General features: G+C 42.5%; 1 protein-coding gene, 1 non-coding gene and 1 pseudogene across 4 annotated transcripts; all 3 read left to right on the top strand.

Moving 5' to 3' along the window:
- The first annotated feature begins 59,980 nt into the window (after positions 1-59,980).
- On the top strand, positions 59,981-242,674 carry CHD6 (chromodomain helicase DNA binding protein 6). Of its 3 annotated transcripts, XM_074318117.2 has the most exons (38): positions 59,981-60,102; positions 109,461-109,516; positions 120,276-120,778; positions 134,106-134,253; positions 136,053-136,202; positions 148,916-148,978; positions 149,832-149,890; positions 150,557-150,674; positions 155,406-155,492; positions 155,691-155,825; positions 159,446-159,567; positions 160,777-161,020; positions 162,182-162,358; positions 162,953-163,096; positions 165,987-166,242; positions 167,044-167,254; positions 177,051-177,246; positions 185,640-185,804; positions 187,110-187,289; positions 188,288-188,398; positions 190,082-190,284; positions 190,945-191,144; positions 191,826-191,985; positions 197,207-197,296; positions 199,302-199,405; positions 204,440-204,569; positions 206,335-206,395; positions 218,906-218,966; positions 219,872-220,088; positions 221,547-221,755; positions 222,887-224,470; positions 228,091-228,242; positions 228,642-228,848; positions 229,863-230,315; positions 232,001-232,189; positions 233,157-233,276; positions 239,808-240,734; positions 241,378-241,517. In XM_074318117.2, exons 2-37 carry the CDS (start codon positions 109,484-109,486, stop codon positions 240,702-240,704), a joined length of 8,139 nt encoding a protein of 2,712 aa, XP_074174218.2. In that variant the 5' UTR covers positions 59,981-60,102; positions 109,461-109,483; the 3' UTR covers positions 240,705-240,734; positions 241,378-241,517. The 3 variants fall into 3 exon arrangements, with proteins under 3 accessions (XP_074174218.2, XP_019604502.3, XP_088645247.1); XM_019748943.3 differs by having other exon boundaries at positions 239,808-242,674; XM_088789121.1 differs by having other exon boundaries at positions 59,996-60,102; positions 120,365-120,778; positions 239,808-242,674.
- LOC109456211 (large ribosomal subunit protein eL21 pseudogene) lies at positions 201,694-202,519 on the top strand (annotated as a pseudogene).
- Positions 239,338-239,441, top strand: LOC141568340 (U6 spliceosomal RNA). Its single transcript, XR_012491489.2, has one exon. It is a non-coding gene; the product is annotated as a U6 spliceosomal RNA (small nuclear RNA).
- Positions 242,675-243,793: the final 1,119 nt, after the last annotated feature.

The following is a 243,793-nucleotide window of genomic DNA, read 5'->3' on the forward strand; positions in this document are numbered from 1 at the left end:
ATTGAACGGCTTTCTCGAGGTTGTAGTTCACCATTCATTCATTCATTCACGGAAGAAAGATTTACAGGAAGCCTACTATATGCCAAGCCTTGTGCTAGGGACTGAAGGTGCCACAGTGAATAAGACAGTTGAGGTCCTTGCCCTCACCACCCTTCTGCAGAGGGATCTCCTTTACAGACATTTTGTGTGGGCCCCGCTACCTCTGTTTTTCCACGGACCCAGCCTGAATTGGCTCCCTCATCTATCAGATTTCAAGTCCATACGTTGCTTCTGAAATACTTGCTTGGTCTCGAAAACCAAGTTGATTCACCCATGTAAATTTATCCCTGATGCAAGCTTGGATTTCCATTGGCCTCTGTATTAGTTATCTACTGCTGCATAACAAATTAGCCCCCAACACTTAGCAGCCTGAGGTAACAAACGTTTATTATCTCCCAGAGCTAAGGAGTGACTTGGCTGAATGGTCTAGCTCAGCGTCTCTCATGCGGTCTCAGCCAAGGTGTCAGCTGGGGCTACAGTCATCTGAAGGCTTGACTGGGGCTGGAGGATCTGCTTCTGAGGTGGCTCACACATGCCTAGCAAAGGTGATGCTGGCTGTTGCCAAGGAAGCCTCAGCTCTTTGCTACATGGGTCTCTCCCCAGGGCTCCTCATGACATGGCAGCTCGCTTTCCCCAGAGCAGATGATCTGACAGAAAGACAGAGACAGAGACCAAGACAGAAGCTGCAATGTCTTTTAATAGCTAACCTCAGAAGTGACATGCCATCACTTCTCCTGTATTCCACTGGTCACACAGACTACCTCTTGGTACAATATAGGAGGTAACTCCACAAGGGTGTGAAAACCAGGAGGTGGGGTTCATTGGGGCCATTTTGGAGACTGGTAACCATGGCCTCCAAGGAGAGCTTACTCTCCCCAAATTCCACCCAAACCCCAATGGGGGAGAGAGGGTGTGTGCAAATTTCTCTGTTTGAAAATACAGTAGTCCCCCTTTACCCGTGGTTTCACTTTCTACAGTTTCAGTTACCCATGGTCAACCGTGGTTCAACAATTTTAAGTGGCAAATTCCTGAAATAAACAATTCATACGTTTTAAATTGCAAACCATTCTGAGTAGCGCGATGGAATCTTACACCATCCCACCCGGGATGTGAATCATCCCTTTGCCCGGGGTATCTGTGCTGTACATACAGTACAACAAGGTATTTTAGGAAGAGAAAGACCACATTCCCGTAACTTTTACTACAGCATATTGTTATAAGCGGTCTATTCTATTATAGTTGTTGTTAATCTCTTGCTGTGCCTAATTTATAAATTGAACTTTATCATAGGTATGTATGCATGGGGAAAACATAGCACATACAGGGTTTGGTACCATCTGCAGTTTCAGGCATCCACTGGGGGTCCTGGAATGTATCCTCCACAGATAAGCGGGGACGCCTACCCCAAGAGGCACAGCAGTGAATCTACTCTCTCCTGGAAACCCAGTGTTGGAGCCACATGGAACTGCTTTTCCTCAATGGTACTTTAGCATCATGCCGCAGGCCTGCCTAGAAGGAGATCACAGAAATAGCTCCAATGAAGTCATCGGTGTTTGTTTCACTGTTCTGTCAGTGGGCCATCTATCTCTGAAGACCCACGAGAAAAATATCTCTCTGGTCTCAGGATCAGAAAAAGTTGTTTCTCCTGAATCGTTACTTTGTTTTTCTCATGTAAAATCTGGAATTTTGTGACCATTGTTTCCCTCTTTACTTTGGCTGTTTGGAAGCTCAGAGCCAGCCGTATGCAGGCACACGTGTCTTTGATCTAACGTCATCCTGGAGTTATTTCTTCCACTTTTCCTCTAATTTCTGCAATTCCCTCAACTTTTCATTTTACCCTTTTCTATATTTTCCTCTTTTATAATTCCTCTCAAAGCTTCTGTGGACTGGAGTATAAACACATAATAAAATTCAAGTTTTCAGCCGAAGACTGATGACTTGCACACATGTGCCATCTAGTGGTGAGAGTGAGAACTGCCAAAATAGACACCCCAGATTTTTCAAGGTTTGTTTTTGCAAGAAAGTGGAGTGGGAGGGATGGAAGAGGAGGGAGACCCCGACCTCTCTCTGTGCTTTGTCAGGGAATTGAGACTGTTAGGGATTAAGGACACTCCAAGCAGGGCAAAAGAGCAGGTGATTCAATGGCTGGAATCTAACATGACTTACAATCTGAAGCAGCAGCCAACAAATAGCAAAGACCTTGCATATAAGAAAGACACTGGCAGTGGAAGGGTTACGTGAGAGGTGTTAGGAAAAAAACTAAACAATGAAAATAGGCCAGATTCAAGCAAATGATCACTTGAAAGGTACTTAATGCGGGTTGATTGCAGATGTGACCAGCCATTTTTTTAAGCATTCACATTACCTTAGGAAGGAGCTAATGTTTTTGAGTCTAATGTCTTTGTTTTACTCATGAGAAAACTGGGGCCCAGAGGCACGGAGCACCTTGTCCAAGGTCATACAGCCTGTTAGTCACAGATCCATGGAGACTCTGAGACCAGTCCTGTTTCTCCAGAACCACACTGCCTCTAATCATATGTAGCAGATACTGATGTGGGTTTTCATTTTCCACACGGTTTCAAAATAAAAATCTGATTATCACATAAAAGTGCTGGATCCAGCATCGTTCCAAGGAATTAGTACTCACTGGTTTTGCCGCTGTCCCTTGGCACACCCTAAAGGGTCAGGATGGAGGAGGTGGTTATGAAGCACTGGTTTCATTAATCTTCACTAGATGGCAAAAGCCATTAGTCCACAACAAGGAGGGATCCTAGAAACCAGTCTCCAGTAGCTGAGGAAGCCCTAGCCTGGGAAAGAGAAAGTAGATTCATTCATTCAGCCACCGTGTTAGCCAGCACCTGCTCTGGGCCAGGGTCCAGGCAGAATGCTGGGGTAGCAACGCACTGGCCATCCTGGGAGCCATATACATTCTACCTGTCTGTGCCCTGATGTGTGCTTGGGCACAGCTTGAACTACGGCTAAGGTACAGTTTGGAGCTACAGGGCCCTTAAAGCCCTAGCCCAGGGGTCTGAGTCTCAGGGTGAGCTATCTTGGAAACAGCCTGGAATCAGGGACCACTGGTGGTGGTGGTGGTGGCAGGAGGGCTGCTGCTAGAGCTACTAAGTGAAACTTGTGACATCACCATATTGAACAGCACAGATATAGAACCAAACTGTTTAATCATCTCAGAGAGTTTCCTATTGGACAGCGCTAGCCAAGGGTGCCCTTTCTTGAATTTTCTGCCTCTCTCTTATTAATATTGACTGCCTTCAAATATTGACATAGAGAGTGATATAAGTCACTGGTTTCTGGAAGGGGCTGAGTCCCAGTACAATGGCTGTTCCAGATGTGATGTACAGAAGTACAAATGACCCACCTGAGATAGAGGACATCTAGAGTTCAGTTCCTTCAACTTTTCAGGATTCTGTGCTAGTAAAAGGTGCCATAATAGGGGCAAAGGGAGCAGGGAGAGTATTGGGGGCCTCAACTTTTGAGGTGGGAAAGACCTAGGTTCCTATCCCAGGTTCCTCATTACTAGGTGGGTGATCTTTGGGCAGCAGCTTTCTTGCCAGCAAAAAGAAGCTGAGACCCACAATTGTCAGCGGATTAGATGAGACCGTGGAGGAGACAGTATCTGGTTCATGATACGTGTAGACTTCTTATTCATCTCTTCTTGCCCTTTGGATGCTAATCTTTACTCCTCCACGGATGGAAGCTACAGGTCACCTTCTCATCAGGTACCAGGTGGAGGCCAGTGATGGCTAACTGTTCACTCATTCTCTCAGTGGATATTTGTTATAAAAATACCAACACCCGGGCCTCATGTTCTGCAGTGCTGCATCATATAGAGCTAAAAAACAAACCCCTGAGAGGAGGAACTCACTGTCTCATGGGAGGGATTAATAGGCAAACCAATAATTATATAGCCAGGGAACCAGAAGTTGAGAGCACACTGGGGAAAGAGCACAGAGGAGGTGACATTGAGGCTAAGGCAGGAAGGGTGAACAGAAATTTGCTTGCTCAGCAAGAACATGGGCGAGAGCATGCCAAGCAAGAGGTAACAGCACCACCAAAAAAAGGGAGACTGCAAAGCAAGGTTAGGCCATGTATGAAGGTCCTTGAGCACCGAGCCAAGGAGTTTGGTTTGTAGGGGACACAAAGCCTCTAAAAGGGAGTAAAGTCAACATATACTGTTTTAAAAAGACTTCTGTATTGCCAGTGTGGGACAGCTTAGATGAGGAGACAATGGAGAAAGGGAGGCCAGCCTCAATTTGCTCCACCCTCACCCGACTTCACTATGCTCCAGTCCCAAGGCACTTCTCAGTTCCTTGAATAACATACTCCTAACACTAAGTTCTTACCCATCTCAGGGCCTTCGCACTTGATGGTCCCTCTGCCTGGATCACTCCTCTATTGGCTGTTAACAAAGCTTCGTTTTTCTCAACGTTCAGGTCTCAAATCAAGCATTTCTTCTTTTCTTTAATTTCCCTAATTTATACTCTCTCCATTAGTCTGTCGTGTAGCGCCCTATTTTTTGCTATTAACCCTAGTTTGAGATTTTATTATTTGCGTTATTGTCAGGCGGGGGACCCCGCTCGCTGCGCTATTTGTCTGGCAGGGAGGCCTGCGGGGTCTTGGCTCCTGCTCCCCACATAAGAACGCAGGATATGGTGAGGCCAAAAAGGAACACCCACGGAGCCATAGGTAGGGGAGTCATACCACTATACTCTCACTGGAGGCTGGATCCACACTGTCCGCAAACCGCCATCCACGCTTGCCAGCCCAGCCGCCATCTTCTTGCTGGCCCCCATTCTTTCTCTCTTTTTCCTTTCCCTTCTCCTCTGCTAGCGTAGCCACAGCAGTTAAAGTTATATTAGTGGCCAATGGCTCACTGGTTACAGCTGACGGCCAACTAGCCACAGCTGATGGCCATCCAATCACAGTTGATGGCCGTTTACTACCTGAGCCAGGCACCTGTCTATGTGAGGCTGAGAGCCTGCAAACTACTTTCTGGGGCTCTGTCCCCACAGTTATGTAATCAACGCGTCTTCCCTATTAGATTATAAACTCCGTGAGGGTGGGGTTGTGTCTGCCCCATTCAATACCGTGTCTCCTGCACCCAGCACAGCGCCTGGACACTTCACACACTCGCAATAAATACTGGACGAGACTGTTAGACTAACCAGGATGACCATGGTTTAAACTAGGGCAGTAGCAGCAAAATTGAGAAAAGGAGACTAACACCGCACGAAGCGGACAGGACAGGTTTGAGTCAAGAATCATAATTAGTTCCGGTTGGACCGAGTTCTGACCACACACCTAGCTGTACAGCCTGGGCAGGTTGACAACCCTTTATCCACCACACCCTGTTTTCCCCTCCGTTTAATGAGCTCGAGACCACTGCAGCTGGGCAGAACGAACGTCCTCCAAAACAGAAATAAGGCCTGGGCTGGGCCCAGGGAGGAGGTAGCCCACTTCAGGCTGGCTATACGTGGAGAACATCCGCAAGGATTCCCGACGCTCCCTGCGGGCGGAAATAACTGCCCGATGAAGTCCTGACATAAAATGGTTCCCCCACGTGTGCAGCGCCACGGTTCTTTGCACCCTCGTAAAGCATCCGATGAGCAACAAAGGGGGGGGGGTAATTTAGGGCCGTAATTATGTTTCTTTTAAAATATTTTCCTCATTTTTCAGCAGGTGTCTCTAAAAATTGCTTAATTGAAATCTATGATCGAAGAATTCTCGGGACTATAGAGTAGAAGGGAGATTCCAGCACGGGATAAGCAGGAGGTAGATGGGTCGATGCCTGCGCAGTGCCACCTGGTGGGGGGGAGAAGCCAGTGTCCTCCTCTTCCCCACAGGTCCCACCCGACCCGCGACCCCGAGATCCCAGATGAGCGCCAGGAGACCCGGAGACCTCCACGTTACTAAGTTTCCCAGAGGTCTCTGCACAAAGGAAACGGCCGAGCCGCGGTTCGCTTCCCCCGCCTCCAGAGTGCGCATGTTTTAATTCTCACCAGCCAGTCAAGTTCCCCACCAACGTGAGGCAAACCCGGCACCGCCCCCCCCACTTAACCAGCCAGGAAGAAAAATAAGCGCCACAAGGCCCTCTGGGAAATGTAGTTTCCAAGAAGAATTCTGGAAAACAGAGGAAGGCGCTGAGCTTTTGCAGCCAATTAGAGCCGGGTTTGGTCACGTGATGCGCGCGGTGAGCTGTTCTGGGGTTTTGCCTTTGCCGGCGCTGCGGGGAGGAGGGTATCCGAGGTGTGGGCGGCAGCTCCTGCCACCGTCTGGGCTCGACTTGTGGACTGGCTTCCTCAGTACCTGAGCCGTCCCAGTGGGCGAGCGCTGACCGTATAGTTTCATGTACTTAAACTTGCCATGGCTTCTAGGACCTCGAGTTAACTTCCAGGCTCTTATAGGACCTCACCATCCTCTTCTCATATTTGGCCTGTGAAGCAACCAAACGACCACTCGAGTTGCTTCAGAGCTTTACTGAATAAGCCATTAATTAGTTATTGGGTCGCCTCGTCTTTGCGGATCTTTCCCGCCACTGTTCTTACTCTGCCACCTGTCCTCACTCATGACTCAGATTTAAGTCCCAGGACCCCTCTCCTTTCTCGCTATCAGCCCCCTCCTAGTTTCATTTCTTCCCCTACCCAGCCTAGTTCCTAAGAATCCTGTCCTGTGTCACGTCCTTCTGCAACAACCCCAAACATAAATACAGTAACCTGCTTTGGGTTGCTAGGTGCTGCTGGAGGGGAAAAAATACATCACCTAACCTTACAGGTTGGTGCCACTAGAATCAAGATCTCAGACGTCAGCTAACCCACAGCTCAGTGGATTGGGACAGTGTTGGGGAAAAGAAAGGTAGAAATTAGAGGCAGGAAGCCTGCCGCAGAGACCTCTGAAAGCAATGCAAGTCTTTGGAGGCTATCAATTGTTGCCCTATTCCTCGTTTGTCCTATAAGAGAGTGAAAATAAAATGTAGAGCAAATCAAAATATTAGTTACGATAATATTCTAGAATGGCACGTTGGTAAAAAAGTAAAGGATCCTGTAAAAACGCAAACAGAAATGTTAACATAAACAAATGAGAAACAGCAAGAAATCAGATCAAATCATTGTAAGACTTAAATGAGCCCAGAAAGCAAATGCCAAAGTCCTTTAAAATGCATTATGATGGAAAGAGATTGGGTGTTTCTGGTGGCAAGCCAGGCATGGACAATGTTTTGTTACCTTTCCAGAAAGATTAAAAGATTGTACAAAACAACAAAAACATCCTGGAGAAGTGGCAGGTGTAAGAGGACACTGGAAATCAGTAACTAATATGGCTTCAAAAAAGTAATTTTTAAAAACGATTCTTTCCTTGAGGGAAAAAGGAGATCTAAAACAGATATGTTTGGACATTTCAGAGGAGCCTACTGTGCTGCATCTCGGCGGCAGAATCTCACAGAGACTGGGCTCCTGCTGTCGCACAGGCCATTAAGCAAGCTTTGGAGTCCCCTGGTGGAGACCACACACAGCCTGCAACTTCTCAGGAAGAGTGCTGCCAAGCGCTGGAGAGGAGGTTTGGTTTTATTTTGTTCTCTTACAATGACAATGCTTTGTTGATTTATAGCTTTCATTCCTCTATAGCATGAGGTCCATTTGTCATGTGAGAAGTCCATGAAACACTTAAAACCCTATCTATAGTGTTTTCACACACCATATTTGGTATAATTAAGAAAAGCAGCAAACTGGTGAGTTAACGCTTAACTGGGAAAGGTATTGCTTTGAAAGCAATCCAATATATGACACTTCCACATATCAACCTTGCCACCTGATTCTAAAGACTACTGTCTGCCAACAGGACACACAGCTACTTTTATATGTGTCTCTGGGGGAAATGCATACAGAGAATAGCTACATCTTTATATGCAAGGCAAATTATTCGGAACCAAATAAAACAATTCTGGAATTCCATACTGGACATTAATATTTTAGGAGTAGAGCACAAGATCCCCAATGAACAAGAAAAAAAAATCACTAAGTTAACAATTTTCATTAAGATAGAGCAATTCACCTCAAACTATGTATGTAGGACCGGTTTGTGTATTTGTTTTCAATTCATTGCACACCAATACTTTTGTAAAATAAGAGTTTATTTCTAGAAAATGAAATTATAATGAATGATAAAATACAAGACCATATTTTTTGATTATTAGATTCAACATACATAAAATCACTCTAAAATTGCTGTACTGTAATAGTTCCCAAACCCTTAGGCTCAATTCTATATTTAGTTCATTGCAGACCAGATTACCAACCCACACTTGTCTAAGGATCATATTTTGAATGGCACTGAGATACAAAAATGGAGATCTTTCAGAAGCGCGTCCCATATTGTTCCCTGGCTCGAACTTTCATTATTTTTATATAATAATGACTTTTATTGAAGTTGTAATTACGTATAGTTTAAACGTCAGCCAGAAGAACAAGGTTTAAAAAAAACAAGTCTTCTGCACCTCCCTTCACCTTCCCCTACTCTTCTTTCCTTTTCCTCTTTCCTTCCGTGTTTCTGAATAAGCATATAATGCTATCTAAGTGACATATTTTATTCTAAGGTACAAATAAAAATGAATATCCGTCACCCAGCTTAAGAAATAAAGCATTACATTTATAGCTGGAGCTCTGCATTACCCTCCCTGATTTCATTCCCCTGCCAAAAGTAAACCACATTTGATTTTTATTGCTGTTTATTGTTCCCATACATGTGTTTTTATACTTTTACTAGATATATTCTTAAACCAAATATATATTGTTTGTTTGTGTTTTTAAGTTTTAGAAAAATAGTACAATACGTTCTGAAACCTTTTTTCCCCTTAACATGATGTTTCTGAGAGTTATCCACAATGATACATGTCACTGTGGTTCACTAATTTCCTCTGTTGTACGGTATCTCTTATATGAATATACCATGATTTATTTACCCCTTCTCTGAGGCTGGACATTGGATTGTTTCCCATTTTTTATTATTACAAACAATGTTGCAGTGAACATTCTTGTAAATGTCTCCTCATGCACAAGTGCCAGAACCTAGCATACATACCCATGTGATTCTGTGTGATTTGTACACTCATGAGTGAAATTGCGGCGTTGGAGGGCACGAGCATCTTCATGCATCTTCACCTTTAGATATTGCCCACTTGGTCTCCGAAATGCTTGTACCAATTTACACTTACTTCCGCAGTGTAGTGGAGTTCCCGTTTCTCCATGTGACCACAAACATTTGAAATTGTCAGACTTTTTAATTTTCCCAAGCTGATGAATGTGAAATGGTACTTCATTATGGTTTAGTTTGCATTTCTCTGATTATGAAGGAGGTTGAGCATCTCTTCATACATTTATTAGCCATTCTGGCTTCTTATGCTGTGATTTACCTCTTTATTGTTTACTCATTTTCTATTGGGTTTTTGTAAGTATCGATTTATGAGTTATTTATATATTATGGATTTGAATCCTTTGTCAGTTATGTATGTTGCAAATATTTTTCCCAGTCTGTAGTTTGTCTTTTCACCATTTTAATAATGTCTTTTGATATTCAGGCTTTTTATTAAATTTATTGAGGTGACATTGGTTAGTAAAATTATATAGGTTTCAAGTGTAGAGTTCTAAAATATATCATCTATCTATTGCATTGTGTATTCAACACCCAGAGTCAATTCTCCTTCCATCACCATATATTTGACCCCCTTTACTCTCTTCTACCACTCCCCTTTCCCCCTTGCCCTCTGGTAACCACTAAACTGTTGTCTGTCTATGATGTTTTGTTTGTTTGTCTAGTTCACTTGTTGCTTTCAGTTTTATATCCCACATATGAGTGAAGTCATATGGTTCTCTATTTTTCTGTACTCAAGCATTTTTAATTTTAATGATGTTGACTTTATCGGTTTTTCTGTTTATGGGTTGTGCTTTTTGTATTTTATTAAAACATTGCTGTAACCAAAGGTCATAGACATACTCTCAATTGTTCTTCTAAAAGTTGTCTTTTCTTACTAGGTTCTTGAATTCTACTTGGATTTTTGTATTTGGTCTGAGTAATAGTCTCAATTTTATTTTATTTTTTTCTATATGAATAACTGGTTACTCATCATCATTTTTTGAAAGATCTATCTTTTCTCCAGTGATCTGCAGTGCCACTGTCATATATATCACGTCCATCCATGAGTGTGTCTGAGCTTTATATTCTCGTCTGGTGATCTACTTATCTATCTGTGTTCCAGTGCCATACTATCTTAATTTCCATACTTTATAATAAATCCTGTAGTGTACTAGGGTGAGACCACTATCCTCTCTCTTCCCTGTTCTTGTACATTTCCATTTATGTTTTAGAATCAGCTTGTCAAGTTCCCAAAGTAACATGTCGGGATTTTTTATTAAAATCACAATCAAATATGTATATTCTGTATATTCCTATGAAGAATTGACATCTTTATCATATTAAGTTTTTCTGTCCTTGTTCATAATATGTTTTTCTATTTATTTAGGTCATTTTTAAGATTTTTCTATCATTTTTTTATAATTTTCTTCTTAAAGGTTTTAAATACCTCTAGGAAGAAAATTATAAAAAATGATAGAAAAATCTTAAAAATTAGATTTATTGTAGGGTACTTTATCACTTCTTTCTTCATGTTATAAATGACATTGTTTTAAAGTTTTTATTTTCCAACTCTTTGTGTCTGAACTATAGGAAAGCAATTGAATCACCTTGCTAAACTCTCCTATTAGTTCTAATAATCTGTTTGTAAATTATCTTGGCTTTTTCTATATAAACAATCATGTAACCTGTGAATGATGGCATGGAAGTGATACGTAGTAGACTGAATAATTCCTCCCCCTCCCCCCGTCCCAAAAGATGTCCACCGCCCAATCCCCAAAACCTGTGAATGTGTTACCTTACAGGATGTAATGGACTTTGTAGATGTGACTAAATTAAGGGTTTTGAGATGGGGAGATTTTCCTGGATTATCCAAATGGGCCCAATGCAATCATGAGGGTCCATAAGAGGGAGGCAGAAGGGTCAGAGACAGTGAAGGCTATATGATGACAGTAGCAAAGAGAGACAATGTGAGGATAGAAGCAAAGGAGGGGATGATGTGCTTTGACTGGGGAAGAAGGGGCCACAAGCCAAGGATTGGGGGTGGCCTCTAGAGCTAGAAGAGACAAGAAAACAGATTCTCCCCTAGATCCTTCAAAAGGAACACATCCCTGCCGACACCTTGATTTTAGAGCCATGGACTAGACTAATTTCAGATGTCCAGAGAACTGTAAGAGAATAAATCTGTGTTGTTTTAAGTCACTAAATTTGTGGTAATTTGTTATAGCAGCAATAAGAAGCTAATACAGGTTGTATGAAAGATAAACTTTTTGAGACCTACCTTGTCTGAACTTGTCTTACTTAATTCTGCTGTCTCATTTGCGAGTTTGGTGGCTCTAGAATTCTGGGCTCTGGAATTCAAGATGCTCTGGGAACAAGATAGGTATTTTTTTCTCCCTTTAGAATTTTTATCTCATTTATTTATTTTTCTTGTCTTACTGTGCTGGACAGACTCTCCAAGTACAATGTTGAGTAGAAAGATGTTAAAGGATACCCTTTTCATCTTCCTGATTTTAAAAGGAATGTTTCCAATACTTCACCATTTAAGTTTTATTGGTAGAGATTGTTCATCAAGTTATTGAAGAAATTCCCTTATTCTTCTAGTTAGCTAAGATTATTTTTAACATAAATGAGAGCTGATTTGTATCAAATGTTTTTTCTGTGCTTGTCAAGATAATCATGTTCTCTATTCATCATTATTGTGATGACTTAATAGTTTATTAAAGTTGGACCACTTTATTGCTGCAATAAAACCAGCTTGGCTCTGCCGCATTCAGCTTGCTAACATTTTAATTAAAACTTTCACATCTATGCTTCTAAGTGAAACTGGCTGTGAATTATTTTCTTCTGCTGTCCTCATCTACTTTTGGTTCAGGGTTATATTGCCTCCAAAATCGAACGGGGGAGTGTTCCCCGTCCTGCTATTTTGGTTAGTTCTTTTCATTTTAGAAATTAAGCATTTACTTATAACTTCAGAAGATACAGATTTCGTTTATTTTAAATTTCATACACTCTGACCACAAACACACTTCCAGTGCCTTCATTCTCCCTGTATAGTCATATCATAATTTTTGGTTTAGTCCGTATTCAGCATTATCATGATTAAGTATATCATGATATACTAATGACCCACATAGAATATTACGTTGACATATCCTTTCCTGTATAACTTCTGGTTTTCCCTGGAGTAAATTAATGGCTTCTTTTTGTTTGTTTGTTTTGGCTTAGTTTTCTAGGTACCAATCCATAATTGTTCCTGAAACTGTTACACATAACTATGATTCAATTTACTTAAATATTAGACAACTGATATTGTTGTTTTTCATGGAGAGATTTCTCCTAGATTTTTTTCTTGTTCTCTTGCTCCAAACTGGATGGTGCTGTGCCTGCTTCCTGCTGTTTGGGGGTTATTTCCCTCCACTAACAGCCTTTATATTTCTTTTGCCTCTTTTCTGTGTTGGAATCCCTGTGTCCTTGTTTCCAGGGTTTCCTCTTTTTTAATTTACTGGCTCATTTTGGTAGAGCACATTCTTTCATTTGGAGAAGGGGTGCGTGGAAGATAACGTTTTTGAGGACTAACTTCTCTGAGTTTACCTTATTTCTGCTCTCTCATGTGCTACTTGGATGGGTCTAGACAGGAATCTTTTTCCTTCAGAATCTAAAGGTGTGTTGTCTTCTACTTCCATTCTTGTGGGTGAGACACCAACACTGCTCTGATTCTCAGTTTTTTGTATGTGAGGTATTTTTCCTCTTTCATTGCTTCTGTGATATTCTTCTTATCTCTGATGTTCTGGAATTTCATAATGATATGTTTTGGTGTAGATTTTTTCCCCCTCATTGCATTGCGCTGTTAGGCCCTTTTAATCTGGAAACTCACATTCCCAATTCAGGGAAAACTTCTTATATGATTTCTGTGTGTGTGTGTGTGTGTGTGTGTGTGTGTTTGTGTGTGTGGAGAGAGAGAGAGAGAGAGAGAGAGAGAGAGAGAGAGAGAGAGAGAAGAAAAAAGAAAGAGAAGCATTTCACATGTATAAAAGAACATGAGTAATATCAGGTAGGAGACATAGTAATAAAACAAACACCTATGAGCCCACCACGCACTTAGGAAATAGGATAGTATCAATACCTTGATGTTCCCTATATGCTGTTTTCTGGCCCCATTCTCTGCCTTCCCCTGCTGCCCCCCATGCCCTCACCCTCCACCAGCCACATAACCACTCTCATGCCTTTTTTCTGATTCACTTGCTTTTCTTTATTGTTTTACTACACATGTATATGTTGCTAAACTCTACCTTGTTCACTGGTGCTTTGAACATCATAGAAATAGCATCACACACAGAAATGGCATTCTTCTGGGGCTTGCATTTCATTCAACATTGTTCCTAAGAGTCATCGATGCACATAGCTGTAGTTCATTAATTTTTCATCTGCAGTGTAGCATTCTGCTGTGTGAAGATACTACCATTTCCTGTCTATCGGCCCAATGTCGGGCATTAAGTTATTTCCTTTTTTCCTTCTATCATGTGTACTAGTGTGATCACGTCTTTACCCCATTGTCTCTCTTCTCTCTGAAACTTACAATTGTCAGTTTGTTGAGTCATCTGAGCTGAGTCTTGAATTTTCTTACCTCTTCTCTCCTGTTTTCTGTTTCTTTGTATTTTTCTTCTACTGTCTCAGAGAATTCCTCAAACTATACTCTAATTCATCTATTGAACTTTTTTATTGCTGCCATCATATTTTGAATTTTTAAAAGCTCTCAGTCTCTAGATGTACCTTTTTCTAACTTACTGTTCTGTTTTCATAGTTTTCATAGATGCAAACAAGGTTGAGGATTTTCTTGCAATTTTCCTTTGCTTTCTGCAGTCTCTGCTTCCCTCTAGGATGGGTGGGTGGGTGGGTGGTGGATTTATGTCTTTGGGTTTCGTGTTAGAAGCTCCCCTCTGATGTCAAGGGATGCTTAGCTAGCTGTCTGCTCAGGCTGATTTTCAGTCCTGGGTGTGTGGGAGGGGCTTGTCTGTCACTGGGCTTCCCAGTAGGGTGATCAGGTAGGGACCCAGCTGTTTCATTCAGAGAACACCAAACGCCAGTAAGTCTTTTCTTTTTTGACGTAGTCGGTCTCCCCAGAGAGGAATCTTTCATGCTTCCTCCCAGAGGATGTAAGCTGGTCTACCATCATTCTGGTTGCTGAGAAGGGGAATTGAATGGGGGTTGTCATCCACAGGTAGACTTTCACTTAACGCCCCTTTTTAATAGAGTTCTCTGTTCTCGTCCGACTGTGCAGGGTGGGAGTGGATATATGGGTGTCTCACTGCTTCTCACACAGACAGCCAAGATGTCGCTCCTATTTTCAGCCCCACCTCTCATTCCATCTCTAGTGGATATTTCAGTGAGAGTCCTACAGCAAGGAATCCACTTGCTGCTTCTTATTATACACCACCTCCCTTTTCAGGTTTAAATTTCAGCTTTCTTTGCTCTTCTAAATCAGTTACCCCTGACTTTCCAGCTTCCAAAATTTCCTGGACATCTGTCATCTGTCCCTGTCTCCTCTCCAGCTCACTTTGTCCTTGTGCATCTATGCTTTTTTTGTTGTCGTAATTCCTCTCCTCTCATTTCAAGGCTTTGGGGAGGAAGTGGAAATAAATGCACATGTTTTCAATGTCATTACCCCACAATGCAGAGATGTTATAATGCGGACAAGTACCTGAGGGGAGGAGCATTGGAAACTGCAGGAGGTCTGCAGGGCCAGGCTTGAATGTCTGGTTTTCAGAGGCCTCCCTGAGCTGGCCCACTGCCTGGCACAGTATTCATTTATGTGGCGTGTAGACAGGAATTGTGTGTGTGTGTGTGTGTGTGTGTGTGTGTGTGTGTTCAGACCAGTGAAGCTTTTGCAAAAGGCATCTGAGGAAAGAGCTGTTGAACGGAGGAAAGAGAATCGAGCTCAGTGGGAGCAAACAAAAGTCTACCAGAAAGGCACTGACGGCCAACATCCAGATGAACCTCAGCCCCCCGTTTCTTCCTGTTGGGAGACACAATTCATGGGGAGGCAATATTGGGTGTTCTTGAGAAGCAGCCCCGGCCGCAGAGTGCACTAGCAGCCCGTGCCCAGACTCCAGGAGTTGATGGAGCTATGACTCCAACACCTGAGGCTAAGTTCCTGAAAACAGGAGATTTCTCACCCCCGTCAGAGGGTCTAACCCCCAGACCAGGACTCATGTTTGCAGCGTGGGCTAGGTAGCCACACACCAGAGAGCTGCGTCTCAAACAGGAAGCTGTCTTGCCCCTCGCCATCTAGCAAACCAAAGTCAGATGGGGCAGCTTCTGAAAGAAGACAGTGCAGTCGCCACCTGTGCATCCAGGGCTCTGTGACCTGGGGTGAGGCGCTGTCTCAGAGATGTGTGCTTTCACTCCCTCTGGCAGGGGAGCTGCGTTGTTCCATGTGCAATTTCTGAGGGGCAGGTGTGAGTACTGAAAACGTTAGAAACGTGCAAACCTGTGGATAATTTTTATGAGTTTATTTGAGCCCAAACTGATGACAGTTGCTGGGAAGCAAGATCTAAAATGCTCCAGAGAATAACTGTTTTGCAGCTTCTTTGATGCATTCGAGATTAAGGAGGGAAAGTAAGGAAGATTACATGAGAGTGAAAGAAAACAAGGTGGGGATTGGATGGTGAGATTATGTGCTTTCCAAAGGGTGGTTACACCTTTGAGGGGTATTACTTCTGGCATTTCAAATGTGTGTTAACCTAGATGCACAAGAACAATGGACAGGGCTGGCTTAAAAACATTTCACTAAGGAAGTTATGGGCCTGGGGCGTGACTACCTACCAAGACCTGCCCAGTTAGGAACTTATGATTTATTACAGCACCCCCTCCTTCTATCCACAGTACTCACCCTTTTCTTCTGATTGTGAGTGCCCTGTAGGCACCCTAGGAAGCTAAGACAGGCCTGAGATGGGTGGGGAAATGGGAGAAGGACCTGGAAGAATAGCTCCTGCCCTGGTGTGAGTGAGGATGCGTTGGAGAGTTTTCAGCACTACCAAGCCATTCTCAGCAGCTACTGACTGGACTCCTATCTGCCGATCTGATACGATTGAACTCAGTTCTGACACTACCTAGAGACAGCGTGCGATCTCACAGCTTAGGGCTCCCACAACACTGCCCCACTTCACATGCCAATCCTCAATCCAGGTTGTCACCTGAGCTTCGGAATGATGGGCGATAAATCAGAGGTTCCCATGGACACGCCCTCAGGTTCGATCATTTGTCAGAACAGCTCACAAAGCCCAGGGAAACATTTACGTACATTTACAGGTTTATTGTAATAGACGTGATAAAGGATACAGATGGACAGCGTGAAGAGGTACCGTAGGGTGAGGCCAGGAACTGTCCTGACTGAGCTCAGCAGCTTCGGTTCCCGTGGATCTGGGCTGTGCCGCCCCTCCTGGCACGTGGGTGTGCTCATGAAACTCATCAAATCTCCTTGTTCAGAGTTTTTGTAGAACTTAATCTGCAGCACCCCTTGTTCCCCCCCTCCTTAGATCAGTGGGTGGAGCTGAAAATTCCAATCCTGTCATCATTTGGTCTTTCTGGGGTGACCAGTCTCATCGTGAGGCTATGTAAGGGCCCCATCCTGAGTCCCTTCATTAGTATAAACTCAGGTGTGATGGAAAGGGCTTGTTATGAATAACAAAAGATATTCCTATCATTTAGGAAATTCCTATCATTTAGGAAATGGGTTTTAGGAGCTCAGTGCCAGGAACCAAAGGTGGAAACCAAATATTCTTCTTATACCACACATGCCAATACCACATCCTCAGTGATAGCTGCTTCTGCTTTCTCCAGGGTGGCCTTACGCACTTCACTGAGGAAATTATTCTGCACACACAGTGGGAAAGGGAGGGGAGAAGGGGTGACTGCAGCAGATGCTGCTGGTGCTGTGCCCGTAGCCGCTAGGAAGCCTGGACTGGTTTGCGTGCATGCTCGCTCTCCGTGTGCTTTCGCTCCCAACAGGCTGCACCTGCAACTCTTGGTAGAGAGTCTGGGAATTTATGTCCCCCGAGGGCCAGCCCTTTAGCAAATGACTGACAAACATGGGGGTACCATCCTCCAGCTCTCTTGCTCCCAGTAAGAGCAATTGTAAGGTGTCTCCAGAGTTTCCATGTGGGATTGAGCCAGAGCTACCTTCTTCAGGACTCTGCTTGCTGTCCTATCTTTGCTTGTCCTCTTTTTATTCCGGGTTCCACTTCCCAACCCACCCCCCCCCCCAACCAGTTATTTTCTGGGAACACTTCTTAAATAATTTTTACATGAATCCTCTTCTCCAAGTCTGCTTCCGGAAACTCAATCTAAGGCAGCCTCGTGTTTCAGAGTCCTTGCTGGTTCTTTGCTACTAAAACCAGAAAAGACTAGATGGCCCTTTGTTTATAAAGCACAATAAGGCTGCTGCAGGTGGGAAAAGGGTCGACCCTGAGATGCGGAAAGAGTGGAGACTTAAATTGTTTCTTCAAATCAAAGGGAGAGAATTGGGCTTCTTAAGGGAACCTGGAGTGGTAAGAAGGGGAGGAAGTTGGGAGTTTGGGGTGGAGAAGGTGCCGGGCACCAAGGCAGGATAAAGCTGCTCTATGGTGCCAAGGCTTCTACTCACACAAACGCTGTGCGGGCGTGATGCGTGGGGCCAGGGGAATCCAGTGCAAAGGCGGCTTGGGATGCGATGCTGCAGTGCAGACCAGAAGAACAGGACAGGAAGGCAAGGCAATCCTGGAACGGAGCTCGTTCAGTGGAAGCCGGAACTCTGAGCCAGAGAAGAGGAAGGAAAACATAATCCAGCATTGATGCAACACGCACACACACACACACACACACACACACACACACGTGCATGCATGCGTGCACACACCAACCCACCACGAGGTGGAAAGGGATAAAAGACCTCCTCCTCTGAGATCTGAGTTACACATGAAATGATAAACTTGAAATAATTGAAGGATACATTCTAAAATCATGCCAAGAATATCCAAAGGCATCTACAACCTCAGAACAGCATTTCTCAGTTAAAATCTATCAACTGAGTCCCACAGCAAACAGGAGTTCATGGACAAGCTAAGATACTATCCCCCAAACACACAACAGGTGTCTCAGAACGTGGCGTCCCCCATGACCTCAGCCCTCCCTCCTCCTCCCAGCCCATGGCAGAGCCAGGACAGCCCTGGGACTTCCTCCCTCTGCCCTGTGCTCACAGCCCTGCCCCTTCCCTGCCGTTCCTCTCCTCGGTCCTGCTGCCAGCCTCCTGCCCGTGTACCAGGGTCCTCACAGTGGGTGCTCCAGGGTGAATGAGGTCTAATTCAGTCAGGGAGCTGGGCACCTACCTCCGAATCCACTCCTATCTCTAACTCTTCCTCCTTTCAAGTCTTTATTCCACGAACATTCGTTTCACCACATGCTGCTCACCAGGAGCTGGTATCTTTGTTCTGTCTCCATCCCTGTTTCTGTTTCTTTTTTTCTCTCACCCTGACTCCATTCCTGACTCTTTCCTCCTCCTTTCCCCTCTTTCTCTCTTGACCCTTAACCCTCTCCCTCTCTCTATCCCTTCTCCCAGTCCTGGTCTCTTTGAATTAAATTGGCCTATATCCCTGAAGATAGATCACACAGCACATTTGGCAGTGCCCATAGTAACACAGGTCACAAAGCAGTTTGTGCTAACAAGTCCATTTTTTTTTTTGCTGCTGTGAATAGCTGTGTAATGAACATGATTTTGGATCTTTTCCTACCTCTCTGATTAATTACTTCAGGAGAGCTCCCTAGGTATAGTATTTTCAGGCCAAAGGGTATAGACATTGTTAAGGCTTCTGATGTAGTTAGATAATTGCTTTTATAGCAATGTTGTATGTGTTACTAGACTTCTTTCAGTTCATACCAAGCTCAGATTTAAGATGGGATCACACAGAGGTGGCCAGTTAACTCAGTTGGTTAGAGCGTGGTGCTAGTAACACCAAGGTTGCCGGTTCGATCCCCGCATGGGCCCCTATGAGGTGCATCCTCCTTAAAAAACAATTTTTTTATTAAAAATAGATAAGTAAATGTGTTAATGCTAATAAAAGTGTCATTCAAAAATCAAAAGATGGTGAATGAACTAATCAGAAACAGTTTTGGAGACACAGAGGAAAAACTGAGGGTTGCTAGATGGGAGGGGGGCGGTGGAGATAAGGGGGAAGGTGAGGAGATTAGAATACAGTCAGTAACCACAAGATGGCCATGGGGTTTTGAAAATTAATTTGGGGAATGTAATTAATAATGTTGTAAAGACTTTGTAGGGTATTCGATGGACACTCGTCTCATTAGGGAGAGCACCTCAGGGATGATGTAGATGCCTGATCACTGCATTGTACACCAGAAGCTGACACTGAACAATAATAAATGTCAACTACATGTTTATATATGTTTGTGTGTGTGTGTGTGTGTGTGTGTGTGTGTGTGTGTGTGTATAGCTACAAGAAGCGGAGTACAGCATTAGGAATAGAGACAGTGGAAATGTAATGGCTCTGTGCGATGTCAGAGGGATAGTGGATGGGAGAGGGGGGTTCACACAGTGTGAGGGATATAAATGATAAACGTCTAAGTTTTACTTTGTCTTGTGCACCTGAAACTAATAAATAATAATAATAATAATAATAATAATAATAAATAAAAAGATGGGACCACACATGTTTTTCCAGGGTTCCTGAAGACACACGTTCTGGAATATCTCTGTGGATTGGTTGCTCAGGAGAGGACATGCCTAATCCCCTTTCTGCACACTTGTTCGTTGATTTGTTCCACACCTATGTCAAGCATGTGCCAAGTGCTAATAATGACCCTGGAGTAAAGACTGGTGAAGTAGACCTTTGCCAGAATCATGGCCTTTGCCAGAATCTTTCAGATTAGGTTAAATTTAGGCATTTGGTATTTTAAAAATCAACAATAGGATGGACGTTTTCTCAACGTGACACAGAATGCGACCAAAGATCCTTCTATCACCCATCTTTTCTCTACCCAGATAGTAGTAAATAACATTCAACTCTCAGCCATTCTGCCATCAAGGCCTCTGGGGATCAAGGCTTCTCCTTTTTTTCAAACATCCAAACAGCTTTGGAAGTCCTACAGTTTTTAATCACTGCTTTCTCTAGACTGAATGCTTGTGTTCCCCCCAGATTCATATGTTGAAACCCAACCCCCAATGTGATAGTGTTTGGAAGTAGGGCCTTTGGGAGGTGAAAAGGACATGAAGGTAGAATGTGATTAGTGCCCTCAAAAAAGACCCCAAAGAGTTCCCTCACCCCTCCCACCATGTAAAGACAGAGTAAAACGAAGGTTGTCTATGAACCAGGAAGCAGCCCCTGGCCAGACATCAAATTTGCCAGCATCTTGATCTTGGACTTCCCAGACTCTAGAACTGTGAGAAATACATTTATGATGTTTATACGCCACCTCCTAGTCTACGGTAATTTGTTACGACAGCCCAAACAGATTAAAACACTGCTTCAAAGGAGGGAAGTATTTTGACCCTTTTTATTTCCTCCCTACTGCAGAATTCCTGGGCCATTGTGCCCTCCTGTATTCTTTTCCCTCATCTGAGATAGATCCAATGGGCTATTCTCTCTCTGCTATCCAATGGGTACATGAAAACACCAAGCTTTATATTTTCCACTTGTTGCAACATGTGCTGACAGATACTGATGTAACTTGCTCACTAATCACAATTTTTAGCTATTAGGTGAGTGTCAAGGGGTGTTTTTAGGTCTCCAAAGAGGAATTTGACTAAGGGTCACACCCAGGACATTTAGGTGCACTTAGAAGCTCCCGGTGCGTGTTAATCAGATAATCACAATATAGTATGATAAAGGCTTCTCTGAAGTTGAACTATAGGGGAGGTAGGATTTTGAGGGGGAACCCAGAAGAGAAGTTCATAACACAACAAGCAGAGAAAGGGACCTTACTAACTTTGTATCAGTCAGCTATTACTGCATAACAAACACTGCAATAATCTGTCAAACAACAGTACGTAGTTGTAAATTTCTCACTCACGTGACTGGAAGTTTGTAGCTTGTTGGTCTTGATTTTATCTGGGTTTCAGGCCATGGATTTGATTCTATTCCATGCATTTTGGACTTCCTTGCACCAGTGCCTGGTTATCATGACGAAAGACATGCATGCAAGAGCCAAACCCAACAAGCAAGCACATTTTAAGCCTCTGCTCGCATCATGTATATTAATATCCCATTGGTCAAAGTAGGTCATATGGCAAACCCAAAGTCAAGGTGAAAGGAAGTACATTCCTCCCATGGAAGTATAGTGAGCAGCAGTGAATATTGTTGAGTAGTCATCTACCACAAGTTGGATCTTGATGAACCAACAAATGTTGTTCTAGGGAGAGAGGTGAGTGTTCCATAAGAAAGGAACCACATCAGGAAAGACTGGGAGACACAAGGATGTATGGCACATTTAGGGAATTGTGGGTGGTTTGAAGGACAGAAGCCCAGGGCACTTGTGAGAGGTGTTAAATGTATTTAGGAAGCTGAATCAGGAGAGGGAGACAGGAGCCAGTATCTCAGGGTTGAAGGAAACCCAAAAGATCTGGACAGATAGGGGCAAAGTAAGAGTCCTCTCCTCCCTGTTGGATTTTCTGGGGACTATTTCTTGAAGCCTCTACTTCCTGAGGGAGAAAAAAACCTATCAACTCTCTGTGCTCTCTAGGCAACCAATATTACCTTCTTTTCACTATCCAAGGGAAGAATTGCACTAATGTTCCTTTTCCTCAACACCTACCATGCCTGCAGAGCATCTAGTAAATGTTTATTGTGTATGTCTCAGAATGTATGAACAACTGTGAATTCTTTATTCAAAATTGTTTTTTCCTGATCAGGCATACTTATTGAAAGAATGGCACAAAGTGGTGAATATTCATGATGTACTGCCTGTTGGCAGAAATAACCACCCTTCACCCTTTTATCAATAGCCCTCCAGGTTACATGCAATGTAATTATATAACAGAATCATATATTCTGTTATAGTTAACCGGTTTTTGTATATCAACTCAAAGCATAAACCTATCACATCCTTTTGAATGGCTGCATTGTATTTTATTGTATGGCTGTGCCATCATTTAGTCACTCTCTTTAATTTTCACCACTAGAAATAATACTCTGAAGAATATCCTTTTGAATATATGTTTGCCTACTGGTCTAGTTACTTGTCTAAGAATAAATTGCTGGAAGTAGAATAGTTTTTTCAAATGCATACACACTTAAACTTTTCATACATGTTATCAAATTACCTACCAGAATGATTGTGTCCATATGTATTCCTACAAGCAGTGTCTGAAGGTGGCTTTTCCTCACACATTTTATATCGTTAGGTATTTTACCCATTGCTAATATGAACAAGTATACTCGTATCTCATTATCATAATGGAACAATGATATTTTTATTTCTTTGTGAAAAAGATATTTTTTGAACTAGAATCATCACACCAGAGCTATCAACCAATGTGAGGGGAGAACACAGATATTTTAGGAGAGATAAATTATTAAAGACAGAAGCAAAAATTAATAAATTAGAGAGCAAAAATACAAATAGACCTGATAAATAAAACTAAGAGCTGGTTCTTTTAACAAGAAGGGGGGGAAAGAAGAAAAGAAAAAAACTGTCAAGCACAAGCAAAAAAGTAAGAGAAAAAAACACAATGCCAGGTATAAGGAATAGGGTATTTACTCCTCAAATAAAGAACTAAAACTTATTAGAAAATTCTAATAAGTTAAAGTTTGTTAATATACCTGTAATTTTATTTGAAATGACTGGTTTTCTTTGAAAATATAAGTTCCTAAAATTGATTCTACAGAACCTCTATAGCAGAATATACCAAAATCCATTGATAAAATGGAAAAGGTTGTAAATAATTGATTCCCCCAGTCAACAGCACGCCAGAGGGTTTTATGAATGAGTTCTAGGAAAACTTATTTTAAAATACCATTTCTATGTTATTTAAACTAGGTATTTAAACTAGCATGGGAAAAGATGTAATTTATAATACTAAAATGCAATGCGTTTTATAATATGAAAGTCTAACTAGGCACTTACAGATATGAAAGTCTTAAATAAAATATTAGTGAGTTATACTCAGCAGTGTCTTAAAAGAATTATGCACCAGGATCAAGTAGTGTTTATTCTGGGAAGAATGATTGTCTCAACATTAAGAAATCTGTGTTGAACCAAGCATTCTGTAATACATCAGATGGTGAAAGAAACACGCATACGATCACCTCAATATACGGCAAAAATTCATTAATTAACTGTAACATTTATTCCAGAGAATGATGACAATGACGATAATGATAATGAGGATAAATACATTAGTAAGCAAATAACGGGGGCCAAAGATACTTTTTTTAAATTAGAAGCCACAAGCAGCGAACTTAATGGTAAAACATTAAACATTGGAAACATTTCCATTAAATGAGATGCTCACTATTATTGCTATTAATCAAAATGTTTCTGAAGTCTCAGAACAATGTCATTAGTTAAGAAAAAGAAATAAAATGGGATAGATATTAAAAGAAATGGTAAGTTATCTTTATTTCCAGACTATATTATTTTCTTCCTAGAAAATCCATGAAAACAAACTGCTGAAAATATTATTGAAACTAATAAGAGAGATCAATGAAGTGGTTCAATATAAGAAATACTTAAACATGACTTTAAGCAATAACTAGTTAGTAAATGTAATGAAAAAAAGGAGATTCCATGCATAATTGCAACAGTAACTATAGAATATCTGTATATGACTATGACAAAAGCTATATGACTTATATGAAGAAAACTATAAAATATTCCTAAAGGAAAAAAAAAACTTAAAATGTTGGAGAAAGATACCATATTTCATGGTATAAAGATATTTGTTTTCCCTGAATTATTTTATTAATTTAATACAGTTCTAAAAAAAAAATCCCTGTGGGATTATTTTTTGAACTTGAAAGATTGATTCTAAAGTTGTCTGGAAGAAGATATGCATGAAGCCAAAAAATTTTAGATGGGCCCATAGACACACAGAATAAAGACTACGTTTCCCATTCACCTTTGCAGCTAGATGTGTTCACGTGACTATGTTTTGACCAATAAAAGTGTTTTGTTTCTGCATCCAGAAACCTTTTTTAAGAAATGACTTACATACATCATTTCCCTTCTCTAACCTCTTTCTCGGTCCTGCTACTTGAGACATTAAGTCTGAGAATGAGGATGTATAGGCTGGACTCTAAGAAGGAAGGTCTCATTCTAATGGCAGAAAAGAAAACTGGAAGGAGCCTCGTTTCCAATCAATCAATCAATCAATGTTTTTTCATGAAAAAAACAACATCAACTCCAGATTACCTACCTCTGGACCTTCACATGAGGGAAAACAGAACAACCATATTTAAGCTACTGACATTTTAGGTGTTCTTCATTCACAGGTGAATCTAATCCTACCATAATAACCTTTCATAATTTCCCCATGCTTATATAATTATATTCATATCTATTTAACACACACAAGTTTTATACAGGTTTTTATCCTTGAGAGAGGAAAAAATAACTTTCTTCATCTTGATTTCCTCTGTCCATGCAACCTTGTGAAATGTTATCCATGTCAATTGGTATAGCTCTAACTCATGTTTTTTGGTGACTTTTAAATAGTACCAAAATTTACCCTCCCATCCTCCCTTTATTGGGCATTTACTTTGTTTACAATTTTTTTCTCAGCACTAACAATGAAGTAATAAACTTGTATATTCTTTTGTACTGGTGCTCTTGTTTCCAAGGGATAGATTCCTAGGAGTAAGCTAGCTGGGTGAAGGGTTTATGTATTTTAAATTGTAAGAGATGTTACTAGATTGTTTTCCAGAAAGCCTGCAACACTTACATTTCCATTAGCAATGTATGAGAGCACCGTTTCCCCACATCCCCACCAGCAATAGCTCCTTTTTATTTTTTAGCAGTCCATCGGACGTAAAATGTTACCTCAATTTGCTTTTCCCAGACTATTAATCAATATCTAGTAATGTAAGACTCCTGTTTCTTCTTTTCATAGTTTTCAGGCATTGTTCTTGCATACAACTAGATCACTTTATTCAATTCAAACAAAACCCTATGGGATTCTAAACGGACTTACAAGAAATTGACATATAAACTTTGAGAAAATTAAAATTTTTGTATTAAGCCTTCTCACCCAAGAACATAGTAAACTTTTTATTGGTTTAGTTCTTGTATGCCTTTCAATAAACTTTATTGGTTTTTGTGTAGCTTTTCCTGAGGCTATTATAAATAAAATACCTTCCCATTTCCATTTCTAGGTATTTATTGGTAAAAACAGAGAAATGTTATGGATTTTTTTGTATATTTATCTTATAACAAGACACATCGAATTATTTTATTCATATAATCTCTTTTTACTGGAACTTCTATGTTTTCGTTAAATCATAACATCAGGAAAAAAAGAGATAGTTGTAGCTGTTTATTTCCAATGCCTATGTTAGTTATTTCATTTTCTTTTTTGGCGTTTTCTAGAACCTCCAAGACTATGATAAATAATAACAAGCCCAGTTTTTTGGTTTTTAAATCCCTCCCCTTCAATTGCTAGTGTTTGTTTACTTCTAACCTTGGTTGGTCCCCTTCACATCTTACTTGAAGGCAAGAATAATGTCTGATTTCCCCAATACTCTATCCCTAGCAACCAGAATATATTTCAAGAAGGAGGAAGTGGCCAAATGTTGAGTTCACTAAGATCAATTAATAATTCGAAATGTACTTTAGATTTAACAACAGGGAGTTCGCTGATGGATTTAGTGGTGGGAGCAGAAGTCACAGGACAGAAATTTTGGAAATAAGGCACGCCAGGCATGAGGGAAATTTGTATAGACATTTGGGAGCCTGACCTCCCCTAGAGCTTAGGCGACCGTGAAAACATCCGTGAAAACATTTCAGGACAGCAGAGCCTGGGGTGTGTGTGGAGAGCTAAGAGATGATCCAGAACCATGCTAGGGACTTTGAAGGCCGTGCTTCAGCTTGGAGGCTGTGAGTAGCTATGGAATAACTTTAGCGTCATACCATTAGAGTTGTTTTCTAGAAGGTTCACTCTTTCTGAAGGAAATGCAGTACTGTTTTTCCAAATTCACCCATTTCTCTCCAGCTTTCTTTGTGTTGCCTTTCCTTGGATCACCCTCCCCACAGGTGGATTGCTGCAATCATTTCTGGGCCTCTTTCTATCCATTCTTGCCCCTCATTGATTCATTCTTCACACCAGTTTCCAAGGCAATCCCTTTGTTTTGTTTTTCAGAGAAACCTTTTCTAGACTACAAATCTAATAATGCCATTCTTCTGCTTAAAGTAAATTATTGGGAGGTGTGAAGCACCACCCTGGTTTCTATGGGATCCAGGCTTCCCCGGTGAGCTGCTGAGGGTATCAGCATCCATCCTTTGGTTGGTAGAATCTTTATCTGGGGAATGACTTATTCTTGGGGTTCCTATGGAGAAAATAAGTTTATGCTCTAGGGAAACAGAATTCAGTGAGGATCTGGTAACCATCTTTGGAGGTGTGGTGTGCAGATTTCCTCAAGACTGTCTATTCTCCCACCCTAGTCAGTTCAAATTGTGCTGAACTCTGGTTATGGTGCTTTTTCCATTTCTCTGCTGGCTGTCGCCTGCAGGAAGCCCTGATGCTCTTATGTCTGCTGGGATGGGAAGATGAGTTCTCTGGAACAATCTTGTCTGTAGATCTGTGTCTGAGGAGGGAACCAGGAAGATTTGGATGGGGTTTAGAGAAGAGTCCTTGGAAGACTTTGCATTCAAACCAGTTCAAGGCGAGGATTCAGTAATAGTAATGGTGACGATAATACGTCAGGATGGCTTAGCTGCCATATCTTCCCCTCCTTCTCCTCAAAACCTAGCACCTCCTGAGGCCAAGGTAGTAGAGGTGGTGAGACTTGGTCAGATCCTGAATATATTATGAAGATAGAGCAGATGGGACTTGCTGACAAATTAAGTGTAGGGTGAGAGGAAAAAGAAGAAATGGATCGAGGATGACGCCAAGGTTTTCAGCCTGAGCAGTTGGAAGTATGGCATTTCTTTTTACTGACATGGGGGAAGCAATAAGATGAGAACATTTTGAAGAGGGCTGGAATTTAATTTTGGACGTGTTATATTTGAGATGTTATTAGACACCTAGAGGAGAGTATCAAGCAGGTAGTTGAATATACAAGCCAAGCGTTTTGGAGAGAAGCCCAGGTCGGAGATACAAATGTGGGAGTGTTTAAAGCCATGAAACTGAATGAAGTCACCAGGAAGTAAGTGGAGATAAAGAAGGATCAAGGACTGAGCCTGGGGAAATCCAACATTTAGATGGGGTGATGAGGAAGAACCCACAGAGAAGACTAAGAAAGAGCAGTCCCTGCAATAGAAGGAAAAGCAGAAGAATGCAGTGTCAGGGAAGCTAAACACAGAAAGTGTTTCCGTGAGCAGAGATGTTTCCGTCATGAGCTGTGCCAAATGCTGCAGATAGGTTGTTATTAGTCCCAGGAGAACTACCTGCTGTAATACAGACATCCCCATATCTCAGTGGCATAGACAGTATAAGTGCATTTCTCACTCATGGGAAGTACATCAGCAGCAGAAAGGAGGGATAAAAAGGGGAGAAGTAGTATCTCCATAATGGAAATCAGGGCCCCATGTTGACAGAGGCTGAGTCATTTTCAACTTGTTGCTTAGGGTGTCACTGTCCCGCAAGTAAATGGTGGAAGGTGAGGATGGTGCATAGGAAATGCATTGGTAAGAGTCTGGCAAGAAATAGAGAACACACTCAAGTTGGGTAATTTGAGAAAAGTTCAGCAATGGGATTGTCTATAAAGGTGTGAGCGGGGGCAGGAAAACTATCAGAGGATTTCCATAACCTTGAGATGGTTGATAGCAGGAGCTGTTACCACCCCAGATCTGAAGAGACAAGCGAAAGTAATGGTTAGGTGAACTGGGAAAGAGAAACAACTGTGTGGGGAGGGATGCCTGACTGAGGCTTTGGTAGAAGCTAACAGCCAACTCAAAGCAACTGCACACGAGGGAGCCAACAAATACCCTGCCCTCACTTTCCTCCCTCCCACCAATCTCCTGCAGGTAATTCCCACTGACTTAACCCAACCAGAATCCAGAGTCTCATCAATAAAGCCCCTGGCAGTCAGACCCCTGAGGCACAGGGCAGGGTGAAGACAGGTGAAGACAGGTGAAGACTGGAGATGGAAGAGCAGATACCCAGCCCAGGGTGTTTCTGTGAGTCAGGCTTGGAAGTTGCAGACATCCCTTCCACTCACGTTCCCTTGGCTAGAGCCCAGTTATATGGCCACATTTAACTACAGATAAATTTGGGAAATATGGTCCAGCTGGTGCCCAGGAGGAAGAAGAGAGAGATTTGGTGAGCAGCTAACCCCTCTCTACCTCACGGCCAAGCAAGAGAACTGCAAATTGACCAGTGGGTTTAGCAACATGGAGGCAATTGATTGATGGTCATGAGAATCCAGTCTTGGGAGAGTGGTGGGGATTCAAGAGAGAACGGGAGGAGGATAATTGGAGACAGCAATTGTCAACAACAATTTCTTTCAATAAGTTTACTGTAAAGGGAAGCCAAGCAATAAGGCAGTAGCTGGAAGCGTTGTGAGATCAAGTGGGTTTTGCTTTGTTGTTTGCATTGAAGAAATAAAAGCATGTTTTTATGCTGATGGGAATGTTCCAGTAGAGAGAAAAAAAACTGATGATGCAGGAACGAGAGGGAAAATTGCTGGAGCGATGTCCTTGAGTCAGCAAGAAAGGATGGAATCTAGCAATAAACAAAGGTCAGCCTTGGAAACGAACACAGGCCGCTCATCCTTAGTAGCGGCGAGGAAAGCAGATGTGTGGACAGAGCCCGGGTAGGGAGTCCGTGCAGGAGGGGAGCCTCCGGGAGTTCTTTTCCGATCACTTGTATTTTCTCAGGGAAACGAAGCAAAATGATCATCTGTGAGTGAGACTGGAGGAAAAATTGGTGGAGGTTTCAGCAGAAAGGAGACAGTAGGACATAGCTACGGAAGAGAGTGTGAGAAAGCATACCCAGAAGTTAATGTTCCCAGTGGACACGGTCCAGTTGTCTCTGAGATATTCTCCTCTGAGTTCACATGCAGGTGCGAGCCCCTGGCCCTGCCTTCCCTGCCTTCCTCCACTCTATCTGTAGACCTCTCCTTGCCCTAATCCTGTATCGGAACTGGATAATAAGAATAGATAGCACTTTCTGAGCACTTACAAGAACGAAGCATTGGGACTACTAGTATCGACCCCATTTTATAAAGGGGAAACTGAGGCACAAGGTAAGTAAAAAATATCATAGGTGCTCAAGCTGAATCCAGACTCAGGCAGTCTGGCTCTAAGACCCTTGTTCTTGACTTCTATGTGTCTATGCGCACTCGAAGTGTCAGAGTGATAAACCCCAGAGGGGGCCAGGCTCGGGAGGAGTAAATGAAATTTTGAAAGGTCAAAGGGCTGCGTGCAGCTGGGTCGGTGGGTATGAGATGGCGGTGCTTAGGCGATGGTTGGTGGGGACTTGCTGCTGAGAGCGGGGCGGCCACATGGTGACCCAGAGAGTCTAGGACCAAAAGGCAGAGCCAATATCAGGGGCCCAGGGACAAGCTGAGACGACACCCTCGTGTCTTCCCCAATCGGCGTAGGCTCTGCATCAGTCACCATGTAATGCTGGATTTGATCCTGATTTAACACACCCCCGGCTTCCATGTGTGTTTCACTGGCTGGCAGAATCTGTTCCGTGATAGGGATACATGGTGCTGCGATGGTAGCAATGATGATGATGATGTGCACAAATGCAAACTTCACCTGTGAACAGTGAATTGATGAACTTTGTCTATGAAAAATGCATCAATAAGCGAAGAAGCAAGCCTTGTGTTTACATGATACCATTCAATGCTTATAATACTCCCTGGGATGTACACACCATTATTTCCGGTTTCAGATGAGGAAAGTGAGACTCAGGGAGGTTGTATCACATGTCCAAGGTCACTAGGTAAGAGGTGGTGCAGATAAAGCTTAAGCCCCAGCCTATGAGAGTCAGAGGCCTGTGCTGGTTACGCTGTACCAGCTGCCTCTCTATTTTGGGATGAAGCACCAAGAGCGCTTAGGAACCCTACTTGGCCCCGAGGGCCTCTGGGACAGGGCCCCTGGGTGAGAGGGACTCCCCTTAATGAAGGCAATTGAAAAACAATCCTCCTCTTTATTTGCTTATAACAGAGGCTCAGAAAAGCTAATTATCTTCCTGTGAACCAGTTAACTATTCAATTTTCTCCATTTGGGTTATTAATTATCAGAGTCAAATGCAGGATCCAGCTAATTTTAGAAAGATGCAGCTGTAGGGTCATCTGGGGAACAGGCTCAGCTGAGAAAGGAGGAAACTCAGGCACCAACCTCTGCAGTGGCTTGGAGGGAGACGCGAGAGCTGAGGGGCCTGGGGCTGGCTGGAGTGGAGGGCAGGGAGAAGCGTGCCTGACATAGGCTGGCTGGGGTTCCCTCAGCAGCAGAGCACAGCAGAGTTGGAGCCCCAGGAGGGCAAAGCTGCCATGGCAGCTGCCAGCACCACTTCAGGGTAGAGACGGAGACACTTCAACCACCAGCTGCTTTCACTGCCTCCTTTCTCCCTTTGAAGGATCAGTGGGAATCTGCCATCCCCTTGGTCCTCCCAGTCTCACTTGGAGCCAGCTCACAGAGAGAGAAATCTTAGATCCTGTCTGAGTATCAACACAGATTAACATTACTAATATTTATCAGGCATATCTCGTACTAAGGAGGTTAGGTAGGTACTGTTGCTTTCCTGTACTACAGATGAGAAAACCGAGGTTCTGGGAGGTGACGTAACTTACAAATGATTAGGGACGTGGCAGAAGCTGGGATTTGAATTCAACTCCCGAACCCATGCTCTAAGTGCCTCTTGAAAGTGACACGCTGCATGTGCAATTTTCTGAGCAGCACCAAGGTGAAGACTTGGGACGTTTGGGGCAGCAAGTGTTGGAGGAGAACTTGGTTCACTAAACAGAATCAACGGGTCAAGAATAGTCAAACCCTCAACAAGTTCCTCAGGGGCAGGGGGCATGCTCCTTCCACCTGAAAAAAGCAGAAGGTCTAGGATTCTTGCCACTATCTACTCTCATGTGCTGTGATGGCGTCCAGAGAGTTTGGAGAAGACCTGGCCATAAAGTCTATTCTGGGCCAGTTTCTGGGGGTAAGTGTTGGGTGGGGATAACAATGATGGTCGTTTTGCTGCTCACTTTACTATATGCCAAGAGGTATAGTAATCACACATGGACTAACTCATTTAATCCTTACAATGATCCATGAGGTGGTCATTCTTAATATTCCCATTGTACAGACAGAGAAACTGAAACACGAAGTTTGGTCCCTTGCCCTTGGATGAAGAAGCTGAATTCAAAACCGAGCAGTTTAAGTCCATAGCCTACCTCCCAATCAACCTGGGCCTGGCAGAGGGCCAGAGAGGGAGCTGGTGGGGAGGGCAGCCAAAACCATGGACAGCTCCCCATGGCCCGGTGGTTGACTAGCCAGGTTGCTGTGGCTGGGTTGTTGTACCTCCTTACCACCCCCAATGTCCACCCGTTGTGAAGAACTTTGCTTTCTTGAAGAGGGGAATTCTCCTTGTACTGACTCCCAGGGGTCAGATGCTCTGGCTTGATTCGAATCCCTGAGAGTCGGGTTCTGAACCAGGACCCTCCTCTGGAGACCCATCTCTCTGGACTCTGGACTCTGACATGTAAGATTTTCACCAGGGTGGGCCAGATTGAGAACTGCTACCCACATCAGCCCAACATCATTTCTCCTATCCAGACCTGCTCTTCCTACATCTGCTATTACTTCCCAAATCCCATCACTATGGGAAAGCCAGGCCCTCCTGCCTCAGCTTCCCCATCTGTACCTCTGCCATCCCTGCAAAAGCCCAGGGCCCAAACTGGACCTGACCAAATTAGGTCTTCCTCCTTTTGCCAGCCCTGATGGGAGTTTCCAAGTTCAAAGCCAGGCTCGCTGGCCCAAGCTGCTGGCCCAAAGCCCCAGCAGGTGCAGCATAGTTGCTAAGCAACATCTCAGAATCTCTGTGTGTTCCTGTCACATGATTATCGTTGCTAAGGAAACAAGTCCTCTGGCATCCCAGGACACAGCAAGGCCTAGGCAGTAGTGTGTTACCTGAGGCCTCACAGAAACCTTCCTGTCCCGTGTTCCTTACGAATTGTGAGCCCCTCACTGCTGTAAGGGATGCTCAGGTCGATGCTTGTCTTACGCAGGCACTGGCTCTTAGAAGGGCATGCCTACACTGAAGTGTCGGTTACTCACTGGGTGCTCATGGAGTGTAGTTCTTTGGGTACAGTCAGTAGTAAGAGCGGCTGTATTAATATGTCAGGGTTCAGAACATAATCTTCCATCCCCACTTCCTCCATTCTTTATCCATAGATTCAGCTGTAGAGATAGGATGGGAAAGATTTGGATTGGAGGATGGGAAAGCTGAGGAGGGCCTGTGCACGGGAGGGTTGAAGCAGGGTCCCACGTCTACAGCAGCAAGAGAGCCAATCGGATTTGCCCCCAGTACCGCCCCCCACACCCACAGCTCAAACACTACCAGGGGATGTCAGTTTCCTTGAAGGGCTGGCCTCACTGGATTTTCCAATCCAGACTTCCTGGGGTTCCCTACCCAAGACTGGCCCAGAAATTAGGTGGAAATGAGGAAATCTCTCTAAAGGACTTTTGGAGAGGAATTATGAGAGAATATCCTGGGAGGAGGTGCAACAATTAACTAATAGGAATTCCAGAAGTAAAGAATGGAGAGAACAGGAAATAAGTTATCAAAGAAGTAATAGAAATATATTGAAAATAACGGAAATATCCCAGAAAAGATGGGCGTGAATTTCCAGATTCAAAGATTCCAAGGAGTGGCCAAAACAAACACTGAAAATAGTTCTACCGGCGTCTCATCTTTGGGAAGCATCAGATCACTGGGACAAAGAGGAAATCCTAAGAGCTTCCAGAGAATAAAATCAATTTTCATGGAAAACATAAAAAGTCATAATGGCATCAGACTTCTCAAGTAGAAGATAGAAGACCAGGCAGCAGCGTCCTCCTAGTAATATCCAAGAAAAATGATTTCATCCTTTCTATGATGGCTGTTTTCATTTCCAAGACTTCCTTTTTGATCCGATTGATCCCCCTTTTATAGCACTGTTATTTTTTTTTATGTATGAGTGTTTAATCTTCTCTCTATATCATCTCAAATTCCTTCGAGTTTGTTTGGGTCTCTGTCTTTCACATTGAAAGCTTTCCCCCAAATGTTTGAGGATGTTTAGTGGTTGTTTGGATGACTAGCTTAGGTTTAGGTTTAGAAGTTTAGGTTTCCTGATCATACTGAAGAGTAAAGTACCAAAAACTGATCAGAAGCTCTTTGTACTTGGCAAGGGCATGTGGTCTATGAACTTCTCCGTAAGATGATTCCCACAGGATCCATTGGTTAGATCTTTTTCCTTAGGCTGCTTAGATTCCCCAGAGAGAAGGGTTGCCCACTCCTGCCTAGTGGGCATGACCCTGGCTATCAGCATCCGAACAGCAGTGAAATAAGAAATGGGTGGAAGTTTCAACATTCAATATGCAAACTTGTACTAATTCCTCTGTTTTTATTAGAAAATACCCCTGCCCTCAATTGTACCTGACATCCCCAAATCCAGAAGCCCTCTTTTACCTTCTCTGGAAAATAAACCTGCAATCACCAGCGGGGGTTGTGAAAGAGAACTGGGGGTCAGTATCTTAAACTTGAAAGCAGTCTGCCTGTTTTAGCCCCATCTGGGGGTGCTGCCAATCCCTGAGCTTTGACGATGTCTGCTGTGGAAACAGGTTGTTGTTTTTTGGCTTTTCCCACAGACAGTATAGGTCAGCTTTCTGGGTCTCCTAAGTCAGCCACCATATTCACTCATCTGCTTTCCAGCTTCTAACAATTTATCGCTCCTTAGGGATATTGTCTCCTCTCCTACCGTCTTTTTTTCTTTATAGATTAAAACTTAAAAAAAAAAAAAAAATTCCTGCAGTATTATTTTACTTAGATTTTGGGGAAGTTAGTAATCAATTGTACTTATTCAATCTTCCATCTTAAATTGTAAGTCTTCATGTTGAATAACAACCAAGATTGAAACATGTACATCCAGACGGCCTGGGTTCCAACACTGGCTTTAGCATCCTGGCTCTAGCACGTATTATCTGCGTAACCATGGGTGACAGAAACTCTGTCTGTCTCTGTTTCCTCATCTGTAAAAAAATGGGGATAATAATAGTATATACCTCACTTGACTGTTGTGAGCTCTTAGAATACTGCCTAGCACATAGTAAACCATTCTGTCAAAGTTTATTATTATTATTATTAATCATGATCATCATCATCATTGTGTTTACTCTGTCCCAGCACCTGTGGCAAGAACAGTGGGTCTGGGGAAACCAAGAGGAACATTCCACGTGAACTTGCACTCTTCCCAGCCCCAAACTGGTATGACCAGTTTTCCCACTCTGGTCTATACCATGTAAATACAATATGTGCACTAAGTAAATTACAAGCAGGTGGAAATTCTAGTTGTGCAAATATATCTGGTAACAATGTAAATAGAGTATTCAAATGATGAGGCCAGCGAAACAGAGCAGTTGTTTTCAAATATGGTTGAATTTCTTCTGTTTCAGTATAATGTCACAGATGTGATTTTCCAAACGACTGACACGCGTTTATTTCTGAGCATCCAAATCATGTTGTCTGTTACTTGTTTTGCGGGGCAAATGACACCATGTGGACAATGGAAACAGCACATGCTTAGGGCAGTGTCCCCCTCCCATCCCAAAGGCTTAAGCCAAGTCTCCTCCCCCTTTCAAAGAGCTTCCCTCGGGTTGGGTTTCCTTTCATCTGATCGGCTTGGCTTTTCATCTTCCTCCCTCTGCTCTCTGTCCCGCTGAGCAGGCAGCAAACCTGCAGGTTCTGTAATCCTGCTGCTCAGCTTTAAAACAAAAAACAAACAGAAAAAAATAAAAACGCTGTTGCAATTTGTGAACTTCCTCTCCTGGAAGGCATAAGCCATCAGTTTTTGAAAAGTAGGTGCTGCAAAGTCTTGAAATTGGAGAGGGAAAGACAGAAACAGAAGCAGAGGGAAGAAGAGAAGCATGGAGAGAGGGAGGAAAGAAGAAGGAGCGAAGGGCAGGGGGGAGGGAAAGCCAGCCAGAACCCAGGTGGAACCGTGTACTCAGCCATTAAGAAACAGGGCTTCTCTAACACGAATGCACATACCAGCCAAGGTATTGGCACAGCAGATTCAGTACCAAGCTGAAGATGACTAGACATTTTTAAAGTGGCAGCAACTGGGCCAGTTCTGGAAAATGCAGTGATTCAGGTTAGAATGGTCTCCGTGCCTCCCACTCCTTCTGCTTGGAATGGTCTTCATCCAGTAACCTGTAGTTTGATGCTTCTTGCCCCCAGTTTCACACACAAAACACCCCCTTCCAGCCAAGCGCCTCACAGCAGATCACTCAGGGGTCAGCGCGCTCTTACATGTATTTACAAGCCTGGGAGGTCATCCTGAGACATCTGCACGTATATTCTGCTTTGGCTCCTGCCACCCTCCCATGGGTACAGCTGTACCTCTGGGCAGTGCTTGCCTCCTCCAGACATTGCCTCTGATGCTGAGATGCACTTGGGGAGCAAGGTATCGTGCGTTGGGAACCGACAGGAGACCAGCACCTGTACTGTGCCTGAGCACAGGACTTTACAAAGTCAATAATGTAGCGACTCTTCCCGTTTGCCCATTGATAGTATGTTTTCACTTTGCAGTTTTCAGACTTCAGACTTCAGTGTCTCTCTCTCTCTCTCTCTCTCTCTCTCTCTCTCTCTCTCTCTCTCTCCCCCTCTCTCCTGCCCACCTTAAGATTCAGATATGTGCACATTGGACATAAATCTAAGTGGAAACCGCCTCTCTGAACTCAGAATTGCCCAGGATGAGGGCCTCACTCGCTAGGTCATCTTTTTCTCTGGTTCCTTCTTTGTTTAGGGCGAGTTTTCTCCCAGGAACCCCCTCGTATCCTCATGCCAAGAGATGTCTGGTTGGCAAGCTCAACAGTTTTTTTGGAGACATAATCGATGTGTCTATACCCCACGCATGGACACAGCTTAGACCAAGCCAGGCTGGCCAAGCTTCCTCCCTGTTAATCCCAGTAAATCTTCTTCAGTCCCTTTCGTGAGCCTCTGCCTTCGCTCACCGATAGCTCCTTAAAGAGGGAAGACATGATTCTTCTATTAAGGAGGGCCCTTAGGTGCTCCTTCAGGACTTGGCGTCCAGGGACAATGAGACCTCGTGCTAAACAACTCTGTTCTACAAACAACAAACAACAGCTGTTCTGACACAGCCTCGGAACAAAGTAAGTAGGCCTGATCTGTGCCCTAGGCTGTGGCCTCCTCTCTGGGAATCTGCCCCCACCACACCTCATCCATCCCCACAATTGATTGGTTTGAGAGTTACCCTGTCAGGTCCCCAGTTACATGGAAGCAGGCAGCTCTCTTTGGCTCAAAGGTGGAAGCAAGTCTGTATGGATCAGCTGGGCGCCCCCGTCAGTGTCTCAAGCTCCATCCACTTTGTTCTCAGACCGGCTTCCATTTTGGTTCTTGATCAGTTTTTTGGCTGGTGAAGGAGATTCTCCTACTTCCTTTTGGGGCCACTTCTTCATGATGCCTTACTTGTTCTTTTTTTTGTTCTTTTTTTCTTTTTTTTTTACTGTAGTCCCAGGATGCAAATAACACAGCTCTTCGTCTGTTGTCTCTCTCTGCCTGTACCACATCCGGCCTTGGGGTCCCATTCTCCCAGAGCAATGGCGAGTGCATAACTCATACTGGGCCAATTGGAGCTTTTCCTTTCCTCCCTAGGTTTTGAGTCTCAAGCAGAGTGATCCAAGGACAAAAGTGATTGCTATGTAGCCGAGCTACTCCAACCAAGCTTCCTAAAGAGATGGCTAATTCCTTTCTCCCTAGATCCCTAAGCTGCCCTTCTTTTTGATCTTTCCAAAAGCTGACTCTTCAGCTTTCTTTACAATTCTTTGACTTTTCCTATCGTCCTCCAATAAATCCCTTTTATCCTTAAGTTAGCCCAAATCTGTACCTGTTGCTTGATTCCGCAGGGATGGCCTCTCTCTCCGTCTCCCACTGTTGCCCGAGTTGTCCTTGCCCTGAACCCATTCATTTCAGGGCCCGGAAAGCTCAGGCTCGTCCTCCTGCCACATGCCCACAACTGCCAGGCAAACGTCAGCTTCTGGGTCTTTGTTATTTTCTTTCAGAATATGGCCATCCTCAGTTTAAAATACAAAAATGTTCCATCCATAATCCCTCTCCATTAATGTTAACATTTATCAGGCAGGGCTCAACCAGGAAAACAGAACCACAAAAGGATTTAAAGGAGAGGGAAGTCAACTCAAGAGAATTGGTTATGTAAATGATGGAAGAATTGATAAGCCCAACAGAGGCTAAAGCAGCCACGCAGAGCTTAGCACAGACAGACAGGAAGGCTCTACCACGCCACGGCTGGAGGGACAAAAGAAAGAGGCGGTGATACTGGAATGCGGGGTGTAGGGTCACTGAGGGAAGCTGGAACCAGATGACAGGCATGTCTGATAAAAGCTGGAGTCACACAGAAGACACAGCTACTGCTGAAGGTGCTGCTGATGGCAGACAGAGAAAGAAACACCCAGGGCTGTCCCATCGTCCTACTCTCCAGTCTCCTGCCAGTGCCTCCTGTGCTCAACCCAGCTGGAACCCAGCTGACAGAGGAGCTTGAGAAAGGCGCCTGTGGGGTCAGCCCCACTGTGACACAGAGCAAAGCAGAGGAAGGACCCAGAATGGATCTGAGAGCAAACAGACCTCGGACAGCACATGTTTCAATATTTAAATTACGTTTGTTAGAGTAGTATTTAATTTTTAGAAGTAAAAGAAATTAGCATTTAAGTAGCACCTAATAAGTATATATCAATGCTCAAAATGTATACCCTATTTTAATTCCTTATTAAGTGCAGATATTATCACATAAAACAAAATAGGAAAGTCTCTACTACTAGAAAAAGCTCTGTACCGTGTCCATGTTCTTGACATCATGAACGAGCCTGTTTCTTTCTTTACTGTTCATACTGACACTTTCTTTGACTCCTAAGTTTGTAGGGTGAGGGGATGCAGTAACCTCCCAACGTCAGTTTCACTGACAGAAGCAGTGTCTCAGGGTCCCCACACTTCCAGGCCCTGGAGAAGCCAGAGAACAGGGTGGTTACCATTTGGCGATTTAGTAACACAAATTACTCAATTCCTCCCCACCTCCCTGCCTTCTCTACACTTATTTCAGGCGGCAGATGACTGCAAAACAGGCTGGCCTCGCATCAGAGCCTGGAGAAATGGGAGTGGCACAATGACGGGGCAACATCACAATAACAAAGCAGCATTCTTTGTCTTATATACATAATGAGGTGTAAGAATTTGTATAAACATTTGGTTAGGCGATTTGTTTTAAGTTCATTTTACAATTTTATTAACTATAAAAGCAGTACAAGTCCTATGTGATTTGAGAACTCAGTTTTCTGTCTGCGCTGTATGAAAACAAGGCTCCAGCATTCTGTAGGAGCTTACATAATTCTGAGACAGAGTCTCTGGTGCAGTGTTTAGGCTCAGTCTCCCGAAGAGCAGTTCTGGCTGTCTTTCCTGCAGTGGAACAAAGCTGTGAACCTGGGAATGGGAGAGGGAAGGGACGACCTCGGGACAGGGAACAGAGTAGACCCTCGATGTTATTACATAAATGTTTAATGGCACAGACAGAGCCAAAGTCTGGGCTGTGGGATTCCCCAGGGTCCCAGTATCCTTGGCTCGAGGGTCCCAGCTGGCACAAACCCTGCTCTCCAAAGGGACTGCTAAATCTCTACCTATAATCCATCTGGTTGTAGGTGTGTTTCCCCAGAGACCTTCCCAACGGAAGTCTCCACCTGAATGTTCCATAGATCCTAAAACAACGTGTTGACAAATGAATTTGTTCATCTCTACCCCAGACCTATTCCTCCAGTGTTTTCTTTCACAGGTGATGGTACCCCCAGCCTTTTATCTGTCTATGTAAGGAACCACAATATTATTCTTGAGACCTTGCACCCCCTACCGGCATCACTACACCCCCAAGTATCATCTAATTTATTTTATCTCCCAGACATCCCATGAATCTGGTCACATCTCTGCATCCCCACAGCGATCACTACAGGTCAGGCCACCTGTTATTTGATATTCAAACTACATAGTTACCTCTTAACTGATGATTTTCCAAAGAGTGGCCATTGATTCATTTCACAGTTGTTTAACGAGAGCACCTACTATGGGTTAGGTGCTGGTGATACAATGGTAAGCAAAACAAAAGCCTTGTCCTCGTGGAACTGACATTCTTACAGAAGCCAGTTGTCCTTCCTAAAGCACAAATACCGTCATGTCTGCCCTCACCTTAAAACATATCAATGGCATCCCATTGCCCTCAGCATAAAATCCAGACCCACTAATGTTCTTTCCTCTCTAGCTCATCTCACCCCACTATCCCCTCTGCTTATCTCCCCCGCCATGTGGAATCTATTGCAGTTCTTTAAATGCACCAAGCCTTTGCATCTCCTTCCCCCATTTTCTACTCACCCTTCAGGTCTCGGCTCAGCACGCTATTGGCCAGGATTGCCAACTGTGATGCATTAAATCATGTTGGGCATAGTAACAGCATTTGGAAGACGCTCAGGATTTCCTGAGACCCATCCTGCCACCACCACTTCTGCCCATTCTTTCTCCCCAAGTCTGTGAAAGAAACATGTGCCCAGCGAACATGACCAGAAGTTCATTTTCTGACGTAGCCTCTCGTCGTGCCGGATTGAACAATGTGAGGCGTTTTATGACCTGGGCTGGAGGGAGACCGAACTGATCTCAGAAGAGAACATTTACCATTTTGGCTGCTCAGCATCTGAGTGCTTGTTCTATTTGGAGGAAACCAGAGCCCAGCACAGTAGAGGTGTTTTTCCAGTAGCAGCAGAACCGGCAGAAATGACCTAACTGGACTGTTCCTATAGATAGTAGGCTCTTAGCTGGCTTTTCTGAGGCCAGTTTTCCAGCCTTCCAGTCAGTTCTATGAGCTACCTAAGATTCTTCCAATAAATCTCTCTCTGATCCAATAGGATCACTGGATATGGTCTCAATTGATGGAAACCAGAAACCCTGCATGGTTCAATATCTTTTTTATCCTGTCCCCGCCGTGGGGCCCATCCTTACTCCCCAGTCCACTAGTGCAAATGACAAGCCCAAGGATAGATATATGGGGCAGGATATCGATTCTAAGCTCCACAGTAGATTTTGACTTATCCACTCACCCCAGGCTTTCTTTGAATGGCTGGAAACACAGATCCCATGTGTAAACAGACCTAGGCCATTTCCCTTCTCAGCCACATGAGGAGAAGAAAGAAAAAGAAAACAAAAGTTCATCATGAAAGAGGGAGATACCCCCTTAGCCATGTGGCCCCTGTCAGTACCCTGACCCCTGGCCTGTCCCTGTTGGCATGCGTCCTGCGCAGAGACAGAGCCCAGAGACAGGAGTGGCACTTCTCCCTGGAGTCCAGCAGCTGTGGATGAACAGAAAATGTATGTTGTCTTTCTGGGCATCCCGTGGTTCCCTGAGCCACAGACACTATTGCTCCCCACCTTTGTCACTTCACCACGCTCATGATTTAATGCCCTTCTACCTTCACTTCTGTCTCGTGGCTTCTCCCTCAGGTGGGTGTATGGATTCCTTACATTTCCCAACCAGTTACGCTCACAGGTCATCACTGCTTGCCAGGCTCCTCCTCCCTGCCCTGTCGTCTCTTCCGCCTGGTGACTTTGCTGCCTCACTGCTTCTGCTCGCTCCCTTATCTCTGTTTCTCAAAGCTTGCCAGCCACTCTGCTGAGTATGTTTATCTCTCAGATCCAAACCTCCCAAAAGATGATGTGATTAGATCTGTTGAGGCCCAGGGTCTATGGCCACTTTGCTCACAAAGGCTAAGGATGGGGCAAGCACGCAGAGCTGATGGATTCCACTCTACTCCAGCATTTCAGACTCAGCTCATGCAAACCTAGCCTGTCATCGTCACTCCCAGCTCTGTTCCTTCTTCTCTGTTCCTAAATTTAGTGACGGTGCTGCCATTCTGTAGAGATCCGGTCTTCAAAATGAAGTCCTCCCCTGCAGCCTACCTCTCCAGCTTCATGTCCCTTCGCTCCCTCTTGTACCACAGTCTTTTGAACTTCTCAATAGGTTAATTCTTAAAATGAAATCAGCTCTCCCCACCCTCTGGCCAATGCTCTCTCCTTTCGACACAAGGGAGACACACGCTCCACACAAGGGAGCTTTGTTTGAACTTCTTTGTCTCCACTTGTATTTTCTTTTCTCTACAAGAGCCCGGTCTGGAATGCATTAACAGCTTCATCTGCTGGACCATGGACCCTCCGGGGCACGAAGGATGATTTACTCATCTTTGGGGCTGGCCCAGAGTGGGTGTCACTGAATATTTAAAGACCAATTCAGACACCCTTCCGCTAGAGCCCAAAACACACATCTCCCTTCCTCTGGTCCAGCAGCTCATCTTGAGGACGTGTGCAAAAATGAGGGTCCTGAATGGACACAGTATGGTGGGGTCTGTCGGTCATTCCCCTGTGCCAGAGATTGCTTGTGTGTGAATGGGTCTGCAGGCTCAACCCTGAGAGCACTTCTCTCCAAAGAGTAGCAGTACCATGTTTCCCCGAAAATCAGACCTAGCCAGACAATCAGCTCTAATGCGTCTTTTGGAGCAAAAATTAATATAAGACCCAGTCTTATATTATAGTAAATTAAGACCGGGTATCATATCATATATCATATCATATCATATCATATCATATCATATCATATCATATCATATCATATCATATATCATATCATAGACCTGGTCTTATAGTAAAATAAGACCGGGTCTTATATGAATTTTTTCCCCAAAACACGCATTAGAGCTGATTGTCCGGCTAGGTCTTATTTTCAGGGAAACACGGCAGCTGAGAGGACACAGTTGTGATCTAGGTGGTCCTTTGCCAGGCCTGCCTGGAGCTTCCGGCTCCCTGGCTGCTCTAAGTGCCTCTCTGTGGAATGAGCTAATTTTCTCTTGCTCTGTTGATTTCTCTCGTGATGGTGATGCCGCAGGACTCTGGCCCAGGAGTGACTCAGCTGATTTGCTTTCTAACATGCTGGGAAAGGTGTAGGAGGCAGGCAGAATGGTAGGGGGTGAAGCTGGAACCCAAGTTTGAGTCTTATGTCCATAAGACGATGGAGAGGGCCAGAAGGGTTAGGACCCGGTCCTGAACTTATCCCAGGGGTATGGCTGGGGCTGGGGAAACTCTGCCAGCTCCAGTAGGATGTAAGAGATTGCAGGGTTCTCAGTGAAGCCCAGGCCTGGAGACTTTCCCACCAAGCAGCCAGAATTACTGGTGGGAATCCAGCCGGTGGCAGATGATACAAAGCAAGAGGTATATACCAGGTCCTCATAGCAAGATTGAGATGGGAACCAATTCTCACAGAAAGTGGGGGAAGGGAGCAAAGTATTCAAATAAACAAATCACAATGAGATCTCAAACAGGAACCAGCCCTGTGAGTCTGGGCACAGGCTGGGTGGGGAGGAGAGACCTCAGGTTTGGAAGCACCTTCATCATTCATTCATTCTGTGTTGGGCTCTGGAGATGCAGAGATGACTGAGCCTGATTTGTACCCTGGAGGAAGCCCTTGTTTGAGTTTGGTGGGGAACCCAGACACGCAATTTAAATGGTCAAAATCATCAAGGAACGTTTTCCTTCTGGCTTGGCAAAAGGGATCAAGTTTCACAACATACAGCATGGGAAGGGCTTCCCCTAATATGAGATTGCTGGCGTGGGGTAGCGTGGACCGAAAGCACTTTACATTTGACCTTCTAAGTCTCACTGCTCTGACTCTGAGTTTCATATTATGTATCTTCCTATGAAGACTTGGCTTCCCACGTGGGTGTGAGCCCTGGGGAGAAAATGCACTGATGACACAGACTTGAGTATTCTAATCCTTTCAAAAACTGTATTTCTCATTGAAAGTTAATTGACTGTAATCTGGTTTATACATTGGCCTAATAAGTTTGGTTAGTGTGAGTCTGCCCTAAAGCTGAATCTATTCTCAGTGCTGACAAAGGTTTCTGAGCTCTCAGCTCGAGAGTCGGAGTCTAGGTTGTGTTAATTCATACAGACCTTTTTGAGAAAGGTCAGTCTTAACTGACATAATCCCCAACATTTCCATGGCTATGCAAGTATCTTTCTCAATAATGAGTGGTGAGGGCCGGCCCAGTGGCTCAGGTGGTTAGAGCTCCATGCTCCTAACTCAGAGGCTGCCGGTTCGATTCCCACATGGGCCAGTGGGCTCTTAACCACAAGGTTGCCGGTTGGATTCCTCGAGTCCCACAAGGGATGGGGGGCTCCGCCCCCTGCAACTAAAATTGAACATGGCACCTTGAGCTGAGCTGCCGCTGAGCTCCCAGATGGCTCAGTTGGTTGGAATGTGTCCTTTCAACCACAACTTGCAGGTTCGACTCCCACAAGGGATGGTGGGCTGCGCCCTCCTGCAACTAGCAACGGGCAACTGGACCTGGAGCTGAGCTGCGCCCTCCACAACTAAGACTGAAAGGACAACTTGAAACTGAATGGCACCCTCCACAACTAAGATTGAAAGTCAGCAACTTGACTTGGAAAAAAAGTCCTGGAAGTACACACTGTTCCCCAATAAAGTCCTGTTAAGAAAATAATAACAATGAGTGGTGAAGGTGAATGTGCTAGAAACCCCATAACTAATAATAATTAATAAGCACCTACCCCCCTAATTAAGCACTGTCCTTGGCACATTTAATGGACTATTTAATAGCCAGAACATTTCTGTGATGTAAACAATATTAGTTTCTAATTTGCAGCTGGAGAAAAAGGTGCCCAGAAAGAAGTAACTTGACCAAAGTTAGGAAGTCAGAAAATGGTGCTGCCAGTTTTTGAACCCTGGACCATCGTTTTCCTCGAGGCTTTGTTTGTAATAGTTGATTATGACCCCCGTCTTGAAATCTTCCTGTAGCTTAGAGAGCCTCACTGTGATCTAATTATTCCACTAACTAGTCCCAAAATAAGTTGATAACTCCTTTCCCACTAATTTCTTTATTTCTTCCTGAAAGTTCAGACCTTCAGCATTAAATCATATATGTGAGCACCCTGTAGGGACCTCACAGGGACCTCCTGCCAAATCTCTCTTCCCAGAAAATGTAAGCCTCTCTTCTTCCACGAGCTTCCACTGCTGTGTCGAGTTTAAAATATAAAGGGTTTCTTGTGCATTGTCTTCTAGCCAGAAGCAGCAGCAAAAGGCTGACACATTCCATATGAGGTCTTAGGCCTCAAGGAAAATGTCTGTCCTTTATCATTTTCCAAAGTATTGATTTAGATCTTTATTTTCTGAATGTGAATACAGAACTTTATTTACCAGTTTCAGATGGTTTAGTAATGCTCAAATAACTAAAACTGGCCAGTCTATAATTGAATTGCGTTATTTGGCAGATATAAAAATACTGTGCAATTTTGTTTTATGTAGTGCTATTTTTGTGAGGTTTACAAAGTGTTCTATAGACAGAAAAGTGGAAAATAGAACGGGAGACTGCATTGTACTGCTGGAAGAAATAAGAGAGAGAAACCTGGGAAGAAAGGAGGAAATTATCACTTGCTGTTGCCAGTCATCATGCTAGATGCTTCATTTATATCGTCATGCTTAACGGCCACAACCTGGGACCTATATGTGTTGCATCCATTTCATGGATTAGGAAATAGGCTCAGAAAGGTTAAGTAACTTGCTCAAGGGCACACAGCTCTTCATGCAGAGCTGGGATTTGAGTGCAGTCCTCTCGGGTACAGAAAAGAAGGCTAGATGACAAAACGTAAACTGAAGCCTGGCAGATAACTGAAAGGTCAAAGGGAAGCTAACTGGGGATGAGAGAAAAGAAGCATGATGGGAGTGACAGAAGAGGTTGGGCTAGCTGTTCGTCAGAGGTGTGGTCTCTGAATCTGTCAGCCTGGAGCAAGGCACGGCAGGTGGCTGCAGCTAGCACTGATGGAGGTCTGGAGGTCGAGATGGGAGATGGCTAGAGGGCCTTATCAAGTCAGCTGCTGGTTTCAGAACTGCTGAGTGAGAAGGATCTCAGTTAAGACAAAGAGATGGTTGACCTGGCCCAGAGATGGGGTCTCTGATCCTTTCTGGGGCAGAGGGGACTCTGGGCAGAGGGAGACTTAAACTCAGTGGATGGCTCTTCCCTTTTGGCAGAACACTGTCCTTATCAAAGTCTGCCATCAGTAAAGCCAGACTTAGTCTCCAGGGTATCAAAATGCCCCAGCAACCCATCAAGGTCTTTCCTGATGATTTGCGTGGGAATGCCACAGGAAGGTTTCAATCCATTCAAAAAAGTACTGCCCAAAAAAACCCCCAATAAATTTAATAAAATAAAAAAATAAAAAGTACTTCCCAAAAAACCACACTGCATGTGCCAGGCATGACTTGAGGGAGGGGGATAAAATGGTATGCAAAAATACTTGGATCCCTGCGCTTATGGCGCTACAGTCCAGTGGAAGAGACAAATACCAATCACAGGAGCATACAAATAAATGTAAAATTGAAATTTTAACAAATGCTCCAAAGGAAAGGTACCCAATACTGTGAGCACATATTAAGTAAGACGTCCCTAAGAAAGCAGTGCTGTGATGCAGGGAATGAGTGGAAGTTAATTACTACATTCCAGATAGAGAAACGATCAAGTACAAAGGTCCCTTCTTTTAAATGGCTCATCCTGGAGGATGGAGGCTTAGTACAGGATCAGGGCCTTGTACTCATTTTACAGTCAATCTGGATGTCTCCTTTCCTCACTGGAAACTTCAGGTCTAAGGTAGTGCCTCTGTCATTAAGCATAAGATACTTTTCATTTATTTATGCATACATACATGCAAGTACCCATCTATCCAATCAGATCTCCAACCAAGTATCTATTCATCTGCCTAGTCATTCATTACCCATTAATATATCCGTTTAATCATCCATCATACTATCATCCATCCATGTGTCATCTACCCATTCACCAACCATTCATCTATCCATGTATCTATACATCTACCTACATCCTCTCTCTCCATGTGTATATAATATCTCTTTATCTGTCCATCCACCCATCTATATATCCATTCATGTACCCATGTGTCCATCTATTCCAGTATCCATTTCTTCATTTATCTCTCTGTGACATAATAAGAAATACATGATTGGTCTCTACCCTCAGTTCCTGAAACAGAGCTCTGAAAACCCTTGTAATTTCCTGAGTGGTGGGGTGATAAGAGCGTCTTACACAGATTTCCTAAATCCCTTGGAATTTCCTGGGTGGTAGGAACATCTTTTGTTCTAATGAGGCGACTCTTGGTGGGCTCCTGAATAGCTTCCGGATGGAGGCTGGTCGCCAGAAAAATCGAGCTTAGACGCTTGGAAATTTCAACCCTACCCAGCCCCATCCTCTGGGGAAGAGAGGGGCTAGAGACTGAGTTAATAATCAATCATACCTATGTGATGAAACTGCCATAAAAATCCCTAAACTGTGGGGTTCAGAGAGGTTCTGGGTTGGTGAATGTATCCACGTATTGGGAGGTGGTGCATCCTAAGCTCCACCAGGACAGACGCTCCTGTGTGTAAGACCCTTCCACTACGTACCTCTTCATCTGGCTGTTCATTTGTATCCTTTATAATATCCTTTATAATAAACTGGTAAACGTAAGTAAAGCATTTCCCTGCGTCTTGTGAGCCATTATAGCAAATTACTGAACCTAATGAAGAGGGTTGTGGGAAGCCCCAATTTGTAGCCAAATTGGACCAGGTGTGGGTAACCTGGGAACTCACTACATATGATTGGCATTTAAAGTGGGGGGCAGTCTTGTGGGGATGAGCCCTTAATCTGTGCGGTGTATGCTAACTCCAGGTAGTTAATGTCAAAATTGTTTAACACGAGGAAGAAACCCACACATTTGGTGTCAGAACTATTATGAGGGGAGAAGCGAGTTTTCTTTTATCCCCCCTCCAATCAACCAACCATTTATTCATGTGTCCATTCATCCATCCTTCCATTTATCCATTCACTCACCTGTCTTATCTGTGTATTCAACCATTTATCATCCATCCATTTAATCATCTAAGTATTCATTCATCTTCCATCCATTTATTTACCCATTGATGTATTCATCCATTTCTATTGCTGCTGTGACCAATTACCACGAACTTAGTGGCTTAAAACAACACAAATGTATTCTCTTATAGTTCTAGAGTTCAGAAGTCTAAAGTGGGCCTTACAGAGTTAAAATTAAAATGGTAGAGCTGAAGTCCTTCTGGAGGTTCTAGAAGAGAATGTTTCCTTCCCTTTTCCAGCTTCTAAAGCCCACCTGCATTCCTGCTCTCATGTCTCCTTCCTCCTACTTTAAAACCAGCACTGTAGCATCTTCAGATCTCTCCCTGACTCTGTCCCTTTAGCCTTCCTCTTATAAGGATACTTGTGATTTACATTGGGCCCACCCAGATAATCCAGGATAATCTCCTCATCTCAAGGTCATCTGATTAACAAACTTAATTCCCCTTTGCCATGTAATCTAACATATTCACAAATTTCAGGAATTAAGACATCTTTGGGGGCCACTATTCTGCCTACCATACCATCCATCCATTTATATATTCATCCATGCATCCATCCATCCATCCATTCATCCAATTGTCCACTTACTTATCCATTTGTCCAACTAATCCTTTGGTTGCCCACTACCCATTCATCTGTCATATCAACCATCCATTCTAATTTCATTATTTCCATTTATCCATTCAACCATCCATTTATCTACCAATCATTCATGTATCAATTTTTCCATCTATCCAACCACCCATGTAATCACTCATGAGCTACCCTTATCTACCTTGACTCTGACCTTTTACTTAACAAAACAGGACATCCTACCTGGATCTTTGTCATTAGTCCTCAACCACCTCTTTTTCTGATCCTAACTCCAAATGACCTGAAGCTCCTGGCTCCTAACCCTGACTCAGTTTTGCCCGTGGTACTCTGTACTGGTTGGATGCCAATGGGTCTTCCTAGAATTTTATTTAGTTTACAGAGCCCTGCCTGTGTTGACCCTGATCTGTCCTTTTCCTGGTTATGCCCAGAAGGAGTGAGGAGAATAAACAACTCTATGTGTGAGTATGTGCGTAGGGGAGGTACTGGATGAGAGCTGTGTCTCAATGTTTTTCCTGCTATACCCTCCCTTCTTAGCCCCAGTGAAGAGGTTGGGATGAGACCCATACTCCTCACAATCTAGGTTGATTTTTTTCCCCCAGGGAAGTAAGACAAATAGCACTGAAAATATTTGTGGTGTGATGGTCATAAAAACATTTTTAAAATACAAAAAAATTTTTTTTTTAATTTTAAATTGTTATAATTGCCATTACATAAGGAAAAATTAAATAAATGTGGCTAACTTTATTTTTTATAACAATTTTTGTTTTCTCCCCAGACTTTCAATAATATGTGAGAAAGCATATACCACTGAAGTAAAAGCATTAATAGTGGCACTACCTGTAAAATCACCACTCACTCACAAACTCCACCATAATTTATAGTTGTCAGAACTGGTAATGGTCTCTCACCACAGGCTGAGACATAGATAAGGTGGGCTGTGTGGACTGTGGGCTGTGTGACATTCCCAGTGCTCAGCTAAAATGCCACCCTCTGCTCTGTTGTTCAGGAGAGCGCATCAGAATACAAATGAATGGGTGTGACATTATTATAAAATATCTGCTCCCATTTATTTTTTTAAAGGGTAAATCAATTGGACTGTGATACTTTATATATGCTTAGTGACAAATGACTTGCCATATACCTCATGACTGGCTATGTCGAGACATGATCACTGACAACCACGGCTAAATGACTGCCAGATTCCTGTATAGATTTAGAGTCAAGAACCTATCATGGGCACAAGTTGAAACTGGAATGAAATTGAGTAACTGTCAGTAGCCCAGCTCCTTTCCTGCAGATACCATTCACTTGTTGCATGAGCAAAAGTGCTGGCACTTCTTCATGGATATCAAACTACACTACAAGGCTATAGTAATCAAAACAGCATGGTACTGGCATAAAACAGACACATAGATCAATGGAACAGAATAGAAAAACCACAAATGAACCCATGCCTATATGGTCAATTAATCTATGACAAAGGAGGGAAGAATACTTGTTTACTATGGAGTAAAGACAGTCTCTTCAATAAATGGTGTTGGGAAAACTGGATAGACATATGCAAAAGAATGAAATTGGATCACTTTCTTTCACCCTATACAGGAATAAACTCAAAATGGATTAAATACTTAAATGTAGGACCCAAAACTATAAAACTCCTAAATGAAAACATAGGCAGTAAACTCTTTGACATTGCTCTCAGTAATATTTTTTGGGGGATATGACTCCTTGGGCAAGGGAAACAAAAGAAAAAATAAACAAGTGGAACTACATCAAACTAAAGAGTTTTGCACAGTGGAGGAAACCATCCACAAAACAAAAAGACAACATACTGAATGGGAGAAGATATTCTCCAATGATACATCCAATAAAGGGTTAATATCCAAAATTTATAAAGAACTCATACAACTTAACACGAAAAAAGCAAACAATCAGATCAAAAATGGGCAGAGGACCTGAATAGACATTTCTCCAACAAGGACATACAGATGGCCAATAGACATATGAAAAGGTGCTCAATGTCACTAATCATCGTCTCAAATAAAAACCACAATGAGCTATCACCTCATACCTGTCAAAATGGCTATTGTCAATAAATCAACAAAAAGCCAGTGTTGGTGAGAATGTGGGGAAAAAGGGAACCCTCCTGCACTGTTGGTGGTACTGTAAACTGGTTCAGCCACTGTGAAAAACACTATGGAGGCTCCTCAAAAAATTGAAAATAGAACTACCATGTAACACAGCAATTCTATTTCTGGGTATTTATCCAAAGAAATCTGAAGTACTAATTCAAAAAGACATATACACCCTATGTTCCTTACAGAATTATTTACAATAACCAAGCTAAGAAAGCCACCTAAGTAAGTGTCCATTGATAGATAAATGGATAAAGAAGATGTGGTACATGTATACAATGGAATATTACTCAGCCATGAAAAAGAATGAAATCTCACCATTTGCTACAACATGGATGGACCTAGAGAGTATTATGCTAAGTGAAGTAAGCCAGACAAAGATAGACAAATGCCGTATGATTTCACTTATATGTGGAATCTAAAACACAAAATAAACAAGCAAAACAAAAACAAACTCATAGATACAGAGAACAAATTGATTGGTGCCAGATGGGAGGGTGGTGGACGGGGTAGGTGAAAAGGGGGAAGGGATTAAGATGTACACATGTCCAGTTATAAAAACAATCACAGGGATGTTAAAGTACAGCATAGGGAATATAATCAATAATATTGATTGATTATAAGACCTATGTATGGTGTCAGATGGGTACTAGACTTATGGGGTGATCACTTCGTAAGTTATATAGCTGTCTAATCACTATGTTGTAGACCTGAAACTAATATAATATGTCAGCAGTAATTGAAAAAAAATTTAAAAACTGTTAAAGAAAGATTTAATGGAAAGTGTGCTGCTATCAGAGCCTTGGCCAAAAGAATATCTCAGAAATGAATGCCCTGGCAATTCTCTATGACTGATCAGCAGTCTGGTTTCGGAAGATGTTGCTTCTTAGCATTTGGAAGATTCTAGAGCCCTGAATCAAAAGATTTTGAAGACACACATTTCGATGATGTGAGGCCACTGGTTTAGGACTAGACTCTGGTCATCACTAAGGTGCAAATTATACATAACGGGTTTATACTTTTATGTCCTGTGTATAAAACGCTACACCTAAATTCCTCAACAATAAGTTTTGGGTTCATGCCAAAACTCTTTCACATGCTGCATCTCATTTGACCCTTACCACAACTCTGAGACATTACTTACACAGGGCATTACCCCCATTTTACAGATGAAATGATGACATCTAGAAAGTAAATGTCCAGAGATGGCAAATAAGGTTTCACGTTACAAGCCATTCTTAGTTGGCCTTATTTGATATAGTAGGAGGGGACAATATTAGGGTTTGAATCCTAGCACATGGAGAGCAGTGAGGGCCATCTTGGAGGATGGTGGCCATGTTTTACCTCAGGAACAAACATGAAAACTGTTTAATCCATTCATTCATTCATTTTAAAAGCTGTAGTATAAAACAACGTTACTTCTTTTATTGTCAATCTGCAGATGGTAGAACCTCTAAATTGGCCAGTAATGCTGATGGTAGAATTGTGCATATAAGGGAAAGGATTCCACAAAGACTTGAGGCTTGGTGAAAAGCCTTAGCTTAAGCACATTTTTATGACTAAGATTGTCTGTCACTGCAGGAAAGTACACTCCCTGAGTGAGAATGAAGGATTTATGGAGCTCTTTCAGGATAGGGTGACCAGTGTTGTTGTTTTTTTAATTCCTACCCAAGAACATTTGAAGTGTGACTTTCCATAAATCATAGTTACTGAAAGTAACTCAAATCAAAACAGTAGTAGTGCTATACATGGGTGAGAGAGCTCTGCAGCACTTGAAGTGTTAACTTAGAATTATAAATAAGGGATGGAGGCATATATCAGCAGAAGGCACTCTAAAAGACTGCAAGTCCCTCAGACCAAAGGCGAGAAGAACAGAGATTGACTTCAGTGGAATTAATATGTTTCAAAAAGAACAAGTCAACAGAAGGGAGAAGGTCTACACAGGATATGGGGAAACAAGGGCCAGAGGAAAGGATATAATAATAACGTAGTAATTAACAATTTGTCGAGCAGTTACCATGTGCTAAGTAGTTTGTGTGAATCATTTAATCCATACAACAACCCTATTATCAGAATCAAGAAACTGTAAGTGAAGTGACTTTCCTAAGGTCACTAAAGTTAGAACTGGGATTTGAACCAGATCTCTCAGGTCCAAAGCCTGAGAGTGGGTTTAACTATTCTTCCAGTTTTGTCCCGGGGGGTAGGGTGGTTTTTGGCAGGTCAGGGTTCTGCCACTGGCTATACACATTCTTTTCTTTCTTCTTTGGGAGTCGCCTCCACACACCCAGGGTCACTGTTTGGAATCTTCTCATGGCAAGTCATACACACATGACTTTTGAGCTGTAAGAAAAAATAGAGCTGATATTGTCCACTTTCCGTCTTATACATCCTTAAGTTTATTTTTGCAAACTATCATGAACCCCTCTCCACCAGCTCTGGAGAATAAGGTCTGCGATCGAGCAGGGGAATTCCATTTTGGGCAATAAGTGAGATGTGATTCTACAGGGATGCAGTTGATTTTCTTCTGTGGCTTGTTATATGAGTCATGGTCTAATCAGAAAACAAAACACTCTGAGAGGTTAAAACACAAAGACTTTGAGGACAAACAGCCCCAGGACAAGGCCACCAATGAACGGGCTTGGAATTGTTTGCCAGGGTAGTATTAGAAGTAAGTGTATGGCCTTCATAAGACACTACTTTGAAGGACTAAATTCGTTGGGGTGATAGGAATTCATGTCATACTTCGGATCTCAGCTCGTGGGCAGCTTTCCTGTCCTCCTTGACCCATGCAGACCCTTCCAGCATAGGCTCTCTCAGCACCATGTACCCCTCCTTTATTACACTCACTGCTGTGATGTTTGTTATATTTGTTTGAACGATTATTTGACTAATGCCTGTCTCCTCCATAGACTGCTAGCTCCATGAGGGCTGAGTTTGTGCTGACTTTTATTCACGATCATATCCCTGGCACCTACTATGATACTCGTCAGTGCTAGGCAGTCAATAAAAATCCTTTCAGTGAACGCATTCAATTTTAAACATTGATCTCTTTAGCTATCTACCTAAGGGAAATGAAAACGTTTGTCCACACAAAGACTTGTACGTGAATGTTCACAGCAGCGTTATTCATACGAGCCCCAAAGTGGAAACAGTCCAAAAGTCCATCAGTTGGTGAGTGGATAAACCAAAGGCAGCATATGCATACAATGGAAGACCATTCAGCAATAAAAAAGAATGATGTGACAATACAGTCTACAACATGATTGAACCACAAAGATATTATGTTAAGTGAAATAAGCCAGACATAAATGACTACATATTGCACTATTCTGTATCTGTGAAACTTCTAGAAGAGGCAAAACTATAGAGAACCAGATCAGTGGCTGCCTGAGCTTGGGGTGGAAAGGGACATTGACTACAAATGGGAAGAAGAGAACTTTTTGGGGGTGATGGAAATTTTCTAAAAGTGGAATGTGGTCATGATTTCACAACTACAAATTTACTGAAAATCATCAAAGTGTACACTTGCAGTAGGTGAATTGTACGGCATGTGAATTATACCTCAATAAAGCTGATACAAAAAAAAAATCAATCTCTTTCCTTTGTCATTTTATCCCAACTTATGTTCCGTGGAACTTTTTTTTTGGGTGGGACATTGTGCCAGACACTGCTAGTGACAAAGCCTCAATTTTTTAACTTGGCACGTAGCCAAGTGAACTAAAATAGCATATTTCCCAGCCTCCTTTGCAGCTTGGTGTGGCCACATGACCAAGTTCTGGGGAATGAGACAACAGCAGAAGTGATGTGTAGTATTTCCAGGAAAGTGGTTTAAGGGATATGACTCAACTCCACTTTTTCTATTTTGCCTTTTCATTTTCCTTTCAAGGACATGTGGACTGGTGCCCCAGGAACCATCTTGGACCATAGGTATGAAAGCTAAGGATGGCAGAGCAAAAATACTAAAGCCTGGATCACTTACAATACCGTATTGCTGCCATGCCACTCTTGGACTACTTGCTTCCCAGGTTTCTTTATGCAAGACAAAAATAGACTTCAATTTTATTATGTCCTATGAAATGTAGGCTAATCTAATCCTAATACCAGTTTTAATGGGGATTAATGAAAATGGGGTTCTGTGGTCAAATAATTTTGAGACGTATTATGTTAAAGTTTAACAGATTTCATTAAATCTCAGAATTTTTAATATGCTACTGAGCGATGGAAAGGAGCTAGAATATGCACAACTTACCAAACCAACTTGACCCCAAAACCTCCTTTTAATGGAGCATCTCATGGGATGAATGATTTGTGGGCAAAAGGAAATGTTGCTTTAAAAAAATCCACATTCTTGCTTCTTTCTTTCTAATCCATCCTCCTTCTAGGCTGCTAGAGACATCTTTCTTAAACATAAACGTGATGATATCACATTCCTGTTTAAAATCCTTGACGATTCCTGTAGGATAAAGTGCCAACTCTTTCCTGTAATGAATAGGACCTCTTATGATCTGGCCCTTGCCGTCTCTCTAGTTTCATCCTAGTCATCTCCCTCTCACATCATCAAACCATTTGCACTGCTGAGAACTGTGTATTTTCTCCCCAGTTTCTCTGCTCTTCACATGCCATGCCCCTCTGAGTACATCACTCTCTACCTACCACCTTGCCTAACGCTCTACCTCTGATCCTTTAAGACCAGGCTTAGGTATCAGCTCATTTACACCCATTCATACTTTCATTCCTACTATGTGTCAGGCGTCACACAAGTACTTGGGTTACAAAGCCACATAAACCTGATCCTTGCCCAGGAGGGATATAGAATCAAATGAAGTAAGACAAATACTGTATTAGTCAGAGTGTGCTACCATGTTTCCTCGAAAATAAGACCTAGCTGGACCATCAGCTTTAATGCATCTTTTGGAGCAAAAATTAATATCAGACCCAGTAATATTATATTATTATATTATATTTTATATTATATTATATTACGTTTTATATTATATATTATATTATGACCCGGTCTTATATTATAGTAAAATAAGACTGGGTTTTATATTAATTTTTGCTCCAAAAGACGCATTAGAGTTGATTGTCCAGCTAGGTCTTATTTTCGGAGAAGCAGGGTAATAGCTATAGTAAACAACCTTTCTAGTTCAGTGACGTGACACTATGACACTGTATTTCTCCCTCACAGCACAGTCCACTGTAGGTAAGCACAGGGGTTCTGCTCCATGCAGTCAGTCAGGGACCCAGGCTCACTCCATTGCCACTTTCTGGGGCCTCTCCGTCTTCTACTGGGTATTTTTGTATCTGGCCAGCAGGTGAGGAATAGAGGAGAGTTTGGAGGATCACACAGGAGGTTTCAGGGGATGCCCGGAAGTGGGATATATCTATCACTTCTCTCCAAATTTCATTACCAGGAGCTCAGTCACATGGGCCTACCGGACTACAGAGAAATGTAGATTTGCTATGAGCCTAGGAGAAAAATGAAATGGGCTGATGAAAAGAGCCTTTCTCTGCCACAGATATATACAGAAGAATAATAAAGAAGCTCATGGTCTAATGGAGGAAACAGACAAGTGAATGGAGGCAGGAAGGCAAGAGAGAACATGGTCAGACAGGATGCAACTTGTGTTTACGGAGTTACTATCATAAAGTTCTAGAACTGCTGGAAGCCCTTCTGGGGCTCCCCTTCAGAACTCCTAAGGATTGCTCTTCTGGGGCCCTTTGTAAACATAGACATACTATATGAGGTGTGATCAAACAATAGGGTGAATGTTTAAATTAAAAAAAAATTATTACAGTAAAAGACACATTGCCATTAATCCCCCTCAAAATACTCCCCTCACGTCAAACACACTTATACCATCATTCTTGCCACTTTCTCAAGCAGTTCTGGAAGTCCTCTTTCATGAATGTCTTTAGTTGCACTGTCATGGCTGCCTCGATGTCCTGAATCATTTTGACTTTGGGGAAGAGCCAGAAGTTACCCGATGCCAGATATGGTGAATAAGGTGGATGAAGACACACCATAATGTTTTCATCTGACAGAAATTGCCGAACCAGAAGCGATGTGTGACACGGAGCATTGTCATGATGGAGGATGATTTACCACACACTTCAAAACACACCTTCTCTCAACTATAGCTCACATCTGACTGACTGCACAGAACAAGTTGAAACTTGTCACGCACTAAGGTTGGATGTGCCACTTCCCATATTAAAGATCCCTGCCTTTCCGTTGGATGGCACTTGGCAGCAGCATTCACTGTATTTGTTGATCACAACAGAAAGGCTCCGGGTCACACATCGCTTCTGGTATATGGCAATTTCTGTCAAACAAAAACATTACAGTGTGTCGTCATCCACTTTATTCACTGGCTCTGGCACCTTGCAACTTCTGGCTACTCCCCAAAGTCAAAATGACCATGAAAAATAAATGTTTTGAACTGATTCAGGACATCGAGGCAGCCATGACAGTGCAACTAAAGACACTCACAAAAGAGGACTTTCCAGAAGTGCTTCAGAGAGTGGGCAGAATGATGGGATAAGTGTGTTCGAAGTGAGGGGGAGTATTTTGAGGTAGATTAATGGCAATGTGCCTTTTACTGTAATAATTTTTTTTTTTAATTTAAACATTCACTGTAGTGTTTGATCATACCTCATGTTACAGAAAGTCATGCCTCAGTGGTGTCACCCCTGTAGCAGACCTTCAGAGCCTTAGTGTCAACTCTCTTGGTTCAGCAGCTGCTGTGGCATCCAGCTCTGCCTGGGTTCCATGTGACTTCACGCAGCTGCACCCTGATAATGCTTGACTTCATGGCCCTGCTACATGCCTCGACACTGAGTTTTGGGACAACACAAAACCCCACTTGGCACCTATGCATGAACAACTGGAATGAATCGTTAGCCAATGAGAGATGAGCCGGTGGATTAATTTCCTTCCTTTCCCCTGCCTGCAGGATATTCTGAGACTCATTTTATGTGGCTTTTCAGAGGATAATCCCTTGAGTAGAAGCAATCAGCCACACTTAGTGGAGGCCAAATGAATAACCATCCTGGCATTAGCTCTCCCTCTTCCCTGCCTTACTCCTTTTGCCTCTCATGGCTGCCCTACAAGAAGCAGCCTCTGCATTTTGGAGAACCCAGGCTAAGACATCTCCATGACCGGGTGCAGCTAAAAGCCACTTAGCTGTCTGCTTTCCCTCCCAATCCTATCCACAGGTCCCTGGGAGCTGCAGAAGTATTTTAAGGGTCAGATTCCACTAACCCCACTCCGTTCTGCAGACCTGACACGTTGAAGGTCAAGCCTGGTGCCTCTCCTGAATGCAGCTTCCAGATCTTTCCTTTGCCTGTACCTGTACCACTCATTTGTGAATCAATTATGTACTCTCTTAGTGATTTTTCAGTTATATAACATTTGTGTGTGTGTGTGTGTGTGTGTGTGTGTGTGTAACTTCTTCCATGCTACTGACTTTTCTGAAGTTTAAGAACAGGAATAATGACAAGTCTACCTTCCCTCTTCCTTCTGCTCCCATACCTCCCAATGCTTTCTCTTGCTTCTATGTCATGGCATATACGTGCTGCTCCCTCTGTCTGGAGTCCCATTCCTTCCCTACCTCATTTACGTTATTTCATCATTTGTGGGCAAGGGACTCGATTGTGCAAAGAGTGGGCCACCTGACTCCCATGTAGGGCTCACTAAGTCTGCCTCTGATGTAGTAACTGCGCCCAGCTTCTTTCTGGAAGTTAAGTGCACAGACATGAGCTCTATGAGCACTCCTGAGAATTTTAGACCCTTGATCCCGGTGTTGAACTGGAAAGGCTATGGCTACCAGCTGCCTGGTCCTGCCTTAAGCCCTGTAGCAGCTGGTTCAGGAGGGCAAGTTCGTTGTCCCTCTGAGGCGGGGGGAACAAGCAGCTCTTTGCACACTCACTTACCACAGCTTGGCAGGATTGGAGGTTCTCAGGATCCATGTCTGTATCTCTGTCTTATCTTCAACTAGACTACTAGTTCCCTGAAGACAGGAATGTTGTTTGCCTTATTTAATGCTGTATCCTTTGTGTTAGAACAATACCTGGAACACAGTTGGTGCTTAATAAATATTTGTTTAAGGAAGAACCAAGAGGAAGGAAAGGACCATGAGGCTTTTGGCCAGCCTTGAGTCAAATGAGAGACGTGTACAGGTGAGGTAGACAGGTGGCTGGGGGGCTATCTCTGTATTTTCAAACTGGTGAAATCTGTGGTGTCTGCCAAGAAGTGAAGAAGTGGTCCTCAGAAGAGACTTAGGACCACAGGCTGAAAACCACAGGAATCCTGTGGTTTCAAAGACACTAAAAATATCTTCTCTCTGGGGGTGCAGTAAGGCTCGGCAAAAGCATTCCAGCTATCCCTGACAAAGGCAGACCATGTTCATCTTAAAGGTGTCTGACAAATTGCTCTTGGAATCAGCAGGACTCAGATCGTTCCTACTTTAATTAAGGTAAAATGAGCCTCTACATTCAGAATTCAACCATTTTTTAGTGGGTGCTAAGGAAACACCCATGATGGGGGCAGGGGGCAGGCAACCGCAAAGGTCTCAGCAGGCGGGGCAGTGGTGGGATGACATACACAGTATTCAGCAAGGTATGGCAAAGTCTCCAGATCTCCCTGCCTCCATCTATTTTCTTTATAGCAGTTATCACTGCCTGCCCCTTGTATTTATTGTCTTTCTTTCCTCAACTGTCTTTCTTAGCTCAACTATTCCACGAGGGCAAGGTCTTTGTCCTACTGACCACGGTATCCCCTCTCTTAAAGGATCAATGTCTGGCATTTAGTGGGCACTCAAAAATTAGCTGCTAGCGAACGAATGAAAACATTTTAAACAATTAGTTGAATCTCTGCCAGATGCTGGGCCCTGTCCTTGAGGATGCTACAAGGATGGTGCGGGAGAGAGGCCTGAAAATACATACACCATAGCTCGACACCTGCTTTTACGGAGGTATATCCAAGGTGCTGCAGGCTCCTCGGGACTGCAAAACTCCCGAGGTGTGCGAGGGCCTTGGGAAGAAACCAGTTGTGTGCCAGGGAGCCAGGCGGAGCGGCAGGAGATGCGGCTGGAGACAGAGCATGGGACTTCTTGGCTCTACGCCTGGCTTCGCGGCATCTTCTTTTCCTGCCCTGCGGGACCTCCCTCGTCTCTCTCCTCGATTCTGTCTGCGGGATCTCGGCCCCAGCAGAATCTCTGTCGCGGGACCCCAGCCACATCCTTTCCCATCCCCGGAGACGCCAGCCCCCGGTCTTCCAGACGGCTAGCCCGCTACCTGAGAGACCTCCACCTGCGGGATGAACCCCTGCTCGGCTAGCTAGCGCTCCCGGTCCCCGCCCCTGCCTGCGGTCCGTAGCGCGTAGGACCCCGCCCCGCCCCCTCGGCCCGCAGGACCCCGGCCCCGCCCCGCCCCCGTGGCCCCGCTGCTCGGCCCCGGGGGGCGGGGCCGCGCGCAGCGGCGTCTCCAAGGCGGGGGGCGCGAGGCAGGGGGCGGGGCGGCCCCAAGTGCCGGCCAATCAGCGCCGCGATCACATCCATGCAAATACGAGCACAATGGAGCGAGCCCATCACTCGCCCCTGCAAGCAAGCTTGAAATGGGCTTCTGCTTGAGCGGCAGCCAGGCTGACCAATGACTCTATGTTTTGGGATGGTGAAGCCCAATGGCGTGGCAAGGAAGGCGGGCCCGAGCCGGGTTAGGGTGTCCTTGCAGGGTGTCTGAGCTAAACTTCACCAAATAATAGCTGTTTGTATTTTGGCTGCTGCAGGAGCCATTTTAGGTAAGTTCTTCTCTTAACTTTTTATTTTCCTCCCCGGCCTCGGCGGGCCGGCCTTGTCCGCAGGTCCCTGGCCCCGCCCCGACGGCCGGGCTGGGGTACCCCTATGAATGGAGCCGGGATGAGGGGCTGCGGCGGCGCCAAGGCCCGGTGGGGCCGGGGTCCGAGCGGGGCCGGCGGCGGCCTGAGGCCTGAGGCGAAGGGCCAGGCTCCGCCGCGCCCCGCTCCGGCTCGTGCTCAGGCCGCGCTTGGGCCGGACGGCCGTCCTTGGGAGTGCGCCGCTGCGGGCCGCGCGGAGGGGCGGGGGTCCCGGCAGCCCCCGGCCCTAGGCCTGGCGGGCGGGGGCGGGGGCGGGGCGTGCGGAGCCCCCCCCTCCACTCGCAGGGCCAGGTCGACCGGGGACCCCCGGCTCGGCCGCCCCGCGCCATGGCGGGGGTGACCGCTATTCCACTGCCGCCCCCGCGGAGAAGTTGTTCTATTGGCGTCCTGCGTCTGTTTGCAGGGGTGGAGGAGGGTGGGCTGGTGCCAGGCTGCTGCTCCGGGAGGGGGCGGGGGCCCCGGCGCGTCCTCGGAGCGCGCACCCCTCCGCCCCCTTCCTACGCACTAGCGCGCACTCGCCCCGAAAATTGGAACCCTGGAGGTGCCCAGCAGCCCCGCAGCCAAGTTTCATGCATTATTAGATTGCATGTTTAAGCTTACAGAAAAAAAAAGGAATGTGTCCCCTTCAGGGTATTTATCCCCTTGGCTGTTGAGAGGTAACGGGAGTCTGTTGCTCCCAAATTTCAAAGGACATTCCTGTCAGATGTGCAGAGGGTTGGCGGCTACTTGGTTTTTAAAAAGACGCTATTAGGAAATCCCCTCACCAGTGAGATAATTGAAATTTGAGTTTGTTTGCAGCTTCAGTTTTATTTGATCCAATTAAAAATACATAAGCAGGCACTTATATTTGTGTACATAAAGTATTCTAGTTCCAGTTATAACTGATGGGACTGTGGTTTTCGGTAGTGCAGAATCTAATAAGGCAGTATAATTCAATTTTGAACTTGTAGGCCCGTGTTTTCCAAATGAGGGTTTATGGACCATTAGTAATCTGGCCAATGTGTTTAGAGAATCCTTGGCATCTCCAGGCATCTTTGGGGCTGTGTATGCATTATTCCTCACCCCCTCAAAACTGTTCATTTCTGGTGTAACATCCATGAACAGAAAAAACACATTTAAACATTTTTACAGTTTTCAGACCGTCTGCAGTATTGCCTGCGATTGGATTGTTTCTCAAATAGCATATAGGAATACCATCCCCGTAGGCCCCAAATGTTGACATACTTGTAGGGATACACCTTGTGGCCCTTAGAAAAGCCCCTACAAGGACCATTCTGTTCTGGTCCCAAGGCTAATTGTGAGTCGTCTTTCCTAGTGGGGATCTGTACTTCCTGACTGTGCGTGGCAGTGTCGAGTTTGTTGGTAAGCCAAATTGGAAGATCAGTTTGGCAACCTCAGGGAGAGAGTTTTTATGAATTTTGTGGCTCTCTGGCAGTAGAAAGAAGGTTTGAGATCCATGTATGATAAAATGATTAGGCATGAATCGTCAAGTAACATGGTTGATGCCAACCAGAACAGGTGGTTTCATATAAGCGATGCATGACTGTAACTGAAGGCCTGGGAAAATATGGAGTGGTAAAATTACTAGTTTTGAACTTCTTTCTGTCCCAGAACAGATTTTGTAGATGAATTGCGGTGAATTATTGAAACATCTTTCTTGATTAATCGACTATTAAAAGGTATTCTTTAACAAAAAAAATTTTTTGTCCTTTTTGCTTTGGGATTTCCCTTATAGTAACCAGACTATGATACTGTTCTGGCTGTAGTCTGGCCATGGACAAAGTAAATCTAGATCTTTTAGGAAATTCGTTGTGTCTCATTGTGGTTTCACAGTCTGCCTGGAGTCACATCTTTTATACTGCAGTTATTTCTTTGCTTTTTACATTCAGCTCTTTTGTTGTTACAGCATTGCAAACTCTTTCAATATGATCACTTTGACCACAGTTTTTTAATATTCTATATCTTTACAATTATTTTTATAGTTTATTGTCAGTATAATTGGAAGTTCTCTGAACTCAGCAGCATATTACTTCATGCGAACCACCCAAGAAGTTGAAAGGCTATTTGGAAGTGAAATGGGGAAGCCACAACTTACACGACTGCATTCCTGGAAGATCCTTTGGCAGTTAGTTTTTTGTGTTTATTGATTTACTTTTCTTATAACCATTTCAAATACCAAAGAAAATCCGAAGCAGAATCTATCTCTTTAGAAACCAGATCCCTTTTGTGACTGTTGCCATTATATCACAGGAAACCTATCAGAAACACCAGGCCCTTGGGCTCTATGGTGTCTTGGCGATCTCTGTGATTTATAGAAGTTTCAAAGAAGTTGTTATGGTTTTCTTGAAAGTATGGCTTTGCCCCCAAGCAGGGTTTGTGGTTCTGTCTTATTGAGGGAAAAGGGTTTTATATCCTTAGGCTTGATTCTCACTGAAGGTGCCTATGTTTTTCAACTCTCATGGAAAGACTTTTTGCTGGTTATGACCAAATGGAGTCACAAATAGACCCCTCATACTCTGAACCCTTTGGAACAGATTTTAGGATTCAAGGATTCTACCTGCAAAAATACCTTTGGTACATGACAATGATAGTATCTAGTATCTAAATCAACTGAGGAGAATATATTCTCTCTCCTCCCTTGTCCCCCTAGTATAGCAAGATTTGAAATAGCTTTATTTTTAGTAAATATTTAGTGGTTCTCTTTATACTTCCGTCCTTTATGCGAAGCTTTAATTTAGGTGAAGAGCAGTGAATTCCATGGGACTGCCTGAATTCTACTGTACCAGGTTATTACGGTAGCCCTCCCTTATCCACGGGGGGTATAGTCCAAGACCCCCAGTAGATGCCTGAAACCACAGACAGTGCCAAACCCTCCATGGGGGATACGGGCGCTGACCACCATGCAGTCGAAAATCCACGTATAACTTGGCTCCCTAAAAACTTAACTACTAATAGCCTTCTGTTGACTCGAAGCCTTACCGAGGACATGAAACACAGTCGATTAACACATATTTTGTATGTTATATGTATTCTATATTGTATTCTTATAATGCACTAAGCTAAAGAAGAGGAAATATTAGTAAGAAAATCATAAGGAAGAGAAAATACATTTATAGTATTCATTGAAAAAAAATCCATGTATAAGTGGCCCCGCATAGTTCAAACCTGTGTGGTTCATGGGTCAACTGTGCTGTTTTTCCCTATGCATATATACCTATGATAACGTTTAATTCATAAATTAGGCACAGTAAGAGATTAACAACAATAATAAAATAGAACAATTATAACAATATACTGTAATAAAAGTTATGTGAATACGGTTTCAAAATATTCTACTGTACTCACCCTTGTGATGAAATGAGATGATACAATGCCTGTGTGATGAGATGAAGTGAGGTGAATGATGTAGGTATTGTGACCTAGTGTTAGGCTACTATAAGGTACTATAAGGGTCACTCAAACCCAAGCACTGAGACACCACAGTTTCAGACTGCTCCTAGGTGACTAACGGATGGGTAGCATATGCAGTATGGATACTCTGGCAAAGGGGTGATACATGTTCCACCCAGGATGGAGCAGGATGGCGAACAATTGTATCACTACTCAGAACAGTGCGCAATTTAAACTTAGGAATTTTTTTATTTGTAGAATTTTCGATTTAGTATTTCGGATCATGATTGACTGCAGGTAACTTGAAATTGTGGAAAGCAAAACCGTGGATGGTGGGGGGCTGACTTATTATTTTGAAAATAATAGCTAGGGCTTAGATATCTGCTCCCTAGAGAACGTTTTTGTTTTTGATAGAATGTGACTTACTATGTTTCCCCGAAAATAAGACCTAGCCAGACAATCAGCTCTAATGTGTCTTTTAGAGCAAAAATTAATGTTTAAGACGCGGTCTCATATTATATAAGACCGGGTCTTATATTATATTACATTATATTACATTACATTATATAAGACCCAGTCTTATAGTAACATAAGACGGGGTCTTGTATTAATTTTTGTTCCAAAAAATGCTGATTGTCCGGCTAAGTCTTATTTTCGGGGAAACACTGTACTTATGAGTGAAGCACAAAGAACTAGCATTGAATGAATACCTGGTGTGTGTGCAGCATTCATCGAGGCACTGGGGGTACAGAGATGAAAAAATCCTGTTTTCATAGCCACTGTGAGGCTGAACTGCAGCTCAGAAAAAATGAAGTACTTGTTCAAGGTCATAAAGCTAGTAAATGTTAGAGGCAGAATTTGAACCCAGATCATTGGGATGCAAAGCAAAGCAAGTATTTTTTTCACCACCAACCTTCTCTGAAGATTTCTTCCAAAGCTGAAGCAAGCTGTCATGTTTTAGTGGTGTGGTGCTAGGTTAACTAACACACTTTGCCTAAGTTCTTATACACACGCATCCAGTTTTACTCCCCCCCCCCTTTAATTATTTGTCGCGGAAGAGGCATATTAGAATACAGTGAGGGAACCTCCCACCCCCGTCTCTGCAGTGTAGGAACGGTCTTCCTAGGGCACTTCGGGGTTCGGGTATAGGTTGGGACTGTGATAACCATAACCATGAAGTGCAGAGGGAGAATGCAGTCATCATTTCCTTGCCAAAATGTTCTTTTCTTTAGTTCATTTTGTGGAGGCATTGATACCCTCATGAGAAGTTCTGTTACTTCCATAAAAGTCCTGAAGGTAGTAAAATGGTTAAAATACCCATTCCTGGGGCGGCTGGTTGGTTGTTGGTTAGAGCATGGTGCTCATAACACCAAGGTCACCAGTTCAATTCCCACATGGGCCAGGGAGCTGCGCCCTCCACAATTAGATTGAAAACTACTTGACTTGGAGCTGATGGGTCCTGGAAAAGACACACTGTTCCCTAGTATTCCCCAATTAAAAAAAAAAAAAAAAGTTTCAAAATTGTAAAAAACATAACTAAAACAAAATACCCATTCCTGTTCTCATCTCTAAACTAAATTATTGTCATAAAATCCAGAGGAATATATTTTATTTTTGCTCCTAGTACCTGGATTAATTGGTTTTTATAGTTTGTGATAGTGATTCTTTACATCCTCCTACATTTATTCCTTATGCCATTTGCCATCGAGACCTTTAGAATCTTTGATAATGTATATACAGAAGGTGCCAAAAAAAGTATACACATTTTAAGAAAGGAAAACTATTAAAGTTGTAATAATATATATTGATAACAAAAAATGAATGCAGGTCACATTTGACTTCTGCAATTACAAGAGGTGCTCAAAGTGGTTTCCATCAGCGTCCAGACACTTCTGATAACGGCAAACTACTGGTTGAACAGTGTCCACTTGTATACATTTTTTTGGCACCCCTGATATATGACATAAATGGAGCTCCCATTTTGAGGAATTGTAAAAAAACTGATGAGTGTTTTTTCTTTGTAGTCATAATGAAGAATTTAAAATTTTTAGCAAAGAAAAAAACTGATTTTTCTGTATACTTTCATGGTACTTTTATCTGTAAGCTATTTCAGAAGAACTTAATGTACTAAGACAGTATTTGAAAATTTCAAGAAAACTGAAAGATAGAATTTTAAGATAACTTCAGGACATGAATCCAAACATAAATACAAAGTGATGGATATGTATAGATCCATCACTTTGTGGATGGATAAATAGATATGTAATATTATATATATATTTGAATTTTCTAAATAGTTTTTTTTTATTTTTCTACTCCTTTATTAAAGATACTTATAGGGAGTATTCACTGATTTAATTGTATGGATCAAATATATTATTTTATCGGTAAATTGTTAATGTGTTTTGGATTATCTTGTATACTATTTGACCAAGGTATTTTATTTTTAGAATCTCTATATTTTTTAATTCTAAGATTCTTTATGTAAAAGGTCAGGTTCCAGGTTAAAAGAAGGTCTAACTGCTGTGGTAACATTGACCTTTAGTCCTTACCTATTTAGATTGAGACTTTTTATCCTGGGATTCATGGACCTGATCTGTGAACTCCCCAAAAATAGTATGAGAAATTTTGTGTATTTTTATGGGAAGCAAATCCTTGCTTTTATGATTCTCGGATCTGTAACTCCCACCCACCCTCCTTTCCTCTCCCACTCCACTTCTTCCCAGCCACGTGCAAAAACGTATGAAGGATCATTGATTTAGGTCATTCCAAAACAGTTGTTTTGTTTGAGCAAAATCTTTTGCCTGGAGGCTGACTTCTTTGGGCCTGTTTTTTTTTGTTTGTTTTTTCCCCCTTTTTGCAGGGCCTGCAGTCTCAGACTGGATCAGTTGGCCTGGGCTTGGGGAAGTACTGCAAGCCTCATGGCAGCATCCAGGCCAGGGTCATCCCCAGAATTCTTCCCTGCCTTGTTATGCTGGGAAGCTGTTCTCCATCCTTGCCCGTGCATCCTGATGAGTCAGGCGGGAGCAGGAGCCATGAGGGCAATTGCAAGGCAGTCTTAGAGGGTCCTGGGCCTCAGTCTCTGCCATCTGCCTCTGCAGATGGGACTGGAGGGGTGGCCATGGCAAAAGCTCCTGACATTTTCTTGCTTTGAATACTTCTTATTCATTCTGTTACTGCTTCATTCAATATGTCAGGAGGCAAAAGGGTTTTCTTTCTTATATTGTAAGAACAATGAAAAAGAATCCCTCCCATTTTTATATTCCCTAGACTTAGTATGAGACACCTTGCAACTTTTCCGTTAATGCGTATTTAATTTTTCTTAATGTCTAGTTGGGCATGTAACCGTATTTTACAGAGAACATGCATGTATGTCAAGTACTGTTAAACCAGATGTTACAATGGAAAGAAGGAACACATATTTAAAGTTCAAGAGCCTTATTTTATAATGTACTTAAGTAAAAGTCAAGCAGATTGATAAAACAAAATTCTACAGCCACAATAAAATTCTACGAGTAGTCTCTAGGAAGTGGTTGAACTTGCAGTTATCCTAGAGATTTTCATAGAAGTCCGTTTATTGGGCCACACCAGAAGTTGTACAAAAAAAAAAATGTTTGGTTTGATATGTAAATTGGGAAAAACACCTAAGCTTTAGGTATTTTGGTGAAGGGCACTGACTTTTGTAAGAGTATTCTGTTTGATTTGTTCCTTCCCTAAGTGTACTTGAGTAAAGAAGTGTATCTGGACTGTTTAATTTCAGTTCAAGGAAACCATTAGTGTTCTAAGAAATCCTTTGCAAATTTATGTCTAGTAAACTAGGTCCAGATCACAGATTTTATTTATGGAAAGAAATTTTATAATTTAACACAGAGACTTTATTAATGTTCATTGTGTATTTTGGCATAACAACTCTTGCAGTCTTAAAGTCAACCGTGGGTTACCATGAAAAAGTCAAGGCAGTATCTTCCTTGACTATGTGACAGAATTGGATCACATTATAAATGATGGCACCATCAGATTGCTTCCTTAAGCAAACCCTGTATAGTGTCATTTTAAGGGACTCGGGTATTCTGCTTAATGGAATTAACAGTGTCGCCTTGAGTTGTAAAAAATACACTGAGGAAATGATAGAGGATATGAAAGAGATCGTTAATGACCAGCTCCCAGTAGATAATTGTAAAGATGTAAAATAAGCCCTTCTAGATGACGGCCACTCAGAGTTAGTCTGTGGATCTGTGCAGGTCTGTGGGCCGTCTGTCACCTGTTTGTGATGAGGGGAGTTCAGGACCTGAAAGGAAGCATTTAGATGCTTTTACAGCATTTTTTAGAGATACAATTTGTCTGTTGAATCTAATAAAAAATGTAAGTTTGTAGTGTAGTCCTTGTTTAAAAATTTTTTTTTCCCTTGGTATTCATTTTTCTAGTATTTTATTAAAGTATTGGTCCGGATGGATTGGGAAAGAACAAAACCTAGTCGTTTACCATAGAGAGCACTGGTCTGGATGACAGGCAATGTCGGCGTTATCTTGGAGCTTGTTAGAAACGCACATTTTGGAACCCCATTCTAGACTGACTGAAATCAATTACCTTGAGTGGGGACCCAGTAACCCGTGTTATAACAAGCTATCCTGATGATTTGGGGGCACATTTGAATTTAAGAAGGTGTTCTAGATCAGTGGTGCCCAGCAGGACTTTGTGCTATGATGGAAAATATCCTCTGTGTGGGACCTACTAGTCACGAGTGGCTTTTGAACCCTTAAAAGGTGGCTAGTGTGAGGGAGGAACAAAATTTAAAGTTTTATTTATTAGTAGCTAATTTAAATTTAAATAGCCACATGTGGCTGGTGGCACTGGCATTTGATTGCAAAGTTCTCAACCCTTTAGCTCTCCTCCCCCTTTTTTCGTGGGGAAAGGAGATTTTTTTTCTTTGTTTAGAAACAAAATATACAATATGGGACAAGACTACCTTTTAGCCTAAAATGAGACTAAGCAAATCATACAATAAAATTTGGCACTATTTTCCCATTTATTTTTGTCGAAAAGTTGATTTGATGTTAAAAAAAGAGTAAGGTCAGAAAATAAACCTGTGTCTCCTAAGGTTTCGCAGACAGCAAGGTAGCAGTTCCAGTGAGGTCTTGTGACCCTTCGTGGCTGTCACTCACGTGCATGTCGTCTTTCAGCGTGACTTCTGAAGCTGTTTTCTTTCATATAAGGATTGAAGACAGGCAGTTTTTAAGTGCAATACTGTAGTTTTCCAGTTCTCAGTGTAAAGTGCTAGTTATTGAGGGTTCTCTATTACTTAGACTAGTTAATGGAGAATTTTCTATGTAAAGTAGTTTAGGTTTTTCAACTTACTTAGAAGATGGTCTTTCAGTTTATAAAGGTAATCTTTGTTTTTAATACCGTGTTTCCCCGAAAATGAGACCTAGCCGGACCATCAGCTCTAATGCGTCTTTTGGAGCAAAAATTAATATAAGACTCGGTCTTATATTATATCATAAGACCCGGTCTTATAAGACCGGGTCTTATATTAATTTTTGCTCCAAAAGACGCATTAGAGCTGATGGTCCGGCTAGGTCTCATTTTCGGGGAAACACGGTAATATTCATGGAGGCTCCCTTGAAGGATTGAAATTTATCCTCTGTCCCCACTGTATTTAAAAATTGATTTGTTAAAAAGATTTCTTGTACTCACTCAGGGTGGTATATGCTTCCCTTCCTCCAGCTCCATTTACTTGTATTTTTAATTTTAAACTCCTGAAAAACAAAAAAATATAGGATAGTATTGATTCTAATATATTGATTAATAATCCATTGTAGGATTGGAAATTATTTTGTGATTGACAAGTGGAAGGAAACATGGCTGTGGAAATAAATGAAGATGCACTTATGGAATCATAGCTTTTTAAAATGCTGTCCAGACATAATAAAATTAATCTTTCTAACCATACCATAATTTTATTAAGTATATTTGCCAGGTTTTCGGTTTTGTTAGTCATTTAGGCAGTGACTCTTGGAGCATGAGAGAGACAGTAAGGGGTCCCATGTGCTTTATGCCGTCATGGAGTGTTAGCATGAGCCAGCGTCTTAAAGATCATGGATAGGGCTGCAGAATAGCAGCCTTAGTAATGCAGCAGTGTTCGTTGCTTTGCGCATGGCACGAGTTCATGCTGTGTTGTCTTCCAACTGGTGTTCATTAAAAACAGCGTTGCTTTCCCTTTAATTCTGTCGTAGGGACAGTCTTACACTCTCAGACAGTGAAGATGTCATGCTAGGTTGTCTGGGGAGGGGCTTCTATTTAGCTGATAATTACACCAGTATCACTGATTGGGTGACTTAATGTTTTGTGACACGCTTTGGGCTCCTTTGTTTGACTTTGTCCAAAGGGTTTGAAGTTCTTGATCTCTAGGCATATATTTGAATTACTGCTTTAGGGTCTTAAGAAACTGGAAAACCCAGTCTATTGGAATTGATCTGGTAGTTGACAGATCCTGTGTTTAGACGGTTTGGAAGTTCCGTGTTTCAAGTTTGTATGCATCACTGTCACTGGTCCCCAGAGCTGCGATTGGAATGTTGTGTGAGATGTTACTAGAAGACTGATTTCATAAGTGACGCCCCAATACCAGTCTCCTTATTTACACGTCATAGACATACTCAGTCCACCTGTATCTGCTCTAACTGGAGCATTTCATGCTCTCAGGGCTCTCCCTGGGTACTCCTGACTTTCTTCCATGTTCACTCTTGAACTAAGTTTTATTGCTGCTATTGTATTAATAGTTGTGGTCATGGCAGTTTTTTCACTAGTTTAAAATTTAAGCCTTATCAGATTTCACACAATTCAGCATCTTAACCAGGTTCTTCTAAACCAAAGCCTCTCTCTGGCTTCTCAGGATTGCAGAAGAGTAGAGTTGGAAGGGACTTCAGAGGCCATTTAGCCCAATTTTGTCATTTTATGAATCCTAGGCGTGTAAATAATTTTGAGGCCATATTGGTGGTCTATGGCCAAGTTAGGATTAGAATTCAAGTCTCATTTTACTAAATAGGACTCTTTCCTTAACTCTGATGGTTAGGCTCCTAAAAAACCCATATAGGAGAATTTTTCATAAGAAGTTTAGGGGAGAATAAGGGGAATGAGTGCTCTGAGATTAGGAGTGAATTTGTAAAAGGCTGCATATCTTGTTTATGCGCTCCAAAATACAGATATTATCAATGAAATTTTATGTCTTTTAAATAAGAATCGGTACTATTTCAGTAACTTTTGTTTACTCTGTCTTATTTACTAGAAACATTTTGGCATGTCCTTCCCTTATGGTAAAAGGCTTGTGGTACTATTTTGGTAACTCTTATTTACTATTTTTTGCTTACTAGAAACTTTTTGGCATGTCCCTCTGTTATATCATGGTGAAATGCTTGTAAAATTCACCTTTGCTTTATTGCAAATAATGTGCGTGATAGATGTTTTTCACATGTGCATATTCATTCAGCTTTATGACTTAGGGTTATTGGAATAGGTTTTTCCTAGATCTCTCAATAATCACCATCATAATAATAGCACCTACCAGTCATTGAGTGCTTACCATGTGCCAGGTGTGGTGCTAGGCTCTCATGGTGTGGTGATCGTTAAGGCTGTTCACCAGTACTCTGGTTCTCTTTCTTCCGGGTACATTGTGGGATTGCATTTCTCCATCACCTTGAAGTTGGGTATGGCTGTGGGACTTGCTTTGGGTATGAAATTTGAGTGGAAGTGATGTGAGACATATCTAGGCAGATAACCTTTTTCTAACAGAAATCTGTAATGGTTATGTAATGTAAGCAAGTAAATCTATATATGCTTTAAACCACTGAGCTGAGTTTTGTTTTTGGTTTTTTTCAATGGAGTTCTAACTGCAGCACAGCCAAGCCCACCCTGATGAATATCCATGCATTATTATCGTTGATCCTCTTGGCTAAGTGCTGATATTAAGCCCATGTTACAGTTGAGGAAACAGAGACAAAGGAATGAAGTAACTTGTCTATAATTGCAGAACCAGTAACCCAGGCAGTTTGCTGTCATTCTCTGCTGTGTGACCTCAGTACCCGCTATTATAGATAGACTATGGCTCTGCCCAGGATAACTTCATGCCAAAGCTTATGTTTGCCTCTCTGTTCATCCCTTCCTACAGATGCATCTGAAGTTCTAGGTCCAAGGGTGATTGTCTCTGACTAGCATTTGGCCTTTACGATATTGTACTGCAAAAACCTCCATTCCTTTTCTGTCCTGTTTTCTACTTTTACTGTCCTCTGGAATTCCATCTTTCATATGACGAGGATAGTTTCTTGCCTTAAATATCCTCACATCTCTAATACTTTCAAAGTAAATTCTTCCAAAGGCCACATTTAGCTTTATGACTAGGACCCTGCCCAGAAATTAGAGAGGTTAAAAGTGCATGGATTCTGCAGCCAGACCACCTGGGTTTGAATCCTAGGTCTGCCGCTTACTGGCGCTGTGTGAACTTCTCTATGCCTCAGTTTCCTCATCTGTAAAATGGACATACATAATAATACCTATCTCATGATTGTTTTGAGGATTAAGTGAGTTAATTTTTGTAAAGTCTTGGAATAATACCTGGCACGTTATAAGCATAATATAGGTTGGATATATTAAAGAATCAGGTTGGACATTTTAAAGAACCATAGGGTCAAGATGAATGGAGATAGGTCATTATTGATCTTAATATTTCTGATGTTAATATTAAGATATTAAAGGTTTAATATCACCTTTAATTTTTCCTTTTATTTAACAGAGAATACTGAGCAACCACAGGACACTGTGCTCTGGGGGCGGGAGGGATGCCTAGAGCTTGCCCTCAAAGAATTTGCAGTATAAAGGGGGTAAGATATACATAAATACTTGTTCACAGATAATTGTGCTATTACAATGTAGCCATAAAAAGTCATAAGACAAGAAAGACAAAGGGCTTTGGGATTTCAGAAAAGGGAGAGATGAGGAGTCAGAAGGCTTTTGAGTTGCCAGACAGGACATTTATTATGATTTTGGAAGGATAGGCAGGATTTGGATGTGTGGAGACTGGGTGAGGTCAGGAGGAAATCTCTAGGTGAAAGGAAGCATTAGAGCAGAAGCTCATAATAGACACGTTCATTGACCCATTCAGCACTGATACATGTGCAAGGCTGTGATGTAACCCCAGCGGGTGCAGCAGGAAAGAAAACAAAGTTCCTGCTCTTGTGGAGCTTGTGTTCTAGGGGGAATTTGAATATGCAGAACCATAATATGTCAAGGGGTGATAAAGATTTAGAAGAAAAGTAAAGCAGGATAATGAGACAGAGAATAGATTTATATAACTAAGGAAAGCACGATTGATTTCTTAAGTTTTTTTGTAGGGTATCTTTTGAGGAAACCCAAGGCAGAGCTAAATGGCTTTTTCCTGGGCAAGGGGCCATCTCTGGGCTCATAGTTCTCTGCCCCTTGCTCTTGGCCTGTCTTGATATTTTCCTTTCTTTGAGACTTGAGAACAAGTCCCAGTGTCTTCATGGGGCTTTCCTCTTGTATATCTGCCAGAAACACTCTTCCCCTCCCTGCTCTTCTGGAGTCAGATTTTGCCTATATAACTAATTTGACATTTCATATTGAACTGCTTTTGTCTTCTCTCAGGTTGTTACTCGTATATTCCATAGTATGTGATGGCCATTTATTTAGTGAATAATTATTGAACTTTCATTTTGTTTCAGCCATTACTGGGCACTGGGAACTTGAAGAGAAATGCACTTGGTCTCTGTCCTTGAGGAATGCAGTTTATTAGAAGAGATAGAAATGTAAACTGCTACTACAAACATCATGATAAATATCAGATTAGAGCTGTGTCCAAAGTTGTGTTTTGTGTTCAAACACAACAACAGGAAACAGCCATCTACCCAGGGGAGTTGGTTAAGGCTTTTGAAAGGAAGAAACTGAAATTGTTTCTTGAAAGTTGATGTGGAGTTTAATCAGAGACTGGGATTGGTGTCTGTGAGTTTGGAGAGCCCTTTATGCAGACCGCGTTTCCCTGAAAATAAGACCTAGCCCGATCAGCTCTAATGCTTCTTTTTTTAAATCCCCCCTTCTTCCGCCTCCCCCTTAACCCCCTCACTCCAGTTCACGCTGTTGTTTTTCAGTGTAGTTGTGTAGGAAACAGCTCCCTGGCCCAGGCTGGTGTTATGAGCCTTGCGTTCCCCCCTGGCTGAGGCAGTCGGTTGCCAGTCATTGGCTGGCCGCTCACAGCAGCTCTCGCCGGCTGCCGGCCACTCACACCAGCTGCCAGCCACTCATGGCAGCACACGGCAGCCCACGGCAGCACATGGTAGCCCGCGGCAGCTCACACCAACCTCCGGCTGCTCATGGCAGCCCAACTCCAGGGAGAGCCATTGTTCACAATCTTAACTGTAGAGGGTGCAGCTCACTGACCCATATGGGAATCGAACCAGTGACCTCGGCATTAGGAGCACGGTGCTCCAACCACCTGAGCCACCGGGCTGGCCCTTTAATGTGTCTTTTGGAGCAAAAATTAGTATAAGAACCGGTCTTAAACCGGTCTCATATAAGACCGTGTATAATAAGACCGGGTATAATATAATATAATAATATAATATAATATAATATAATATAATATAATATAATATAATATAATAAATATAATATAATATAATATAATATAATATAATATAATATAATATAATATAATATAATATAATACTGGGTCTTGAATTAATTTTTGCTCCAAAAGATGCGTTAGAGCTGATGGTCCAGCAAGGTCTTATTTTCGGGAAAACGCGGTAGGAAGTATCCTGCGAAGAGACCCAGGTAAGCGGTACGTTCACTGTGGCTGGAGTAGTGTGGAGAGCTGTGGGGTTGTGTGGGCAGTGGGTCTGGAGGAGTTGGTTGGAGACATTGGAAGGCTTTGAAGGTCATGGAAGGAGTTAGGTATGTATTGGCAGTGAAGACTCATCAGAGGTTTTGATGCCGGAGAGTAGATGGTGTTCTACACTTGGCCAGCCCAGGTTCTTTTATAGAACACTGGTGCTCAAACTCTGCTGCATACTAGAGTCATCGGGAGAGCTTTAACAAAATACCAGTGCCCAGGTTGCACACCATAGAGTCAGATTCTCTGGAGGAGAGACCGAGGCGTGGGACTTTCGGTTACTTCCCAGCTGATTCCACTGTGCACCCACGTTTGAGAACCAGGGGTTTGGAGAGAGGCTAGACAACAGGTTAGTGAATTCGGAGGCTACTGTAGTGGTCTGGCTCGGATTTAAGTCTTTGAACTGAGGCAGTGGGAGCGGGAACAAGGGAAGATGCAGCCAACCATTATTATTTTTCTTTAACTTTCTGTATGTTGTCTTCTCCAGAAAAACTGTGGCCCCCATGGGTGTAAGGTCCAGTCTTTGTACTTTGAATTCCTCATAGAGAGGTGTACATAGTAGGTTCTTGATAAACATCCGCCTTGCCTAGTCAGTTTGCTTTTGTTTAGGTACTCATAGTTGCATATCTAGGGCGTTTTGATTTCATTTTCTTCTTATTAAATAGAAATTCCTGGGGCCGGCCCAGTGGCTCAGACGGTTAGAGCTCCATCATGCTCCTAACTCCGAAGGCTGCCGGTTCGATTCCCACATGGGCCAGTGGGCTCTCAACCACAAGGTTGCCAGTTCAACTCCTCAAGTCCTGCAAGGGATGGTGGGCTCCGCCTCTTGCAACTAAGATTGAATATGGCACCTTGAGCTGAGCTGCCTCCCAGATGGCTCAGTTGGTTAGAGCGCATCCTCTCAACCACAAGGTTGCCCATTTGACTCCCGCAAGGGATGGTGGGTTGCGCCCCCTGCAACTAGCAACGGCAACTGGACCTAGAAGTGAGCTGCGCCCTTCACAACTAAGACTGAAAGGACAACAACTTAACTTGGAAAAAAGTCTTGGAAGTACACACTGTTCCCCAATAAAGTCCTGATCCCCTTGCCCAATAAAAAAAAAAAGTCTTTAAAAAAAAAAAAGAAATTCCTTTAGGGATGACAGTGGGTGGAGGTGAGGTGAAACTTTTGGTCAGTTTTCTTCATAATTTTGATGAAAGATTTAGGAAGTTAAAATTCAGTAATTAAAATAATAAATCTGCATATGAACTTGGTTTATCCATGCTGTCTCTCCTTACTGGTGCAAATAAGTAAATTTACTCTTGGCATTGTGTAAAACCCATTAGTGTTAATATGCCCTTTAAAGTAATGAATCCAGATAAAGAATCTAGATTCTCAAAGTATTTTTAAGGTTTTTCTTCCACAACAACATGTGGAAAGTTAACCTTACAAACAACACCTTATCTAACCACTATGCTGTATATCTGAAACTAATACAATATTGAATGTCAACTCTAATTGAAAAAAAATAACACCTACATTCTGTTAATCTGTGTAGTAACTCAGGAATTAGTGTGGTGTAGAGACTGACTTGGTTTGTGCACTTGAAATAATTTCTCTTTGCCAAATAAATTTATTATTTGTGAATGGGGCTAGTGTATAAAAATGCTGTGAAGCTTTGTTGTGTCAACTCTTTGTTCTGTATTCCAGTGGAGGAGGGGAGTTGGAACACAGAGAAATTAAAAACTTTTTTTTATAGTTGAAGGCATTTATACCTCCCCCCAGCCATTTTGTATCCTAAAAAACATCAAACCTACAGAAAGTTATGAAAATAGCACCATAATACCCATATCTCCTCTACCTAGATTCACCGATTATTAACATTTTGCCAAATTTGGTTTATATCTTTCTGTCTATATACATATTGTTTTTCGCCATATCCTTTGAGAGTTACATTCAGACTTTGTGATACTTCACTCCCAGATACTTTTGCATCTTTATCCTTAGAGAAAGGGTACAGAACTATCATATAGTTTATCACTCAGGAAACTTGACATGAAATGACATGAAATATGCAGGCTATGTTTAAATCTTCTCGCTCGTATGTTTACTAGCTTTTTTATTTGTCCTTATCTAGAATCCAGTCAAGGATCACGCATTGTTTTAAGTTGTCATGTGTCCTTACCTTCCAATATTAAAACATTAAAAAAAATTTTTTTTACTTACAGTTGACATTTACTGTTGTATTAGTTTTAGGTGTACAGCATAATGATTAGACATTTATATAACTTACAGGGTGATTCCCCCACTGAGTCTAGTACCCACCTGACACCATACTTAGTACAACGTTATTGACTGTATTCCCTGTGCTGTACTTTACATCCCCATGACTATTTTGTAACTGCCAATTTGTACTTCTTAATCCCTTCACCTTTTTCACCCAGCCCTCCCCACCCCGCAGCCCCTTACTCTTCGATATTGATTAGTGTGATCTGGGAGGAAACAGGATTTCAGGAACGGACATGAAGCCCTCCCTGAAGGGCAGTGTGGCCCCGCTTCCCATCCTTCTTGCCTGTTTACCTCCGTCCATGCCCCCCAGTCACCCACTGGCGGGGAAGTGTGTTGGATGGACTACAAAGCTCCCAAGTGCAACCTGCTCCAAAGTGGAAGAGGTGCAGACTTGCTCGTGTTCATCTTCCTGCGGCCAGGAGAGGCTTTGTCCTGGACCAAGGTCTTTCCATTTAGGATTAAAGCCATTCAGCTTGCCCAGGTGCTTAATGAAGACAATGCCTGAGTGTTAATGAGACTTCGAGTAAAGATTTTCATAGTTGACTAGAAATCATCTGAAACAAAGAGTTAGGAGTCACCTGCTGTTCCTGAGGACCACGGATTCTCATGACCTTGTCTTTACATAGTTCATGGAGTTAGAATTTGTTTTTTAAACTATTAAGGACGTCCCTGTCCCTACCCCCTTTTAAATATTCCAGTGGTTATGTCCTTTTGCTCCTTTGCCCTTCTTGCTTTACATTCCTTCCTGGGCAGACTCCTTTCCTGTTGTTTCAACTCTTGATGAGTCTAAAATCTCTATTGCCAGCTCCCTCGCTCCTGTGCTCCAAATCCTCATTTCCAACCACATCCTCCCTCAGCAGCTTCACCTGCCTTCCCCACATGCAAAACTGAGCTCAGTGTCTTTTCTGTAAACCTGAGCACTGGTTTTAATATTGGTGGGGGTGCGAATGAGATGGTATTTGACCAGGGGACTAGGGACTTTGACCCCTGTCCCTTACCAGCTCCTGCCATTCCTAACACGGCCCTACCCTCCACCCCCTCAGGGGAAAGAGCAGGGCTGTGAGGCCTTGCTAACACCACCATTTCTGGCTGAATGTGGAGTCTTGGAAGTTAAGCTTCATGAAATGAGTTCCTTATAACTCAACTTTTTTTGAGTTATAAACTCAAAAACTGGTCTCCTAAGGAGCCTTTATAGACAGTTTTTTTTTTATAGCTTTATTTCCCTCCTACTTGTGAAATTTTAATACCGCAAATATGCTGTATCTGTTTATGGGTGTATATCTGCATAATACTTAAACAAGCAGAATATTTTAACCCCCAAGAACCAATTTTTGTTTCCTTGGGGTGATAGGGCCCCATTGAGAATGCATGTTTTAACCTAAGCTGGAAGGTAGTCTAATGCCTAGAAACAAAGCAGGCCACAATCCGCTTGCTGCCTGTCCTTCCCACGAAGAATTTACCTTCGGCCTGCGTCTGACTGCTGCAGCCGGAGTGTTGTAATCTTGTGACCATAACTCACAGTGAGTACAACCCCGTGTTGCACCCAGTATACACACACATGGTCACGCAGCAGAGCTCTGCTGTGAGCTTTTTTAAGACCACAGGTAAAACTGCTCTGGTGGCAACAGAAGGGCCAGGAAGGTGAAGTGGGCATCTTCCTTCTTTGTTTGTGGTGCCAACACTCCCTCTCCTTTTTGAAAGAATGAAGAGATTTATGGGGAGGGGTGGAGAGAGGAAAGATTGATCTAACATTAGATAGTAGAGCCTGAAATTCTTGAAATCCTTGTTATTTAACTAGGCTTATCCATAAGAATCTTTGGAAAAAGTGACTACAGAGATCTGTGTATTTGATTAATCTGTTAAAAGGAGCACAGAGCACTGAGGAAATGAAATAGGAAACTACTAAGTTTTCGTTAGGGAAATGGAAGGGGAGAGGGTCTAAAATATGCTGCGTGGCTTTGCTTTGTCGGATGTATTCATGAGAGAGGGAGGCCCTGCATATAACTAGTGGGAATCAGTCCTGTAAAAATGGAAGCTGGTGGTGGAAAGGCCCAGAGAGTATGTTTGGCCCTGGGGCTGGGCAGGCAACAATATGACAGGACCAAATGTAACACAGGCATGTCCATCCCATCCTATAGCAGCAGAACAATTAGAGCAAACACTTAACCAAGTGCTTATTCTATGCTAGGTACTAAGCACTTTAGATTTAGTCTCTCATTTAATCCTTTAAAACTGTGAGGTGGTATTATTACTCATGCCCCCATTTTACTGATGAGGAAACTGAAACCGAGGCACAGGGAGGTAAACAAACTTATTCAGGGTCACACAGTTACCTTGTTCTTACGTGGAATATAAATGCAGGACGTTGGAGGACTCTGCCTTGAAGTGAATGAAGCACTGCTGCTGGGATCATGTTTGCCACGCTGTACCTCTCTTCAGGGGCAGAGCTACCGGGCAGATCCCATGATCTTCCCTGCAGTCATTTAGTCTCCAGGTCGCCTCTGTTCACGCTTAGCGGCTGGTGACCACAATACTAAAAATAACATTGTCCTAGAGAATATTTATAGTTTTTTCACTCCCTCTTCTTTAGTACAGACTGTGCCTTATCTGGGAAATACCACTTATTTTAGGACTCTAGAGTTGGACATTTAGAGTTAGGGCTTGTCCGTTGGTAGTCAGATTTCAAGTCAATTCAACAAACGTTTGTGTGTCTCTGAAGTGCCCTGCCATGCACTTGGTGCCAGGTTGACAAATGTAGTCACAGTCTAGTAAGGGAAATAGACGTGACCAATATTTAAATTGCAATGAAACAAAGTAAGTAGAACAATAAAAGGAACATAGAGGAGGGTGGAGAGGTTAGGAAGAACTTCCCAGAAGACATACCTAAGTTGGGTTTTGAAGGATAAATAGGAGTTTGCCAGATAGGTAGACAGTTGCAGATTAAGTGAAAATTGCTAGAGGGATGGACAGAGGGTTCCTTCTGATACTATTGCCAATGTGTCTAGATTCTTAATGTAATAAAAAAAGCTTCCAGTTGTAAAATTCCCCCCTTTTCCCTAGTGATTTGAAATGCCATTGGGATCCTGTGACTCAGTAGTAGGGCTAAGTCACCAGTGATTATGTTTTGGGCCAGTTGTAGGAGGGAAGAATTGTTACCCATGTAGCACCTGCAGTCACACTGCAACTCCAGGCAGAAGCGAGTTTTCTGCATGTGTGAGGGGATAAAGGTGTCCGCTGTAGCCTAGCTCCAACTCTAGGCTTTCATTGCAACTCCTTGGTGAGATTTTTCTTGTATGAAAATAGTTGATTGATTATTGTTATTTAAAAGGTACTTAAGCATTCAGCCACAAACATTTTGAGCACTGACTTTTTTTGGGTAGAGGGTAGGTGAGGACCATACATAGAAACTGAGGTTTTGAAGAGTGACATGCGTTCAGTAAAGCGTAGAAGAAGTCTCAAGTATGCTGCTTGATGGATTTTTACATGTGTTTATACCTGTGTAACCACCGCCTTCAGCTCAAGACAGAGAACATTTCCACCTCCCTAAGAAGGTTTGTACCCCTTCTCTGATAATACCTGTACCCTTCCCCCAACACTGTTTAGACTTTTGTCACCAAAAATTAGTTTTGTCTGTTTTTGAACTTTATTTAAATGGAATCATACAGAATGTATGTTTTCTGTCTGGCTTCTTAACTTTACGATTGTGAGATCCATCCAAATTGTTAGGGAGCACTGATGACCGGTCACACTGTTAGGAAGAGACCCAGAATAATCACGTGTGATTTATGACATTAAAAGTAGGTATGAATTTATTGGTGGCATTCATTTATTCAGTACACGTTTACAAGCACCATCCGCCGGGTGCTTTGCAAGGGCTTGAGTCATAGACGTTCGTTCCTGCCATCCAGAAGTGTTCCGGCTAATTTGAAGGAGACAGACACTTGCACACATAATTACGGCAATGAAGAGTTGGGCAACTTTTAGGGGTAAAAGTGGTTTTTGACAGACTTTATAGAGGAGGTGAAGTTTCTTCTGGTTGTCAGAGGATTATTAAAAGTTTTCCAGGGCCGGCCCGGTGGCTCAGGCGGTTAGAGCTCCATGCTCCTAACTCCGAGGACTACCGGTTCGATTCCCACATGGGCCAGTGGGCTCTCAACCACAAGGTTGCCGGTTCGATTCCTCGACTCCCGCAAGGGATGGTGGGCAGTGCCCCCTGCAACTGAGATTGAAAGGACAACAACTTGAAGCTGAACAACATCCTCCACAACTAAGATTGAAAGTCAACAACTTGACTTGGGGAAAAAAAAAAAAGTCCTGGAAGTACACACTGTTCCCCAATAAAGTCCTATTCTCCTTCCCCAATAATAATAATAAAAAAAAATCTTAAAAAAAAAAAAGTTTTCCAGATGGTCATAGGTGATAGCTGTACGTAGGTGTGGAGGTATGACGCGGCGTGGTGTCTGCAGAGACCTGCAGTAGTGACGTTTTGATTTTAAGTCAAGTGTCAGAATACCAAAAAATACCAATTTGGGAAGAAATTTTGAGGAAAACATTGACGTGTAAGTTTGACTTCCGTTTTAGGCTGGAGCCATGGGGGATGACGACTAGCGAATGGTTGTGATGTCAAGGAATGGACGTGAATTTTGCTGATTACTGTAGCTAAGGAAAGCGTGCAGTGGTGCGTACTGTGGCTGTTGTGGGAGACTTTTATGAGTTTAGATAAAATTATAGAGATGCTTATGAAAGTGGTGCTTTCTTTCAATAATTGAGATGACTTGAGCTGTCTCATTAAGCCATCAAAAATTCCCTAAGGGTGTGTTTAGATGCAACATCTTCCTCAGTCAGGGGATGTTGGAGCAAAATGTGTTCCCCCTTGTATCAGTTTGCAAGGCTACTATAAAATACCAGGAAGTAGGTGGCTGACACGGAGATGTATTTTCTCACAATTCAGGAGGCTTAGAAGTCCAGGAGCAAGGTGGCAGGTTTGGTTTCTTTTGAAGCCTGTCTCCTTGGCCTGTAGTCCTCCCCGCGTCTCACTTGGTCATTTCTGTGTCCTAATCGCTTCTTAAGAGGACACCAGCTTTATTGGATTAGAGCCCACCCCCAGTGACCCCGTTTTAACTTAATTACCTCTTTCAATGCCCTATCTCCAAAATAGTCACATTCTGAATTACTTGGGTTAGGGCTTTGCTTCAGCATATGAATTTCGGGGGTGGGGGGAGGGAAACGCAGACACACAATTGAGTTCTCAACACCCATTGTTGCAGAACCTGCCTTACCATTGTTGGGCTGTGAGGGTTTTCGCATGAGAAAAGCAGGGTCCAGAACCAGGGCCAAGACCAGCAGGTAGAAGCGTTGTGGACCCAGGTCTGGTGTGACCCCTGTGTGTGGTGATTGGGGGTTTTGGGGAGGGGCTGGGCTTGCTCCTGCTCTTGCAGTGCCATCTCTGAGTTCACAGTGGCTCATCTGTGCGTGCACAAACTTGTGAGCCTTGGGTAATACGTCTAACACCGTTAAGACTATGGTGCTTTATCAATAACGGTTGAAAATAGGGACTAAGAAGAAAAAGACCTAAACCGTAAAGGTCAGGTGGACATCACAAGGAAAATAATTTCATAACTTTCATAACTCTTGATAATCTGTTCCAGTGCTGAACAAACCATATCCCTGTCTCGTGCCATTTAGCCCTTTTCTTTGATTGGGCCGGAGTTAAACAGCCTTGGCATTCTCCTTATCAAACTATTTGAATATCAAAGGGTTGTTTTTTTCTAAATCAGATCACTTCAACTTCCTCCTCCTTGGGGGCTGGAAACTTTCCTGCAGAAGGATTTTAGTTTGAATTTTCTGTTGTGATGCAGAGACACTGCAGAGGGTAGAGGGTGGGGATTTGTCTTTTTTTGAAGGGAGTCTCTTTGGAGGAAGTGATTTTAGATAGTCACATCTTAAACTTGTTTCACTGGAGGCAGAGAAATCTTGCTAGGATGAATTTTGCAGAGACTGCTTTTGTTTTGGAATTCTGTGGTAGCAGAATGAGGCTTGTTATAGATACCTGGGAACTGGAAATCTTTGGTTTTCAGTGTAATGGTGTTATTATTATAAGGGTGTATGTCCTCGAGTCACTGTAAGACCCTTTTCCAGAAGGAGAACTTGAAAACTTATGGGCTATCATTCTGAGAACTCATGCAGAGTTGAGTGACATGCCTTAGTGCACACCCACTCATGTAAGAACCAGCCTAATGTGAAGCAGGGCATCTTGGGAAGCCACAGCATGCTCACGCATGCTCACGTGTTTTCACATTGCATCTGTATGTTAATGCCGTGCTGTTCCATTGCCTTTTTGTTCCTTTTCTTAGTTGTGGGCTGGTTGACCATGAATTGATTTTGCCAGGATGGTGCGGGTCAGAAGTAAGCCTTTTAAAACCTTTGAACAACAGTCAAAGGTAGTGTGTGTTGTGGCTCTAATTTCTGTTTATATTAATATAATACTTGTGATATCTTTGACTTGCTTGGTGGTTTACTGAGGAATGAGGTTCTTTTAACAGACATTACTGAGTCATTGTTAATTCTTTTAACAAGAAGTAAGTTCATTGTTTGAAATGGGTCACGGTTCAAAAGTGTACCCAGAATTTTACTTACTTTTTGAAGAAACAAAACTGTCTTTTTCAAAACTCTCTCTGTTTAGGACAGTAAACAGTATTTCTTATACCTCCAGCAAGTTGAATATTTTAACTTTCCAAATTTTTCTCTTTTGTTTTCACTGTTTTCTACCATTTTGTTCTGCTCTACTTTTAGATTTGACTCGTCACTTTTTTTTTTTTTTTTTTTTTGGTAATTCATGACTTTTTTCTTTTTTACAAACTAGGTAGATAATACTATTCTAGAAAAGTGTTTTTTTAAGCATAAAGGTGCTGACAGAGCTCAGAAGCTTTGGATATAGGAACCTGTGACTTTTGGTCCCTCAGCCAGCCAACTGATTTGAAATTCTGTGGAGTGGTCTTGGTAGAGTGGTCTGTGTTTTATATGCACCTTCTGTCTGTGGAAATCTTTGAGCAGTTACTGCCCTATTTTCTGGACATGTCTCCTGAATTTCTTAAGTTTCTTTCCCCTCTTTTTAACTAGAAATAGTTCAACAAAATAATTCAGATGGTAGCCTACCTTTGAAAGGGGAGAAGGGAGAGATGATATTTATCGGTAACATTGCGTTGGGGATGGAAGCACCCACTGCTCCTAGAGTATTTTCGTAATCCCGGTGTTTTAGTTAGATTCTTTTAGTTGCAAGGAACAGAAATTTAAGCCAAGTTAGTTTACAAAAGTGGTGTAGAGTGGTGTAATAGATTGAGTCATTGGTCCCAATTCTTGATTCTCCTATGGAAGTATTTTACATTCATACCCTTGCCATATAACCTCAGATGGAATTACCCCTTGATTTTGGGCTTGGCCATGACTTGTGTTAGGCCATATTTAGGCCAGGAACAGGAACCTTCTTATCTTCAAAGCCATCTATCTTGTCTTGCTTTGTACCTTGTACCTGCCGGCTTGTGTTTGCCTTAGGCCTGGAGAAGCCGCCTGGAATGTAGAAACCATCTTACCCTGTCTTACTTTGTGCTTTGCTTTTCTCCTAGGGGCTTGTGATCAGCCTGGGCGGTAGGGTGGAGGCCTGGGGGCCAGGGTGTGGAGCCGGAGGGCTTGGTCAGGCCCCAAAACCCTTTGTTGCTAGAGACAATGCAAGGAAAAGCCCCTGAAGCATTGAAGGGGGAACAACCTCATTTAGCCCCTCCTATAAAACTCCGTACGCTTTTTTGTTTGGGGAGGTTATGGTCTTTTCTAGCCTGATCTCCCGAAGCCCAAACACGCCAAATAAATTCTAATAGACCAGTTTTGGTGTCCCGCCACTCATTCCTCCGGCTGAGCCTGAGCACTGGCTTTGGCCCCGTGGGATGGATATTAGTAGTGGCCGTGACGCAAGGAGAGGTTGGCAGCAGGCTTGTGCTGATGGGCTTGGCCTCTTGTGCCTTTGCCATCCTCATGAGAAGAGCCCTGAGTGGCTGTAGCCTCCTCAGCATGAGCCTCAGAGTGAAACCATAGAGCAGAGCCACCCCAGCAGACTTGTGTTGACGGAAAAAACATCGAGCCTAAGAGAAAGCTTGTAAGTTTATTTGAGCCAAAATGACGACGATTGCTGGGAAGCAAAGTCTCAACGGATTGAGAAAATTCTCCAGAAAGTGGCCATTTTGCAACTTATTTTATACATTAGAATCAAAGGAGGAAGGTTACAATCCATTGGTTGTAGGGGGTGGGAGAAAGCAAAGCGGGGAAATACCTGGGATTGGATTAAAAAGTGGAGAGACACACTTATTTTACAATGGTGGGTACAGGATAGTTAATAGCATTTTACAGCACATAGAGATGGTATTTGGGGAACAAGATAACAATGAGGGATTTTGTAGATTCCTACTTGTATTGTGGCTTGTGCCCCCTGGGGGGTCCGGAAAAAGAGATTACTCTGACATTCCTAGAGTATGTTATCTTAGATGCAAAAAGACAACAGAGAACAGATAGGCTCACTTAAGGTAAAGATTGACCTTTGTCAAGGAAGCCACAGGCCAAGGATGTGACTTCCCGCTATGGCCCACCTTAGTTAGGAATTTTTCTGTTCACCCCATCCTATGTGGTTATTTTCAGTCACCTGAGCTTGTCAGTTTTAACATGTGGCCCCTTTTCCGTCTACACCTGTGTGGAGCAGGGCCAATCCAATGCAGATGCCTGAGGGAAAATGGAGTGCTGATTGGTCTGTTGTGCTTATTACTGTGGTAATGAGTAATCCAGGACAGCTCCAGGGCCTTTCGTTGCAGGCTTTCTTGGATGGTCTCTGCTAGTACTTTGCCATTTTCGTACAGGATGCCCAGTGAGTGCCCCACCCTTCTCATCCACTGCCTTCTGCATCCTAGTGTATTGCTCTCTACTTATAGTTTCTGCCTACTTATCTACGGTATTATGTTCTCTCAACGTTTCTTCGTCCGAGGCAACATTTCCTTTCCTTATCCCTAGTTCCTCCAGGCTCTCTCAGTCTGACTTCTCAGCTTCTGCCCCTGTTGCTTAATGCCGTCTTCTTTCAGGACTTTTCATTTCAGATTTCTGAGAGGAAACTGATTTTGCCCAGCGGTTTGTTTTTCTTTTGCACCCTAGAAATGTCATGTCCTTAGCTGTTGTCCTTTTTAGACATTGGTTGCAATTGGTTTAGGGACCCACCTCTCATCCAGTGTCCGGGGGTCGGTTGAAAGGCGGGATCTGTCTTGAAATACATGTTGCCTAGTACTGCCTTATTAATAGAGGCTGTGAAAGTGTGGAAGGCTTAGTGATAAGACTGGTCTTTTACACGGTGTCGTACTTCATCTGGAGATTTTAGTATTAAAGCTTGTCAGTTTCTGGGTTCATCAGTTCACCAGAAGGAAAGCTTTTAACTTGGTTTTTGCAAGCTTTTCATTTTCTGGGACTGCATTCCATTTTTCTGTTTCCTGGTTCCAAGAAACCAGCCTCACAGCATGAATTCTCAGGATGAATTTCTTCTAAGGGAAAATGTGAGAGAAGGGACCATCTACTGGAAGAAAAGCTTACTCATGCAAAACCTTCCAAAGAGTTAAGAAGAAAATAAGTCAGCTTATTCTGAAGTTTTAGGTTCTGTAGCCTTTCCCATAGCTTTTCTGTATAGGGGAAGAGACGGGTCATGTTAAAACTGGTTTATAACAATTATAAGGTTGTGCTTTAGCTTTATCTCCATTTCATGTTTTGTGGTACTGTTTAAATACTACTTTAAGTAAATGTTCATTTAAAGTTGTTAGTTGCTAATATATAGAAATATGATTGATTTTTGCATATTGATCTTACATCCTATGACCTTATTAAATGAATTTACTGGTTTTAGAAGCTTTTTTTTGTAGATTCTTTGGGATTTTCTGCATTGATATGTCAAGTGCAAATAAAGACAATTTTTTTTTCTTTCTGTTTGATCTGTATCCCTTCTATTTCTTTTTCTTGTCCTATTGCACTGGCTAGACCTCTGGTGTGATGAGATTAGACATGTCGTGTTCCTGAGTTTAGGGGAAAATAGTACAGTCCCATTAACTAACTTTTTCATCAACGCCTTTTATCACATTGAAGATGTTTTCTTTTACACCTAGTTTTCAGAAACTTTTTCTCATAAATGGACATTGCATTTTGTCAGATACTTCTTGTGTATTTATTGAGATGATCATGTGGGTTTTTTCCCTTAGTCTATTGAATTCCATTAATCGATTTTTGGTTGTTAAATTCCTCTTGCATACAGGATAGAGCCTACTTGGTCTTGATGTATTATCCTTTCTATACATTGCTGGATTCAATATGATGGTACAGTTGACCCTTGAACAACACAGGTTTGAACTGCACAGGTCCACTTATACACAGATTTTTTTTCCAACAAATGCAGTCCTTTCTTTTTATCTCTGGGTTTTGCATCCAGGGATTCAACCAACCACAGATCAAAAACAGTAATTTCGATCTGCAGTTGGGAATCCGCGGATATGGGCGGCCAACTGTATGCATTGTTCTATGCTGTTTTATGTAAAAGGTCTGAGCATCTGCAAGTTTGGGTATCTGCGGGGTTCCTAAAACCAATCCCCCACAGATACTGAGGGCCCACTGTAGTGAAGTTTTGCGGGAGTCAAAAGTTATATGCAGTTTTTTTACTGCATTGGGTCAGTGCCATGAATCCCCGCCATTGATCAAGGGTCCACTGTAGTTTTAAGGATTTTAGTGTCTTTGTTTTGATCTTTGTCTTTAAACTATGGTTTCTTCTATTGCCATTGCTGGACTTGGTGTTAGGATAACGCTGGCCTCATAAAATGAGATAGGAAGTGTTCCCTCCTGTTGTTTTCTGGAAGAGTGTATGTAAAACTGGTGTAATTTTTTTCCATAAATATTTGGTAAAATTTGCCATTGAAACTGTCTGCACCTGGAGTTTTCTTTGTTAGATGGTTTTTAACTATAAATTTACCATCTTTAATAGATGAAGAGCTAATTCAGGTTGTCTTTCTTCTTAAGTGGGCTTTAGTGGGCTACATTGTGTCTTTTGAGGAACTTACCCAATTCATCTAAGTTGTCCAAATTCACAGATATAAAATTAATGTTATTATCTTTTTAGTGTGTGTAGGAACCCTAAAGATGTCTCCTTTTTGAGTCCTGATATTGGTAATTTGTGTCCTTTTTTTTTTCCCCTTGATCATTCTGGCTAGAGGTTTATCAGTTTTACTGATCTTTTCAAAGAACTGGCTTTTTAGTTAAATTAATTTTTGTCTTACTATTTTTCTGTTCTCAATTTCATTGATTTTTATTCTTTATAATTTGTTTCCTTCTACTTTAGGTTTAATTTGGTCTCCCTCTTTAGTATCTTAAGGTGTAAGCTTAATTCATCTGAGGATTTTTTTCTTATTTTCTAATAATCTTTTAATACTGCTTTCCATAAATTTTCACATATTGTGTTTTGATGTTCATTCAATTTAAAATATTTCCTAATTTTCCTCATTACTTCCTTTTTGGCCTAAGGGTGTTTAGAACTGTTTTATTTCCAAATATTTGTGGATTTTCCACGTACCTTGTTAATGATTTCAAATTTAATTACTTTGTGATCAGAGACTATACTTTGATATAATTTCAGTTCTTTTAAATTTGCTGAGATTTTTTTTTTCATAGCCAAGGATATAGGCTATATTGGTGAATGTCCCATGTGCACTTGGAAAGAATATATTCTGCTCTTGCAGGGTGGAGTGTTCTATAAATGTTAATTAGGTGAAGCTGTTTGATAGTGTTATTCATGTCTTCTATATCCTTACAGTTTTTTTGTATACTTTTTTATGGATTACTGAAAGAGGAGTGTTAAGTCTCCAACTATAATATATATAGTTATATATTATATGTTATTAATTATATATAACAAATATGCATATATTTCTCCTTTGACTTCTATCAGTTTTTGGCTCATTTGTTTTGAGGCTCTGTTGTCAGGTGTATACATATTAAGGATTATTATATCTTCTTGATAAATCTAACCCCTTTATTATTATGTGAGTGGCTCTTTTTATCTCTTTTAATATTCTTTCTACTGATGTCTGCTTTGTCTAATATTAATGTACCCCTCTTGTTTTCTTTTGATTAATATTTGTATGGTATATCTTTTCCATCATTTTACTCTCTATCTTTAAAGTAGATTTCTTACAGAAAACATCTAACTGGGTCTTTTGATAATCTGTGTCTTTTAATTGGGATGTTTAGACCATTTTCATTTAATATAATTATCAATATGGTTGGATTTAAATCTATCATCTTGCTGGTTGATTTCTGTTTGTCCCATCTATTCTGTTCTCCCTTTCCTCTTTTTATTCCTCCTTTTTAGGGTTTTTAAAATTCCATTTTATCCCCACTATTGGTATATTAGTTATATTTCTTGTAAAAGTTTAGTGGTAGCCCTAGGATTTACAATATGCATCATAATCTACCTTCACATAATACAATACCTCACATTTCACATACAGTTACAAGATTCTAACAACACAATATACATACTTCTAGTTTTTCCCTTCCAGTCACTGGGGTGAGAAGTGAGGACTGGCCATGGATGAATTTATGAAGAGGTAGCTCTTACACAGGAACACTGACATTTTCTCTATTGGTTTTACATGTACGTTTTGTCTCCCTCCATTGAGGGGAAGGTTTTAAGAAGGTATAGCTGTGTTCTGCTTCTGCAGTGTTCTTCGGTAATTATTAGTGCACGTTGAGCACGCAGTCAATGCTCAGCAGATATTTCTGCATGAGATTTAGTGATACTAATGGCTTTACTTTTTCTGTTTATCCCTAAGAAACTTTGAGTGGTGATGGTGGTGATATTATTCCATTACTTACTAGCTCCATTTTCTTTGGCAAGTTACTTTGGTTACTTCATCTATATTACTTTGGGAATAGTAATAGTATATACCACATGAGATTATTAAAACGATGAAGAAAAATAGTGCAGTAAATGTTAGTTGCTGCATTCTAGTTTCTTAATTATTATTGACAGTGCATATTAGAAAGGCAAATCCAATTATAAGTTTTTAGAAGCTAAGTTCTTTGAGTAGAAAAACTTTTAATATCTCAAAACCATCTATCTCAGTGTTGATAAATAAAACTACTTCTGTATTAATTAAGGAGGTAACCTTTGCTTGGAATATTAACTGCAGAAAGGGAGCAGAGTTAATTAATTTCTACCTTGCTAACAGTAATATGCTATACCCTCTCTCTTACCCTAGGAACAATGTGCCCTATTCCCAGGGGACTAATGTCAATACAGAAACAGAGTTCCCAGATCAGCTTTCTTTAGGACCAAAGGCACTTAATCTTAGAGTTCATTTTCAATTATATGTCAAAACTGTAGTCATCCTTAACCTTTAGGCATCATTTATTATTGTTTGCGTTTATAGTGTGTCTTCCTTTTTACCACCGTTATTGACCAAATCCCATACAAAGATAATGTAAAGCCCAGAGGGAATCATAGAAAGGTGATGATAGTGTGGTGAGAGTTAGTCAAAATATTTGGCAGACAGCAGCTATTGGGAAAATATTATTAAGGCTGGTAAGTACAATATTCGGGATTCACTGTTTACCTAACCAGAACGGGTACAAAACCGTTGTAGATCAAAGAGAATTATTCCTTGTATGGCCATGGTGCCTGTATTCCTGAACTGCTTTATTAGATTAGTGGTCATGACATTTGAACAATACCCTCTTCTATAAATGCAGTCCACTACTATTATGGATAGTAGTGGAACAAGGATAATTATTTGTGTGTTTTTTTTAAGTTTTGGAAAGAAACAGGTGACATATTTGACCTGTAAATATACAAGCCATTATAAAAGATATGTTTTGGTAATTAGTTTAATTGAATAAGTTTTCTCAGGGAAAAGGAGCTGGACGAGTTCAGTTTGGTATCAAGACATCTTGTTTACACCCCAGTAACAGAACATTGCCTCTCGGAAAGCACAGCTCCCAGGAATGTTGTAGCGAGAATGTCTGCTGACAAAAGAAATCTGCCCGACGTATCTCCCTACAGTTTTTAGAGGCCACTACTGTCAGATTCTGTGGTGTTTGTTTTGTAAGAGGCTTTCTGCAGTTTTTCAGGACTCAGGAATAGTGGCCAAACTTAGATTTGGTTGTGAATTCCTGTCTCTTCTTTCCTTTAACCTTAAAAAAATTTTTTTTATTATGGAAAATTTCACATACACAAAAAGTAGAGAGACTAATACAATGAATCTTCGCGCCATTCTTGTTTTATGTATCCCCTCCCACTTTCTTTTTGACCCAGAGTATTTTAAAGAAAATCCCAGACAGCCTGTTATTTCACCTATAAATATTTTAATGTTCATGTCTATCAGATATGGACATTATAGAAAAGCACATTGTCATACCCCATAAATTCCTTACAGCCTCATTTCTTGATATTATCTAGTACTGAATCTCTTCTCTTGATTTTCTCAAAAAAAGGTCTTTTTACAGTTAACTCTTTGAAGCAGGTCCAAATAAGGTCTACCTAATGCATTTGATTGATACATTTCTTTAATCTCTTTCGATTTATAATAATTCACCCTCCTTTTTTTTTTTTTTCCTTTTTTTTTTTGTTATGTCACCTATTTCTTGAAGAAACTGAGTCAGTCCCCTTGCCCACACTGGATTTTGCTGGTTGTATCATTGTGTTGTATATAACATGTTACTCTTTCTGTATTACTAGTAAATAGGTACCGTGTTTCCCCGAAAATAAAACCTAGCCAGACCATCAGCGCTAATGTGTCTTTTGGAGCAAAAATTAATATAAGACCTGGTATTATATTATACCCGGTATTATATTATATTATATTATATTATATTATATTATATTATATTACCCGGTCTTATATAAGACCGGGTCTTATATTAAAATAAGATACATTAGAGCTGATGGTCTGGCTAGGTCTTATTTTATGGGAAACATGGTAGTTAGAGGCTTAACTATTTTTGTAATCATTCATATTTTTAATTATTCATTGGAGGTATATTGTGCTTTCTGTTCACATTAGCAGACTATAAGGCTTGATTGTCCCACTTTGTACACTAAGATTGATTGGTGGGTTCATTTTGACATAGCCCTTTGTTAAGATTTTCACCAAGAAAATCCATGGGGAACATTCTGACAACCTGCAGATTTCCAGGTCTGTTCGCCTTTCATCTAATGGTCTTAGTTTAACATTCATTGATGATTATTTTCTGAGTCATTTATTTCACTGTTGTTGCATTTTAAGAAGACTGTAGAAAATGAAATGAAAAAACAGTTTTTTGTGTTTCTTTTTTAAGGAGGGCGCAGCTCACAGTGGCCCATGCAGGAATTGAACCGGCAAGCTCGGTGTTATTAGCGCCAGGCTGTAACCAACTGAGCTAACTGGCCACTCCTGAAATGAAAATTTTTGATTAAGAACTTTTTAAAAAACTGCATATAAACTCTGAGGTGTCTGGAAAATTCATTTATTCAAAGTATTGTTTTCTTTGATTATGTCTAGTAAAAGTAGTATCATTGTAGAAAAGAATGTTTAAAAGTTGTGTGTTTAGCCAAATTAAATGCACCCTATTTATTTGCTTTTGAATGAGTTGTCTTTAAAAGGTTTTATGGGAACAGATTTTGAGCTAGACTCCTGCTTTGGGATTACCATGCTTTTTGTGAAACGTTTTTACCTGAATTGGGGCTTGCCCCAAGGATAATAAAATTCTATGGTTACTTTGGTTGGGGATTATGGATCATGAATTCATATAGGTTACTTGAAACCATATAGGTTATTTATTCTCACTGCTGTGGTCACATATTTTTCCTGTAATCCTACCTAGTCGGCTGTCGTGTGTCAATAGTAATGTTTGACTTTATATAGTACTTCCATATGTCAGACACTATGTAATTTGCATGTACTAATTTATTTAATCCTCACATGATTATCATTCCTGTTTCGCACATGAGGAAACTGAGGCAGAGAGATTAAGTGATTTGACCTGGTCACACTGCCAATGAATGGCAAGGGCTAGGATTTGGACCCAGTTGGCTGAATTTGTGCGCTTAAAAGGACAGAGTGGATTATGTAGTCTCATTATTACTAGAAAAATACCTCAAGTGTACTGTCTTACTAGCCCTGGAGGATAATCTATTTATATTCATATGTAATGTAAATAATATACACATATATATGTATTTGGTTTCCTTGTGTGTATGTATATATATATATAGAGAGAGATACAAACATAGCTTGTCCGTGTGGAGGGACAAATATTCTTACTCCAAAACCTTTTTAAAAATCTCTGAACTTGACCTTAGATGGAGGCAGAAACACCTCCAGGCTCTGGTAATATTTTCTGGTGTAGGAGGTCCTATGGGTTGAGAATAGATGGAAAGGTCACAAGGGAAACCTAGCAGACAGCTTGAAGTCAAGGTCAGATTCACACAGGATACTACTCGGATCTTGGGACCTTTTTGCCTTGAAGTTTAAGCTACTTGCTCTCTAAACAGCCACCAGATCTTAGCTACACAATTTCATATTATATGAGCAGAAAGCCATATAGCTAGTATCCTATACCATAAAAACAATTTTTAAAATTCTCCAAAACATAAGATATAGCAGTCATAGGTGTCTCGATTACAGAACCAAGAGTCAGGACTGTGGGGGATCTTGTCCTGTTTGTCTCTTACTAAGTGAGTTTTTAAAAATTGAGGTAATGTGTCACATATTTTAACAAACTGTTAAATAATTCTCTCCCTCTCTTTTCCCGTCATTCTGTTTTCACTTCAGCAAGCGAATTTATTACTTCCACCAAATGTCAGTTCAGATGGGAACAGTGAATAATTTGAGCAGTCATGTTCTTTCATAGAAAAGTCTCCACATTTCTCTCTTTATATTTGAATTATACTTGTTTTGTACTGGTCTGAGAAGAGGTTAATCTGTGTGGATAAGAAAATGACTAGATCCTTAAGAATCTGAACATTGTAACACCCTTATGGTTTGAACCCGTGGTTATCATTGATAAGGGGATAAGAGAAAGCTTCCTTAGGTCAGGAGCTGAATGAGATGGGTTTATCTAGGTGTCTTTTCGTCTGTGTTTGAAGCTTCAAACTGGTAAGATTTCACAGGGAAGTCCTCCAGCAGTCAATTCTCTAGATATAAGAGTGAAGATGGATTTAAAGGCAACATGTTTCCTAATTTTATTCTAGTTACACATTCAAATATTGACACTGTATATAATTTTGATAATCATTATTGCATGGTTAATTTTTCCCAAATTTAGAGAATTTCTTAAAGTACTTAACACTTTTTTTTTAAGTAAAGATGTTCATGCCTTCTAACAGAAACAGATTTCCTGACTCATCTTCCTGACTTCTGTGCAGCCTTTCCTTTTTAGTAAGTTTTTTGAAGAAAAAAAAGAATATGTTACCATCTTATGTTGTTGTTTTTTTTCATTTTAAACCCAGCTTTCTTATTCACCTAGAGAATGGAAAACTCAGGAAAGTAGGGAACATATTAATGTTGTAGGATTCATTTCCCATGGTGTTTTTTTTTCTCTTAGTAAGTAGTAAGTATTATATGTTCTGGGGTCATAGAATTGTAGGATTTTAGGGCATAGAATCCTTAAGAAAGGATTTCTAAAACCTTAGGTCAAACGCCCTAATTTTACAGTTTAAGAAACAGAGTTAATTCTTGAGTTTCCTTGGTGACTGTCTGCGTGTCTTCTCTTGCTGGTTGCTGAGTGAAGCGGCCAGCTCCTCAGACACAGGGTAAACCGTAAAATGAGGGAGAAATTTGAGAAATGGTTGAGTTTGGTGTAATAGAAATTCAAGATGAGTTTTATGTTGGGCATTTGCTAATGCAATTCTCCCTGGGATTGTGTTAAAGACAAGCTAAAGGTGAGCTGCCCTTGTGGGGGCTCTTGGCTGACGGGGTGGGTGCCGTCCTGTACTATAGGAGGTTGGCTTGTCATGTCTGGCCTGTGTCAGTGGGCCTTTGCCTTGGCACTGGTCCCTGGAGTCACAGCCAGTTGTGACTTCACTGTGTTGCTTTCACTTGGTGTGCATGATGGGAGCAGCAGCAACTGCATTCATGATGAAAGCTGGAGGTTTCTCTCCACAAAGTTGATGTTTGCATAAAGATATTTTTTTACTGGCCATCTTATAAATTCTTTTTCTTGGTTCTCATAGTTTTCACACTGTTTCTTACGGCTTAGAAGAGAAACAGTCACATCATATATACGTAGTAATTTTGTGTCTTTCTGGTTTCCACATCTCGGAATGTGTCCCCATGCTCTCTAGAATGTCCAGAGCAGTGCTTGATAGATAGAGGCCTCGTCTTTCCCAGCTTTTTAATAGGGGCATCTGCAGCATCTCACCATAAGATTTGACTTGGTTTTGGGTGGATATTTATGAGGGTTGATAGTACTTCGACCAGATAAAGTATCTTAGTTCAGCTTTTGACTTTGCAAATTAAGAAGTTTACAGACTATCAAGTTTCCAGAAGCAAGCCGAAAAGATGTGGGGTATTAAGTGATAATATTAACTATCTGGGAATATGTATCCTAGCGAAGAAAAAGCTGTGGGATGGTTTCATTACCCTCAAGTACAGGTAGGACCTACGCTGGCCAATGAAAGCTTCCGGATCATCTGTGAGAATGAGAAAACAGTCTGATGCTCTGGGCCTGCAGCTGGGCCAGAGACCACCAGACAGATGTCCCTGAATACTTTCACTGGTGACGTGGAGCAGGAGCAAGAACAAGCAAAGGTACTGCGCCCTTGACCCTCAAAGATCAGCTCCCTTCCTCCTGCAGTTTCCCTCCAGGGCCCTCTGCTGACCAAGCTTAACATCGTGGGCTCTGAAGGAGAAGCACTTCGAGTCCCTTGCATTATCACAGAGCAGGTGCTGAAGGGTGAATCTGGAGTGGAGAGGCGGTGAACTGATAACTGGCTCAGAAGCCAGACACCAGAGGACATACTATAGAACCCCACTTTTATAAGGTAAGGAAAGAAGCGAAACAGAGCTATGCTGTTAGAAGTCAGGCTAGTGGTTACCCGGAGAAAAGCAATAGTGACGGAAAGGAGCATGAACAGGGAGGGCTTTTGTTGTGCCGACAGTTCTGTTTCTGGATGTGGGTGCTGGCGCCGGGGGTGTGTGCAGTTGTGAAGAGCTATCCTTTTTTTTAGTGCGTAGTGTACTTCAATATGAGTTAAAATGCGGTACAGTCTGATTGCAAAGGTAAAACTTAAAAATAAGAGTCAGTCTAGAATAGGGGAAATACAAAATAATCCATGCTACCTCAACCTTTCTTTCTTTTTTTTTTAAACTTGTTTGAGAGCTGTGCAACTTAATGTCAGAAAACAGGTATCTCATTCATTCAGCAAAATGTTGTCAGAATACCTTTCTTTTCATTTGGGATCAAATTGTTACTCCCGAGGCCTTCTGGAGAGCCGCCACTTCCACTTCCTTTTGTTGCCCTTCTTGCTACATCTTCGAACAGCAGCTTATAAGGTTGTTGTTGTTTTTTTGTCTTAGTCGAAATAAAATATCACTGCTCTTCTCTGTAGCGTTATCTTTGCTTTTATCTTTGTCATGATATACCCTTCTTCTTACAGCAGCTGGAAAATCACCAGATCCCTTTTCTTCTGCCCATAAGATTTGGGAGCCTGCAATGCAGGGGTTAATCATAATAGGAACCGTGGCGTTGGTTCTGGAATTGGTGGTGATGGGAGAGACTCAGTGTGTGGCTTTGAAAAGCTGCAGGCAGAAGCAGCTCAGTACTGTGGTTCATTCAGGAGCAGGTAACCCTGAGTGCAGAATCTAAGGCATCCACCACGTTGGCAGTTGAACCTGGATCTGGGAGATGGATGTGGAATCTAGACAGGAGTTGTATTCCCAGAAAGCAAAGGTCGCAAAGAAACTCTGCCATTATACTGGGGATAGAATTTAGGGTGAATTTTAAAGTGGCGCCATCTGTTTAAAGTCCAGTCATTGTTAAATTAAAGTGAATAATAGTAAAAGACTTGGAATTACCTGCTTTTCTGTACAATCTCATATGTAGGATATGAGAGAGTTCTTGAGCTTTGCGTGGCTGGTGGTCCTCTTGTATCTGGAGAGGCTTTGGCCAGAGCAAGGCTTACCACAGCCACGAGTCCCTTGCAAAAACTGTTTTCTTTTATTTTTTGACCCTTAAGTCATTTGAGAGTAGAGGGAAGAAAATAGTGTAAGTGGTGAAACTAGCAAGGGGGTCTTTTCATTTATAGACTCAATCCATGTACTCAGCCAAGCAGTACATGGGTATTTACTGCATTGGAGGTCCTGTCCTACAACACGGGTCCTGAAGGTGAATCTGATGCAGTCCCTTGACCCTCTGGAGGGTTATAATTTTGTATTCCTATGTTGGGGGGCTGCCTTTATTGTACTTGTCTGTGACATTCAGCCTTGTCACCAACTCCTTTAGGAGTCTGTTGAACCTTTAAGAACTGATACTTGGATTTCACACACAGGCTAAGGAGGGTTTTCTGACTTTTATTTACTGCATATTATTACTGGCCTGGGCTTATACTATGCCACCAGTAAAGGGCTTCATTTGCAAATGTAGCATCTTAAGGAAAGAGTGCCGGTGATTGAAGGTATGACTCTCCTGCGCATGTATGTATTCCAGAGTGGCTGTTGGAAATTTCTGTCCTCCAAACTGCTCATCTCTGTGTAGAACAGTCTCGAATCCCATCATTACAGCGGGTTGTCAGTGCTTGTGGTGATAATGGAAGGGAGCGTGGGGACGAGTAGTATAAATATAATGTAATGTAAGTGGGAGATTATGGGTATCAAAAAGTTAAATTTACGTTTCAAAATGGTTGTCTTTTGATCTGGGAATTGATACTCCTTACTAAATAAACAAACAGGCTTTGGGGTCTCCTGCTCATTCTGGACATGAGTTGTGTCATCTGTCACCCCAGTTCTTCTAAGGTAGCGCCACATGCCACTCTGAAAACCTGCTCAGTTTTACTTCTCGTTAAGTAGTTATTTAGGTGTTGGAAGTCAGTAGTTTTAACAATATGTTGTTTGCTAATAAACTAAAATAGCAATTTGTAGACACGTTAGGTGGACCACACGTAATGTAGATGGTATGAACAGATTTTTGTCCATTGGCTTAAATTTGCCTAAGGTGGCCTTAAATTTGCCTGCAGGTTCTACTCTTAGTATAGTACCCGGATTTGGAGAGCCAGGGCATTTTACTGGCAGGAGATTCCTGCCACCAGCCTCACCATTCAGCCCGGGCTAGCTGGGCTTGTTTCGCAAGAACTCCGGCGCGTCTCGGTCACATCGCATCGCGCAGCATTGTGCTTTCTGTATCCTCCGCAGACTGGTTCTGCATTTATCACAGTACTCTCTCCCTTTCAGGTTTTGGGGAGGGGGTGTGGGAGAGGATTAAGAACTGTTTCAGCCTTTAAAAATCCAGGGCTTTGAAAATATCCGTCTCAATTTCTATTAAACAAAAATTCCTGGACCCTAAGGAAAGTGCAGGGGGTGTCAAGAGTTGAACAGGGTGTAGGAGACTGAAATGACTGTGGAATCTGTCAGGGTGCAGTGTCCTCCTGGGTTCGCAGCAGGCGATTTCATGTCAGATACGGAATCAGGATGCGGGATTTCACCTTAAACTTGAATGGAAAGAAATTTGTGTCAGATTCAGACTCCAATGGGGAAAAACCACTTTGGAAGAACCTTGGGTTTTTATTTTACTTTAACAAAATAGAGTTGTAGAAAGAGGGGGAAAGCCCATCTTTTCAGCGCTAGGCATTCCACAGATTTAGTTGATGTTTTCAGATTGTAGCACTTGGGCTGGCTCTTCTGTTTCCTGTAGAATAGAGTGTGGAGCCTCGATGACCATAAATATGTGATTTTTATTATTTATTCCAAAGTAAAAACTCTGCTGAGTATTGTCTGTATTATGATTCTGTTAATGTGTTTACTTTGTTTCCTGCTGTCTTGGATCGCTATCAGATAGACTGTTCCGTACTGTAATTTGCTCCAAAACAATTTTGTTTTAACAATTCAGAATTTAAATGGAAGGCTTTATGAAAGTAAAGAATTTAAACAGAATTACTTGCTGTTATATTCCCTAAAGGTTTTATCTACGTTTATCATGAATAATTTGTATATTTTGTTCTCTTGTATGTAATCTTATCTGAAGGGTCCATCCATCTTGTCTAAAATGTGCTTAAAAGGTCCAAATGAATGATAGTTGTTTTAGTTGCTTCCTGTTCACCCCATGGATGGGTCAAAACCATCCTCTGCTACAGTCTGCTTTTTTGTGTTTTTTGTTTTGTTTTGTTTTATTTTGCCACATGGGCTTTCTTTTCTTTCTTTTTCTAGACTGTTGTAATTTATTTACAGAATGAATATCTTTCTAACCTCTGCCAACTCTCTGAGGTCTCATCTAGAACCTCTCCATAGCCTGACCTCTCACCTTGTGCTCTTTTCATTTGCTTGCAAGGCAGCGTGATGTAGTGCTAAGAGGGCAGAATTGGAACCCAGGAAATCTAATCCTTGTACTTCTGAATAATTGTGGGCCTTTGGGCAACCAGACAGCTCTGACTCTTAGTTTCCTTATCTTAAGATAAAAGGATTGTATTGCCTGAGCTTTCAGTTCTCTGCCTTCACTATATTTCAGTGTTGACTGTTCCTTCAAACTTAGCCTATCCAGGATAGAATTCATCTCCCAAAAGATGGTTTTGTCCCTGTTCTGCAAATGAAGAAACTGAGACCCAGGGAGATTAAATAAATGGTACAAATCATAGTGTTCAGATTCTAGATACCGTCACTCCTAAGTCTGCTATGGGTATTATTCTTCCTCCACAAAAGGCATTGAAGTGTAACGAGTCAGAAAGTCTCGTGTACTGGTGAGACCCCTTGAGCCTGAATATGAAACGTTGTGTGTAAAACTCTGTCTTCCCACATTAGGTTATACCGTGAATTTTCAGGGCTCTGAACCTTGAGTGGGCGTGGCTGTCAGGAGATTGGCTTCTTCAGTCCTGTGTTCACAGATGTGAGCGTCCCTGATCTGGGTCCATTGACAGTAAGGCGTAGGGTCTAATGCTAGTGTAAAAAAGCACAGTCCGGTTTTACTTTATACCGTGATCTTTGATAGCTCTGGTAGTGCCTGGCCACTGGCTTCTACTACTGTCCTTAATAGTGATGCTTATCAAGCAAGTTGATTTTTATCACCAGATGAGGAGTTTTAAATGAGTTTCTCTGATTGAAAAGATGAACTGGGATTTGAAGTTGATATTTTTCCTCCTGTGTTATGCAAATGTGCCTCATTCATCATTAAAGTCAAAGTGTTCGGCTTTGTGATCTCAGAGGTCCCATTCAGTTCTGATTCTGTGACTGCAGCACTATTAAAATAAATGTTCCTACTCGGTGAAAGAGAACTTCTTTAGTTTACACCTTTATACCATCTCAGACACAACAGATTGCAGTAAGGAAATATAGCAACACAGGGCCTTGGTTGAAGTCAATAGTAATTAGTTTGAATAACCAGAGGAGATGCATTCAGTTAGGAAAAGCCTTGTTGGTAGCGCAGTTGACCAATAGGAAGCTTCTCAAATGGACTTTTCTAGAACTCTTGGTCCAGTAATAGCAGTTTACTCTGTTGGAGGTGTAAATTACTCTTAACTGCTGATTATGTCTTCTCACAGACAAGGATTAAAATCAGTACTCTTGATTTGCCTTTTGACTTGCATTGCCCATGTACAGAGTAACAGAGCTTTTACTATAATACATTAAATGTTTAAAATACTTTTCTTTTGAGGAGCAAAGTATCTTAAATTAATGTTAGTGGCAGTAGCGTACTTTCTAGCCAGCAAAACAGAGAGCTCCGCCTCAGTTTGGAAGTTGACCGTACCGTGCCTTTTTACTGGTAGTGTTCGGCAGATACTTGAACGTAGGCAGCTACAGTTTTGGAGAGAAGGGTTTTAGCCTGGTGTATTGCCCTAATACCAGTATGGTTCTTCTCTTTTGACCCCCCCCCCAATTAATAAATCCATATGTAATATTAATATATTGAATTTATTCATTTATCAAATACTGTGCTAGGAATTAGATATATAGTAGTCATCCAAATAGATAGGTCCCTGTTCTCATGCCCCCTTTTAGTCTTACAGATGTGAATGCCTTTGACGGGTAGTCATGAGCTGAAGGTGGTGTGTGTGATAGGTTCTCTCTGCCCTGTAATTGACAGCATCAAAGATCGAACTGTGCAGACTTTCCTCTCACCTAAGCTGTACACAGAAGGTAACTTTCACAGAAGTTGATGTAATTTACAAATTCTCTATGTTCCAAAGAAAACTTCCAGGCACCAGAAAGAATTCGTGTGTGTCTGTCTGTCTGTCTGTCTGTCTGTCTGTCTGTGTGGGTGTGTGTACATCCTCGGTGTATTTTGGTGCTGTACTTACTACCTTTAATGGACAATAAAACTTCTCATCCAGAGCATTGAAACTACAGGAAATCCTTACGATTATTACAGAAGCATTTTTTCACCCCAGTTTGAATATTCTAATTGTGCAGAAATATTTCCACTAGGTCATAGGGTTTTCTTTAAGAGGAAAGAGTGACCATTTGCCATTCGAATGCCCTTCCATTGTTGGTTGGTTGGCATGAGCTTAGACTGAAAAAAATAAAACATCAGAGTACCAAAAAAAAAAAAAAAATTATTGAATACTAAAATGTTAGTTATAAAAATAAAGAAGGGCTGGAAGATGAAGTTTGGGAAGCCTCCCAGAAAATAGAACATGAAGAGATAAAACATTTTTTTAATGAGATAAAAGTAGAGGTACAGTCCAGAAGGTCCATCATTCAAATACAGCAATAGGAGTTCCATAAAAAGAAAATAATAGGGAGTTATGAAGAAATAATACAAGAAGATTTCTTAGAACTGAAGCAAGAGTTTCCAGATTGTGAAACCAGATGCCCAGTCTCATGGATGAAAATAGCCCCAAGGCTCATCATTGTGAAAACGCAATCCTAAAAACTTTCTGAGAAGGAAGAGAGGTTATATATACAAATGATTAGGGATCGGAATGGTTTGGATTCCTTAACAGGTCCTAGTGGAAGGAATAGGACAATGACGCAGTGCTCTCAGAATTCTGAGGAGAAACCTATTTCCAGCCTGTAATTTGCTACCCCCAGACCATCAAGGTAGAACAGAAACATTCACACATGAAGATCTCAAAAACTTACCTCTTGGTCATTTTCTAGAGAGTTAATGGACATGGTGATTCACCAAAATGAGAATAAACCTAGAGAAAAGAAACATAGAAGTCCACTCTTGAGAGGAACAAAGGGAATGAATCCCCAGGAGGTTGGTTATGAGAAGTCTCAGGAAGGTAGCTTTGAAGCAGATTGGAGAGAATAAGACCCGAAATTCACTAACGAAAGGAAAACAAACTGAATTTAGGTTGAGATGAGTTTTAAAGTTTAGGGGGAGCATTTTGAGATAAGTTATTGGTTCATAGAAAACAGGGCACATTTTGAAATAAGATACTATTTTTAGGGGGAAAATTACCCAAAAAATGATTTTTAGCACAGTATAGTTCATAGCTTAGCTGTGAATTGAATATTCATTTAATAAATAATGGTGATAATAACCATATTGGGACGATAACAGTTCATCTTCTGTAACGGGGGCTACTTGTTTTTATAAATAAAGATTTATTGGAACACAGCCACACTCATTTGCATGTTGTCTATGGCTGTTTTTATCCTACAATGGCAGAATTGAATAGTTGCAACACAGACCATATGGCCTAACTATTTATTATCTGGCTTATAATAAAAATACTTGCCAACTCCTGTTTCATAGGAAGAAACCAATAGAATAATGTTTAAAATGGGGGAAAAATAGTAGTTTTCGTATCTTTTTTTAGAAATATTATGGAAAGTAGCAGAAGGAACAGCTAAAGATAAAATGATTACCTTTGGGAAGAGTGAATGAGGAATGGGGAGGAGTAGAATCCAGGAAATGTTTTTTTTTTTAGGCTTTACATTGATTTTTAAGTTAAGTACGTGTATTACTTTGAAAAAGTCTGAATGAAGAATGCTGAGAAATTTGATTGGACTGGAAGAACGGAATAAACAGGAAAGGAAAAACAAGCTAGAGGCCACCGGTTACGGTGAAGAAAGCGGGAGCTCAAAGCCTTTTCTGTAAACACAGTGTTTCCACTTACTCACTCACTGATCCCGTGGACAATCATGGAAGAGTCCACACATCAGGCACTGGGCTCAGTGCTGCAGAACAGAGTTCCTTCCCGGAGGGAGCTCGGGCACCTAAAAGCGGGCGGCACGCGAAGGGGAAAAGATGGTGTCTCATGGTGATGAAGCTGCTCTCGTGCTTTTCACGAGATGCTTTCACGGTCCAGGGAAGTTGAATACGGTGTCTTGGAGAACATGACACCAGAGCTGAGTTTTGAAGGATAAGAGACTGCAGAGGAAGGAAGGGCAGTGGAAGAATTTCCAAAATGGAGGCGTCTCCTAAATGAAACCTGAGTGAGCAGGGCTGGTTTCAGAGCCTGCAGGTGTTCAGTATGGTGGGGTGAATGGCAGAAGGAGCCGCTGACAAGGCCCAGAGGCCACCTCATGTAGGCAGGGCGCTGTGTTATGTGGAATTTGTATTGTTTGCTGAAGACACTGTAGATACACAGTCTGATTTTGTTTATACTTTAGGAAAATGTACTCTTGGTGCAATGAACCGGATAATGGAATTAGGGAAGGAGGCATAAACAGTAGAGGCTATTTCGGGTAAAAGAGGAAAAAAAAAAGACAAAATGATGGGAGTAAACTGAAGAAGTGGACTGGGGAGGAAACAAAGGGTTCAGGAATCATAAAGGAGCAAAGGGGGAAAAAGGAAGGAGGTAAGGATGGCCGAATTCTGGGCTGGGTGGCAGTTCGTGGGACATTAGCCTCTGATGGAGAACACAGGGACAGGTGTATGTGCATAAAGGTAGTACAGAGTTAGATTTGGGAGGGGTGGTGGGGGTTTTGTGGCGTCTGTGGAATACCTGATTGGAACTGGCCGGGATGCAGTTGGACATGCCCACTTGGAGGCCAGGAGGAGGGCTTGGATTTGGAAATGTGCAGTGGTCGTGGTGTAGGGAGATGAAGTTTGGGAACTGAGTAGAGAATTCAGGGAGCCCTTGTGGTATTAAGAGTATTGAACCCGGAGGACGCTGCCATTTAAGGGTTAGGCCTTATAATAAGGAGGAGCTTAGCGAGGAAGAGGAGCTTTGGAAACCGGCAATCAGGGGAAAATCAGGAGAGAATGGCCCCCAAGAAATCAGTGAAGTGAGAATTTTAAGAGAAGGAAGTGGTCTATAGTTTAAAGTGCTGCGAGGAAGTCAGAATAAAGCCTAAAAATGCCCATTGGATTTAGCAGCTAACGAGTTATTGGTAAGAACCACTTTAGAGAAGCAATATGGGAGGAAGTTGAAAAGTCAGGTACGTGGGTGATTTGTTAGTATAGTTAACTATTTTAAGATAGAGTCGAACCTGTTTCGTTGTTGAGGAGAAAAGAACTGTGTGCAGAGATCTAGTGATAGGAGAGGAGATGATTCTTCATTCGACAGATGTTTATGGAGCACCAGTTATGAGCCCAGTGGGTGCACAGCGTGGACAAAACAAAGCTTACATTCACGTGTCTCCCGGGTCATGAATGTACAATCAACTAGACGTCATACAATGTCAAGCAGTAACAAGTGCCAGGAGGAAAACATCTAGGGTAAGAGGATAGGAGCGGGAGGGAGGAGGGGAGAAGTGTTTTCTGTTGGGTGGTTAGGGAAGGCATCACTGACGAGGAAAGAGCAACGCAAAGGAACCCCGAGTCTGAGGTGGCTGAGAAGTGGGAGAGAATGAATTGATTCCAAGTACCGATGGGAGGGTTCATTATCCTCCAGAGAGAGGGCCACCTTCCCCTGAGACCGGAGGGAGGCCCACAGGGACAGTCCACTCTCATGGCTGCCATGTGGCTAATGTTCACCAGGTGGCAGACACTCTAGATTCTCATCCCTTTTATTCTAAAACCCTATGAGATAGTTATTGTCCCCATTTTACAGACGAGGAAACCAAGTCTGGAAGAGGTTTTACCTGGCTGATCATTGTTAGAGCTTGGATTTACACTCTGCTTTTGGGCTTCAGACCCTTGCTGTTATCCTCCTGGGGATGCTCCAAGCCCATCAAAAGACAGATGAATTTGTTTAGGTTGTGAAAGGTGGAAAGGTGGGGAAGTGAGAAGTTGAGGGGTACATTGCCCATTGCCTGCACCCTCTTCGTGGTCAAGAATGGTTTTCAAGAGTCTTGGTAAGAGGTGGTTGGCTGGAGAGGGATTTAAGGAAGGGAGCATTCCCCAACACCCAGCTGCCTTTTTTTTTTTTTTTTAAATTTTATTGGGGAAGGGGAACAGGACTGGACTTTATTGGGGAACAGTGTGTCCTTCCAGGACTTTGTTCCAAGTTAAGTTGTTGTCCTTTCAATCTTAGTTGTGGAGGGTGCCGTTCAGCTTCAAGTGGTTGTCCTTTCAGTCTTAGCTGTGGAGGGCGCAGCTCAGCTCCAGGTCCAGTTTCTGTTGCCGGTTGCAGGGGGCGCTGCCCACCATCCCTGTGGGACTCGAGGAGTTGAACCGGCAACCTTGTGGTTGAGAGCCCACTGGCCCATGTGGGAATCGAACCGGCAGCCTTCGGAGTTAGGAGCACGGAGCTCCAACCGCCTGAGCCACCTGGCCAGCCCCGCAGCTGCCTTCTTGAGTAACGCTTTCCAAATGAGGTACCATTCCTCATGTTTCCTTTAAACCCTCCCCCCCCTTGTAACAAGGTGGGATTGCCTTGGTTCTTAGGAGCCTGCCTCGAAGTTAAGAGTGGGCATACATAGGTTGTAAAAATACATGTGCACTGTGGAAAATTTGAAGTGTATCTGATTTTGAAAGTTGCTTTCCACGTACTCTTCGTCACATTGGGCCTGTTAGAGTGGAAGGAACAGGGCAAAGCTCCCTGTCCTTCCTGCCGTCTCCATATAAGGGACCCTGGTAGCAGTCTGTTGTTTGTGCACTTGTCTGTGTGTGCATGCATAAACACACACTTTCATAGTGAAATAGGCCCCTTGGACTGCACAGGGATTGTCAGGATGGCAGAATTCTCACAGTGTAGTAAATGTAGGTGGTTTCTGTGAATGAATGGTAGAATAGAGTGTACCTGATGTTTTACTATTTTTAAGTGCCCATGGCAGCACTGAGGAACTTGGAAATGGCTCAGGCCATTGCAGAATTTTTAACTGGAGAGAGAGATAGTAATAAAAATAACTTGCAAAATGTTCTTATTGAAACCTGGCACTCATTTTTCGTAATGGAATCACGGTGAGGGAGTGAGTGTAAGAAGGAAGGTGAGTTTTTATATTGTTTGCTCTTTATGTTATTTGCAGTTTATCTTCTTGTAAAGGTAATTAGATCCTGCATTCATACTTAAACACTGAAATGCAGTGAGGGGAGCAGGAGGCCCACCAGTTTTCATGTAATTCAGAAGTTATACACATTTTTCCCCCCTGCTGACAAATTTCCTCGTTTGCCCACACAGTTAGGAATTTCAGAATATGCCTGTATTATGTTTCTAATTAAGTTGTGGGATGCTGAAATTACTGTTTAATTTGTTCTTTATTGAACCAAAAAGATTTAATCACAACTTTTGAGCGACGGCAACACAGCAACAGAGGCTGTAAAACCGTTTCCAGTATTGTGCAGAAGTACATGCTTTCGGGCGCATCTATTCATCTATTCCTGCTCCATAAAATTTAGCCTTACAAAAAGATGATGTAGTTTTGTGTTTTTTTAATGTGTGCCATAAAAGAGGTAAAAAAAGAAAAAAAGTAGAGCTAATTTAAGAGCGTGCTTTGTAAATTATTAGGTACTATTTGGAGAAATAAAAGTCAGTAACTGCTTATTGAACACCTATTGATGTTGCTGATGACATCTGTCATCCTGTGGGTGGCAGATGCTGGTATGTGACAGTCCCTCGCGGTGGTCTAAGTAAGTGCCCAGTAATACATGAGGTCTGCTGAGATTGCTTTCAGTGAGCTAGCGCAGTTTATTCTCAGAGTAGCATCACTCCCACTCACTTGGAACCCCCCACACACACACCCACCTCAGCGAATGGGGTGGCCTTATCTGTGCAGCATGAATGTCGCTGAAGGTGCAGGTGGCATTATCTTGTATGTGACCAAATTGGGGATGGGGTGGAGATTTGGTTTCACGCATCTCTCTTCTTCCAACCCTGTTCTCTTTGCTGAGTAATCAAATTCACGCCATACTTGAGTCAGCCCCACCTCTTCCCCCATCTTTCCAGCCTGTGTTCATCTGCCTTCTCTGATCTTCTCAGGCCCTGTGTTGACAGGGACCCAAGAAGCGGTGGGCGTGTGTGCTCAGCATGGGCCTTTGTTCTGATCTCCAAACTCTGCTGGAATAGGCATTTTCACACTTCACCCTACCTCATCCCTGAGCTTCCTCTAAGGCTCAGGTTTGTTTCCTCCTGGCTTATTTCCATGGGATGTATTTTTCAAGTGGAACTGGCAGCAAGAAGAACTGCAGCAAGGTACAGATCCAGTGGCACATTGCCTGAGTGCTCTTCAGAAAGCCTGAGACGATTAAAAGTGCCATTAGCAACGCAAAGCTGTACCTGTTTTCCCCACAATCCTGGCAGTGTGGTGGCCCTGCGTATTTCATGCTAGTTTGTGATATTTCATCGGAAATTGTGTTTTGTGATGTCTCTACTGCATTATACTTGTTCTTTATACTATATTAAAAAGTAGTTTTTATTGGCATTTGGTGGAATGTATTTTTTAAATGATTTCATTTTGTTGGGCAGAATTTTGAGTACATATGTCTGATTATTGATAATATCCCTATTTATTAGCTGGATTTATTTTCCAAACTTCCTTCGTCATTTCAGAACTTGTGACAGTTTTTCACGTTTGAGGATGTTGGTTTCCTGCAGTCTGATAATTTAAAGTTGAGAGATAAAGGAGATAAACTTATACTAACAGTATTTACTTAGAACTGACTCCACTATAATGAAGATTAGAGGGCAAAATTCTGTTCACTGCCCTGATTCAGAGCCCTTACCCATTCTCTGGAATTCAGTTTTCTGGAGGTGAACAATTGTTGCATCACACGCTAATCCTCACAGTGTTTCTTAGCATCTTTTACTAACTTGACTGCTTTTCCTGCTTTGGCAAATTCTATCCCTCCCCACCCCCGCCTTACCTGCTCGCGTGTCTAGCAACCTCCTTGGCTGCTCTGCTTTTTGTGAGCCTCACTGTCCAGGTAGTATTTTAGTCCTTTTTTCTAGAAAATGCCTCTGACTCTTGGAGGAAAAAGACCCTGAATTGATAGACATTAAACTGACAAAGTATAATTGAGGTCTCAAGGATGATTAGAATCACATGCCTTTCATTTTTCTCAGTTTGCATCCAACGCACACCATGAACTCACTTGGAAAATGGGATCATCTCAGTTTAATCTTAAAGTTCTACTTACTGCCTGCACACCTCATTCATCTGGATATGAGAAATAATTATGAACACAGGCTAGTTATGCACCTCTGGGATGGTTTCCTGAGGGAGTGGGATTCTGTAGCTCTGTGGGACGCCCACGAAATCAAAGTCAGCGGTACAGATGAGGCGGCATCTGTGCCTGGCTAGACCTGGCTGCTGAGATTCGGCCGCCCCTCCATTGCCTGTATCTGAGGAGGGTGAGAGCTGCAGACCCGAGGCAGTACTTACAAGTTAGTGATTCGTGAGGCCCCCAGGTGCCGGGTTTCTAGAGCAGAGTTCTTTCTGTTCCCAGAATGCCCCAGAGCACATCTAATGCCAGCTGCTGCCCTCTTCTTACTGTGGTGCTCCGATGTTGTTTCTGAGAGCAAAAATTCTCTGGCATCAAAGGCATTGTGGTGGGGTTGGAAATGGGCTTAAGTCCTGGGTAGCATAAAAACCGTCATTTAAAAAGTCATGAAATATTGGAATGGAATTCATTTTGTCAAGTAATATATACATATGATTTAAAACATCAAATAACAGGAGAGCATATGATGAAATGCAGGGGTGACTTGTCTTACCTCACCAACTCCTCTCTCACTTTTTCAAGAGAACTACTTTTAACTCTTTCAGCTCGCTTTTTTATTGTGTATATTTCTATTTCTTGCTTTATCAATTGCAGACATCACTTACTGATTTTCTTCCAGAAGAAATGAGGGCTTAGCTTATTTTCATTCCCTCTCCTCCATTCCTCAGTATAGTCATGCCATTATTTCTGGTTCCTCTTTTAGTTTCATTTGTCGTTTTATATGCCAGCATCTTTTACACTTATTTCATCTACAAAGACAGTATCTTTTTGACTCCACCCCATCTGGAGCAATACATTCGAGTTTGGGACAGGGTTAGGTGGGTCAGGGCTCTCCTTAGGACTTGGGGGGTATGTTCTGTAGGAGTAATCCTTTAGTCTGTGTTTTCCTCATGTGTCACACTTAATCCTGAGATAATCTAAAATATTTTATTTTGGATTTTACCATAATCTTTGCCCTTTTTTTCTGTGTTACAGAAATAAGTATCTTCCTTCAATCGATGATAATGAAAATACAGAAGAAAGAGAAGCAGGTAAGTGATCACATATCTTTTAAGGGAATGCATCCAGCATGCACTGGTGCTTTTTTAACGAGAGGAGATGCTGGCTATTATGGCTCATGTCTTAACTTCTGGTAGTTACCCTGCTTCCCATTCTCCATGTGGTAACTGAGAGCTCTGTTATTAATGACTTAATACTGGGATTTTTACTTACGTTCAGGTCACCTCCACATAGAAACTACATATAGGAATAATGTAATGAAAACTATGAATTGGAATATTATGAAAAATTAGCTGTGCAGAGGAGAAAGTATTCCTCCCCTGGAACAGCTTTCCAAGTTTTTATAAAGAGAGATGCAATCAATTTTTATAGTTTATATATTTATCATTTTGGATATTTGATTATCCAAATATCCAAAATATCCAAATACTTTGGATATTTGATTATCATTTTGGATATTTAATTAAACTTAAAGCGTTCTCATTTATAAAATTCTTATTTATAATGAACCTCGGAATTTCTTCCTAGAGAAAATAGTCAACTAATTAAAAGGATGTTTGGCATTTGCTGTCTTGAAGGAGAGCGGAGTTGGTAAAAACATTTGGCTATGTGACCCATTCTGCCAGAATCTTTTTCCTTAGCTGGTACTCCTATGCTACAGGTGGTTACATATGAAAGGAACCCAGAGACCCCAACCAGTGTGGCTCAAGAAGGTGAGATGGGGAGACCTGCCTCTATTGGAAACAGGCTGTCTCTGGTCGGCTGGTTTTTCTTTTACAGAATTGAATGACAGCCTGGTAACCGAGGAGATCTGTATCCCTTTCCTGCACTGGACCCTTGTGCACATAGGTTGGGTGGGACCAGCTCCTCTCCTCTCCTCTGCTCCTAGGGAGCAATGAACAATCAGATAAAGGGCGACTCAGGGATTCAGTGACAAAGACTACCCTCTGGTCGGTCCCCAGTAGGTAGGTCCTCACGAAACCAAAACAGAACAACCTGTTTGGGGAAATGAATGGACTCGTCTGCTGCCAATTCTTAACAGCAAGAGCAGTGAAGAAATGCTTTCTACATACTGATTTCCTCCTGTCCTGGCCCTGTAGAGTCATCAGCTGGTAGACAAACATTATAGAGAATGCAGTTCCATCTGTCAGGAATTTACCCTATGGATATATTTAGACAGGTGTGCAAAACTGTGTATATAAGGGCTTTCTTTGGTGCTTTGTTTATAATAGCAAAAAGGGAAAAGAATTAACATGTCCGTCAGAAAGGGGGCTATTTAAATTATAGCATAGCCAAGGAGTGGAATATTAGTACGCTGTTGTTACTAAAGAGAACCCCAAACCCTCAAAATAGTCTGCATGTTTAATTTTTAAGACGTTTTTCAAAGTAAGTTTTTATTTCAATTCAAACATTCTTTACCAAACTCACCCCCAAATAAATGCGAGTTTTTTTCACGATTTTACTGGTTCATATTAAGACCTTTGGTATGTCAACCAGCTGGAGGGGTTTTCATTTTAGGCCTCACAGTAAGGTTGATGAGTAGGGCAGGGCTTTTATTTAAAAGTTAATATTAGCTATGGTAGAGGAGCGAGTTAATTAACTGGAGACATTTTCAGGAGGAGTTGGTCCTGCTCTCCATATAGTTCTGGTGATAGCCCATTCTGATGATTGAACCACAAAAAAAGGCAGAGCATGAAGATAGAAAATGACAGTCGTACTAAAGTAGTCCACAGGCTTCAAGACTGAGCATGTGTGCAGAGAGTTCGTTGCCCAACAGAGAGGAGGCCCATGTTCTAGAAGAACTTGGGATTTGATTCAATAGAACGGGATTGAAACTCTACCACTTAGCTTTGTAACTTTGGACAAGTTCAGCCTCATTTTTTATCATTTAAATGCCTCGTAAGGTATTGCTAAAGATTAAATAAGGTAATTCATCAAGTACGTGACATTCAGTAAGTCAGTGGTAAGGAAATCTTTCAGTATAACCATAAAATTAACCATCAAACTTGATCCTTTCTCTTACCACAATTCTAAGGTGTCAGAAGTAGCAGCAAGCAAAACGTCCACTCTTTAAAAACCCTCATTCCCGTGAATTCGTTTTTCCTCTTCTTTGGAGAAAATGGCATGTAAATAATTCTGATCTTGAAAATTTATCATTTCCCATCCAACATCTTAACCAAGGTAAATTAAACTAAGATGACAGATTTTACAAGTTAATCAAAACTCAGTAATAAATAATCATGCTTCTTGTTCACCAGAAAGAGCATAACAGGAGTAAGTATGCCAAGAACAAAAGGTTGAGATTGGCTTTGTATTGCCTAAAGGAGTATTGCGAGAAAAATAGGCTTTAATAAAACATTTCAAAATGAACCACAGGGGTGGGCACTATTATAGTCTTTTATATTAAAAAACAACCTGATTCTAAGTAAGAATATATATATATATATGTATATGTATATATATATGTATATGCATATACATATACGTATACGTATACGTATACGTATATGTATATGTATATGTATATATGAAAATCCCTAAGATGACCAAGTAGTGTTAGATGGAAAAAGTTAGCTAGAAAAATAAAATCTGAACTATAATCATTGAAAACCCATGTAGTCCTACTGATGTATATAGTACAGCTGAAAATACTTCTTTGTAATGGGACACATCCTGATGTTAGTGATGACAAACCTATACTATGGAAATAACTGATTTTTATTCATCCCAGCCCCTTGCTTGGTGCTGAGAGAAGTACAAAACAGGAAACTTGTATGTGCTATATGCTAGGTGGTACGGTCTGCAGGCACGTGTGATCGTTAGGGCTGCGAGGGGTTTGGGCGCACATTTCCATTGTAGAGGAAGGAGCGTTAAGAAGCACAAATGCAGTAGAAATAGGTAATACACATAGAATTAAAACTCGGAGCTATGACCGGGAGGTTAACCCAGACTCGCAGTCATTAGGAGAGAAAACCGAGTAGCATCGCCTCATCTGTCCTCAAGGAGGAGTCGAGGAGGCTCTGGTGACTGGGCTTTCAGAGCAGTGTCAAAGTGGCCATGAAAGACCTAGGACCTGCGACGTCTGTTGCTCACACACAGTCGTGGATGTGACTCTGCAGAATTGTCTTCCTTTGCCTAACTTTGATGCACCCTTGGGAAAACTAGCCCAAAACTAGTGTTGTGAGTATTATGAAAAAAGCACAAGTGCAACAGGGACCTTTCCCGTTTTGATGTGGTTAATAGTTTTCTCATTAACTCACTGTCTGGCCCCTCAGCCCATTCCTTTACTAGTACTATGGTTTTCGGTGAGTTTTGTAAGTTTTTGGAAACTACATGATACTTAGTGACCAAGGATCAAAAGTTCTCCTTTTGTGAGGATAAATGAAATAATGTCCACTGCTAACAAAATGGATCGGGGTGGAGGGGGGGGCATAGGTCTTCTGGTAGCTGCCAAGTCCACGTTTGATGTTCATTCATTAACCCTCATCTTGGGTCCCTTCTGGTGAAGTTGAAAAGTCTTAGAAATTACTTATATAATCTTGTATGTTACACTAAGTTGTTTATTCGCTCATTCTGATCTGGGGCACAAATGGATTTATGAAGAAATGGATAGAAGAGGAAAAGTTAACGAATTGAAAGTTGCCTGGGGCAAGGTTATGGAAATACAGTGGTATTGGGAAAGGGATGATGGAAATAAAGTAGAGGTGGTTAGAGCGTCTTGCTAATTATTTCTAAGTTTGCTCTATCTGGAACATAGAGGCAGTATCATGAAGTGGTCAAGAGCAGCAGCCCTTGTAACCAGGAGCCAAACCTGGATTCACACTTAGCTCTGTTGCTTACTAGCTGTGTGACTTTGGGTGAGTTAGTCAACATCTCCGAGCTTCTGCTCTATACAGCCGAGTCATAATTAGAACCAAACACACCTGCCTTCTCTTAGAGTTGTTTTGATGACAAAGTCCTTTTTTTTTTTTTAATTTATGGGGGTGACAATTGTTAGTAAAATTACATAGATTTCAGGGGTACAATTCTGTATTACGTATTGTGTGTTCACCATCCAGAGTCAGTTCTCCTTCCATCACCATATATTTGATACAAAGTCCATTTTTAAAACTCAGTACACTGCCTAATACTTAGTCCTTAATAAAGTCAGCCATTATTATTATTATAATTATCATCACAGACATCTGTTTTGTCTTTTAAAATATCAGAACAATTTTGAGTACTTGAGTAGTTGTGACTAAAAGGTTAAGACACATAAAAAGAACCATTCCCCCATCCATGTATATACAGTATTTCTAATTCCAGGCCAGGGTCTTGCTGGGCCTTTGTAATTGCCAATGGTATGGACAAGGGTTGGCATGAGTTCTGGGCTCAGGGGCTCTGGTGGCCCAAGAATATAGTAGAATTGGCCAGAAATAAAGTAGGTGGGCCAGAAATAAAGAGGTAGGAAGTAGTCTATATGTGTTGAGCATTTACTTGGCCTAGAAGTTACCACAAAAAACTTATGGAAGAGGTCTCTTCCTGGCCTTGGTTGGTGGAACAAACATCATTTCACTTTGGCAGATTAAGAAATTGAATCACTTTGAGGTTTTGGTTTGGCCAAAGCCATAGTTGTTTGGAAATAAAACTCATAGTTTCTAAAAACAACACAGGCACTTACTAAATAATATTTTCCCTCTGTCCTCCTAACTCCTCTGTGTCCGCATCTAAATTATGTAATCTGCCTTCCCCCAGTTTTTGTTACTGCCTGGAATGAACAAATCTTAGGTTGTCTTTGCCTATAGATTTAGAGACATCAAATTTCTAAGACTCTTGAAACATCATAAGAAAAGAAACACACCACCACTCCACCCCTCCACCCCCATACCCCCTTTTTCAATGCAAAAATATGAAAATAGAGGTGGGGAGTAGAAAGGACAGATTCAAGGACTTGGAGGTGGAGGGGTTTTGCAAAAATTCCATTTCCAGATCTGTTGATTACTCTTTAGTCCTACCTTACCTGCTTCTCAGCAGCATTTGACACAGCTGGGATCATTCTGTCTTGAAGTGCTCAGGCTTCTGTGATACCACACTCTCTTACGTATTTTCCCCCACCCGTGTCACTGGCTTGCCTGCTCCCTCTCACTCTTCGCTGTATGTTCTTTTTCTCAGGGACCCTTAAATATTAGTATTTCTTGGGTTTTGGTCCTGTTTTCTTTCTTTATAGGTGTTTAATTTATTCTTATAGAAATTTCTCTTGGAAAGTATATCCAAGAACCTACTAGACACCTTTACGTGACTTATCTTTAGATACCTGAAACTGAACTCTCCTCCTGGTTCTAAGCCACTGGGACTCAGTGAGAAGCCACATCAGGATCAAAATACCTGCTTTCCCACCCAAAACCCAAAGCACAGGACTCCTGGGAAAAGATGGATTGGGTATACTAAATGCAGGGGCAAAAAAAAGCAGAGAGAGAGGACACACATACAAACACCGCTGTACAGACGTCCCTTGTTTCTACCCTTCTTCAGATTGGTGTTGCTCACTCAGCACAAATGTATTTGCCAAATAAATGAGCCCCAGTTAAACAGTATAATAAAAGCAAGGGCATTTGGGGTTTTCTGCCATTAGCATATTCTGTAGTCAGGTAACTGTAAGAAACATTCTTTCAGAAGAAAGTGAAGGTGAAGAAATGAAGTCAATCCTATTTTTAATTGGAAAATAACTTTTGCCACCTGAAATGTTTTCCACAAACTGACTCATTAATAGTAGCAATTGATTCTTATTTTCTCTTTTCACTTTTATTATTTGGACTTGAATAAAAAGACTGAAGTTCTCAAATTTAGATAAGCTTTTCTATTCCTTTTTATGTTTACCTAATATCTTGATTTCAAGTTAAGTCCAAACATAGAACGTTTTTATCTCCCTGCGGGAGAAGATGAAGACAGACGCAGCCCTGCAGCAGAGCTGGCTGGGCCTTGCTCACTACCTGGTGAAGGTGCCAGGATGGAAGGGGCGGGGCTTTGCGGCCCAGGTGCAAAGTGCTCGCTTTGCTCTGCGCTGTCACGTGTAATCGCAGTGCCAGTGCCTCTCATATTCTGCCTTGATTCCGAATCCTGATGATTTGGAGGAGCAGGAATTTTCAGGCAAAACAATTTTTCCTGTTTATTATGAAAATCTTTAAATTTTTTCTATTACATATATGTAAAATGTTTTCCATTACAAATATCATGAAAGTAATACATTTTCATTATTGAAAATTTAGATATCTGTGTGAAAGTCAAACCACCAAATGTGCACAGCCTCAAATGATTGCTGTTAACATTCTGTTCATTTTCTTCCATTATTTTTTCTATGCACAGGTATTTGTTGTCATTTTTGTTTACGTGTACAATTTTATACACTTTTTTCTTTTTCAAATGGAAAATAGTCATTTCATCCAATAACCATCTGATTGAGTTTTACTGTAAGCCACAAATAGGGGAACACTTCCTCATGAAGCTTACATTCTAGTCATGGGAGACAGATAAAAACAAATAAATAAGAACTTTCAGAAAGTTATAAAAAAGGAAGTGAAAGTTGCCCACAGGTTTTTCACCCAGACATAATGATGATTAATATTCGTATGTGTCCTAAATCTGTTTTTAAAAGTTAATGTTGATATAGCATTTAAAAGAACCAAAAATGGGATTACATGATAGGTTTTTTTTGGGGGGTTGTTTTTTTTCACTTTCGAACATATTGTGGACTTTTTACAATGTCAACTAAAACTTTGTGTGATAATGTAATGTCTGCATAGTATTATTCCATATGATGTGCTATTTAAGCATTTTCCTAAAGATTGACAATAAGTTATTTATAGTTTTTTTCTCTATTAACAATTCTGTATCAGATATTCTTATATATAAAATCTTTGAGAACCTAAATGTTCCTTTAATTTGTGTTCTAAAAGAGGAATTGCTTCATTTGAAACACATATCCACAATTAAAATTTTAGTATTGTTGCCGTGCTCCCCTGCGAAAAGGCTTTTAATTGATGTTCCTGCCAGCGGCGTATGAGAGGACCATTTTTGGCATGTTCTTACATTGGATTTTAAAAAGTTGAGATATAATCCACATACCGTAAACATATTTAAAGTGAGCAATTCAGTGGTTTTTAGCGTAATTCACAAGATGGTATAAAGATCACCATTATCTGATTCCAGAATTTTTTCATCACCTCCAAAAGAAACCTTATACCCATTAGCAGATGCTTTCCATTCCCTCTGCTCTCAGCCCCACACAACCCCTATCCTACTTTCTGCCTCTATGGATTTGATTATGCTGGACATTTCATATAAATGGTATCACAATATGTGGTCTTTTGTGTCTGGCTTCTTTCACTTAGCATAATGTTTTCAAGGTTTGTCCATGTTGTAGCATGGATGGTTTTCTTAATTTGAGTCTTTTGACTTTGAAGTACTTGAGTGATTCTTAGGGAGATGACCCAGGTTTGTCCTTCGACCTCTGTTTGAAAAGCATTGACCTAGGACATATCTTTCTGTTAGTTCTTAAATCCTTTACAACTGACCCGAATCTGTTTCATCTAGATTCAAATCTTTAAGAGTCTTCCCCAGCAATATTGTAGATGGATAATTTTGAATCAGAGAAATGGGTTTTATTACTAGCAGTGCAGTTTATGAGCTAGCATTGTTGCATGTTTTATCAGCCAGCCTCTCTCCATTTCATCCTTGTATTTCTAGATACTTGTCTCAATTTAAATTGTCAATGTCATATCAAATATTGTTGGTACCATAGTCCATCGTCTCCAGTCTGTTCCTTTTAGGGCCATTTTCAAAGTGATGAATTAATGTCCTTCATGGTAGAATCTGAAACAAAGACTTTATTTAGGCTCTTTGCTTCTTCCCCCACTGACTTTGAGACACATGGAAGAAATATTTTTAATCCTCAGCAGATATCTTTTCCAAACTCCCAGCAAGGTGCCTTAAAAATAAAAAAGGAAAACATTTCTGGTGGATTATTGACATTCAAGATTATAATTTTATATTTTTTATTAATAATATCTGCGTTTTGGGATACTTCCCCCTTTTCAACATTGACTGATTATGCTGCATTTCGTGGGTCCCAGCTCTGCCACTCTCTAGGACTCTAAGCTTGACACATGGCTCCATCTCTCTGAACTGATGACCTTATCTATAAAATGAGGCGTTAGAGTAGACGACTGATTCTTGGGAGTGGAATTGCTGGGACATCAGGTAGGTATGTGTGGGAAAAGAACCACCTGACCTTTTCCCAAAGTGGTTGTATACGCCGTCACAATTAACTTTTCTAACCAGGTCTAATCATGCTGGTCTGGTGGCCCAGGGATCGTTATGGTTACCTGGGATGACATAAAATGCTCCATGCAATGAGCATTAGCTTTTGGCCAGAGGATTCAGAGCCAAGCTCCTCTCTCACTAGCTCTGTGGCCTTGGGCACATCACTTAACAGAATTAATCTTCCATTTTCCCATATACAAAATAGGCCTCTTCGTACTAACTTTGTAGGATTGTTGTAAAGATTAGATATCAGGAAACATGCTTCAAACGATTCCAAACATATCCATATGATATGTGTCCAATAAATGTTAGCTGCTGCTATGGTTGTTGCCTAATGATTGAATGTCCAGTTAACTCCATCTGCCTTAGCTTCTTCGGAGAGCCACCTCCTTCAGAAGAGAGGTCTGGACATGAGGTGTGAGTTGGTGAGAGGGTCCCGCTTTCACTTACAGAGAGCTGCCTTGGTGGGATTAAGTCTTTAATGTGTTGTCTTTGAAAGCCTCTTTAATAAACAAACCTGCATCTCTTGCTTTTTTAGTATGTCCACCCTTGCATGCTAAGCAAAAAGTTCTTCCCTGAGGGCCAAGTGTCCTTGGCACAGAACTCAGTTATATGCCAGGGATGGATGGCTTTGTACTCACAGGATCCGAGCTTAACTGGGTACCTGTTACTGCACTGTTGGGTGTCTTGTGGCCTTGGATTTTTTTCTTATTGTGGCAAAAAAATACATAAAATTTACCATCTTAAGCATTTTCTTGTGTTTGATTTTAAATTCCTTTAAGGTTTCTTAGTTCCTCCTTTTCGAAAACTATCTCAAGTACTGAGTCAGCAGTGAGGTAGTCAAACTGAATTGTTTTCCTCCTTTTTTTTTTTTTTTAAGTATTGAGTCCTGCCAGAATGAGCAGTTTCCTCTGGATTTAGGCTTGTTTCATAACTGAGGCTGGACTTCAGTTATGATAAAGATCCAAGAAAATTCTTGTCTTTCTTCTTTTTCCCCTGGGATTCTCAGTGTTATGTTTGGGAGTATGAGACAAGGGAAGGGAGCTGGAAAAAACAGGAGGGGAAATACACAGCTGAATTTTGCACTCTCCATCACTCCCAGTGTGAGCCAGGAAGTCTGAGCACAGATTGGGTAACGAGAACACTGGCAGCAAACCACACCACCTGGGCGAGTGTCTGTGCCCTTTTGCACAAGCCAGGCCTCTTGGTAGGAGAGCAGGCAACTCACAAATGGTGCTGTTAGTAAGCTACCACCCAAAGATGATTTGTAGCCCTCTTCCTGGAAAGCCTGCTTATGCCTCCCAGGCTCTTTAAGTTATTAATCTGTTCCTGACCCAAAACAAGTGACTTATTTGGATTATTACAGGAGAGCGTGTTATTCGCTGAAACTAGCTTCCACGTTACCCGATTATTGCCAACCTTAACTTGGTTTTGAAATGACAAATGTACTTTGTCACAGCAGACCTGAAAGTATGACATGTAACTTAAACGCTTCCAAAGGGATGTTTCCTTAAAAGTGGTGACTTTAGGAGGCTGGACCGTTATTCAATGGTGCTCAAAACTAGCTTTGAAACTTCCCTTTTAGGGTTGCCTTCAGTACCTGTAACAGTCTTTCTAATGGCGTCAATCATAATAAAGCTTCCTCCTATACGGGTGGTGGGTGTTTTGCAAGTGGCCAAAGGTTGTTTGCTGCTGTGTCTGGTGAATAAGTTAGATGATCATACAGAAGAACATTATTTTTAGTTAAAAATAAAAATTTTGAATGACCCAGATTTTCTTGTTGAAAATCAAACCAGCTGAATGTTGATGCTGCTTGATATGTGAGAGCTAAGATTTGGGGGGAAAGCAACATACTGAGTTGGACCGTGCGACCTGATCACCCAGTGATCATCACCTTTAGTCATGACCGCCTTGAAACAGAACTTTTGTGAGTTAGCGTGATACCCGTAAATGCTACTCTGGGTCAGAACAGTGTGCCTAGGATTTTATGTCTGCTAGTGGCACCTGAAGGTATTTTATGGGAGATTGTTGTTACCTGTTCTAGACATGGCCCTTAAAAGGTGTTTCCGATTTCTTCACGTAACATGGAAAATCCTTCAGGCTTTTTTAAACATGTATTTCTTACATAATATGCTAACAACTTGGGATAGTTCTACCAGGGCAAAGGCTAACACAAACACTGTGTGTCCTGTTTGCCACCATCTCCCCAAGGCCTAGGCCAGGAGGAACTACTGTGTTTCCTCGAAAATAAGACCCGGTCTTATATTCATTTTGGCTCCAAAAGGTGCATTAGGGCTTATGTTCAGGGGATGTCATCCTGAAAAGTCACGCTAGGGCTTATTTTCCAGTTAGGTCTTATTTTCGGGGAAACACGGTAACACATAGTAGGAGCTCTGTAAATGCTGACTAAAGCCATGCGTTCAGAGTTACTAACGCGCTTTGTATGAAGCATGCAGGGGAAGAGTAATTTTCTTGTTTCTCTCTTTTTTACAGTTGTCACACTTAAAAGTTCTGAATCACTCCCCAATGTCTGATGCCTCTGTCAATTTTGACTACAAATCTCCCTCCCCGTTTGACCGCAGCTCCGATCAGGAAGAGAAAATTGAAGATGTTGCCAGTCACCGTCTGCCCCAGAAGGACCTGCACGCTGCTGAAGAGGAAGCTGAGACGCTTTTTCCTAGGAAAATGACATCCCATAATGGGATGGAGGACAGTGGGGGAGGAGGCACTGGTGTGAAGAAGAAACGGAAGAAAAAGGATCCAGGAGAGCAGGAGGGGGCAGCGAAGGGAAGCAAGGACAGGGAACCCAAGCCAAAGAGGAAGCGAGAACCCAGGGAGCCCAAGCGGCCCCGGGAGCCCAGGAGGGCCAAGGAGCCCAAGCCGAAGGATGGAGCAAAGAAAGTGCGGAAGCCCCGCGAGGCCTCCGGCACCAAGGAGGCCAAAGAGAAGAGGAGCGGCGCCGACTCTGCTGCCAGGACGAAGTCCAAGAAGGCCAGGTACGTCCTTTCTCCCGCCCTGAACACTTGGCTCCGTCTCCCCGGAGCAGTTTGCCTTTGGCCTTCCTCCAGACCCTGGACAGGGCTTTGCTACTTTCAGCCAAAATGAGCCGCTTTCTGACCTCCTAATGAGAGAGAGAACCTTGTAGCACTGGCCCTGCAGTTTCTTCCATTTCTTTTGCGTTTGGGATATTAGCACGCACCAGATGTAAGGGAAGGGACGTACAGGTGTGATGCCGGAGGGCAGTGGTCGTGTGGGAACAGCAGCGGTGGAGAGAGGCAGAGGTGGGTGCCCAGCCCGGGGCATCCACCGTGTGGGCGGTCTGGGCGAGCCGAGCGTGTGCGCAGACTCCGGGCAGAAAAGGGCTGCCTCGCTTCCCCAGGCTGCCAGCTCTCCAGGGCACGGCGTGCCTGGACTTTTCTCTCACTCGGTCATTAGCACAGTGCGTGACACATCAGCAGGTGCTCAGGGAATGTTGAGCCAGTGAGACCAGAGGAGACCGCAGTGCTTGTAGCCGGCGATCGGAGGACGTGGGTCCGGATTCAGGGCGGAGGGTGACACCTGGCTGTAGATCCGGTCGGCAGCCAAATGCGCTCTTCATTCAAGCAATTCGGCATTTGTCATCTGTACCCAAAAGTAATGGTTTACGTTGGTCTCTAAGTTCTTGATGCAGAACATTCTGTTTGAACTTTGTGAGGCCATAGAAGACAAAAAATACGTAACTTCTAGATATTTAAGAGGAATTTAAGTTTCTAAAATCTAAGTGCAGAGGCAGAATACAGACCAGGGGCACCCATGAAAATGCAGAGATCCATGTGAATGCCGATGGAACAGAAAGTAATGAGTCCATCAGGCCTGTATGGGTCCAGGCATGGAGGAAGAAGTCAGTTTTGAAGAGAGAAAACATTTTAGGTGGTGTCTGCTGTGATTCGGAATTTACTACTATGTGGTTCAGTTCATTTTCAGAAGGATGGTTGGGAGCAGATGGATAATTTCATAATCGAAGTTAAAAATGCCTTATAATATTCATTCCCTTCTGCCTGGCAGGTGATTTCATCTTTCGTCTGTCATAGAGGCTTGCGTGGGATCCTAGGAATGTGGGACCTAAAATACCTTACAGAAGGTGGAGAGAGATAGGTAGATTCAAGCTACTGGCTAATGAGAAACTCATGGGCTAGGTTTCTCAGTAAGTATACCCTGATCGCTGATGTGTGTAGGGGGTGGCAGAGTGAGTTTCTGTCTTCTGCCAATAGCTTTCATCTTCAGATTACTTTGGAGAAGCTGAAGTGGTTCTTCAGGGTAATAGCATGTGTGAAGGAGAATCTGACGTGAACTAATGGAGTGACTTATTTTGGTTATTACAGAAAACAAAGAGGAATCCTCAAGGATAATGTTTAGAATTGGGGCGATTAGAGGAGAGTTTCACAGCTCTAACGGGGAGTTTGGTTTGTGTGTAGAAGGCAGTAGGTGTCAGAGCTCACTTTAGCCACTTTTCTGGTGCTTATGATTTTCTTCTCTTTCTTAAAAGGAATTCACATTTGCTTTGTGTGGGATCTGAAACAAGGTGGTGAGTATATAGACATTGCCGTAAAGTCCATTTTGGGGCAATGAGGAGGCATTTCACAAAACAGGTAGGGTGTCACATGCATGGGTAGCAACACTGAGGGAACCTGATTTGGATCTGACTAGTCTGTGTAAAATTAGTTGAAGTGCTTTGTAGTGTTTCCAGTGTGCTAACTTAGTAGAACCTCTTGAGGTTTAGAAATCCAGAAGACCCTCTTTGAGGGGATGCTGACAGATAGATAGGACTGGTTATCTCTAGAAATGTGGCCAAGTTACAGTATGAGGCAGCTTTCTCTCTCTCGATTTTGGGACTACGTATGTAAGGTTGAATTCTACAGTGTAGCCAAGATAGGATTCTGAACTGGTGAGCCTTTATGTGTTTGTAAAATTGCTTTGGTTCCTTTAATTAATGACCGCACTGGTCAGCAGAAGCAGTTTTAGTTATAACAGGATGACATTAATTGATACAAAAATATATGTTGGTAATTAAGTCTCAGTTTTTTGTGCTCTTTGATTTACTCTCTTGCAGATTGGCTCAAGTACATGTTTTGATGTGAGCAGTTATTGATTAGCCCCTGGGTAATACTTGATGGTTACAAATGATTCACTGACTGCTTGCATTATTGTAGGAGCTCCACAAATTGATTTAAGGGCTTCCAGTCTTTTCCTCTTTCAGTCCATCTTGCCAGCTGCCACCTGGCTAATCTTTCTGAAGCACTGCTGTTATTTATGTTTATAGTTGGTAGTGGTGGTAATCAAACCCTCTCTTCATTCAAATCAGTTGGGAAATAATCAACAGAGATGGAGATGCAATTATCAGCTTTATTATTGATAAGCTGGATTGTAGAACTGCCTTTGGCTTGTGACCGGAATCAGGCTTCTTGTTAGTTACTCCCTCTGTCGAGTTTATCCATCAGAACTGCAGGCACGTACATCCCTGAGCAAAGAGGAGAGGATGCTGAGTCATATATGCTCCATTCCTTTTCCCAATCTCACCCGGCTGGTAGATACCCAATCAGAGAAGTGAGAGGAATTTGAAGAAAGGCGGAAAATAGGTTTCTGACGTTGTTCCCTCCTTAGGAGTAAAACATGATTTTCCTCTTGAGAACATGGGTACAGGGAAATGCGATTCCCTCTAACAGTTGATGCTCTTAGAAACTTCTCATTGTTCCTGCTGCCTCCAGGACAAAAGCCAGGCTCTTTCTCTGTTACTTAGACCGCCTGGGTCTGACCTCTCACGGCCTTCCCGCCTCTGACAACAGACCTCACCAGCGAGCTCTCACTGGCCCGTAAAGGTACTCGACGCCGTTCTCCTTTGGACTGCTCTTGCTCTTTTCTCCCAGCCTTATGCCTTTGTCCTTCTCCCAGTCTCCCAAGCCCTCTCTGTTCTTCAGGTCTGAGTGAGAGTCCCAGTTCCTCCATAGACTTTCTCCAAACCGGTGTGCTAGCTCATCCCCTCTGGACTTCCCAAATACTTGCAGCCTCACTTCGCATTATAAATCAGAGACTTTCACACCTGGGAAGACTAAAGGAGATTTGATCCAACCAACCCTGTTGTACTGCAGCCAGGGAAATGGAGACCCACAGAGCCATGACTTGTTTACAAGAGTGTGTCATAAACTCTGACTTCCTAATTCCCAGTCCTGTACACTTCCCTCTGCAATAGGCTACTTCTCAAACATACATACACTTGTTTTCATGTACATATGGCTTGTCTCCTCAACAAAAGGTGAGTGCCTGAGTTCAGGACCACCATATCTCCGGGGATTGGTCAGGTTATTGGATACATAGGAGGAATATATATGTAATATATATGTTAATTTATACATGTAATTTATCTTATATAAATAATATATAATTAATATGTAAAATAAAATTTAGTTTATATGTATATAGAAGGTGCCAAAAAAAAGTATACACATTTTAAGAAAGGAAAATTGTATTAAAATTGTAATACTCAGTATATACCGATAACAAAAGATGACTACAAGTCACGTTTGACTTCTGCAGTTACAAGAGGTGCTCAAAGTGGTTACCATCAGTGTCCAGACACTTCTGATGACGGCGAACTACTGCTTGAGCAACGTTGACTACAGTGTCCACTTGTATACATGTTTTGACACCCCCAGTATATATATGTTTTTATATATTATAATATATAATTTATATATTAAGTACATATTATATATATATATATATATAATTTGTTTTCCTGAAATAATGAACAGAGAGAGCTCTTCTCCCTGAAAATAAGACTCATGTAGATATCGTATAACTCCCATTTTAAGTAACAGTACGTGATGTCTCCATTTTATAATTAAAGAAATGAAAATCTCTTTTCTTAAGATTTTTATTAAAATATAGCTAATATACAATATTATATTAGTTTAAGATGTACACAATAGTTCTTCAATGTTTATATACCTAAAGAAGTGACCACCATAAGTCCAGCAACCATCTGACACGGTACCAGGCTATCACAATATTATTGACTATATTCCCCATGCTGCACATTACGTCCCCATGACTTACTTGTTTTATACCTGGAAATTTGAACCTCTTATTCTCATTCATCTTTCCCCCTCCTTTTTAATTTTTGAATTATAGTTGACATTCAATATAATTTTATATTTCAGGTGTACAGCATAGTGGTTAGACATTTATATTATATATAATTTTTTTAAATTAAAGTTTATTGGGGTGACATTTGTTAGTAAAGTTACATAGATTTCAGGTGTACAATTCTGTATTACATCATCTATAAATCCCATTGTGTGTTCACCACCCAGAGTCAGTTCTCCTTCCATCACCATATATTTGATCCCCCTTACCCTCATCTCCCACCCCCCACCCCCCTTACCCTCTGGTAACCACTAAACTATTGTCTGTGTCTATGAGTTTTTGTTTCTCCGTTGTTTGTCTTGTTTTTTTTTTGTTTTTTGTTTATAGACCATATATCAGTGAAGAAATGAAAATCTTAAAGGTAACTCGTCCAAGGCACAAAGCTAATCCTGAGCTGCACTGTCAGGATTTGACTCCAGGCTCACCTGACTGTAAAACCCACTTTTTTCTCCCACAGCTTTGTGCCTCCTTATGCCTTGCTAGGGAAAGTCAGGAATGGAAAATGAGGGTGGGGGAAGATTCCAGTTTAAGAGAAATTGGTTTTTTATTTGTGGGAAACGGCCCCTCTTCTGTAGGATTTCCTTTTGCATATGTTTGCACCCTCCACAGTATTCTCTTAAGGACCAGGAGGCTCCAACTTTTTCCTGTGCTGTATCTGCATTTGAGGCAGCAAATAGATAATCGAACGTGTTTCTTCTCCTAAATAGGTGATAGAGTCTCGCACATTTTCCTTTTCAAGGATGGTATTAATAGTGATAAATATTCATTTACTGTGTAAGGGATAGAAGTCCAAAATGCCCAAGTGGGAGAAGCCTTTTTTAAGAAACCTACCCTCTTTCCTTTTCTTTCAGATTATCTTGGAGTATGAACTTATTTCATTCCTTTATTGTCCTAAACATAAGAAAGGAAGCTCCTCCAGGATGCTAAGTTGGGCTCTGTCATTTCCCCAACTCTGAAATTTACAAGTTCACTTAGCATAGCTTATTTGTTTTTACTGTTTACTTTTTCACAAAGAGGATCGGGCCATCGGCCTCACAAGACATACACAGGTGTACTTGTGTGTACATGCAAACTGACCTATACATATGTAGGCACAAGTGCTCATCTAATGTTGATAAGGGCTTTGGGAAAATGCTTTGCTGTTAAAAAAGCACCGTGCCAGTTCCTCAGGGAAGCCAGATTTTTACCTGCTGAGAAAAAAATTTCTCACCAAGGAGCATTATGTGATATAATGGATATTGTCCTCAACAATAGTTGTTGGATCTTAGGTGCCTATGAATTTTGTATTTCTCTTTCCTGAAATGGCCTTTAGTAAAAGTCAGCCTCACGGCGCTAAAGCACGGCTCACTGAGCAGGAAAGAGGACCCATTCCAGTGTGTGAGTGAGGCTGCCTGGTGCTTACTCATGTGTAGGGAGTACCTAGGAGTAGGTGGACAGCCCTTCCGGTTGCACGCTCTTCAGCCGGGGGCGGAGCGATTCTCTGAACTGGAGCTTGCCTTTGGAAACGGGAGTCTTGAGCGTTGGTGTTCATATTGTCCGTTGAGGGCAGAGTAGAAGCTTTGGTACGTGTGCACACGTCAGAATGGTTTCTAGTCTCTCTCCAAAGTCAGGAAGTTAATCAGTGTGCTGGCCCAGTTGGAGGCCTGTGTACCTCCATCTCTGGCTCCCGGACTTTGCTGTGCCTAAGGAATCACCTGGACAGCTTGTTAGGGAAGTAGATTGATTCCCTGACCATTTGCCCAGGGAATGATTTATTACGTCTTGGGCAGAGCCCAGGAACCTGCACTTGCAAAGGCTGCCAGATATTTAGAGTGTAGCTGGTTCTTAGACCATCCTTTGAGAAGCGGATGAAAGATCCCAGCAAATGGAGCATATTTACGTTTTTATGTTTAACATCTGCTAGCAATGAAACACCAAAAAGAGGAAAAGAAATGAATGGTGTGATTAGCCTGTGAAATAATAAGAAACGTATGTATTGGTCTCTGCCCCAGGTGACTGGTACGAAACTCCTGAAACCTTGTAAATTCCAAAGTGATGAGGGCACGAGGCGCATCTCTTGTTCTAATGTTTGGTCTTTGACCCCATCCCTGACACAAGGCTCCTAAAACCCTTGTCATTCCCTAAGTGTACGAGCCCTGGGAGCGTCTCTTGTTCTACGAGGCCACTCTGGGCGGGCTCCTGGGTGGGGGCTGGTCACAAGGGAGACCAAGCGGGATTAGCAGCTTGGAGTTTTCAGAGAGGAAGAGAGGAGAGGGGGCCAGAAACAGAGCTGTGAGTTGATCACGCCTACGTGAGGAAGCCTCCGTAAAATCCCAGTAGTGGGGGTTTGGAGAACTTCCAGGTTGGTGAACGTGTCCACATGCCGGGAGGGTGGTACACCCAACTCCACAGGGGCAGAAGCTTCTGTGCTCCAGACCTCTCCCCCGTTTATCTCTTCATCTGGCTGTTCATCTGTATCCTTGGTAATAACCTTTAACAAACTGATAAACGTGTTTCCCTGAGTTCTGTGAGCCGCTCCAGCAAATTAATTGAACCCAAGGAGGAGGGGGTGTTGGAACCTCTGATTTATATAGCTCATTGGTCAGAAGCACAGGTGACAACCTGAGCTTGTGACTGGCATTTGAAATGCAGTGGAGGCAAGCAGTCTTGTGGGACTGAGCCCTTAACCTCTAGAATCCGATGCGATCTCTGGGTAGATACTGTCAGAATTGAGTTCAATGCTGGTGTCTGAGAATTGCTTGTTGGTGTGGGGAAAACCTCCTCACATTTGGTGACCCAAAGTATCCGAAGTCAAGTGTTTTGTGTGACTAGTAAAGGAGACATACAGGAGAGAAACAAATAGTGGGGAGGATCTGGGTTTTTCCCTCCTCAGTAAGGTGGGAAACTGAGTTTTTTCCAATTCAAGCCCCAATTGCTGTGCCTCAGCTTTTTGCCCCCATTTGTTTTGGTTTGTCAACCCATAGCAGATTTTCCTCCCAAACGCAAAAAGGTTAGTAACATCCGGGAAGAAAGGTTGTTTTTTTGTTTTTTAATACCTTTTCTGATTTTCTTCTTTGATAGTTGCTTCTAGTAAGTTAAGCCCTAGACCTTCTGATTATATAACCATTTGAGCTGTGAGTCAGCTGATAACTGATGCAGGAGGGAGGAGTGCGACCCAATCAGCTCAGCTCGGCCGCCCTATTTGAAGGTCAATCACCGTCTTTGTTTAGAGTGCAGATCTTTAGTGAGTCTGGGCTTGGGCTCAGGAGCATCCATTGACCACATGCTTTCTGTTGGGAGACTTCTTTTGTACATTCTGATCATTTATTCAAAGAATGAAGACAATGAGTAGAGACCTTGTACTTTGAACCCACTGGGCTCAATGTTAAGTAGGGAAGGAATCGCAATGATAATGGCAGAGACCCACCTCTGAAGCTTTGGACTAAGTCCCCGTTGCTGTTTTTCTAAGGGCACCTGGAGTGCTTACTCTGCAATCCTCTAACTTTGCAAGTTAGGGTCTGGTGCGTCGTGGACCTTGACCTAATCTGTAAGGAACCAGTTACTAAGTAGGAGCGCTTGATTTATTTATCCAGTACATTTTTAGAGCCTTCTGTGTGACTTGCTTTGTTTATGAGTACTTTTGTTGGGAATGCGATAGTTGAGGAAAGGTGTCACAGAAGTATCATCTATGAGGAACTTTCGCGAGTTAGAGAAACAGCCTTGCTGCAGGTAGTCAAATAACAGGCAAAAATGGAAGCAAGTGAAAGAACCTAATATAACTGTATACAGAATAGCTGAAAGGATTTAGAGGATTAAGAGCGTTTCAGTTGTGGTCTAGGGAGTCCCTTGGAAGAGGTGAGGATTGAGCCAGGTATTAAAGGAATTAATAGATGAGAAAAGACTTAAAGCAAAAAGACCAAAAGACATTTAAATAAATGTTCTTTGGGGGGAATTTTCAGTTTCAAGATGGTAGACTGAGCATACTTTTATTCTCCATTTTTCACCAAATCTTAATGAAATGACTGGAAGAACAGAGGGGAATAGATTCTTCAGAGATGAGTGATGTTATGAATTTCTGGATGGGGAAGGCTGGTGGTGTTACACTGATGGGTACATGTGTGGAGGGGCGTCCCAGCTCAGAGCATGTGCAGCAGCTGTGTCCTCAGTGGACCTGGCAGCCCTGCAGAAGGGTTGGGAGGCAGGCCACCTCCACTCCAAACCAAGGGGAGGTGGATAAGGGACTGTCTGCAGAATGGCTGCGTGGTTTGTCAGCTCCAGGCTGGAGTCAGGCAGCTGCTCTAGAGGTGCTGAGCTGTTTGCTCCGGGGGAAGGTCCAGGGTCCAGGGCTCCAAGTGGAGACCACCGTCCACAGGAAGGGAGCCTAGGGGCAGTAGCTTCTCTGCCTTTCCCTGCCCGGACCCTGGAAGGGCGGGGAGAGGAGCAGACTCCCCGTATGCAGAGTCCCAGGCCAGGCCTCCCAGAGAAAGTGACTTATTCTGCAGCACGTCGTCTCACTAGCCACCTGCATTACCCGCCTCATTCATTTTAAATAGAAACAGTCCACTAAAGATCGTGAGACTGGAGGCAAACAAGCAGCAAAGAAGGAGAAAAAAAGGAATGAGCAGAACAACTGTCCTCCGAAGGAGCAAGTCCAGGAAAAAATACCTTGGAAAAGATTTTAAGTTAGTATCCTCAGAATCAAGATGGTATTTTATCTGCAAAACAAGGAGGGGTTATGATGAAAAAGAAACAGAAAACAAGGGAAAAAAATGAAAATTCAAAACATGGTTTGCCTAGACTAAAAGAATTCAACAAAAATATTGAGTAGAGGAAGGAGTGGGGAGGTATAAAAGATCTAAATTCATCACCTTTCATATCAGGATGCCAGGAGCTTTCGCTTGATGTGGTCAATAAGGAACTGGAGGCATGGAAATATTAGTCAAAAGCAGTTCTCTGGTAATGGGATTTGGTGCAAGTAGGGACGGCTTGTACATTTCATTTGCAACCCTTCTGCATTTAAACAACGTTTATTTTCATTTGCTTTTATCACTGTCAATAAGATTTGTAAAAACTGCCTTTTCATCTTATCAGTATGTAATGTTTTTGTTTCATTTTTTACTAGGACAATGTCACAAATTGTGTAATCTTTGTTTTGATGGTGGCGATGATGCAGTTAAAGGGACAGAGGACAGGGTGGATTTTGGTCTCGTTTTGTGGATAGCGAGCTACATCTGCAGCCAGATGAATATTTCTTTTCTCTTAATCAGTATCTTTAAAATCTATGCCCAACTCTATTCTCTAGATATAGATTGAACATTGTAATATGGGCATTAAGTAAAAGTTGAATTAAGTATACAAATGAGCTTTTTGGGGTCAATATCCATGTGTTCAGTATTATACCCCTGGGAAGAGGACCAGAGCCTGTGGCGAGGCCTGGACTGAAGCTTCTCTGCAGAGTTGTTCCAGCTGTGGAGCAGCGGTTCCCTGGCTGGACTCCCCAGACGGGCACGTCTGTGAAGGCAGTTGCTGGCATTGTGAGCTCTTTCCAGCCGTTCTGAATTGGAGGGTGATAGCAACTCACTGTGTCAGTAACTGAATTCTTTTCTGGTAAGATTTTGATGGACATTTTACAAGATTTAATTTTAAACTGGGAAGATGAGTCATTTTGAAATGATGCGGTTTGGTAGATAAAAATTTTCAATACCTGGAATCCATGGGGACAAACTAATAAAAAAAATCAAAAAAATCGCTGTAGTACAATGTTGTAACACATACCCAGACCTTTTTTCTCATACTCAGATCCAGCACTCAGTTTCTAACTCTGAATTCTAGCGAAGAAACCTGGAGGTTGGGAACTGGAGATAAGATTGGGAGAAGAGTTTAAGAAAGTCTATCTAATGCTTTAATGCTGTAATGTAATTTCCTATTTGGAAGTCAAAAAAGTAATTTTCCTAATACAAACTGCAGAAAGTTAAGGTGTAATATCTTGGCTGATGAAGCTGTGTAGAAGACAGGACAGAGCTTTGGGGGCGAGGCCGACTAGGAAACAATTGTTGGTCCTTCCTGATAGTTGTCTTGCGTGGATGGTATAGTTTATATATTAGAAGTTTCTTACATGTCATAAATACGTGGTGGATGCTTTCCTTAGAAAAGTGGATTTATGTTTTATTGTAAAATCAAGTTTGATTTCGTTAACTAAAATTAGGTACTATGAACCTAAAAAATGTCTGCTGCATTTTTCTGTCTTGCAAGTTAGTTGGTTCTAACTCTCAAAGCTAGAGAGGAGAGGATTATAAAAATACAGTTGCTTTGATCCAGCCTCAAGTGCCGTTAAATAAATGGTATAGGTATTAGGCCTTTGTATTGTTCAGAACTCTCTTGGTTACAAGTGACATAAAGCCAACTTGAATTAAGTTAAAAAAATAAGAGGGGGTTCATTGGCTTACAGACTCAGAGCCAGGAAGTAGAGTTGAGGATCCCACCTGAGTGCTTCATCTGTAACCCTTCCCTGCACCTCTCTGAGTGTCAGCTCCATTCGTTGCAACCGCTTTTATACTCAAGGTTCAATTGTGGCTGCCTGCAGCTGTGGGCTCACAGCTGTAAGACCTAGGAGGAATGAGATTTATTTTCCTACCCACTCCTGCCAGACATTCACTTTTTTTTCTTTTAAAGGAAGGACTCCCAAATTGGGCTGGCTGGGTCATTTGCCCATCCCTAGACCAGTCACTGGGGTAAAAGGAATGGGATCCCATAGCCCAGCCTGACCTTCTGCTAACTTTCGTACCTGGGGCATCAGTGTTGGTGGATGGTGTAAAAAGCAACAGGCTGTGAGTCAGACAACAGCGTGCCGGCCTCTGCTCCACTGCTGCCTTTGGGGCCTTTGCTGCTTTGAAACCTGTTTCTTCATCTGGAATATGAGGCTTGTTTGCCCTGGCTCCCTCATGGAATTGTGGTTTTAACAGTTAAATGAAACTCAGAACCCAGAAGTGCTTTGTAGAATATAAATAAATTGCTATACAGTTTTCTTAGTGAGAAGCCATATAACATGAGATAAATATTCCTGTGAAAATTTAGCATCGTTTTGAATTGGTTCGCCGGAGTCTCCTGTCTTGAACTGATAAGAACTTTTGCTTCCCCCCCCCCCACCATCTTACCCCCCCGCTTAAAGAGTACAAGGCTCTCATTAAAATAAAAAGTTTAGTGCTCTAAAATGGCAGGACCCCTTTCATTTCCTCAGGTTGGACCAAAATGATTCTCGTAAAGAACTTTCCTGACAAGCAGGGAGGCCAGCCAGTCTTCAGCCTGGGGAATCAGGGGTGGGCGAAGTTTGTGCTGACCTGACTGGGATCCGTGAGGGCTGAAGGGTGTTGAGGAGAGCGCCAGGCTGATGGAGCAGTCCGCACTTGGTATTTCTGCCCGAGCTCGTGCTGGATCTCCCTTCCCTACACAAGGCCCTCGGTTCTCCTCTCTTCCCCCACACCTTCCAGAACTCACCTGATGGAAAAGACCCGTAATTTGGGGTCTTGGTCCTCGTCCTTCACGTTGTCATTTGCCAAGACTTACTGGTTCTACTTCAACTGGACCTATCAAATCGTTTTCTCCTTTGAGTTTTGGTTGATTCCATGTCCAGCCTAGTCTTCATTTCCTCTTGCCTGGGCTTCCCATCATGTCCCTGTCACACAGAATGAAGTCTGAACTCTCTGGGCGGGTGTACCCCTGACTTCTTTCCACTTCCACCGCTTAGGACTTCTGTTCACTGCCCTATCATCCAGCCACACAGACTGGCTTTTACTAAACGAGCCCGGAACACTCTGCCCTTCTCCAAGAAAGCCGTGGTGGTGAAAAGCAGGCCTGGGTTCAGATCCTTTCCCTGCCGTTTCCTAGCATGTTACCCTGGAAAGCTAACTGAGCTTCACTGTGCCTCCTGATAAAATGGGGATGATAATACTACCTGCCTTTCAAGGTTGTGAAGGGTAAAGAAGATAATCCATGTGAAGGATTTAGAGAACCGTGCCTGCATGTATTAAGTGTTATATGTAAGTATTAGCTATAATAACAATCATTATAATTGTAATAATTATAATAATTACTATTATCATTCCTACCCTCTGTCTTTCGAAATTTTACGTATATTCCCGCTCAAATGCATTTTCCCAAATCTCCCCAGCGATAAGGAATGTAATCCATCCATTGATGCATCCATCTTTCCATCTATATATTCAATAAATATTTACTGAATACTTAACTATGTATAAGGCATAAGACTACTCGTTGTGAGGAATATGAAACTTAATCTTAAGTACATACTGTTCTTTAGGAACGTAGAGTCTGGTAGGAGAGATCAGAGAAGTATAAAATATTCATCCCCTCAGCAGATGTTTATTGAACAACTGCAGAGGATCCAAACACGGTGTGGTTCTGAGCCTGGTGGCGTGGTTACTGACTGACTCTGGTGAAAGATCAGAGTTTGCATATACTAAGCAAGGCACAGTGGGAGCGCTTTGGGACTGTAGGAAAGAGGTTCTGCCTACTAGGAGGGTGTTTGAGGAGAGGTCGGCATCTTAGCAGGGCCTTCCAAGATGGGTGGACTTTGCCCATTTCCACCTCTCTCAGGAAGCATCCGTCTACTGCTCGGGGCTGTGGCTCTAGGTGGGCTGTAGGATTTTCATAATTGTAACCTCCTCGGGCAGGGACAGTGTTGTCTTCATTTGGAGTTTCCAGTACTCACTCCGAGTCTTATACATAGACCATTCTCAATAGAGGAGGAGGATAGATTAGGGAGATGTCTTTTCCTGTGTAACTTAAAGGGAGATTGAAATGTGATGGTTCTCAATACCTACAAAGCAATTACACATCCTAGAGAAGGCATTTATATAAACTGAAAGGGAGCTTTTTGGAGATGTTCATACTATTTTATTTCTTATCACATCAATCATAGTCTTAGTAGTCATGATAGGGGTATAAAAAAGTGAATTCTGCATCAATCCATGTAGATATTTCTTCCCATATTTCTGTATATTTCTGGGAAGAAACTTATAGATTCTCCATTAAAGCCTATCCTGGTTCAAGAATTCCAGGATGTTATATCATAACTTTGATCACATGAGAAATCTTAGTTTTAAAAACTGCCCAACAGTTTTAATTCTGAATTTCTCCTTGTAGCAAGGAGCAAGGACCAACCCCAGTGGAGAAAAAGAAGAAAGGAAAAAGGAAAAGTGAAACCACAGTGGAGAGTTTAGAGCTGGATCAGGGCCTGCGGAACCCACCCCTGCGGAGTCCTGAGGAATCCACTGAGTCTGCAGACAGCCAGGTACAGCTGTGATCGGGAGCCCTGGTGGAGGTTACGGCTGCCAGACGGGGTCGTGCTGACGCAAACCTGTTGCTTCTCCCTCCCTTTCTCAAGCCGACATCTCTTGTGCACAGACCCGGGCTGGGCGTCTCTGTTTTGGTGGGTGAGCACCAAGAGACCACAGGCCTTCTCCCCCGCATCTGGATCTCTTTGTACTAACAGTCTCCCAGTGTCTTAGTGCTGGTTGCTTCCTTCTGGGAAAGTAGCATGCTTGGCGTCAGCGAGAGTGAATGTGGAAATGGAGTTGTGAGCCAAGCTGGGTCAGGCTCCGGGGCCTGTTTCGTCTTGTAGACAGTGCCTGCAGCGTTACCTCTGTGCAGAGAGCTAGGCCCGTCTACACAAGGACATTTTCATAATCCCAGATGGTGGAAAAATCAGGGATGTGTTCATTATGCCAAAATAGTTAGGAAAGTTTGGCTCAACATGAAAACAAGGAGTTGCTTGGCTAAATGAGATTCCTACAAATATGTCAAAGTGTGCCCATGACATTGGTAGCAATTTTCTCCCTGAGTTAAAGCAACCTCTCTTGGATCTGAGTTCTTACGTTTGAAAGTGCTCTTTCCTCTGATGCCCACAGCAGTTTATCTGGGCTGTGTGCTGCAAGGGGACGATTTAGAAGAAGACCAATTCCGTGCACCTTCAAGTATCATCTGGACCCTCAGAGATTTCTAGGTGATCTTCCTTGTAGGAAGGTGTCAGCTCCTAAGGTCGTAGTGGTAGTAAATAGTAGTGTCTGGGGTGTCAGAGCCAAGACACGCCCCACCCCACTGCCTATAAACTCGGGTTGTGGCTGTTAGGTGTCCTGATTGGCAGAGAAACAAACACGTCAGGTTGATGGGAGTTGGCAGGGGGGTCACGTGTTTCTAGGATGGTGATCTATACGTGAGATTGGGGGTGGGGTATGTGGAATCTCTCATGTAAAATGAAATTTCACAGAGGTGACATAGTGAAGAAATGATGGGAATACAGAGAGAGGCCCAGGAGATATCTTTTTAGAAAATAAGAAAGGTGGGGTTTTGCTTTTGTTTTTGTTTTTTAAGGTATACATATTTGAGAGGGAGCTAGCTGGTAAATGGTCCCCAGAAGTATTTCTATTGCTTGAATATGACGTGTACATAGAGATGGACCATGTGTTTTTGTGTTGGCAGAAAGCCACTAGGCTGCTTTGTTGCAGAAGTTGCTCTAAAAGGTCACAAGCTACTTAATTATAGACGAGTCCTCAGATGGTGACTCACGAGTCTTGTTTTGTCACACTTAAGATGTCTCCCTGCATTTCACGGGGTATTATGAGATTCTAATAAAATTGGTATTATTTAGTGTTTTACGAGTTACGTGGTAAGTATGGTGAATTCAAGCAAAAACAAAAACAACTGTCGTATCATTGTCATAAAATCAGAGCTTCCAGCTGTGCTGGAAGGGATCTCAAAGATGATGGAGTGTACCTCCCTTCTCTGTTTTACTGGAATAGAAATCAGTTCTAGAAAGGAGGGAAAAAGTCTCTGCCACTGATGAATAAAATACATCTCACTGGATTCTGAGACACCTTCTCAGTGGTGCTGGCAGGTTGGATCCTCTCCCCTATCTAGATCCCATTTTGAGTATAAAGTTTTTAAAAGAGTTGTATTTAAGGAAGATTCCTCTTGTAAAGTAAGAAAAATCTCCTTTGCATGTTAGTGAGTGTAATTGAGGGTATTCTTGTACAAGCTTTTTGCCTTTGACTCACAGCGCTTCTCTCTCTGACGGGTGTGTTTGCCCTGCAGAAACGGCGCTCGGGCCGCCAAGTGAAGCGCAGAAAATACAACGAGGACCTGGACTTCAAAGTGGTGGACGATGATGGGGAAACGATCGCTGTCCTCGGAGCCGGCCGAACGTCCGCCCTCTCGGCTTCTACCCTGGCTTGGCAGGCAGAGGTACGGCCTTTGGATTGGGTGCTGGCCTTGGCTGGACAGTCGTTTTGTCCTACTTGACTGAGTTTTCCCAGGGCTCTTTGCTAAAGCATTAGTTAGATCATTTTAACTGCTGCTTTTAACCTTCAGATGGCTTCCTGTTGCACTTAGAATAAAATTGAGACCCTTTACTGTGCCAAGCAGGACCCTCTACCATTACACTCAATTTCACCAAATTCGTTTTTCAAATAAACGGCTTCTAGTCTCTCATTACTCTTCAGCCAAAAGCCTTGCTGTCTTTTAATGCCTGAACCAGCAGTTCTTTCCCACTCACTGGCCTTGGCCTGTGTTGTTGCTTCTGCCTGGAATGCTGTTCACATGCTTTGCATGACTGGTTCACCATCTTTTAAGTCAAAGTAGGTCCCTGCCCCTCACCCCAGTGGTTCTCTGTTTCACTCGGTTTCCTTCATAGCACTTACCACAACTTGTAATTGTGTTCGGATTTCTAATTTCGTTTTATTTTTTGTCTCTCATTAGAATGTAAAAGTCTGATACAGACTAAATAGTTGTTCAGTGAATAAAATCACATGAACTAGTAAATTACCAATGGAACTTGGATTCAACAAACATTTATTAAGCGTCCACTGCCAAGCCAGGTCCTGGGATACAAGGCTGAGTATCAAGGGACGGTCCCCGCCCCCAAGGAGCTATATGTAGGAGAAGCAGCGTACAGCTCCACTAATACCGTGCTAAGTGCTGCCCTAGAAGAGTGTGCTACACAGAAGGAGGTGTGGACAGAAAAAGGAGGGCGGTCAGGGTTTTAGGAAGGGTAATTTCAGGCATGAAATAAAGCCCCAGAGCCTGAATCAGCCTGGTATGATAGATAGACGAGCTCGGCTGGGCGTGGGGTCTGATTTGAGGAGTGGTAGGAGACGAGCCCTGAGTGGTAGGAAAAGTCCCATAATGCAGGTCCTGGATGTCAGCTAAGGTATTTGGCCTTATTCTGTAGAGTAGAGAGGGGTCAGGGGCATTGAGGGGCTGAAGCAGAGAAGCAGGATGGCCATGTTTGCACTGTAGGACTTTCCACTGGCAGCAGTTTCAGAGAGGAAGAGGATAGCGTTAGGACCTGGTACTCAGATGCTAGAAAGGAAGAGGGGTGAATGCTGGAAAGGAGGAGGTCTGTGCCACAGAGCCTGACGGAGAAGAAATGAGAAGCCAAAGGAGGAGCAGGCTGGGCGTGGAGGAGGGGCCTCATTGCCAGCAGCACATTCTGGGGCACAGGCTTCTGTCTGTTGGGGCGGCACCGTCGCTGACTGGGCGGAATTCATACTCCACATGTGTGGCCGCAGCTCGAATACCTGTCCTTTCCCCTGGGCGCCAGTGCGGCTCACTGAAGCTGATAATTCTTTATCTGTTTAAGCCACCTGGCCTCCAACATGAAGCATTTTTATGTAATTCCACATATCCCTTCACTCTGTGTGCATGGAAGGTAGTTAAGAGCAGGGGTCATTGTCCCTTTTTTAACAATCAAGAAACAGGCTCATAATGATCCAGGTCATACTTATATACAGAGGCTGCCAAAAAAAAGTATACTCATTTTAAGAAAGGGAAAAACTGTATTAAAATTGTAATACTCAATATATTCCGGAAACAAAAGATGAATACAAGTCATGTTTGACTTCTGCAATTGCAAGAGGTGCTCAAAGTGGTTACCATCAGCGTAATTTTAATACAGTTTTTTCCTTTCTTAAAATATGTAGACATGTTTTTGGCTTCCTTTGTAGTAGCGGTTGATCAGTGACCAGCACATTAAGAGTTGATAGCATGTCTCTATGCTAAGGGTTATCCAACTAATGCATAGAATACTTAATAGGAATAATAATTGACGTGCTGTGGTTGCAGTACTTTTCGAGCAAATAGTTAAGAGCCCTTGCAGACTGTCCTGAGGTGATAGGATTATATGGCTTTATAATGGGTTTTCCTTAGAGATTTTATGGTTGGTTTGGTATTTGAAACATTGTAAGGAATTTTATTTTCTCCTAGTACCCTTTTAGCCTAAGTCATTTCCCATATTTCAGTTGTTACGGCTTCTCCCCTGAGACCTGAAGGGCAGAATTAGCTGATTTGACAGAAACAATTCAAGAAACTTGATTTATCTAGTCCTTTTGTATCCTCCTAAGGATACAGTAAAGAGAGGGTTTATATATATGGTGAAATATAAGATTGAATCTGAATTTGCACTAATTATGCCTCAAAAATTATTACTAAATTTCAACAAGAAGGAGGCCTGACACGTGGTTTTGGCACTGATGTTCAGAAAGGCAGCCGCGCCACAGGCCTGGCCCAGCGTGCAGGGCATACTAGAGAGCCTGTCTATGAGGGGATCCAGGGACTTTCAAAAGCAGCGCTCCGGAGAGCCTTAGCTGCTGCAGAACCAAAACAGCTTCACTTTCATCTCTTCTACATATTGGGCTTCCTGGTGAGGTGTGAACAAAGATTTTCCAGGCTAATGCAAAGCTTGAAAGCCTTGGGATCTCATCTTGGATTCCAGGCAATCCTCAAAGCATCCAGGGGCACAGAAAATCCGAAGAAGAGGATGAGGCCTTTTTTCATCTTTCTCTTTCTCTTAAGGCCCTTCTGGATGGGTGTCTGCCTGCTTGCTGGCTTTAGTTTGGGGCTGAGAAGGGTGCAGCATGGACATAAAAATGGCCCTGCTGGTCCCTCTTTGCATTTCTATGCAGTCTCTTATCAGCAGGCTCAGCCCAATTCTGTGGCTTCTGGCCCCCGTCCCAGCCCCAAACTGCAGCCTCAGCATTGGTTACCTAGTGGTGAGTTGCTAAAAACATCTTTACACATGATTCACTCTAGCTCAAGATTGGCAGATTAGCACAGCCCTGCTTTGGAGTCCTGAGGACAGTGCTCTGACAGGGATCTGGGATTCAGGGATGGAGATGAGTTTCCATCCTGACTTGGACTCCTCGCTTGTCTTATTCTTTGTCACACTGATGTTGGTGCTTGGAGCAGAGATAAGCTTCGCAGTTGTACATTTACAGCGTATAGAGTTTTACAAGGTTGTCTCACTGTTTGCCTCCTCCAGTTTGTGTGGTTCATATGATTTTGCCTTTTGGAACAAAAGGACTTTCATTTAAATGAGGCTTCCCAGTGCCTTTGCAGATAGGACCTTCTGCTTTGGCCCTTTCCTGTGCCTGCAGGCTGAGCTCAGTTAGTGTCCCCACCCCCACCCCCAGCCAGCTCCCTACCCGCCCTGAGCTGGGGGTAAGTGCTTCTCCTCTGTGCTCCCGCAGCACCCTAATATGATTCACTCTGTCATTGTCCTTTAAAGACCTGCTAACTTTGGTTTCTTTCTTTGAAACCACAGGCTACTTTAGGATAAAGCTTGTATCGGTTTTTCCTGTGTATCTCACAGGCATGAAAGAGTTACAGGAAAGTAAAATTTACATTAACTCCCAGGAACTATTCAGATGAAGACTGGCACTTTCAGTCCTCAGTGTGGTGTTCTAACTGTTGTATTTATTATTCCCCAAGTTGAGTCAGCTGAAACCCTGGCCCCTCGTGTTCAAAGCCTGTGACTACTCTGATTTGTCAGTGCCTCTGCCATACTGTTCTGAATGTCACGCCCGACGGTTCCCTCAATCAGACTGTAAACTTCTGCAAAACAAGGGTCGCTTTTTAGTATATCGTGATGTTTACCTAACATAGGTAGTACTTTATGTTAGGTAGTAGCTAACATAAAGACTTGCATTCAGTTGTACTTCTACATTTATTTACTATATGAATGATTAATAAATATGCTTAAAACCCTTATATAAACAGGTATGATTTTTTAACTCCTAGATTAGAAAGACAAGAATGAGATACTTTTTTTCTTAGGCTCTTGTTTTCTCCATTTCTCTATGCAAGCATATTTTTCCCTCTGGTATTCATTTATCTCTCGCTCCAAGTAGGCACTTGAGCCTGCAACAGACCCCTTGGCAAAGCTTACTTGGTGGTGTTTGGCATTTGGCATCACTCTAGCTTGGTACCTGCTTCTGTGATTCAGTGCTTAGGCTCCTGTCCTTTTGGCCTGCGTGGATGGTCTTTACTTCTTCCCTTTTCTACGTTGGCTACAACCATTTCCCACCTTGTAGCTTCCTTCACATCGTCTCCTGTATGTGTTTCCCCTTGGTTTCTGCTGCCCCTGGTGCTTGAGGCCAGTGTTCAGATCATTGCAGTTTGCAGTTCTGTAGTTCCCTGCTGTAGCCTCTGTCCTTCCGAATCCATTAGCAGACTAATTTTCCCATAGGACCAGAGAAAGTTCTGGTATTTCTGTGTCCTGCTCAAGAATCTAAGCTGGTTCCTCCTCAACTCCTGTATGAAGTTGAAACTCCTGACTGATTTTTTTTTCCCTAATGTGGCTACACACTACCTGTTTACCCTCATTCATTTCCACTCCTCATTGTATAAAATGCTTTTGTTCTACTGTGAATGGTTACTGAGTATTCCAAATATGTGCCCTCCTTCCCATTGACTCGCCCTTTCGTTTGTCAGGTTCATTCCGGCTTTCCTTCCTGTTTGCTGTCCTCTTGGGAACCACCATTCTTTCAGGCCCAGCTAAAACCTCACGTGTTCTATGACATCCAAGCTATTCTTGCCTTTTGCACTCTGGTGGGAACTTATGTTTACTGTCATACCAAATAGCTTTACCCTGGGACATTTCTAAGAAAAATAAGTTTCGTTTTGCTTTCCCTGAATGAGTGTAAGCCCCTGCGAAAGGACTGGGCATCTCGTTGGATGTTACTTTCGTACCCTCCTTGGCACTCGGGAAATACTTGGTGATTTGAAAAGTGGTTTGCTTCTTGTTCGAGCCTCTCCTTACGGCTAGCTAAACAGAAGTAAATCGGGTGGTTGGTTGAAGTTGGGAACAACTTGGGTTGAAAATTTTTGAACTTTTCCCTAAGAAAAAGATGTTGAATTATATGAGCCCCTGACATGAAAGTGAATGAGTTAAAATTGTCTTCTTTGAAGGATAATTTGAGAAAATTCCAAGCAGTTGAGAACAGATGGCTGTTATGGAATTGTGTTTGGCAAGCAGATTTAGTTTATATCTGTGTGTATCTGTATATACTGAGTGTTTATACACACATGATCGTGCTTTTATGCACAATCTCAGCTTAGGGAAAGAAAACCCTGATTTTCCAGTTTCCTTCCTACTTTGATGTGTATTTTGGAAATGCTACTCTCCTTTCCTTTCATTAGGATAAAGTAAAAACCTGTCCTCAGTATTTTGATGACAACCATTGATTTTTTTTTTTTAACACTTGTGTTCGTCCCCCATTCTTTACCCAGTGCCAAAAAATAAATTGAAATTTTGTTTCAAATTCTTTAGTTTTTTATTTAAAAAATTTCTCTAATGAAGAATGTTTTAAGCCCTCTGTCCTTTTAATACTCAGAGTAAAGTCCTGTGCTTTCTTCATCCATATGTTAATGTTTCCTTGGATTTGGTCCTAGTTAAAAACTCTGAATAGCAATCAAAATCCTATCATCAGAAACCTTTTTGCTCTTCATGGTAGGTAAGAATAAGAATATTTGAAGCAACCTGGTAGTGATGGAGAGACGGTTGTTCCTTTCAGCATGTGTGTACACGTATGAATGCTTGCTTGCCAGTCTGGGTTACACAAACTTGGGAGTAGGTAAAAAGGTAGCCAGAAATTATGAAAGTTTTAATTCTGGCTAACAGAGATCTAACTCAGGTATCACTTCATTTCCAAAGTCTCTCCTAATTCGCCCACGTGCTCTGGCTTCTATGGTCCCATGTCACTTGCTGTATATTATTACTTTGCAATTTTTTTTTAATTGGGGAATATTGGGGAACAGTGTGTTTTTCCAGGACCCATCAGCTCCAGGTCAAGTTGTTGTTTTCACTCCAGTTGTGGAGGGCGCAGCTCACTGGCCCATGTGGGAATCGAACCGGCGACCTTGGTCTTATGAGCACTGGGCTCTAACCAACTGAGCCAACTGCAAAATTTTTTAACATTATTTATTCAGAAACGTTTATTGAGTACCTACTACATACCAAGGACTGTTCGGAGTCTGTCCTTGTGGGGGGAGCCTACAAATGGAGAAGAGATCTAACTCAGGTATCACTTCATTTCCAAAGCCTCTCCTAATTTGCCGACGTGCTCTGGCTTCTGTGGTCTCAGCCAACGCACAACCAATCTCTCCCTCCAGATATTTGCCAGATTTTGAACATACATGGGATGGGATACCAAAGGGATAAGCCCAAAACTTCCAAAGGATAGAAATATCAAGGGAGAGGCTGACAATAAAGCTGAAAATAATAAAATTGTGTAGTATATCAATGGTGGTAAGTGCTATGGGAAAAAAAGTGTCAGAATAAGGATTGCAATTTTAAATAGGGTGGTCAGTATTGGCCTCACAAAGGTAACATTTGAGCAAAGAATTGGAGGAAGTAACTGAACAAAAGAATCATGTAGGGGAGAAGAGCATTTCAGGCAGAGGGAATAGCCTACGCAAATATGCAAAGTCCCTGAGGTGGAAGCACGCCTGGTACTATGTATGGAGAACAGGCAGGAAGACCTGAAAGGTAACAGATGAGATGGGAGGCAGGGTACAGATACCGTAGGTGTTGTACATCTGTGGCTTCATTCTGAGTCAAAAGAGAAACATTTCAAGCAGTTTAAGTAAAAGGTGACATAATGAAAAAGGACCAATCTGAAGGTTGTTTTGAGAACAGCGTAGCAGAGCAAGAATGGAAGGCAGGCTCTAGTGAGGAGGCTTTTGGGAATAATCTAGGTGAGAAATGAAGGTGGTTTGGATCAGGGTAGAAGCAGGGGAAGTAGTGAGAAGTGGCTGGATTCTAGACATACTTTGAAGGTACAGCACCAAGATTTCTTCGTTAATCAGCTATGGTATATGGCGAGAAGAGAAAGGAGTCAAGGATTACACCAAGATTTTTGTTTTGAACACCTAGAAGGATAGAATTCCCTTTAACTCAAATGGGGGGAAACTGTAGCTAGAAGGGCTAGGATTGGGCGGTTGCCTAGGAGACCAGGAGTTTATTTTGTGGACATTTTAAGTGTGAAACATCTCTGAGATATTCAGGTGGTAACAATTAGATATATGAGTCTATAACTGGGAGAGGTTCTGAGCTGAATATATAAGTTTGGCAGGCATGACAGTGTAGCCAGTATTTATAACCATGAGACTTGAGAAGATCACCAAGAGAATGAGTATAGATAGAAAAGAGGAGAAAATCCAAAAACTTGTCCCTAGGGAAGTCCAGAAGTAAGAGTTAAAATTTTTCTCCAGTTGCATTGCTTCTACCCTGTTCCAAACTTCCAGCTAAGATGTAACAGGTCATGGCAGGCCAGGACTCACTGTAAAAAACAAGCAATCAAAAAGAATAAATTGCAAAGAACATTTTTAAAAGCATAGATAGCCACAGTATCAATAAAAATTGGATGAACTGAAATTCCAGACAGTGAAGAGCTATTCCTAGATGCGCTGACAGTTGCTGACTGTTTCTTCTCTGGAGACATTCCACAATTCTGGACATGGATTGAGGCTCAGACTTGGCCCAAACACAGCCTGGGTTGAAGAGGAACCATCTGACCCTGCTGGTGATTAGTTATACTGGGCTGGTGAAATGATTGGAAACTAAAGGAATCTCCAAAGTAATGGGGTTTTCCTTAGGAGACTTTTGCTGAATTCTTGGGTAGCCCAAGAACCTACAGGCTCAACCAAAAGGCAGATTGAAATCTCAGTCTCACGATACTTAGGGGAGAAAATTTCACTATAGAGATGGGCCCACCACAAAAAAAACTGGCTCTCCCTTAAGAGAGATTTTAACTTGCTGGGGATTGGAGACTTCAGGGCTCAGGTGTAAAAAGACCTTGCAGACTCTGTCAGTGACCTTGGACATTCATGCTCGAGGAACAGGGTAAACCAAGAGATGGACTGAATCTTAAAAGATCAGTAACCCAATTCTGACCCAGCTCAATCCCTGATTGTACCAAAAGGACGACCCCCTGTTCCTGTTGGTCTAAAAGAATAGGACTCACTTGTGGTGGAAGATATTGTTTGGAGCTGCTATGATTCTTTTATCCACATTATCCAACATACGGTAAAAAATTGGAGACCATTGAAGAGGCTGGAAAATATGATAAAAAATAAAGAAATAAACAAATAATGGAAGCATACCCCAGATGATCCAGATATTGGAGTTAGCAGAAAAGAACTTTAAAATTACTATGACTGATATATAAAAGAAAATAAAAGAAATGATGGGCAAAATAAGTTTTTAAGTGAATTCCAACAGAATTAAATCAGTAAAGAGAAGTCAATAGTCTCAAAGTGAGTATTTCAATTTATAACCTTCAGAACACTGAGGATGAGTTTAAAAGCAGATTGTATATAGCAGAAGACAAGATTAGTGACTTTGAAAACATCAGTGGAAAATTTCTAAACTGAAGCACAGGAAAAAACAGAATGGCTAGAACAGAGGAAAACAAAGGCATAAAAGGCAGTTGGGATGCAGTTGAAAGGTCTCATCTATATCTGATTAGAGTTCTAGACTTGGAGGAGAGATTGGAGGATAGAGGAGTGTTTGAAGATCAAATTAATGGCCAAGAATTCCTATAAACTGATGGGACATATCAACCAGTAAATTCAACATCAGGTAACACTCAAGCAGGGAAAATACAAAAAAGAAAACCATACCTACGCATACCTTAAACTGTAGAAAATGAAAGACTGAAAGAACATCTTAAAAGCCTCTAGATAAAAACTGACAGCTAACATTGTATTAAATGGTGCAATATCGGATGCTTTCCCCCTGAATTTGGGAATAAAAAAAGATTCCACTATTATCATTTATATTTAGAAATATATTGGAGGTCTTGGCTACTGTAATAAGGAAAAAGAAGAAAAAAAGTTTAAAGATTTGGAAAGGAAGAAGACTCATTATTTGCAGGTGACAATTGTATGTAGAAAATTCAACAGAATCGACAAACCGTTAGAATGAATACATGTGGATTTAGCTAAATTGTTAGCTACAAAGACAATATACAGGAAACGATTTTTATAAACTAGCAACATGATATCAGGGAAGGAAAATTGTAAAATGTCATTTATAATGACATCAAAGTAGTCGATACCCTGAAATAACTCTCAAAAGATATACAAGCCCTCTATATGAAAAACATTGCTGAAAGAAAGAAAACATAAATAAATGGAGCGATACATGATGTACATGTATTCACATTGTTAAGATATCTATAATTCAGTCCCAGTCAAAAATCAAAACAGTGTTTTGGGGTGGAAATCGATAACAGAAATGCAAAAGACTGAGAATATCCAAGGCGATCTTGAAAAAAAAGAACTAAGTGGGAGAGTTACTGTAATCCAGGCTCTGTGATCGAGCTACACTAATGAAGTCGCGGAAGTGTTGCCGTAAGAACAAACAGACCAGTATAGAGCTACACCGCCCGGTAGGGCTGCTACCGGTCTGAACTGAGATGTGCTGCTAAGTGTAAAGTACACAGTGGATTTTAAAGACTTGGTATGAAAAAAAGGATATAAAATAATTTTATGCAGATTACATGTTAAAATAATATTTTGCACATATTGGTTTAAATCAAATGTATTATTAAAATCAATTTCATCTGTTTATTGTCACTTCTTTAACGTGGCTACAAGAAAATTTAAAATTACCTGTGTGGGTTAATGAATGACCACGGTGGCAGCAAATATTCCTTAAACAGGACACAAAAATACATGAGATAAAAGATTGATAAGGTCGATTATTCAAAACTTCATCAAAAGACACATTTACAGATTGAAAAGGCAAACCATAGATTGGTAGAAAATGTTTGTAATCTGTATATTTGACAGAGAACCCTTATTTAGAAATATAAAGAACACTTGCAAATAAAAAATGGGGGATAGTTTTAAAAATAGGCAAATCACTTGAATGGGAGCTTCATAAAGAGGGTATCCACATGGCCTGTAAGCATATGGAAAGGTACTCAGCCTCCTCAGTTATCAGGGAAATACGAATTAAAGACACAATAAATACTGCACATCCACTAGAAAGGCTACGTTTTAAAGACGGACAATATCAAGTCAGCTGGAATACCCATACATTGCGGGAGGAGAGGGTGTAAAAATTATTACAGTCACTTTGAAAAAAGTTTTGACAACATCAATTAAAACCAAACGCAACCTACCTCATAACCTAGCAGTTCCACTCCTACGTATATATCCAAGATAAATGAGTGCATCTGTCCAGCAAAAGACATAAAATTTATATGAACATTGGAAGCAACCGAAACATTCCTCAATAGCAGTGTGTGTTTATACAAAATACTACACAGTGATAACAAAAATGAGCCACATATTATATGATTCCATTTGCATGAAGTTTTAATAATAGGCAAAGCTAATCAAGAGTGGTAGAAGTCTGAATAGTGGTTACTTCCAGTGGGGGCAGGAGGGTCTTCCAAGTATGTTGGGAATATTATATAACTTGATAAGGGTGGTTCTTATACAAGTTTGTATGTGGATATGTGGAAGTCCATCAGTTGTACACTTGAGGTCTCAGCATACTGTACGTGTGGTCTCAGCATACTGTACCTCAATAACTTTTAAAGCATTCTGTTAACATATCTGGTAGTTCTTCTATGATGAGCTCACTTCTGTTAAGACCAGTGCATCCACAAGACAGGCACTCAGTGGATAATGTGGAAGAAATTTAGGAAGGAAATGAAGTAGATAGGCTCCTTGTCTAGTTTCTTGTAACCTGCACCTGTTCATGGGCTCACTGCTCACTTGCCATAGGCAGAGCTCTGTCTGTTGGCTGCACAGTCTGCGTGGCGATCGTTCCCACTCAAGAAAGTACACCAAGCTTTGGTCCTTTGCTGTTAGCCGTCCTGACAGTATAAGATACTGTGTTTCCCCGAAAATATGACCCGGCCGGACAATCAGTTCTAATGCGTCATTTGGAGCAAAAATTAATATAAGACCGGGTATTATTTTATACCCGGTCTTATAGTAAAATAAGACCGGGTCTTATATTAATTTTTGCTCCAAAAGACGCATTAGAGCTGATTGTCCGGCTGGGTCTTATTTTCGGGAAAACACGGTGGGTCCAAGTGGATGGAGGAGGGGTAGACTTTAATTATGTGATGTAGGTTAAGAATAATAACTGTGTCCGCTTTGTGGTCTGCTGAGTTTGATGCTATATTTCCTTCTCTTCATCGTTTCTTCTTCCTTGTTATTTAGCATTCAACAAATATATGTCAGTCACCCACTGTTGCCTGGCCACTTTGCGGCATTTAGCCACATCAGTGAATAAAACAAATAAGGATCTCTGCCCTCAGTAGGTTTGTGTCAAATGGGAGAAGATAGGCAATAAACAGTTACCTGCCTCCTTCTCCTTCCCTAACTCCTGCTTAAGAATCAAGCAGAACAAATTACAGTAGTACCTCAGTTTTCTAACGTCTCTGTTGACGAACATTTCGGTTTACGAATGCTGTAAACTCAGAAGTAAATGCTTCGGGTTTCGAACACGCCTCAGAAGTCGAACATGTCACATAGCTTCTGCTGAGTGCAAGATCCTGAGGCCTAGCTGTCGGCTGTTTTCGAACGTTTCAGAACTCGAATGGACTTCTGGAATGGATTACATTAGAAAGCTGAGGTACCACTGTACTTAAAGAGAGAAATAAAAGCTTTGTCTGTTCCCACCCCTTCCTCCTTAGAACTTGTCACAACAACCCTGACTCTCACAATAACTATTTGGGTGCTTGATCAGAACTTCCCAAAAAGGAAGCTGTGGTTATGTACAGTTCTAAATCTCATATTGTGATATATACTAAATCTGGAAAGGTCATATAGTGCACAGTAAACCACTGAAATAAGACTTGTTAAATGCGAGAGTGTTCTGACTCAATGGATCATTTTTTAAGTTTGTCATTTTTAATGCAGATTTTTAAAAATCAAATACTCTAGAAAGAGAGTTCATGGAGATTAGGAGCCTAGAAATATTAATGTGTATGTAGATGGGAGGGAGGGAGGGAGGGAGGGAGGGATTAATTTGTTTTCAGTTGGGTTTTAGTCAGATGATGAGGACAACAAAACCATTTCCAGGTACAGAGGGGAAAGGTGGTACTTAATAGGGAGTAACTACACCTTGCATTTGCATCATGCTTACTGTCCAAAAAGTTTCCCCCATGCCATTTTATCCTCCCAGTAATCCAGTAGGATGGGTATGTATTTTTAGCTCCTATTTTAATAGATTTGGAAACTAAGAGGTGTTAAGCTGGTAGGTGTTAGAATTGGGACCTTTTGATTCTAAAGCCCCCAGATTCTTTTACATTACCGCCTTTCTGAAAATTATATGCAGCAACATGTAGGCAGTTTGGGCAGAGAAGGGAAGTCCTAGAACAAAGTTTAGTGATGCTAAAGGATCTGAAATTAAGAATCTGAAAAGCAGAATAATTTCTGTGCTCGTGTGGGAGGGGAAGGTGATAGGGTTGTGCCCAGAGGTTGGAATGTTTTGGATTTTTTGATCAAATCCTTTGGTCTGATAGGAAGGAAGTCTTGTTGCTCAAAAGTGAACTTTTGGGTGCAGTAGTGTCTGTTGTAGTATTTCTTACAGAATTATTTCTTGTGTTCCGTGGTGCCAGTGATTTCTCTTTCTTTTTAACCTCCATCTCCAGGAGCCTCCAGAAGATGACGCAAACATCATTGAGAAGATTCTGGCATCTAAGACCGTCCAGGAGGTCGGTGACTGATGTTTCTGGCTTTTATATCACTTGCACCGATTATGTCCTCTGAAGTGATACTGGGCTAGAGAACCTGGAATGGTTCTCCTGGCTGGAGTGAGAGCTGGGCATGAGCATTGGCTAGTCAACACTTTCACCCCCACGGAAGATTTAGGACATGAAATTGTTAAATGTTTGAGTATTAGCCCAATTCAGTATGGCCCAATCTGATTTTTTTTCTCCGTTGTGATGCTTGGAAAAGGTCTTTATCCTTAGTTGCTGTAGCCCATTGAAAGTCATCGGAGGGCCAAGAAGAAGAGGTGGCAAAAGAGTCCTAATAAAAACACATAGGGTTTTTTCCCTTTAGCTACCTCAGTGCCATTGAAGGAACCCTCTAGAGAATCCTGGAGGGAGAGAGTATGTTGGTGCCAGTGCGAGCATACTCTTAGTTTCATCTTTACTTCAAATATTTATGAACATGATGAGCTTCATTGCTTTGAGCAGGAACACCACTGGTGTTTGGGGTGATGGTCAGGAGGGACTCCAGAGATACACACTCTTACTTCTCCAGGCTCTCGTTATGACAGCCCTCAAGGCCCTGGGCCACTTGGGGCTTATCAGCTGTTCACTGTCCCAGCCTGGACCTGAGAAGGGCACAGGAGGATGTTTTTCTTTTTTAACCTTATAGCTAGGTATGTATCTAACTTTTGAGAAACCTCAATAGCTGTCAGAAAAAGAGATGGGAAAATGAAAACACTCTTGAGACGTCAGTAATAAAACCAGGCAGAGGTCTTGATTTACCTGTTTTCTTTTGTCACATAAAGGTGATATGCAGGGATCTGGGCTGATAACGTCTTTCTCTTGGTTACAGGTTCACCCAGGAGAACCCCCATTTGACTTGGAGCTATTCTACGTTAAGTACAGAAATTTGTACGTCCACTTAATGTATTATTTGTATTTGAATCTTACATGACTGAAACTTCCTTTACGTCATCACATCATCATCTCCATTTTCCAAGAATGGCCCCTAACGCATGACCCACAGATGTTGGTTGACTCGGGTTCACCTTAGGCAGTAGTGCTCAGCAATGGCTGCACAGAAAATCACCTGGAAAGCTTTTAAACTACTGGAGCCCTTGCTCCACTTGGGACCTGTTGACTCAGACTCTGGGAGTAGGTCCTGAGGATGGGTGTTTTGTAAAAACTCCCTGTGCAGTTCTCTTTTGCACCCAGGGTGGAAAACCCTTGTCCTTATAGCCTATACCTTTCCCCTCTTACATTTTTCTTTCTTTGTCTGCTACCTGCCCACTTTCACTAACATGTTTTAATGATAGCTTGCCTATGTCTGCCCGCCCTCCGCTCTGAGCCAGTTTCTATAGAAGCTGCAGAGTGATCTACTGCTTGGAATTGCTGCATTATTTTATTTTCTGTTTTTGCCCTTAAGGGCGAAGCCCTTCTAAGGCCAATCTCCAGCAATTTCACAACAAACCACTCCATTGCTTCTGTTAGGTGGTCACCCTGTTCATTGAAACACTTTAAAGCTCAATGATTGGCTGGTTTATGTGCTTGTCTCACAATTTATGTATCATTGGATAGTTCCTACTTACACTGTAAATGGGCCACAATGGAAGAGCTCGAAAAGGATCCTCGCATCGCACAGAAGATCAAGCGATTTAGGAATAAACAAGCCCAGATGAAGCACATATTTACTGAGGTGAAGTAGTATTTACTGACTCTTTTGACCACTGCTTTTCTTGCAGTATTAAGTACTGGGTGTGAGTTCCTTAAAGTTGAAGTCCTGTGCAGATCCATTGCTTAAGTCTAATTGCTAATTGTGCACTGATTTACAACAAAACTAGTCCAGATTTAAGCCAAAGAAAACAAATTACCCACCAAGATATGAAGATCAAACCTTACATACTGATACTCTTAAGAGCGAGCATCTTGCTCGGAGTACTGATAAGTAGTAGCGAGGGCAGAGGAACCTGCACACAACTCTTTCATCCCCCTCCCCAGAGGGCAGTTCCGAAACCCTAAAGTTTGAATGTAAACAAACACAAAGCTAAAATGTTAGAAAATAAGTAAATTTACATAAACTTGGGACTTTCTAAGTATGGTGCCTACAGCAAAAGGAACGATTGATGGATTTGAATATTAAACAAATCTATAATATGTACACATTAGAAAATACCACAAACAAATCTTAAAGTAAACAATTAGAAAATATGAATATACATTGCGTACATGTACATATTTTCTAATTATATACATGCACACATATATATAGCATATATTTTTCTTAATCTAGTATGAGAACCTTCTTATTTATATTTATACACATACACGTTATACACACACATATATAACAAATAGTTTAATAAGACACGCCCTTATAGCTCAATAAGAAAAATATAAAACACCAAATAGAAAAAAATGGATGCATTAACAGAGGAGTTAGAAAAGAAGGAAACTTTGGTCATTAACCATACAAAAATGTAGTCAGTTTCAGTAGTTAGTAGTCAAAGGCATGCAGATTGGGAATTTTTTTTTTTTTTAGTTATCAAATATTTAACTTCTAAAAATAAGGATTATCTATTGCTGGTGAGGAGGTAAGGAAGAGACAACCACTTGTATATCTCTGGGAGGGGGCATAACTTAGTATGACCTGTAAGGAAAACAGTGTGACAGCAAACATCCGGCATCTAAAAATTTGCATATCCTTTGTCCCAGCAATTCTAATTCTGTCATTTATTGTAAGGAAACTATCAAGTCTTTGTGCAAAGAATTAACAATGATAAACAGTTGTTTGTATGGGTGAAAAATTGAAAACAAAGTGTTAGACAATGGACATTTGTTAAATTATCATATATCCCACAGAATGGAATATGGTGCAACTAGTAAAAATACTGGAGAACAGTTGTTAATGACATAGAAAGTCTCTTCTCTGGTTGATGGGATTGTGGTGCTTTTTATTTTCTTTTCATTTTTTAAAAATTTTAACTGGGGAACAGTGTGTTTTTCCAGGACCCACACAGCTCCAAGTCAAGTCATTGTTTTCACTCTAGTTGTAGAGGGCGCAGCTCACTGTCCCATGTGGGAATCAAACCGGTGACCTTAGTGTTATCTATGAGCACTGCACTCCAACCGAGCCAAGCGGCCGCCCCTATTTTCTTATTTTATTAACGTGTAATTTTTCAATTTTATTTAGATAACTTGAAGTAATAAAAATTATTCTTAAAATGTAGTCACAAGCATTAGACTTTAAGAGTGCACTCAGATGCCGTCAAATTATAGTAGATGGCTGCACATACTTAGCACTGAATCACACATTTTGTACTCCTTTTCCTCAAGTGACAGAAAATTGTTTTAGGATAATGTCAGTAAGCATTCTTCTTGTCCCAATGGGGCCCTTCCTTTTTAGCCTTACCGTTTAACCCTCACCCTTTCCGTAATTATTCATAAGCCTGTAAGAACTGCTGTTCATGGCATTGTTCTTCTGATAGAGAACCTAGGAAAGGAAGGTTACGACTAGAATCGGAAAAACCATCTTGAAGCCCCGTTGGATGCTCTCCCTCTATTCCTGGAACATTTTTTTCACACCTCTATTTTAGCCAGTATTTGCAGTGTAGTAACTTGTTTACATGTCTGTATCTTCCATTTTGAGCCCTGTGAGACAGACGGCCCATGTCTTCCTCATATTTCTGTCCCTGGTCCCAGGTAGGCACAGAATCAGTGCTCAAGTGATGATTTGGTAAGGGAGGAGGGTTTACCTTATGCTTCAGAACCTTCAGCGTTTCCCATTTTCTTGGAATAAAACCCAGATTCCTCAGTATAGCTTACAAAGCCTCCTGTGTCTATTTTCTGATTTATTCCCAAGGGAGTGATTTTTCCTTGGTTGGGAATAGAGGAAATTGTGTTAGGGTGTATAGAAATAATGTAACACTGTGTTTTCCCGAAAGTTTGATCTAACCGGAAAATAAGCGCTAGCATGATTTTTCAGGATGACATCCCCTGAACATAAGCCCTAATGCGTCTTTTGGAGCAAAAATTAATGTAAGACCCTGTCTTATTTTCAGGGAATCACGGTAGGAGTTCATATTGTCAGAAGGAAAGGCTTTTGAGAAGATTGGAGGGCCTCATAGAATCAAGGAGTAATAGTGGGGAGTAGTTTTTATAATACTGTCATTGATCTTGACCTCATTAACGTTTTTATTAATACCTTGGATAATTGATATTCTTAGGACATAAATAATAACTTAGTTTTGGACAGAGCTGCTTCCTGTCCGTTATTTCCAGATGCCTTATGAGGTAGCCAGGGGAGAGGGTAGCCATGTGAAGGACGCTCAGGCTCGAGAGGCTGCGAGTTCCCATACTCTGCAGACGTGGAGGCCTTCTGACTAAACCCTGAGTCCTTCTGAAAACCAGACCCCAGGCGGGGAGAATAAATGACAAAATCAAAGTTTAAGTGTTCCTGCACAGGCCAAGATGAATGAAATATCATGACCATAAATAAATGTAATGTCATACATTTGTATTTTAATGACTTTTTACAACTTTGGAGTGGGGAAAATGACTGGATAGCAGTTGTAGGGAGAAAAGATATTGTCAATTTAATTACAAGTTTACTGTTAGCCAAGAGTAGGATATGGCTGCTTAGAAAGTGACATTAATCCTAGACTGCGCCCGTAGAACCGTCCTGCTGTGCCTTGCTTCTTTCATTCCTGAGTTTATTTCTGTTTCTTTTTGGGTACCAGGACTCAGTGAGGGACTTGGCAAAACCTGAGGGCACCTGCAGGAGAACTTTAAGAGTCAGTGGTAAAGGGGTAGAAGCATAGCTGAATGACTGAGAGCAAAGGTGGAAAGCAGACTACACAGTGCTAGGAGCCTGGGCTCTGGGGCCAAACTACCCTCCCAGCACACGCACACATACGCACGCACACACCCCACCCCCAGCTCCTTCAGACTCTATTCTCATCTGTGTAAAGCAGAACAGTATCGACCTCACAGACTACCTGGGAGGATTAAATGGCACCGTGTTTATAGAAATGCTTAGCATGGTGCCTGACCCATAGGCACTATTCCATAAATGTTAGCTCTCTCTATCATAAGGGGTCTGGAAACATGGCATCTGAAGAACAGTTGAACACCCAGGGTTATTTAACCCAGATAGGGAGGAGATTGTTGAAGAGCCAACACAGAGGAGAGAATCAGCTTCGTTACTGCTGCTTGTAGAGGAAGCAGTTCACACCAATGACTCACAGTTCCAGGACGGAAATTAGGCTGTAATTTAATAGGAATAATGATAAAGATCACGCTGCTACTACTGAGCCGGCAGAGGTAAAACTGTTGGCAGTGGGGCACGTCGTGTAGTGCAGTATATTTCTGAACATGGGAATAATTGAATCTGAGGGTGGGTGTGCCAGGGTTGCTATAAAAAGTATTTCTGAATTGATTAGAAGATGAAAATAGACAGCACCTAAGGTACCTTCTAACTAAGGGGCAGTAAGAACATTCCAGCAGTCCGGGAGCAGGGCTTCTGGGTGAGAAAGACCTGGGTAAATGTAGCAGTTCCCACAGCTCTGGGCCCTTAGCCACATTACTTACTCAGCCTCTCTGAATCAGTTTTCTTATCTGTAAAGTGATTACAGCACCTATTCCATAAAGTAGTTTTGAGACTTTAAGTGAAAGCACTTAGCGTAACTCTGGCCACACATGTAATATTTCTGAATGTTGTTTATTATTTTGTAAGTACCCTTTTTTTGAAGCGTAATGTACATAAACATAAATAAATCCTAAGGGCATTTAGCTCAGTGAATTTTTACAAAATAAACACACCTGCGTAACTACCACCGAGATCAGGAAATAGAAAATTATCAATACCTCGAAAGCGCCCCTCATGCCTTCTTCCAATGTTAGCTGTTATTGGTGTTGATACTAAGAAAGAAATTAGGGGGCAGCCAGTTAGCTCAGTTGGTTAGAGCGAGGTGCCCTTAACAACAAGGTTGCCGGTTCGATCCCCACATGGGCCACTGTGAGCTGCTCTCTCCAAAACTAGATGGAAACAACTACTTGACTTGGAGCTGATGGGTCCTGGAAAAACACACTTAAATAAATAAAAGTTTTAAAAAATAAAAATAAAAAGAAACTGTAATTCTGAGTTTCCAAGGATTATCTTTGGAACAAGGAGCAGTAAGAAAAAGGGAGTCCTCCTTGTGCTGATTTTTGTGGTGCTGGGTGACCAACAGGAAAGTCTTTCCCTGGTCGTGATGTAGTCCATATGACGTGAGGGATTCCTTTAAATTTAGTCATGCAGAGCAGGACTTGGGGACAGTGAAGAAACATCTGTGAGGTGGCTTTTAGTCTCAAGTGAGCTTCTCATTCTGTGTTTCCCGGTAGGGTCCAGAGAAGGGGGCACTTTTTAACTCTTCTCCTCTGTTTGCATTAGCCTGATGAAGACTTGTTCAACCCAGACTACGTAGAAGTTGATCGCATCTTGGAGGTGGCCCACACCAAGGATGCAGAAACAGGAGAGGTGCGTGTTCCGCTCTGTTGACTCTCCTAAAGTATGTCTTCCCTTCTTACCTCATCGTTTGCTTGTTTTGTTAACATGTGGCCTTTGTTTTAATGGCATTCATGTGTTGTATTGTAGGGTGGTTTTCCAGAGACCGGCCAGACTATGATCACCTTCTTTAACCTAGTAGAAACACAAGTTTCTCTCCTGTTCCCACAGGAAGTGACACATTACCTGGTGAAGTGGTGCTCACTGCCTTATGAAGAAAGCACATGGGAGCTAGAGGAAGACGTGGATCCTGCAAAAGTGAAAGAATTTGAATCTCTTCAAGTTCTCCCTGAAATTAAGCACGTGGTAATGTATCCGTATCTCTGACTCCTCTCATAACATGCAGTTTCTTGAACTTGGTAATCCTGGATGTCCCCTGGGCTGTTTTCTGTGGTGTCTTACCTTTGGCCATTCCCCCTTTCAACCAGCATTTCAGGGTGTTTTTCTCCCCAAATCAAACTTTGCTAGCACTCAGGTCAGCATTAGGTCTCCCTCTACTTTCGTGTATGTGACGTTTAAGAAGCTTGGATATGAGCTTCGACTTCGTGGTGTGTGGCTGTTTATGGAGTCAACGCAGAGGGTGTGAGAAAGGCTTGGCTTGGGAAGGAAGCTCAGTGAATTCTTAGTATCTGTCTTTTTTCCTAGTTCTTATCTCTTGCTCCATCAATGATCTCTTTTCTTTGCCTTTACTCAACTGCAATATTCTTAAGGGGAAGAATTGTCCTTTATCTATAGATCCCTGGGACTTCGCAGAGAGAATGCAGGTTTTCAATGTACGTTTATTGAATTGGTTTGTTTTTCTGATTCAGGGTTATTACCACCAAAATGCAAAAAAGTTCCAGAGTACCTAACAAGTAGTTATACACAGAGTATCAACAATTAAAAGGAGATGGAATTGGGATAGAGCCTGGTTAAGTTATAACTAACATGGGAAGAGAATCAGATTATTGATATAGGATGGAATGATCAGTTTCTATTTTTAAAAATCACCATTTTTATATGAAAAACTCTTATCCAGTTCCTTATTAGTATTATTTGTTTTTACATCACTGGAAAGTTAGGATTCTGAAGACAAGACCTCAGCATTGAACTTAGATCCCTGTCAGAGTCCATCCAAAAGCAGGGTTTGTTTTTGGTTTTTTTTGGTATATAAAGTACATAAAGGTACATGGAGATGCAGACTGTGATTAGAAACCTACATGTTTTATAGTGTTTTGTCTACATGAGTGATGAATAAATTTCTCTTTCAACCCTCTCCTGTAACTATTATCTGTTTTTAATTCAACTTGCCAGTCATTTATTAACCATCTGCTGTAGGTTGTTTCTTGTGTGAGATCTAATAAGAAAGAAGGTACATGCCCTGCCCCCAGGACCTCACAGTGTAATGGGAAAAGCATGTGTGTACGTGGACTAATAGGGCACCAGGCTAATTGGGGTGTGGGAAGCGCAGAGACAAACCATTGAGGAAGCAGAGAGCAGAGAGCATTTCATTCGGAAGCTGATTGTAAGTTATCATTTAGAAGCAATGAGGATTCTTATTCTTTCAGCCTGAATCCCACTCATTTCTTCAGATTAACTCCATGAATTTGGCAAGAGTCTGCACACTCAGGTGTTCTCAGGCAATTTCACTTTACCTTTTTTGCTCTTGTGATGCTGCTGCCCTCTTCATCTCTCAGTGAGCCATGGTGTCATTGCACACTTGTCTCTTTTTGTTTCTGATCTATTTGTCCTCTCATTTAAAATGCACCTTTTGAAACGTTATCTCAAAAATTCTAAATTGGAATGGTAGCAAAAAGTGTAATTAAAGTTGTCGTCTTATGTTAAGAAAAGGTATGGCTCCATATGATACTTTACTTGAATAAATTTTTCAGGTATTTTATTCTGGGCTTTGAAGGTTAGAGGTAACCCTACCAGTCTTGATGAATAGAACATTCTACGTAGCTAAAAGCTTTTTGGTAAAAATTGGTTACTTACAGGTAAAATACAGAATTTTGAGAAAGCAAGAAATAAGAGTGTCAATAATGATTGCACAAATTGAGAAACAGTCTTTTAATAGGCAAAACTCATCTTAGAGACTCCAAGAATCAATTGTCTTCTTTTGAACTTAACTCAGTAGCCAGTGAAGGCTGTGGAGCCCTGGGACAGGTGGTTTCTTGTAGCCTGTATGACTGGTGAGCCAACCAGACTAAGCACTAGAAGCTTCTAGCCAGTTTCAGGTCTTAGGTGTTTAGGTGGCTGACATTTCTGGCCAGTGGGCTGTTAAACTGAAACCTTGAGCCCTGGGGAATGAGGGAAAACCTTGAGGAATGACGGAATTACCTCACATCTAGAGTGCTAACCAGGGCAACAGTGTAGAAATCTGCCGTGAAATTCTTTCCTACAATACCTATAATGCTGAGAGTGAGCCACATAAGTCACTAGAGATGAGGAACATTCCAGAAAGTTTCCCCATAGTATCTAGTAGAGTAGGGAAGAATGCCCAGTTAAGTGGCTTGCATGGACTTAAGGGATCCAGGACGAATGGTTCCTATAGGTTAAGAAGATGTAATTTCCTTAAGGGAGCAGACCAAGAGGTTTCATATGGAAAATAATGTTGCTTAAAAGTTTTTCCTTTAAAATGAATTGTTTTGACATAATAAATTATTTTCTCCTTTTTTTCTAAAAACACCTATACCTATGTGCTGGTAATAATATTCAACAATGTCCTATTTCAAAGGGCTTAGCCTAACTACAGCTGTAGTAATTTTGTAGGTTAGTAGCGATGTGTATTTCTCTGGAAGACCATGGACAGATTATACTTATCTCCAAATATCAGTGATATATTTGGGAATATTTAATTAAATTTCATATGCAAATGGTTTTGTTTTAGTTAATAACATATTTCAGGTATAAAGTTTATCGTAGCACCCCAAAGTAGAATTACCAAAGACTGAAATTGCTGTTTAGAAAAAGCTACAATCTCAAAATTATCATTTATAACTGCAGGCATAGCTAAGAATGTTTTTATTTTTAAGACCTAACTTCAGGTCTTTATGGACTCAATTTGTCTATAAGCAAAATAACGAAGTCTGTGTCCAAATAATATAATACCCAAACGAGCAAAATTTTTGGATGGGAAAACTCAATACGTAAAGATTTAAATTTCCACAGATTAATTGAAATTCCAGTGGGATTTTAAGAGAACTTGACAAATTGATTCTTAAGTTACATGGCATAGTACATAAGATAGAATGGCTAAGACATTTAAAAAAAAAATTCCCCATCAGATGTAAAACTATAGTAATTAAAAAGTATGGTTTTATTGTAGTAATAGTCTTGTGGAACAGAATGACGAATCTAGGTACAGCTTCATTCATATATTGGAACTTAGTATATGATAAATATGTCATTTCGTATCAGCAGGGAAAAGATTATATTTAGAAGTTGGTGCTTAATATGGAAAAATAAAATAATAAGATTGCTAGTATCTTATTTGCAGTTTTGATTATACAGGCTTTTTGCCTGGTATACTGACTTTGGAAACTAATCAGTAAAATATTTGAACCACTGTACTCCACTGTGTTGATACCACAGGCACAAAGAAATAAAAAGAAATTCTGTCTATAGAAACCAAAAACCTGACTAATGCTGGCTTGCAGGAAAATGAAAGTGTAAATGGAAGTGACATCTAAGAGTCTAAGTAAGACAATATAACACCAAGATTTTAGGTTGGTGTGTTTCTCTTCATTAATTACCTGCAAATTTTAGAGAGGTGTTCTTAGTTTAATCTGGTAAAATCCAGAAAGTAGTAACTGTAGTTTGAAGTCAGCTTTAGGGCAGTATTTTGAGATTTACCGTCTTCCCCATCAGTATTCTGTGTCCCTACCAGCGTTATTCTCCTAAAACCCCATTCTTTACATATTGTGCTCTCTGCTTTCTTCCACTAGGAGCGGCCTGCTTCAGACTCCTGGCAGAAACTTGAGAAGTCTCGCGAGTATAAGAATAGTAACCAGCTCCGGGAGTACCAGCTCGAGGGAATGAACTGGCTTCTTTTTAACTGGTATAATAGGTAAGGGACCAGAACATTCCTGTCTTCATGGATGATTTTCTTACCAAATGTTTGTCCCTGCGGGAGGATCGCGGCCTTAGCGCTTAGAGTAACAGTAGCAGAGCGGTGAGAGAATGCCTGGCTGCCGTTGATGTAGACTAGTGATATTTATACATTAGTCACACCAAGGCTTGATTTTTGTTAGGTATTTCTCTAACCAAAAGGAATGATCTTTAGATATCACTGGCTTAGTGCTTGTTTTCTCCCCCTTCGTCAGTATAGCCAAAAGGTTCAGCTAAACTTAGGTTAGACTCAAAAGATCCTTTAAACATGTTTCCTGTCTCTAAGTCTTTAGCGAGAATTGGCTCTAAAGGGAAGTGGATTTGGATTCTAGCCCCAAGCCTGCTGCTTGGGTGTGAGCTGTGGATGTTCTGGATTTGTGCTGTAACACTCAGTTGTGGACTGTTTGCGCAGTAGTTCCTGTCGGAATTTGATGAAACGTGCAATTTGAGAAAAATGGGTTGAGATTTTAACATTCTGGAATGTGCCCCTTAGGATTGATTTTAAAGGCAGCGTGTTGTGATGGAAAACACACCAAAGTGGGACTCTGAAGACCTGTGTTCTAGCGTAGTCTCTGCCACTTACGACACGACCCAGCACAGCTCCGAGGGTGGCTTTCCAGGTCTTGGGTTGCCCGTGGGTTACGTGAGCTGTGAGACGGGATGGGGACCACACCCGTTGGAGTGTCACAGCTCTATGCAGTCTATGATTCTGGATCACGAGAAGAGACCGATATTTTTACTCTGATAAGGATTTAGTATGTGGGTTAAAAGTCTGTCCTCTGATGACAAATGAAGACAATGAGAATCGTGTAACTTATTTTATTTTTGCCTTGGCTTCCATGAAGTTTGTCATGTATAGAAACTGGCTTCGCTTTGAGGCCTATTTGTTTTCTCCTGGTCTCACTATTTTAATTTTTAATATTTTTAGTTTATATTTAAATGGACCTACTTCACGTATTTTCTTGCAAGTTGCCATAGTTCCTTTTTGGAAGTGAGCAGGGTATGAATAATAACTCACCTCAGTCGCATCTCTGGAAAATGCTGATAAGGTCTTCACCGATGACCTTAGAGGTCAGGGTGTGCTTCTGAAATATCTTTTTAGTTAGAACCGACGTCCACCTCTTTCCTGTATTGATGACGAATTATCTGTATTTCTTACTATCTGCAGAAAAAACTGCATTTTGGCTGATGAGATGGGCCTAGGGAAAACCATCCAGTCCATCACGTTCCTTTCAGAAATATTCCTCAGGGGAATCCATGGCCCTTTCCTCATCATCGCTCCTCTCTCCACCATCACTAACTGGGAGCGAGAGTTCCGGACGTGGACAGAGATGAACGCCATTGTGTACCACGGCAGCCAGATCAGCCGGCAGATGATCCAGCAGTATGAGATGGTGTACAGAGACGCACAGGTGAGCCTTACACGAGTCACACAGACCCAGTGACAGCCTTTCTGTCACTTGTCTCCAGGAGTTTTAATGCCCTGTCCCTCGGGTTACTGTTGACAGACTTTGTAGTCATATGTGTATTGAAGCAGACTTCTTGCTCCTCCCTAGTAGTTTAATTTATGATAAAATAGAATTGTAGGGCATGCCTTCCGCTCTCTAGATATACCAGAGGCTCTTTTTAGGACACCGAGAGCTTGGCTTCTTGGTTGGTTTATGAAGTTGCTTTTACATGCAAAAGATTTTATCCGAATTAAATGCTCAGTGAAGAAAGTGAGCAGAAGAATTAGTATACAGAGAATGGGTTCCCAGCAAGGGAAGTTAGAGAGGAGGTGAACAGATTGGACAGGGAAGGATACAAAGAAGACAGGATTCACAAGAGAATTTTTTTAAGCCTTTTTTTTTTTTTTTTTAAGTATAATCATGTTGCTGTGTGAGTATGCTTATATGCTTGTCCTGGGCTCTAGGTTTTATGATTAAGGAAAGTGAAAATTAAGTGAACCCAATCAGAGGAAAGCCAGTGCTCTCCTCAGGAGCGTCGTAGACAGCAGGCGACACTTGGAGGAAACTGAAGATGGGCTCTAATAGGATGCTGCTGTGCTCTCTAAATGTGATGGCAACCCTGGGACAGGCTCAGAAACAAAGATGTGCCCTGCCTGGTAGCACTCGTCCCAGGTGAATCAGGATCATGACTTTGAATCTGTGCTAGAACCCAAGTTACAAGTTGAAATTAATTACATCTGAAAAGTAGCAAAGAAGGTTTCCTGGAGCATTCAAGCTATGCATGGTTTAGACCGGCTCATGACTAGGAGCCTGTGAGTCAACACCCATCTGCTTTCCTTGTTGTGACAATTAATAAATAAAATGTTTCCTTGCTGGGCCTTCCGGACTGCTCATCCGTCTCACCTTTGTGAGGGCACATTTCATCGATGTAATGAGGTCTGTCTCTTGTCTAAATAGCTGGTTCACTCTTACATTCTCTCTTTTCTCAAATGAGGAAGAGCAGTGCTTCTTGGCTTCTCACCTCAATCCTAGTGCTTAAGTTGTAGTGCCGTCTCCTCTAATCCACTGTTTGCCGAATGTTCTAGCCTTGGCGTAAAGCTGTGCCTTCTGTTGTGTCGTCCCCAGGGAAACCCCCTCTCAGGGGTCTTCAAGTTCCATGTGGTCATCACAACGTTTGAGATGATCCTGGCGGACTGCCCCGAGCTAAAGAAGATTCACTGGAGCTGTGTGATCATTGATGAAGCCCACAGACTGAAGAACAGGAATTGCAAACTTCTGGAGGGTCTCAAGCTCATGGCCCTGGTGAGCCTTGCAGGCTTTTTACGTGAACAGTGTCCTTCTGTTGACGGTGGTGGAAGCATTCTGCAGGCAGCTTACTTGTGCATAGTCTGTTTACTCTAGATTTTCTTTTTGCCCTCTGTAGCTGTGATAGTATAGGAATCAAATGTGTTTTAGTTATGAACTAGGTTAACAGTGCGACCTTTGCCACAGATTGACTCTCAGAGGGACCCAGGGGAATCTTAAGTACCATGAAATTTGTGACCTGGAAATGTAAGGTATTTTGGTTTGTTTCCAGGTCCGTGAATGATCTGGTACCTCCTACTGGCAGAGTGCCCAGTAAGTGGTGGGTTGGCACTCCATAATATTGAGTGAATGAATGAATGGTTGCTTTAATTAACATGAAATTGCTGCTGGAATCAGTGACGTGAAAGGAAGAGTGAGTTGTTTATTGACTGTACTCCCATGAAATGTTGGCACCCTATCTTTTCATAAAAGCGAAACGGAATTGCCCCCAGTTGAGCACAGAGTGCCCTGGCTGCATTTTCCTACCCAGACATACTGTTTGGGGGCCCACGCACCCACCCACCCTTCATCGCGTGGTGTTCGTCTGTGCAGGAACACAAAGTGCTGCTCACCGGGACGCCCTTGCAGAACTCTGTGGAGGAGCTCTTCAGTTTGCTCAATTTTCTGGAGCCGTCACAGTTTCCTTCAGAGACGGCTTTCTTGGAGGAGTTTGGGGATCTCAAAACGGAGGAACAGGTAAATAGGGGCCTGAAGGAGTGAAGAGACGGTGTGGTGATTACCTTCACCAGCAAGGAAAGACCAAGCCATTAGCAAGTTCTAATGTCCTTTATTTAGCTATTTGTTTATGTTGAAGAGGGCAAACTGATTCCTAGCAGTTCTGATGACTCCAAAGAAGAAAGGAATCAGCATCCAGAATACCCAGTGTAACGTATCAGGCCTCTTGCCTTCACCAGTCGCACGTGCATGTTCCATGAGTTTGCCCTCTGGCTCAGGATCCTGGTGCTTTCTTCCCTCCTCCTTCACCCCGCCTCCTCCATAATTGGCAACACAGTCCCAGGCTCATCTTTTTGTGTACAACAAAATACTCAAGAGTAGTGAGGAAAAGGAGGCAGTCATATACTAGAGTAGTTGGTAAGTCCAGTTTTGTCCATGTCAACTAAATGTCCTCAGTTTTCAAAGGTCTAGTCCCGAGTCTAGCTTGTTGGACTCAAAGCTGATTCAAAGCAGCCGGCATTAATAAGGAGCTACTATCTACTGCGGGTAGAAATCTCTACTAGAGATTACAGAAATAAGCCACACAAGTTTAAATGCTACAAGAGGAACAAATGATAGAGTTTGAGACTTTAAAGGAGGGAAGGGTCACATCTGTTTGGGAATCAGGAAAGATTTCATGGAGAGATTGCAATTTGAAAATGGCCTTAAAAGAGTGGGTAAGTTTTCAGTAGGTGGAGAGAGAAGAGATGGTGACTATTTTACACATAGGAAAAAATATGGAATTTATTATTTTGTTACGTGGCATTTATTCAGTATTAGGGAATTATCCGGTTGAGCTAGAAACAGGATGGATGATGCTTATGAGGCCAGAGGGGTTTGGGGTTATATTTTGGGAAGATCTTGAAAGACACGTTGAAGGATTCGGTAGGGGTTAGAGAAGCAGTGCAAGGCTCTGATGGCAGGAATGACATAGTTCTGCTAAGTTAATCTGGCAATGGTGTGTTACTGGGCCGGGGCCGAGAACTTGGGGGCTGAGGAGGATTGGGAATTTCACTGACAGATGTCAAGAGTACACTCTGTGGTTCCAATCTGTTTGTTCCTACTTCTGTGGCAAGTCAGACCTTGAGAGCAGTGAATAATCAAGCTGGATTCCACTTCCCTGCGTTTGCAGTATCTATCGATCCTTCCAAAGCCAGCTCCAACCCTCTCTCCATTTTTGGATCATTAGAAATGCAGCCTCTTCTCCCGCTTATTTTGTGGTGTGCATTTTTTCTTCTTCTAGACAATGACTTTCCTGAGGAAAAGGCCCACATCTTCTCCAAAGCTGTGTTTGTTGTATTGAGCAGCACAGTGTCTGGCACGTAGTATACTCTAAATGCTTCCAGGTATGAACTGAGTGGAGGGCAGAGGCTGAACCCAGCCTGTGGCAGGCAGGTTGGCATTTGTGCCTGTCTTTCACGGTTACCGAGCTGTGCCTTTTCTCTTTGGCTTCTTACGTGCTCATTCCTTACCCATTTGGGGGATTAAATTCCTAAGGACCGTGGTTGGTAAAATAAATGGGTTAGATTTAAGATTGGAGTTAGCAGAAAACCACAAAAATGGCATCAAATGTCTATATTTTAAATCACAGTAAATAAATGTTCTAGAAGGCATCTGCTTTCAAACTAAAGCATATTGATCATTGTTTAAAATCTGCTCCAGTAAGTAACTCTTCTAAATCACTCTGTAAAACCTATGTTTCTTCAGGAAGTGCTGGCACAGTGTACAGCTAACTTATGCAGAATCTACCCTGTTAAAAAAATTTTTGAACGGCCCTTTATGACTTGCAACTTGATCGTTTGCGCTTGCGGTTTCCCTCATTTTCCCAGCAGGATTAGTCTGTTTGGTATCGTGTTTTAGCTCAGAGTTAACTCAGGAGCCTTGACTTTGAATCCCTTCTCTGTCACTGTCTTCTTGGGAGAGGGAGCCAGTCACCTTGCCGGTGCAGTCAAGTGAGTAGAGATCTGCTGTGCAGGCCTGGGCTGTGGGAAGAACAGACAAATCACAGCAGAGAACACTGCCAGCTCAGAGTGCTCCTGATATGACGGCTTGCATGATGAGATAAATAGGAGATGTCGCCTTACAGCATTAGCTTTCCACATACTGCTACCCTCAAACATGTTTGCTGCTGCTGTTATTTACAACATGTAGGAAGACTCTGTTTCCAGATTGCCTCTACTTTTTTTAAATTCAGATCTAATTGACATGTTGGTTTCAGATGTACATCGTAATGACCTAATGAATGTATATATTATGAAATGGTCACCACAGTAAGTCTAGTCTCGTTAGCATCCATCACCACACATAGGTACCAATTTATTCCTAGTGATGAGAACTTTTAACATCTCCTCTCAGCAACTTTCAAATATGCAATTTAGTATTATTAACTGTAGTCACCATGCTGTACATTACATCCCCAGGACTTAGTTGTTTTATAACCGGAAGTGTGTACTTTTGACGACTTGCATCCATTTCACCCAGCCCAGATTCCCTCTGCTTCTTCCTTTGTTCTTTCAGCATCTAAGTCTTCCCTTTATAACATCACTTGTACCTCTTAACGTGGCTTAAATAGTCCTCAGGTAATTGCTGCATAGGTGTGCATGTTAGAGAGAGAGGGACGGAGCTGTTTTGTCCATTCTAGAGAATAGGTACTGTCTTTTGTATCTTTCTTTATATCTTGTGAGGCCACCACAGAGTTTCCCAGTAATGACTTGTGAATTAGAGCCACATCCCCTTTTCCTCCATTCCATCCTCATGTTCAGGGATCTCTCATGATCTTTCATTGAGTCTCCTCCCACAGTACTGTGTTCAAGAGACTGTAGTGAAGGTGGGAGTGCCCCAGGAATCATTAAATCAGGATTTCCCTGGACAGGTGAAGAAACTGCAGTCTATCCTAAAACCTATGATGCTTCGACGGCTAAAAGATGACGTGGAAAAGAACCTGGCTCCCAAACAAGAGACAATTATTGAAGTAGAGCTGACTAATATCCAGAAAAAGTACTACCGTGCCATTCTGGAGAAGAACTTCTCCTTCCTGACCAAGGGGGCAAATCAGCACAACATGCCCAACCTCATCAACACCATGATGGAGCTGAGAAAGTGCTGTAACCATCCTTACCTGATCAATGGTGAGTGGGAGGGGGGAGCAGCGTGGGCTGGGTATGTGCCTCTGCTACAAGCTAGTGCTGACCCACGAGCTGATGTATTGAGTTCCCATTAAATGCTAGGATGTGTGTTTGCTCCCCTTCCTTACCGAGTGTTAAGCTGAGGTTCAGAGAGGTGGATGGACCTACCCAAGCCGTCTAACTAGTGGGGACAGAGAACCATGTGTTGCAAGTACCTCTGCCATCTTTCTACCTGTCAGAAGATGGGATGTTACTCTTCAGTCTGCTGTCCTTTGTCTATGTGCGGGTTAACCCACACTTTCCACTTTGGGACAGGGAGATGTGTTACTTGGTTGAGTAAATGGTCATGATGCAGTGAGACTAAAACTCTCTGTAGATAAATGGTTAGCTATACTAATTAGAGAACATATTGGAAACCTTTTTTAATAATAAAACTTTTTGATAAAATTTTAAAACTAAATGTGGCTTGGATTTTCTTATAGCCAGTTTTTATGACATTCGGCACCGTCTTTGTCAGCTCTCTGAAGGTTTCTTTACTTGCATGAGTCAGCTTGGTATCTCAGATCCTTCCCTACTTGGTGAGACTTCCCAGGAAAGCATAGCACCTGTGTTCTCAGCACCCGCTGCCCCTGCAGAGCCCTCTGCTGAGGGCATGGACGAGGGATGCACACACAGCATTGCTTCACTGGACCGTCAGTCCAGGACCTAAAGATTCACTTCATCTCTCCTAGGTCTGTAAAGCGGAGAGCAGCTTTTACCCTTCTAACTTTGTTCAAGGAATAGTTTTGTTCCATTCCTTTTTAGGGGCAGAGGAGAAAATTCTGGAAGATTTCCGAAAAACCCACAGCTCTGATGCCCCCGACTTTCAGCTGCAGGCCATGATTCAGGCAGCGGGGAAGCTGGTGCTCATTGACAAGCTGCTCCCTAAGCTGATTGCAGGTGGCCACAAAGTACTCATCTTCTCCCAGATGGTGCGCTGTCTCGATATCCTGGAAGATTATCTCATCCAGAGAAGGTGAGACTTGGGTCAAAGCTGGCGCCAAAGGCTGGCAGTTCCTTTTCTCTGATACCTTTTTGATTTATTCAGAAAGTATGCTTTAACAACCACAAAACATTCAAAAATGGAGAAAAGGAATCTCTTCTTAAAGATTCACCAGAATTCAGAGTGAAATCTTATAACTACATATGCCCACGTTTAACTTTCTAGAGTGAATTTCATAGTCTATAATGCAAGAGAGGCCTTCCTTTGCTTGAAAAAGTTCTACTTCGTATTATTGTTTATTTATATTCTCCATAGTTGGAAGAAGCAATTCAAATAGTGTTAGAAAAGGTTAAGAAAATAATGTATTTACTTTTTTTCCTTTCTTTCTTTTTTCTTTTTATTTTTTGCCTAATGATGAGAGAAATACATTCTTGGAAGCATCACTACAGAGGGTGCCAAAAAAATGTATTTATACACATTTTAAGAAAGGAAAACTGTATTTAAATTGTAATACGCAATATATACCAATAACAAAAGATGAATACACGTCATATTTTTCTTCTGCAATTACAAGAGGTGCTCAAAGTGGTTACCATCAGCGTCCAGACACTTCTGATTACGGAGAACTACTGCTTGAGCAACGTTGACCAGTGTCCACTTGTATACATTTTTTTTGGCACCCCCGGTATGTGACAGGCTGCTAAAAGAGTATAATCTATCAACTCAGAAAAATAATTTGGGGATATTTTATATCTTTTTCATCAAACCATCTAAGGTTTTATGATACACTAGCTATGGCTTCCCAATTTATTTTCTTGTTCATTCTCCTATAATTTCTTGAACCTAAATTCCGTTACTCATGCAGGTAAAAAGTCTATAGTTTTACATGGGTTATTTGGAGTCTGTGTGGGTACTACATTTGTTAATTATGCACTGGACCTTATACCAGTGATCTGAAGATATAAATGAATTTTTCAAAATTTACTCTTAATGATAAAAGACTTTTCAAGATCACAGAAACTATTGGCTTAGGCATTGCTAAGTTTGAAGGAAATCTTTGTTTTCCTAAAGTAAAATCATAGCAAATCTTACTTGTCTTTTACGTATTATTGTCCTTGAACATTCCGTTTGCTCTTATAACATGTAATTTATAGAAAATAGAGTATTAAATGACAAATTTAACTATGGGATATGCTGACATTTCTTGTTACATAAATAATTCTCTGAAATCGAATGAGACAATGAAAGAATTTCTTTGAGCCCTGTAGTGGAGCTTTTTAGGTAAAGAATTCTTAAGACTTGCATTATTTTTTCTTTGAGGAAGTTGTAATGAATAAATCAAAACTAGTAAAGCAGTTTCATATTTTACGAATTTACTATAGATTAGGAACCCATTGCCAGAACACTTGCTTCTCATAAATATATTATCTTACTCTTCAAAATGTATAACACTCCTAGTTTGCAGTTTTATTAAAGAAGCCCTCCCCCCACCAAATGAGTAAATGTAATTAACACACTTTTGTTAAACACAGGTGTCTGTTGAGCTCCCTTTATGCTATTTTTGCTTATCATTTATTGATCATTTTGTTTTCAAATCACTTGAGTATCATACTATCTCTTGAAAATATGGGTGCATGTAATACCACCCCTGCTCAAAGCCCTCATTTATACTTGGGGCATTTATCCTTTTAGTCTTTTTGTGTGTGCATGCATGCATACATTTAGTTTTGTTGTTTATTTGTTTACATATTCTACATTCTACTTTGTAACACATTTTTATTTAATAAAAAAAATTTTCTTTTATTTTTCTGCAACATAATTTTGATGATCTGCATGATATTCTATCTTAGGTTTTTAATTTTTTCAGCATTTTAAGGAACTCTGAATATCCCTTTATATTCATTGTGACTGTTTCCATTTATTTCCTTAGGATAAATTCTGATGTACAGTTTTAAAAGCATTTGGTAAATATTTCCAAAACACCCTCTAGAAAGGTATTTAAATTACGGTCTCCTGTTTTAGCTTGTATTTGATTATTAGTGAGAGTGAATATTTTTTCATATATAATAAAATAGCTACTTATGTTTCTTCTTTTGTGAATTGCTTATTCATGTTCTTTCTCTATTTTCGGTTGCTCTTTGCCTTTTTGTTTGTTAATTTATAAGAATTATAAATTACTTAAGAATATGGTGCAAATACTTCCCCAGTTTTGTTTTTGACTGTTAGTTAGTTTATGGGTGTGGGTTTTTGTTTGTTTATTTTTAGAAGTTTTAAATTTTACAATAGTCAAATCTCTCTCTTAAAAACAGCTTTAAATAAATTTGAATGCTTAAATCAATGTGCTTTAAAAGGCTTACTTTCCCCACCTCTTAACCATTCCAATCATATAAATATTCTGAAGTATTTTCTTTTATGGTTTCTTCACCGTAATAGCATCTAACAGGGATCTTCTGGGCTTAATATCATCAATCCTTTTCTCTTTTTAATTAAGCTTTTATTTTCATTAAAGTTATACCTGTATATAATGTATAAAGAGTCACATGGACTTAAGAAAAATTGTATTTCCGAATTCATACTCTCTTCTCCCCAGAGTTTTCCTGCCCCCAGAAACAATTACTTTAAACTCTTAGACTATTTCTTTGGTATTTATAGCTACATCTGAAAAATGTTAGTAGTTATAATTTCTTGATTTTTTTTTCAGTTTTAGGTATTATCTGTTCTCACTATGGAACATGAGTATTTCTCTTCTTTCACTGCCCCTCATAAAAATCATGTATGCAACTTCCTGTCCTCCCACCTTCCCAATATGCCATGTAATACTTTGCGTTGGATTTTTATTGTGTCTATTAGAACTTACGTAAAAGCTAAATTATAGCTTAGTCATGCAGTACCCTGTTGACTGTTTCTTTATTGCTCAATTTTTTGTTTTCTCTGAAGCTAACTATTATTTTTACTTAATTGCTTATTTTTCTATATACTTATGTATAATTGAGCTCCAAAATTCACCCTGGTTGTCTGCATCTCCTCTTGTTGTTTTCAAGCACATCAGTTTCATGTTCTCAGAGCTGTCTCTCATGCAACCTTCTAACATGCCTCTCTCTGTCCATTTGTTCTTCATGCCTAGTACACAGCTGTTATCTGTGATCTCCCTTCCTTCATCATGCCGACAAGTTTCTTTTTTTCCCACTTGAATCAAATCTTTTTGTTGGTGGACATGGGTTTGTACCTCTTCCGGGAGCTTCTAAGGAAGGATGAATAAGGAGTGAATTTTGAGGCTTTGTCTGAAATATCTGTAGTCTGTTCTCATTCTTGAGTAATAGTTTGGCTGGGTTTGAGATTCTAGATTAGAAATCATTTTCCCACAGAATTTTGAAGGGTTACTTCATTGTCTTCTAGCTTCCAGGGTTGCTGTTTAGAAGTTCAAAGCCCTTATGATTCCCAGTCTATGTATGTGACAGTTTTTTGTTTTGTTTTTTTTCTATTTAGAAACTTTGATATATTCTCTTTGTTCCGGTGCTGTAAAATTTTACAGTGAACTGTTTTTTGTATGGGATCCATTGCATTGGATACTAAGTCATTTTTTCCTATCTGAAATCTCAATTCCTTCAGCTCTGGGGAATTTTCTTGAATTTTATCTTTCCTTATTTCTTTTTGTTTTATCTTTGTGGGACTCTTGTTACTTTTATGTCAGACCTTCTTGACTAATTGCGTGATTTTCTCTTTACTTTCCATCTCATTATATTTTGCTCTGTCTTCTGATAGAATTCCTTTACTCTGTCTTCCAACCTTAATCCTACGTTTTCTTTGTGTAATTATATTTTTAATTTCCTAGAACATTTTCTTCTCTAATTTTTCAATTTTTATAGCATTCGACTGGTTATTCCACAAATGTGGTGTGTTCATTTGTCTTTCTGAAATTAATCGAGATAGAGTTTTTAAAAAAATCTTCCTACAATGTCTGTTTTCTCCCAGTCAAAATTTTGTTTTTGTTTGTTTATATCTCTGTCTTTCATATTAGAATTCTGGGTTGGCTTTTTTGTTTGTTTTTCTTTCATCACTTTAAATTGTTAATCACCTGTGTTTTATCCCCATGGTTTCTGATAGACGTTCTGTAGTCATTTAAGTGACTCTTCCCCTTGTGTGTAATGTGTTGTTTTACTCTCTCGAGTGAGATTTTCTGTTGATTTTCAGCAGTTTGATGGTGATGGATGGAATTCATCCTGTGCAGAGTTCACTGAGCTTCTGGAATATGTAAATGTATGTTATCAAATTTGGGAGGATTTTGGTCAATATTTCTTCAGTGTTTTTCTTTTGTTTGTTTGTTTTTTCCCTTTTGCCCTATCCTCTTGTTTCTTTTTGAGACTCCAGGTAACCTGTATGTTTGACCTTTTGATATTGTCCCACAGGTCCTTAGGCTCCATTGTTTTCCCCACTAATTCTTTTTCTCTCTCCTTTGATTTATCTGTCTTCAGGTTCTCTGACTCTTTCCTCTGTTATTTGCATCATGCTTATTAAGCCCATTCAATGCTTTTTCTTTTTTGTATTTTAGTTCTAGAATTTCTTTTTGGTTCTTAGCTTGACGTTTCTCTGCTGTGGTTTGCTATCTTTTCATTCATTACATACGTTCCTTCACTTCCATCGAGGATAATTGTAATGGCTGTTTTAAAGTTCTTCATTGATAATTATAACATTTTGGATTTGATATCTGTCGATTGCTTCTTCTCTTGAAAATGGGTCACATTTTTCCTGTTTATTCATATGTTACATGATTTTGGATTTTTTTCCCTGGACGTTGTGAATGTTTTGTTGTAGAGATTTAGGATTCTGCTATGTTGCTGTGAAGATGTTGACGGCTATTGTTTAGAGGCATTTATCTAGGTGAGATTCAAAATGCAAATTCTATCAAGGTCTGGTAGGTAGCAGCTCCAGTCTTAGCTCAGACTACTTTTAGCATGTTCCACTTATGTGTGAGTCAGGTCAGCTAGAGACTTAGGTAGCATCTATACCCAGAATTTGGGATACGCCTTCTCTGTCTTTCTTCTTTCTGGAGATCCCCTCTCATCCTCCGGCAGTACTGGTGGCCCCAGACTCCTTCCTCTTGTGCCTCTGGTTAAAAAGATAGTGGCTTTTTATCAGATTTGTAGCAGCCCTGCACTTCTGCGGCTTTTTCTCTGGCCAAAACCACAAGTTTCTGTCCTCTCCATAATCTGCCTGCTTTCCTTAACTCTCCAGTCCCCTCAGAGAGGTTTTTCTGTTCGTCTGTTTTGTTTTTTTATGTTTCATTTGGATTTTGCCGTAGTTATTTGCCAAGGGCTGGTGTGTTCGGACTTTTTCCCTCTATACCAGAAGCAGAACCTCCGTGTTTCAGGTCAAAGCCTTTTCTCCAACGTCTGGTCTTAGCCATCAGACTGTGGGCACTGTCGAGCTGATTGGAAGCTCTGGGTATGTGGGCTAGGCTTGCTGGTTCTGGGCTTCACTTGCCATGGGTGAACACTAGCCATCTAGCTGCACCATTTCATTGGGGAACCTCCAGTGTCAGTATTTTTGAGTGTTTCTCTTCCCCTCTCCAGCCTAGCGGATGGGAACTTGATAGTACTGGGAGCTGATTGTAGGGAAGTGGGGTGCAGAGAGGTAGGGAGGTCTCAATTTTCCCTTTTTTCAGTTATAGTACTTCTATCTTTAACTGTGATTGGTCTCTCCTAGGGTAAAAAGAGATACAAGGTCTTTACCCTCAAGGCTGAGGTGAGTGACCTGTAGCCTAAATGATATTCAGCCAGTCCCCTGGTTTTTAGACTCTTTGCACCCCCATTTTCAAGGGTACCTGTTGCCACCAATTCCTGATCCCTTTGGATAGTCTACAGTATTGAATTAGGTTATTTCTCACCTGGTATTCTGCTTTCTTCAAATTAAATACTGCTTGGCTGGCTGTCCAGCTTCCAGAATTTTTTATGATTCTGTTTGTGGGTTTATTTGGGGAGGGGAGGCATTATTATACATTTTTTAAAAATCCTTTTACTATCATTTTATTAGTGGTTTGGGAAGATAAAAGGATTAAATGTGCATTTTAACTCATAATCTTTAACTGATTTCTTTGGGGGGTTTTTTGTTTTGTTTTTTGTTTACATTTCAATCTTCAATCCTGTAATTTTGGTAAATGGTATAAAATAGGCATTTATTTAGTTTATTTGCAAATATGTCTAATTTTCTATATTAAATAGTCCATCTTTTCTCCATTCATCTAAAACACCATAAAATATACTGAGATGTTATTTATATATGCAGGGTGTATGACTAATTTTTTTTAATTCTTTTGATCAATATTTCTATTGCTTTGCTCATGTATTATTGGAGGTGAACTTCATAATTATTATTTTTTAATCTACCCCTGACTACTTCAGCCCCTCACTATAAAAACTTATTTATATATATACATATACATATCTATACACACATTCACACATCGGTATTTATCTATCTATCTATCTATCTATCTATCTATCTATCTATATCCAGTTTTTGGGATTTTGATTGCTTTTTATACATTCAGTACGGTACAGTTGACATCTTTGCAAGGTTGAAAAACCTGGTATTCACTGCACTTACAGAGGTCCTTCATATATACTGATGGTTCATTAAGTATGTACTTTGCCTGGACAAGTCTACCTTGTCCAGAACCTCTGCATGTGTTAGGGAGGTGGTGAGCAAACCAGCATGGCCCTGAGTGTCATATCGCCCAGTCCGTCTTATTTCTTACTGAGTTTAATCCCAAGTACTTTATATTTTCATGGCTGTTGTGAATGGGAGTGTTTTCACTCCTTATATTTTCCAGCTGGTTATTGCTGGGAGACAAGAAACTTGTTCATTTTTCCTTAAGCCTTCTGAGAACAGCATTTCCTGTTGTGCCAAAAACGTGTCACTCTTCCCCTTGCTCCCCCCAAAACAAAGCACACGGAGGTTTTCCAGAGTGCCACCTGCTTCTCGTTGATACATGACAGTGACTAAGAATTACAGTTTGATGAACCACATCAACTCCTAAGGATTTTGTTCAAAATACAGTTGACACAGAGGGTTAATTGCTGTACTGTCTGGTGTGGCAAATTTTATGACGTCTGATTTCTTCATTCAGACTTATTAGCCCTCAAAGTTTTCTTTGTCCTCTTGCTGAGCCTCGTTGCCTCTCCAGCTGTCAGTTTGGTTTTGTTCCCATTTAATTTCATGCCATATTCTCATACAGGGGTGAGGACATGGAAGTGAGGGAGATGAGGAACAATTTAAAAGAATGCCAGTAATTGGATTTTTATTTTAGTGTTATGTTCTTTGAGACTGCTTCCTCAAAAGTGAACAAGTGATGGAAATGAGAATTAATGTTCCAATTATCCTACATGGTTTCTAAAACCACTGTTATATCATAGCTGGCAAAAACACTACCTAATTTTATGGAAATTTTTTCTGTGGATCATGGCCAAGCTATATCATCACTATTCATTGATTTCTCCTCCTCCTAAGACTATGCTGATTCCCTGCCTCATTCACATCCCTCGGCATCTAGCTCCTCTCTGATGGCTGGGGGTGTCTTATTAAAGAATATTGAGTCCTCTGCGCTTGTAGCGGTAGTCGTTCACATGTGTGATGGTGGGGGTGGTCACAGCTATTGTTTAATTTTGTCTTCTGACTCCAAATCCTGTGCTGCTTGCATTGCATCACACACATGGCCAAACTTCTGTGAGAACCCAGCACAGATCCTTGGTGCATTGATTTATCAAAACCATTTTGATACCTACAGTTTCTTCTTTCACCTTCCACTTCCAAGAGTTACAAGTTTCTTAAGTTCACTAGTGTCCCTTATTTATCTTTATCTTTGTCTTTTAAGTTCTTGGGGAAATCTTTCTTTCCTACTGCATTGAGATGTAGAGTATATGTGAAGAACATAGAGCAAACTGGTTAAGAGTGTGGACATTGAGTCAAATGGATCTGAGTTCAACTCACTTACCAGCCAGGTGACTAAGCAAGTTATTTTGCTTGTGTTTTTGTCTTTGAAGTTTCTTCACGTGTAAAATAGGGGTGATAACAGTAAAACTACCTCATGGGACTGTCGTGAGATATGATGACACATACAAAGCAGGTATCACAGGGCCTGCCACTTACGTTGCTGCTCATATTGCTGCCTCGGCCGTGATTAATGATAATGACCCTTATATCTAATGACCCGATAGTTTTGTAGAACTCTAACCCTTAGCTTTTATCTCATGACACAAGATCTTAGCCTGCCTTTATGGTACTCCTGTCATCACTTGTCTTATTTGCTATCACTGTCCCATGTATTATCACTAAGTTTGTTACATTAAAAAAGAAGAAAGGAAAAATCTACCCCTGTAATTCCAGGTATGGGTGCACTGCAGCTTTGTAAAATGAAGGCGGTATTTTTGAACTTGGTTCTTTGCTGTCTTACATGTCCCTTAGGAGTCTGAGTTGGCCTGGTGTATTTACGTGTATTTCCTTTGTTGGTTTCTTTACTTGGGTTTTCCTTTTCCTCAAGGAAATCAGGATTATATCGCCAAATTTAGTCTTCTAGAACCATCCCCACACAGTCATTTACCCCTGGACTGTCCATCCTTATTCTCTTACCAGTTATTTATCTGAATTTTTAGAGATCAGGTTTGCCAAATTCTGGGCTACTGATAAGATTTTTGTCAGGATTCGTGTTCTTGGCTGTTGTCAGGTCCAGGATGACTTACTCTCCTTATCTCACAAGGTTCCTATCACTTCCACTTTACCAAATAGTTCTTGCTTATTGGGCAGATTGGGTCCAGGGTAACATCCCCTTGTTAATTCATTTGTTGTTAGGGGGTAAGTAAGAGAAAGAAAGATAAGACTCTCGGCAGCTGTCCAGATTGTACAGTATTGGAATCCTGTTAATTCCGTGATCTCCATCATCAAGTTACCTTCTGTGTTTTCTGGTTGGATGGATGGGCAGTAATATGCTCCTCTAGCATTTTTCATTTCTTATTCTCTTTCCTTTTTCTCTTTCCTCCACCATGCTTCCCACCCTTATTTCTTGACTTAACACACAGGTATATGTCTTTTTAAGGATATTCGGCTTTACTTCTTCACTTTATTTTCCTTTAAAAAATTTAGTTCCCTCTACCCCTGACACAGCACAGAAACGTTTCCTGTGATTTATCCCCACTTGCTCGGCAATATAATGCCTAGAAGATCTTGGTTTCAGCTATACACTTGGAGGCTTTGCTGTGCATCTCTAAAGCTTTGAGGAACTGTTAGGTTCGAGATGTCTAGCCCGGGCATAAAAGGACTGCCTCTCAATATCATCATCTTCCAATTCTCAGTTCACCACAAAGCAGCTAGAGACTGATTTGAACTCTGAGTCCTTCTTATGGGCACTACTGAAAGTAGACAGTTGAGGCTTTTATTTGTTTTTTCTGATCTTATCATTAGATTCAGTGTTAGTGAGAAACTGGGAAATAACTTGAGAATAAGTTGCTTGGGCACTAGAGATTGTTTTTTTGTTTTGTTTTGTTTTGTTTTACAGTTTTTCTAGTCCTCTAGTGTGTGGCTGGGGTTTGTGTGTGTGTGTGTGTGTGTGTGTGTGTGTGTGTGTGTGTTTTCGGGGGGATAGGGGACATTTTGCAGTGCAGTTTAGGTGTCTGCTCTGTTGCATATGGGGGGGGGATTCCTTCTAGACTGCTGACATTTGATCTGAATTTAGAAGTGAGGGATTTAAGGCCCGCAGTCACAGCTTCCTGCATTGTTTACTGTTCTCCACTGAAGTCATGATTAACGCCTGGGCTTTCGTTCGTTTGGGTCCCCTCAGATACACCTATGAGCGAATTGATGGGCGAGTACGGGGAAACCTGCGCCAGGCAGCCATCGACCGGTTCTGTAAGCCAGACTCAGACCGCTTTGTCTTTCTTCTGTGCACCAGAGCGGGAGGCCTGGGGATCAATCTCACAGCTGCTGATACCTGCATCATATTTGATTCAGACTGGAACCCACAAAATGACTTGCAGGTAACCATTAGGATGATTGCTGTTTGCCTTAGCTGCCCCTGAATCCAACAACATCATGACAGGACCGGGCTTGGCTTTAGCATGGCTGCCATGCTCCATGCTACGCTGTCAGCCAGATGGCAGGCTTAGGGCCTCGGTCAGGCTGTGCAGCCAAATGAAAAGTAAATGTCGCCCCTTCCCACCAATTGGAGTGGTTTCTTTCCCTTTACTTGAAATCAAATGGTATTTCACAGTGGTAGCCTCCAAGTACAGACTAGAGCTCCTGTATTATTATTATTGCTGTTAATATCATCCTCATCGTCATCAGATGTGAAGAAAGTGATTAAGCTTGACTAATCCCCTAATTCGTGATATATGCATTGATTCTGGCTTTTCGCTCGGCTTGTTTGTTAAATGGCTGTACGTCATAAACAGTCAGTGAGCTAACCCAAAGGGGTGGGGACGGTCCATGGTGTGGCAGCTGACAGAGGGCAGCGTCCTCACTCGTTCATTTGCTCCCCACGTAACGCAGCACTTTAGAGTTTATTCCCAGTGAAGTGGATTTGCAGATTCACTTTTCTAGTTTTAACCAAACTAAATAATGGTGGCTTTAAAAGGTTATTGCAAAGATTGGAGTGAATACGTTTAAAAAGCAAGAAAATGGCAGAGCTAGCACTTCTGGGTTAGAGTTCTTCATCAACACTGTTTGGAAGTAAAGCAGTGACTTTTTAGCCAGATTATACAATAAGTCAGCCAAGAAGATTCTAACTTACAAGAAGACCGTTTAGAATGTAGATTTACATCCATTATCATTAACGATGCACTTCATCCTAAGTGTATATTGTATTATGGGATATTTGCTAATACTCGGAGTATGAGTGTACGTGGTAGGGAGCGTAGTGGGTGCCTCACATCCTTTTTCATGATACGGGTGATTGATAAATTTGGAGGCTGCTGTTTTCATAGAACTGAAGAGGTGCCTTAGGGGACACCACAAGGGAAGGGAGGCAGGAAAAGGGAGCTAGCTGGTGAGGGTCTGGGCTTCTTCCCTGGTCACCACTCCACACAGAGTCACTCTGCTTTGTATTTTTCATTTAATGAGTTTCCAAATAACCTTTTATTTGAAGAAAGCAGTCTACTAATTGAAAAACCCATCCTTTAGATGATTAAATTTAATAATTTAATATTAAATTATTGACAAGTGGCAAAAACTCGGGGGAAGAAGTCATTGTAAAAGAGGTTGTGTGGCACTGTGCTCAGTAAACAAAGAAAAGTACATGAGAGTTAACAGCGATACTTCTTACAAAGAAAGAAAACAGTACAAGAGGATAAGAATGATGGGGGTTAGGTGCCCTGATTTAGAGAGTGGTCTAGGAAGGCTTTTTTAAGAAGGTGACATCTGAACAAAGCAAGTGTGTCCCAGACAGAGGGAATACAAAGTGTGACCACTCACAGTGGGGTGAGCATAGGTGACACCCCTGAAGCAGCCGTAACAGGCACTTACTGTACCGCATGAGTCCCAAAGAAAGTGCCTGGAGTTTCTGTTCAGTCTCTCCTGCCGCTGTTTTCAAAGTCCTCTCGTTTTCACTCGCTGTTCTTTCTTCTCCTGCCCCGAGGCTTCCTTCTCCTTTTCCCATTCAGTCCGCTCCCTTCTCTTTCCCGTTCTCAGCCAGCTCTTAACTGACTTACTACACATTTATTGAGCTCTAGACACGAGACCAGGCCCTGGGGAGACAGGGGTGCTTAGGACTTTGGTTTGGGGTGATTGAACTGAACCACAGAGTAGAAGTAGAGTGCAGTGGGCACAGATCTGTGCTATTTCCCAAAGATGTGTACATTTTAAGAGGGGAAGAGACCTTTCTCCAAGGAGCAAACCTGGAGTTGGGAATTTCAGAATCCAAACGTAGGTCTGCCACCCGGTGCCCCCTGATTCATACTGCATAGGGGCCCCTCATTCCTCTTCTGCAGGAGTCGCTGACCTGTGGATGCAGACTTTTAGAGTGCCAAGAGAAGTAAAATTGCTGGGCTTGAAATAAAATACTTGTGCATAGAAAATGGGCTGGGACACTGTACCAGCATGCTAAAAATGGTAGAGTTCAGAGGGGACTATTTAATAATTTTTTTAATTCTCTGATTATGCAGATTTTCATCGAGGAACAAGTAGTATTTTAAATTATTAAAGAAAATGTACTTTTTAAGTTCAGTAGAACCAACGACTTGGAGAAGTACTATAAAGGTCAAGAGCAGAATCAACATTACGCTTGGTTCTTTATACCAGCTATTTCCTTTTCATCTGACTGTATGGAAAGACACGGTATAAAGTTTTGCTAAGTCCTGGACTTGAAAGTTACAGTAGTAAATTGAAGGTTGGAATCAATTTGAAATCTTGTACTGTTTGGCCAACTAAGTCTCACACACACCCCTTTCTTCCCATTGCAGTCACTGGGAACTAGACCAGTTTTTTGTTTTAATTTTTCTGAACATCACTACTTGTTTCTTGTAGGCCTTGTTTACCTCAAATAAATTAAAAAGTAAAGAACAAACTGTGAGCCTGCAAATCGTGCAGGAGAGCGTTGGAGCCCTGTGATCTTCCCTGGGTGGGGGTATAGCACCACTGCCGCCCCCCCCCCCCCCCCCCGTGGCCTACTCCAAAGGTTCTGTATTTCTGCCTTTGCTGATGTATCTTATTTGGACTTCATCTTAGTTGCTGCCCTAGTTCTGAATGTTTCTGTTCCTACCACATTTTTGTGTGTGAGTTCTGTTTCGGAAAACAAGGAATATATGATTAACTGTTTGAGATTTGACTGTAAAATGACAAATCTCTTAAATGTGGCAGGACTCATCCCGTTAATCTTTCAGGTAAGTCATCTCGGCAGAACGTGTGTTTATCTCCTGGTCTCATTAGCTGCTTGTGGCAGTGGCCCCTGAAACAGAGTTTTGTTTTTCTCAGTGAACGAGAAGTCCAGAGGTGGATAGTCCAGGACTAGTGAGATGGCTGTGTAGTGTCACCAGAGTCCCAGGTTCCTTCCGTCTTTCTGCCCCACCATCGTCAGTGAGTGGGATTTATATGCTCTTGGTTCCAAGATGGATACTTCATGTCCCCAGCAAGAAAAGTAGTGAAGGAAGGCGGGGTCCTTTTCGCAGGAGAGCCTAACTTTGCCAGATCACCCCAGTAGACTTCTGGAGATCTCATTGTCACTGTGCTGTTACCTTGCCATCCCCGGGACACAGTTAAACATATTGCTGCCCTTTGCAAGAATCAGGGTTCCCGTAGTGAAGAAGAAAGGGAATGTGGATACCAAGGAGGTAATTAGCAGTGTCTGCAGTGCTCCCCTATCAGACTGTTGCTCAGAATATTTCTTAAACTCTCTCTTACAATTTACTCTCAACACAGGATGAGTCAGAGAAAAAATCAGTGTCAGTACTTAGGGCCAAATATTATCACTGCCTTATAGGTTCCATAAACCATATTACTTACTTTGATCCCTTCCTTTGTATATCGAATCTTCTCCTAATAATAATGATTTACTACCAGGAAAGATACAGAAAAAAGGTATGGCAACTAATTGTAATAGCCAAAGACTAGACAACTTAGTTGTCCGGCAATAGAAGACTGATTGACTAAACTAAACAATAGTATATTCAGCTTTGATAAAAGAATGAGGACTGTTTCTGCAGACTGCTATGGAGACATCTCTTGAATATAGTGTTAGGTGAGAAAAAAAAATAAAGTGGAAAAAATATGTATAGTATGCTAGCATTTATCTAAAAAGGCTGTGTGTCTGCCTGTCACTTCTCCCCCACACTCCCGCCCCGCAAAGATAAAACCAACAAACAAAACTTTATGTTTAAGTGATTACCTAAGGGGGAGTGACGGAACAGGATGAAAGTGGCGGGGATAGCAACTAGTTTTTCCAAATAGATCTTTTTGTATATTCGACCTTGGAACCATCCGAAGTATTTTATGGCATTATAAAACAATAATAAATTAATTTTAAAAACTTTGTATTCTGAAATCACTTTAAACTTTTTAAATGTTGCAAAATAAGTACAGACTTCTAGGACCCTTCACCCAGATTCCCTTAATGTTAACATTTTATACAACCATAGTATAATGTTGAAACCAGGAAATTATCAATGCTAGAGTAATCTACACACCATATTCATATTCCTTCCAGTTTTCTACAAAAGTTCTTTTTCTGGTCTGGGATCCAATCTCGGATCTCACATTTCCTTTAGATGTCATGACTCCTTAGCCTACTGCAGTGTGTAACGGCTCCTGTCTTTCCTTGTCTTTTATGATCCTGGCACTTGTGAAGGGTACTGACCAGCTGTTTTGTGGAATGTCTCTCAATTTGTGTTTGCTCGATGTTTTCTAATGATCAGATTTTGAAGTTACGCATTTTTGGCAAGAATATCATAGAAGTGATGTTTTCAGTACATCCCAGCAGATATATGATGTCAATATGACTTACTGCTTGTGATGTTAACCTTGATTACTTGGTTGAGGTGGTGCCTGTCAGGTTTCTCCATTGTAAGGTAACCATTTGTTTTACCTTTAAAGTCAATCGGTGTCTTGGGAGGAAATATTTTGAAACTGTAAATATCGTGTTTCTCATCATACTTTTCTGCATATTCATTTTCGCTTCCATTAGTGGTTCTTGCCTTCAGCAATTATTATTGTGTTTGGCTAATGGTAATTTTCTGCTTCGGTCATTCCTTCTATAATGCATTTATTAATTGGAATTCTGTAAAGAACAGTTGACCTTTGCCCAATTTATTTATATCAGTCATGGACTCAAGGATATTTATTTCATGGGCTATCATACCTCACTCTCATTATTTATTTTGTTCTGATTAGGTCATTTGGAGAGCCTTCGAGTTGGCTCCTGTGTGCTTTTGATATGCTCCCATTAGTTTTTGAGCACTTCTTTACTTTCTGTCACCACGAGATGTTCAGGTTCCTGCTCCATTTTTCGTGCCACAGCCATGGAATTGACAGTTTCTCTAAGGATCCCTGGTTCCTTTTATTCAAGACGGCGCTTAGAAACTACGATTTGGCTGCCAGGTCTGCTGTTTGCTCCTGCGGTGTTATTGCTTCTGGACTCTGAGCAGACAGCTAGGAAATACATAGACTAACACATAAGTACACTCACACAAACACTCGTGCTGCACTTACTCCGTATCTGTCCATCCACAGTGACGTTTCTGATTCTAGTCCAACACCACAGAATTAACTCTAGTCTTCCTCTCTTACTTATTTGTGTCTCCTTTCCCTGGCTATGAGAAGTCTGAATCTCATTATCGTAACAGAATATTTACTCATTTGTTCAGTCCTAGTGTAGGCATAAGTAGTGTCAGAATTGCTAACCCATAGTCTGTGAAAAGTAAATTTGCCAGCATATAATATTGGGTGATAGTGGGGTTTTTTTGGTCGTTAGTCTTATAGTACATAATCAAAATACCATTTTCCAAAGGTACTGGGTTTAGTGTTTTTCTCCCCCATCCTCTTCATTGTAGTTCAATTAATGTAGGGAAAAGTTAATTCCTGAAATTTTAAAGCAAAATGAAAGAATTGAATCCACTTCTATAGCAAGTGGACAGCATAATCCCCAAAGAGAAATTACTTCAAATGTCTATAGTCAATATTTTTTACATTGTCATTTTGATAATTTCAGTTGGCAAGTCCTGTATACCCTTTATCTAGACTCACCAACTGTCTACATTTTGTCCCATTTACTTGATCATTTCTGCCCTCTGTCACCCTCTCCTCTGTCTCTTGAGGCCATGAACAGACACACACATGCACGTCACACATACACCCTGTTTTTTGTCTGAACCATTTGAGAGTAAGTTGCCCCCTAAGTACTTTAGCGTGTATTTCCCAAGTGCAAGGACCTCTTACATAAGAACAGTTCAGTTCTCAGAATCAGGAAATGAGAATATTGTCTCCAATCCATAGTCCATATTTTATAATTTTATAATTTCTTTCCACATCTTTATAGCTGTTACCCCCCAGTCTAAGATCCAATCCAGGGTCACCCAATACAAAGTTCTCATACCGCTGTAGTCTCCTTTAATCTGGACCAGTTCCTTGATTTTTCTTCTCTTTTATGACCTTGATGTTTTTGAAGAGTACAGGCCAGTTGTTTTATAGATTATCCCTCAGTTTGTGTTTGTATCTCCTCAGGATTGGATTCAGGTTTCGTAATACCCTGAAGTGATATGTCCTTATCAATATACCACATCGAGAGGGACCTGATGCCTATTCGTCTGATAATACTGACTTTGGTCTCTTAATTAAGTGGTGTCTGTCAGATTTCTCCACTATAACTTGGTGTTTTTCCCTTAGAAATTAATAAGCAATTTTGGAGAGATCCTTTGAGACTGTGTAAATATCCTGTTCCTCATTAAAGTTTCACCCATTGATTTTAGTTTCCATTGATTATTTTTGCTTAAATCATTCATCACTATGGTGGTTGCAAAGTAGTGATTTTCTAACTGTCACCCTACATTTGTTGGTTAACGTTCTATAAAGAAGAGTTTTCCCTTTTCTCCAATTTATTTATGTCAGTATATACTCGGGTTCTTTTTTTATTCAGTGGATTATAGTCCATTACAGTCTTTATTTATTTTGATGTTCAAATAGTCCTAGCCTTAGCCAGTGGAAGCCTCCTCAAGTTTCAAATGTTATTTTGATATGTCTCCATCATTCTCTGAGTACTTCCTTGCATTCTGGCACAGTAATATGTTTCAGGCTCATCCTGTACTTGGTCTGTTGCAGCCCTGGAGTTAACCATTTCTCTAACATGCTTTGGTTCTGTCTTACGGAGAATGGTATTTAGAAACCAAGATCTGAGAGTTAGTTGTATCCTTTACCACTGGGATGTCACTGCTTCTGGTCCCTCTTAGTGAATATAGGTAGACTACATACAGAGAATATAAATGTACACGTATACATAGCATGCATTCATATGTAGGTATATAAACATGTGTATACAAACATGAATACACGCATATCCCCATCTATTTCTATGTCTGTATATACTCTTGTTTGTATACACGCATGTACACACCTAACCCTGAGTTAATACCAACACCTCCAACACCAGCGTTTATTCTAGTCTTCCTCCTTTCCATATTTGACTGGATCATGTCAAAAGAACTCTCGAGCCAACTTGAAGAGGTTTCTCACAGGCCATATTTGAACAGCAATAAGAATAACAACAGCAATGCAATAAAACAGCACATAATTAAATGCATAACTTCTTTGTGTTCCTCAAAATACTAATTATGAAAATCTTCATTGGTCACTTGTAGAGGATGTTATTTTGGAAACTTATTAAATGAAGAGAAAGAATTAAAACATTTAGCTTGTTTCTCCTATTAATATATAAACTGTACATCAGGGTAACCAAAAAAATTGATGAAGGGAATTGTAATTCCTAATGAAATTATCTAGGCAACTATCATCAATTCAAAAGAAAGAGAACCAGACATCATGTGCCTCTTGATGGAAATTCAACACCACCTATGAAATACACTTGCCAAAAATGAAATGTTAGCTGAAGTCCCAAGATATAACTCCCAGTATAAAGGAAGTACAAGGGAACACAGGGACCTATTCTGTGATGGCAAAATGCAGACTGTGACAAACTATAGGACAGATAACTGGTCTCTTAAAAAAAAAAAAATAAAAAAAAAAATAGCACTTGACAAAAGCGAGATCAAAGGCAAGGGAGTCCTAGATTAAGAGACTTGAGACATACCAGCCAATCACAATGAATGGGCCTTGTTTAGATCTTGTGAGCTTTAAAAAATATATGAGCTAAGCAGGGAAATTGGAACACTGACTAGACAGTACTTAGTATTCATTTTTTAAAGTATGGCAATGGTAATATGTTTTACAAGAGTCCTTATCTTTAGAAACACATACTGAAACATACAAGGGTGAAGCAATGTGGTGTGTAGGATTTGCTTCGTAATAATCCTGGAGGGTAGAAGCATAATAGAGATGAACCAGAATTGTCCATAAGAGGTTGTATACTTTTTTCTACTTTAGTCTAGGTGTGAAAGGGGTGCTGCCAGGTCAGAGGCATTTCCCAAAAGAGCAGGACAGCATCCTGGGAATGTGTGCCTACGCTGTGATCACAGGCTAGGGAGGGGAGTAGGCCATGTTTTTCTCAGCACCTTATCCCAGCACACGGCAGTCACTCAGTAAATAATGGGTGGTAAAATGAGTGACCTTGAAAGGGCAGCTGTCATTTGGGTAAATTCTGTTCCTTAATCAGTCCCATGCCTCCACCGTGAGACCTGGCCACTCAGACCACATGGAATTTAAGCATTTCCCTATGCCTTGGACTGCTGCCATTATAACTGGTGACATGATGTATATAACCCTCTTTCCTTCCCAGGCTCAGGCTCGATGTCACCGGATAGGCCAGAGTAAAGCCGTGAAGGTGTATCGCCTCATTACTCGAAACTCCTATGAGCGGGAAATGTTTGACAAGGCCAGTCTAAAGCTGGGTCTGGACAAGGCCGTTCTTCAGGACATCAACCGGAAGGGCAGCACCAATGGAGTGAGTATGATGGCGCTGGCCCTGGAGCCTTCAGCATTTGTCACACAGCTGGGAGTCTTTCTGGCTACAGCTGTCTGAAGCTTCACTTTCACTGAATTGAGTCACTACACGACTTGGTTGGCTAATACCCTACAGTAGAAGCTAATTCAGGGTCAGGTCTCTGCATCCTACAGATGAATCAAGAAAATCTGTAGGAGCAATTATGTGGTAGGATTGCCCAACATACAGGAACATTTCAGTAAACAGAGTTTTTAACAGTGCCCATTAGAAGTCAGTAGATCTTAACACTCTTAACTCTAAATTATCTGTCGTCCCCATACTTTAGCTCATACTCCAGACTTTGAGCTCCCTGAGGGTAGAATGGAAACCATTTTATCTGTATCCCCCCCAAGGCCCCTGACAGTACTTCATGTATTAAAGATGTTCGATGCTTGATGGTCAGTGAATAAATGAATAGATGAGCAGCTTGAAATGTGGTGGTTAATAAAATATTTTTCCCCCTTTAGGGGGGATAAAAATTGCAGCTAAGATTCTTAAATTGTATTGAAGTATAGACAAACAGAGCATAGTATCTCCTTAATCTCAGGGCTCTGGGCATCAAAGGTTGGGAATGAAAACCTCCTAAATGAGTTATCTTTAATCCATATGTTCCATATCCTCTTAGCTATGCAGATGTGGCTAAATATGATACTTCAAGTTACCAGTGCTGTGAGTCGTGGAATTCCCTCTTGCGATTGATATAAAGAGAACCAGATTCTTAATTAGAACCAGGAAAGGGTGTTTTGAACTCCCATTTCCTGTTTTCAACAAGCAATTGAGAAGATCACACTTGGCACGGGATCTTCTCTTTAGTTAAGAAATGACATCATTTCCAATACTAATGTATTTTTTTTTAATAATGAAGAAATCATTATTCTTTAGCTCGTTTGGTACATCTGGAGGTTTTTAAAGATGCAGGTTCAAACTAAAATATACAATAAACATTAAATACGTCCTCTTCAATGGTGCATAGTGTTAATGGCTGGTGACATTTGATAATAACCAATGTCCGGAAGAATGCTGGGGCCACTTGGTCATGTGCTGGTTTTATTCCAGAGCTCCCTGTAGAGGATTGTCTGCCTGCCCTCCCATAGTTCTCTTGAGTGTCTTTATTTGGGTTTTCATTTCCTAAAGCTTATCCATGTCTTTATTCTGACATGTTCAATTAGTGGAGGAACTGTGTGTTGAATCATGAAGGCCAGATTCAAGGCTGTTTTTCTCCTGTGCATTTTCCACTTTACGAGTAGCCTTTGGTGACCTCTCCAGGTACAGCAGCTTTCAAAAATGGAGGTAGAGGACTTGCTTCGGAAAGGTGCTTATGGAGCCTTAATGGATGAGGAAGACGAAGGCTCCAAGTTCTGTGAAGAAGACATAGACCAGATTCTGCAGAGGAGAACCCACACCATTACCATCCAGTCTGAAGGGAAAGGGTCCACGTTTGCCAAGGTACAGGGTCTGCGTTGGGGAGAGTGAGAAGAAAATTGTTTATCCTCTGACTCCCGTTAGCCATGCGTCTGTTTCTCTAAATGCACACCATTGAGATTGTCTGGCTACACGTTCATGCTGTGTGACACTCTGAAGATACGGGTTCTTAGAGGGAGTGTCAAGGATGAGTCAGAGGCGACAGAGAAAACACCACTCCCAACGTTTGGGAGCTGGTCTTCAGCGGGCTCCATAGACACCTTAGTTTGCGGTTGGCGCTCCTCACTCTTCACAGACGGCTCTGAAACCCCTGAGTGGTCACCTGGGTTCCCTTACCGAGCACTCCTTGATCAATATTCCAGTTCCACTCCGTTTCTCAGGCTCAAGCAAGTATTCTGTTCATCACCTGAGAAAAGAGATTTTACTCAGGATTCCCGACTTCTGGTCTAGGTGCCTCTTGCCTCTGCCCTTCAGGTCACTGAGTTTAGAATTCAGCTAATCAGACCACTTATCAGATCCCTCTCAGGTTTCCCTGACCACAGGCTCTGTGAGCTTGGTGACCTCTCTGATTAGATCTCTTGTTCGGTGACTTAGGTAGGACGTTTTCAGTAGGACACTTTGTGCTTTACAGCCATTGCTTATCAGTACACCTCCTACTGCCCAGCTCAGTGCCTTTTTCCTGGAGCAGACATTCGGTAACTGGTGAACTAAAAGAAAAATTATATCTAGGGAAGTTGTAAGAACCCTTTCACAGGGAACTAGACATCACATAACACGTTGCCATTGTCTTCTAGGGGTTGTCTTCCTGCTTCCAAGTTTAAGTTCCAAAAAATGATCCTGTAGGTTGAAATTGTAATTTCCTCACCCAATCATTCCAAATAAAAAAAAAAATAGGTTTGAGATTTTCATATTTCATTTTTGGAGGCTCTATTTGAGTTTCTGGTGCATTTAAAATAACACAGGTATTTTATTAATTTATACTGTATTCAAACACAGTTTATTGACTCTTGTTTTCTTCACAGGCTAGCTTTGTGGCTTCAGGAAACAGAACAGATATTTCCTTAGATGACCCAAATTTTTGGCAGAAGTGGGCCAAAATAGCTGAACTGGACACTGAAGCAAAGAATGAAAAGGTACAACATTAAGCATATTTTATTCCACGGACATTTCACGGGTGCCTTATAGGACCATAAATTCCTACACAGCTCCTGAGCCTTAATTCTTAAATGAGGTGCTAGATATAACACTTAAAATGTGCCTAGTACATAGAGCTTGATAAACATTAACTGCAGAATGTAAAAACGACCTAATGGGACATACAGACTACGGGGTGCCTGGTAATTAGACCTGGAACTGGCCAAACAAGGGCAACCTTCTGACCTAAGCCAACATCCCTTCCTTGGCATGTGGCTATTTTACCTCTGTTTCAACACTTCCTGTGAAAGAAACATCACCTCTGATGAATACTACATAAAAAGAAAAAAAAAGCACAATGAGGAAAAGTTTGTTGGCCTCATTTCCATTCTTTCAGTATCTGGAATTTTCCTATTTCTGTACATGAGAAAGAGAATGGTCTTGGAATAAAAGCAGAGTGTGAATACTGGCTCTGCCCCTGACTAGCCGTTTGCCTCTGGGCAAGGTGCTTGACCTCACTGAGACAGGTGATAAAAGGCAGGTGAAAAAAGGAGGTGGTGCTGCCTACTTTGCAGAGTTGGGCATGGCGTTTGTGAATAGAACCGCCCAGCCCATTGTGAGGCGCCCCTTACATGTTAGTTTCCCTCCTCTCCACCTCTGACGCTATCCCTCACTTCAGGATGAGCACACATCACTTTTCACCTGTCTTCTCTGGTGAGTGTTGAACTCTCGTGGACCCACAAACCCAGGAGACAGTCCCAGCTTGTATCTAACTGATTCAGTCACCAGCACCCAGCCTTTGCTCTTCTTCTGTAGGATCGCCAGAGGTTGCTTAATCCAACCTCTTCTCTCCCAATAGGAAGATTCCGCAGTCTTACAGGGTCACAGTCAAGAAGTTAGTGTGTGTGCAGCGCAGTGGGTGAGGGGAGAAGAAAAGCTCTTGCCCTATAGTCAGTAAGAAGCAGTTGGAGCATTCCAAGGTGGGAAATAAGTGACTGAAGCAGGGATGGCATTAGAAATTCATCTGGGCTACATAGAGGAGTATTCAGGAGCTGAGCCCAGCTTTGGGGAGAGGTGGAAGGGGGTGGGGAAAAGCATGAAATGATGGAGACTAGAAGAGAGGCAATGGTTGTGGCCCCGGGAGCCACCAGAATGAGTGAGGTTCCTGAGCTAAGAATTATGTTTTTGGCGAAAGACGAAAGGTTAGTAGTTAGTGCCAGTGGAAAGCAGAGTATGAAACAGCAGGAATATGTGTTTGTCTTCAGAAAGTTGCTGAGCGGATGGAATTCTCCTCCTCTCCTGTCTCCAGCGTGCAGACGGCCCCTGCATGCTGGGCAGAGCAGCTGCGGGGCAGCGCTGCAGTCTTTTTGGCCAGAGCAGACTGCCACTCTGGGCACTGGGGGGCCTTGCCTGCCCAGACCCGTTAGACCGACTGCAGAGAGCAGATGGTGGTGGACGGCACTGGGGCCTGGGGAGCACATCCACTTCAGCAAGTCCCAGAGCAGCCCCTCTGCTTGCTGTGGACACAGCAGGTGTGCTGGCAAGAGCCTTTCCTGCTGGAGGATGAGACCGGGTGTGTTTCTTTTCCCAGTGTGCCCTGAGGAACGGCAACAGGATATCCTTGTGCATTGGGATGGGGTAGAGAGAGGGGCTTTCCCCCCAGCAGTTTTCTCTGTTTCTAGGAAAGCTTAGTGATCGACCGGCCTCGTGTGAGAAAGCAGACCAAACACTACAACTCCTTTGAGGAGGATGAGCTCATGGAGTTCTCCGAGTTAGACAGCGACTCCGATGAAAGGCCCACCAGGTCCAGGCGTCTCAATGACAAAACCAGGCGCTATCTCCGAGCTGAATGCTTCCGGGTAGAGAAGAACCTGCTCATCTTTGGGTGGGTATTGGCTTTGCCTGTTTTTCGTTGTTTTTCAGTCGCTGAGATTTGTCCAGTGTGTCTCTCCAGTTACCTCTGGAGTCATGGGCTGGTGGAGGCTCTGTGCTTTCTGCCTGTGACCCCCTCCCCAAGTTCATTGTACGCTCTGCTGCCATATTGTAGACATGCCATGATTTTCTCATATGCTTGTCACAGCAAATCTCTGTTACTAATTTGCTGCCTGGTACTAATTTCCTGCTTTTTCCCCCCAAGGATACATAAGGAGTCAGTGCAACAGATGTTACCGTTAAGGCATGATTCGTGCAGGCCTCTGGTTCTGGTAGAAATAGAAGGTTTAGCTTCTAGGAGCTCCATTGCTTTTGAATACTGCAGCTGGACTCTGCTTAATTCCAAATTTTTATTCCCCACTCCAAATATTTTCGTCCCTTCTTAAAATTCTAGTGACCATATGAAGCTCACAGTGTCCAAAGTCCAAGTCACCTTAGTGACATTTGGTGGCTACAGCCTGCAGTCCTGAAAGCGTTTCAGGTCAAAGTCCTCGGGGCGATTAATAGACCCAGCAGAGGCCGAGAAGCCCTGTTGGCTCCCGTGTGTCCAGCAGCGTTGAGGGCATACATGGCCCTTCCTCTCTCCAACACCCTTCTGTATTTCCACTGTCAGCTGGGGCCGATGGAAGGACATCCTGACCCATGGGCGCTTCAAGTGGCACCTGAATGAGAAGGACATGGAGATGATTTGCCGTGCCCTGCTGGTGTACTGCGTCAAGCATTACAAGGGGGACGAGAAGATCAAGAGTTTCATTTGGGAGTTGATCACACCTACCAAAGATGGGCAGGCCCAGACCCTCCAGAACCACTCAGGTGAGAGTGGCAGGGCCACGCCTGAGAAGCACGGGCTCGCCTGTGCTTCCATCCGCCGTCTGTCTCCCTGTGTTGGTCCATGTTGGGGGCGCGGAGGGGGCTTCTGTTCCTCAGATACATTTCAGAATGTGACCTGTGGGAAAGGATGATGATTCTCTGAGTTCTCCCTCAGAATCTTCCAGTGTTACCTGTGATACTTTGTTTAAGTACAATGGGACCTTTAGAAGTTTCCTACGTGCCAGTCTGCCCACTAACCTGAGCGTCCCAGGATCCTCCTCTGAGGGGGGGACTGACCCCTCGTGCTGGGCGGTCTGACTTGCGCATTTCACTGCTCTCGTGCTGTGCTCCTCCTTCCCTGGGCTTGGCCACGGCTCACCTTCAAGTTTCAGATCGAGTGTCCTTTTTTCCCTGGCTGTGTTGTAAGTTCCCAAAGGGCGCAGGTTACGGTACACCTTTCTCAATCCTCTCAGGGTGCTAAATGAATCCGTGCTGCCTGACTGAACAGTACTGGGGTTTACTAAGGTGGGGACCAGGCATCTCCTCACCACCATCACTACTTGGTGGGGTCTGTCGACCAGGGCCACCATGCCCAGTCTGGCTGCCTCTTGGCAAGCCCAGCCCAGCTCTGTTTTAACCCCCATGTTTAAGGCTCCTTGTTTCATCTACCTGCCTTTGTTTCAGGGTTGTCTGCTCCAGTTCCCAGAGGGAGGAAGGGAAAGAAGACGAAGAACCAGCTGCTGCTTCCAGAGTTAAAGAACGCAGACTGGCTGGCCACCTGCAACCCTGAGGTGGTCTTGCATGATGACAGCTACAAGAAACACCTCAAACAACACTGCAACAAGTGAGTGAGCCCCCTGCCCATCCCCTGGAGGCTGCTCCACTCACTGTCCAGATTCCTAGGACCCTACAGGACCGCCTGATGCTCCTGTACTTCCCACGCAAGGTCTGGAAAAGCAGGATACGAGTCTTAAGCTGGGTCTTGGTTCATTCACGTTCAGCCTTCCTAACTCCTTCAATAATCCCTTCTCCCTGCAGAACCTCAGTCCCTACCCGTGCAGTTTATGCCCTGAGGGTTTTTCTGACCTGACTCTCAAAATCCAGTTAGGACACTGTGGTGACTTCACTGTCCTCTCTCCTTTTCCTTTCCCTCCCTCTGCCCCTGTCATCACATTAGCAAGAGCAGAAGACCGCCCTCGGTGGGTGGCCAGGACTCTCAGGACAACCCCTCCGCCCAGTTGCTTCCTTTCTTTATATCCCTAGACTGGCAGCTGGGGTGGGCGGGGCAGGGAGAAACAGGAAAAAGGGATAGAAAATGTTTTGCCCGTGGGTATTTTCATCCCTGTACAGTGTTAGCTATTAGAATTAAAAGAACCCTTGGAAACCATCTAATCCAGCTTCCTAGGTCATGCACGAATTCTAGGCCCGGCATTCGTGGTAGGCAGCAAGAAAACCTGTGCTTGCAGATCCTCTGGTATAAAGAGTTTATTACCTTATAAATTAAGGTGTTGGGGTAGGTTTTTCCTCCTTCCCTGTAACATCAGTGTGATGGTTCTATAGTTGTTGGGTTGTGTTTTTCTTTTTTTCTTTAATAGATGCAGTCTAATCCTTTCCCCTCATCCCTCCAAATATTTGAAAATAGGTTTCATGCCCAATACTGTAATAAAAGCTACTGTACACCTAAGTACAAGCTCTTTGGAGACAGTAGGTCTCACTCTGAGACTTAAAGGTCACACACTGTTAATAGTTGAGCCTGACTGGGGCAGGACCCTCTAGCACAGGTGTGTCCAAACTTTTTTCAACGTTTTTCACCAAGGACCATATGCGGTAAAATACACAAACAGCCAGGCCACTCACTCGAGGTGAAGTACATATTGCCTCACCTGGTTTATTTAAATAAACTAAATATATTTTTGGAATTTGCTACGGGCCAATTAAAAATGGATTGCAGGCCGCAGTTGGCCTAGGGGCCGCAGTTTGGACACCCCTGGTCTAGCATGTTCAATGTGAGTGAATCAGAGTCACCATGTGGGAGACAGAGAGGAAGCTAGCTGGGCAAGAGGACTCGGACTCGTTGATGGGAGACCTTGTATGGCAGACTAGCGGGGGACTCGATTGTAAATATTAAGCAACCATATTTCTTGAACAGTGAGATGTGATAAGAAATGATACTTGGGGGGGAAAAATGAATCAGGCAACAGTTTGCAAGATGAAGTAAGTAAACCTACAGCTGAATGGCCAACTAGGAGAGTTCTGTCATAATTTATCACAAGGACCTAGATTAGGGTGCTGACTGTAGAATTGGAAAGAAAGTGTTAAATATGAGAGACATGACTAAGGAAGGATCCACGTGTGATAAGGAATGCAAAAAGCAGGTAACTTCATGACTGCAAGCTTTATAGGCTGTGAAACTGTCAGTGCCTTTAGCCATAACAGAATCAGAATTGTTACAGTCACAAAAAGATGAAGAGCAAAACGAAGGACTTGAGATTTTGCCTCGTTAAGTTACAGCAACATTTGGCTGTCCCATCCACAGCTACAGATGTGGGTGTGGAGCGCGGAAAATAGGCTGAGCTGGAGAGGTTGACCTACAACTCCCCCCTACACCTGCAGAGATGATCACAGATGATAACCAGAACTGTTTTTGACCTTGGAGGAATTTCTTAACATTTCTAACCACTTTTGCTCCAACTCGCCCCCCCCCCCCCCAACACCTCTCCTGAGTATATGCCTGACCCTGGGGATCAAAGAATAATGCAGTAAAGCACGTCCTTCGAGTTAGAATGAGTTAGAACATGCCGACTGTTGCTTATTATTCTGAATCTAATGGAGACCACTGTCATCATTAGTTGTGGCCCAGCAAGAGCCAGAGACTCAGAGCCGGCAGGGACCTTGCAGCTCCTCCCACTCAGTGGGGGTTCTGTGGGCAGTATCCTGACACTGCATCTTCCAGCCTCTGCTTGAGCCTTCCTGGTGATGGGAGTTTACCATTTCTCAGCAAGGTTCATTTAATTGCCAGATGATTCTAATTAATTGTCCTGCATATCGAATCTAAATCTGCTTCCTTGAAACTTCCATCCTTTGATCATGGGTCCTGGTTCTGTCCTGAGACGTAATGGAAAACAGGCAGAATTTCTTCAGCATAACTGGACTGTGAGCTTCTAGACTGTGGGCTCTCGTACTTAGCAAATTTACCGCCACCCCACTGCCAGGTAAGGGTTAAGACAGGCTGTGGGGTCAGAATGGTCTAATTTCAGTCCTGGTTCTGTTGCTTACCAGCAGGTAAATTCCTCTGTTTGCCTTCTTTCCATCATCTAGAAAATAAGCATAATAATAGTTCCTGTCTGTTGGCATTGTTATGAGTCTTAAGCGAGCTGGCACACAGTAAGTACTCAAAGGATTGTTTGTTATTAGTCTAGCATTTCAGGACATGAAATTGCCATCTAAAGGACTTTAAGAAGTTAAAAAGCAACAGCTTCAAATCTAAGCTATAAGAAGTCAGGATGGTGGGTGGCCGGTTAGCTCAGTTGGTTAGAGTATGGTGCCAATAACACCAAGGTTGCCGGTTCAATCCCCAGTCCCTGCATGGACCATGAGCTGCGCCCTCCTTAAAAAAATAAAAGTCAGACTGGTGACTGTACGTTCGGGGTGGGGTAGTGACTGGAAGGGGATACCAAGGGGCCTTCTGGGAAATGTTCTTCTTCCTAATCTGGACTGCATGCACGTGTATGTTCAGTTTGTGGAAATACATCAAGCTTTACATTGGTGCAAAGTGTACTTTCTGGAAGTATATTTCATAGCAATTAAATATTGTCTTAGAGAAGAAAGAAAAAGCAATACTGCCACCTAAAATATTAATGGATTTTGTTTGGCTAGACTAAGGGTGTTACAACCTTCCCTTTGAGTTCAGTTGCCAACTGGGGTTATCAGCTCACCCTGGAAGGAGGAGATGGCCCTCTAAGCAGAGCTGTCAGTCTGTCCTCTGAATTTGTTCACTTCTCACATGGAAAAGAAGTGAATACTGCTGACTGAATTCTCTTCTTGTGCCGTAGATACTGCCAAATATTTTAACACCTTGGCTTCTCTTTAGAGAAATAGAAACAGCTCTGTGTATCTTACATCTTCAGGAAAGCCTTACTCTGGCTGAGCTAGATCTAAGCAAGCAGGAGTTCTATACTTAAGACACCCTCGTTCTGGTTCTTACTAAGGTGTCCGTCAGCTACTGCCAGCCAGGTAGGAGGCTTAGCAATGATTATAAATTCTTTTTTTCCCTCCCCTTCGTCCGCCTACCCCCCTGCCCCCACCGCACTCAGGGTCAAGCTGCTGTTTCTCAGTCTAGCTGTGTAGGACACAGCTTCCTGGCCCATGCTGACATTATGAGCCTTGCGCCTCCCCCCCCCCGCCGCTGAGATAGTCGGTCACCAGCTCTTGGCAGCTCTTGCCAGCTGCCGGCTGCTGGCCACTCACGCTGGCCACCGCCTGCTCATGGCTGCACACGGTAGCCCATGGCAGCACTCAGCAGCCCCGCGGCAACTCACACCAACCTCTGGCTAGCTGCTCACAACAACCCAGCTCCAGGGAGAGCAGTTTTTCACAATCTTAGCTGTGAGGGCGCGGCTCACTGGCACATGTGGGAATCGAACCGGCGGCCTCGGAATTAGGAGCGCAGCACTCCAACCACCTGAGCCACCGGGCCGGCCCTATAAATTCTGACGAGTTCTTATTCTATGAGCTAAAAAAAAAAAAAAAAAAATCTCAAAATTATTTGAGCTGATTGACAGCTGAGGTAAGGAATGGTGTACCAGAAAAGTAAGGGTTCTTTCCAATCTGAAAATTTCAACTTGAGCCCATAGTGGCGCTTTGTACCCACGTCTAAGAAAGTATGCTTTTTTAGAGGCTTCAACCCTTCATTGTTATCATCCTTTGAATAGGTAATACATAACACATGTTAAAAATTTTTTGTCAAAAGTAAGGTTTCATGCCACCTCCAAAGGCAACCACTGTTAACCTGATTCTTCAGAGATCCTCTGCATGGACCAGCATAGGTGAATGTACAGCCTCCTTTCATCTTCCCTAAAATAATACATACTTTACACACTGTGCTTTCTTTCTGTCTCTCGCTTTGTTTTTTGAACAACTTATGTGATCGGTTCTTATGTAAGTGGGCTTTTACTTTTAATAGCTAGCCTTTACTCTTGACTGGCATTGAGCAAGTGATAAGTACTCTTCTAAACCTCTTTAGACATGACTATGAAGCATCTCCTTAAACATGGTCAGCTTCTCTGGGCCTGCCCTCACTTTGACCTTGTTTTTGTATCATCAAGCCCTCCACTCCCTCAACCCCACTGTTGTTCCCGTTCTCATCTTTCTTGGTTGGTGTCATTTCACAATTGGACTGCTGTGCGCTCCTCAAGATCAGGGTTGAATTGTGTACTTCTGTTACATACCTCACAGTACCCAGCATGGTGCAGGGCACATAGTAGTTGCCCAGCAAATACTCCTTAACTGCTTTATCTCATACATGTTCAGTGCATTCCCATGGAGCCTGAGTGTGGTCCATGCAGAATCACAGTGAATCGAGCATCTTAGGAGAGAAGACATGGCTGCTGTCTGGCAGTATTGCCATGAAAAGGATGTTAAAATAGTCCTTTAACTGTGTATAAGTGAAACGGTTTGAAAACAGCATCATTGAACGTGGCTTACTCTTCAGTAAGCTAGTCAACTGGTCCCTACCCTCCTGGAGGGCAGCTCTGCCTGAGAGGTCATTGCAGCCACATTATGGGAGGGGTGAGTAGTCTTTCAAGGACTAGGAGGGTCGCCGTTTCTGCTGCCCCCACAGCGCTCACAGGGTGACCTCACAGATGACTGATGAGATACATTTTATAACAATAACAATAACATCTGCCATCGGTACCTAGGGTGTTTTTTTCTAGCGTTTTCTCATATATTTATTTCCTATCACTAACGACATGGGAATGCCCAGAATTTCCGTGTCAGCTGGGGGACAGTTCACAAGCTGCTCCTGGCGTCTGACGTGTCTGCGTTGCTTTGCTCACCTCTCCCAGGGTACTTCTGCGCGTCCGGATGCTTTACTACCTGAAAGCTGAAATACTGGGAGAAGCCGCGGACAAAGCCTTTGAAGGAACTCCTGCCAGGTAAAACGAGTCAACCTTAGCCCCGAGTGTGAATGAGTTCCCATAAGGTGCCTGTTCCGGAAAGAGGCAAACCCATGTTCCCGTCCCACCAATCAGTTTCCTAGATGGCAGAGCAGGCAGGTAGAGTAAGGACAGTTCAGCCAGTCCATCTACAAGGAAGCAAAGGCAAAAACACTCTTTTAGGAACACAGCTTTTGGTGAGGTTTTAAGTTAGTTTTTTGTCCCAGCAGTGTTGTAAAATTGCTTTTAAAACGGTCATTTCTGTACCTTAACTAATCATGGTTGAGTGACTACCCTGTTTCCCTGAAAATAAGACCTAGTTGGACCATCATCTCTACTGCGTCTTTTGGAGCAAAAATTAATATAAGACCTGGTATTATATTATATTATATTATATTATATTATATTATATTATATTATATTATATTATACCCAGTCTTATATAAGACCCAGTCTTATATTAAAATAAGACCAGGTGCTATATTAATTTTTGCTCCAAAAGATGCATTAGAGCTGATGGTCCTGCTAGGTCTTATTTTCGGGGAAACACTATATTAATTACTTGGATACACTCGATCCGATAGATATACACAAGAAATTTGACTCAGAATCCCCACTCTTGGCCTTAGTACTCTAATGCACATGAGTGGCTCTCCTTTATTTGTTAATCCTCTGACCTCTGACCTGTTTGACTTATTGCCCCTTAATTTTATAAATTCCTGTTTCCGAAACTGTAGAATCCTGTGGGGAATAGGCTGCCAAGCTCCCAGCTCCCACCTGATAAAGCTGTCAGATGGTCACAATTTATAGGGGGATCGCCAGGCAGCCCCCTTCACCTTCCCCACATCTGTGGTTTGCTCCAGCCCTGTACAATGCCTGTTATTCTCAGAAGACACCAGAAGTGTCCTGGGATGACCTGGGGCCATGGTGTCTTCGTTCTCTTTCTTTCCATTGGGCACTGCTAATGGCTTTAGTGGTCATAGGAGCACAAAAGGAGGAGAGGGTGAAGGACATTGACAGTCCTATCTGTGGGGCAGTTTGTAATCAGGAGCATCCATCATCCCAGAAAAGTCAGTCATTCAGCCCATGGCACCTCGCAGGCAGAGCAGCTGGCCTTGCAGTGGAGCCAGGTTGGGAGCGCTGCCTGGGAAGGTGGGACTGGGGAGCACCATCCCCACAGAGGGAGGTGGGAGAGAGAAGCCAGTCAGGTAGATGTTGTCCCTCAGACCCCAAAGCCTTCACAGAGTAAGGACTGTGCTCAGACATATGAAGACAGTGAGCTGAGGGTCCATGTGAGCTCAGAACATGGACAGAAACTCAGAGGGCTGCTGGCCGGGCCTGCTGATCCTGCATGTCTGCCCACTAGGGTGCGTTACGGGCATCACTTTGGCCAGGAGCAGTGCAATTTGTGCTCACTTTTGACCCAGCGGGCCATTAGCAGACCACTGTCAGGAGGTACCACCTGTTGTGGCATCTGTCCTCTGAAAGGCTCTCTTCATAGCCCCACATGAACCAGCACAGACTGTCTTGTTCTCAAATACTGCTTGAGATCCCTACATGTTGAACCAAGATGATTTAGACACTTAATCTTTTCAGCATTTGATCATGTATAAATTCAACTATTGGGGGGTGTTCTACCATCAGATGAGTAATGTGTTGATGGCTTTTGCTGTGGTTCTCAACTGAAGGTGCACATCAGAACTACCTATAGATCTCCAGGCCCCATCCAAGACAACTGATGATGAATTTCCAGTCGGTGCTTCAAGATTCTGTGTCAGTCAGAGGTGGAGCCTGGGATGGCAGCCACATGCAGACATAGTTTGCGATGAGCCTGACGGAAAGCCCTGGTGAAGAAACCTTGGCCCACAGCCTTCTGCTTCCTTGTTACTTTAGTGCCTAAGCATACACCAAGGGATGTGGCTGAACACCAGGGTTTGGCCAGTAGCTCGCGCGTTATTTTCTGTGTGTGTCACAGGACTCTGAGTCCATGCTCTTCCTTCCATAGGGAGCTGGACGTGCCTCTGCCCGACATCGACTACATGGAGATCCCAGTGGATTGGTGGGATGCTGAGGCCGATAAGTCCCTTCTGATTGGTGTATTCAAACATGGTGTGTATTTCAATGAATGTTTTCCCTTTCTTGAAAACCCCGTAGTCCGGTTCCACGTCTCTTCTAGAAAGCAGAGCTTCACCTCTGTCCTCTCAGAATTTAAACCAGACGAATGTATGAGTCATGAAAAGACAGTGAATGTTCGCATGAGCGCGGAACTTCGAGTGGGTGACTGTGGCTGCAAAGAGCTTATTCAGTGTATGTCTTCCTCACACTCGCCTGTCCACACTCAGGCCTGGGGCCGCCTCACTCTCGTTCACTCCTGTAGTCTCAACATATGGCCTGGCCTAGTGCCTGGCGCATAGTAGGCACCTAGTGTGTCTCGAGTGAAGGAATAAGTAAATGGGGAAAATGTCAGGTTTTAGCATTTCATATGTATGCAGAATTCTGAGGTCATTGTAGATAGTCTGTGTATTTCTAGTGTGTATCTCTTGCCCTATTGGGTATAAAAATTTAAGAATAAAAGATGGCATGGACATCCCCCCCCCCTTTTTTTTTCAAATGTGGTAACCAAGAGACTAAAGGGGAATCAGCAGTTTTTTAGTAGCTTGGAAAACCTGAAATAACTGCCCCCCTTCTTTCACTCCTGGCACAGTCCTCCGCACCTGCCCTTGGTTTCCTCCAACGGTTAAAATGAATGATGAGAATGCCAGATGCAGTCACTGCTGTGCCTGACACACACCTTCCCTGCCAGGTGAATGAATGGAAATGTTAAGCCGGAGAGCAGGGTTCAAAGTGGGAAGAGTTAGTGACACCTGGCCTTCACTGTCACCTCTCCCGCTCCCTAAACGTTTGACCTTGGGCACGTCACAACCTTCTGACCTATTTCCTCACCTGTACAGTGGGAATACTACCAAAGCCACCTACCAGGAAGGTTGTTTGAAGATTAAATGGGACAATATATGTAGACTGCCTAGCACAGTGCTTGGTACATAGTAGATGCTTGGCGCTTCCACGGTCACTTGTTACTCTGCCTTTGGAAGGTAAACTCTCTTAATACATGTCCTGTGCATAGAATTCTTCCACATTTACAGGCCAACCAGTTAACATTTCCTCCAGATCTGTGGGTTTCCCATTCGTGGGTTCAGTCAAATGCAGATCAAAAGTATTCCCCTCCCCTCCAAGAAAATCCCAGAAAGTTCCAGAAAACAAACCTTGAATTTGCCACATGTTGAGCACTGCACTGAACCCATGCAAATGGAGTCATGTGTAGGCTCACCCTGCTGTGGCGTCTCTGCAAATACAGGTTATAGGCGAATGCGCCGCTTTCTGTAAGGGACTTGGCATTCTCAGGGGCGTCCTGCAACCAGTCCCCAGTCCTGCTTCTATGCTGTCCACTACGGAAGCCACACGTGGCTATTGAGCACTTGAAATGTGACTAGTACAACTGAGCATCTATATTTTTAATTTTACATAATTTTACTTAACATAGCCACATGGGGCTCCTCTGCTGGACAGGAGTACAGGCTAGAACTCAGCTGTGAAGTGAGAACAAGAAGCACGTGACCTCCCTGTTAAGCACAAGGAGCCACAAAGCAACCGAAACTTCGTTTAATCTAATGTTGGAAAGAACCCAGAAGTAGACAGACTGCTAGAGGCAGCCCCGTTCCAGAGCATCTGAACTTGAGCGCAGGACAGTCTGCTGAGCCTGCGTCTCCCTTCAGTGGCGGTGTTAGGGCACACTGCCAAATCCAGACGGAGTCAGTATGGCCTCAAAGGAGGACAAAAACCTCAAGTCCCAGCAGTTGATGTGCTTCCTCTCCCTCCCCCAAGCCAGCACACATTCCACAGGCACACAGAAAGCCTGGTAAATTATGACAGCAGTGTTAAACTACCTAGCTGAACTTGAAAGAAAGAAATGAAGAGATCACTTATAGCCAGAGCTGAACGCTCGGGCTGACGACAGCAGACCAGGGGGACTGGGTTTTAAATGCCCTCCTAGAAGTGGGAAGTGGGCCGCTCCGGGAAAGCAGGGCAAGAAAAGACTGCCTGACTGGCCTGTGGTTGGCTTCGTGGGCCCATCCTCCTTGGAGTTTCCTAGAATCCAAATCAGATCAGATCTTGGCTGGATGTTGCCCATCGGGCATTCCATGAGCATAGGCCTGTACCTGTCCTCACCTGGGTAACGCACCTGACCACCCCTGTACAACATCGCCTTCGCCACAGTATCATCAAGCCCACAGGACATGTCTTAACTCGTCACAGCCAAACTCTCAGATACCCTGCAGCTGGTGGAGAGGTGACAATTTCAGAAAGCCAAGCTGCCTGGTGTTCGCTTTTCAGAACTCTCCATCAGGAATCATTCTGCCTCACCTCCGTGTCCTGGAGACAGAAGTATGAGCTATAGTGCTGCAACCACTTTCTTGGTTAAAAAACACATAGCTGCCTTTTTTTTCAGCCGGAACTGCCATCTTGTAGTAATTCATGAAAATGACCAACACAAAGGGAAAGAGGAGAGGCCCCCTCTCTATGTTCTCTAGGCCTTTTAGAAAACATGGAGTTGTCTCTTTGGCCACATACATGTGAATCTACAAGAAAGGTGATATTGTAGACATCAGGGGGATGGGCACTGTTCAAAAAGGAATCCCCCACCACTTTCACCACGGCAAAACTGGAGGGGGCTACCCTATTACCCAGCACGCGGTTGGCATTGTTGTAAACATACAAGTTAAGGGCGAGATCCTTGCCGAGAAAATTAATGTTCGAATTAAGCATATGAAGCACTGAAAGAGCCGAGAGAGCTTCCTGAAACGGGTGAAGGAAAATGATCACAAAAAGAAGGACGCCACAGAGAAAGGTGCCTGTGTTCAACTGAAATGCCAGCCTGCCCCACCCAGAGCAGCACACTTTGTGAGAACCAATGGAAAGGAGCCTCAGCTGCTGGAACCCATTTCCTACGAATTCATGGCAGGATATGTGTTAAAAAAAAAAAAAAGACCTTTACTGTTAAAAAAGAAAAACACACAGCTGTTCATTGTCTGAGGTCTTGTGGATCTTTTAGTCCACACCAGACATAGCCTGCTACAGCCCTGCTTAGATCAGAACACAGCCACGGTTCTACCTCCACGCTGACCCCATGGCAGAATCGGCTGAATCTTGGGTTGCCTGCAGCAAAGAGGGACCTGGAGCAAACCTATTCTGGGTGATGTTCTTGACATTCTCAGTTGCATTAAGTGACTTCCACCCCTCCAGGGCAGCCAGGGTTTATGAAATTTCCATCAAGATCCAGAGTTTAGTATTTCTATTCCTATTCTTAGGAGTTTTTTTAGACTATGTTAAGAGACCAGCGGTCTGCACCCCCTAAAAGGTCTGTCATTTTACTACCTCTTTGCACTGCTGTGATAGCTCCAACGGCACTCTTCAGGACAGCTGTTAGAGTTTTCTAGGGAGCTGACTCAGTCAGTCGTCCTCACTTCCAGCTTCATAGCAGCTTGAGAACTAGAAATGCAGAATCTGTCTAGATGGCAGGCCCACACATGACGAGACAAAGTCTGGAGAGGAGACACCTGCAGGGACCTGGCCACCCTCATGCCGTCCAGTACCAAGTTCACAAAGGCAGGACACTCATGGGCTGTTAACCTCTTTCAATATTGAAGGTTCAGTGGAGGAACCGTTCACCATCTCACCTATCAGGTAAAGCACCCCTCCTTTCACGGGGAGGAGACAGTGGCAGGAAATTCCTCAAGGCAGCAGAAGCATCGAGGCCGTTTCCGTTCTGCTGTGAGCTGAGGGAGAGCGTGGGGAGAGGGTGACGATGGTTCTTCCTACAGTGATTATTGGAAGAGAATCTGGGCAACACTGACTCATTCAGTCAGTTGTTTGTCAGACCCTGTGTTAATACTGGATACATAATGAGACGTAAAAACAGATTGTTTTCTTTGGAGCCCACAATCTCAGGAGAGAGGCAGTCACCAAATAATCAACCTAGGGAATAAGTGACTAAAGAAGAGCGCAGGGCACCCCAGGTTCTCCTGCCATTCACCTCCTATGGGCAGCACCTGTCGTTGAGATGGAAGAGTCACTTTGTAGCTCCTCAGAGAAAAAGTACTAGATGCTGCCTACAGGGTGAAGGATAGAACTGCATCAACAGTCATCCAAGAACCAAAACCAATGTAGAAATGAAATACCCAACAAAGTGAAATCAAGTCTGTTATCAGCAGCCAGCTCGTTCTCATTTTAGGTACAGCATTTTCCATCACCTCTGATGGGGTCTCTGTACACACTACCAAGCTAGAAATTGACCTTGTTTGCTAGGAGCAATACAGAAAAGGTTTTGATGATCATGAAGGAGTTTTCCCCAAGGTAGTTGGATAAAATAGGTTGGATCTTGTACGTAACCATTAGATTTAATAAAATAATAACACTCGTGCATGGGCTTTATGAAAGTAAAAGTGATGGTTTTTCATTGTCTTGCCTCCCTTTTGAAGTCTCTTTTCTGAGTCAAAAAATGCTCCATCTGTTCTTGACTTTGGAGATGTGGTGAGGGGCAATTTTAAAGCCCTGTCCAGTGGATTTAGGATTTTGTACTGAGTTTGAATACAGAGGCAGCAGATCCATTTTAATCCAATTAACAATCACAGTCCTCTTTATATTTCATCGCTGGCATCCGTCACTTTGTTCAGCTTCCGTTTCTAACACATGGGATAAAACTGGACTGTAAGAAAACGAGGCCCACTCGAGAGGTAACGAGGTGTCCAGAGTTGGGGGGGGTGCCAGGAGAAAAAACTGTAAAACCAACTTACCTGATTCCCTTTGGTGTCCGAAAGCAGCAAGCATGTGAGAATGGTGTCTGAACCTGTCTCGGACACAAGAGCATTTATATAAGCTTTCATTTTTGGTCAGGCACTGCTCAGAGGTGTCCCCTTCAGCTCAAGGCTCTTCCCCTGATGAGAAGTCTTAACCGGTCCAGTAAATCTTAAATGAGCATTTGTTGTTTGTTTTTACTTCATAAGGGAAACAAAGTGACTGTCCGGGTCCCAGGGCAGAAACTGAGTGCTGACGTGACTGCTGACCTCTCTCATTACTCCTGCTCAGGGTACGAGCGGTACAACGCCATGCGAGCAGACCCAGCGCTCTGCTTCCTGGAGAAAGTTGGGATGCCAGATGAGAAGTCCCTCTCTGCAGAACAGGGTGTGACAGACGGGGCTTCAGACATTCCCGAAAGGTGAGAAGCTGCATAGGACAGCTGTGATGTGACACGTCATGCCACGAAATGATGGCCCCTTCCACGGCGTGCAGCACACTCAGCCTCTTCCCTACAGTCCGACTCTCCCTTAAACCTTGCCGTGCCGGAACGGCCTTCCAGAGGTGCTGCTTTGGGTACATCCTGTTACACTTCAGGCCTTTTCTATGACTTCTAAACACTTTGAACCAGATACTAGCTCCTGTCTTTCGTGGGTTCCCCAGGCTGCCCGTATCTCTGTATCTTACCTGGTCAGAGGATTCTGGAACCCAGACCTCTCATACCTGGCAGAAAGCTCAGAAGAGGCGTAGCAAGTACAGGCTTCTTGACCTTGGAATTCCTCAGATAAAGTTCCAGCATTATTTAAGGATTGCATGGTCTGCAAGTAAGGTGGGTTTAGGAGCCACCGCTTGACAGCCATGGCATTTAGGCCTTTTCCCTGGGTGTGTGCACAAAAGGATGAAAGAATCCTCAGTGACTGAATTTTATTTACTGTTGGCATAATCTCCCAATGTGCGAATTCATAGGAAAGCTAAACTAACAGCCAAAAACTGGTTCTCAGAAAAAAACCATATATATATGTATGTGTGTGCGTGTATATATATATATATACACGCACACACACATACATATATACGTACATATATATATATATATATGTATGTGTGTATATATGGAAAATGTAATATGTATCTCTTAGCTTGTGTTTGAGAAGCTTTTGACCTGATTTTTTCCCCAAAAGTAGCAGATATGCTTTGCATTGCCTAGGGCTGTGGCCAGGCTTGGACACGAGGGCATGGCACTGCCAGGAGCCCTGACCATCTGCTAAGGCCAAGAAAGGAGCGAGATGCCTTTTTCATCTGTCCTTAACCCCAATGAACATTTTAGCTACCAAAGGTGTTTCCTGTGGTTGGGTACTAAAGATGCATTCAGAGAGATGTTAACAAATGCCCAAGTGACCCATGTTGGTGGTGTTAGATTCACTGGGTCAGGGAAAACATTACCTGCATGAGGTACCTCATTGTGGTCTAAAGGTTGTATTTTTGTGGGGCAGCTATTCTCTCTGGTTAAGCAGTGAAGGTAGGAGGTTTTCATAGAATCTGAGCAGCAAAGATAAGAATCTGAGCAGCAAAGATAAGAATATTTGAGGCAGGAATACTTCAAAGTCAATTTTAAAAGGAGTCATGAAAAATGTAGACATCAGCAATAGTTAAGCTCACAAGAGAGAAGACATTAGGAGCAAACCTAGAGTCAAGTGCGATTGTCAGTAAAGGGGGGTAAAGTGTCCTTCTCAACAGTTTTGGCAGATTTCCCTTTGGAGGAAGGGACTGCTGCCAAATGGAAGTGATCATGTGTGAAGATTCATCTGATGTGATTGGGGATGGCACATCAGGACTTGCTCGGTTTGCAAGCCTTCAGTCTCTGGAGTCTTTTTTTTTTTTTTTTACGAAAGCCACATATTCAGATAACTTTTGATGTGTAGTGATTACTTTTTTATGACAGTATCGCTGTTGAATAGCTGGCCTCTCCACTTGACTGAGTAGATGCTGAAATCCTAATTTTTGGAGGTCCTTGCCCATAGAAGTTAGGACACTTGGAAAATCCAAGATTTTGAGGCCTGTGGGGAAAGGGATCGACTAAGAGTCCCTGAGCTCAGTGATTTAGGGTGTTTTCTTGCAAGTGTCTTGATTTGCTAAATAGCTCCTACGTGGTGTGTGATGCTTTTTTATTTTTCACTTTTATTTAGAGGCAACACGGATAAAGAAGACAGCACTGAGGACAAATTAGATGGCCTCCAGAAACAAATGGTGAGTCGGATGTGCTGTGTGGCAATCCCAATCTTGAATGTGAAGAGAGAAATCCCCATTTTAGTAGTGGTCTTGGGAACTTGACTGCATTGCTTCAATGGCATTGCATTTCCCTCAACATTTTCTTATAAAAATTGTCAACATGCAGACTGCATTGCACTTTTATTCTGATGAAACTTTTGATTTTGAGATCACTGGATTTTAGGTGCAGTTATAGGATACAGAATAATTCCATGTACCTTTTATCCAGTTTCCCACCAGAGGAACATCTTGCACAATTTTAGTGCAGTATCAGAAGCAGGAAGCTGATGTTGATAGAGTCCGAGTACAGGACATTTCCATGACCACAGAGCTGCATCCTGCTGCCCTTGGAGAGCCAGCTACACTTCCCTCCTGTCTTCACATACCTGTTAATCCCTGGCAACCGCTCACCTGTTCTCCATTTCTATAATTTTGTCATTTTAAGAATTTATACAAAGGGAGTCGTATAACATGTAACCTTTGGGAATTGGCTTTTGTCACTCAGCACAATTCTCTGTAGGTGGGTCCAGATGATGTCTGTAGCAATAATTCACCCCTTTGGAATGCCTAGTGGTCGTCTGTAGTGTGGCTGTACTGCAGTGTGTTTCACCAATTATCCATTGCAGGACATCTGGGTGGTTTCCAGTTTTGGACTATTACGAATACCTCTACAAACATTTGCATACAGATTGGGTATATGGACATACATTTCCATTTCTCTGGGATAAATGCCCAGGAGTATAATTGCTGGGTCATAGGATATAGTTATTATGTGTTTAGTTTTTCTTAGAAACTGCCAGACTTTTCCAGAGTGGCTGTACAGTTTTACCTTCCCACCAGCGATGCATGAGGGATCTCATTTTCACTTTCCTCATTTTCTTCATTTTCACTAGGGTGTTGTCACCTTTTTTTAGTTGATCCATTCTGATAGGTATGGAGTGATATCTTGTGATTTTAATTTGCATTTTCCTAATGGCTACTGATGTTTAACATTTTTTTTATGCTTTACTGCCCTATGTATACCTCTTCAGTGAAATGTTTCTTCGTGTCCTTTGTCCATTTTCTAATTGAGTTGTTTCTTTGTTTTACTGTTGATATTTGAGAGTCCTTCATATATTCCAGACACTCGTCTTTTGACAGATATGTGGTTTGCAAATGTTTTCTCCCACTTTGTATTTTGTCTTTTTATCCTATTCATATTATCTTTCACAAAATTTTTAATTTTGATCAAGCTTATCAGTTTTTCCTTATATGGATCATATTTTTGGTGTCAAATCTAAGAACTGTGCCTACCTGTAGATCCTGAAGGTTTTCTTCTGTTGTTTTTTTTTCCCCTAAAAGTGTTTGATTTACATTTAAGTCTGTGATCCATTTTAAGTTAATTTTCACATAAATGGAGAGAATTAGATTACATTTCTTTTTTTTTCATGTTGATGTCCAATTACCCTGGAACCTTTTGTTTTAAAAATCTTTCTTTCATTGAATTGTGTTTGCACCTTTGTCAAGAAAGATCCACATATTTGTGTGGATCTGTTTCTGGGTTCTCTATTCTGTTCCATTGATCTATTTGTATATTCCTCTGCCAGTGGCATATATATTGATTTCTGTAGCTATATAGTAAGTTTTAAAATTGGATAGACTGATTCCTTTCTTTGGAGTAATTGCAAATGATGTTGTATTTATGTTTATCTTGTATCCTTCAACCTTGCTGAACTCAATTACCAATTAGTTCTAGGTTTTTGTAGGTTTCTTGAGATTTTTTTTTACATCAACAGATTGTTTGCAAATAGGGATAGTTTTATTTTTTCTTTTCTGATCTAAAAGCCGTGTATGTCCTTTTCCTGCTTTATTGCATTGTCTAAAACTTCCAGCATCATGTTGAATAAGAGTGATGAGAGCAGACATCCCTTGTTCCTGGTATTAGTGGAAAGACATTCAGTTTTTCACCGTTGAGTATAATGTTAGCTCTAGGATTTTTGTAGATGCTCTTTATTGAAGATGAGGACATTCCCCTGTATTCCTCCTTTTCTGAGAATTTTTATCATGAATGGATATCAAATGCATTTTTTATACCAGTTAATACAATATGAAAAATCGTGTGATTTTTCTAATTTAGCATGTTAATATTGTAGATTACATTGATTGATTTTCAAATATTGAACCAGTGTTACATCCCTGGATAAACTCTACTTGGTCATAGTGTATGATTCTTATTGTTGAATACTATTTACTAATATTTTCTTAAGGATTTTTACATCTGTATTCACAAGGGATATTGGTCTGCAGTTGTCTTTCAGTGTTATATTTGTCTGATTTTTTGTGTGTGTTTTTTTCCTTTTATTTTATTTCAGGTCTACAAAACAATGTAATAGTTAGGCATTTAATGTCTGGTTTTGATATTGGGGTCATGTTAGCCTCATAAAATGAATTAGATGGTCCCTCCTCTCCTATTTTCTGATAGAGTTTGCCTAGAATTGGTATTAATTCTTTACATGTTTAGTAGAATTCTCCAATGAAACCATCTGGACCTAGAGATTGCCTTTTTTGGCGAGTTTTTAAATTAAGAATCCTCTTGTCTTTTATATTGGATAAGTTGTGGTAGTTGGTGTTTTTTAAGAAATTGGTCTGTTTCACCTGAGTTGTCAAATGTATGTGTGTTGAGTTGTTCATAATATCTGCTTACTGTCCTTTTGATATCTGCAGAATTGGTAGTGAAATTCTGTTTCATTCCTGCTTTGGTAATTTGTCTTCTCTCTTTTCCTTTATCATCTGGCTAGAGATTTGTCTACTTTATCTTTTTGAAGAATCAGCTCTTTATTTTATTGATTTTTCTCTATTGTTTTTCTGTTTTAAATGTCATCGATTTCTGCTCTTTAGCATTCCCTTCTCCCTGCTTGCTTTGGTTTTATTTTCCTAGATTTTTGGGGTGGGGGATCAGATTACTGATTTTTGAGACTTTCCTGCTTGTTTAATGTATGCATTTGGTACTATAAATTTACCTATCAGCATTGCTTCAGTTATGTTCCATAAGTTTTGCTATGTTATATTTTCATTTTCATTCAATTTAATGTATCTCTTTAAAATTTCTCTCAAGACTTCCTTTTTGAGCCATGGATATTTACACATGTATCATTTAATTTCCAAGTAGAGACTTACCCATTATTTTTCTGTTTTTGAATTTTAGTTTGATTCCATTGTGTTCGGAGCACACATGTGTGTATTTCAATTGTTTTAAATTTGTTAAGGTTTGTTTTATGGCCCAGGATATGGTCTATCTTGGTATATATTCTATTGACACTTGAAAAAAAATGTGTGTTGTTCTGTTGTTGTGTGGAGTGTTGCACTTAGAGTCCATTGGTTGATAGTGTTGAGTTCTTCTGTATCCTTGCAGATTTTTCTGTCTAGGTATTTTCATCAGATTTTGAGAGAGGAGTATAAAGTCTCCAGCTATAATTATGGATTTGTCTATTTCTCCTTCCAGTTTTATTAGTTTTTGCTTCATGTATTTTGCAGCTCTGTTGTTTGGTATATATACATTTAGGATTATGTCTTCTTAGTGGATTAACTCAGCTGTCATTGTATAATGTCCCTCTGTGTCTCTCAGACTTTAATCTGATATTATTATACCTGCTCCTGATTTCCTTTGATTAATGTTTTCATTCTATAATTTTTTCTATCCTTTTACTTTCAGCCTTATTTGAAGTGAGTTTCTTTTAGACATCATATAGTTGGGTCATATTTTTTTAATGCACTCTGCCAATCTTTGTCTTATAGTTGGTGTATTAGGCTCTTTGCATTTAATGTAATTATTGATACATAAAGGTTTAAGTCTGATGTTTTATTGTTTTCTTTGCTTTTTGATTCTGTTTTCTTTTTTCTGCCTTCCACTGGGTTATTTGAATATTTTTTTATTTATATTGGGTTTTTTTAATAGCTTTTAATGGTTATTCTAGGTATGTCGTTATATATATACATAGTGTATCACAACCCACTGGTATCATTTTCCCAGTTCAAGTGAAGTGTAGAAACCGTACTTCATTTCATACCTTTACCCTTCCCCATTTATAATATAATTGTGTGAAATATTTCTTCTACATATATTTAGAACCATATTAGACAATGTTATGATTATTGCTACAACTGTCAAATATAATTTAGAAAATTCGAGAGAAGGAAAGGCTACTGTATTTACCCCTATATTCGTTTACTGTGTTCTTTCTTCCTGGTGTTCCAAGGTTTCTTTCTATTTTAAGAAATTGTTTTAGCCATTCATTTAGAGTAGGTTTGCTGGTGACAGTTCTTCATCTGAGAATGTCTTAATATCCCTCTTCATTCCTGAAGGATGTTTTCACTGGATATGGGATTCTGGGTTGACAGTTCTTTTCTTTCAGCTCTTGAAAAATGTTGTGCCACTTCCTTCTGGCTTCCATGGTTTCTGATGAGAAATCCACTGTCATTCAAGTTGTTTTTCTCCTGTAAGTGAGGTGTCTTTTCTCTCTTGCTGCTTTCAAGATTTTTTTCTTTGTCTTTAGTTTTCAAGAAGTTTAACTAGGATTTTTTGAGTGGATTTCTTTGCGTTCATCCTGTTTGCTCAGCTTCCTGAATATGTAGGTTTATGTCTTCTGCCAATTTTGGGAAGTTTTCAGCCATTATTTCTTCAAGCCGTTTTTCCTCCCCTTTTGAGACTCTGGTGATATGAATGTTAGATCTTTTGTTATAGTCCCACAGGTCCCTAAGGTTCTGTTTAATTTTTTTAAATCTATTTCTCTCTTGTTCACACTGGGTACTTTTTGGTGTTCTGTCTTCTGGTTCATTAATTCTTTTCTCTATTCTGCCATTGAGTTTGTTCACTGAGAATTTTTGGGGTTATTTTATTTTCAAATCTAAAATTTCCCTTTGGTTCTTCTTTAGCTATTTCTTTGCAGGAACTTTGTTTTCTTCATTGATGACTGCTTTAAATTCTGATGGCAGATAATTCTAAGATCTCATCATTTCCGTGTTATTAGTATCGATTGATTGGTTCTTTTATGATTCAATTTGAGGTCTTCCTAGTTCTTGGTATAATCAATTTTTGAGTGAAACCTGAACATTTGAGTATTATGTTGTGAGACTTACTTAAAAGGATCTTATTTAAAACTTCTGTTTTAGCTGACTACCTCTGACAACTCTCTCGCAGGGGAACAGTGAACAGGTCTGCGCCACCTTATTACCACGTGGAAGGAGAAGTTCATGTTGTCAGTCAGCCCCCAGTGACACCCAAGGGGGGTGTTTCTCCTACTGTTGGTCAGGAGTGGAAGTTTAGCTTTCATACGGTCTTTGCTGACACTATGGATAGGGGTGGGTACCTCATTACTATCAGGTACTCCCTATTGGCTTTTGACACTACCCCAGCAGGGAAATGAGGTGCCCTGTTACAGCCTGGTGAAGGTGGATGTCTAGATTCCCCACTCAGCCTTTGCTAGTATGGGTGTTGTGAGCCACAGTGTTTTCTTTGTCGTTACACTGGGGTATAGTGGGTATTAACATTTTGTGTATTTCTAAACTGCTCTTTTCCTGGTTTTTTACTAGAGCGGCTTTTATTGGGGCTGTCTTTTTTTTCCTTCTTTTTTTACTTTTTTTTTGTCTGCACCATTTTGTGTATCCTGGCAGCCAGCTTCTTTACCTCTAAAACTAGGATATATAAAGCAGTAAAACCCAGGGAACTCACCACTATTTCATACCTTGGGTCCCAAGATCACTAATTGGTCTGCTTTCTTCTCTTCAGTTTTCAGAGTTTTCTTGTGTTTTCTTTATGTAAATGTCCAGGGATTTTCGTTGTACTTAGAGTGAGGAATAGGGGAAATGTGCATCTTCCCAGAAGCAGAAGTCTGTACTGCATTTTACAAATGAGTTTCTGGGACTTTGCATAAGCAGACTGAAACCTTACCAGGACCCAAGCACCATTTGATTATGTTTTCTCTGGCTTTGAGGAGTGGAGCAAATGAATCTGTTAGAATTTCAGGGATTCTGGGTCCTAGAGGTTACTGTAGCATTGTCCCTAACTGACTCCATTGCCAGGATAATCTCTCCTCGTCTGCTGATCACCACCTAAAAGTTACCAATTCGTTTTGGTTCTAGTTTGGAGAATGTGTGGTATTTACTTTGGCTCCCCTCAGCTCTGATTCTTGTAACAGTAACAATGACATCACTTTCCCAAAGTGGGAAATAATTATTTTTCGAAGATATGTTTCCGTATCTCCCCCAAGGTTTGAGAAGCAGTATCGAAGCAAAGCAGCATGAAGCTTCAGGCCCTGGACTTGAAAGAAGTTGGGTTCTGGTCTTGACAATGAGAATCCCAAGTTCTACCATTCTGGTCCCTGGCTTATACTGTTAACTTCTTTTGTCTGGAATTTGGGATGTGTTTTCCCATAGGAAACAACTCAAGTACCAAAGAAATGAAAGTAATACCATATACTCATGTGGAACTTGACTCTTTCCAAAGCACTGTTTGCATTTGTTTCACTCGATTCTCACCTCAGCCATGTGAAGTTAACACTTCAGATGTTATTACCCTCATTTGAGAGCTGAGGAAACGGGAGGCCCAGGAAGTCATTAAGAGCCCTGCCAAGTACTCACAACTATTCGATGGCAGAGTTCAGACTAGGTATTCTCTCGATATTCCGGTATTCTTTTTTCCAATCAACTGTTCTTTGCATAGTCAAGAAAGTAGAATGTTTATGTATACACAATGGAATACTATTTGGTGGTAAGAAAGATGATATAGGACTATTTGTGACAACATGGATGGATCTTGAGAGTATAATGCTAAGCGCGAAATAAGTCAGACAGAAAAAGCAGAGAACCATATGATTTCACTAATATGTGGTATATAAACCAAAAACAACAAAAGAACAAGACAAAGAAAATAGAATGTATTTCATTTGTACATACATGTGCCTTCCTCCCGGTAGCAGCTTCTATGAAAAGGCAGCTACCAGCCCAACTGCAGGCCAGACCCAGCTGAACGCAGTTCACAATCAAGTTTACGTGCTTAACCGTCAGCCTTTGATCTTGGAGCGCTCTGGGCACTGAATGGCTTCTGGCAGAATTGATAAAATAACTTCAGTTTCCTTATACAGAGCAGGGTAAAAGTTCTCTGGAACTACGTTTTTATTCTTTTATAAAATTAATACCTCTTACTCATTTTGCTCTTCAAACCCCTAAAATCTGGGCTATAGAATAATCAAAAGCAGATGGAATGGAGAGTGCTTACCTCAGGTTTTGAGGTGGACAGATTATATAACAGATTAAGCTTGACTTCTAGTCCATGTGCTGAAATAACAAATGGAGAAGAGCAGCCAACATCTGAACCAGACCTCGTTCCCTCCCACCCCACACCTCCTGCACGGAAGACGCTGGTTAGGTGTTTCCTTCTCCCAGTTCTGTTCTCAGGCAGATCAGCAAGCGGGGTTCAAGAAGCGCACAGAGCCTGTCATCCAGGACCAGGGTCGTTTCTCTGAATTAAACAGACCTGGCCGTAGAAGGATGAACAGTGAATACATCGGCAGAATCTTAGCATTGCAAGGAGCCCTAACGACGGGTGTTGGGTGGTCTCTAAGTGTTCCAGCCTCTCTACAACTTTGCTGTCGGGGTTGTTCCAGGTAGGTTCAGGTACTTCCAGGAGCCTCTGGGAAGAAGAGGTGGAGTGTGCTGCCTTCCAAGGAAGCCCATTTCGTTTTGGGGTGATATTTCCCTTATATTGACCCAGAAATCTGGCTAGCAGTTGGTTCCGTAGATTCTGTCTGGTTTTCTTCTGGTACTGCAAAGAACAAAACTGTTCTTTCTTTTCTCTCTGATGGGATTTTAAATTCTTGAGGCTGGCTAGGTACCTTAATCCCTTTAAATCTCTTTTCAGGTGAAGTATCCCTAGCTCTTCTGCTTTTCTTCGTATCACATCGGGTCCAGACCCCACACTACTCTGGTGCCTTCCAGAGCACACTGCAGCATTTGTCCCCTTAAAATGTGGTGGGAGAGAATCAGAGAATGTTCAAGTTAAAAAGGACATTTGATCTACTCGATTCCCTTCCCCCACACTCTCTGTTTTAATACCAATAGAACTTTGGTAAACAGACTTCAGATGCAGCTGGAGTCACTAAACCCATAGGGAAGTTCTTTCTTTTTCTTTTTCTTTCTTTTTTTTTTTTGTTAAGGAGGGCACTGCTCGCAGTGGCCCATGTGGGATCGAACTGGCAACCTTGGTGTTAGTAGCACCGTGCTCTAACCAGCTGAGCTAACCAGCCATCCCCATAGGGAACTTCTCTAGCAGTTAGTCTGAAAGTTGACTTGCGTTTGGAATGGTCTGGAGCCTAGAATTATAAATGAAATATTTCTCTATGTCAGTCCTCATATGTCAGAAAATAAACAACCATCTCTTTTAATAGAAAGAGGAGTAAGTAGTGGCACAGCCGTCACTCATATAGTCGGTCTGTGATCAGCGTGTTTGTCCTTGCTCCGCAGCAGTTCCTACTCCAGGTGCCTCTGAAACAAGGTCTAAATAAGTGGAGGATGAAGTCATAGCCAACGTGCACACAGGAGAAATTCTTAACAGGGAAATCGAATGGCGAAGGTGGTTTGATTCCATTGTAGGAAAAATTCAGCTCGGAGTTGGAAAGTCACCCTTATGAGTTTAAGAGTTTGAGGGTTCTCTGAACTGCAGTAATGATATTTGACTGGAGAGTAAAAAGTCCTACTGGCTGAGGACACAAGAGCAGTGTCTCCCCTGCTCACACCTTTTTCTAAATCCTGTGATCTTTACGTGTAATAGGTTCGTTGAGTTTTATGTTAAAGACATTTGATGTGTATTTACTTTCCAGGTGAAGTTTATGCAAGAGTAGTGGGGTGCTTTGTTTTCCTGCAAGACGAAAACCACTGTGGGATCTTTTTGACTCCACCTTAGTACTTCCTGTTACCTCTACACAGAGAGCTTTTACGTCCTCTTCCTGCGAACACATTGTCCTTCAAAATGAGGCTCAGACATCACCTCTTGGACGTCTTTCCCCCTCCCCAATTTGGGTCTGATAGAGACAGTGATTCTTCCTTGTGTTTTCACTGTGCACAGGGGTGATTGTCGCACTGAATGGCCAGTCTTTATTGACATGTCCAACATAACCACCAGACTGTGGGCTCTAAAAGGATAAAAGTTCCATCTTTTCCACTGTTTTAGCACCTAAACCTAGCACGCAGTTCCTGGCACTCACGAGACACTCACTGTTTGTTAAATGAGACAACAGCTCATCGCAGTTGTGTTGGCCCTAGGATTTCCTAAGAGCATAGAGGAAATTCCCTGGGTCCGCAGGTTCCACAGGGTCTGTGCTGCCTCGGCCCCCACCTCCACCTTCACCCAGACCACGTAGAGGAGTAGCCACAAAGGAGACTAGACCTTATGTTTTCAGATAAGGAAACAGAGCCCTACGCCCCCAGTAGAGAAGCGATGTGTGTGGAGGTAAGTTACTCTTAGTACTGGCAGTGCGTTTGATTCAGCCAGTGTGTCTCCCACCTGCCAGAGGCAGCATGGCACCGTGGTTAGAGATTGTCCTCTGGAGAGGCAGAGCTTCTGGGTTTGAAATCCGTTTTCACCACCTAATAACTGTGTGTAATAGTAGACAAGATTAGCAACCTCCCCATTCCGCAGTTTCCCCTTGTCTAGAATCCTCATTATACAAGTAAATGAAATATGCACATAAAGTACTCAGTAGAGTACTGTACTCAGTACTCAAAGATCTTCATAGACGTTTGTTGCTGATACACGAAGCCTCCCTTAGAGTACACATTTTAGTTGGAAGCTAGAAATACTGAGTGATTATCTAATCATTGGGACTAATATTTAGTATTTCCTCAGTCCCAGCGACCATTTGTTGGGCATTTGCTTTGTACCAGCATTTGATTAAACAGTTCACATAATCAACTCATTTGTGTCCCCCAGTCGCCCTATAAAGTAGTGTATTACCTCCATTTTTGCAAATGAAGAAATGAGCCTGAGACAGATTGAACAACTTGCCCAGGGCTTGGGAACAGTGGACTGTCAGACTGCCAACCACATGCGTGTTCAAGATGGGGAAATTGCATGTTGTCATCAGTTTCTTTTGTTTTGACGATCTTGTCATCAGCGCTCTCTGGGTCCTTCACTCTGAAATGATCGATTCACACTCCTTCCAAGGAGAGCATTTCTTTCCGATTGTTTCACGTAGGCAGAACTTGCGATACTACAATAAACGTTAAACTACATACCTCAGTGCTGGGCGTCCTGTGACCCCAGTCTCACTGTGGTAGCACACCACACACTCACATTAACGGCTGGAAGCGAGGAGTGTGACATCTCTTTCACTTGGGCTACTCATAAGCCAGGTTGTCTCCATTCTGTCATTTCTAGTGAGAGGAAGTGCTCCCAAGAGAGGGCAGGATTCAGAGAAAGGCACTTGCTGATACCAGAATCTTTCCTTACCAGAGAGACTGCCCGCGGCCATTCATGTTTATTGTCTGTGCACCAACAGCAACCATTGGGTAGACTGGCCAGGAAACCTGGGTGTCATGTGTGCCTGCCTCGCACCATGCTGGGAGCCGTGGATCTGGGGTATGGTGATGCCCGCGGCGGCCAGCCACGTGTCCTAATGAGCCTGACACTCCAGCGCCTGGCTTCCACATTTCGCAGGCTGTGGAGCCTTTCTCAGTCTGGCCGTGTCTGTAATTAGAAATTCCAGCGTCCAGAGGCTCTCCATGGATTCTGGGAGGCTACTCAAAAGTGCTCTCTATGGCAGGAAAGGATATAAGGCATGGCCGGTTAGTTTTGGCTTATTTTTTACCACCTAAACAGTGAGAGAAGATGAGACAGTATACTTATGTGCCACTTCAAAATGGTATGGTAGATCAGCCTAAGGATTCCACTCTTTGCTGACATTAGACGGCAGGAAGCAGTTTGGCCCGAGGAAGAGATTAAACTTGAATTCTTCGATTCTAAATAGGTTTCACTCTCCAAAACAAGTGTTCAACGTGGACGCTGTTTTTGTTGTTTTGTCATGGCTTAGTGGTTGAAAGTATAGGCTCTCATCAGACTACTGTGTTTGAAACCCAGCTCTGCCACTTGCTAGCCGTGTGACCTTGGGCAAGTTACAGAACCTTTCCATGGCTTGTTTTCTGCATCTATAAGATGAGGGTAGTAACAGTTTCTACCTCGTGAAGCAGCTCTGAGATGTCATGGAAAGCGTTTTGCACGGTGCTTAAGTAACACATCCAGTAATGTTAGCTATTTTCACCATTCTAGCAAAACAGAAACACATTCAGAGAATGCACCCCAGTTTCCCTTTGCCCTCAAGGTCCATCCTTGATATGAGGGGCCCAAAAAAGTTTGAATTGTAACTACTGCCAGTCGTAGGTGTCTGTCCATTCCTACTGTATCCAGGTCTCTGTGCTGGGTGCTAGTCCAGGAGGCAGCAAACCGAAAGGACCAGTAAATACCTTAGGCCCGGGGGCCACAGACAGTCTGTCACACATTCTTCTCCCTCTCCCCTTTTCTTCTTCCTCCTCTTCTACTTCTCCTCCTCCTCCTCTTCTCCCCCCTTTAAAAATGCAAAACCCATTCTTACTTTGAGGGCTAACACTCTCGGGGCCACAGTTTGCTCACCCTGCTTCCTCGTCTGACCTGTGCTCTAAAACGGCCGAAGTCTTGAATTCTGGAGTTATTCTCTCGCATCATTCAGGTCAAAAGGTACTAATCAAAAACAGAAGATGTGTTAAAAATGGAGTCCAGTTGAAAAATAACACTGTCTCTTTTCCCATCCCCAAACTCCCATGTGCCTTAAAATAAGGAGCTTTGAAAGTTCTGTTTCTGAGACCAAGAAGGGGTTCGTGAAGGAATCCATTAGAGCCAGTTTGACAAATGCTCCAACTTGGATAAGCTCTGTAATATGGCTCCAGATTCACTTGGAGCCTCAGATTGTGATTTTAATTTTAAATTCTTGGGATTTTGCAGCATCAGGTCTCATGCCTGGAGCAGTCAGTCGTGTTTTAGGAAGTAGCGTCTGTTGCTGTGCAGTAAGAAAACCATAACGAACATGAGCGTGATACTTTCTCACAACCAAAATGCAAGCACAGCTTTTGTGAAATGGCTATTAAATTGCGAGTGACACTGGTAAAGCAAATATTTAAATTCACAGCTAAAATAGTGCTTGTAAAATATAATTGCCGGGAAAAACATTCAAGTTCATCACTCTTTAAGCTATAATTCTCTACAGGCAGAATCATTCCACACAGTTCCAGGGGGAAATGCATATTTTAAATAAACCGCTTTCTGGCTCCCTTGAAACTTGTGTGAATAAACTGTTTCCCAGGGACCATTTTGGTCTTTGAGATACTTGCAGGCAGGAGATGCTTGTGCATGTTTACTCCTGTGCAGGGCTACCTGAGGTGGCTTCTGAGCTGCAGGTTTACTGATGACATGGCTTCATTTATTCCTAGGAGAGCTCCACTGATGGAGGTGATGGCATTTTTGGTGAAAAGAAGGATGACAGCCGGGCAGGTGAGACTGTGTCCTTCTGAAGGCAAAGAAAAGTAAGGTCCCGGTTTATAGCTGTTGTGGAGTTCACATGTGCTAAAAATGCTGTTTGTTATAAGGAGGCTCTTTTAAAAAGCCAAGTAAGTTGACCTTCAGCAAACTCTCCTGGTGTCACACAAGGAGGATTAACGTGGCTCTGGCAAGCTTCCTCCACCTGGCATTGAAATTCAAATGTGAAATCAATGTTAATGTCTGAAGTCAGGATAGAGTCTGAGAGAAAAAAAGGAATTGTGGTTTCATTGATTTTTTTTTTTTTTAACTTAATTGAATTTGGGGGAGGAGAGTGAAGGGGGCTTGGTTTGGTTTTTTGTTTTTTTTGTGTTTTTTTTTCAGTTTGTTTTTCTGAATATAGAATATACGCTTAATAGATTCTTTGGCAGTTGGAAGGCCCAGCTACACAAAATCTCATACTGTGTTTCCCCAAAAATAAGATCTAACTGGACCATCAGCTCTAATGCATCTTTTGGAGCAAAAATTACTACAAGGCCCGGTCTTATATTATAGTAAAATAAGACCGGGTTTTATATTAATTTTTGCTTATATTATAGTAAAATAAGACAGGGTCTTGTATTAATTTTTGCTGCAAAAGATGCATTAGAGCTGATGGTCCAGCTAGGTCTTATTTTCGGGGAAACACAGAAGTTCTCTATGGAGAAGACCACAGAGAGTCTGCTTGTTACCGGCCTTAAAGCAGGGTCCTCGAATTAGTTCTGGGTTTAAGAGACAGCAGCCAACCACAACCTCAAACTGTTTCTAAAGCAAAATTGCAGCCCTTCCAGCTATTCCTAGATCCTGGGCTGATTAGGTTATTGAGTCACCACTGTTTTGGTTCTGTTTGTAAATACTAATGTCCTCACTGATGTTTGAAGCCCAGGATGGCTCCGACCCAGACAAATCGCCCTGGCCAGTTTCATCTGCGCTCACTGCTCGTCTCAGACGGTTGGTCACTGTTTACCAGCGCTGCAACCGCAAGGAACTCTGCCGACCTGAAATTCTGGGACCAGGTAACCAAGGATACTGGGTCCAGGAAGAGATGTTCAGGAGAACCTCCGAAATGGACCTCATCAACAAGGAAGCTCAAAAGAGGTAAAAGCCAACGGCAGAAGGGCTGGGTAAAGGCGACAAGAGAGGAGGCTGAGAGCCGGAGGGCAAGTGTACTGGATGTTCTCCTGTGAAGTTAGGTAGTCTCAGAATTAATGAAATCCACTGTGATGGTGTTGTCATGCTGACCAGGGAGCCTGAGGAGATCTAGGACACCCTCTGCCCACAGTTCCCAGACTTTTAGATTTTCCAACTTGACCCTCTTTCCTAAGTTGGGCCCTAGTCTCTGAGGTTGTGGTTTAAAAACACCACGTTGGGTAAAGGTGACAAAAGGCATATATCACACTATGTTCTGTTAGCAGCAAAGGGAATAGTGTGTACAAAAGCTGTCTTATTACAGCTACCAGTCCTTAGCCCTTGAGAACAATAAGTACCATAACATGCCAACCTTAGAGGGAAGATACGAATTGCTAGGAGTTACTTGCCCATCTGAGAGTTAAGCTGAAGATGGCTACAGAAGGCCAGCACAGGCCAGGAATGATGCACCAGAGAAATGAACAAAGCTGTAGTTCTTTGAGTCTTTATATCGCTCCATCCATCTGATGTAACATCCAGTGGATTAAATGAGCACCGCAGAGCAAATTTAGTTACCGCTTTGCACTCCTGGCTTTATGAAATTTGGTAATTCAGGGGAAGTATTTTTCCCATCTTCCTTTCACAGCTCCAAAGAGGAGAATCGAATCAGAGCCCCTTGTTCCCTGCTTCTCACTCTTCACTGACCCCCTCGCCCTGCTGCTTTTCTCATTCCTTCAGGGTGGAGGGTACGGTGCCCCTCATAAAGACTGTGGTGGAGTATAATAATTCAACTCCCTTAAGTCATTATCTTAATATTGCAGGATTTAAAGACTAGAGAACCTTTGTGTCCTAGAGAAGATAGTTAAAATGGGAAGCCTGCCTACATAACCGGGAAGAAAGCCCATATGCAATAGGGGGTCAAAGAAGGTGCGTGGCTCAGGGAGGCGCCTCCCTTCTGGACCAGTTTCCTGATCTATAAAATGAAGGAGGTGAATTTAATGGTCTGGAAGTGCCCTCCAGGTTTCTGTGATTCTGGGTTGTACAGGGGGACAAAAAAATATGGCAAAATATTTAAGCATAAATAGTTTTTGAAAAATCTTTATCTCTCGCAAGAGGAAATTAACAAGGTAATTTCTAAAGTTGATGAATCAGGATCACAAGTACGCACACGTGATTTAGAAATTGAGAGGTAAATACCGGAGGAAAGAGCTGGAAGGTTTGGAAGTGCTGGTAGGATGATAGGCTAGTTTTGTTACAAGCCTTTCAGCCCAATTTTAACTTAAATGAAAATAAACAAAATAGACAAACCAGCTCTACCTGCTTTCTTGACTTCGTGGGCTCTTCTAGTAGGCGCTCAATAAGTTAGTTGCTGGTTTTTTTTAAAAGAAGAAAAGAACAGCTCACTGTCCCTTTCTGGTTAAATCGCAGGTGGACAAGGAGAGAACAAGCAGACTTCTGCAGAACAGTGTCTGCCTTTGGTGTCGTTTATGATCAAGAAAAGAAAACTTTTGACTGGACTCAGTTCCGCCTCATTTCTCGTTTGGACAAGAAGTCGGATGAGAGCCTAGAACACTATTTTTATAGTTTTGTAGCCATGTGCCGGAATGTTTGTCGTCTGCCCACGTGGAAAGATGGTGGTGAGAAAACTCTGTCATTATATTCCAGATAAGACAAGGAAAGAGCATGCTTATTTTCAAGGTTCAGAATTAGTTTGGGTGTAATTAGAAAAGTGGAGTCTACCTGAAAAGTTCAGGTAGAGACAAGAGGGTTTTCACAAATTGATGAACTTCACATTGGGTCCACCCTCATAAAATCTCACTCCCAAAACGATGTAACTCCAGCAAAAAGTGAAATTCAGATTAAAACCTCACAGAAACATTGCGAGGTTACTATTAATTACCTTTTCCAAAGCATAGTTTTGGTTTTTTTTTAAGTCTCATAGAGATTTATCTTATTCTAAACTTTGTACCTTCCTTACATTAAATCTTAATAACTCTTTTTTCTAATGTGTTGACTTATAGCTGTGGAAAGGAAGTGGCTGTCATTTAAATATCCCCTGATACGATAGAGACTTTTTCTGAGACATTTCTTCCCAGTTGGAATTATTTGCAGCAGCTCCCTCTGAGACCCTCTTCAGCCTCAGACTTATAGATAAACTTGCTATGGACCATATTTCAATATTTTAGGAAAGCTGAAACATACATTGAGCCTACCCAGCTTGGGTTCTGGACTGACAGCAGCATGCACAGACGTCCCAACTTTTGCCCCCAGGTGGCATGGTGAGGGTGTTTTCATTTAAGCCAGGGAGCTGGATAGATTGGAAAAATCTGGACCTTGGAGTCACACTGACAGGACCTGGAATTGAATCCTGGTTCTGCCATCTTGAGCAAGTTAGCTTATCTGAACCTGTTTCTTCATCTTTAAAACAAGGATGATGCTGGTATATCATAGAATTTTTCTGAGAACTAAATATCCTGTGTAACACTCCCAGCATACAGGGCACACAGTGCATGCTTATTGAATGGGAACTCATCTTATTTCCAGAACTGAAGTTTTCATGCTCTCCTTTCACCCTCGTTGGTCTGTCCTTGTTTCATAAACACCTTGCATTCTCTTCTAGCTTTTCATTTTAGCAGGGACACACACACCTGAGATTGCCATGCTGAGGAACCAGGGAACTAAACCATAAGAGCAAAGAGCAGGCACTCAGGTGGGCAGCGAGCACCCGAGGGCTACCTGAAGTGATCCGCTCTGTGTTTGCCTTGCAGGCCCCCCAGATCCCACCATCTACATTGAACCCATCACTGAGGAACGGGCGGCAAGAACTCTGTACCGCATTGAGCTGTTACGGAAGGTCCGAGAGCAGGTGCTGAGGTGTCCGCAGCTGCACGAACGCCTCCAGCTGTGCAGGCCCAGCCTCTACCTCCCCGTGTGGTGGGAGTGTGGGAAGCACGATCGCGACCTGCTCATCGGTACCGCCAAACACGGGCTCAGCCGCACTGATTACCACGTCATGACCGACCCCCAGCTGTCTTTCCTGGACGCCTATAGAAACTATGCCCAGCATAAAAGACCTGACAGCCAGGCACCAGAAAGCCTCTGTTGCCTTTACCAGACCAACTCCAAACTATACGAATCTCTTGCATATACTCAAATGAGCAGGACTTCAGAGGCCCTTGAAAATGAACCTGAGAATCTCAGGAAAATAGAAGGTAGAGATGATCATCTCGGCCCACCTGGGGGCAGCTTATCTGATATGACTTGTGAAAACTTTATTTCTAAAGTTCAGGATGTCATTTCCATCACCCATGATGAAAGCCTGCTGCCTGAGTCCTTGGAGAACATGATGTATGGGAAGAAGCTGCTCAGTCGAGAGCCAGGCTCTTTTCAGGAGAGCCCAAGGGCCAGTCCAGAATCCAGAAAAGATGCCCTTGCCATCTCAGCAAGCAAAGATGGGCACTGCCAGCCTGGTGGGCACGAGGCAGAAATAGCTTCCGGCCCCTCACTTATGGATAGTTTAGAAGCAGGAGTAGCTCAGATGAACATCAAAAATGGAAAACATTTGCTGGTGTCTCTTTCACAGGAAGGGGACCTGTGCTGCAGTGAGGCAGGGCAGAGACCTGACGGCATCGGGCAGTTAGAAGCCAAGTGCTTGGCTGCTGCTTCCTTGGATCAAGGAAATGAAAGTGGATTTGTAGATATGTGCAATCTTAGTGTCTGTGACTCCAAAAGAAACCTGTCATCGGAGCAGCAATTAATTGATTTATTAGAAAACAAAAGTTTAGAAAGTCATTTGATTTTGAGTCAAAACCACAGTGATGAGGAAGAGGAAGAGGAGGAAAATGAGGAGGAAAACTTAGACATGGCAGCAGGCATGAGGGGAAGGCCGGAGGTTTTGCCTCTAACCGAGCCCGCTGCTAACATCCCAAGGGCAAAGAGCCGAGGCTTCCATGTAGATGAAAGCAGGAGAGGCAGCCTGGAGGCTGGAAGCCAGAACCCCAGGCTGCAGGGGGCTTTTCCTCAGGCGGTCTGTCAGTGTCACTGCAAACACATGGAGAGGTGGACACGTGGCCTCGAGAAGGATGAATTTGAAGTGGAGAAGCCCAAGGCTTATAACCCAGACCTGTACAAAAGCAGAACTAACAACGTCACAATGGAGGGTGAGCTCACTGCTGTTCCATCAGATCCATTTCAAGTAAAGCATGAACTTTTAAGAGAACCTTGGAAAGAAAGTACAGAAGGGAAAAAAGGTTTCCCTACATATCCTCCTGAAGGAAATGAACTCAAGTCAGAAGACACGGATTTTGAAAGTAAAGATGATTATGATAGAGATGGAAACTGCCATAGTCAAGGTACAGTGTGTGGGATCTTGTATTTTGGGTAAGCCAGTTCTTAACGTGACAGAGTGGGGGGGGGGGGAGTTCTAAGAGTTTCATGGCTTCTGAAACGGACCTGCCTACATACAGCGTGTGTTTAAAACCAAAGGTCCCAAGCCCTTGTCTGAAAACGAGCCAGAGTCGCTTAACTCTAGTCATTCCAGAAAATTGAGGATTGTAGACAATCATTGCACCTTTGCTGCATTGGTGTGACGGGCAGGCGCTGTGTGCTTTTTATACGATGGATGCTAGATATGGTGTCGAGGGGAAGTAATTAGTTCTTCCACTAGATAAGGCGCTTCAAACTCTGAGTACAACAGCAGAAGCCAGGGAACCTCAGAATCCTGCAACGTGACATAGGTGTGATTTCTCAGGAATCCCACAAAAAAGTGAATAAATGTGATCTTTATTAAGGTGAACAAAGTTAGCACCATTTATTCACGTTATTGTCAAAACCCTGTGATATAATCAATGTTGGTGCATTTGGTTTCGATTCCTTGTAGTAACTCAACAGAAATGAAAATAAAATTACAGGTAACTCAACAGAAATACAAATAGATTTGATCTTTTTATCAACAGGGAAATCTCACATAAAGGTTCAAGTCAGAAGGAATTTTAAAATGTTAAGAATCTAGATGACCTTGAGGTTTTTATTTGCTTTGCGGGGATATAAATACAATGATTACCTAACCTTTGGTTTTAGTCATTGTGATGAGTGATGTGTGACAGGACTTCTTGGGAAGTCTTCTGACCCAGACTAAACTGTACACACGAGCTAGGATAAGGACAGAGAAGCTGAGCTGAGGGTAGCTTGTAACCCCAGCTGACCCAGGAGGAGCCAGCCTACTGCCCTGCCCCTCGTCGTCCTCACCACAGGCCGTGAAGGACGGCTGCCATGGACTGAATTATAAAACCCACTTTGCTTTCTGAACCCTGGAGTAGAGAAACATGACCAAACAATCAGTTCTTGGAACCCAGAGTACAGGAGTACAAGTCAGATGACTACAGGCTATAAAGAGTATGGTTCAGAAAAGAACTGGTCTTGCCCTGATGTCGTTTGGTGGCGGTGTCAGCCCTGCCAAGTTGGGATGGAAGGTGGCAGTGAACTTGATAAGCTTTGGTGAGTTTGCACATACTTGTGGATATGGATCCCTTGCACCAGTGCTTTTAAAATCACCTCTGAAGGGATCCCCCACACATATGCGATGTGGAGGAGGGAGGGCAGGGAGGCCCTCTCTGTTTCTGAGACTAGAAATCTACAGCTGAGGGAGCAGTAACTGGCACAGCTCAGTGCCAGCCCCCGGATCTCCAGGCTCCTTTTCCAGGGTTTTCTCTCACACATCATTTTGCTTTTTCTTAAAACTTAAATCCAACTCCTCTGCTTTAAACCTTTCATTGGTGCTCCCCACCATCTCCAGACTGAACCTTTCATGGGTGCTCCCCATCGTCTCCAGACTGAACCTTTCATTGGTGCTCCCCATCGTCTCCAGACTGAACCTTTCATTGGTGCTCCCCATCGGGTCCGGACTGAACCTTTCATTGGTGCTCCCCATCGGGTCCAGACTGAACCTTTCATTGGTGTTCCCCATAGTCTCCAGACTGAACCTTTCATTGGTGCTCCCCATCGGGTCCGGACTGAACCTTTCATTGGTGCTCCCCATCGGGTCCGGACTGAACCTTTCATTGGTGCTCCCCATCGGGTCCAGACTGAACCTTTCATGGGTGCTCCCCATCAGGTCCAGACTAAACCTTTCATTGGTGCTCCCCACCATCTCCAGACTGAACCTTTCATGGGTGCTCCCCATCGTCTCCAGACTGAACCTTTCATTGGTGCTCCCCATCGTCTCCAGACTGAACCTTTCCTTGGTGCTCCCCATCGGGTCCGGACTGAACCTTTCATTGGTGCTCCCCATCGGGTCCAGACTGAACCTTTCATTGGTGTTCCCCATAGTCTCCAGACTGAACCTTTCATTGGTGCTCCCCATCGGGTCCGGACTGAACCTTTCATTGGTGCTCCCCATCGGGTCCGGACTGAACCTTTCATTGGTGCTCCCCATCGGGTCCAGACTGAACCTTTCATTGGTGCTCCCCACCATCTCCAGACTGAACCTTTCATGGGTGCTCCCCATCGTCTCCAGACTGAACCTTTCATTGGTGCTCCCCATCGTCTCCAGACTGAACCTTTCATTGGTGCTCCCCATCGGGTCCGGACTGAACCTTTCATTGGTGCTCCCCATCGGGTCCAGACTGAACCTTTCATTGGTGCTCCCCATCATCTCCAGACTGAACCTTTCATTGGTGCTCCCCATCGGGTCCAGACTAAACCTTTCATTGGTGCTCCCCATCAACTCCAGACTAAACCTTTCATTGGTGCTCTCCACCAGCTCCCGACTGAACCTTTCAGTGGAGCTCCCCATTGGCTCCAGACTACAACTTGCACTGTCCTTCATGACCTCTAGGACTCAGCATGATCTAGAGGACTCCTCCCCTCCACCTCATCCTGGTACCTTCCCCTGGCTGTCTCTCAGTTCCTCAGCATGTCCAGAATGCCCTTCCCACATTGCCCCCTCATCACCTTGGGTGTTCTTTCCTTCGAGAGGCCCTCTCTGCCAGCCTTCCCTCTTCCCGTACGCTTACTCCCTGTCAAGATACCTTGTTTCTGTCCCTTTCTGGCACTCACCACAGTTTATAATTATACATATTCATTTATTGTTACCGTTTCCCTGTATTTCCTATTTTCCTGGCTCTCTTTCCCCATGAAACTAAGATCCTTGCAGACCAAGGCCACATCTGTCTTGTTGATCCTTGAATCACTGGCCTACAAGGCCGTGTCCACGGTAAGGGGTCTCTGCGGCTCCCCCAGAGACTTGTACAGTCAAGACTCAAATCTCCACCTGTTAGAGGATAGACATTCCTTGTCATGTCACCAAGATAACAGGTTCACCACTGTTCTTGCCCTGGGCATTCCGCTATCCTCCCTTCACTCCCTGTCGTTACTGGTAAGTGAAGATCCATTTCACGTTGCTGTTAACTTTTTACTACTGAAGCGTGAGGGAATGAGTCGCATTTCTATTTCTTTCTATCAGTGAAATAATTTTTTAAGTGTTCCAAGTTTCTTTGCATCATTTTTTACATGACTCGGGTCTGTTTTACCTTTGTTGTAAGTTTCATGACTTTTCATCTTTTTCATTAATATCAGCCTCTTGCTGTTTTATATTTAGTAGACTCTCCCTCCAAATGTATCAAAGTATTAAAATGTTTAATTTCCTCTTACCCACTACACCAAATGTGAAAGCCTGTTTGTGGTCATTCATTTCCTCTCACTCTTAGAGACACAGAAGAACATCCTTTCTCTTTTCTTTTTCTGTTGTTTTTGTGGGGGTGTGGATGCAAACTCTTATCAGATGACTTGTGTTGGTGACCCTAGAGCAGGATCCACCTTTATGGATTAACTGATATGGTTCTTCTGGAAATAGAATGTATGGTAATTAATATTCAATTTAAAATGAATTAGCATGGAAATCAGATGTCCTGACCTTTCGTATCACAACTGTCTCTCAAGTATTTTATTTCATTTTTTTAACCTTTCTTCCCAGATTATCCCGGGAAATACTCTGAGGAGGAGAGCAAGAGCTCACCTTCGGGCGTCACGGGAGACCTCGGGGATGACCTGCAGGAGGCCCGGGCCCCCACCATTGCTCAACTGCTCCAGGAGAAAACCCTTTATTCCTTCTCTGAGTGGCCAAAGGTACCTCCCGAAGCTTGCATTCTTCACCCAAACCGTTCTCAGATTTGAATCCTTTATTTTTACCTTTCAGAGTATTTCTGAGTAACATTTCAGAGAAATGTTTACTATCTTTAAAAGGTATTAGTATTATAACCTTTGAACATTAAAGCTATATGTACTTGACTAATTAGACCATAAGACAGGAGTGTCCATTGTCTTCATATTTATAGCACTGTGGCTTTAATTTTCATTGTCCACACTATGGAAATTTATCTTAAGGCTTATAAAATTAGTACATTTGAATGTGCTCTTTTCTGTCGGCTGCTTCCGGTTAGAAAACTAGACCCTTGATGTCAGGGGACTTTGTGAGTTTAGGTAACTTGGTACATACCCCTCTGAGCTTTTGTCCTTATTTTACAGGACCGTGTGATAATCAACCGCCTCGATAACATCTGCCACGTGGTGTTAGAGGGGAAGTGGCCCTCCAGCCAGCAGTATGAGCCCTCGGGCACACTGCCCACCCCTGTGTTAGCCAGCAGTGCTGGTTCTCGAAACAGCCTCTCGGAGCCAGACGCATCGGAGCACAGCTTCAGCAGTGGAGCAGCGTTGGCGGCCCAGATCCAGAAGGTGAGGCCGTGACAATGGTGCTGACCGTGGAACAAAGGATGAGGGACACTTGGTACTTCTCAACTGAGTCATTCATTCAATAAATACTTACTGTATGGATAGGACTGGTTGGTTTTTTTTTTGTGTTTTTTTTTTATAATGCCATTAGTGTTAGTTGAGGAATTGGGATTTTATCCTGTACAGAGCAGAGAGCTGTTAAACGTTTTAGAGCAGGGAACTGCATGATGAAAGCAGGGTGTTGTTGGAGTGGTATGTAGGTTCGTGGGAGATGAGGGTCAGGAAAGAGGAGTGCCTCAAAAGCTGGGGGGCCAAGTGGGCATCTGATGAAGGGATAAGGTTCCCGACTGCGTTAGTGGCAGAGTGGATAAAAGAGGGGGGGAGGAGTTGGCAGCCGTAAGTTGATGACTGATAAATATATAAGGAAAGGGAGGCAAAAAGAGACCGTGTGTTCAACATTTGGAGGACTGAGAGAATGATGGCAGCTGGTAGAAATCAGGGAAATCAAAGCAGGAATGAGTTCTATAAACTCCAACTTGAAAGTCAAAATTAACTGAGATACGTTGTTAATACACTGACCCTCAGTCTTGACTGGACATTGGAATCCACTAGGGATCTTGAAAAGCTGCTGATTCTGATTGAATGGGTCTGCGGTGTGGACTGAGTATTGGAATTTTGTTTTTTTAACTTCCCAATTAATTCTGATGTACAGCTGACCTTGAGATTCCCTAAATTATAATTTTACAATTCTTAAGTGTAGTTTGTGGAACAACAGCTTTCACAGCATGTGGAAACCTGTTAGAAATGCAGAATCTCGGGCCCACTGAAGTAGAATCTGCATTTTTAACAAGCTGTCAAGCTGATGGGGTACTAAAGTTTGAGAAGGCCTGAGTTAGAAGAACTTGTAAGAAGATGATTAGAAGTCATACTAGGCCCAAGGAAGTCAGGACTGGAGAAAGCTGGCATTCAGCCACAGAAGTGGCTTTCCAACCTCTCTTGCCACGTGTGTGTTCACAGGACAGCTTCTTGGCTCCAGTATTCACAAAGGATGAACAGAAGCACAGGCGTCCTTACGAGTTTGAGGTGGAGAGGGATACAAAGGCTCGGAGCCTGGAACAGTTCCCTGCCACCCATGGGCACCCTCCCATCGTCCTCAATGGCTGGCATGGGGAGTCAGCGATAGACCTCTCCTGCACATCTGAGGGGTCCCCAGGAGCTACATCCCCTTTCCCAGTGAGTGCCAGCACCCCTAAGATTGGGGCCATCAGTTCACTTCAAGGAGCCCTTGGCATGGACTTGTCTGGGATTCTACAAGCTGGCCTGATCCATCCAGTGACCGGACAGATCGTGAACGGAAGCCTGAGAAGAGATGACGCTGCCACGAGGAGGCGGAGAGGGAGACGGAAACATGTGGAAGGAGGGATGGACCTCATCTTTTTGAAGGATCAAACACTTCAGGCAGGAATCTTGGTGGGTATATGAGGCCATTAAGTAAAAATACTGACCTTTCTGCATGGAGCAACACACACTTCTTCCTCAGTCACAAACTTTTTTGGTTTGTGGAACTTTTATCCCTATTTCAATTGTCCTCCTTATTTTCGTTAGGTTTTCATTATGTCCTCATTATAAGTTGCCCTCAATCTTTTCTAGAAGTATAGGTAATATTAACCCATGAAGGGCCCTAATTGGCGTACAACCTGGAAAAATGAACCAGGAGGTCTTGCCATTTCAAATAGAAATGACCAAAATCCTCCATCGTTTTGGAGGAGCCCCTGGTGACTGAAGGAGCCAAGCCAGACATGATTTTGTGGCGGGGTCAGCAGGCCTTCCAGCAGCTGGGGTTTGGGAGGAGCAACAGGAGTCAGGAGTTCGGAATGTTGATCCTGGCTCTGCTGGGTGGCACTGGGCACACCACGGAGCCTCCCTGTGCTCCTGGAAGGTGGGGTGTTGGAGGGGGCACAGCATCTGCTGCGGAGGGTGCTGTGAGGATTCACCAAGGTCACACTAAGACATTCTAAACTCAAAGGACATCATTATAACAACAGAAAAGGTACACCAGCCAAGAGAAATCCCCTTAGACTTTGTTTCATGTGTCAAAGACTGCTGACTTTTTTTTTATTTTGGTTTTTCACACTGACTGATCATTTGACCTCCAAAACAGGAATCACATTTCACGTTTTCTTGTTTTAAAAGGAATAGTAATGACCAGTATTTGTTGAGTGCTTATGTGTGCCAGGCACTGTTTTGGCTTTTATGTGCTTGTCCTTTGTGAGCCTCACCACGACCCTGTGAAGGTGTCCTTGTTATTCCCATTTTATAGATGAGAAAACTGAGGTTTACAAGCATTAAATAATTTGCCAAAGATAGTCCAGCTAGTAAGTGCAAATCAGGGAACCAAACCAAGTACTTTGTTCTCTAGAACTTTAGAGCTTTAGGACTAGGCTGTATTGCTTGGGATACGTCTTCCTCTTAGACTTTATGTATAATTTGGGAAGCTGACATGGTGGGTTCTTGCCCTGCCCGATTCTGCAAGATTTAAGAAGGTTTGTCTCATTTTTCAGAGGTCTGAAGCCATAGCTTCTCTGTAATGGTCATAGAATTCCATTGAAATGACTGATAAAAAATTTTTCCTTGGCCTCAGGGTATTTTTTTTAAATGGGTTACACAAACAGTTAGCATTGACAGTGTACTTTATCAGCAGGCCTGGTTATAGGCTTTGGGATCATGGAGACGAGTAAGACACGCTTTCGAACTGTAGAGGAAAAGAGGTAAGTCAGTTGCAGTGAGGCATTTTTTGTTCAATGAAAAACCTGTGAAGAGTGCTATGGGGAACCCGACGTGGGGTGGCCAGTGTTGCCTGGGACTGTCAGTGACAGTGACAACGGAGGTGACACCAGACCTGAGCAGATAGGATGGCGTTAAAGTCTGCCGAGTAGACAGGAAGGGGAGAGGAGCACTCAGGTGGGGGGAACACCCAGCACACGCAGAGCTTCTGTGTGGGCCACTGGCATGTGTGGAGTTCTTCCTCAAGCAGAGTGCTCTGCAGCTGCAAGTAGACGGGAAGATTAAAAAAAACACCTAAGGTGTTTTCCTTCTAGAAGCTAGTTTTCATTCTGTCGTGATTAACTGCTCGTCCTTGTTTTCCCTTCATCCAGGAAGTCCATGAAGACCCAGGGCAGGCCCCCCTGGGCACCTCCCAGCCTGAAGGGCCAGTGCCAGCCCCTTCGGCCCCCGAGCCCACTTCAGCAGCTGGCAGCCAGGCTAAGGCCATTCCTAGCAAGAGTCTGCTTGACTGGCTGAGGCAGCAGGCCGACTACTCCTTAGAAGTTCCTGCCTTTGGAGCAGTAAGTGTTTGTCGGGGCTACCCGAGACTGTTGTTTACTTCCTGCTAACTTGCTGCCATTTTTTGATACAGAACGTGCTCAGGAAGACCAGGAAGTTTGGGAGAAATCTGTCTATTGAGAACATCATTTGAAAGTTTAAAGAAAAAGAAATTTACAGCCCAAGTCAGAACACTGTGCCAAGAAACAGACATGTGAAATCTTATGAGGACAGAACTGGCCTAAACTCAGCCCCCGTTTCCCCCCAGAATTACCTACAATGTCATAGGCTCACAGAGAAGTCTTGAGGTTGCATAAACACTGCCACTTCATCAAAATATCCCTATGTATTTTCAAGTTAATACATTAGCACTTTGCTGGCAGGGATGTCTATTCTTAGTTGTACAGTTACTGCGTTGGGACTTTTCCTCAAGACCTCTTACTGCCTTTGTCCTAAGTCCTTCAGATTAGCAATCTGTAGGAGAGGTCTCCTGAGCACAGATGCCTTTTCTTGGCTTTTCTTTCCTCATTTGCTCGTCTGCCCACCACCATCTCTGTCCTGGGTACATCTGGCTAATAAAAAATGGAGGTAGAGAGCTCACAAGAAAAGGAGGGGAATGTACTCACAGAAACACACGCTCTAACAACAGAGCCCGTTAGGTGGGTTCCAGTGGAAGGAAAAGAGAGAAAGTGATAGAGAAAAGGCTAGGGATGAAGTAGTGCGCTGGGAAAGTGCTAGGTCGGCCCAGAGTTCTCGTCTGGAGGCTCAGGAAGCCCACACAGTGTGTTTTCCAGCTGCTACAGAAATGCTGTTGCTTCAGGGAGAGCGCCTAGGTGAGAGGCAGGTGGCTATTTCCTTCGGCGTAACCTGACCAGATCCTGTCAGAGGGCCATGAACGAGAGAAGCGCAAAACCAGCTGAAAAGCACCACCCTTATCAGAAGAATCGGTGCCAGAATGTTTTGTAATGTCGGTTTCCATTTGTCTCCTAGAATTTTTCAGACAAACCAAAGCAGAGGAGACCACGCTGTAAGGAACCTGGAAAATTAGATGTCAATTCCCTGAGCGGGGAAGAGAGGGTTCCTGCTGTCCCCAAGGAGCCAGGACTGAGGGTAAGGAAGAGGGATGTGTCCCTGTGGAGCCCAGCCTTGTACTCGAGAGGAAAGTCCACTGGGAAACGGGTTTCCCAGACATTTCCAGGAGGACGAGTGGCCATCACAGGAAGTTTTAGGTGGTGATAAGTGGTGCTGGGGCGTTTTGAGCAGCCATATGACTTCCTGTGGTCATTTGTTTTCAACCTTTACCTCAAGAACTTCTGGTTTGTTTGTGCTTAAACCATTCCCAAAGCTTGATATTTTACCCCCATTAGTGTTGAGTTCAGGGGAAAGCTACCTCACCTCATCAGGAGTCTGTTGCCAGTGTTTAACAAACTTCATTATTGGAAATTTTCATTTTCTAATCGAAGCTTTTCTGGCTACCATTTAAGACATTTCCTCCTAGCCCATCCTCACTGGCAATGAAAAACAGCTGACTCCAAGCACAACCCTTTTCCTATTACAGAATCATGAGCCTGGAAGAGACTTCAAAGTCATCTGCAAAACACTTCTGTTATAACAAGTAGGGGTTAATTATAGTTTACAGATGAGTAAATTTGGAATAGAAAACTCATAACCTCTAGGGGGCAGTAATCACATTTCAACCTGAAGATGCTTTGAGCTTGGGCAAATTATACATAAATATGTTTTTAACCTCCTGAAAGTGCGTTCTGCCCAAATGGGGAGCTTCTGAGGCTCCGCGTGGGACTCTGCTCTCCTGGGTCGCCCCCTGAACTTGCAGGCTTTCCTGAATGCCTTCGCGCCAGTGCTCTGCCAGCTGCAGCTTGTCCTGGGCTATGAGTTCCCTTTTAGTGAAACTGCCTGGATGTGATTTCTCTTCTTTGCTCCAAAAGACCACCCACCCTAGTCATTTCCTCCTCCTCCTCCTCCTCCTCATGGGGAAGGAAGTTTTTATTTAATGTTCTCAAGGAACTTGTTACTGATTTTGTCACCTGGCTGATTACTCTTTTTTTCTAGCAGCTCTACAGAGTTGCTCTCCCATCTCCATCCACTGCAGCCACTGGGGGAGCCAGGCCTGGCCCAGTCCTGGCGGGGAGGGCAGCTTATTAGAAGGTTTATCACATTGGGAAAGCTGCCCTCCCCCCCAACTCTTTATTCTCGGAAAGTGTTCTCCCTACCCGTTTTCTGAGACCCACTGTCGGGTTTTGTCCCCTCTGTCTTTCTCAACCCCTCATGCACCATCCCACATTCTGCTCTTGTCTTTGCACTCGGCATCATCCGTAGAGACCTCCATCTCTTGCTTTGTTGCAGGCTCTGAGCTCTTGGTTTAGAGACTTGTCAGAAAAACCGTGTGGTTTCCCTCTTGGCTTTCTCATGTCTTTCTGCACATCTAACAATTTCCCTCATGTTCTCTGGAAATTAATGTGCACAAGTCCCCACAGACACTGACCCCTTGCCAGAAAACCCATTTCTAAGCTGTTCTTCCGAGTCAGGCTCTTACCAGAGATGCACTTTCCCTCCTTCATTAAATAAACACAGCCCCTGCCTCGGAGGTCCTTTTTCCCGCAGGAAGGCGAGAACAGGAAGGGCTCATCCACTTGGTCCTCTCGGCAGCTCGGCCTTCCCCACCGGGCAGAGCCGGCATGGCCCTAACAGCAATGCTCTGCTTGGCTCCGGGAGAGCGCGTCTCAACTGTGTAACCATGTCTCCCCAGGCTCCTCCGGGGACAGGAGCCCTGTAGGTGTGCTGCCCTGTCTCCCATAGAGACCCCATCTCTTCTTCTGGAAACAGACTCAGATCCCACCAGGGACCTCTTCCTTCTTTCCTCCCCTTCTGCTCTGCGTGCCATGGCTCAGCTGAGGCCACAGACGCAGCCTCACACACGCTGCAGTAGGCCGGGGCTTCGGCTCTCAGAAGGCCCAGTGCAGAGTGGTCGCTCGTTAAATGTATGTATGCACACATGCACACTTCTTGTGTTTTGTATGTGTAAGTTACATTTGTTTTACATTATAGACAAACATGTGTGTGTATAGTTTTTTGTTTGTTTCTTACTGAGCCATTTGAAAGTAAATTACAGACATGACACATCACCCCTAAAGACTTCAGCGTGCATTTCGTAAGTGTTTTTCCATAGAACCATTACATTATCGCACATGTGAATATTAATAATATCTACTGTCGAGTCCATATTCAGATTTCCCCAGTTGTCCCAAAAATGTTTTTTAGAGCTAATTTTTGTTTTGTCTTATTTTGTTGTGTTTTTAGGATTTTTTAAATTAGGGTCCACATACTGAATTTGGTTGTTAGGTCTCTTTCCACTCAGTGGCTGTGTGTCGGTCAACCTGCTAACCTTCCTGGGAGGAATAGGGACATTTCAGTTACCACCTTCTTCTCCACCTCTGCCCAGGAGTTAAGTTTTAGAGTTAGTATTCACGAGCTTTGGAATAAATGCTACCAGGCATTAATGAAGAAAGATGTCCTTATCAGGTTGGAATGCCCATGTAATCATCTGGAAAAGCAACTTTGCCTCCAGGGTTGCTTAATGTCTGCCTGTCCTTTTCCTTGCTCTACTTGCCCTCTCCCCAGGCCTCCCCTGGAAGAGGAAGCAGGTTTGCTCCCAGGGTATAATTACCAGGAGGGAGAGCTGCCAAAGCCCGACTTGGCCGCTGTGTGTGGTCTCAGAGCTGCTGGGAGGGGCATCTGACAAGGGTGGGCAGCAGCTGGGTGGCTAGAGCGACTCCCTCCCACCTCCCACAGGAAGTGGTGAGAGCCGACTTCCTCTGCCAGCACGCCTCTTGCTTTACTATAGATGAAGAACTGTTCTCTTCACGCCTAGGGCCCTTGCTGCTGCTCTCCCAGGCTGAAGGGGAGAAGGCAGCCAGCCTGTGCCTTCTTGGCAAGTTCCCAGTTCTGAAAGGGCTCAGCATTCTCTCTGCTTCAGTGGCTCCCAACAAGGGCAGGAAAGGGATATTTTTGGATATCCTGATGCCTGAGGAGTGCAACTTGAACTTAGTGGGCAGGGCCAGAGAGACCACAGGTCCCGCAGGATGCAGGCTGTCTTAAGTGCGGTGTCTAGTCCTAATGCCTCGTTGAGCTCAAAATAAAGTATGTTCACGAACATCTGAGTTATAGCAGGTTGTTTGGAAATAAGGTGGAGGCATTATTTATCAAGCTCTGGGTTTGTTTTCTTCCCAACAGAAAGACTTCTGAGATCGAACATGCCCTCCCACCAGAGAGTTATAAGGGGACATTTGTGGGTATAAAGGAAGAAGACTCCTCCACCCCACCTCCCACCCCCCAGCACCTTTCCCTGGCTCTTGCTGTGGGTGGGCTGCTGGAAGGAGGGCTTGGAAAGCTTTGTGGTCGAGCTGTGGTTGGCCTGGCCAGGGCCCTGGGCTGAGGTGGTATACCCAACAGGGGCCTGAGACGGAGTGGTGCAGTCCAGAATGAGGCGATTTTCCTTAATGGGCTCAAATAGACTGGTGAGGAATTATGCTTGTAGCCTCGCCCCAATCCATCAAGTCCTACTACCTATCTGGTTGAGACACAGGAACCAGGCAGGAATTGCTCCCCGAGCAGTTATCCCGAGAACCCGAGTGAGGAGGGAGCAGTTGCCCTGCACACTCTGGGACAGTCCAGCCATGCAGATCACAGGTGGCTGGTCACGTGTGAGAACAAAAGGCAGGTGTGGTGTGGTACATGCAAAGAGCCCGAGGCTGGGGCCACAGAGCCTGACCACCTGTGCCCCGGGCACAAATCCCTGCCCCTCAACTTGTAAGAAAGGAGGAGGACAAAACATGAGCGTATCAGAGGTTTCTCCCTCTTCTGCTCTTTTGAGAAGAGTTTCTGCCCAGGCACAGAGTTGACCATCACAATGCTTTTTGCCTATGGTGACCTGGTTTTTCATTAACATCCTTTGGGAAACAAACGTAGGACTTCAAAACTGACATTATTTCTGGGGACTTGGAAACATTCAAGTGTGCGTTTTGCACATGTCTGTGATTCTGTAACTCCCTGTAAAATGGCTGTGATGATAGTGAGTCCGCAGATCGGTGTGATGGTGACTTGCAGTAACGCAGTGCCTGACGTGGCTAAGTGCTTACTCGATGGCACGGTCACTCCTTCTGCTCTTCCTGTTACTGCCACCCCTTTCGTGAGCACCGCTGACAGCATTCCCCCTGCCGCTGACAGTCCCCACTGCCCTGGGCACCAGAGCCTCAGCTGCTTCTCCCTTGGGAGCCCACCACAACACGCGTGTACTCACAGCTCCCTGAGAACCTGAGCCAGTGTCACCCATGATCCCTGTCTCCACGACTGCCCCTTAAGCAAAGATCTGTTGGGGTTTCTAAGGATTTGACATAACAGTTAAGGGAGAACAGAGGCAGTGGACGAAATGGAAACGTCAGAACAACTGCATTCAAGTTCACAGTAGGCGTCCTTGGGAAGGGTGAAAAGAGGTTTCTTAACTGCTTTCAGGCCTGGTTGCCAGTCTCAGCCCTTAAACAGCCTTAGCTTCCCTGACTTCTTTCTCCACAGTCTCTCGGACTCGTGGCCCTAATAGAAGGGTTTATCTGGCTCTTCTTGTGTCTCTTGGTGAGCCCTGTACTTGCTCCGAGTGTGCTTTCCTGAGGAGTGGGTCCCTGCCTCTGAGCCTTGGACACAGGAGGCTGTGGGCTGGTGGCGTCTCAGCTGCTTCTTGCCAATTCCTGCTCCCCACTCACTCCAGACTTGCAGGAAGGGAAGGTGTTTACACAGATGCCTGAGAATCCTGAAAAGGCAGCAGAAGCAGCCAGAGAGAAGCGTGGGCTCCTCCAGCATCCCAGAGGCCAGGCCACAGATCCCTCAAGGCTGCTCTGAATGTTTGTAGCATCACCATTGCTCTGATCAGAGAAGGTGGTAGAAGAACACGAGCTTCGTGACAGAACCCCAAGGAGGAGAAGCTGAGCCAGTTAGAGCTGCTTCCCTTCAGTGTGGCTCGGAAAGGGGCGATGGCTCCCCAGGGACCAAACGGCTCCCAAACGGCTTTTTCTTTATGCTCCTCTGTACCAAAAGATTGAGCCTGCTTCACAACAGAGGTAGAATTATCTTGGTGCGTGGACATGTGTCACCTTGATAAGCTAAACGATAGCAGTGAGGTGGGGGGCTGGGGGCGTTTCAGACACTGAGGCCTGAAAGAAATGTCCCCTCCTTTCTGTGGGGAAAATCTTTCTTTATATGGGGATTATTCTCGCCATTTTGAAGCACAAGCAGAGTTAGATCCATCATAATTGCAGCGGTTGCTTTAATTCTCTCTGCAACCACACTGAGCTCCAGGAGAGCAGGTTCTCGCTGCATCCTCATTGCCCCCGCGGAGCCCCTGAGCCAGTCACAGGAAGGAGTGTGTGCGGCTACAGCAAGCGCCCCCAGGAGGACGCTTTCTAACCACCACGCTGCCTGCCGCTCACTGATACATTAAAGCAGGAGGTTCTCCTCTGCGCTTCTCTGTAGCTCGGTCATCCAGATGTGTCGTGGTGAAGTGTTCAGATGTGTGGTGCCAGGTGACCTGTGCTGTGCATGTGCAGCTATAAGTCCCAGCTACCGGCAGGCAGGTCATTCCACACGAAACAGAAATGCTTAATTCTAATGCTCCACTGAGTAAGAAAACTGGAGAGCCAACCTCTAAACAGGAAAAGTAGATGGTCTCCCTTGAGGGAAACCGGATCATCACTTATTTTTGATGCATTTCCCCAACAATATTCAAGAATACTTTTCATTTCCTCAACAAACACGTAGGCGTGTCAGACTCCTTGCCCTCCAGGAGCTCCTGATCCGGAGGGGAGTTTTAATAGTGTCCCTTCGGTGGGACTTCTTCCTGTGGGTCAGGTAATGTGTTAAACACTTCACTTTCAGTATCCCTGCCAGACAGATGTCATTGTCCTTTCTCACCAGTTCTGACGTTAACTGACTTGGCCCGAGTCCCACAGCTAGGGGGTTACAGAGTCAGGGTGGAAAGTCAGGTTTGCTGCTCCCAAACCCTGTCTTACCTACTCTGCTTCATGGCTGCAGTTGAAAACCTTCCCATGTCACGAGAAAGACAGATGTTGGGATCCGGTCAAGGGATTGCAGCCACGAGTCTTAACTGCTCGCTTCGGCAGTACGAATACTAAAGTTGGAACGATTCAGAGGTTAGCATGACCCCTACACAGGAATGACTCGCAAATTCGTGAAGTGTTCCGTATGTTTTTTACATTGTATAGCCAAACCTGATAAAATGTTATGTCAATTATCACGCCTCAGTCAGGATTTTTTAAGAGTCTTGCCTAAGACCTGGGCGTCTTTAGTCCTGGTCTCCTGTTCCCAGCACTCTGGCAGCTTCTCCACAGGCTGGACACACCTTTGCATGATAGCATGTTGGAGGCTCTATCAGTGGCGACAGTCTCTCGGCCTCTGAGGGAGAAACCTTCAGGTGCAGTTAGAGCTGTCACTCTGGGCGGGTGGGCAGGAGGCGTCCTTCAAGGAGCTGGGACAGGGCGGCCAGGACAGGACCCCGGGCTGATGGCCTTCCGTCCCGTAACCTTCAGCATTTTGTGTTTCTTTGTCCTTTGTCAGGGCTTTCTCCCAGAAAACAAGTTCAATCACACCCTGACTGAGCCCGTTCTTCGTGACGCGGGTCCTCGCAGGAGGGGGAGGAGGCCTCGGAGCGAGCTCCTGAAAGCTCCCGCCATTGTGGCGGACTCTCCCTCTGGAATGGGGCCACTGTTCATGAATGGACTGATTGCTGGGATGGACCTGGTAGGACTTCAGAACATGAGAAATATGCCAGGCATCCCCCTCACGGGGCTGGTGGGGTTCCCAGCCGGCTTTGCCACAATGCCCACAGGTGAAGAGGTCAAAAGCACCTTGAGCATGCTGCCCATGATGCTGCCGGGAATGGCCGCCGTGCCCCAGATGTTTGGTGTTGGGGGACTCCTCAATGCCCCCATGGCAACTACCTGCACTTCGACTGCTCCAGCGCCTCTGTCAAGCACAACGAAAAGTGGTACGTCAGTGACCGAAAAGACTGCAGAAGACAAGCCAAGTAGCCATGATGTCAAAACAGACACTTTAGCTGAAGACAAGCCTGGTCCTAGTCCGTATTCTGATCAGTCCGAACCTGCAATAACTACGAGTAGTCCTGTGGCTTTTAACCCATTTCTCATCCCAGGAGTGTCTCCCGGACTCATTTACCCATCTATGTTTCTCTCCCCTGGCATGGGCATGGCTCTGCCAGCCATGCAGCACGCCAGACACTCTGAAATAGCAGCGCTGGAGAACCAGAAGAGGAAGAAGAAGAAAACAAAAGGGGACAACCCGAACCCCCACCCAGAGCCTGTTCCTGGGTCAGAAAGGGAGCCCGGCAGCGATGAGAGCTGTCCCGAGCCCAGGGCACCTGTGCCCTCAGATAGAGAACATGCGGCACAGGCCGGGGACGGGGCCCTCAAAGACTCCAACAGTGACACCAATTAGAACTTTTTCATTTAAGAAATGATGTGACTTGTAAGTTTCTTATCCCATAAAGGTTTGTTACTTCCCTCACTTCACCTTCATAAGAACCTGTGTTTCTTTCCATAAGTAATATTCCCTACCTAGTTTCCTGTCTGAGAACTATGGTAACAGATGTTGATAGTTGCAGGGTCTTGCCACTTCATTAGATAAGTGTCGACCTAGTCTAGGAGGCACAGAATTCTCATTCTGTTATCCAGTTGTTCATTCCAGCAGCCGTAGTTAATACAGTACTTGGTGACACGCCCTACCCCCTTCTCTTCCAAGTTTCCCACTTATTTGAGGAGGAAAAATGGCATAAGAAAGCTGTCTAGGGATTTACCATTGAAGGGCCGAAGAGCAGACGCAGAGTAGCTCTTTTTTTCCATGAGCTTTGTTGAATGGGAAGAATGTAACGGGAACCAAAAAGCACAGAAAAAGGAAGTGCTGGTGCATATTTTTTAGTTAAAGTATGTCCCTATTTTATCATGATTACTAAATGAGTAGTATAGACAGAAGTATATAACTGATGGTTGAAAATGCATATATTCATTTCTTTATAAAACAAAAACCTTACTTGTAGTAACATAACTTCCCCCTTCATGGTTTTTCAGACACTTGCAGCAAGAATACTGACTAGGCATTATTTTCTACGTAGGTATTCTCTCTCTCCCAAGTTAGAAGATGATTCTCGGTACGAGAAAGCTTTACACACCTCGAGTTGTTGCCGGCGACGAGTGGACGAGGGGCTCACCCTCGTGGATCTGCACGCCTCACAAGCACACAACGAGCATTCCGCTCACCTCATTCTCTTAAGAATTGCTCTAGCCACTCCCGGGGCCTTGGTGGGTTTTTATTTTGTGCTTTCCTTCACCAAGAATCGAGCTCTTTCTGGAGCCTGCAAGAAAATAGTCAACACTTTTACACTAGGTCCTTTTGTCAAAGTTATTTGAGGTTGTCAAAACATGTATACCACCTTTTATAACACAACTGTGAAAAGTTTTTTTTTTCCTTCTCTCCATTTTTTTTCTCCATTCGGCTTATATTTTCCAGTTGGACCCAGATTCCAGATTATCTTTAGTCGAGACTGTTGCAAGTTAACCTAATGCTCCCTCTCCCTCAGCTTCCCGAGCTGGGAAGAACCTGCCAGAGTGGCACTTCAGCCCATTGTTTTTGGCCTTCCCACTCGTGTTCCATTCCTTCTGGTGATATTACTCGTTCCTGACAGTTCACACTCTGAGACTTGAAATAAGCTCGTGGTTCAGTACTCCGGGGGCACAGGGCTGTGCAGGACCGTTGGACACGTTAGAAGTGTTACTAGTACCAGTTTCACATTTTGTTGTCACAATTTACTGTATTTTTTACTTTTTCTGTTAAAGTTTTGCTAATTTATCAGAAGGTCCAAACGTTTGACATAACTATTTCAGTTTGCATTATTTATTTATGATGCTTTTGTCATTGTCTTTTATACATTTGGGATTATAAATTATGTAAATGTTAAAATGAGCATCTCAAAGAAGTCTGTTAAATCGTAACCGAAAAAAAAAATCAATCAGATGTATTGTCAAAAAAGTGGAGTCCCCGTTTTATGAATCAGAGAGGTAAATCGGAAATTCTATAACTGATCATATGAGAAGAAAGAATCCGGTAATTGAACAAATCCTATTTAATGACATCTTTGTAGCATAGATGGTCTGTAATGCTGACAACAGATTTCTTAGAAATGCTGCTCTCTCTATTTAACTAACATTTTGTTCAGTTTTGCCTCCAGTGGAAGCAGAAAGGGTTTTTTCAGCTGTTAAATCCTAAAAATCAATATAATTTATTTATGTAAAAAAAAAAATCACTCAATCGATATATTTTTGAACCTTTTAAGTACTAATTTTCTTTTTATCGAGTAGAAAAAAAAATGTATTTGCCCTAAATCCTTAAAATACAAATGCTATAAAAATTCATGTATCTTGAAAGCCTTACTGCAAATGAGTATTATAGACATCCAGCAGAGCCTGGGTTTTCTTTGTCGTCATTGTTGTTTTGTATGGAAAAGCTGCTTTCCCCAGGTTCCACTTAGAACCTCCAGTAGGTCACAGGGTTCAATATGGATATGATTTAAAAACCCACCAGCATGTTAAATCCCTGTTATAGCTTATCGAACCTGTATGTTAACTCTCTGGGTGTTTAGGCTTCTATTGGACTGCTATTGTGTCCCTGTTTGCAAATGAAAATGACACTTTGTGGATTATTTGCTCTGTAAGGCATAAGTGCTTCTTAATGATTATTTTGACGTTTCCAAGAGCAAAAGCCAAATTTAAACTCTCTTCAGCAAACTTGAGCCTTTTCATCGAATTCCATGTCACTCACAGCCATAACTTCCCTTGATCGTTCTTCACCTCATGTCTTACATAATAAATTGTCTGTGGTCTTGATCCTGGATTTAAAAACAAAAAAACAAAAAAAAACTGAAAAGTCAAATTTGTACGTGAGGATTTCAGTGGCACTTGGACGTCTCTTGCAGCCGGGGCATTTTCTGAATGAGTCATCTGCACACAGGAATCCAGTCTTTCTTAGGTGCACCCAATGGGGGGCTTGTTAACTATTCATTCAGGACGGTTGACTGGACCTGTCTCTCAACCTACCAGAGCACCTGGTTAAAACAGATGCCATAAAAGGGGATGCAGCACAGCTTCCCAGACTCAGAGCCTCGTCCCTAAGCCCCATTCCAGAAGTCCACCTCCAGTCACACACCTGGGACATCAGAGGGCAACTAGACTTCTGTGGGTTGGAGCAGGTCCGTAAAACGGGTGCCTCTGGATCTGACATCCTTAAGGCCTGTGCAGAGCTTCGGGGTCCTTGGCTTTGGGAAGCATCGCTGCTCAGACCCCAGAAGGGCTGTGTCAGAAATTATTAGTGAGTCTGGCAGGAAACTGCTGAAGTCGCCGTAGGACAGAGCAGGAGATGTCCCCCTCTCCATTGCTGGGTCCCTAGTAGGTACCAATAGATGGTGGATGAATAGCCTGGAGGATGGGTGGGGTGTTTTTCTATAAGGCCCTCGAGTTCTCTGCTACAGTTTTTTG

Source organism: Rhinolophus sinicus, chromosome 13 (genome assembly GCF_057876585.1).
Source record: "Rhinolophus sinicus isolate RSI-liver-muscle chromosome 13, RSI-T2T, whole genome shotgun sequence".
Taxonomy (NCBI): Eukaryota; Metazoa; Chordata; class Mammalia; order Chiroptera; family Rhinolophidae; genus Rhinolophus; species Rhinolophus sinicus.

Coding starts and splice junctions, on each gene's coding strand:
- CHD6 (XM_019748943.3), top strand. CDS start 109,484: ATGATAATGAAAATACAGAAGAAAGAGAAGCAG. Junction 136,203..148,915: donor CCCTGGCTTGGCAGGCAGAG/GTACGGCCTTTG, acceptor CTCCATCTCCAG/GAGCCTCCAGAAGATGACGC. Junction 228,849..229,862: donor TGGCGGCCCAGATCCAGAAG/GTGAGGCCGTGA, acceptor GTGTGTTCACAG/GACAGCTTCTTGGCTCCAGT.